The 288358-nt window shown below is 43.0% G+C and overlaps 1 protein-coding gene across 3 annotated transcripts; it reads right to left on the reverse strand.

Annotated features, from left to right (window-relative positions):
- Positions 1 to 8334: 8334 nt before the first annotated feature.
- Positions 8335 to 237762, reverse strand: tgfbr3 (transforming growth factor, beta receptor III). Of its 3 annotated transcripts, none has more exons than XM_078560778.1 (17): positions 237643 to 237762; positions 219932 to 220170; positions 171524 to 171744; positions 107972 to 108109; positions 76620 to 76803; positions 70568 to 70736; positions 68405 to 68552; positions 59468 to 59663; positions 51520 to 51833; positions 48681 to 48833; positions 47441 to 47566; positions 45520 to 45699; positions 32520 to 32828; positions 30410 to 30539; positions 21961 to 22002; positions 19816 to 19923; positions 8335 to 11325 (listed from the first exon to the last, which is right to left on the reverse strand). In XM_078560778.1, exons 2-17 carry the CDS (start codon positions 219990 to 219992, stop codon positions 11207 to 11209), a joined length of 2598 nt encoding a protein of 865 aa, XP_078416904.1. In that variant the 5' UTR covers positions 219993 to 220170; positions 237643 to 237762; the 3' UTR covers positions 8335 to 11206. The 3 variants fall into 3 exon arrangements, with proteins under 3 accessions (XP_078416904.1, XP_078416902.1, XP_078416903.1); XM_078560776.1 differs by having other exon boundaries at positions 68405 to 68555; XM_078560777.1 differs by lacking the exon at positions 237643 to 237762 and adding an exon at positions 231342 to 231610 and having other exon boundaries at positions 68405 to 68555.
- Between the last annotated feature and the right edge of the window lie 50596 nt (positions 237763 to 288358).

The raw sequence follows: 288358 nt of genomic DNA on the forward strand, positions 1-288358 counted from the left end.
CTTCCCAGTTATATGGGCCAAGAGACCCCACAATCAGAAGCAGTGCTGGTAATTTGAAAACAGAGCAGTGCTTGGAGGTCACTAGTTTCCTTGGGCACTGTTCTTCCTCACGTTATTCTTGCTGCACCCTAACATCAATATAAAGGCACCTAAACTAAATAGGAGTGTGGGAAAGTTGATTTAACATTAGCAAGATAATGCTATTAACCCAGGAGATAGAGATTCAAGTTGCATGAGGTATTCAACTCCATTACACTGCAGGGACCAATAACCCCTTCAAGACATTTCTGCTCATTAAAAAAGAACAATCTACTGAAACAAAAACATTTAGAGCAACAGCTGAAGACAGATAATGAAGATACAATCATTTGTAAAAACGTATATTTTTAAAGGAGTAAATGTGTTTTTATTCTGTCTTTTAATATAATAATGACTGGGTTTAACTGGAAAGGACACAAAGCTCCTTTGTTATGGGATGAATAAAAGTCTATTGAACAGACAATAACCAGCTGGTTGTGAAGTGCTTCCTTTTCCAAAAGTAAAATCAATCATATTTAACCATTTTGCATCCAGCAGGATATACTTTCAATTCTCCAGAGACCACAAGCAAGGGCATTGAAGATGGAATTTTCACTTGACATGTAGTGTTTGTCCCACAGTCCATTTGGTACAAACTAAATACTCAAGTGACTTTTGTTCAACAATGCTGCTTATTTGAAAACTTATCAGATCGGAGTAAAATATCTTTATTAATAAGCCCATGTGCGTAGGTTTGATGAAAGCCAATGATGTAATTCCCACAATCTAACATTGCTGCTATTTAATGTTCCAGGTGCGAAGAAAAAGTAACCAGAGTAACTGAATATTATCTTATTTCACCGTTCCAGTAGAATTTCTGCTGTAGATTTGAAGCCATTTGCCTGTCTTGTTAATTCTCAAGAATGTACATTAGCTAATATTAAAATGCTTCTTTTAAGAGCTCAACGTTCAGTTGGGAAATATGTAGGCATGTTGCTCACTCAGCTCATTTCCCATCAAACTGGAGGATACTGGGCAGAGGCTGTGCGGATTTGGGTGAAGGAGATAATGTGGGCTTTGGAAGGGAGGAAGGAGGAAGCTGGAATTAAAGGGTCGTATTAATCCAGGCAATGGGGCTCTTGCCTGCTAGCTAGAGAGCCAGCGAGGGCCCTGCATCACCTCCTTTCAGGAAAGCCCACCGATCAGGCACTTAAGTGGCCAGTGGTGGGCCTTCCTTAGGATTAAGGGCCCTGGAGGTGGAAGGTGGAAATCTCACCACCCACCCAACCCACCCCCTACCCCCGGGAGCTGCTGACCTCTCTATTTCAGGCAGTGGTAGTGGGAGTGGTGACAGGTGCCAGCAATGCACCCAGCTGAGGCCCAGGATCGGTGGGGGGGACCCCAGGCCAGGTAAGTGAATGTGAGATGGGGGTTGTGGGAGAGGGGGTTGGCAGCCAGGGGAGGGGGTTGGCTTCCAGGGCCTCCCCCTGCTTCATTATGGCAGGCCTTTCGATTAGGCACTAAGTGTCTGACAAGAAGGGCCCAGAGGCCACTCGCTGCCCCACCTCCCCCCCTTGCTGGGGTCCACAGTCAAACAACAGTCTCCCTGCAAGGTGACTCCCCTTCCTGTTGCTGGGGGCAGGGCGAGAAGCCATCCACGAGCCTTCCCACTCCAGGCTTAATCGGGGCAGTCGGGAAGGTGGTGGGGTCCCTACGCAGCAGCCTCCCGCCTGATTAAATGCCCCCTGTCTCCAAACTCACCTCGGGGAAGAGCATTAAATTTCACCCAGAGTGTGGGAAGAAATGGACAGAGCAGACTGCAGGAGGGGATCTTAGATTTGGGAATAATTGTGGGAGCACTGTGATCTAGGATCTCTACTTATGATTGTAGATTGAGCCTGGAAGGAGGTTAAGGGATGGCAAGTATTTGGCAGCAATCATGGAGACGGGTGGTGCTAGTGCACAGGAATACTCACTGGGCTGGGTGTAAAGCTCCATAACACTGGGGTGGAGAGAACGAATGCTGTTTTATTATTTGCCATCCAGATGAATAGTATGATTTAATGAATCCCATCTGGGAAGACAACGACTGGGATTTTCCATGCCCGCTGGCGTTTGGGGGCGTGTTTGGCGGCATGAGCTGGAGGAAGAGGTAAGGACTAAAGGTGGTGGAATAAGCAAGGGTGTCTGAGGGACTCAGGAGGGGGAAGGGACGAAGTGGTGGGGGAGTCCGGAGGGGCGGGGGTGGGAGGACTAAGTGGGGGGAAGGCGTTCTGGGGGTGGGGGGGCAAATGGGTCCGGAAGGGGGTAGGAGAAAGGGGGGATGGGGTTCCGGGGGGAAGGGATTCTGGGAGAGGAGGAGTCTGGAGGGGAGGGGGAAAGGGTTCCAGGGAGAAGGCCAAAAATTGGTTTCACGACACTGTGAAACAAGTTTGTGATCGTGCGCTCAGCCTGTCAATGGCGGGCCGCATTCCCTGCCATCGAACGTTGGGAATCTCATTGTAATACATCAGCATATCATTACAAAGCCGGCCCGCCGGACTCATTCCCCCCTCTGTCCTGCGTGACGTGCAGGAGTCGGGACTTACCACCAGGGCCTTGCTCATATCGCGGACATCCGAGGAGCAGATGATGCTGGAGCCCGACAGTAACAGAGGAACATGGCATGTTGGGTGGATTCTCACGGACACGGCTCTGCTGAGAAGCAGCTCACGGAAGTTGGAAAGTCACCGTTGACGCTCACAACAGGTGATGGTCAGGGGGGTGGGAGAGGAAGGTCTAGGATCGATTGGGAGAGGAAGAGGCGTTGGGGGGGTGGGGGGGGGAGGTTGGGAGGAGGAATTGAAGGTGTCAGGATGGGGTGAGGTTGGGAGGGTGGAGGGTTACAAGGGAAGAGGGGGTAACCGGGGAGAAGATGGCAATTGGGGAGGTAGGAGTAAAGGAGGTGGAAGGTGTAAAGGAAGGAGTTCGGAGGGGGGAAGGAGTGCAGAGAGGGGAGGGAGGGAATCCAGGGGGAGGCAGGAGTGCGGAGACGGGATGAAGTCCAGGTGGAGGAGGGAAGAAGGAGAGCAGAGAGGGTAGGGAATAAGGGTGGAGGGAAAAGTAAGGGTGGAGGAAGGGGTCGGGAAGGGGAAAGGAGTAAAGCCGGAGGAAGAAGTGAGGCTGGAGGAAGGGGGAAAGACCAAGGGTGGTGGAATAAGCAAGGGTGTCTAAGGGAGTCAGGAAGGGGGAGGGGCTAAGTGGTGGGGGAGGACTAAGTGAGGGCAAGGCATTCTGGGGGGAGGCCGAATGGGTCCGGAAGGGGGTAGGGGGAAGGTGGGGATGGGGTTCTGGAGGAAAGGGGTTCTGGGAGAGAAGGAGTCTGGAGGGGGAAAAGGGTTCCAGGGAGTGAAGGGGGCCTGAGGGGGGAATGTCCAGATGAACATGCAAGAGAGGGGTCTGATGGGTCCATGACTGCCTCCTGGGGAGCAAACTGAGGGTGGACATGGTATGAGGGAATGGTGAGAATGAACGTGGGCAGAGTGAGGCGGTAAGGTGGGAGGGTGAGGGTTGGACAGTGGCGGTAGAAGGGACAGTGAGGGTGGATGGTGGGGCATGGAGGCACTTCTCCCTCCAGAATCATTCATTGGCCAGCTGCTCCCTCTGTGGTGACAGAGGACGAGGTTGAGGGGCTCACTGGCAAAGGGGACTCAGAGGGAGAGGACAGCCTCTGAGATTCCTGAGTGGATGACCCAGGGGTGTTCAGCTGCCGCTCCTCCTCCCTTCAGGTGCTCAGGGGCCCTGGCCTGACTCCTTGAGGGGGAAGGAGCACCTGGAGGGGCGTCAAGGTGCCATGTTTCCCTCTCGTGTTGCCTCTGTAGTAACTCCCCCATGGCTCCCGCGATGGAGTGCAAGTCTGCACACATCTTCGTCTTCTGGTTGACCAGGGTCTCCATGGAATCTGCCATCCTTTCCATGGAGACCTCGATACACGCACATGTGGGCACCACTTCATCAGAGAGTGGCAGACACACTCCTCCAACTTGCATGCCACTCTGCTGAGGGCTTCCAATAACTCTGCGTGATGTTCCCACCCACACCTTCTGCTGTCTCTCTAGGATGATTGGTAAGGCCAAATCTAGAGGCTCATCATCTGACTCAGACCTCACAGATGCCCGATCCCCAGCAGTCCTCCGAGTGCCAGGGAGCTTGCACAAACCTGCCTCCTGCTGCTGTGGGATTGTGTCTGTGCGGTAACCATCAGACTGTGAACTCAAGCCTACTCAAGATCTAGGTTCCACAGAGGTGTGTGTCTCTGCACTGGTGGAGGGTGTGGGTAAGCGCTGGAAAGGGTCTTCCAGGTTACTTATTTCCAGCTCTTCAATGAAGGAGGTGTCCTTTGGCTGGAGGTGAGGATTTGGGTGGAGCTGAGGGACTGGCTGGCTGAGAGTGTCAGTCACTTGGCAGAGCTCCCTGTGATCCAAAGTAGAGATAATTAGTGCATGGCAGCAGAGTCAAAAACAGGAGACAGAGCCCTCACATTTGTGTTGAGGGATGATGTGGTGCAAGATCCTCACGAGGGCATTCATCGCCGACCTCACCGTCGCCGCAGGCATGGCCCACGCCCTCACCAATCCGTGCGATGGTACACTCCTCAAAGTGAGTGAGAGGCCTAATGGGGGCCACTCCACCTCCCGATCTGGAACATGTCCCTGCTGATGTGAGCCAGATTCTCCTGCATGAAAACATATGGAGTGTGAGCAGGACACATGGCACTGTATGGAATGTTTGTGTGGGGAGTGGAGCCCTGGACAGGATGAGGACGTGAGCTCCAGAAGCTATGAACCTGATGGAGATGTGAGGGTGTGTGTGAGAGTTAGTGGTGTTGTCCCCTGAGACGCGACATCCCTGTCAATTTGTGATGGATTTGTGTGTGTGAGTTGAGTGAATTACCTTGGTGAAATGGATGAGACCATTCATCCTGTAGCAGCACTGGGTGGCTGTCCTCTTTTGCAGGGCATTGGCGCTGACCACCATTGCCACCGCCTCCCAAGCCGGAGTAGTGAGTTTGCTGCCCATCCCACGGCCAGAGCGTGGATAGAGGACATCACGGTGAGCCCCCACTGCTTGAGGGACGAATCATTGAACCTAGGAGCTGCAGTCTTTTTGCCTTTCAGTGCCACATCTTCTTTGTAGCAGTCATGAGCTGGAAGCACTGAGAGGTGTGCGCGTGGCTGGACTCTAAATATGGCGCCCGGTGTGATGAAGCGGCAAGGTGATGGCGTGCCGGGCGATTGAGAGCCCACCCGCCCTGGAAACGGCATGTTTCTTGGGAATGCGTAATTAATGCGGCGGGTTTGGGACGATATGGCGTGAAAAGCCACCATTGCGGTCGGCGGGTAAGATGTCGCTTTGCCCGCCCACTGCTGTACGTAGTGCAAATCTGGGACAATTCCGCCCAATGATTACTAAACTTTGTGCCTGGTCAAATCCTTTCATTTGCCATGAAAGTTGTATTTGAACAATAATCATGGAAATTATTATTGATGCCATTGGATATATTGTAGTTTATGGGAATGATGAGTAATAGGATTACTCACAATGCAATGAATTATTCATGATCTCATTCAACCTTGGTTAATAACACATTAGTCTTTACTAGCCTTGGTTTGATTAATCTGGATACATGATGTTTCACATTAAACTGACCTCTAACTTGTGAAGGTTTTATTTCAAGTTCTGAAATGTCAAAAGCAGCTAATAGAAATTCTAACAGCAGCAGGATTAAAGAATTGGAAACTGTCAACCCCTGTGGTCTAGTTGATGCACGAAGAGACTACAGTGAGCACTGCACTCAAAGGCAAATATTGATCTTTTGCAAGCAATGTTTAAAATTATTTTTGTGTATCAATTGGGTAGTGAATGTTTAGTTTCATTAAATTAGCACATTAACCTGCTAGCAATAATAATACATTGTGTCGCATATTAAAAGTTTTAGCCTATATTATGCAACATTGCTAAACCTTTTAATGACCTTTACCTAATACTATATGTTCATGGTTATACACAATCTTTAATCATTAACGTCAGAGCACTTTTGTTCACCACCCGTAGGATGTAAATTAGAGATTCTGAGCAGAGTGCGGCAAAGCTAATGAAAAACTGTCTTCCATTTCAGCACCAGTTAATCTTAAACCTCACCACATTCCTGCTCATGATTCATAGCCATGCTCCAATCATCACATCTACATCAGATACCGAAAATCCATTAAACCAAGCAAGTTGTTTCTCATTTTGTCATACAGTCATCTTTAGGATCAGTGGGGCATGGCAGGCTAAAGTGCATTTAGTAATCGGATTTGCAGAGAAGTGTTCTGGGTCCCAATAAAAGCAATTAGAGCAAGAAAAGCCACAAAGAATGATAAAAAAAACAATCGTATAATGAACACTTGAATAATAAAAAGAAAATAGGAGAACAGTTTTGGAAAATTGGAATGCTCTTTGCCAAATTCTTCGTAAGAAATGAGATCATTTTCTGGTAAAGGTACATATGCAAATCACTGACTTCTAATGGGCAATATTTCTGAATAGCTGCACAATTGTGGACTGCTTGCTAGGGTACAATCTGTTACACTGGAGGTGGTTTTGTTCTGTGTAAATAACAGCTAACAGTATTTCAATTTTAATTCTATTTGATGTTAGTATTAGTAATATCTCAAGATTAGTCAACAGCGTAAAAATAAAAATAGAGCTTTTGTTCTGGAATAAGCGTCGCAATCTGCAATCCAAAACCTAGTCCAACTGTTAACCCTTGCACTTCTAAAACATCGGAATTGAACATATAAAACAGAAGGAAGCTACACAGGGGTGAAATTGGTCTGTGCCAGCAGTGTGAAACAGGTTCATTGCAAATTGGCAGCCGAATTTCCACTACACCCGACCTTCTTTCCACTGAGGTTGACGGAAAGACAGTTCGAATTCTTTTTGGAGATTTATTTTCTATTCTTACATTTACTCGGTTTGAAATAAAAAAAACTCGTCAACGTTTTCCAAGACAACGGAAAATAAAAACGGCGCAGTGAAAAGTCGGCTGCTGATTGGCTACAAGGCTGCATCACTTTGATGATGTAGACCAATTTCACCCCCATACATTTGCATTGGGATTAAAAGGTGTTAGGATAGCGCTCCTTCAAACCGGTGCTTCATAGACTACATTGATTCCATCAGAGTAGGCAGCGCCTCATTTATATCATTGAAAGACCCATGTGGATTATGCAGGGTCCACAGTGCTGCCTGTCTACATAGCACTGTTTTGAAGCAGCATGACACAAATTAAATTTTGGCCCCAAAGTGTCTTATCACAGATGTCTTACAAAGTGCTGAAAATTTATTAAAAATATTTAGGTGCCAAATATTTAGATCTGCACTTATTTACTCAAATACATTATTTTTGAGGAAGGCTCATATTTTATTTGTTGGCTTAACTTTTTTTATTATACACTATTGCATTCCACATTATACATGGTAGTCCTTCGCTTCTAGACTTTTTAATGATTCCTCATTAACAAAGAAGCTATACATAACATTTCTAAAATGCTCTGCTATTTAATTCCCCGTTCTCCTTTTGTGGGCTCTTTACAATGTGTTGCATTCCACACTGAGGGGGCAGGAAGGAAACTTGCTTCCAGCTCCCTGCCAACACTCTGTGACCATCTGCTGGAAGGTGCTTGAGAGCAACTCACAGGGACTCTCTTTTCCAGTTTTATTTCCTCCCTGTGGAGAAGCCCCTGGGCTCTACTCAACCTTTTCACAATGGTACTGCCAATTTAATAATTTATCATATAAGAAATTATGGGTAGAAACAAGCGCCTTGCCATACTGAAACTCCCTGCTATAACATGAATTTGTATGGCCCCAAAATACAGGATAACGAAGATCAATCAAAGCTGTTCTGATTTTTTTTTCTTATTCTGTTTTCTATTATTCTAGTATTTTGCATTATACTGCATGCAATCTACTATTCAAACTGAAGGTCAAGAAATTCTCCACAGAAAGTATCAATAGTTGGGATGGATTCACAGGTGGGACAGTGGAAGTAATATTCTTGGAATCATCTAAGCAACAATTGGATAACGTAATGGGGAACTGTAGAGTTTTTCTGGGTGGAAGACCTAAGATGGGTCATATAGCCTTTCCCATCTGTGTATATTTAATGATCTTGGAGGACTAATTCTTGGCAAATGTATTGGGTGAAGTTGCAACCATCATGCCAAGAGTGCCAGGTTTTTACTTTTCTTGTATCTAGTATCTTGTTTACTTAATAATAAAAATTGCGTATTCTATTAATTGATATACACCTTTATTTTACACAATTATATCGTATGACAAATGATCATACATTTTTAAAAAATTTACAAATCCCTTTACAACAGCATATGAAAAATAGACATGAACAGAACACAGTCCTATTAAGAATGCACAGACACCACCTGCAATTACTTACAAAAGTCAATTGGTACAACCAGCAGTACAAGCTTTGTTCCTTTAGTACAACAGTGAGGTAGATATATTTTAAAGATACAGGCGAACAAAGTACAGTATTAAGAACAGAAAATTTACAATCTTAAAAATGAATTGTTACTCCAACAGTAATATATTATACAAACATCCAAAGTTGCAGAAGGTATATACCTTCTGAAATTTAGAAGTACAGAGCTGCCAATATTCACACGAAATCATTCAGAGTGAACCTACCATAATGTTTAAGGTAATCCAATTGCTACTGATTGTTTCAGAAAAATTTCTTACACAAGTTAGAATCACAAGAATCCTTGAACCAATGGTAGAGTGAGAAAGCAAAGATAAAAAAAGTTGTTGTAGGGCATTACATTCAGTGATTTTCTTTATGCATCATTATGCTGTTAGGGCAAAATGTATTTTATATATATGCATATAATTCTATTACACAAAAGATTTTACATGCAACTTAAAAGTAGATTAACATGAACTTTGAAAGCATAATGTGGAAGGCATAATGTCACCCCTTTTGTGGCAGTCAGTCTAACTCTTAAATATTTTCAATTTATATCATGAAAAGAGAAAAATATCCCTGCAGGGGATTTTTCCAATCAATTTGGAAAAAGATGAGAAAGCAAAATATTACAGTGACAGCTGCCTGTAAAAATGTTAACTGTAATCACCACCTAACACCAAGCTATCAAAAAAATCTGTAATTTTAAAAAGTAGTCAGTAGGACATGCCAGAGGCAACTTTAGTATGTGATTTGGAGAAAAGAATAAGCAATATATGAATGATGCTACCTTATACTTTACACCCTTTATTCAACTGGCTAGCATGGGTTTAATACAGACTTTTTAGAAAATTAATAAATTGTGAAATTGCCTTGGTGTTTGGAAAGTTAAGAGAATTAAAGTGCTAAATTGCTCATTCATAGACATTTCTCTCAGAAATGTACTGAATAAGGGAATAGAAATTAGATGTTTAATAGGAACCTGTGTCCCTGCTTTAGTGAAGTGCATTGGTCACTTTGTCTCTTGATTTTTCAGTGCCATTACATCCACAAATGATGTACACAATGCACAGTGCACAATGGATTTTACTAAGTTCAATCATACTATTCTGCTGTTAATTTTTAAAATCATCCTTGAAGTCACATCTACTCCTAAAGTCCTTCAGTTGCCAGCCTTGGGAAAGTGCACGTATTTGGTGCAGTCTCGTCTGTTGTCAATGGCGTCAGAAAAATAAAGTTAAAATATGCCCTTAGTATCTTACCAAAATGCAAAAATGGGCCTTCCCAATTACTTTCAGTAGGATTGATTCTGATTAAACAAATCGACTTCTATTACCCGAACAGAATTTCTGAGGGGAATGAGTAAAAAGCTGGTAGCAAAGTAGCAAAAGTACATTATAAAATTCAATGGAAAATTCACAGTTAGCAAAATTAATACACATCTGTATAAATGAATTTAATTTATGTAATTTTGACATTAAAGGGTAAATTCAATAATCCTGCAATCCCAGTGGGAAAACAAGGGAGTGCGGGTCAGAGATTGGGCAACAACAACATAGTTGGCACAGATTATCCCACCTGCGCTCACTTTGAGCTTGGTTCCCCACTGACAGCATTGGATCACTGATTCTGCCCTTAGAACACATACAGAAATTCAGAATACAATAAAAAATATAGCTTATATGTTACTAAAATACTCTGTACTCTGCTCTAGAGAGTGTCTATAAATGTTTATATACAAGGAATACATTATTAATTCATGATGTAAAATACATTCAACTGTACAGTATGCAATAATCAGTACCGTGAAGAACACAGTTTGCTGAGCTGCACAAAATTGGACATTCATGATACGGGACAAGTCAGAGACTCTCTCACTGATGAACACCTGCTTTTAAAAATACATACAAATAAAGCCAGGAAAGGAATTCACAGTGTGCTTAAAATGTCCCATTTGTGTCTTAAAATATTAGTTGCTGCCAGATACTTGAAAAATAATTAATTTATGTCTTTGAAAAACACCTGTCTAACTCATTTGAGAAAAACAGCAGAAAGTTTTGATTTGGTCTACATTTTTAATTTTAGATCAATTTCCTTAAAAGCATGACTACCTTAACAAAGCTGTTAATATTCCTGGAAATTATGTGTCACGGTGGGCAGAATATTATAAAAGGGGGCTCACTGTAAATATACCTATGCGAAAACACCAATGTTTCTCTGGAATCTGTTTAACTCATACAGATTTGCTCTCTGTGTGGTGTGTTTCTGTTATCGAAGATTTTTGTCTTCTGTTAATCAGTACATGGTGTTGCCCTTTCTACACTCAGCAAGTTGCTGGCGTTTACATAAAGCCCAGAAAAAAATAAATAGCTGCATTCTAGAAATAAGGCAGCACTGGAAAAAAAATATCTGGTACAAATTTCACATAAGGAACCCATAAACAGTTAGCAAGTTCCCAACTCAGGGTAATTAGTAGTTTTGTCACATATAGTGTTATGTACTCGAGTTAAGTCAGTTTGCCTAAAGTATAAAGCAACCTAGATGATTTCTTGCCTCGAAAACAGATCTCTGCTTTCAAAGGAAGGTCTTCCTTTTATCCTCAGGATACTAACATCAACAATTAGCCACTTTGAACTTTGCCTCGATACTCCATTTCCCCCACAACTATTTCCCTTAGGGTTAGGCCGTACTGCTGCTTGAACAGGGAGTGCTTTGAGTACTGCCAATGCTGTGAGCAGTGCTGCTGTTTTCTGATGCTGGAGGAGATGTGGGGACTTGCTGCCTTCCAGCTGTTTCACCTGCAGAAGGTAGACAGTTGTCAATTTATTGACCAATTCACCAGATGCAAAGACCCTACATAAATTTAGTCATGCATTTGTGGGACAATTAAGTGAACAGAAGTAAAATATCTTATCTTGAAAAGGATCATCTTGTTATGTACAGCAATAATAATTCATCAATGGTTAGTATGTGAGATATAAAGTTTAAGGCTTTATGTTCATAATCATCTCCTGGATATAATTCCTTCCTCTGCAGGACCAGTCAACAATATACCAACAAGTATAAATGGACATAGCTTTTGAAAGCCATGAAGCTCTTTTTCTCCCCATCCACTAGTGGAGGTGCTTTTGTTTAATCAGAATCCCTTTTCAAGGCCCCTCTGCTCTGAAACTCACTGCCAAGTAAAAATAATTCATCACAGATTCATGCGAAAATCAGAACAGGCCTTGAACCCCTGCTGTTATCCCGGATTGGTAACTTCATTCTACATTTAACCATTTCCCGAGCCATGTAATGGTAAATACTTTATTTAGGGAGGAAAATGGCTTTCAGGACTTAACTGGATTTGCTAACTGTAAGAATCAGTTCACCATTCAGTAAGGGATAAATTCATAGTCTGCACTGAAATATATGAAAATAGCTGAGTACTACTAGAACTGTCTCCAAGAACAGCAAGAGCTAATCTGTCGAAAATCAAGATATACTGTGGAAAAAGCCTGGTTAGCAGAGTGAACATGGTGGGGTGTACAGACCACTGAGGGTCTATAAAAATAATTTGCACACTTTTAAATGAAACAAATCCAGCTCTGAGCAGTAAACTGCTTTTGTTTTGTTAGTATCTGACTGGGGTACATGCTTATATATTACAATTCCCTGTCCAGGAAATCTGATTGCTATTTTTCCATCTGCTTCAGTATGATTTGAGTTTGCTTTGTCAGATTATTTTAATCAGGACACTTGAAAATTTGATAGTCTACAATTCTTCAAGGATTTATTCAATATTTCATTTTCCTCTCCAAGTGAATAAGTGCTAACAATTATTACTGAAAGAAAAATGTTTTTGTAGGGGTAAATTAACACCCAAAACCTGAAGATAGATGCAGATAATAGATGTCTAACAGATATTTAATACTTTACGTTAATACAATGAATCGGAAGCACTTAACAAATGAGGTTCCAAGTAATGCAGAAAGCTGAACTCTAATCCTAAAGATTTAGGGGGAATATGCTCACTTTTTTGAGATGAACACATTTGGATCTTTGGTCATAATTCATAACATGCACAGAGAGATGGAGGGAAACATGAATTAAATGGAACAATGTGCACTCAATGAGTTGTACTAGATGACGCTGAACTGCGTTTCTACCTCCAGGGCTGAATAATAGTAATTCAGACAGCTGTTGTATCTTTTGCTGAATTTCAATGGATGTTTTAAAGGCAATGGGCTATGTTCAGTACAATTGCATTACAGTGGAATATTTTGCTATTTTCTCCCTCCAGTACTTTAAGCTTTATAAGTAAGAGAAAGTGATAACTAGCTTTTGTCATTCTCTCTGAAGGGAAACAAATATTTTTCCTCTGGTGCAGGTTTATACATGCCTGACTGTTCCCTGTAACTTAAGAAATATTTCTGACCTACAGTCACACAGCTGTTATGTAAAATTAGTGTCAAGAGAGATGGTAGAGTTCTTATGAACTTTTGAACAAGTAACTTAATTTTGTTGTATACTTGAGGCAGATTATGGACTTGCTCTTCGACCTGAAACAGTGGGTCAACAATGTGACCTGCCAGCTGCTCCATCATTTCCCTATATACAAATTAATGAACAATTCAGTGTTTCCAGTCATCCTTGATAAATATGGACGTACATCTATCCTGTACAAAGAAACACTGTTGAATTAATTGATTGATCACCAGCTGCACCTACAATTAGCACACAAGAGCCAATTGAGCACTTTTTCAGTGTCATGTATAGGGCTTTGGATATTTTAGAAATAGAGCCATGTAGACAAACAAATACTCAACCTTTCCTCAGAAAACTAATATAAATCCATCAATAACAAAACAACCAGCCTAATTCCAAGCACTGGGAAGTAATAGCAAAGCAACAGAATCTACAGTACAGAAATACAACCATTCTTACTCAACCATTTCATTTTAATTAATCTTGCAGATAGTGTTTTAATATTTAATTGCATCTACCCAACTACCTAGAGCAATGGAATGAAAGCAAAATGCTGCAGATGCTGGAAATCTGAAATAAAAACAGAAAATGTTGGAAAAACTCAGCAGGTCTGGCGGCATCTGTGGAGAGAGACACAGAGCTAACATTTTGAGTCCGTATGACTTTAAAGTTGCTTTTATAGACTCAGATGTTTACAGCACAGAAGGAAGCCATTCGGCCCATCGTGTCCATACCGATCAACAAAGATCTGACAACACTAATCCCATTTTCCTGTGCTTGGCCCATAGCCCTGGAGGATAAGGCAACACAAGTGAATATATAAATACTTCTTAAATGTTACAAGAGTTTCTGACTCAACCACCTTTTAGGGCAGTGAGTTCCAGACTCCCACCACCCTCTGGGTGAAAAAATTTCTCCTCAGCTCCCCTCTTAGCCTTCTACCTCTTACCTTAAATCTATGCCCCCTGGTTATTGACCCCTCTACTAATGGAAAAAGTGCTTTCTTATCCACCCTATCTATACCCCTCATAATCTTATACACCTCTATCAGGTCCCCTCTCAACCTTCATTGCTCCAAGGAAAACAACTCCAGCCTATCCAATCCTTTGTCATAGCTCAGACCTTCCAGCCCAGGCAGCATCCTGGTAAATCTCCTCTGCACCCTCTCCAGTGCAATCACATCCTTCCTATAATGTGGTGACCAGAACTGCACACAGTACTCCAGTTGTGGCCTAACCAGCGTTTTATACAGCTCCAGCATAACCTCCCTGCTCTTGTATTCTGTGCCTCAGCTAATAAAGGCAAGTATCCCATATGTCTTCTTAACCACCTTATCTACTTGCCCTGCTATCCTCAGGGATCTGTGGATATGCACACCAAGGTCCCTCTGATCTTCAGTACTTTCCAGGTTCCTAGCCTTCATAGTGTAATGCCTTGCCTTGTTAGCCCTCCCCAAGTGTATTATCTCACACTTTTCCAGGTTGAATTCTGTTTGCCACAGCTCTGCCCACCTGACCAGTCTATTGATATCCTCCTGCAGTTTACGCCTTTCCTCACTATTTACCACTCTGCCAATTTTCATGATTTCTGCGAACTTCTTGATCATACCCGCTACATTTAAGTCCAAATCATTTATCACAAACAGCAAGGGCCCCAGCACCGAACCCTGCGGAACCCACTGGACACAGACTTCCAGTCACAGAAACATCCCTCTAACATCACCCTCTGGTACCTGCCTCTCAGCCAATTTTGGATCGAACGTGCCACTTTGCCTTGGACCCCATGGGCTCTTACTTTCTTGACCAGTCTTCCATGAGGGACCTCATCAAAAGCCTTGCTAAAGTCCATGTAGACCACATCAAATATGTTACCCTCATCAACACTCCTGGTTACCTCTTCAAAAAATTTAATCAAATTTGTCAAATATGACCTTCCCTTAACAATTCCATGCTGATTATCCCTGATTAATCCGTGTCTCTCCAAGTACAGATATATTCTGTCCCTCAGAATTCTTTCTAGTAACTTCCCCACCACCGAGGTTAGACTGACTGGCCTGTAATTTCTTGGTCTATCCCTTCTTTCCTTTTTTAATAATGGGACAATGTTAGCAGCCCTCCAGTCCTCTGGCACCTCACCTGTGGCCAGAGAGGATTTGAAAATTACTGCCAGGGCCCCTGATATCTCTTCCCTTGCCTCCCTCAACGGCCTGGGATACATCTCATCCGGGTCTGCGGATTTATCCACTTTTAAGGCCGCCAAACCAGCTAGTACCTCCACTCTCTCTATGTTAATCTCCTCTAATATTTCATAATCATCCACCCTGATGTCTATACCTGCATTGCCCTTTTCCATTGTGAAGATCAATGCAAAGCAGTCATTGAGGACTGTGCCCACGCCTTCCGGGTCCACACACAGATTACCTCTATGGTCCCTAATTGGACCTAATCTTTCCCTAGTTATTCTCTTGTTCTTTATATATTTAAAAAAACCCTTTGGGTTTTCCTCTACTCTACCCACCAATTCTTTCTCTCTTAGCTTTCCTAATTTCGTTTATAAGGTCCCCAGTGCAATTTAATACTCCTCTAGGGACGCTGCCATATTGAGCCATCAGTATCTGCCATAAGCTTCTCTTTTTTTCTTAATCCTAACCTTTATGTCCTTTGACATCCAGGGTTCTCTGGATTTGGTCCCCCGCTTTGTCTTTACGGGAACATATTTGCCCCGTACTCTCGTGATTTCCTCCTTGAATCCCTTCCACTGCTCTGACACAGTTGTATCTGCAAGTAGCTGCTTCCAGTCTACATGGGCCAAATTGTATCTCATCTTAGTGAAATTTGCCTTCCCTCAATTTAGAACTTATATTCCCGGCCTAACCTTATCCTTTTCCATAACTATCTTAAATCTGACTGAATTATGGTCACTATCTCCAAAATGCTCCCCACTGATACGCCTTCTATCTGCCGGGCTCATTTCCGAATATTAGATCCAGAACTGCCCCCTCCCTTGTTGGGCTTTCTACGTACTAGCTAAAAAAGTTCTCCTGGATGCAACTTAAGAATTTTGCTCCCTCCCTTGCACACTAAAATCCCCTACTATTACTACCATATTATTCTTACACTTCTCTGAAATTTGACTACATATTTGATCCTCTATCTCTCCCTGACTATTTGGGGGCCTATAGTACACACCTAATAGCGTGTTTGCCCCTTGTGTGTTTTTTACTTCTACCCATATGGCCTTATGGCTTCCAGGATATCATCCCTCCTCACTGCTATAATTGATTCCTTGATCAATATTGCAACACCCCCTCCTCTTCTATCCCCCTCTCTATCTCGTCTGAATACCCTATAACCAGGAATGTTGAGCTGCCCTTCTTTTGGCCAAGTCTTGATCATAGCTACGATATCGTACTTTCACATGCCTATCTGTGACCTCAGCTCGCCTGTCTTTTTCTCAAGCTCCTTGCATTAAAATATATTCCATTTAGCTTTGCTAATTTCTCTTCCTTCTTATCTAGGCTATGTTTCCTCTGCCTTCCAGACTCACTTAGTAGCATTTTAACTTCTAATTCTATCTCAGCTTCTCTCCTCTCTGAACCACTTTTCAGGATCCTGTCCCTCTGCAAATTTAGTTTAAATCCATCCTAACAGCTTTAGCAAACCTCCCTGCGATGATGTTGGTCCTGTTCCTGTTCAGATGTAACCCGTCCAATTCGTACAGGTCCCAACTCCCCCAGAAATGGTCCCAATGCGCCAGGAATCTAAAGCCCTCCCTCCTGCACCATCTCTCCAGCCACGCATTCATCTGCTCTACCCTTCTGTTCCTATACTCACTACTGTGAGGCAGATGGGGTAATCCGGAGATTACTACCATTGAAGTCCTGCTTTTCAGTCTCCTATCTAATTCTCTAAAGTCTGCTTGCAGGACCTCATTTCTCTTTCTTCCTATGTCATTGGTCCCAACATGGACCACAACCTCTGGCTTTTCGCCCTCCCCCTTCAGAATGCCCTGCAGCTGTTCCCTGACATCCTTGACCCTGGCACCCGGGAGGCAACATTCCATCCTGGAGTCACGTTTATGGTTGCAGAAGCGCCTGTCTACTACCCTCACTTAAGAATCCCCTACCACTATTTCTCTTCCACACTTCTTCCTTCCCCCATGAGCAGCTGGACCACCGACAATGCCATGGCCTTGGCTCTGGTTGGCCTCTACAGAGGAACCGTCACTCTCACCGTTTTCCAAGGCTGAAAAATGGTTTGGGAGCGAGGTGAACTCAGGGGATTCTCTCACTACCTGCCTGATCTCCTTCTTCTGTTTGGCAGTCACCCATTCCCTCTCTGCTTGCACTTCCTTAAGCTGCGGGGTGACCACGTCATGAGATGTGCTATCCACAAACCTCTCAGCTTCGTGAATGCACCGTAGTGCCCCCAACTGCTGCTCAAGCTCCAAAACCCGGAGCTCGAGTTGCTCCAGTCGGAGGCACCTCCTGCACACATGGTCATCCAGACTGCCAGGGGCATCTAGGGTTTCCCACATAGTGCAGGATGTGCAAATCACATGACTGAGCTCCCCAGACATATCTTAACTAAATAGAATATGGACCCTTGCTTTTATTTTACCCTTATTCCTATTTGAGTAAAGGCTAGATGCTAGATTCTCTAGATAGACTGGATCTTCTAGGTGCTTCTGACTGCCTGTCCCAGGGTCCTTCTCTCGCACTCTCCTCTAGTTGCTGCTGACTGCCTGTCCCAGGGTGGTCCTCTCACATTCTCCTCCTCTAACACTTCTTGCTGAGCAATAATTTAAGTAAGTCAATGTTGCATTCAGATACTATGAAAGATCTTTCTTACAACTGGAAACATTTTTATGAAACAGATCTTGTCATTTCCTGTGGAACTTACACTGCCCAAAAGGGAGTACATTACACCAGGGGACTCTGTCAATGGAACTTGTAGTAAAGCAGAAAAGGTATATTGGATTTACATTGTTCTGCTCTCACAGACCAAATGTTAATATTTCCACCATTTAGATCTCTGCTTCTGTGATCTATTACCACAGCTCAACCAGGTGGGAATATTAATACCATGGGACTTCTCCATAACCACCATCAATTCTAATCCATCGCCAGATATCAGGAGCTGAATTTCTGTTGCTGTGTCTGTTTACATCAAGTTTTTATTCTTCTCTCACTCCTGACATTTTTGAGAGTTCTTTTGAATGAAAATTTACTTCTCCATTTTTTAAAGGTTGGCTTCACTTAAGAAAAACTTATGAATGGAAGTTATTTTGTCTGTGGAATCAGATTTGTAGCATCACGTATGAGTGAAAAATGAGCATCAATTTCTCTAGCGTTTCTAAGGTCTTCCTTTTCCCTCAACCAACAATTCTTCCTCCCACCATGGTTTACAAGGTTGGCAATTGTGCACGTTCTATTTCACACACTTCTGCTCTCACCTCTTTCCCTCCCTCCCGAAATCACCCTTATCTTCACCTTCCACCTCACCAACCCCTGTATTCAACGGATCATACTCTGCCATTTCCACCACCTCCAGTATGATGCCACCACAAAACATATTTTCCCCTTCCTTTTCAGCATTCAGGAGGGACTGTTTCTTCTGTGATACCCTTTTCAACTCCTCAATCAACCCACCACTCCTTCTATTTTCTTCAGCACCTTTCCATGTAAGAAAGTTTATCATCTGTCAATGATTCTTATATAATAGATTCCATCCTATCTATCCCTCATTAACCATTCGATTTCAAAAGTTCCACTGCATTAAATTACTTGCATTTTCAAGCAACATTCAACAATTTTAAAACTTAAGTGGTTTGATTAATGTACTATGGCATTTTACTGATATTAAATTAAATCTTTAATTATTTATTTCGCATACTCGTGAAGTGCTAACAATATACTTTCTGGCCTGAATTTTTCCTGTGTCAGGTGGGCTTGGTCGTGGAGCTGCCCATGAACAGCTCCACGGCGCTATTTTACGTGGGCGGGCCAATTAAGGCCATCCCAGCGTAAGATGCGAGTGGTTGCGCTCAGCGCTACCTATACTGGGGGTGGGGGTCGGAGGAGGGAGAGTCGGGGCCACAAAAGAGCGCTTCAATCTCCCTGAGGCATGGAGCTGCCTCAGGGAGATTGAAGCGCTTTTGAAATAAATAAATAAATGGATTAAAAATTTAATTAAACATGTCCCCACATGAGATGGGACATGTTTTTACATTTCAGAAAAATGCTTTCTTTAATTCATTAAAGTTTTAGGAAACCTTATCCTGCTCGTGGATGAGGTTTCCTAAAAAACGTAAAGGCCGCTTGGCCTTTTCGCCCGCCCGCCAACTGTAAGGTTGGACGGGCAGCGTAAAGTTGGCCTTAATTACTTCCTTAATGGCCTTAATAAGCCTTTTAAATATCGGCGGGCGCGCAGCTGACTCCGGCGCGTGCCCGCCAAACGAAACATCATGAGCCAGCGCGATGACATTGGGATGGTGTCATCGGGCGTCATTTTACGTACTGGCAGGTCTGGCCTCTACTTCATGATTTGAATTCACTCAAACTATGAATGCATAGTTTTACAAATTCAGAAAAAGGGATTAAAACTGTGATTTGTATGCTCATTAATACTGTAACCTAAGGTACTTTCTTATATAATAGAGTCCATCCTATCTATTCCTCATTAGCCATTTGACTTCAACAGTTCCACTGCATTAAATTACTTGCATTTTCAGAGAACCTTCAACATTCATCCCATCCCCATCCAAGAGAGTGAGCCTGCTGCAGGGCCATAAGTAAGTTAAACATTTGACAAGATACGTACCTGTGTGGGAGTAAATGTACCACAAAGCTCCTGTCAGAAGTGCACCAATCACAAATGCTGCAAATGCAATTCCCACAACTGTTGGGGTATCCAGGCCATGAATGACAACTGAAATATAAAAGGATGATATGACACAGATTTACAGTGTAGAAAATAAGATATTCTTCTAACGCGATTATCATTTAACAAATAGATGTTGGGCAAGGCACTAATGTTAAGCCCCGACTTCTGAGCGTCACACTTGTCCAGACATGTTCTAGGCTGGCGTGTTTTCCCACGGATGTGGGTGGAAAATTTGACGTGGGAGGATAATTCTGGCAAGCAAGCAAGTTGATGAGATGCAAATGCATTGAAATTAGTTTCCCAACCTCCGGAAGTGGGAAAGAGGGCCCGCCGTTGACAGGTGGAGTGGACGATCGTAAACTGGTTTCACGAAGGTGTCAAACCGATTTCTGGCCTTCCTGCCATAATGTCCACTCACGCCTGCCATCACGTACAATGCCAACGGGGGTGGAAAATTCCGGCTGCTGTCACTTGAGGGGGTCAGCTTTGTTTATGAATCATGCTATCATGGTAACTTGTATGGTGTTTAACACAGCACATATATGCCGACTGTGGTACAATCTTCTTGATTTCAGCCTTAATTTAGCTTTCTTGCATTGTGCTGAATATTTCAAAGATCTCCAAATACATGACCATTTACATGGAAGAGGAAAAACTAAACTTTTTTGTATGCTTTGGTCAGCTGGGGGGGATGATGGTGGAAGAGAGGATGGGTGGGTGGGTGGGAGAGAGATCTGGTAGCACGTGGGAAACCTAGAAGTCTGCTCTGGAGTTTTAACTCCACAGTGTGCGTCTTCTGTCATTGACAAGGTTTCCTGTCTGGGAATCAGCCTGATTGACAGAGGGCTGAGGAGATGAGAGGGTGTGGAATGTCCAGTCTGTGATCCTGGGAGGGATGGGCGGGGTGGGGTGGGGGGCTGTGATGCGACGCAAGGTATTGTTGTTGAGTGAGCTTGAGGGGTTAGAGGAAATATTCTGCTCCTCCTGGCTCACAAGAAATGCAGTTATAAGCCACTTACTTTCTCCCTAATGCTGTGCTTTGCTTTACTGCTGGGTTTTCCAAGGCCTGGGAAACCCAGCTGGTCACAGTTAAACTTGTAAAGCAAATTAAATCTGACGCTTCTGGCTTCATTAACATATTTAAAATGCCAACCTGTATCCTAGGAGTGGGTTGGCTGCCCATCCCTTGACCCGCTTCAGTAAGATTTAGAAGTCAGTGGGTTGAGCAGCTGCCCCACAAGCTGAGAATTTTTCCCCATTTAAGCCCCCTCACCCAATTCCACCTGCTCATCCATATTAAAACACCCCCATTATCTCAGCTGGCAATATTAACTAGTTTTGGCAGTAGGGTAAAGGCATGAAAAGTTTGTGGTTTGAATTTGGGTTGGTACTATAATTAGAAAAGTAAAGGGAAGTTTTGTGAGCTCATGTTTTCCTTAGCACATACATTTGAATTTCTAAATACAGAGAGGGGGTGAGAGAGAAAATAAAAAAAATAATGAAACCCAGAGATTTATTCTCTATGTACTGAGTTTCTTAATGAAAAATAATTTTAAAAAGATCACATACATAAGTTTTTAAATGCTGCTTTCTGCACATTGTTTTTTTTAACCGCATCAGTATTTATACGTTAGAAAAGTCTGTAACTTAGAAATTCATGTTTTGTAAGTAATTTTCTGGCTTCTGTAATGGAATACAGATTGATAATATCTTATTACACAGATTCCTGAAAGGTTGCTAGGTTTTTAGCAGTTACCTCTTCTCCATATAATAAGGTGATTGAATTCTTAGCTTCTAGGGATGGCACTTAGCTTAAATAAAACTAGATCAAAAAATGTTTTTTAATTGCAAACTTACTTCTCCTAGTGGAGAAATTGTTTTTGAAAAAGCTTTACCTAAATAAATCCAGTCACCAGAGTGCAATTCACATTAGCAGGACTTATTAAAAAAAAAATCTTAACAAAGGGTTTTTTTGACAACAAACGAGACAACCATAAACAATCAAAGTACATAAAAATATTGATTTTGATATGAATGATATGAATTTGTAAAGCTAAAATAACATTTAATCATCCAACTTACAAGGCCGTGGTCTCTCTACATTAATCTGGCTGTCAGGTGTCACTGAAAAGAACACAAATAAATGTATTTAATAGAACTATTAAATAAAACCTTATATTCTGTGAGCTGAGTATAATAGTAGTAAAATATATAATTCCATAAAGTAGTAAAGAACACTTGGCTCAGTAGCTGTACTTGTGCACTGTATCACATAGCAGTGATGGGTTTGATCTGCATTTTTTTCTACATTTCCATGTAAGTACTTAATCACTTCAGTTAGATAGATGTCTGGAAAGAAGCTGCCTGTTTTTCCTCTTTATTGGAGAATGAGGGGAGCGAGGGACTTTGACACATCTATACAGTAAACAACAACTTTTTGTTCATTTGAAGACATTGTATTTCTATTCATCTTGCTTTGAACTCTTACCTTGCCATTTGTCCACAGTATAATGTATTGATATATTTGAATGATGGGGTTACTTCAAGATGCTTTTTAATTTTAAGGAACCTACTGCTCCTGTATCCTCTAGGAGGGAGCTTAACCAAACTGAGTTATTGAGATCTTAATGTTCTCCCAATCCATTTAATTTTTCAACTCAAGCCCAGGGAGGGGAGAGGGAGGGAGGGAGAAAATGGAGAACTACAGAATAGTTTGACATCAGTAGTATGAAAAATGTTAGAATCCGTTATAAAGGATGTGATAAATGGATACTTAGAAAATAATGATATGATTGGGCAGAGCCAACATAGATTGATGAAAGGGAGATCATGTTTGACAAACCTGTTGGAGTTTTTGAAGATGTTACTTGTAGTATAGCTAAAGGAGAACCAGTGATGTGGTGTATTTGGATTTTGTGAAGATGGGTGTTATTATTTTTATATTTTTGGGAATATGGTGGTATTCTGAAAAGAAGGATGTGTGTGTGTGTGTGTGTGTGTCCATGATTAGTTAAATTGGGGGGAAGGTTAGTAAAGGCAACTTGTCTGTGGGAACTGAGAGGTGGAAGGTAAAGTGCTAGGTGCATGCATTTGTAATGAGAGGCTATGGTGAAGTTGGAATTACAAGTAAATAGGTTGGGTTTTAAGATTTGTATCAGGTGATAGGTAAGGACTTGACTTTTCAGCTGCTAAATTTCAAAGGGAGTTTAAGGGACTTTTACAACTTACAAAGGTTTCATAAGTAAACATGGGAAGGTTATTCAATTTTTTTTGACCCGAAAGTGGAGCCAATAGGAAGACGTGAAAGATTTTTATATTTTGGAAAAGTTGAGTTCAAAGAGGTGCTTCGGACAATGGAGTCTAGGATGAAAGGGAAAAAAAGATATTTAAGGAAAGATGTTTAGTTGAGTTGAGGTGGCTGCATGGGGGAGATGTCCTGAGACCAGCTCTGTGCTAAGAAAAGTTGTGAATTTGAAGCAGCCATCCAGTTTCAAGCCAGAAAAATCTTTGTTTTCAGAAAGCAGTCTGTTTCTGAACCTTCTTTTGGATTTCCACACCAAAGTGGAACAGGGTGAGAAGTCGTGTGGTATACTTTATTAAAGTGACAGCAGTTTTTGCCTTGGGTTAAAAATCTATAAGGGAGCTGTTGCCATGTAGTTTACTTATGTGTTCTGACCAAGTTGGGTTTTTTTGGGGAATGTTTTGTAAGACTGCTTCAGCTGTGTAATTTTAATCTTGTGTATTTAAGTTTTTCTTTCTTCTTGTTAATAAATCTTTTAATTTTAAAATCCCAGAAGTGTTACTGGGATTCTATGCTTCTGGGATCAGTAGTTTTCCCCTCGTTTTCAAAATACAAAACAAAAAAAGTTATGATCAGTAAGACAAATTTCGCTCTGAGATTTGGCTTGCTCAGCGAATAACGTCGACTGTGATCGTAACAATTTTCAGAAGGCTTTCGATAAGGTCCCACACAGGAGGTGAGTAAACAAAATTGGAGCACATGAGGTTGGGTGTAATGTACTGCTGTGGATTGAAAATTAGTTAACAGACAGAAAACAGAGTAGGAATAAACGGATCATTCTCAGAACGGCAGGCTGTTACTAGAGGGATACCGCAAGGATCAGTGCTTGGGCCACAGCTGTTCACAATTTATATAAGTGATCTGTATGTGGGGACCAAATGTAATATTTCCAAATTAGCTGATGACACAGGACTAGGTGGGAATGTGAGTTGTGAGGTGAATACAAGGAGGCTTCAAGAGGATTTGGACAGACTAAGTGAATGGGCAAGAACATGGCAGGTGGAATATAATGTGAATAAGTATTAAATTATCCACTTTGGTAGAAGAAACAGAAAGGTGGAGTTTTCTTAAATGATGAGAGGTTGGGAAGTATTGATGTCCAAAGGGACCTGGGTGCCCGTGTTCATGATTCATGAAAAGCTATCATGCAGGTGCAGCAAGCAATTAGGAAGTCAAATGGTATGTTGGCCTTCTTGTAAGGGGATTTGAGTACAGGAGTAAAGATGGCTTGCTGCAATTGTTTGCAGCCTTGGTGAGACCGCGCCTGGTGTACTGTGTACAGTTTTGGTCTCCTTGTCTAAGGAAGGATGTGCTTGCCATGGAGGGAATGCAACTGAGGTTCACTAGACTAATCCCTGGAAGCCAGGATTGCCTTATGAGGAGAGATCGAGGAAACTGGGCCTCTATTCTCTTGTTTCGAAGAATGAGAGGTGATCTCATTGAAATTTCCAAAATTCTTACAGGGCTTGACAGGGTAGATATGGATAGGATATTTCCGCTGGCTGGTGAGTGTAGAACCAGGGGACACAGTCTCAGAATAAGGGGCAGGCCATTTAAGACTGATATGAGGAGGAATTTATTCACTCAGAGGGTGGTGAATCTTTGGAATTCTCTATCCTGGGGACTGTGGAAACTCAAGCATTGAGCATGTTCAAGACAGAAATCAACAGATTTCTGCTTAGTAAAGGCATTAAGGAATATGCGGATAGTGGGGAAAAATGGTGTAGAGGTAGATGATCACCATGATCTGTTTGAATAGCAGAGTAGGCTCAATGGGCCGAATGGTCTACTGCTCCTATGTTCACAGTATAATCACAGTTCAGTAAAGTACATTTGATGGGCTTCTCTCTTCCTTTCCCCTTCTTACTGTTTAAACAGCACAAACACATAAGTAAATAGTTAGGAAAATATTTTTACATTGAAAGGACTGTTTATTTTACATAGAAAACAAAGGATAAACCAAGTCCGTGTGTTACAAAAACATGTTGCTTATAAAGGGGTGGGGTAATCATTCCAGATGATGCTCATACGTTTTCATTGTAACAGTGTGCAGACAAACAGATAAACTTTATAGGCTATGTAATTCCCTTCATGGGACATTGCAGGATAGGATGCATGCACCAGAGTTTTGGATGAACTGGAGTTTAGAAGGTTGAGGATGGGAGGCTGGTCAGGAAAGCTTTGAAAACAGGGGGCCAATCCAATCTTGTCAGTCTCCTGTCACACAGGTCTGGTTAAAATTACCCTTAGAGGTTAAGGAGTCAGGAGCTCAGCCGAGGCCATGAACGGTATGCTTCAGACAGAGGTGGTGGTTGGCAGGGAGGTCATGGAGTTTGTTGAGGGACAAAGGGCAATCGCTTTGTTCTTCCCAGTGTTTATCTAGCAGAAAGTGTGGCTCATCTAAGGCTGAACGTTGGACAAGTAACCTGTCATCATAAGAGGCAGTGGAGGTATTGTGAGATGTTGTGGAGAGTTAGAGCTGGGCAGTGGGCAGTAAATGTGGAAGCAAAGTACTTTACTGCAGATGACATCATCATGGTAGAAGAAAACAGCAAAAGGTGGGTCCTGGGGGGTGTTCTAGAGATACTGACAGAATGTGATAAGAGAATAGAAATGATAGAAATGTTCTGTCTATGCTCAGTAGGTAAAAGTGGAATCAAGCAAGGAATTTAAATAAAATTTCTTCCTTGGATGTGGGTGTAACTGGCTATGGCAGCATTTTTACCCATCTCTAATTGCTCTTGAGGAGGTGGTGGTGAGCTGCCTTCTTGAACCACTGTAGTCCATGTGGTGTAGGTACACACACAATGCTGTTAGGGAGTTCCAGGGATTTGACCCAGCGGCAGTGAAGGAACAGCGATATATTTCTAAGTCAGGGTGGTGAGAGGCTTGGAGGGGAACTTCCAGGTGGTGTTTCCATGTGTCTGCTACCCTTGTCTTTCCAGATGGTAGTGGTCGTGGGTTTGGAAGGTGCTGTCTAAGAAGGCTTGGTGAGTTCCTGCAGTGCATCTTGTAGATGGTATACACTGCTGCTACTGTGCATTGGTGGTGTAGGGAGTGAATGTTTGTGGGTGGGGTGCCAATCAAGCGGGCTGCTTTGTCCTGGATTGTGTCAAGCTTCTTGAGTGTTGTTGCAGCTGCACTCAGCCAGGCAAGTGAGAAGGATATTCCATCACACTCCTGACTTGTGCCTTGTAGCAGATGGTGGACAAGCTTTGGGGAGTCAGACGGTGAGTTACTCAACACAGGATTCCCAGCCTCTGACCTGCTCTTGCAGCCACAGCATTTATATGGTAGTCCAGTTTAGTTTCTGGTCAATGGTAACCCCAGGATGTCGATAGTGGGGGATTCAGCGATGGTAATGCCATTGAATGTCAAGGGGTGATGTTTAGATTCCCTCTTGTTGGAGCTGGTCATTGCCTGGCATTTGTGTGATGCGAATGTTACTTGCCACTTGTCAGCCCAAGCCTGGATATTGTGCAGGTCTTGCTGCATTTGGACATGGACTGCTTCAGTATGTGAGGTGTCATGAATAGTGCTGAACATTGTGCAATCATCAGCGAGCATCCCCACTTTTGACCTTAAGATGGGAGGAAGGTCATTGATGAAGCAGCTAAAGATGGTTGGGCCTAGGACACTACCCTGAGGAACTCCTGCAGTGATGTTATGGAGCTGAAATGATTGACCTCCAACAACCACAAACATCTTCCTTTGTGCTAGGTATGACTCCAACTAGCAGAGTTTCCCCTCGATTCCTATTGGCACCAGTTTTGCTAGGGCTCCTTGATGCCACACTCGGTCAAATGCTGTCTTGATGTCAAGGGCAGTCACTCTCACCTCACTTCTAGAGTTCAGCTCTTTTATCCATGTTTGAACCAAGGCTGTAATGAGGTCAGGGGCTGAGTGGCCCTGGCAGAACCTAAACTGAGCATTAGTGGGCAGTTATTGCTAAGCAAGTACCATTTAATAACACTGTTGATGATCCCTTCCATCACTTTTCTGATGATTGAGAGTAGATAGATGGGGCAGTAATTGGATGGGTTGGGTTTATCCTGCTTCTTGTGTATAGGACAGTTTTCCACATTGCCAGGTAGATGCCACTTTTGTAGCTGTACTGGAACAACTTGGCTAGGGGCATGGCAAGTTCCGGAGCACAAGTCTTCGGTACTATTTCCGGAATATTGTCAGGGCCCATAGCCTTTGCAGTAATCAGTGCCTTCAGCCATTTCTTGATATCACGTGGAGTGAAGACTGGTATCTGTGATGCTGGGGAACTCCGGAGTAGGCCGATATGGATCATCCACTCGGCACTTCTGGCTGAAGATTGTTGCAAATGCTTCAGCCTTATCTGTTGCACTGATGTGCTGGGCTCCCCCATCATTGAGGATGGGGATATTTGTGGAGCCTCCTCCTTCAGTGAGTTGTTTAATTGTCCATCACCATTCATGAATGGATGTGGCAGGACCGCAGAGCTTAGGCCTGATCCATTGGTTGTAGAATAGCTTATCTCTATCACTTGCTTTGGCACACAAGTGTCCTGTGTTGTAGCTTCATGAGGTTGACAACTCATTTTTAAGTATGCCTAGTGCTGCTCCTGGCATGCCCTCCTGCACTCTTCATTGAACCAGGGTTGAATTCTTGGCTTGGTAATGGTAGTGTGGGGGACATGCCAGGCCATTAGGTTACAGGTTGTGGTTGTGTACAATTCTGCTGCTGCTGATGGCCCACAGCACCTCATGGTTGCCCAGTCTTGAGTTGCTAGATCTGTTCGAAATCTATCCCATTTAGCACAGTGGTAGTGCCACACAACACAGTGGAGGGTATCCTCAATGTGAAGATGGGACTTCGTGTCCACAAGGACCGTGTGGTGGTCACTCCTACCGATACTGTCATGGCTCATTTTAAAAATGTTATTGAGCTTCTAATTGCAGACAATTTATGGCTTTGCTACCAAGGTAAAGACCCAGGTCATACACATTTAAAAAAAAAAATGTTTTCGCGGGTTTTATTGAAAACAATTGCTCTTTGAGATCCAATTTTTTTTTATGGGGCAGATTTAAACGATAACATTCACATGTCCATGTGGTTATAACCATTAATCTTCACTTCATTGGTCTTTTTGAACAATGCATGCATTGCTACCACAAACTAATGACGTCCAAATGTAAATCCAAAATGTTTGAATTTTTGATGAGCGGCAACACCGCAGGTCAATAATTTTCTTGTAAAAATCCTATACAATCCTTCTACTTGTATCTTGGTATTAAGCTAAAATAACAAACCAATTACCGTTTAATTTGTACAAAGGCAAATTTACCACATTGGAATTAGCTCCCTTTCGAGTGGAAAAGAGTGTTGGTCGTTATTATAAGATGCTTTATGTGGTGGTAGCCTTCCGTCTCATGAGATGATGGTTGGCAGCATGGTGGTTAACTGTGTTAATTATTGCCTGGTGTAGCTCAGGAGCCCCACTCTGGTATTGCAGTCTCTGCTGATTTTGCTGTAAGACACTGGGCTGAGAAAGTGCACAATTTGCTGGCATCTGTTTTCTCTGGGCCCATACTCGGCCAGCTGAGCTTTGCATTTCTGAACTGCTGTCTCTCGTCTTGCGCTAATGCTCTTCAGCAAAACTGGACTGTCCTCTCCAGGTCGCAAGCTTAGACAACATTTATGGAGGCCCTGGATTGCCCAAACATCAGGGAACCCCTCTCAACCTCCCTGGCTGAGTCTAAAGGAATGCAAAGCACTACTTTTGACACCAGCTTGGTTGCAGGAGTTGCCAGAAAGATGGCATGTTTAGACATCAGTCTGCCTTTGGGCTCCACTCCAGATTTTTTTTGGATGGGATGCCAATCACGCGCTCATTGTCGATCCGGAGCTAAACTTCAAACTTTATATTCTGTCACCAAGACCACTTATTTTCACTTCCATCTTACATTAACCCCATCTCTAATGAAACCCTTATGCAAGCTTTTACCACCTCCAAACTCAATTAGGCCATTGCTTTCCTTGCTGGCCTTCTATCATTCACCCTCCAACTTGTTCCAAAGTAAAACCCACACACCAATGTCCTTGCTGGCCAACAGTACCACCCTGCTCCAGATACAGCTAACTTAAAACTCACATCTTCATCTTCAAATCATACCATGACCTTTACTCCTGCTTTCTTGTACAGCTTCCTCAAGCCTTACATTGCATTCCACACCTTATGATCTTCTGACTCTGGCCTCTGCATCCCCTCATCATAGTCACATATTTTTCAGTCACCTCAGTCCTATTTTCTGGAACTCCCTCCTGAATTCTCTGACCTTTTAAAACTTTCTGAAGCCCCCTTCCCCCCAGTCACTTCGCTTACCAGCTCTAACCTGCACGTTCCTTGTTATTTTCCTTGGGATGTTTTGCATGCTGAGTGCTACAAATGCAATTTGTTGTTCTTGTCAGAAACTACAGTCCAATGAAGACTACTTATACTTATTCAAATAAAATTCGGATAATTGAAGAATAGCTTCTACTTAAAACAAATACAAATTGTTGAAACATATTACATCTCATTTTACCAGAGGGACCATTATTGTATGCTTAGTTTGGTGAAAGTAATTACCTAAATCATGGTTCTTATGCCTTAATAGTGCAAAGCCACAATGAACAGCAAAAATAACTTTCCTATTAGTCAATTCAATTATCCGTCTAAATGCACAAATAATAGCAGATCTAAAAAAAACATATCTGGCCATAATTCCAGTATATGGCAAGGATAATAAAAGTCTTTTACTGAGCAATTTAATTTCTGTACATTTGAGTCTCGTGTCCTTAACACACTAGACATGAAACAGAAAACATTGATGACAATCTGTATTTATATAACCCCTTTAATATTGTAAAATATTCTTAGGTGCTTTACAGGAGCATAATCTTACAAAAATTGAAAGAACCAAAGGACCTTTTATGATAGATGATTAAAAGCTTGGTCAGAGGAAGGTTTTATGGACTGTCTTAAAGGGGGAGAGAGACATGGAGAGGTGGAAAGATTTAGGGAGGGAATTGCCGAGCTTAAGGTTGAGGCAGTGGAAGCTATAGCTGCTAATGGTGGGGCAAAGGGAGCGGGGGATGCATAAGGGGCCAGAACTGGAAAAATGCAATTACTGTTTACATAATTCAATGTACATTACTGATTATATGAACCAATGGACACTAATGTACACTACTTTCAGATTTTTGTTGCTGGCTTACCTTGTGTGTTAGGTAGATTCATTCTTCCACGAATAACAGCCAATGGCTTGGTAAAGGATTGTCTGTTTCTCATCATAGCCATTATTATTTGCAAATTCACATTTATACAAGCTTCATCAGGAGGAATGCACTGCAGCATGAAATAAATGCACCAAGTGAGATCAAGTATGTACAAACGCAACAGTTGCAATGCAAATGTGTTATCAGCAATATGAGTTAAATGTTTTATCACTGATGTTTATGAATTGATATATGTGATGACAATGAATGGCTTTTTGATGTCAATTCTGGCAAAACGATCTACCTGAAATATTTTAAGGGCATGAACTTACATTTATTCTCTTTCTACAAAAGTAATAAGCTATTAGTCTGTGAAATTCTGTACAGATTGGTTAATTGCACAATTTACATGTGTTTAGTTAATATTTTTGGTCAATATTTATATTGTAAAATAGAAATTTAATAAATCACAACATAATCTAAATCAAACCCAGTAAAGTTTCTTGATAGTACAGGACTTGAGTATTGCTGAAAAAGAGAGACATGCTGTCGAAACTTTTTGTCTTGCTTCCTCAGGTCAGACTCAAGAATGCCAAATTTCAAAGGAAACATCAATTTATACTGCATGAGAAAAGGGGTGCTGATTGGTTGGCAAGTTGGCTCTGACTGGTCGAGACACTGACACAGCAAATACACCAGGGAGCTATTGTTCCCCTCATGCTTGCCAGCCAATCAGCAAACCTACAGTAATTTGTTTAGAAACATAGAAACTATGAGTAGCAGGAGGCCATTCGGCCCTTCAAGCCTGCTCTGCCATTCAACATGATCATGGCTGATCCTCTATCTCAACGCCATATTCCCGCTTTCTCTCCATACCCCTTGATGCCCCTAATATCCAAAAAATTATCAATTTCTTTCTTGAATATACTCAGTGACCCGTCCTCCACAGCCTTCTGTGATCGAGAATTCCACAGGTTGACCACCTTCTGAGTGGAGAAATTTTTCCTCATCTCAGTCCTAAATGGCCTGCCCCGTATCCTGAGACTGTGGCCCCTGGTCGTAGACTCCCCAACCAGGGGAAACGTCTTCCCTGTATCCAGTCTGTCTAGCCCTGTTAGAATTTTATACGTTTCAATCAGATCCCCTCTCATTCTTCTAAACTCTAGTGAATACAGACCCAGTCAAACCAATCTCTCCTCATACGACGGTCCTGCCATCCCCGGTATCAGCCTTGTGAACCTTCGCTGCACTCCCTTTATGGCAAGTATATCCTTTCTTAGGTAGGGAGACCAACACTGCACGTAATACTCCAGGTGTGGTCTCACCAAGGCCCAGTATAACTGGAGTAAGACATCCCTACTTCTGAACTCAAATCCTCTTGTAATGAAGGCCAACGTACCATTTGCCTTCCTAATTGCTTCCTGCATCTGCCTGTTTACTTTCATTCACTGGTATAAAAGGACACACAGATCGTTTTATACATCCACATTTCCCAATATATCACCATTTAAATAATACTCTGCCTTTCTGTTTTTCACACTGACGTATATAACTTCACATTTTTCCATGTTATACTGCATTGCCATGTGTTTGCCTACACACACATTTCTAAATCGCCTTGAAGCCTCCTTGCATCCTCCTCACAATCCTGCCCAGTTTTGTGTCGTCAGCAAACTTAGAAATATTGCATTTGGTTCCCTCATCCAAATCATTTATATATATCGTGAATAGCTGGGGCCCAAGTACCGATCCCTGCAGTACACCACTAGTCACTGCCTGCCACCCATAAAAAGGCTCATTTATTCCCACTCTCTGTTTCCGGTCTGTCAACCAATTCTCAATCCATGCCAGTATATCACCCCTAATCCCATGTGTTTTAATTTTGCCCACTAGCCTCTTAGGATAAAGCGTGTGTTATCTTCAACTGGATAAATGCCCGAAAACCTTCTAACTTAGGCGTTACTGGACACAGATAAGTAAATTTAATTATTCTGACACTCTGAAGAAACATCTAACTTGTGTAAATAGCCTTCATTTTGCATCTTGCTTGAACATATCATCTTTCAATCTCAATAGCTGAAATAATTTTATATTTAGAAATATGGCAAACCTTAGGAAGATTAGGAAATCCTTGGCTTTCAGTATCCTTTTTGCTGCATAATGTAATTTCACAATGCAGGAAGACTAAGGATATGTTGTAGACTGGCTTAAACACAAAGCTGAACCTCTTTTTTTCCATCTCTGCATGAGGCACCAGGAAATCGAGCTTCTGAGAACTGTAGAATTTCACAGAATCCTCCTTCGGACAAATGTTTTCAATAATGCTGTAGTCTGAATAGGCAACAGGGTCCGATGATGGAGAAATGTAGCAGGTCTGGATAACAAAGCTAAGTTCTGGGTCAGATTTGGTAACAGATACCTAAATCCGTGTGATGGAAGAAAAAATAATAATTTCTTATTAGAATACTTTGAAGTCACAACTTCTTCAAATTGGCAAGTCAGCCTGAAAGAGGAAAAAAATTCTAGAGACCTTGTCTTTTCCCATTCTTTGTTGAAAAAGACGCACCCTTATCCTAATTCACTCTCTAGCAGAAACATTAATTTTACTGTCATCATGGAGACCCTTCGGGTGAATATCCCTCACTGCTTGTCTGCTCCCGTAATGTTACTGTTGGGGAGAGTTCATGGAGCACCTCTGTAGTAGTGAATAACAGGGCACAATTTCAGATTGGCCTTAGGGCCATTTGCACACCATCAGCTGGAGATTGTTACGATCCTTGGCCAGACCCTGGGGCATGGGGGGAGATCCTGTTAGGGACCAATAGCGTTTTGTTTGAAGTAAATAAAGGTTGAGATTCAAGGCACCTGCTTTTGGAATAAAGCCACAAGATTCCACGGGTTTTGAACAAACAAAAACAAATTTTACTATACGAGTTCAGAAAGATAAAACAATTTACAATATGTATCTTACACTCTAACATTCAGGGTAAGTCTGAGGTACTTGTGATTTAACAAACTGTGGTTGAACACACCACACTACAGAGTAAATGACAGATGCAACCAAGACAGAGTCCATAGGTTTCTCAGGGAATCTCCCAGGAGATAATCCCACTGAAACTTTGGGCAGAATCGTCCCAGATGTGTACTAAGTGTGGCCACGGGTGGGAAAAAGAACCTTTTACCCACTGGCCGCAATGCCAGCTTTTCACGGCGTAATGTCTCAATCCCGTCTCATTAATCATGCATTCCCTGGAAACTGGCCATTGTGCTGTGAGATGGCCTCCGATTTGCCTGCCAGGCAGTCACCTTGCCTCTTCCTCACGCCGGGCGCCACACTTAAAGCGCAGCCACGGGCACACCTCTCAGGGCTTCCGGCCCAGGACTGTTACACAGAAGACATGGCCTCGAAAGGAAAGAAGACTGCAGCCTCCTAATTCAGTGACGCGTCCCTGGAATGCCTTTTAGAAGCCATGGAGGCTCGTCGTGATGCCCTCTATCCCTGCTCTGGGAGAAGGCCAGGAAGCAAGGTGACAAATCCAGCATGGAAAGCAGCGGTGGTCAGTGCCAATGCCCTGTAAAAAGAGGACAGCCACCCAGTGCCAAAAGAGGATGAATGGTTTCATCCGTTCTGCCAGGATATATCATCGTCTCATCACTCTCAACTCACACACTCACAAACCCATCATGCACCCACAGGGATCTTACACCTCAAGAGACAACACTACTAACTCTCACACACACCCTCATATCTCCATCAGGCTTATATCCTCTCAAGCTTGTGTCCTCATTCCATTCATGGCTCCACTCGCTGGACAAACATTCCATGCAGTGCCATGTGTCCTGCTCACACTCTCTCCATCTGTTTTCATGCAGGAGAAGTGGGCTGACAACAGCAGGGGAGGTCCCAGACCAGGGGTGGAGGGGCTCACATCAGGCCCCTCACTCGCCTTGAGGAGCGTGACATTGCACTAACTGGTGAGGGCATGGGCCATGCTTGTGGCAACGGTGGGATCGGTAGCGAACACCCATGTGAGGATCCTGCACCACATCATACCTCTCTCAACACAAATGTGAGTGCTCTCTCTCCTGTTAGTGTCTCTGCTGCCATGCACTAATTATCTCTACTTTGGTTCCCAGGGAGTTCTGCCAAGTGACCAACATCTTCAGCCAGCCAGTCCCTCAGCTCCATCCAGGTACTCACCTCCAGTTAAGAGAACACCTCCTCCATTGAAGAGCTGGAAATAAGCAGCCTGGAAGATCTGTCACAGCACTTACCAAAAACCTTCAACAGCACAGAGGCACACACTTTGGTGGGACCTAGATCTAGAGCAGGCTTGGGTTCACAATCTGGTGGGTATCGAACGGACACATGTCCGCAGCAGAAAGAGGTAGGTTCAGCCAAGCTCCCCCATCACTTGGAGGACTGCTGGGGAAGAGGCATCTGTGAGGTCCAAGTCAGATGATGAGCCTCTGGATTGGGCCTTCCAACTCATCATTGAGAGTCAGCAGAAGGCGGGGAACATCATGCAGAGCTGTTGAAAGCCCTCAATAGAGTGGCATGCAAGTCTCAGGAGTGCGTTTGCCTGCTCTCTGATGAAGTAGTGCCCGCACGTATGCAAATGGAGATCTCCATGGGAAGGACGGTGGACGCCATGGAGACCCTGGTCCAGCAGAGATGCGCACAGGCCTGCACTCCATCACGGTAGCCATGGGTGACTTGCTGCACTGGCAACGTGAGAGGGAAAAGGGGCACTGCGGCGGAAAAGGGGACGGCTGCTGGACACCCCTGGGTCATCCACTCAGGAATGCCAGAGGCTGTCCTCTCCCTCAGAGTCCCCTTTGCCTGTGACCCCCATCAACCTCGTCCTCTGTCACCACAGAGGGAGCAGCTGGCACACAGGAGAACAGCCAAAGCAAGTTGGAACCCCCAAGGCCTTAGCTCTCCAAAGGACCCATGCCAAAGTCATCAGAGGCAACAGGGCCAACCATTGCACAGGCTGTCTCCACCCCTGCTGCAGATGTCAGGGCAGCACCTAGAAGTGTTAGGACTAAAAAATTTAAGAAATTCTGATCACAATTGGTTGCACGGATGAACACATTTGTCACTTTATAATATGAAAATGTATTCTCTTTCACTGAATAATGTGTAATGGTGTCTTTCAGCTTCATTGACAGGCTTCGTGAGTCCTCCCACTGCATCCTCCCCCTCCCTGACTTGCAGGTTAGCTGCATGCAGCCAGCCTACAAGTGACTCTGGAGGGAGAAGTGTGTGTGTGGCAGGGCCTTTCGGAGCCTCGTGCAAGCACTCTGTCACATATGCGGATCCTTCCTCCATCACACTCATCTCAACGCTCTGAACATTTTCAATGCTGCCTGCTTCGGTTATCCATCTGAGCTAACCCGCATCTCTGCCCACCATCTGATCACACTCCCAAGCAGCACCTCTTCCCGCCTAAAACGAGTCTCCTTTCACTTTCGGTTTTAAAAGCATGGTGCATGTAACATTTGTCTTTAGCTCCCCTGTCCCCAGTCACCCATGTTCTTTTCCCACATCATGGTTGAGCCCTCTGGCATCACCTTCCACCTCCTCGCTGCCACCTACCAGCCAGAACCCTTTTCTTTCGGAGATACCAAGGTGAACGTGCACATCCCCTACCTTCCTGAAAGTCCCACCCCTATCCACATTGACCTCCTCCTCCTCACCCCTAGGATCCGTGTCTGCATCCAAGTCCCCACCAACCACAATCGCCATCGCTTCTACCGATACCGTCGCACCCTCACCCTCCCAGCCTAGCAGCTCACTCTGCCCTCTCTCATTTTCACTATTACCTCCTACCACGGCCATTCTCAGTTTTCTCTCAGCAGGCAATCATCAACTCCACAGACCCCTCCTTTGCACGTTCGCCTGGACATTCCAACCCTTACTCTTTCCTCCAGCCGGACTCCTTCCTTCCTCCTTACTCTTTCCTGCTTCCGGACTGCTTCCTCCCCCCTTACTCTTTCCACCGCTGGACTCTCCCGCCTCAGAACTACTTCCGCCCCCTTACTCTTTCCACCGCTGGACTCTCCCGCCTCAGAACTACTTCCGCTCCCGGACTCCTTTCCCCCTCCTGACCCCTTCTCCCCTGCTTACTCCTTCCTCCACCCTTTCTCTTCCTCCCCCCTGGACTCCTTCCCCCTCCTTACTCCTTCCTCTACCCTTTCTCCTTCCTCCACCCTTACTCCTTCCTCCACCCTCCGAACTCTTTCCACCACCCGAAGTCCTGCCCCCCTCTGAACTCCTTCCCTTACACATTCCTCTCCCCTTACACCTACCTTCCCATGTTGCCGTATTCTCCCCCGTTACACCCTCCTCCCGTACTCCCTCCCCCTCCCAACATCACACCCCTGACACCATCGTTTCCCCTCCCAACCTCATCCCCTTGGCACCATCATTCCCCCCTCCCAACTACACAAGCCCCCCCAACCCCACCACCATCACACCTTCCTCTCCCAGTCAGGCCTAGGCCTTCTTCTCCCAGTCCCCTGGTAGGCCTTCCTCTCCCAGTCCCCTGGTACACCTTCCTCTCCCAGTCAAACCTACACCTTACCCTCCACCCCTCGACACTCATCTGTTGCAGACCATGGCCAAGACGCTGATGTCGCAAAGCAGACCCTCAAGGTGACCTTCCATCTTATGTGAGCTGCTTTGCGGCACAGCCATGTCCAAGAGAATCCATCCAGCGTGCGATGCACATTCCTCCAGGGTCCCATTGCTGTAGGGCTCCAACGTCTTCTGCTCCTTGTATGTCCGTGATGTGAGTGAGGCCCTGCCGGTAAGTCCCGACTTCTGTATGTCACACGTGTCAAGACGTGTTCTGCACTAGCGTGTTTCCCCACCGATGTGGGTGGTAACTTTGACATGGGGGAATGGTGAGCTGGACTTATAATGATATGCAGATGTGCTACATTGAAGTTCCCGATGTGCGGCGGCAGAAAACGAGGCCCACCAATTATGGACAGAGCGGACGATTGCAAACTGGTTTCACAATGCCGCAAAACCGATTTCTGACCTTCCCGCCTTATTGTCCGCTCACGCTTGCCATGATGCCCGATGCCAGCGAGCATGGAAAATTCTGCCTTTCGTCTTTCTCATGAGGGTTTCCAATCTCCACCTTTGAAAATCCTGCCTTGGAATTCTCTTCAAACATCTCTCCCAGTCTCACGGCTTTAACAATGACCCACCTTGCAGGGTTTCAATCATGCCTTCCGAGATTCCTTCTCCCTGGATTCCCGAGTGACTCAACCCTAGCTCACAAGCACACTTTCAGACCTATGGCTGTGCCAAGCATAACACCACTGCTCCAAAGGGGTACCTTTGTACCTTTGCCCCAATGGCCTACAGTATAGAGTCAGCCTTTTCTTTAATTTGGAGCCTATTTCTTTGCTCCCTTCTTTTAACTTATTTATTCCTGTCCCTGTATATGTTGACACTTCTAGGCTAGCAAACTGCCTCAAACTGTCTCCCTGAAGAGTTGTTCACTGACCCTTGAACTGATCTGGGAACCTATCAAAACACTCCCAGAGGGTCCCACCCTTGTTACTAGGCAGGAACCAATGTAACCAGAATTGGAACATCTTATACCTTTGAATGTTACATTGTCCATGGATCAATGGGTTTCATGACAAGAAGCAGATCAAAAGTATAATGCCTTATGCAAAGGCCAATGTGCATGGAATGGAACCAGATCTCAATCATGCCTAACTCAGAAAATGACAATGTTATACTTTCTTAATACTACTTTGAAATTGATGGAATAATGTGGCTGACATCATTCTGTTGTCGGTCAGAAAAGAGTAATAATGTTCAAAGTGTTATGAACAATGTATAATTTTTAAGTTGAATATATATACATTTGTGTGTTAAGAAAGGCAAAATGGTTTCAGTTTCATTTAGGTTATCTGTGAGCCTTGGTGCCTGGGAGTCTGGCTAGACTCCTGACTAAAAGGTCAGGTCTTTTGGGCTTTTATAACCCCCGAAGTTGAAGAGATGGGTTAAATGTTTATTGATTCTGGAAAAAAAACACAAAGTAGAAAAACTTTACTGTTGCCTAGCGACAGTGATCAAGTGACAAAGACAGAGAAAAGGCAGGGGAAAAAGGAGAGTTCAGTGTATGTCAGAGAGAGAGGACAGGAATTTTAAGCTCTCTGATAAGAAAAACGACAAGGCTGTTGGGACAATAGTTAACTGAATAATCAGTTCTAGGACTCATTAAAGTTTGAGTTTAGGGAACTCATTTTGTTTCCTCTGTAGTTGAAGAAACAGTGGGTTTAGAGTGCGGTTTTTGGATGTCTCGGGGAGAGATACAAGTTGGGTGAGAAGCATCAAGTGAATGCTCAGGAGTTCACCAGAAGAAAACCGTTTGCAACCATGCCAGTCCCAGGCAAGAAGCCTTTGTGTCAAGGTAGTGGTAACTTTTCACTGGTTTATGTGTCCATAAAAATATTGCTGGGGTAAAGGAATAGGTGAATTTGAATTGTCTTGTGTTTATATTGAGGTCTTTCCAATCTTTTTGTCTGGTGTAATAAAGTTAATTTTTCTTGATTAATAAATATTATATTCTTTGTATTAAAAGTTCATCTGCAGACTCGTGTGAATTTGTTCAGTAACTTAACTCCACAGTTTCTAAAAAGTTAGAATTTATCAAGCCAGGTTTCACTCTGGGATCTGACTTGTCCAGTATTAACAGCAGCTGGAATCATAACAAAAAGCATCTAGAGATGGCAGCTGGTTTTGTGAAGGTGCAGCTAGCCTTTATTTTGGTGTTTCTGCCTGATACTAATTTGTTTGGTTAGATCATCATGTCCTTAATATGCTGCTGATGAATGAATCTACATGTATGTGAACATGTCAACATGTCATGTCAAACATTTAGAATGGTTTTAGTTGTGATCACATGTCCAGATCAAATGACTCAATAGACAACCAAGAGGTTGCTGTTCATACCATACTTGGGCAGTAATAACTAATATTCTCATTGCCTACTGACAAAAAACTTTGTAAGTCTAGTGGACTCATATTGAGGTACTAATTTTTCCTGTGTCACCAGTCTATTCTTTTGCTTGCCTATTTCCCTGTGGATATAGTGAATGGGGCAGTGTGAGAATAATCGGTTACACAGATCTTAAACTTAATGCAAATACAAAATACCGCAGTTGCTGGAAATCTGAAATAAAAACGAAAAATGCTGGAAATACTCAGCAGGTCAGAGAGCATCTGTGTAGAGAGAGAGAGAGAGTTAACGTTTCAATCAATGACCTTTCATCAGAACCGGGTTTTGGATCAAAGGCCATCAACCTGGGGGAGGTGGTGTCATAGTGATAATGTCACTGGGCTAGTAAAGCAGAGGCCCAGGCTAATGATCTGGGGACAGGTGCTCAAATACCACCATGGCAGCCTGTGGAATTTAAATTCGATTAATAAATCTGGAATTAAAAGCTAGTCTGAATAATGGAGGCCATGAAATGATTGTTGTTAAAACCCACCTGGTTCACTAGCCTTTTAGGGAAGGGAATCTGCTGTGCTTACCTGGTCTGGCCTCATGTGACGCCACACCCACAGCAAGAGTGGTTAACCCTTAAACGCCCTCAGAAATGGCCTAAGAAACCGGTTGGACAACCCAACATTGATCGAAGCACCAGAAATAACAAATGCATACCCAGCCCTGTTGACCCTGGTATCAACCCTGGCTCAATGAAGAGTGCAGGGGGCATGCCAGGAGCAGCACCAGGCACCTAAACAAAAGGTGTTAACCTGGTGAAGCTACAGCATAGGGCTATTTGCATGCCAAACAGCGGAAGCAGCATGCAACAGAGCTAAGCAACCCCACAAATAACAGACCAAACCTACAGTCCTACCACATTCAGTCATGAATGGTGGTGGATAATTAAATGGCTAACTAGAGGAGGAGGCTCCACAAACATCCCCATCCTCAATGATGAGGGAGCCCAGCACATTAGTGTAAAAGAGAATACTGAAGCATTTGCAACCATATTCAGCCAGAAGTGCTGAGTGGATGGTCTCCGGCATCATAGATGCCAGTCTTCAAACAATTCGATTCACTCCACGTGATATCAAGAAACGGCGAAAGGCACTGGATGTGGTAAAGGTTATGGGCCCTGACGACATTCCAGCAATTGTACTGAAGACTTGAGCTCCAGAACTAGGCATGCCCCTAGCCAAGCTGTTCCCGTACAGCTACAACATTGGCACCTACTTGGCAATGTGAAAAATAGCCCAGGTGTGTGTCCTGTACACAAAAAGCAGGACAAATCCAACCAGGTCAATCACTGCCCCATCAGTTTACTCTCAATCATCAACAAAGGATTGGAATGGGTCATCATAAGTGCTATCGAGTGGCATTTGCTCACATATAACCTGCTCATTGACGCTCAGTTTGAGTTCCGCTAGGACCACTCAGCTCCTGACCTCATTAAAGCATTGGTCCAAACATGGACAAAAGAGTTGGACCCAAGAGGTGAGGAGAGAGTGACTACCCTTGACATCAAGGCAGCATTCGACCAATTGCATCAAGGAGCTCTAGCAAAACTGAGGTCAATGGGAATCGGGGGAAAACTCTCCACTGGTTGGGGTCAAACCTAGCACAAAGGAAGATAGTTATGGTTGCTGGAGGTCAATCATCTCAGTCCCAGGACATCATTGCAGGAGTACTTCAGGGTAGTGTCCTAGGCCCAACCATCTTCAGTTGCTTCATCAATGACCTTCCCTCCATCATAAGGTCAGAAGTGGGGATGTTCGCTGATAACTGCACTATGTTCAGCACCATTCACGATTCCTCAGATACTGAAGCATTGCATGTCCATATTCAGCAAGACCTGGGCAACATTCAGGCTTGGGCTGATAAGTGGCAAGTTACGTTCGCGCCACACAAGTGCCAGGCAATGAATCTCTAACAAGAGAGAATCCAACCATCTCCCCATGACATTCAATGGCATTACCATCGCTGAATCCCCCACTATCAACATCCTGGGAATTACCACTGACCAGGAACTGAACTGGACCAGCCATATAAATACTATGGCTATATGAACAAGTCAGAGGCTGGGAATTCTGCAGCGAGTTCTTTGAAAGAGCAATATGTGCTGTGGATAAAGGAGAGCCCTGTAGATGTAATGTACTTGGATTTCCAGAAGGCATTTGATAAGATCCCACAACGAAGGGTTATTGCGGAAAATAAAAGCTCATGGTGTAGGGGGTAACATATTAGCCTGGACAGCGAATTGGCTGGCTGGCAGAAAACAGAGTGTATGCATAAATGGGTCTTTTTCTGACTGGCAGGTTGTGACGAGTAGAGTCCCGCAGGGGTCTGTGCTGGGGCCTCAACTTCTTACAATTTACATCAATGACTTATATGAGGGGAGCGAAGGCATGATAGCTAAGTGTGCAGATGTCACAAAGATAGGTAGGAAAGTATGTTGTGAAGAAGACATAAGGAGTTTGCAGACGAATGTAGATAATATGAGTGAGTGGGCAAAAGTCTGTCAGATAGAGTACAATGTGGGAAAATGTGAATTTGTTCCCTTTGGCTGGAAGAATAAAAAAGCAGAGTAGTACTTAAATGGAGAACGACTGCAGGATTCTGAGGTGCAGGGGGGTCTAACAAGTTAGTACAGCAAATAATTGAGAAGGCTAATGGAATGCTATCCTTTATTACGAGAGGAATTGAACATAAAAGTAAGGGTGTTATGCTTCAGTTATACAGACCATGGGTGCAATCATTCTAGATTTGCACTATGTGCGCAGCAGGCGGGAAAATAGACGTTTTACCTGCAGGCCGGAGTGGCGGGTTTTCATGCCATTTCGTCCCATTCCTGCCTCATTAATTATGCAGCCACAGGAAACATGCTGTCTCACTGCTGGGCGGCTACTGATTTGCCTGCCATGCCATTACTTCGCAGCTACCTCACGCAGGGCACCATATATAAACGGAAATTACATGCACAGTTCTCAATGCTCGCAGCCCAGGAGGGCACTGGTGAAGGCATGACCCCAAAAGCCAAGAAAAGCACAGTCCCCCGATTCAGTGATGCATCCCTGGGATGCCTTCTGGACACTATGGAGGCCCGCTCCGATGTCCTCTACCCCCTCTCTGGCCACAGGAGGCCCATTAGTTTCACCACTCTGGTTTGGGAGGTGGTGGCAGAGGCAGTCAATGCCAATTCTGCACACAAGAGGTCGGCCATCCAGTGCAGAAAACGGATGAATGAGCTCATCCGTGCCAGCGGTGTAAGATTAAAGCTGGGAACTAAATATTCAAGGGTACTTGACTTTTTGAAAGGACAGGCAGGAAGGAAAGGGTGGTGGAGTAGCTTTGTTAGTATGAGATGGAATAAGTCCAATAGCAAGAAATGATCTTGGATTGGAAGATGTAGAATCCATATGGGTGGGGGTAAGAAATAATATGGGGAAGAAGACACTGGTGGGAGTAGTCTATAGGCCCCCTAACAGTAGCTATACTGTAGGACAGAGGATAAATCAGGAGATAATGAGGGCATGTAAAAAAGGCAGTACATCAACCATGGGTGGCTTTAATCTTCATATAGATTGGGAAATCAAATTGGCAGAGATAGCCACGAGCAAGAATTCATAGAGTGTATTCGGGAATGTTTCCTAGAACAATATGTTGTGGATCCATCCAGAGATCAGGCTATTTTGGATCTGGTAACGTGTAATGAGGCAGATTTAATAAATGATCTCAGTGTAAAAGATCCCCTAGGAAATTTGTTGAATCGGTGTGCAATCAAGCCAATTCGCCCACATGATCCAGCGCGGGGGGTGGGGACGATGATTCTGGTGAGCAGGGTCTATAGTTAGATGCAAATGTACTGAAATGACGTTGCCGACATCCAGCGGCAGGAGATGCGGCCCACCATTGATGGGCGGAGTGGACAATCACAAACTAGTTTCATGACAGCGTAACACCGATCGTATGAATAACTCACCTCTCGACGCCAACAGGGGCTGAAAATTCTGGCCCACATCTTGAATATTGTGTGCAGTTTTGGTCTCCTTGTTTGAAGAAGGATGTAAATGCATTGGAGGTGGTGCAGAGGAGATTTACTAGATTGATACCTGGAATGAGCGCGTTGCCTTATGAGGATAGGTTGGACAGGCTGGGCTTATTTCTACTGGAGTTTAGAAAAGCGAGGGGTGACTTGATTGAACTGTATAAGATCCTTAATGGTCTTGACAAGGTGGTTGTGGAGAGAATGTTTCCTCTTGTGGGTGAGTCCAGAGCCAGAGGGCACTGTTTTAAAATTAGGGGTCGCCTAATTTTCTCTCAGATGGTTATGCGACTTTGGAACTCTCTGCCTCAGAAGGCAGTGGAAGCGGGGTCAATGAATATTTTTAAGGCAGATGTTCGGCAAGGAAATCAAAGGTTGTCAGGGGTAGATGGGAGTTTAGAACTAGAAACACAAATGGATCAGCCATGATTTTATTGAATAGCGGAGCAGGCTCAAAGGGCCGAATGGCCTACTTCTGCTCCTATTTCACATGTTTGTATGAGTAACTCACCTCCAGACTCCCCAAAGCCTTACCACCATCTACAAAGCACAAGTCAGGAGTGTGAGGGAATACTCTCCACTTGCTTGGATGAGTGTAGCTCCAACAACACCCAAGAAGCTTGACACCAACCATGACAAAGCAGCCCACTTAACTGACACTCCATTCATCACCTTCAACATTCAATCCCCCCACCACCGACGCACAGTGGCAGCTGTATGCACAATCTTCAAGATGCACTGCAGCAACTCACCAAGGCTCCTTCAACAGCACTTTCCGAAACTGTGACCTCAACCATCTAAAAGGACAAAGGGGGCAGACACAAGGGAACACCACTACCTCCAAGTTCCCCACCCAGCTACATACCATTCTGACTGTTGTTGGGTCAAAATCCTAACTCTTTCCCTAATAGCACTGTGGGTGTACCTTCACCACATGGACTGCAGCGGTTCAAGAAGGCAGCTCACCACCACTTTCTCAAGGGCAATTAGGGATGGGCAATGAATGCTGGCGCCAGTGATGCCCACATCCTGTGGAAGAATAAAAAAAAGCTACCTAACCTGCTGGGTATTTCCAGTGTTTTTGTTCTTATTTAAGATCCTAACCTTTTTTTTAAACTGTTTAAATACAAACAAAGTATTGTACCAGTATTCACCATCATTGAATTGTAGATAAGTTTAATATTTTTATAATCTGAGTGCAATAGTTCAACAATGTGGTATTTACCCTTCTCCAAAATGGACAGGGGAATGCGGTGGGCAGTGCACATGGTCTCCTGTGTAAAATATCATGGTAAGCTGGTAACTGTACTCCTTGTATGCCATGTTTTCGGCTGCAAGTTTTAGTTCACTGGTGATACTGGTTTCCTTATGGAAATTGCCATTTGTTGTAAATGTAGGTTAGACCATTGGAAGAAAGTATTAAAGGTGTTCTCTTGGCTCTCATTCTCAACTCCTAGAAGCAGTGTATGATCATTCTATCTATAAATACACATTGGAACAATAGAAATAGGCACATTACACTAATAATAATTAAATTTACCCTTCAGCAGTTTGTGGGGAAATGGTACCCTTTTAAATTCACCATTATCAATAGATCATTAAGCAACTGAATGATCAGCCATTGCATTAATTTTGTTGAACATGAACTTGGTAAATTTGGGTGTTAATTGTAACACTATTTCACACCAATCAGCAATGCTACGAATGAGCAGAATGTAAATAAACAAACTGAGTATTGTACTAACAGGCTGGTGCAACATTTGTGGGGAAAATCGCTAGTTTCACAACTACCATTGCACACTGGAATGAAATTATGGTCAGCGTCATGCTTAGAAAAATCCCTTTGGTCAAACCCCCAATATAATTTTGGACTTATTGTTCCTACAATTTTCTCTGGCAAACCAAAGAAATTTAAACCACAAATTAACCATCTGTTCACTCAAATCCATGCACCAGTGCCAAAAGAAGAACTGCAATAGTTTAGCTAAAACCACAGCCTACACAATTCTTTAGCTCCATTTACGCAAGCATGCCAAGATGATTACCTCAACAAATAATGGGCGATTCTCTGAAACAGTGTGCATTCCTTGTGAGGGAGTACGGAACAGATCTGTGTTGTACAGCTCCATGTTCAAAGTTGCATTGTTGATTTGTGTCAGAGAAGGGAAAACAGAATGGGACGGCATTTCAGACTCCTTGCTAGGTGTGAAGTATGTACAGTTAAACTGAAACAAAAAGGAAATTATTCCTGAAATATCCACACAAGTTGCCATCAACAATTAAACTGTTTCTACAAATTCTAGTATACCACAAACTCCTTGGGGTAATTTAGCAACATATGAAATATGATTAAAATGTTCAATTAATCGAATAATCAGCTTTGAAAATTCTACAAAATCATAACTGCTACAACTTCTTTAATGTCCCTAGTCTGAGAAAATTAAACACTTCTCATCACTATTCAGGAAAACCTGTTGAAAGTCCGTGTGTGCGTGTCATTGCAAGGATAGGATCAGTCGTAGATATAACAGGCAGCATTTTGCATTTTGGGTCGAGATCCTGACATTAAAGGCATCCTGAAGTACTTGTCCCTGGCTGCAACCGCCTCCTCTGCCTCCCCATCTCCTGCAGGGAGGCTGTCTCCAGGCAGTTAGCTTCTGATAACTGACCTTAATTGGCCTTTAAATTACCTTAAGGTAGGTACCCACCTACTGCAGGCTGCCTGCCATCATTCTCACTCCCATATTGGGGTGCAAATCCTGCTTACACTCACTGTGCACAAATTAAGAAAATCCACTTGGGTGAGGTACCTATGGAACTGCAACCTAGTGGGCAGGATTTTACTCCCATGGGTGGGCACGTGCCCGACCCGACTGGGCGTAAAATAGCACGCAATGATGCCGGGCGAGCGCCCCGATGTCATCGCGCACTTGCGCGATATTTCAGTCAGTGGGTGTGCGCAAGACTCGGCAGCATGCCCGCCGACAGTCTAGAGGCCTGGTAAGGCCATTAATCAATTAATTAAAAGCTCCTTTTCGCTGCCCATCCAACCTTACGGTTTGCGGGCAGGTGAATCGGCCAAGCGGCCTTTGGATTTTTTAGGAAACATCATCCATGGGCAGGATGAGTTTTCCAACATTTATTAAAAAAAAATAAAATGTTTTGACAGCATTTTTACTATGTCCCTGTTGATATGAGTGAGTCCTATGTGATGGCATGTTTTTTACATTTTCAGAATCTTTATTTTTGATTTTATTATCCTTCAGCTCTCTGCCTTCAGGGAGCTTTCAGTGTGCGCTCCCCTTGCGCATACGCAGGCTTTTGCCCTCGCACTCCTCCCGCCCCCGTTAATTGGCCAGCCAGCGTGAAATCGCGGCCGGGGGCCGATCGAGGGCAGTGGTCTGTTTTCCGGCAGCTCCCTGGCCCGCCCGTCGCACCCGCCCAACGACCCGAAAATCCTGCCCTGTATGAAAGGTAAATGGATAGAAAATTGAACGAGGAGCTCATTTCAGAAAAGCCATGATAAGGTTGTGTTTGTAATAAATTACTCTCAAGTGATAGCTTGCAAATAATTATACAACTTATCGTTGCAGATCTCAAGTATGGAAACTGCCTTTTTAACATTAACATGGTATCGATGGGAACAGGGAAGAAACTAACCTATTAGATTTTATTATTTTGATTCTTCATCAACATTATTTATGCTGGTAATGACAGCCAAAAACTAAAACTGTAACATTAGCCCTCACTCTGCTCAATAAATAGGGTCTGCCTAAAGTTAGAACAAATTCTGTGGCCAGCAGGCGTAGGGTTAATAGTATTATCAATTCTTCTTTGTAGGAATGTGAATTTGAGAAGGCTGTTGTCCTTGCAAATATGCACATTTCTATGACCTTTAACCTGTACTGCTTGTACAAAGTGCTTCAGAATGTAAATAAAAAATACTATATACATTAAACTGCATACCAGAACAGTTTTCGGTCTGTTTCCAACTGGATCATCACCATCTCCGGGGAAGCCATTGTCTCCGGATTCTTCATTATCACCATGCCATCCACTTCCTTCAACAGGGTACTCTAACTCAATCACAATCTATCAAGGAAAATTTCAATGGTTTAGAAAAATTGTTTTGTATTGTTGATCTCCCAAAATATTGATCATTCATAATCAATAAGTAAAAGAAAATGTCTTTCTTTTCCTATAATCTGCATCAGTTTAAATTTGTACACACTCTGTTCTTCCAATGCATTGCTACTACTTATTTCACACTCTCCTCAACTTTCCATCAGTGGTCATTCCTTTATTATGCCCCTGCCATCTGTAACTTGTGCCATCAATCTTTTTGCCTTGCTAACTCCTTAAATTCTTACTTTATGACAGCATCTTTTGTTTCTCTCCCCATTTTTCTTCATCCTCTTTTTGCCTCCCATTCTGTGTCCATTGTTTTATGAAAAATACTGAGATGCAACTTTACATGCAGGTGCTGTAAAAATTATTGCTTTCCACTCTCTCCTTTGATTATATTTTACTTTTCTCTCTACTTCTCTCCCTATAGACCTCGAATACTTTCTTTCAACTTCTCTGCAACCATTTGTCTCTGATTCTTTAACCGTATGCCTGGTATCCTCTTTCTAGGCTGAGCAGGAACAACATGAAAGAAAAAAATAGCTTTACTATGTAGTAAAGTAAGCTTTGGTCAAGAGAAAAGTATTGGTTCATCTAAGCTACCGTTTAAATTTGTCATCAGGTTCCTGCTGTGATTATAGAATTGACAGTCCTGAATCCTAATTCTAACAAGAATTAATTGTTCCTTTTTATAAAAAGTATTAGGTAGGGGGGAAATTATCCGGTGCAGAGGGGGGTAAAGAATTCTGAAACTGCTTTTTGGTGGATAAAATCTAACTACTTAAGTTTTACTTAGGTTGTGTTATTGTATTTTAAGGAATTATTTGTTTACAATTCTTCTAACTAATAACTTCTACATAGCATATCATTTAAAAAACAGCAATTGTGTATTGGCGAAAATGCAAAAGTGAAGTAAACTTTTTTAAAAAGTAATAATCTTTCCCCAAGTGCAAATATTGGACATTTTTATCTTTAGTGGGAGCTAATACCCATTGGTGGACAATTGGAAGAACAAGATAAGAAATTAATTCAATCATCTGAAACAAATTTAAAAATGAACGTTATCTATTGTTTTGCTTACTGAGTTCAAATAAATGGTGGAACCATCTGTAGCAGAGTATTTAGTAGTTTCACAGCTTGTGAGTGAAGACTCCAAAATGTAATGTGTAGAGTTTTCCTTTGCTTTGCACTTTGGATCCAGTAAAGAAACTTGTGTTACTGCAGTTGCATCAGTCTAAAGAAAAGGTCACAAAACATATTAAAAATACACAATATCCTTGCTGTGTCCTGAGGATGTAATAACACTCCTCCCCTGAATAAACATGTCCATATTATGAATATAGTCCCTTTGCATTGGTGCTAGAATAATGGTCCTTTGCACCTGACAACTAACACATTTGTGATTTTATAGTATTGGTAATTTAAGTCTAGTGCTGTGGTGTGGTTGATGGGATTGCACAGGAGAAAACTTACACTGTTGGTGTTGCAGGCAGTGAATTCTGGAACACAACATAACTCTTCTGGCCATAGATAAGACCAAGTTGCAAATGGTGTAGCGAATGTGTTCCAGTGCATTTCATTTTTTTAAATAAAAAAAATTAAATAATTTTTCCCAAAACTAACTCATTTCTTTGAGACACAGAAGTTGAAAATCAAAATCATTTTCTTATCAACAAAGATACAGTCCAGATATTAAAAAAAAGCAAAGATTAATAAGGAGGGGAAATTAGAGTACGGGAGAAAGCTAGCTAGAAATATAAAAACAGATAGGAAGAGTTTCTATAGATATTTTAAAAATAAGTTAACAAAGTGAGTGTTGGTCCTATAGAAAGTGGGTCTGGGGAATTAATAATGGAAAATAAGGAAACGGCAGATGAATTCACAGGCATTTTGCGTCGGTCTTCACTATAGAGGATACAAGTAACATCCCAGAAATAGCTGTTAGTCAGGAAATGGAAGGGAAAGAGGAACTCAAGAAAATTACAATCACCAGGGAAGTGGCACTGAGCAAACTGTCGGAGCTACAGGCTGACAAGTCCCTGGGTCCCAGTGAACTTCATCCTAGGTTCTTAAAAGAAGGTGCTAGTGAGATGCCTTTGTTTTAATTTTCCAAAATTCCCTAGATTCAGGGTTGGTTCCATTAGTTTGGAAGATAGCAAATGTAACTCCTTTATTCAAAAAGGGAGGGGCACAGAAAGCAGGAAACTACAAGCCAGTTAGCTTAATATCGATCATAAGGAAAATGTTAGAAACTATTATTAAGAACCTTATAGCAGGGCACTTAGACAAATTCAAGGTAATCAGGCAGAGTCAACATGGTTTTGTGAGAGGGAAATCATGTTTAACCAATTTATTGGAATTCTTTGAAGGAGTTCCATGTGCTGTGGATAAAGGGGAACTGGTGGATATACTGTATTTAGATTTCCAGAAGGCAACTGTTAAGGTGCCACAGCAAAGGTTATTGCAGAAAATAAAAGCTCATGGATAACATATTGGCATGGATAGAAGGTTGGCTAGCTAACAGGAAACAGAGAGTGGGTATAAATGGGTCATTAGCAAGATGTAATGAGTGGTGTGCCACAGGGATCAATGCTAGGGCCTCAACTTTTTACAATTTATAAATGACTTGGATGAAGGGACCAAAGGTATGATTGCTAAATTTGCTGATGATACAAAGATAGATAGGAAAGCAAGTTGTGAAGAGGACATTAGGAGGCTACAAAAGGATATAGGTAGGTTAAGTGAGTGGGCAAAGATCTGGCAAATAGAATATAATGCCAGAAAATGTGAAGTTGTCCATTTTTGCAGAAAGAATAAAAAAGCATATTATCTAAGTGGTGAGATATTGCAGAGCTCTGAGGTGCAGAGGGATCTGGGTGTCCTATTGCATGAATCGCAAAAGGTTAGTATGCAGGTACAGCAAGTAATTAGGAAAGCTAATAGAATGTTATTGTTTATTGCGAGGGCAATTGAAGACAAAAGTAGAGAGGTTATGCTTCAGTTACACCAGGCATTGGTGGGACCACATCTGGAGTACTGTGTACAGTATTGGTCTACTTATTTAAGGAAGGATGTAAATGCATTGGAAGCAGTTCAGAGAAGGTTTACTAGACTAATACCTGGAATAGGCAGGTTGTCTTATGAGGCAATGTTGGACAGGCTAGGCTTGTACCTGATGGAGTTTAGAAGCTTAAGAGGCGACTTGAATGAAACAAAGAGGGGTCTTCACAGGGTGGATGTGGAAAGGACGTTTCCTCTTTTGGGAAAATCTAGAACTAGGGATCACTGTTTAAAAAGAAAGGGTCGCCCATTTAAGACCGAGATGAGGGGAATTTTTTTCTCTCAGAGGGTCATGAGTCTTTGAAACTCTCTTCATCAAAAGGCAGTGGAAACAGGGTCTTTGAATATTTTTAAGACAGAGCTAGATAGATTCTTGATATGCAAGGGGGTGAAAGATTATCGGCAGTAGGTGGGAATGTGGAGTTGAAGTTACAATCAGATCAGCCATGATCTTGTTGAATGGCGGAGCAGGATAGAGGGGCCAAGTAGTCTACTCCTGCTCCTAATTTGTATGTCCGTGTGTGTCTATTAAAAGAAGTGTCATGGGAAGGAGCAGTAATTCTTTCAAGTTTCATACTCAACCATAGCAGCTGCACTAACCATTTTGCTGAAAAGTGTTGTAATGCTATTTAGCTGTGCTACCTTCAAATTAAAATAACTCTTTTGTGTCAACACAAAACTCAGGCACAGCCTTGGTGTTTAGCCAGCAAGGAATAAAGTCTGATCCGCAATTGTATAGGCAGCCAAAGAACGTGCCCATTAGGTTTTGAAATCTAATATAATTAACACTGTAAATGTGAATCGACAAACACTTCACAAATTATCACGGCAGAGGAAACATGTAATGGATTTAAACAAACCTGCAAGCTGTTCTTTTCAATTGCAGCTATCATTCTTTCATTCTCACATTGAACAGATAGGGCCACATTCTCAATGGTCTGAATCTCCTCTGGCTCAGATAATCCATTCCTCATCAGTTTTTCAAATGTACTATCCTGGGATCTCTGTGGCAGCTTGTGAGCTGCGTCCACCCCATCGTAATCTTCTGGGTCAAAGGGAAATGGAAATCGAAAGACTTCTGGAAATCCAGGAAATGCCTGATCAGATGATTGCAATGGCTCTCTCAGAATTGAAAGTTCTGGTGGAAGAAACGATTCTACCTCCTCTTCTTCAGCTATGGTGGAAAGAGAAAGGAGGCAACAAACAATCTTGACCTTTTTTTTTAAATCAAAAGTTTTGAAACAGCTTTTCACTTTCAAGATCTAATTTACTGCCAAATGATAACTAGAATAAACCTGCATCTTCTCATTTCACTCACATCACTCTGTTGAACACCAAAAATATTTGATATTCTATAGAATGATCTGAATGAAATAAGATTAAACTCATGTAATTGTTTTTTAAATGACCGTGTGCCAATTTTCAAATGACTAGCTATGTACTGCTATGTAATAAATAATGATTCTGAAGAGTTGGAACATAACACTATTGTACTATTTAATATCATAGTATGAAACAGTAACAGTAGTATTACTGTACTATTACAATGCATTTCATAACGAAAAAATGCAATCTGGACAATACAGGCATTCTCCAGTGTTTCTTGTACACTGGAATGAACCTACGTGGGTTTGTGTCACATATGTAGATTGAAATTTAAGAATTTAACATTTACAATTATTTTTTAATCATAATTCAGTCTACTTTAACCCATTCATCTTTCAAACCTTTTTTTGAATAATTAGGTTTTTAAAATAGGATCTCAGAAAACCAGTTTCCCTTTTATTCTCCCCCCCTGTCCTCGGTTAGTCTGTTACACTGCCTAAGATAGGAGCATGAAATGGTTTAGCTTGAGAATATTTCCATGAATGGTACCAATGATGCCTTGGGAAACCTATCAATAAGACATGACAAAGAATTTCCAGCTTCCCTCCCCAGATGGCTTGACCAAACTGACAGACTCATCTCCAGGAAAAGGGCCAAGTACACGAGTCAGGATCCAAATAAGTCTTTCAGCTAAATGTCAAAGGTCTACAGTTAGCAAACCAACCACAATTGTACTTTTACATACAGAAATTCCATGGGGCAGGATTTTTTAGTCAGCGTTGCGGGGGGTGGGGGGGAGGACAACGGGCCCAACATGCCGATGCGTAAAATGACGTCAAGGGGCATGTGTCCCGACGTCATCGCGCTGTCTCACGATGTTTCGTTCAGCAGGCGCACCGGAGTTGGCTGCACGCCCGCCGATATGTAAACGGCCTATTAAGGCTATTAAGGCACTGATTAAGATAATTGTTAATGCTGCCCATCCAACAGTAAGGTTGGCAGGCAGGCGAAAAGGCCAAGCAGCCTTCGCCATCCACGAGCGGAATGAGGTTTCCTAAAGTTTATATTAATTAAACAAAGATAGGACATGTTTAAATACATTTTTAAACCTTTTAATCATTATTTACAATAGCGATTCAATCTCCCTGAGGCAGCTCCATGCTACTGAGTGCTACGGCTCACATCTTACACTGGGCGGGCCTTAATTGGCCCACTTGAGTAAAATGGCAGCGCGGAGCCGATTGCGGGCGCCAATCGGCTCTGCAACCGCACCCACCTGCTCCCGCCGAGCCCGCCCACCGCCTGAAAATTTCAGGCCGCTATTTCACAGAATGACACTCGTTGCATCTATTAAAGTATCTACTGGTGTCCTCAGTAATAAGTAAATACAAAATAGAAGTTCTATGCATTCATACTGTCCTTCAGTTATTGTGTTGAAAACACAGATTGTTTCTTGTTTTATTATTGTAAGGACTCTTGTGCTGGTTTACAAATGATAGGCAAGTCGTTCGTGTTTGTAACTTCTAATTTATCTGCAAGTACTTTTTATAGTAGTCTTGAGGCTGCAATATATTTTCAGCTATAACATAGGTGAACTAGATGATACCACTAGGGAGACTGGAGCGTTTCTTGAACAGAGTTAGGGAAAAAGTGCTGTGCTGTTCAGGCTCCAGAATTACAAAATTCCCTATTGTGCAATTCCTATGGAACAAACTTTTGTGCAAGACACTGGATGCTGATGAACTTAATCACTGTTTTTTAAAAGTGAACTGAGCCCCTAATATTGGAATGTTTACAGCACAATTTCCTTGAGTTAACTTGTCTTATTGTTTCTTTATAAGCAATTAGTGATTTAATAATGGCATTTTACAATAGATGAAAATGTTTTATAGGCTTTCCAGGGCATGCTTTTGCCAATGCTTCTTCAACAGAACCGTCTAAATTCACAACAGCTACCACCTAGAAGTTCAAGAGCAGCACACGCATTGGAGCACCATCACCAGCACCATCATGGGGGGGAAGGTGACGTAGGGTAATGTCACGAGACTAGTAATCCAGAGACCCAGGTTAATGCTCTCAGGACATGGGTTCAAATCCCACCATGGCAGCTCAGTAATGTTGATCATGAAACTATCATCGCTTGTCGCAAAAGCCCATCTGGTTCACTAATGTCCTTTAGGGAAGGAAATCTGTCATCCTTACTTGGTCTGGCCTACATGTGACTCTAGATTCACAGCAATGTGCTTGGCTCTTATCAGGCCTCTGGAATGGCCTAGTAAACTACTCAGATTACAATGTCAATCCCTGTGGCAGTCTGCTATATGCTACACGACCTCGCCATCATCCAGGTGCTGTCCTTACTACCACCTATATGGCAACCATTTGATTAGGAGGAGGAGGAGGAGGAAGGGAGTAGGCAACTAATACAGCCCCTTTCTGGCAGGGTTAGTCGTGAATGATTCATCCAATTATGATACCAGTCAAATCAACCCCAAATCCCCATTCACCAAGTCCCACGACTAATCTTCCCCCTATCACTGACCAACACAGTACCCTCTTGACTACAATGCAAAAATAAAAGCCAGCACAAAATAAACATTCCAAGCCAAACTTCTAAATCAAACCATACCACATTGCATACAAGATCAACTAATCACCTGTGTGCATTCACTGAGCGCCTTTCTTCCATGTGCCTTTGCCTGTCCTAGCACGCCTACTGTGTTGCCCCAGTGGCTGCAGCATGGCTGGTGGAAGGCTGCTGACTTTCAGTGGGGGAACTGCAGATTTCCTTGGAGGATGACCTCAAGCAGCCCTGGACCTAGAAGGCCCAGCTTCAGACAGCACCGTCTTAGAATGGGCGTCAGCAGTCTCAGCTGGCAGGCAACAGCAATGGTACTGACAGAGTAGCAGTGGTGGAAGCATTAATTGTCATTACAAGAGAGGACAGCAGTTTATCCTCCATGGAACAACTGCCACGCCCCTGGGGGAGAGGATGCTCAACTGCTGTGACATCCTGCAAGCCCCTTTGAACATTGGTATCCATAACCATGATCACAGCAATCTGAGCTTGTATTGCAGAAAACTGACCTTGCATGACTAAGTCTGAGCTTTCACTGCAGACACTGGGTAGCTTCTGCTTGTGCTGCAATGGAAGCTGAGACATCGGCACTGCATTAGAGTTGGGTTTACAAGTGTGCTAATGGAGTTGGCCATCACTTCCATGTTGGAAAGGATGGGCTCCAGGGTCTGCGCAAAGCCTTTTGCCGTGTTGGTATCGGACTCCTATGTCCTCCTGAATATTGCTCACAGGCTTTCTGGGTTGGCTGTCAATGCACCAAGCATTTTGCTGTGTATACCCTTCCCTTAGCCTTCTTCTGTTGCCTGTCCATCAAAGACCTAGGCCTCAATTAAGTCCTCTGCAACTGAATGTATGTGCAATCCCACCCTTAGCAAGCTGGCACCTGTGCTACTCTGAACCCCTGCCCTGACTGCAGGCCACTCATGCCCAGTGCTTCACCATGCCCTGTGCTATCCTCTAAATTACACGTAGTGCCAGCATCTGAGCTGGTGACAGTGAATGACGGTATTTCTTCTTGATTAGTGTTTTGTTACACTTCCACCACTGCCTGGTTAGGTTGAGGTTCTTGGATGTCTGAAAGAAGAAAGACGCGAGAGGGTAGGTTTCAGGTGAGGCGGCTCACCACTATCTTCTCAAAGGCAATGAAGGATGGGTAACAAATGCTTGCTAACAACGCTCACATCCCATGAATGAATAAGGAGGAGGGTGGGGAAGTATGAGGCAAAAGTTTCTTCCTACACCACCTGCAGCTTGTAAATCAGAAGAGGCTGTGGGATGAAGGGGATGTAGGACGTGACAGGAAGATTAGATATGAGGGTACCATCACCTTTGTGAGCTTCAGTTATACTTCAATGATGGCGAGCACCGTCTCTTCCATCAGGGTTAGGACATGCAGTAGTGCCTGTCTCCCACCAGTTAGCTCCTGTTGCATCAGTTTATGCACAAATTGTCCTGAGGAGGAAAGTGGGTCAGTGAGCGCGGTTTATCTACTTGGATGATTGCCAGCTATTCATTCATGACAGGCACATGTGTGTAACCTGTGACATGTGGTGTCAGGCTAGCAGCAATGTTAAGTGCGTGAGTGTGAGTTGAAGCTATGAATGTCAGGTAGGTGTTGTGATCGATAGAGATTGTATGTGAGTTATGCAGTTGTGCTGCATTGCGCAGTTTGTGAAATTAGTGATGCAAATGGTAAGATATGGCAATTCAAGATGAATCCACTCATTCTGATCATTCATGTGAGGTCACTGAACTTCTTGCAGCACTGCATTCAGGTCATCAGGACTTGGCTGCTGGCACTGACTGCCATGGGTATTTGCTCCCAATGCCTTCACACATTTCATTTAGAATCCCCACCACAAGAAAGCAAAGAGGCTTTTACACGATCAGTTTCTGCTGAATGTAAACTCATTTTCTAGAAGTTAAAGAAGTGTGTGCAATTTACTGCAACAGTCTTCTCCTTCCTCCTCCAAAATAACTTTATGAACCAGGAAACACCATGCTTACACTCTTGTAGTTATGTCACATGCTTACACTCTTGTAGTTATGTCACATGCTTACACTCTTGTAGTTATGTCACAACCCGGGCCTTTTAAGAAGCCGTATGAGGACAGGTTGGGCCGACTAGGCCTGTTTTCACTAGTGTTTAGAAGAATGAGAGGGAATCTCATAGAAATGTATAAAATTCTGACAATGATGGACAGACTGGACGCAGGGATTATGTTTCTTCTGGCTGGGGGCAGGGGTGGGGGGAGGGTGAGGGTCTAGAACAAGGGGTCACAGTCTCAGGATACGGTGTAGACCATTTAGGACTGAGATGGGGAAAAACCTCTTCACTCAGAAGGTGGTGAACCTGTGGAATTCTCTACCACAGAAGGCTGTGGAGGCCAAGTCACTGAATATATTTGAGAAGGAAATAGATAGATTTCTAGACTCTAAAGGTGTCAAGGGGTATGGGGAGAGTGCGGGAGTATGGTATTGAGACAGAGGATCAGCCATGATCATATTGAATGGCAGAGCAGGTTCAAAGAGCCGAATGACCTACTCCTGCTCCTACTTTCTATGTTTCTAAGCCAGTTTTTAGTTACTTCAGAGACAATCTGGGAAATGTGATGATCAATTCAGAAAATTAAATAATACAAACAGCTTCAGTCCTTTTAATTAACAAATTAGTCCCACAGAGATAATTTACTCATATGGCATAAGTGTCAGATGAACTATGCGTTTCAACAAGTTGACCTGCAATTTCATTTTATATGGCTCTTAATAGAAGCAACAGATTTTTGAGTATCTTCAAAGGCCAGTCATTTTCTGGCCAACATTTGTTGCAGCAATTAGTGCCTCTTGCCAACTTAATGTTGATTTCCTGTTGAGACGCAAATATTTTTTTTATGATGCTACGGTTAGAAGCAACTTGTCTTCTTCTTTGTGAAGGTCCTGCACCTGTTAGTTAACCACTTGTTCTGCAGACATTTGGATGGCTGATTTCTCCCATAGCAGCTGCAATGCGTCTCTTGTCTCCATTAAGAATTTCTGAATCACTTCCAGCACTTCAGTTTCAAAAAGACCACAAATTTCATATATCTTCAACTTTCAAAAAAGAATTTACAACTGTTTAACTGGGTAATGCCAAACTATCAAACTCAGCTGAGAAATTATCAAAATAACCTTTCGTACTAAGATGGTGTAATTCCACTGATAGATAGAGTTGCAGGTCCATCATAGCTGTAGTCTCCTTCTCCATTCTTCTCCTTGTTCACCTCAACATGGTCCACAGAATTGACAATCTAACTTCACTCAGAAACACTAGGCTGAATTTTACAGGGTACAGTGGTCCCTGCACTCCTCCCCTGGCTAAGAAGTCGGGAAGAGGGAGTAGCCCACTCATGTTCTCAACGGCTGCCCCACAGCAATTTAACGCTGGGAGCAGCATTAACTGCTTTAAAGCAAGACTTCCGCATTAATTGCCCACTTAAGGTCCTCAATTGGTGGTGGGGTGGGGTATCCACCTGCCACCCTCCCATCCCGATTAAATGTACCCCCGCCACCAAACTCACCATGGTGAGCGCACAAGATTATGACCAATGAAATGGTCTGCAGGAGGCCCTGGAAACATATCCAGGCTCCAGCTGACAAGTGGCAAGAAGAAAAGGCCCAAGCATCTACTAGCCTTCAGTGACATTACCAACCACCAATGAGTCTTCCCCACCAACATCCTAGGTATCACATACCTTGAAAGGAACAGCCATATCGACACTATGGCTGCTGGAGCGATGCAGAAGCTGGGCACTCTGAAACAAATGGCGCCTGACCACTTCAATGTCTCACCACTATCTTCAAAGTTCATCAGGAGTGTGACACAACTCTCACCCGGATAGGTGAAGCCACAACTAAACTCAAGTAGCTCAACAACGCCTAAGACAGAGTACTATTCTTGATTGATGCCTCTGCCATGGAACTAACAACATGAAGGAACTAAGGGCTGAATTTTCCCCCTGTTGGGGGGGTTGTGCGGGGGCGGGCGGGAGAGAGCGCGAACCCGATTGGCGCCCCCGAACGGTTCCGTGCCGTCATTTTATGTGGGCCCACAAATCTCAGGGAGATTTGTTTAACTTTTAAACATCTGAATAAAGTTATTAAAAACTTTTAAAACATGTCCCCTGATGTGACAGTGTCACATGAGCTGGGACATGTCAATAAGTTTTTAAAATAATTTTTATTGAATTTTTAAACACTTCATGAAACCTCATCCTGCCCGTGGATGAGGTTTCATGAAAAATGCGAAGGCCGCCTGGGCATTTTGACTGCCCCCCGCCAACCTTAAGGTTGGACAGGCAGCTCATTTAACTATTTTAATTAGTTTTTAACAGGCCTTAATAAGGCTTTGACAGTTCGGCAGGCGCGCAGCCGACTTAGCTGTGCGCCCGCTGAACTGAAAATCTAAATGATCTGCAGTGATGTCGGGACACCCACCCGATATCACTGCGCATCATTTTATGTGTTGGCGAGTGGGCCCCGCCCCCGCTCGCCGACCGGAAAATTCTTCCCTAAGTAAATGTTGCTGGTTTAACTTGCTTGCCTCATGCCGAAAGTTGGTCACTTGCTGTTTTCTCATATATGTAAAGGTAAACTGAGTGCTACTTACTGCAGGAACAGGACTTGTGGTTGCAGTGAAGTGCACTGAGCCAATTATTTATAACTAATCCTAAAAGATTAATGCAGAAGAATATCTACTTATTAGAATTATTACAGGTTTGTTTTGAATGCTCGCAGATGACACTGTTACTACTACTCATTCCAACTTGCTTCAATTCAACGTTTGCATATCGTGAACGTTTACTTTTCGTTGGTGAGATTCCAGGCTCAGAATACAATTCATGCTACATACACTCATCAACACTTACCAGCTTCCTGAAGCCTTAAATGAACTCTGTTAGCAACTGAGGCTTTTGTATATGAAGTAATTGGACTGTGTCCACGTTCTTGAGCCCAGTGCAGAAGATCAATCTGGGCAGATGTCAGATCAGATGATGTCTTTTTCACCACAATCATGGATGTTTCTGTGTCTCGACTAAAGTTGATGCTGTCCCTATCAGAGACCTTGATGCAATGAAAACAAGTGTTAACATAAAACTAATCAAAGTAAGTGATTACTTCACATTTCTTTGCTTATGTGAATCTAATCCAGAATTCTTTTACAATTAAAATTAAATGTTACAGGAAATCAAGTATTTCAACATGAATTCAACGTTGAGGAGAGAGCTGTTATGCGGGGATATCCACTTTTATCTTCAGCTAGAGCAAATGTTTATATGCTAGAAATCCACTTTCAGATTTCCAGAATGTGCTAATTGAAAAATCATTGTATGAAATCCCATTTTATCTATAGTTTTAGTTTTGCTAAATAATATTTTGCAGTTTAATAGTTTGCTACCATAACAAAAGCATTACAAGCCATCACGACAGGCTTAAATATCTGTATTCCTAGGGTTAAAAGTATAAATGTAATCACAATAAACAAAGCAAAATCTGTAGGCACTTTATTTTAGCCCCAATCCTAGCTCATTCCCTAATAAACAGAGTTTTTGGCATTGTTCCCATTATGCTTCTTCATCCCCAACAGACAACAGATAGTATCTCTGCAGCTGTGCAGAGAGGATGTGAACTGCAACAAATATCACAATGGCAGTGTGAAGTAAAATGAGTAATGAATTTACTGTACCTAAAATGTATAAACTTGGTTATATGCAGTAATCTAAGATTACACATTTGCAACCAAAATATATTTCACTGTAGTCAATCTACATAGTTTAACAATCTACAGAGTTTTGAGATTACAAGCTAAATCACCCGTAAAGTCCTGCCCTCTTTAATAAAAAAAAATGCATACTGGTTTACATTCTGCTTGAAGTCGTTTATAACTGTAGTTACATTATTTGGTCATTTTACACAAAATGGTGGTACCACTCCACATTTAACGTGAACAAACCTATCTTCAGCTGAACTGGAAAACCAATTGACAGAAACACCAACATTTAAAGTGCAGTATACAGTTTGTAACAGTGGGCAGAATTTCACCCCGTCGGGAGTGGGGGGGGAGTTGAAGAGCTGGCGTTTGGAGGCGCGCCTCTGATCGGGGGTGCCGCCATTTTACGTGGGCCAGCCAGTTAAGGCCCACCCAGCGTGACAGGCTAAGTGCTGCCTCAGGGAGATTGGCTCTACAGCAAAAACCGTTAAAAATAGGGGGAAAAAAATTTCCCTGACCTGTCCCCTCATGTGACACTGTCACATGAGTTGGGACATGTCCATCACTTTTAAATACACTTTAATTACATTTTTCAATAAGGTTTCATGCTTTTTCTAATGCCCGCCAGGGCTCCTGGCCTGCCCGCCAACCTTAAGGTTGGAAGGGCAGGTCCATTAATTACTTCAATGTCTCTGTCAATGGCCTCAATTAGCCATTGACAGGTCGATGGGCACACAGCTGATTCTGCTGAGCCCCCGCCTACCTGAAAATTTAAATGGGGTGTGGTGATGTCGGGAGTTCCGCCTGACGTCACCGTGCGTCATTTTACGCATCGGCGAGCGGGCACCGCCACCCGCTCACCAACCGGGAAATCCTGGCCAATATTTCTGGGAGCTATACATTCTAGTGATAATCAGGGGCTGGATTTTACAGGCCCCTGCCAGGCGTGTTTAAGCGGAGGGAGGTGGGGGAGCACATAAAATATGAGGTGGTGGCAAACCCACCATTTTCCATCCCACCCCCAACCCAGTCCCCATAATACAGTAGGTGGCCAGGCACCAAAATTGGCACTCCTCCATCACCGTTACACCTCAAACCCCTCCAAAGGCACCTTCCCATGCAACCGCAGAAGAACTTACAATCAAGAGGAAGGAGGTTTTGGAAAGTCTAACTTTACTTAAAATAGATGAGGTACCAGGACTGGATGAGATGCATCCAAGAGTACTGAGGAAAGTGAGAGTGGAAATTCTAGAGGCACTAGTGATAATCTTCGAGTCTTCCTTAGACACAGGGGAAGTGCCAGAGGACTGGAGAACTGAGAATGCTGCAGCCTTGTTCAAAAAGGGTGCAAGGATAAAGCCGGCGCCCACAGACCAATCAGTTTGGCCTCAGTGGTACAGAAACTTCTGGAAACAATAGTGTGGGATAAAATCAATAATCACTCAGACAATTGCAGGAAAATTAAGGAAAGCCAGCATGGATTCATCAAGGGAAAATCATGTTTAACTAACTTGCTGGAGTATTTTGAGGAGGTAACAGAGAAGGTTGATAAAGGAAACCCTGTTGATGTGGTGCATATGGATTTTCAAAAGGCATTTGATACAGTACCACACAACAGACTTGTGGGCAAAATTCTAGCTCATGGAATAAAAAGGAAAGTAGGCACTTGGATAAGAAATTGGCTGAGTGACAGGAAACAGAGAGTGGTGATAAATGGTTGTTTTTCAGATTGGAGGAAGGTTTGTAGTGGAGTTCCTCAGGGGTTAGTTTTTATTTCAGATTTCCAGCATCCACAGTATTTTGCACTTATATGAGCTCGATGTGGTTCAAGTTTCTGATTTGAGTTGCATAACATCCTTCTAGGAGATAGGGAGGACCATAAGTGATGAGAGTCAAATCTGGGTAAAATTATAACTTCTGGTGGCTGATTGGGGGCAATGAGGTCTGCCCTCTTGGCCATAGAAATGATATGTTCAGAAAGGGGATAATTTATAATATGATCAAATAAAATATCTGTAAAAAATAACACAATCATTGTTGGTATGTAAATCTTGCAAAGATTTGAAATCTGAGGTAAAAATGAACTTTTATTTCTACATTAAAAGTTCGAAGTCAACAGAATAAATGTTTATAGAAAGATGATTTATAATTCTGTTTCTTCAAAACAATTTTACAATTGGCTTTGGATGTTACATTAATATTAAAGCACAGTATTTGAGTAAAAGAGAGGGGCAGCGAGAAAGAGGCATTCATAGACCATGACAGTAGGTGCGGAGGAAGAGGTTAAACTATGAATTCTGCCCTGCAAATGTTAATGATTTATATATCATTTTCCATTTCAAGATGACTGTGTTTATAGTTGCCAAAAGCAAAATGTATTCTAAAATTATCAGTAGTTGATAGCATTTGGTAAAATAAACTTGACCATGGGAATATCGCATTAAGCAAATCCTTTATAGACTGTTCTGTAGTCTATCCATTTTCAGACAAGAATACACACATTATATAAATTTCATGGTCCAAATATTATTTCCATTGAAATGTCTGATCATTTCACAGACGTAATGCAGTGTATCTCAGCTAAATTCCCCATTTGTTCCTCATTCTGTTTCCCCTTATTGTGACCAAATTTTAATCCTTTCCCACTGAAAATTCCCACGAAATTATCAATACTCGACTTAGACTGTTACTACGATTGTATTGTTTTTAGGAGCATTGCTTTTTTGCTCTGCTCTGCTGTACTTTGGAGAACAAAATCATGCTTAATTATTCAATTTGATTCTGTATTTCTTATCAGAAACCTGTAAAATACCACACCATCACATTTCATGCCTATGTAATGTACATCCACCAGCCCTCACTAGTTTTTCATCAGGCATTAACTCTTCTAGTTTTTAACTCACCTCTTTAATTAGCTATAAATTAATACCCCACAGGTTTGTTTTCTGTATTTGCATCTTTGTTTGAATGTTTTCATAAACATTATGTTTAATACCTCTATATATTCATTTTGGTTTCATTTGCTAATGTTCTTAAATTTTTTTTACAAAATAGCATTGCATTAATGTAATAGTTATTTATTTTCCACCTACGTTAGTGTTTTTTGCAAATAGTCAATTTCATATATGGTATACAGAGAATAATTTACACTGATCAAATTGTGACTCAAAATTAGGTTTGTCTGATTTCCTCTTCTGCATGATCTTATTGATTTCACGCTATGGATTGACAGCTGAACCAATACTTATTTCATAACTGCATTGTCATGACGAGCATATACCTCATTCCAATTCTCAAAGGCATTTTACTCATGTTACTGTCAGGGTTCATGCATCTCACAGCAACCAGAGACATGCTTTGATATCAAGTTATTAAACCATTTGTTGCTAAAACTTTCCAGAAACACAGTTATTTGTAAATAATTATTCAAAAAGAGATCATCCATATTTTGCAAATAACCTTCAATACAAAGGAAGGCATAGAATAGAGTACAAATAATTATAAAACCTATATATATATATATATAAAAGTTAGGGGAGTTGTCATCCAGGCTTTTAGTTGTGATAACAAATGTATTTCTTGTACTGGTGAAGAAATTTTTAAAAATGAAAGCAGAGACTTATTCTGTGTCGTAAACTATAGCTCTTGTGTGAGATAGGGTGATATAATCCATCCAGAATTTGCAATCACTTTTTTCTGCGTAGGAGAAAACAGAGACATCAAGATCTTTCTTCCCGCTTTTTAAAAAAAATCTCTTATACAATGGGAGCTAGGCTTTCGCAATACATAAAATAGAAAATCAGCACAAAAGATATCTTTAAAAATCTGTGCATAGAATCTACCATAGTAGAAGGAATAATGCGTTTCAGTACATTATAAATACACCATTTGCAATTTGGCACAAAAATCTAGCCTGACACTCCAGTGCACTGTCGGAGGTGCTTTCTTTCAGATGAGACGTTAAACGTTTGCAATGGCACTATTTTGAAGACGAGCAGGGGAGTTATACCCGGTCTTCTTGGCAATATTTATCTTTGAACAAAGATCACAGAAATAGATTTTGTGCCAATTTCATACTTGCTGCTGTGGGCGCCTGCACTGTGCAAATTGGCTGCTATGTTTCCTACATTACTTCAAGGTACTTCAGTGGCTGATAGGAGATCCCCATGGTCTGTCTTCCTTTCCTTTTTCTCTTTCTGTCTTTCTTTCTTATGTATTACATTGCTAATCTGGATTTGTTAATTCAGAAGTTAAAAACTGGGCATTTTATTGTTTATTCTGTTTGACAAATTTTCTGGTTAAATAAAATAATTAAAATGAAGTTCTATTTTAAAAAAAACAGAATTAAAACATAAAGAATAACCACAAAATTTGACTTCATATCACCCATATTTTCAATGCTTTTGGTGCCATTTTGGGTGCACACTTTTGGTGTGGCCTATGCTGGTGATATTTTGGTGACACCATTAGCGTGGGTCTTAGGAGCATATACCGCAAGTATTCAGAGTAAGCAGATTGTGACATAAATCAGCATGTACACTGGTTTGAGACCACCAATGCCATTCGCTGCTCCAACTAACACCCACTCTTAAGCATGCACAGCTAAATATTTGTTCAGCAGCAGGGAGTGTGATGGAATACTCCCCACTTGCCCGGATGAGTGCCGCTCCCATAACAGTCAAGAAGCTTGACACCATCCAGGACAAAGCAGCCAGCTTGATTGGCACCACATCCACAAACATTCACTCCCTCCACCACCAACGCACAATAGCAACAGTGTGTACCATCTACAAGATTCACCAAGGCTCCTTAGACAGCACCTTTCAAACCCATGACCATTACCAACTAGAAGGACAAGGGCAGCAGATACATGGCAACACCACAACCTAGAAGCTCCACTCCAAGTCCATCCTGACTTGGAAATATATCACTGTTCCTTCACTGTCGCTGGGTTAAAATCCTGTAACTCCCTCCCTAACAGCACTGTGGGTGTACCTACACCACATGGACTGCAGCGGTTCAAGAAGGCAGCTGACCACCACCTTTTCAAGGGAAACTAGGGATGGACAATAAATGCTGGCCCAGCCAGCAAAGCCCACATCCTATGAATGAATAAAAAGAAAGGAAGAACCACCTTCTACCAACTCCATTTAAAGGGCTGATGAACTACTTTCAGATTATATTCTTGCTGATGTCAACTGGCTCTTGCTGAGTTTGTAGCAGTGCTGTGAGTTTTCTACTGCTGTTTAAAGTTGGTGAAGTCTGTAGTGAGTCATGATGCACCTGGTCAACACCTAAGGGTTCTGATCAGACCACTTGTTCCCAGTCATAGGTGCTGCAATTACCATCCCCATTTGCCTACAGCATGACAGGGAGATTAAGCAGATGCAATACAGAAGAGGTCAAGCTCCTCGCATAGTGAGGAGTGCTCTCAGAAGAAAGGCTTACCCACCCAGGGTCTTCAGGCGGCAATTCGCTTATCTCAACCTCGCCGATGAACTGCGTGTACAACATCTCCATTTAATAAAGGAGATACTCACTGAAATGTGCCATGTAATGCAGCAGACTTGAAGCCTCACAGCAGGACAAGGAAAGCGCTGCCAGCAGCTGTGAAGGCAACTATGGCCATGAGTTTCTTTGTGTTGGGATCCTTCCGGGCTCCAGAGGGTGACATTAACAATATCTCCCATTTTGCCATCTACTGCTATGTAAGACTGACATTCTGTATGCCGAGAGAGAAGAATACATTGTACTCTCTCTGACCAGAAAGAAGCAGCTGGAGTGTGCATGTGGCTTCACCAGGACGGCAGGCTTCCTCATGGTGCACTCATGCTAGCCTATCAAGATTTTGCACCCCATACTCAGTCATGTGCCCACTCAACAGCACGCTAAGCATTATAATGAGCAGGCAGCCCGAAGTTTGTATGTAGCCTGCATTGCATCATAATCCCGGTGTTGTTTCTGGAATGTATCCAACTTTCTCCCCAGAAAGTTTTTGCAGCAGCTAATTTGCGCTTACCGAGTTCCAACGAACGGCAACGTGATAATGACCAGATAATTTATTTTTCATTCAATGTGGAAAGAGCTTGTCGCTGACAAGGCCAGCATTTATTGCCCATCCTTAATTATCCTTGAGAAGGCGGTGGTGAGCTGCCTTCTTGAACCACTCTAGTTTGCATGGTGTTGACATACCCACAGTGCTGTTAGGGAGGAAGTTCCAGAATTTTGATGCAATGGGGATGAAAGAAAGGCAATGTATGTCCAAGTCAGGATGGTATGTGTCTTGGAGGATAACTTGGGGTGGTGGTATGTCCATGTGTCTGCTGCCTTTTTCTTCTAAGTGTTTGTGGTCACGAGGTTTGGGAGATACTGTTGAAGCCTTGGCAAGTTGCTGCAGTGCCAATCAAGTGGTTGCTTTGGCTTTGATCATATCGAGCTTCCTGAATGTCGTTGGAGAGGCACTCATCTTGGCAAGTGGACAACATTCCATCATACTCTTGACTTATGCCTTGTAGATGGTGGGAAAGCTTTTGTATGTAGGGGATTGGTCAGTTGCTGCAGAATACCTAACCCCTACCCTGCTCTTGTAGCCAAAGTATTTACGTGGTTCCTTTAGTGAAGTTGATTGAGGGGTAAATATTGGCCAGGATACCGAAGATAACTTCCCTGCTCTTCTTTGAACTGCCATGGGGTCTGTTACATCATCTGAGAGAGCAGATGGCACCTCCAACATGAAGCACTCCCTCATTGCTGCACTGGAGTTTTGACCTAGGTCTTTGTGCTCAAGTCTCTGGAGACATTTACACTATGTCACTAACATGCAGTTCTATGATCCTATACAGAAACAAATGGGTATCTCTTCAAATTTAGCTTTAGGGTGCAAGGAAAAACTATCGCTGATTTCAATATGATGCTCCAAAAGAGCAGCTTTACAAAGCACTTTACATTTTGAAAAAAAAACCCTGATAATTACACTGGCATACATGAAAGAGATAATGTGAGTTTATTCCACAATTATTGCCTATACATGTTGTATAAATTTTTCTTTTATCTTTAGCCAGTTTCACCTTTTAATAAAATGAGTCAATTTGTCTTTGATCATTGTAGAGAGAGTTAAGCCAATAGGATTAATTATACTTCCATATATGAATGTTTTTCCAATACTCAAGTGGTATTTGAACGTGTGGTACTAAAACAGCACAAAGGAAAATATGTTCAACTATAGTAAATGTAGCACACATTCAGATGTTACCTTCCCACCATATTATTCTGGAATATAAAAACTATGTGGACTTCTTACTTTCCAGGAAAATTATTTGTGCATCAATCCATCTACTTCAACTCTTTCCAGTGTATTTAATAGATCATTGATGTGCATGGTAATGCAATATATCACACAACTTGTGTATGTAATAAAATGGGAAAAAATGTTCTTGAAGACAATGACATGGGGCACTGAAATACTCTCAAATCTGAAAGAGCCCCTAGCTCATGGTTTAAAAAAACTAGTCGACGAAAGGGATGGAAACATGCTTCAGCAAGAATGGAAAGCTGTGGGGAACTGAGAAAAGAAACAACATTATTTGCCCTTGAGTGCAAGACTCAATAAGCTGTAGAATTACTTTTTGAAGATTTCATGCAAGTACAGAACTCAAAAGCCAACAGCCTGAGGGAATCAACTGCTCACGACTAACAGAAAAATGCATTTTCAGTATTCCATGTCTCATATTACACTCTTCAGTGCCTTAACCTATTTTGCTAAGCAAAGTTGAAGAAGATAAAGCTTTTGCAAAGAATTAACTTGTTTTTATGATGATCTGTAATCATCAACCAAAATGTATCGAAAGTTACATTCTTCCAATTAACACATATCAGGAAGGAGAAACAAAACTTTGACAGATTGAAGTCCATAAGCTTTTGCAAGTTCACTTCTTTACAGCAATTTAACATTTTTAGAAGTCATCTGTTAGTTAATGCATCACAATTTTAAATGACTTCTTGCAAGCTAATCCAATGCTAAACTCAGTTTTATTGGTTTGATTTCTGGTTAAGAAGGATTCATTTACTGAACAGTATTTTATGCTCAAACACTTACAACCACTTCCAGCTTTCCGTAGACATCATGTGAGTTGATTACCCAATTGACTGCTTTCTCACATTTGAGGATCAGCAAAATATATCTGGAAAGTATGGTGTCCGCATGCACAGGTCGTATGTCAATAACTATGTCCACCTTGAAAATCCTGCTATAGAAGAGAGTAAAAAAAGTTAAGTAAGTATGCCAGAAATTTTACTTATCCTGAGCCTTTTCCAACTGAACGTGTCTCTAGTGTCTGGCCAGTTGATTAAAAAGTTGGATTTAATCCCAGACAATAGAACATGTGCAAAACAGCCTACAACGCAATATGCATTAGAAAATGATTCACAATAACATTCACTCAAAATAATTCTACGCATTTTTTCCAGTAGTAGTTGAAGGGTCAGATTTTGCAGAGGGTGGAATTTGACCATAAACACATTTATCTTATCTACAAGTTTAACTTGCATGTTAAAACAATATATTTTGTTTTTTTGATCTGGCTGAATGCCAGTCACAGTTTGGTTCTCTTTTTAAAAAGGAGGATAACTACTATTTCCTCTTCTATTTACCATACCTGGTCCATGCATCAAGTACAATTGAGAGGGCAGTCAACCTGCTCCAAAGCCCCTGCCACTAACACCAATGAAAGCAAGAATGACTGCAGATGATCTTCTGTTTCCTGCTTCATATATCTTGAAAGTACCCTGGCAACTTTATCAATTGGGTCACAGCTGGTCACCAGATTTGAGTATTAGACTGGGAATTTTAGATCATATGTAAACAAAAACAAGATAATAAAAAGTTGCGTTCCTATATACTGCTTGTATTGCTAGGTTAAAACGTTGGAGGTTGAAATGGGGTTATTAAAGTGGGAATCCACAAGAGAAGTTTTAAAAGTCTGTTGCATATGTGATATAACAAAGTGAGCTTGTTAAAGTGTGTGCCAACTGAGGCTTTGGCAATGGTTGCACAACACTGAAGCGGTGTATTTAGGTATTATCTGACTGTTTTTGTTGAGAGGTGCTTGCCAGGTGATCTGGAAACTTATTCTGCCTCCTAATGGTAGAAATATGACTGTGTAATTTGGTGTGACAGAGTCAGATGGTATGGCCAGAAAATGTGTTCATATTGATTTTGTCTTGGAGACTGAGAAGCAGAGTTAACAGAGGATCAAAAGAGCATTTCCATGGAAAATAAAATGGAAGAGAAATAATTCCTCAATTATGTACATAAATTAGAGAGGGCTTGCAGAGACAGTATTAGTACTGGAAAGTATAGTTACCACAGCTGGTGATTGAACTCTGCAGGTTAAAACAGCTTATTCAAACCATGCCACTAATGACTGCAAATAGAGACTCTTTTTATTTTAAAATCTTATGTACATTTTTAGTGCCATTTACTTTTTCTGTAGCAGTGATCTTTCCTTTAGAAATGTAATATTTATGCTAACAGTTATAAAATGTGAATCTGATTTTTAATGCTTGACAAATTGGGGCAAGGAAGAGGAAATTGTGGAAACTATTGTATCCTAGTTCAAATGACATAATGTGTCATCATAAACTGTTCACTGAAGCTGGAAGGACCAATTCCAAGAATCCCGCAAGTTAACACGTAGATGCCCTATTAAATAATGGTCATCAGGGAGTCCTCTGGAAGTATATTAGTTCTATACCCGTAATGAAAGCTGAACCAAGACAGTGGTTATAGCTTATAAACCTGATTACAATATGTCAAAAACGTTAAACAAGTTTACAAATACAGTATGTATAAGAGATGACAAAATAGGTTGCAATGTTAGTTTTCAATTTTTAAATAGTCTTCTATTTATAAAAATGAATTAGTTCATTTTCTGTTTCTGTGCCATAGAGTATGACGAGTGCTTTATTAAGGAAATAATGGGAGTTTTACTTTGATGCAATTGAATTAAAAGCTTTACTTTTTTCATAAATCCAGAGGATAATTAGTTTCAAGTGCAATCCCCAGTTGGGAATATGATACATAAAATATATTAAAAATGTTTCACTTAATTGCAGTTTTAAAGTTTTGGGACATCTGTGGCTCTTAACATCACTCCAGATTCTAGGCACGGCGACTGATTTTTATAAAGCATATTATGTATTATCACAGAGTAATTCAGCATTTAGAGTATCCAAGAACACAAAGCAATAAAAATATTACCTGTAAGGACTGGAACTTGGAGATTCAAGTTCAATGACATGAACCTCCTTTTCCACTGTTGGGTTGGATAGTAAACAGCCCTGTGCGGATTGAGTCTTAAGATATGCTGCAAGATAATTCTGGGAGAGAAAGTTCTTTTCTATGGTGCATGTTGGTGGCAACAGGGGATCTATAAGAGAGGTCAGAAATATTGTCTATGATTTTCTTAGTACCGCTATAGTTATTAACATTTAGTAAAATTGACATTTTAATAAATTTATGAAAAATTATAAATATTTCACACAGCATTTGCGCCACAATAATCATCTCCAACAAAAGAGAATCTAACCATCTCTACTTAACATTCAATGGCATTACCATTGCTAAAACCCACACTATCAACATCCTGGGGTTAGCATTGACCAGAAACAGAACTAGACCAGCCATATAAATACTGTGGTTACAAAACCAGATCAGAGACTGGGGACTCTGAGGCAAGTAACTCACCTCATGACTCCCCAAAGCCTGTCAACCATCAACAAGGCACAAGTCAGGAGTGTGATGGAATACTCCCCACTTGACTGGATGAGTGCAGCTCCAACATCATTCAACACCTGCAAATTCCCCTCCAAGCCACACAATATCTTGATTTGAAACTATATTGCCGTTCTTTCACTGTCACTGGGTCAAAACCCTGGAACTTCCTTCCTAACAGCACTGTGGGGTAACAGCACCACATGGACTGCAGCAATTCAAGAAGGTGGCAGTGTAAGGGCAATTAGGGATGGACACCAAATGCTGGCCTAGTCCACATCTAGTAAAAGAATTTTTAAAAACTCAAAGCTTGACACCATCCAGGACAATGCAGCCCACTTGGTCAGCACCTATACGAACATACATATTAGGAGTAGGCCACATAGCCCCTTGAGCCTGCTCCACCATTCAGTAAGATCAAGGCTGATCAAATTTTAACCTCAACTTCACATTCCTGCCAACCCCTGATAACCTTTCACCCCTTTGCTTATCAGAATCTATCTACTTCCACCTTAAAGATATTCAAAGGCTCTGCCTCAACCATCTTTTGAGGAAGAGAATTCCAAAGTCTCACAACACTCTGAGATAAAAAATTTTCCTCACCTTACTTAAATGGGCAATCCCTTATTTTTAAACAGTGGCCCCTAGTTCTAGATTCTCCCACAAGGGGAAACATCCTTTCCACACCACCCTGTGAAGTCCCCTGAGGATCTCATATGTTTCAATCAAGTTTTCTAAACTCCAGGGGGTACAAGCCTAGCCTGTCCAACCTTTCCTCATAAGACAGCAGGCCCATTCCAAATATTAATCTAGCAAACCTTCTCTGAACTGCTTCCAATTTACATCTTTCCTTAAATAAGAAGACCAATATTGTACACAGTACTTCAGATGTGGTCTCACCAATGCTCTGTATAACTGAAGCATAGCCTCCCTACTCTTGTATTCAATTCCCCTTCAATAAAGAATAACATTTTATTAGCATTGCTAATTACCTACTGCATCTGCATAATAAACTTTTGAAATTCATGCACTAATACACCAAGATCCCTCTGCATCTTAAACTTCTGCAATCTCTCGCCATTTAGATAATATGCTTCTTTTCTTTTGTCCTGGCAAAATGGACAACCTCACATTTTTCTACATTATACTCTATTTGCCAGGTCTTCGCCCACTCACCTATCTATATCTTTTTGTAGCCTTGTTATGTCCTCTTCACAACTTACTTTCTTTCCTATCTTTGTGTCATCAGCAAATTTAGCAACCATACCATTGGTCCCTTCAACCAAATGATTTATATAAAAAGTTCAAGCCCCAGCAATGATCCTTGTGGCACATCACTTATCACACACCATCCTGCCAACCAGAAAATGATCCAACAGACCTACTCTCGGTTTCCCATTAGCTAACCAATCTTCTATCACTGACAATATGTTACCTCCTACACCATGATCTTTCATTTCTCACAATAGCCTTTGATGAGTCACCTTATCAAATGCGTTCTGAAAATCTAAGTACAGTACATCCACCGGGTCCCCTTTATCCACAGCACCTGTAACTTCTTCAAAGAATTCCAATAAGTTTATTAAACACGATTTCCTTTTCACAAAACCATGTTGACTCTGCCAGATTACCTTGAATTTATATAAGTACCCTGTTATAACATCTTTAATTATAGCTTGTAACATTCTCCCTATGACAGATGTTAAGCTAACTGGCCTGAAGTTTCCTGCTTTCTGCCTTCCTCCATTTTTGAATAAAGGAGTTACATTAGCTATTTTCCAATCTAATGGAACCTTTCCTGAATGTAGTGAATTTTGGAAAATTAAAACCAACGCATCAACTACCTCACTAACCGCTACTTTTAAGACCCTAAGATGAAATCCATCAGGACCCAGTTCCAACAAGTTGCTAAGTACCACAGCCCCGGTGATTGCAATTTTAGCCCATAAGACCATAAGACGTAGCAGCAGAAGTAGGCTATTCAGCCCAGAGTCCACTCCACCATTCAATGAGAACATGGCTGATCTGATAATCCTCAATTCCACTTACCTGTCTTTTCCACATAACCCTTGATTCCCTTACTGATTAAAAATCTGTCTATCTCAGCCTTGAATATACTTAACGACCCAGCCTCTACAGCCCTCTGTGGTAAAGAATTTCACAGATTTACTACTCTCCGAGAGAAGAAATTCCTCCTCATCTCTGTCTTAAAAGGGCGACCGCTTACTCTGAGATTATGCCCCCTGGTTCTAGACTCTACCACAAGGGGAAACAACCTCTCAACATCTACCCTGTCAAGCCCCCTAAGAATCTTATATGTTTCAATAAGGTCGCCTCTCATTCTTCTAAACTCCAATGAGTACAGGCCCAGCCTACTCAGCCTCTCCTCATAAGAAAATCCTTCCATTCACGGGATCAACCTAGTGAACTTTCTCTGGACTGCCTCCAATGCCAGTATATCTTTCCTTAGATAAGGGGACCAAAACTGTTCACAGTATTCTAGGTGTGGTCTAACTAGTGCCTTATATAGTTTTAGCAAGACTTCCCTGTTTTTACACTCCATTCCCTCTGAAATAAAGGCCAGCATTCTATTTGCCTTCCCTATTACCTGCTGAACTTGTATGTTAGCCTTTTGAGATTCATGCACGTGGACCCCCAAATCCCTCTGTGCTGCAGCTTTCTGCAGTCTTTCTCCATTTAAATAATATTCAGCTCCTCTATTCTTTCTGCTGAAGTGCATAAGCTCACATTTTCCCACATTATATTCCATTTGCCAAGTTTTTGCCCACTCACTTAATCTGTCTATATCCCGCTGTAGGATTCTTCTCGAGTTCCTCCCTCCCTTTCAATTTCTGACTTATAGTCATTTCTGGATTGTTACTTGTATACTCTATAGTGAAGACTGATGCAAAATACCTGTTAAATTCATCTGCCATCTCCTTATTTTTCATTATTAACTCCCCAAACTCATTTTCCAAAGGACCAATGCTCACTTTGTTAACTCTTCTTTTTAAATATCTATAGAAACTCTAACTAGCTGGCTTTAAATTTCTAGCTAGCTTTCTCTCATACTCTAATTTTTTCCTCCTTATCAATCTTTTAGTCATTCTTTGCTGGTTTTTATATTCCCACCAATCTACTGACCTGCCACCCATCTTTGTGCAATTTTATACTTTTTCTTTAAGTTTGATGCTATCTTTTTTAGTTAAGCACGTTTGGTGGGTCCTCCCCTTGAAATTTTTCTTTCTTGTTGGAATGTATCTATTCTGTGTATTCTGAAATATCCCCTTAAATGTTTGCCACTGCATCACCATTGACCTATCCCTTAACTTAAATTGCCAATTCACTTTTGCTAGCTCTGCTTTCATGCCCACATAATTGCTCTTATTTAAGTTTAAAATATTAGTCTTAGACCCACTCTTCTCTCCCTCAAACTGAATGTAAAATTCAACCATAATATGATCACTGCTACCTTCACTATGAAGTCATTAATTAATCCCATCTCATTGCACAATACCAGGTCTACTACCTGTTCCCTGGCTGGCTCCACAACATGCTGATCTAAGAAATTATCCTGAAACACTCTATGAATTCATTATCTACACTAACTTTGCCCATCTGATTATTTCAGTGTATATGTAGATTAAAATCCTCCATGATAATTGCCGTACCATTATGATCAGTTCTCACTATTTCTTCTTTGATACCCTGTCCTACCATGTGATTATTGTTAGGGGGTCTGTACACCACTCCCACAAGCAACTTCTTGTCTTTATCATTCCTCATTTCAAACCACTTCTATATCCTGGTTTCCTGAACTTAGGTCATCCTTCTCTACTGTACTAATGTTGTCTTTAATTAATGGAACCACCCCTCCACCTTTTCCTAACTTCCTATCCTTCCTAAAAGTCACAAACTCTTCAATTTTCAGGTCCCAATCTATGCAATCCTGCAGCCAGGTCTCTGTAACGGCTATTAGATCATAATTTTAAATTTCTATTTGCACTATCAGTTCATCCGTTTTGTTTTGAATGTTACATGCATTCAGATACAGAGCCTTAAGTTCTGCCGTTATTATTTTCGTAAACTATAGCCTTATCTGTTGATTTACTCTTAGACATGTATTCTCTTGTCCCTTCCTGTCAATCTTTTTATCATTTCCCATATTAATATCTTCCACTTTTCCTTTGTCTCCACTCTTTGATATACCACATCTGCCCACATTTGACCCCTTGCCCCCACTATTTAGTTTAAAACCTTCTCTACTTCCCTAGTTGTATGGTTTGCAAGAACACTGGTCCCAGCATGGTTCAGGTGTAGACCATCCCAATGGTTCAGCCCTGACTTTACCCAGTACTGGTGCTGGTGCCCCACAAACCGGGACCCACTTCTTCCACACCAATCTTTGAGTCACATATTCATCTCTCTAATTTTATGTACCCTATGCCAATTTGCACATGGCTCAGGTAATAATGGAGATTATAACCTTTGGAGATTCTGCTTTTTAATTTAATGCCTAGCTCTTCATACTCTCTATGTAGAAACTCTTTCCTAGTTCTATCTATGTCATTGGTACCTAGATGGACCATGACAATTGGATCCTCCACCTCCCACTTCAAGTTCCTCTCCAGCCCGGAGCAGTTGCCCCGAACTCTGACACTGGGCAGGCAACACAGGCGCCTGGGCTCTTGCTCTTTGCTGCAGAGAACAGTGTCAATCCGCCTCACTTTACTGCCCCCTACTACCACTACATTTGTTTTGCTCCCCCCACTTGAATGGCTTCTATACTTCAGTGCCATGGTCAGTTTGCTCATCCACTTTGCAGCCCCCATTCTCATCCAAACAAGCTGAGAGAACCTCAAATCTATCGGACAATTGCAGAGGCTGACACGCTTGCCCTCTGGGTCCCCTATTTGCCTCACATGTAGTCACACCCTCCTGCCCTTGACCCCATCCAACAAATATTCACTCCCTGCACCACTGACACAGTGGCAGCAATGTGTACCTTATAAAAGGTGCACTGCAGTAACTTGCCAAGCCTTCTTCAACAGCACCTTGCAGACACATGATCTCTACCACCAAGAAGGACAAGGGCAGCAGGCACATGGGAACACCATCTCCAAGTGCCCCTCCAAGCCACATACCATTCTGACTTGGGACTATATCACCATTCCTTTACTCTTGTTGGATCAAAATCCTGGAACTCCCTTCCTAACAGCAATGGGTGTGCCTACACCACATGGACTGCAACAATTCAAGAAGGCAGCTCACCACCACCTTTTCAATTGGGCAATTAGGGATGGGCAACAAATGCTGGCCTTGTCAGTAATGCCCACATCCCATGAAAGAATAAAAATAAATGTGCATTTGGGAGGTAATAAATATTGTTTGGAAGAAGAAAATCTAAAGGTCTGTTATTCAGTGCCCAAATGACTGTACAACTTAAGTCATATCCCTGGTTATGAGTGAACCACAGTGATTAATAAAGCTTGGACTACTAGGCACAAACATTCCTTATTATAAAGTAAGGTTGACCTACCTTCACCCACTTTGATGTATATGTTATTAGCCTTATTTAGTTCGGTGAAAGAAGTCACAGACCCATATATTTTTTGTGTCCACTGTAGCAAATGTTTGCCATCTTGGGGGAGAGAATACTCTTCCAATGATCTTGATGAAGTAAAGTTTACTGCTGGAAACTGAACAGTAGAATTCTCAGATACCTGAGGGAAGGAAAAACAAAAGACAGTTCTTAATGCTACATCTCTTCATCAAAGTGAAATGCATTTTTTTTTAGATTATTGAATGGCAAGTGATATTGTTGGGCTTCATTTACTCTTAATGCATTTTTTTCTCTTTTTGGCGTAGTTGCAGAAATGCAGGTTTACCTATTTCACAGGAATGTGAAGTTGAGGTTAAAATCAGATCAGCCATGATCTTATTGAATGGTGGAGCAGGCACAAGAGGCTGAGTGGCCTACTCCTGTTCCTATTTAATATGTTCGTATATACATATTTGAAACTAGCAATTGTTAAAACTATAAGAAAGAAAGAAAGACTTGCATTTATGCAGCAGCTTTCAAAACCTCAGGATTTCCAAAAGCGCTTTATAGCCAATGAGGTTGTAATGTAGGAAATGCAGAATTAAAAAGAAGAACTGCAAATGATGGGCAGAGTTTAATACTCGCCCCGTGGTGAGTTTGGAGGCAGGGGGGGCATTTAATTGGGCAGGAGGATGGGGATCCCAGCACCTTCCCACCCCAGCCCAATTATGTCCTTTCAGTTAATGCCAACTTAAGGGCCTGATCCTGCCACCGCTGACATTCAACCAGGGTCCCACCTTCAAATGCAATGAATGCCAGATTGAGGAACCCAGCATCGGTGGGGGAATGGGGGGGATGCTGAAAGACCTCTGATTGGCTGACAGCTCTTTGGGGGGGGGGGGGCAGAATTTCTGCCCTGGAGTCCTAAATCCCAGGCAAGTCCCGCTGCTGGCCAGTTAATACAGGGGGTTCTCACCAGCTCTCCATCAGACGGGCGAGACTCCCGTCCTGGGATTAAATTCCACCTGATGATGTTGAAACAATCATTTACTCCTTTAAGCCCAATTAAGCCGTGAAGTCCACAGATTGGGTGCTAAAAAAGGAGATCAGGTGTAGAATTGTAATATAAGTCATTGGGGATGGCAAAAAACCAATGGGAAATGCACTCTATGGCAGGATTTTACATCCCGTGGATAGGCAAGCGCCCAGCTCGATCAGGCGTAAAGTAGCGCGTGATAACTTTGGGCGAGCGTCCCGACGTCATCGCGCATTTGCGCGCTATTTCGGTCGGCAGGCAGACTCGAGGGTCAGTAGTGCGCCTGCCAATTAAGAGGCCTATTAAGGCCATTAATCAATTCATTTAAAGCTATTTTTCGCTGACTGCCCAACCTTCTGGTTGGTGGGCTGGCGAATCAGCCAGGCAACTTCGGCATTTTTTTAGAAAACCTCATTCATGGGCGGGATGAGGTTTCTGACATTAATTGAAAAAAATAAAAATGTTTGCACAAAATTTTTATTGCGTTTCTGTTCACGCGAGTGAGTGCTATATGGGGACACGTTTTTCCGATTTTCTGAATCTTTAATTTTGATTTTAAAATTCTTCAGCTCCCTGAGGCAGTTCCCTGCCTTCAGGGAGCTTTCAGTGTGCACTCCCCCGCGCATGTGCTCGCACTCCTCCCGCTCCCAGACCCTGCAGTGCTGAGCTTCTCAGCGCACCCTTCACGCTGGCTGGCTGTTAATCGCGGCCAGTCAGGGGCCGGTCACAGGCAGCAGACCGTTTCCCGGCCGCTCCCGGGCTCGCCCAACAACCCAAAAACCCTGCCTTATGGGTAGAGAGGAACCCAAAACAAAAGAGAATCCAACAGGCTAGGGAAGTTTATTACAAAAATTTAGAGGTATGGTACAAAAGGAAATACAACAGCACAATTAGAACATTTGTTGATAAATGGGAACAATGTCTAGGATTAATGGATGAGGTTTGGATTGGGGAAGAAGTTGAAAGTGGTATATACTACTGGTCAGTGCTGAGTCTACTTTTCTTCTCACTACACAAATAAAGGTGAAATTTATCCCCAGTCACTCGATGTCAGTTTACGCTTAAACTGCCTGTCACTCTCATTAACATTCGGTGGAACATAAAAATTGATCTAAACAATTGGAAATCAGTGTAAGTAACTGGGGCCCAAGGGAAGTGCAGGGTAGGGTTCATACCATATATTCCTTCTTTAAGCATGAAAGTTACGCCATCATTCATGTACATTAAACCCAACATGGTAGAAGCTTTTCAATTTTTAATGTGACTGATGACATAAAAATGAAACAAAATACACAGTGAGAACAAATCTACGCTCTCGTCCAAAGGCTAAACTCTTAAGTTTGCTACTTATATTTTTTTTGTCTCAGCTCTTTCCCCGTGCGTATAACATCCAAATAACAGAAGCCTATCTGAAAAATCCACCTGTATGCCACTCCTTATAAAACATCATGGCCTGGATTTTGGGGTAAAAATAACAGTGAGGCTATCAGTGCTCATGTCATTAAAAAATAAATCGGACATCAACTTCCAGCAACTGGCAATGAATGAATTATTCTAATGCAATCTTTTTCAACTTTGTGTCCCTCAGTAAGAACGTTTCAATCTGATCAGTTAAGAAGATACACGGTTGCTTGCCCTCTTCATTGGATTCCAGATGCTCTGTAGTGTGCCATACCAAAATGTACTTCTATTCATCACCGCCAAGTCCCAATGCAAAAGCCTACAGAAAGTCTGTTGGCAAGTGCAAATGTAATGAATGGCTGCCCACAAAATCCAGGTCCATATTTTCATTATTATTAAGCAGCCTTGGCTATTACCTCCAAATTTGAAAAGAGGAATTTATTTAGTTACAATCTTTAAAATGTGAAAATAATTCAGAAGTATAAACAATTATATGTTAGTGAATGAATGTACAACAACTCTCACTCAGTTTAAAATATAACAATGATTAAAAGTTGGCAGCAGACACTGGCCCACAGTAACTGGCTTTATTGTAGCAAGTCCAGTGCATTTTATGTGATAAACAACATGTGCCCAACAATCTGCATTTAGATATGTCTACATCTGGTCTAGACAGACTAGCTGAAATCTCTTTTTTACCTGCAAATTAACATGAGTTGTAAAAAGTAGAAAATAAGCTTACAATTGAATTTATTTCATCTATTTATCACAAGCCACCTCTCTAAGTATTGTGCAATTTGTACTTTTTCCATCTCTAGTTGCCTCAGTGTACAGTCCATTGTTTTCACGGTCCTGTATTTTTTTCCACTAGTTTCCTGAAATGTACATCCCACTACACAAATTTAATGCAGATGGATTGGAGTCCGACATTCCATTGATCAGTGCCAAAAAGTTAGAAAGTGGAGACAACCAGCTGTTTAACCTTTAGGCATTATACTTAGGAAATCTGGCTATGTTAGTGCGATTGCAATAAAACAAAATAATAAGTGCAAGGCTCAGTATAGTCCAAAGTAAAATAAATCGTAATTGTGGTAACTACAACTTGCATTTATGTAGGACTTTTAACTTAATAAAATGTCCCAAATCATTTCATAGGAGTGTTCTCAAACAAAGTTTGACACCAAGCCAGATAAAGGGATATTAGGATAGGTGACCAAAAACCTAGATGTAGGTTTTAAGGAGGGGAGGTAGAGAGATGGAGAAGTTTCGACTGGAAATTATAGGGGTAATGGCCTAAAAAGCCAAATATGATGAGGCGAAGGGAGTCTGGGAGGGATGGTGAGGTGTGGCAGGCCAGAATTGGAGGAGTGCAGAGAGCTCGGAAGGTGGTAGGGCTGGATAAGGTTACAGAGACAGGGAAAGGTAAGCAATGGAGGAACGCCAACTGCAGATTTACAAACTGAGAGGCAGAAACAGGAGTAGGCAATTCAGCCTCTCAAACCTGCTCCACCAATCAATTAGTTCCTGGCTGATCTGTATCCCAACCCCATTTAGCTCCCTTTGATACCTTTAGATCTCAGTATTGAAAGTTTCAGTTGACACAGCATCCACAGCCTTTTGAGGGTGAGAGATTTCCAGGAAAACTAGCTGACTTACTCAAACTAGCAGCATGGGGTTAAGTAGAAAACACCTCGGATAATAAATGTTAATTTCACTGCTCACGATATCATTGTGCATAGTGATCTTACAGTCCTCTGGTCTGCATCCAAGCTCAAGATAGTTGAAACCGTAATTGTAAATGATATCCAGCAAGATGGGTGGAAATTACCTACCCCTTCAGCTTTACTGCACTAGCACTTTCGCTTTGATTCATATCTTGCACTGATCTTCCTTAGTGTAAAAGTAATACCATAATGTCAACACTTTCAACTTATTGGCAACTTTATTAAGGTAATAGCTAATCTACCTTTACTCTCAACTCGAGTTTTACAGATTTCAACAAACAACATATAAGTGTCAAAAGGTACATGATACATTTCATTTATGCAATTAATGTTAGACACAGGAATGGCAATTAAGCTTGTTAATGCATTGAAGCACATGCATGAACCATGAATGGATCCATGTCAATGAAACCATGCTTCTTAAAAAGGAACAACATGTTTCAATACAAAAATAATTTCAGTAATCTGGAATGGTTTGCATTTTATGAATTAGTGCATATATTAGAGCATCAGAGTTAAGTTAAAAGACCTAGTTATAATTTTACCAGCAGGAAATGGTTATTTTCACGCAAGGTTGTGTTTTATAGCATTAGTATTGCATCTTATGTTTATCTTTAATCCAAGTGTTGAAGAAAGTAGGGCTGAACTCGATATACCATGACTAGATTGGCATCCACTCTAAACACAAATTTTGTTTTGATGGTTGGATGATTCCCTGTGGTTTGCTAATGTATAAAACTTACCATGATAGCTACAACTGCACATCAGTACCAGAGATCAAATTACATGAACCCAGCAGAAAAAACACGTTTAAAGGGAATGAGGGTTGAAGATGGGCTACAACAACTGGAGCCTTAATTCTATGACCCTTGCAGAGTGCGAGTTCCTACTGGAACAGTGGAATCATCAAATTTAATCCCATGTGTATTACAATGGAAAAGAAAGCACGTGCATATATTATTACCTAATTATTGCAGCCTTTCCAAATGTTAGACCAAGAAAGAAAACAGGTGATTATCTTCTTCCAAATTCAGAAAAACAAAACAAGAAAGCAATCCTATGCATATGGCATCATAACTGAAACCAGAAATGCATGGGCATATGTAGCAGGAAGGGATTGATAGGATGAGTCTCTTTTTTCTTGAAAAACGTGGCTGAGGAATGACCTTTCTTGAGGTCTTTAAAATTAGGGAATGTTTTGAATTATGAAAGTTTTCTCGATGGTGAAAATTCAGCCCATGGTTTTCCGCCAGCAAGGAGGAAGAAATCTCTTACCAAGAATGTGTGGTTGGAAGTAGTTGAGGGAGTGAGCAGCAAGCACCTTATTTCCAGCTCTTGATTGAATCTAGGAATCCGTTTAAATACATTACCAGGTCCAGAAAACTGAATATATTTGTTGATCCCACTACATCCTGTGATTTAAGCCCCTCCGCCTTTCACTTGGTCTTGCCAAATAAACTCCATTACATCTCTCCTCATGCTCACTGTTATGACCAGATGAGAAGTGGTGAACTGGCTCCTCTCTATTCAACTCATTGGTTGGTCACAACAAAGGTTTAAGTTTCTTTTTTTTTTAACAAGGGTATGCCTTTTACAAATCAGAATGTATCTGACTATTTAAAAGAATATATGGTTAAGCGTCCTTTGATTGTCATTGAGGTGTAGATTTTAAATGTTGTGACTGATTTAGGTGAGCTGGTTTCTTGAATACGGTCAGATGTAGAAGATGTTGCAATTATTATAAGATCACAGTTCGCTGGTGGGTTACGGTAGAGTTGGCTTCTCGAATCGGGTGACACACCTATTCCAAAAGGCAGAGAGTGAAAGCCCTCAACTTGTTTCCTCTGCTGAAGACTTTCTCAACACCACCTGTGTCACTTACAATCTCCCTCTAGTGGCTGGCAGCCTTGCCTTGAAATATTTCAGCACTGTGTATTTACAAGAGGTTTTGGGTGGGTCTCTCTGTGGCAGCCATTGTTTCAATATCTAGTACTTAGCAATTTTAATGTCTCATCCTTAGACAGTTATGAGTCTGGATGGATACTGGATTATAGGAAATGTGGCGTAGCGGTATTGTCACTGAACTAGTAAACCAGAGACCCAGGGTAACCCAGGGATGCGGGTTCAATTCATATCATGGCAGATGGTGGAATCTGAATTCAATAAAAATCTGGGATTAAAAGTCTAATGATGACCACGAAACCACTGCCATCAAAACCCATGTGCTTCACTAATGCCCTTTAGGGAAGGAAATCCACTGTCCTTACCCGGTCTGGCCTACATGCTGACTCTTAAATGCTCTCTAAAATGGCCTAGCAACCACTCAGTTGAATCAAATCGCTACAAAGTCTAAAAGGAATGAAACTGGACAGACCACCTGGCATTGACCTAGGCACCGGAAATGACAACGGCAAACTGCCGCGTCCTCCTTACTCCTATCTGGGGGCTAGTGCCGAAATTACAGGGCCTGTCTCACAGACTAGCCAAGCAACAGCCTGACATAGTCATAATCATGGAAATACACCTTGCAGATCATGTCCCAGACACCACCAAGACATATCCCTAGGTATGTCCTGTCCCACTGACAGGACAGACCAAGCAGAGGTGGCAGCACAGTAGCATAGAGTTGGGAGGAAGTTGCCCTAGGAGTCCTCAACATCGACTCTCGATCCCATGAGGTCTCATGGCATCAGGTCAAACATGGGCAAGGAAACCTCCTGTTGATTACCACATACCGCCCTCCCCCTCAGCTGATGAATCAGTGCTCCTCCATGTTGAACACCACTTGGAGGAAGCACTGAGGGTGGCAAGGGTGCAGAATGTACTCTGGATGGGGGACTTCAGTGTCCATCATCAAGAGTGGCTTGGAAGCACCACCACAGACCGAACTGGCCGAGTCTTAAAGGACATGGCTGCTACAGTGGGTCTATGGCAGGTGGTGGGGGTACCAAAAAGAGGGAAAAACATACTTGATCTCATCCTCACCAACCTGCCTGCTGCAGATGCATCTGTCCATGACAGTATCAGTAGGACTGGCCACTGCACAGTCCTTGTGGAGACGAAGCCTCATCCTCATTTTGAGGATACCCTCCATCGTGTTGAATGGCACTACCATTGTGCTAAATGGGATACATTTAGAACAGGTCTAGCAACCATGAGGCACTGTGGGCTATCAGCAGCAGCAGAATTGTGCTCAACCAATCTGTAACCTCATGGCCTGGTATATCCCCCACTCTACCTTTAACACCAAGCCAGTGGATCAAACATGGTTCAGCGAAGAGTGCAGGAGGGCATGCCAGAAGCAGCACCATGCATACCTAAAAATGAGGTGCCAATCTGGTGGAGCTACAACACAGGGCTGCTTGTGTGCCAAACAGCATAAGCAGCAAGTGATAGACAGAGCTGAGTGATTCCACAACCAACAGATCAGATCTAAGCTCTACAGTCCTGCCACATCAGGTCATGACAATTAAGCAACTCTCTGGAGGAGGAAGCTCCACAAATATTCCCATGCTCAATGATGGGGGAGCCCAGCACCTCAGTGCAAAAGACAAGGCTGAAGCATTTGCAACAATCTTCAGCCAGAAGTGCTAAGTGGATGACCCATCTCGGCCTCCTCTGGAGGTGCCCTGCATCACAGATGCCAGTCTTCAGCCAATTTGATTTACTCCATGTGACATCAAGAAACGACTGAAGGCACTGGACAGTGCAAAGGTGATGGCCCCGACAACATTCCGGCAATAGTACTGAAAGCTTGTGCTCCAGAACTTGCCGCGCCCCTAGCCAAGCTGTTCCAGTACAGCTGCGACACTGGCATATACCAGGCAATGTGGAAAATTCCGCAGGTATGTCCTGTACACAAAAAACCGGACAAATCCAACCCGGCCAATTACCGCCCCATCAATCTACTCTTAATCATCAGCAAAATAATGGAAGCGGTCATCAACAGTGCTATCAAGCGGCACTTGCTTAGCAGTAACTTGCTCACTGACACTCAGTTTGGGTTCTGCCAGATCCACTCAGCTCCTGACCTCATTACAGCCTTGGCTCAAACATTGGCAAAAAAGCTGAACTCCAGAGATGAGGTGAGAGTGTCTACCCTAGACATCAGACAGCATTTGACAAGAGTGTGGCATCAAGGAGCTCCAGCAAAACTTCAGTCGATGGGAATCAGGGAGAAAACTCTCCACTGGTTGGAGTCATACCTAGCACAATGGAAGATGGTTGTGTTTGCTGGAGGTCAATCATCTTAGTTCCAGGACATCACTGCAGGAGTTCCTCACAGTAGCGTCCTAGGCCTAACCATCTTCAGCTGCTTCATCAATGACTTTCCTTCCATCATAAGGTCAGGGGTGGGGATGTTCGCTGATGACTGCACAATGTTCAGCACCATTCGCGACTCCTCAGACGCTGAAGCAGTCCATGTCCAAATGCAGCAAGATCTGGACAATATCCAGGCTTGGGCTGACAAGTGACAAGTAACATTCAGGCCACACAATTGCCAGGCAATGACCATCTCCAACAAGAGAGAATATAACCATCGTCCCATGACATTCAATGGCATTGCCATCGCTGAACCCCCCATTATCTACACCCTCGGTTACCATTGACCAGAAACTGAACTGGACTAGCCACATAAATACTGTGGCTGCAAGAGCTGGAAATTCTACGATGGGTAACTCACCTCCTGACTCCCCAAAGCCTGTCCACCATCTTCAAGGCACAAGTCAGTAGTGTCATGTAATACTCTTCACTTGCCTGGATGAGTGCAACTCCAACAGCACTCAAGAAGCTTGACACTAACCAGGACAAAACAGCCAGCTTGATTGGCACCCCATCCACAAACATTCACTCCCTCCACCACCGATGCACAGTAGTAGCAGGGTCAGCCACCCAGTGCCAGTACAGGATGAATGATCTCATCTATTCCGCCAGGGTAAGTCATTCTTCTCATCACTCTCAACTCACACACTCACAAACCCATCATACATGCACAGGGATCTCGCACATCAAGGGACAACACCACTAACTCTCACACACACCCTCATCCCCATCAGGCTCATATCCTCTGGGGCTCACATCCTCTTCTTGTTCATGGCTCCACTCACCAAACATTCCATGCAGTACCATGTATCCTGCTCACCCTCTCTCTATCTGTTTCCATGCAGGAGAAGCCTGCTCACGTCAGCAGGGACATGTCCCAGAACGGGGGTAGAGTGGCCCACATTTGGTCCCTCATTCACTTTGAGGTACATGCAATCGCACTGACTGGTGAGGGTGTGGGCCATGCCTGCTGCGACGGTGATGTCAGTGGTGAACACCCACATGAGGATCCCGCACCACATCATCCCTCTCTCAACACAAATGTCAGTGCTCTCTCTCCTGCTTTTGACTCTGCTGCCATGCACTAATCATCTCTACTTTGGTTCACAGGGAGCTCTGCCAAGCGACACCCTCAGCCAGCCAGTTCCTCAACTCCATTCAGGTCCTCATCTCCAGCCAAGAGGGCACCTCCTCCATTGAAGAGCAGGAAATAAGCAGCCTGGAAGGCCCGTCACAGCGCTTACCCACACCCTCCACCAGTGCAGAGACACATGCTTCGGGTGGGACTTAGATCTAGAGCAGGCTCAGGTTCGCAATCTGATCACCGCACAGACACGTGTCCGCAGCAGGAGGAGGCAGGTTCAGCCGAGCTCCCAGGCACCTGAAGGACTGCTGGGGACGAGGCATCTGTGAGGTCTGAGTCAGATGATGAGCCTCTGGATTCGGCCTTCCAACTCATCGTGGAGTGTCAGCAGAAGGCGGGGGAACATCATGCAGAGCTGTTGGAAGCCCTCAACAGAGTGGCTTGAGAGTCAGAGAAGTGTGTCTGCCTGCTCTCTGATGAAGTGGTGCCCACGTGTGCGCGTATGGAGATCTCCATGAGGAGGATGGCAAATGCCATGGAGACCCTGGTCCAGCAGAACGCAGAGATGTGTGCAGACCTGCACTCCATCACGGGAGCCATGGGTGAGTTCCTGCAGTGCTAACGTGAGAGGGAAACGGGGCACCTCAACGTCCCTCCAGGTGCTCCTTCCCCTCAAGGAGTCAAGCTGGGGCCCCCGCGCACTCGAAAGGAGGCAGAGTGGCAGCTGGATACCCCTTGGTCATCCACTCAGTAATCTGAGAGGCTGTCGTCTCCCTCTGAGTCCCCTTTGCCAGTGAGCCCTTCAACCTCATCCTCTGTCACCACAGAGGGAGTAGCTGACAAACGAGTGATTCTGGAGGGAGAAGTGTATGTGGGACAGGGCCTTTTGGATGTGGGACAGGGCCTTTCGAAGCCCCGTGCAGGCCCTCTCCTAAGCAAGTGGATCCTTCCCGTATCACACCACCTCAATGCCCTGAGCATTTTGAATGCTGCCTGTTGGGGTTTGCTTTCAGTTGTCCATCTGAGCTGACCTGCATCACCACCCACCCAATGATCACACTCCCATGAAGCACCTGATCTTGCCCACCATGACTCTCATTTCACTTTCAATTTAGACAGGATGGTGGTGATTTAGTTTTCCATTCGCTCCCCCAACCTGTCCCTTCTCCCAGTCACCCATTTCCTTTCCCCCATCACTGTTGACCTCTGTGGTATCACCTTCCACCTCCCTTCCGTGACCTACCAGCCACAATCCTTTTCCTTCGGGAATGTCCAGGTGAATGTGCACATCCCCTTCCTTCCGGGAAATCCCACTCCCATCCACATTAATCTCTCCGACCTCCTCCTTCCCACCCTAAGTCCGTGTCTGCCTCGGAGTACCCACCAATCATCCTCGCCCGTCCCTTCTATCGCTACCGTCGAACCCTCACCCTCCCACTCTACTACCTCACTCTGCCCTTGGTCATTCTCAACATTCCCTCATCCCACGCCCACCCTCAGTTCGCTCCCCAGGAGGCAATCATGACATATCAGAGCCCTCCCCTACACGGTCACCTGGACATCCCCCGCTCCTGACCCCTACCTACCTTGGAGCCCCTTCAGCCTTTGGAATGCCTTCCCGCACTGAACTCCCCCTACCCAACACCCCAGACTCCCCCCCTCCCTCTTTGTCCTTCCCTGACTCCTTCAGGCACCCTTACTCCTTCTGCTACCCTTAGCCCTTCCCCCCTCCCGACTCTTGCCTCCAGCTTTACTCCTTTCACTAGACTTACTGCATCCCCCTTTCGGACTCCTTCCTTCGCCCTTACTTCTTCCTCCCCCTGGTCTCCCTCCTCTCGCACTCCTTCTCCCCTCTGAACTCCTTCCCTTACACCTTCCATCCCCCTTACATATACCTCCCCAGTTGCCGTCTTCTTCTCCATTACCCCCCTCCTCCCCATCCCCGTCCCATCCTCCCCTGTGACACCTTCGTTCCCCCCCATCAACCTTGCCACCCCCCCCACCCCCCATGACACCTTCATTCCCCCCACTCCCAACCTCACCTCACCCCTGCCACCCCCCGACACCTCTTCCTCTCCATCAATTCTAGGCCTTCCAGAACATCTTCCTCTCCCAAACACAGCTGGACATAGAAAACATAGAAAATAGGAGGAGGTGTCCTTCAAGCCCACTCCGCCAATCAATATGATCATGGCTGATCCTCTATCTCAACGCCGTACTCCCGTGCCCTCCCCATACCCCTTCCTCTCCACCCCTTGGCCATCATCCGTTCTGAGCAAACTCTCAACGGTGACTTTCCAACTTCCATGAGTTGTTTTGCAGCAGAACCATGTCCATGAGAATCCACCCAACATGCCATGGACCTTCCTCCAGTGTGCGATTGCAGTCGGTCTCCAGCATCTTCTGCTCCACGGATGTCCGTGATCTGAACAAGGCCCTGGCGCTAAGTCCCGACTTCTGCGCACCACACTTGTCAAGACATGATCTGCACCAGTGTGCAATCACGCTGACGTGGGCGGATGACCCAATGCTTGGGGAGGGGGGAATGATTCCGGCGGGTTGGCTTATAATGATATGCAGATGAATTACAATGAGGTGAAACGGATTTCTGGCCTTCTCGCCATATTGTTTGCACACGCCGTTGAGCACGCCTGACGCCAGCAGGCATGAAAAATTCCGCCCACCATTCTGACTCAGAAGTATATCGTTTTTCCTTCACTGTTGCTGGGTCAAAATACTGGAACTCCCTCCCTAACAGCACTGTGGCTGTACCTACAGCAGTTCAAGAAGGCAGCTCACCACCACCTTCTCAAGGGCAACTAGGGATGGGTAATAAATCTGGCCTAGCCAGCCACACCCACATCCCATGAATGAATTTAAAAAAACCGTGATCTTGACTTACTCAGGTCTCTGTTTTATCACCCCATGTAGAAGAAGTACACAAAATACAAGAAAGAGGGTAGAGGATTGGAGGTGGATCTCCACAAGGAGTCTAGCCAACAGATGGCAAGGAGGTGACCTGGAGATAAGTAGCACATCTGCACTGCTGTCAGTCAGAGATGGAGAGACAGGGAATTTGCAGATAGCTGGTGACAGAATTGCAAATATCTCTGACACAAATTTATTTCATCATTGATCGAACTATGAAAAGATCGATTATGCTGATTGTAAAGATTGTGACTTTGCCGCAACTAAATCATATCCCTTTCTTTCGTTTTCCAGGGGCTTCACACGCATAGCATGAGGACAATCGTTTCTGAGGGTGTACCATCACAGGACGTACAAACATGCACAATGCAAATACTCACACTTTGGTGGGTTCAATTAGATAGTACGATGGTGGTTCGCAACTCTCAAACATGAGCAGACAGTGACAGCAGTGGCAGATGTGGCCATTAAATGGCTGCCTCCATGGGGCTTCAAAAGCATGACTCTAAAATGAGTACATCCAGGCTATGACCATGGCCATGCAGGCCATGTATGCTTCCTTAAGCAGGATGACAGATAATATATCCATGGCCTTATAATGCATCACTGATTGCCATCATACTGGGGTAGCAGAGTGCTAGAGGGATGTGGTGTTGGACCAGGACAGGGAGGATGGTACAAGGGGATGTAGAAATAGGAACTTCAGCCATAACACTCTCCACCTCACACATTTACCTCCCTCACCCAGTACCTGACCTGTTGCCTCATCTCCTGAAGACTGGGTCTGCCTTTGCACACTTGCAGGTGGGACAGTCCCAAGCCAGGTCTTCAGAGGTTCCAAAACCCAGCAGCGTAGGTCAAAAGCATCACAGCAGTCACAGGTCTGATCAGCCTGTCTCTGCCATTACTGAAACCAGACAGAATGCATCACATGGAAACAGCAGTAAGCGCAGGTTAAAGAAACTTTAATTCACCGTGGGTGTGCACATCGTGTTTGACATGATTTTATGTTGTTAAGTTTCCTGTTTGGCACAAAAATATTATTGACCAGCACCACTTCCATGTCTTTCCCATTTTACATATTTCTAGTATGTATACATATATGCATACATATTTCTAATATTTTACAGTAGGTGAATCTTCACAATATTCGGGCATGTTTGGCAGCAATGTAAGTGGTTGGTCTGGTAACAGGTGTCCCACCTTTGTCTTCCTCCTTGTCGTCTATATTCCCCTCATTCCAAGGTGAGTGCTGAGTCTCTTCATTCTCCTCCACCTGCAATCCTCTCTGCTGCACGGTTTGGCCAGATTACAGCCAGGATTGAAAGAAATCAATTATTTTAACTCACCACCTGCCCTCACCCACCTGTTCTTGAGTGTTAAAATTCCCCCCAAGTCTCCAATAACAGCAGCAATTTAGTTAAAATTAAAAAGGGAAAATACAGATATAGCATTCTAAAGGGTATCATTTGATGTTAACGACATTATCTCATTAGGCTACAGAGTGCTGCAAATCATTAAGATTGCAATTCGATACACACTTCAGTAACCAGTGTTCATGTTTGAATTCAGGTTAGGAAGAGATTAAAACGATCTATCTCCTACCACAAGCAGTTATTGCACAAATTTTGTTGAAAGCAATTCATTCTCCACACTCCCAAAGACTTAACTTGGCTCAGATACCATAATATCTACACGTATACACAAAGTGCTTAACAAAGATACCAATCCTGTGATTAAGATGAATCACTCACACCACATAATTTCCTTCAGCAAGGCTGCTATGATAATCTGTACCACATTTGCTGTCAATACTGCTCTGCAATTATTTAGCAAGAGTTGTAACTCAATAGAAGAGAAACAAGTTGCATTTACATACTCGGGACATCACAAAGAACTTTGCAACCAATGAGTTACTTTTGAATGCAGTCACTGTTGTTATACATCGCAATGCCCCACAAATAGCAATGAGGTAAATCATTTATTTTTAGAGGTGTTGGTTGAGGGTAAGTATTGGCCATGGCACTTGGGTATACAAGCAACATGTTAACCCTCTCTTTTCTCTTTATCAGTCTGTTTTTGGTCACTTATTAGGGTTTCAAATAAATAATACAAAATCTACCTAAAAAGCCGGCGCTAAATGTTAAGCTGATTAAAATGATCAAAAACTCTAAGTTATTATACAAACAGTTTAAAAATACTGAATGATTTACTATTAAATCATTATTAGAAACAAGATAAGTTAACAAATGCCACAGGTATTCCATTTATCCCTCTTGTATGATGTTACCAATAACATATGGGAGGCATTAACAGAAATCAGACTAAACATATTGGGTGGAATTCTCCACTCCAGAGGCGAAGTGCAGGGGGCGGGCAGGATTAGCGGTGAGTTTCCCGCGAATAAGCGGGCTGGGTTCTCACACCCGATCTTCTGCTTGAAACCTTATTGGCTTTGTACAGGCGAGCTGCTTACTGTATCACGCGGCAGGGAAGGCACTAATTCATCCGCCCACTGTCACCTCAGAGTTACAAAGTTCCTTGTGCCATATTTAAACGCCACCCGAACATACACATTACTCTGCAGCCCAGCGGTGTGGTCAGAATTTCTGGAGATGGCTCCAAGGAACAAGAAGAGCACACCAAGGTGTAGCCACAGCTCCCTGGTGGCTTTAATTAGAGGTGTCCACCAGTACTGGGGGGCCGGGGGGGGAGTGGGGGGTGTTCTTTTTCTTTTTCACAGGGATGGATCCAGCAGCTCCACCACACCTTTCCAGCTTGGGAGGTGGTTGCGAAGGAGGTCAGCTCCATGGGCAGCCGCCAGAGGAATGCCATCCAGTGCAGGAAGAGGATTAATGAACTCAGCTGCACTGCCAGGGTAAGTCAACCTTCAGTTCGTTCCAAACTCACACTCTCTTAGTGGCATTATGCACTCAAAACATCACACCACTCATGGGTCTCACACAATATTAGCAGGGGAGATATCAGCATTGAAAACCTAATCACCAGCATCTCATCTATCGTGCACAAACAACATCTACAGCCCGAACTGTCGGCGGTGGGAGGGAGTGCTCAGACACACAGTAGGCATGCATGCTTCCTAACCTCTGCTCCCTTCCTTCTCATCAGATCCCATCCATTAGTCTTCATGCAGGCCAAGCTTGCGCACAACAAGAGGGAGGGATCCCAGATTGGAGGAGGCACAGGCAACATACAGCAGCTCTCCAAATTTGAGGTGGATGCTACCGAGTTGGCAGGGAAGGACAGAGATCGCTCCTGTGGTGAAGGCGAGATCGGCCTCCCCCAGCAAGCCAGCCAGCACGGATGAGCCCTCCATGAGTTGATCACATCCTGACATTCAGAGTGAGTGACCTGCATGTTGTATTGAGCCTGTTCATGAACTAAATCTATCTTCTCTTCCTTACCGGTAGCAGCAGGTCCAGACAGACCTGCACAGGCAACATAAGCTTCAGCCCCCTGGCCACCTCAGGGGAGGATGCTGAGGAGCCATTTGAAGAAGACCCATCACAGCATTCACCTGAAATCTCCAGCAGTGTAGAGACGAACACCCCGGCAGGTCATAGTCCGAGATTAGGCTTGGGGTCACATTCTGGGGAACATCTTACTGACATGTCCCCACAGCGGTTGGAGGCAGTGACAGCCCAGGTCTATGGTATTCGAAGGTCTGCTGGAGAAAAGCCGCCCACTGAGTCTGAGTCAGATGATGAGCCTCTGGAAACAGCCATCGCAAACATGTTGGCGATGCAAAGACGGGCGGCAGAACATCAGGCAGAGTTGCAAAAGGCAGTCAACAGACTGGAACAAAGGATGGAGGATTCTGTCGGCGTTCAGTTGTGGCTCCGACATGCGAGTGCCTTGAGGTCTCAATGGAAAGGACGGCAGCCGTCTTGGAGGCCTTGGTCCAGCAGGTTCTGCCAGGTTTGCGCTCGGACCTTCACTCCATCACTATAGGCATTGGTGAACCCATCAGTGGCTAGGTGAGAGGAGGGTGGGGCACCTACACCCTCTGTCAGGTGCCCCTTCTCCTCAAGGAGTCAGACAGGGGCCGTCAGGGAGGAGGACCAGCAGCTGATCATCCCTGGGGCATCCACACAAGTGACTCAGCGAGTGTTCAGCCGATCCCAATCCCCGCTGACTGTGACCCCATCATCTCCAGCTGCACAGGCCGAGGAGGGTGAGCCTACCTCACACCAGGAGACACAAAGTAGGCCGGGGTCTTCCAGGTCTCAGCCCTCCAGAGGATGCCCGCCAAAGTCATCAAAAGCAACAGGGCATAGCAATGAGCAGGGTGCCTCCACCTCCGCTGTGGATGTTGGAGATCCATCAAGATGTAGCGGTAGGGTTAGAAAGATTAAGAAGACTTGATATCACTTTTGGATCATGGGTGTTCACTCACGGTCTATATTATGCACCTTCACCTAAAGCTGATCTGAACAATTTGGCAAATTTATAGTTATTCAATGTCAATGACAATTTAGTTTTACCAGCTAATCATAAATGCTTCTGCTGGCATTTAGAAGCCCTTTTCTATGGGACCTGTTAACTCCATCAATACCCTGGAATAAAAATATATTAATAAAACAATATAAAATCCAGTAATAATGCTAGACATTTAAAATAGAGCAAACTTGCAGGAAAAAGCACAATGTCAGGTTACCAAATCTATCCCAAACTTTCAACTTTGTGCCATTGGTTAAGGAGTACGTGTACATTTTCATGCCCAGCATGCTGATAGGTTTTGAAAACAAAATCAGCGATGCTTTAGGATTTCACAGATTGTCTATGGTTTTGATTAAAAGCTTTTTCTTCTCCATGTAAATCGATATAATTGTTTAACTTGTCATGCATTAGTTTTAATGATCTGGTGGCTACTTTAATTATTTCAAATGTATATTTATTCAAAGTTGCATTATTTCTGAAAGAATTTATGAGACAATAAATATGATATATCATTAACAGGTCAGTCATCTAAAAATAAAATACAAAAATCCAAGTTGTAAGGTCAAATTCCATAATTCAGGGCAACATCAAGTCAAAAAGAAAATATAAGGAAAGCAGAAAATAGCAATTAAGCAAAGTCAGATTAATTGCGAAACATGACTGTATTTAAGCTTTGGTGCCATTCAGTACAGTAATTATTTGTTTTTAAGGAAATAACAAGACCTTCATTTAATTAAACATCTGGAGATGTTTAATTAGTTTACTTTTCTTTGACACTGTAAACTTGAGTCATAAATTCAGTAGAAGTCTGTATATTTTACCATAAATTGGGGAACCAACTGTCACAGAAGATGAAAAATTCACTCATTTAACTCACTAGCGCTGCCAATAGCTGCACTTAAAAATGTAGGCTTTATACATCAATGCGGGAAAACAAAACAATTTTAATCAGAGCATGCTAAGTAATTTTGAGTTACCACTCCACGTTTTTCCACAATGACACGCTATGGAAACTTGATGTGCTAGTTTCTTTATACGTATGAAAATTTTAACATAATTTTAACACAACTATCTGTCACTAATAGCATTGGAGTCTTTAGAGTGGCACCCACTGGTTCAAAGATAAGCAAGAGAAGGTAAAATAAAAGTCTATAGAAAGTTTTTGCTTCAAGCACTCCTCCAAAGAGTAGAAGGGAAAATCAGGTGAAGGATTTTTTTTTATTATAAAACATGGCAATTTGCTTACTGACATAAAGATGTGCAACTTGAATCTCCTTTTCTACTAAGTGGCTTGACTGATGTCACTGCCAGGGTGCCTCCCTGGACATCTTGGAGTGATTGTATCAGAAATAATGGGAATATGAATTAAACCAATCCAAGAGTCATTCCCACTCCCAGAAACCATATTAATAACTGGGAAACATTCAAATGCAGGTCATAACATGGTTTACTGGGTTTAAAACAGCTGCTAGGGTTAGTAGAATGATGTACTCCAATTCTTACTGAAACTACCTCTGGTTGCTTCCTATCAGTGACAATTAAGATTTTTGCTTAAAAGTGCACAAAACAAAATGGTGTTGCTATTTTCCAAGGCTGTGGTCAATATGGCTTCGAGGACCAGGAAGAATGGAAAAGAGAAGGCTTTTTCACCTATTCCCCCTGTAGGTCAAGATGTCAATGGAGTATGAAGTACTCAAAGTACTCTCAAAAGACTTTCCAAAGGAGCTTTCCAATGCTTGTTCTTAGAACATGAAATGAATTTCTGGCTAGCACAAATAATGGGTTTAAAAATGGTTGAACGCCATGATGGGAGGCAGGGGTGGGCTGAGGGGAACTGTTGGGTCTTTGTAGGATATAGGATCTTTCATCTAGGTCTATCTTATGATCTTTGAATATTGTGGCATTTCCAATTTTTTGAGTGATGTTCACAACAGATAAACTTAGCTTTAGGTATTTTATATCAAATATGACCTATGGTTCAATCAAATATGATCTTTTTTATGAGATTCTGCATTTTGTGCACAATAGTTTGCAGCTACAGGGGACTAAATTTTATAGCCCCAAAAAACGGGCACCAGGATTGTAATGCACAATTAACCTGCATCCATTAATTGCATGCAGATAGCACATGAAATTTGTGCTGTCTGAACATTGGAATGATTCCTCTGTGCAACCAGTGCTAGGTACAGCAACAGGGAGCCCAAGATCACAACTTGCCAGCACTAATTAAAGCTATCCTCTCTCGGTCATGGATGCAGTGCCACAAGAAGTTCAATGGCCTCCTGAGTAGTCAAGATTAGTGAATGCATCTTCAAATGTAATATCCGACCAACTGCATCACTAGTCTCAAAATACAGCACAAATGACCATACCCTTATCTAACCTACCAATAATCTCTATCAGTCAGGAGATTTGCATCACCTCACCCCCACAATTAGCATTGCTGCAAGCCTCACATCCACATCTTGCAGCTCAACCATGACAGCCGCAGAGATTGCACTGCACACACTGACACACTTTGCACTCCCTTGGAGGACACAGTGGCGCACAACTAAGGCAGTAGGAGCTAACTGGAAGGAGACAGCCACACTTGCATATCCTAACCCCATGAGGGAGAGGATGCTGGCCATTATTAGGATGCCCATTGCTGAGACTGTGGCCAGTGGCGCGGCTAAAATCATCAAAGATGACGGTATCCTTGTAACTAATTGTCCTTCATCCTACACTCTCTTCAAATTTGCAACCTGTAGACAGTGTAAATATGTACCTCTTACTTTCTCCATCTCCCCACACCACAACCTTAACTCTCTTTTCTTTTCAATACCCAAAAGGTACAACATGGCTAGGCAGTGGAGGAACATCAAGAAAAATGATGAAGAGAACAAAACACTGTCACATGATTTCATACACGCAGCTGCTGGCTCAATAGTGACTTTGCGTGAATCTTAGAGGATAGATTAAAGGTGGGATCTGCATGTGATGAGACACTGGGCATGAGTAGTCTGTAGCCAGGGCAGGAAACAAGGACAGTGCAGGTGCCAGCTTGGAGGAGGGTGTGGTCTAGGTCGCCTTCTCCCTTCCTCTTGCTCATGTTCTTGCTCCTCAGCTGCTTGTTGTATAGCTGGCGGCAAAGGGTGTCCCCTCCAAATGGCGAGGTTGTGCAACTACCACCAAACTTGCCAACCAGCAACTAGTCTGTGTTTAGCTGATGATCTCTTTAAACAGCCCTGCTTGGGGACAGTGGGTGGGGTGGGGAGGGCTGGTGGTGTCCTGCTGTTGAATGAGCGTTCAGCTGTGCCAGGTCAATGCAGGTCATTAGTTGAAGTGTTGAGCTCCAAAATTGCACCCCTGGCATCAAATTAGCATTGGCACACCAACTGACATAATTGTCTGCCTGCTCTGCAAATTTCTTATGGATGTTCACTGCCCACATTGCTAATATGCTCACCAAAATAGCATCTGGCAGGATTCACCACTCAAATGCGTGCTGGCACCACAGATGCCATTTTGGAGCTCAAAGTGCACTTCTAGCACCCAAAAAAGCAGGCTCCAAAGAGCCCAATTTCTCACCCACAGAGTGTCACAAGATTATGTATAATTATATTAGTTTTAAGTAATAGCTGCTACTAAGCTCATACATAATATGTGAAAAGCAGACATTTATTTGTGTGGGTGTTTTGCATAATCAGTTTGCATGTCTGAAACATAATGTGCTTAATATAAATTTTGACTCAGTTAAACAGATCTGTTATTCATTCTAAGACCATACTGAACACATTCCAGCTACTTCCAACTTGTTTGGAGTATCAGTTTATGGGTTCAATAAAGTAGTACTTCTGAGATAAAACTGCAGTCTAAAAAATACTTAAGACTTTATCAGGTAATTTCTATATTATATTTATCTTGTTCTATGGGTCAATTGACATCTGGATCCATTTAAAATACAATCAGAAAGTTCACCTTCTGATTTGCAGATAAATGCTATGCAGCAGAAATAAACAACACTTGTTTTTCAGAAAGTTTTGTCAGCTGGCCAAAAATCTGGTGTGAAGCATCAGGATGCAGTGGTTTAATGGTGTAGACTCAGTTTAATGAAGGCTGATATTTGGCAGCCTAATGCCAATAAAACTAGAGTCTGGCAAATTGAAAAGAACAGGGGAGTATTCTAAAGCTGTGGATAATGAAATTGTCCATGCCATATGCAGAAAGACCTGAACAGCTTGGGCTGATAAGTGGCAAGTGACATTTGGACCACACAAGTCCCAGGCAATGACTATGTCCAACAAGAACCTTTCCTTGACATTCAATGCATTACTACTGCTGAACCCCTCACCATCAATATCCTGGGAGCTGCAATTTACAAGAGACTCAACTGGACTAGCCCCATGAATGCTATGGCAATTAGAGCAGGTCGAAGATTGGGTTGGCTGCACAAGCCTCCTGACTCTTTGACAGCACCTCCCAAACCTGTAACCTCTATCACCTTTTAGGGCAATGGCATCCAACCCACGGATCATCCTAACTTGGACATACATCGCCGTTCCTACATTGTCACAGGGTCACAATCCTGGAACTCGTTACATAACAGCACTGTGGAAATACTTTCACGACTTGGACTGCAGCAATTCAAGAAGAAAGCTCATTACCACCTTCTCAAGGGCAACTAGAAATGGTCAATAAATGCTGTCCTTACTAGCAATGTCAGAGAATGAATTTTGAAAAAGGACAAATGCAAGATTTTTTAAAACGTTAAATAATACAGGACATATACGGCAAAAACAAACCACCACTACTTGCTATGATTTGATTTCTTACTACTTTGGTATTATATCAAGGAGAATCAGTCACAATATCCTTGGGTGCTTAAACAGTGCATGAAATAGCACCACCAAGCAGCTACTGTTGCAGAGCTACAATGGGCAATAATAGATTGAGTGAAAAATCTGACCAGATGCTATAAGTTTTAATGCAATTTTTCCAGGAAAGGGACTGGAAGAGACAACTTAGGGACAGACAACACAGCAATAGAAAAGGCAAAATGATTTGCAAACCAACATATTTTTTATGTGCAAACATCTATAAATCTAAGGTCTCTCATACATGGCAACTGGAGTTTCAATTCAATTAAAAAATAAATCTGGAATTGAATGCTAGTCTTAGTAATGGTGACCATGAAGCTATCATCCGATTGTCATAAGGACATAAGTAATAGGAGCAGCAGACCATTCAGCCCCTCAAGCCTGCTCCACAATTCAATAAGATCATGGCTGATCTGCTTGTGTTTCAAATTCCACATTCCCATCTACTCCTGATAACTTTTGATTCCCTTGCCTAACAAGAATCTATCTACCTCCGCCTTAAAAATATTCAATGACCCTGCCTCCACTAACTTCTGAGGCAAAGTGTTCCAAAGTCGCACAACCATCTGAGAGAAAAAAATTCTCCTCATCTCTGTCCGAAAAAGGCAACCCCTAATTTTGAAACAGTGTCCTCTAGTCCTGGACTCACCCACAAGAGGAAACATCCTTTCCACATTCACCTTGTTAGGACCATTCAGGATCTTAGGGCGGAATTTTCTGCTCCCGTTGGCAGCGGGCGTATTTGGTGGCGAGTGGACAATATGGCAACAAGGCCAAAAATCGGTTTTACGCCATCGTGAAACCAGTTTGCAATTGTCCGCTCCACCCGATAATTGCAGGCCACGATTCCTGCCGCCACATGCCAGGAACCTAATTTCAATGCTTTAACATCTCGTTGTAAGCCCTGCTCGCCGGAGTCATCCCCCCACGCTGGATCATCCAGGCACATCGCCATGATTGCATGCTGACGTGTTTCACAACTGTACACAAGCGACGTGTACCTGGCCAGCTACACTTGGCTTCGGACTTCAAGGTTTATTTGTCTACCTTGCTTCGGGCAGCACCTGTAGTCATCAGCGCCAGGCTTCTCAGGCAGCACTACATCACTTTTAGGGAGGCTCACGGGCAGGACTCTACCTACCAGACCAGCCGTAAGGAGGGGGTGGCATTTCAACGGCTGCAGGGCTAGGGCTTGCTTGAGGAAGAGGGAGAAGTGGCCTCAGGCAAGGGAAGTGTCTGTGGGGTGAGGGCTGTACTGGGGAAAGTGGGTATCCCGATGTGTGTGTATGGGAGCACATACTGATCTGTGTGAGTGGCCTCAAGATGGCAAGTGTTGAGGAGGCAGTCTCCAGAAGAGATGAGGCCAGATGGAATGTGAGGGTGTGTGTGAGAGAGTGTTGATATCCCTTGAGCTGGCAGTGATGAGATGCCTGAGAATGTATGATGACCTTGTGAGTGTGTGAGTTTAGAGTGATGCGATGGTTGCCTTACCCTGGTGGCACGGATATGATCATTCGTCCTCTCTCTGCACTGGATGGCAGGTTCTGTGCAGCACTGGCACTGACCACCACTGCCGCCACCTCCCAAGTTGGAGCGGTGAGATTGCAGGACCTTCTGCGGCCAGAGCGGTGGGTGGAAGACATCACAGCGTGCCTCAAAAAGGCATTCCAGCAACGGGTCACTGAACTCTTCTTGGCTTTCAGGGCCATGTCTTCACTGGAGCAGTCCTGGGCTGCAAGCACTGAGAACTGAGTGCGCGGCTGCAGTTTAGATATGGCACCTGGAGTAAGCAAAGTGTGAGGTAATGGCTTGGCGGGCGATTCAGAGGCTGCCCACCAGTGAGACAGCGTGTTTCCTGTGGTTGCATAATTAATGAAAGTGGAAAATACAGCACAAAAACCACCATTGCAGCTGGCGGGTAAAACGTTGTTTTACACACCTGCTACCGCACTTAGTGTAATTCTGGGACGATTTCGCCCTTATATACTTCAATCAAGTCAACCCTCACTCTTTTAAACTGTAGCGGAAACAAGCCCAGTCTGTCCGACATTCCCTCATAAGACAACCCGTTCATTCCAGGTATCAATCTAGTAAACCTCCTCTGAACAGCCTCCAACGCGTTTACATCCTTCCATAACTTAGCAGAACAAAACTGCACACAGTAATCAAGACATGGTCTCACCAATGCCCTGTATAACTGAAGCATAATATCCTTACTTTTATGTTCAATTCCTCTTGTAATAAAGTATAGCATTCCATTAGCCGTCTTAACTATTTGCTGTACCTGCATACTAACTTTTTGTGACTCATGTATCAGAACACCTAGATCCCTCTGCACCTCAGAATTCTTCAGTCGTTTTCCGTTAAAGTAATACTCTGCTCTTTTATTCTTCCTGCCAAAGTGAACAACTTCACATTTTCCCAAATTAAACTCCATTTGCTAGATCTTTGCCCACTCACTCATCTACGTTCCTCTGCAACCTCCTCATGTCCTCTTCACAATATACTTCCCTACCAATCTTTGTGTCATCTGCAAATTTAGCTACCGTGCCATCGCTCCCCTTATCTAAGTCATTGATGTAAATTGTAAAATGTTGAAGCCCCAGCACAGGCGCCTGTGGGACTCCACTCGTCACATCCTGCCAAACAGAAAAAGACCCATTTATGCATACTTTCTGTTTTCTGCCAGCCAGCCAGCCAATCTTCTATCCAGGCTAATATGCTACCCCTTACACCATGAGCTTTTATTTTCTGCAATAAGCTTTGATGTGGCACCTTATCAAATGCCTTCTGGGAAACCAAGTACAGTACATCTACAGGCTCCCCTTTATCCACAACACAAGTTACTCCTTCAAAATAACTCCAATAAATTAGTTAAACATGATTTCCCCTTCACAAAAACATGCTGAATCTTCCCGATTACCTTGAGTTTCTCTAAGTGCCCAGCCATAACCTCCTTAATGGGCGATTCTAAGAACTTCCACATGACAGACCTCAAGCTAACTGGCCTATTGTTTCCTGTCTCCCTCCCTTCTTGACTAGAAGGGTTATATTTGCTATTTTCCAGTCGGATGGAACTTTTCCAGAATATAGCGAATTTTTCAAAATTAACACCAGCGCATCTACTACCTCATTAGTCACCTCTTTTAAGAGCCATCTGGTTCACGAATGTATTTTAGGGAAAGAAATTGGCAGTCCTTATCTGGTCTGACCTACATGTGACTCCAGGCTCACAGCTACATGGTTGACTCTTAACTGCCCTCTGAAATAGCCTAGGAAGCCACTCAGTTATACCAAACATCTACATAATAATCAAACCAGATAGACCGCAGCAGTTCAAGAAGGCAGCACATCACCACCTTCTCGAGGGCAATTAGGGATGGACAATAAATGCTGCCCTGCCTGCAACGCCTATATTCCATGAAAATTTTTTTTAAAAAAGGGATCAGATAATTGTTTTATTATTTCTACCAATATTCCCCCCATCTCCCTGAAGTTGTTTCCTTCCAAAGATATCAGATAAGCAAGGAGCTAATGGGAAGAAAGATCTTGTAATAGTCTCTATCACAAGGGACAAAGCATTTGAGAAACTAATGGGACTAAAGGCAGACAAGTCGCCAGGACCTGATGGCCTGCATCCAAGGGTTTTAAAGGGAGTGGCTGCAGATATAGTGGAGGCATTGGTCAAAATATTTCAGAACTCACTGGATTATGGGAGGGTCCCAGCGGATTGGAAAACTGCTAATGTGATGACCCTGTTCAAGAAGGGAGGGAGACAAAAAGCAGGAAACTATAGGCCAGTCAGCATAACATCTGTCCTTGGGAAAATGCTAGAGTCCATTATTAAGGAAGTAATAGCAGGACATTTAGAAAAGCTTAATGCCAACTTGGTTTTGTGAAAGGGAAATCATGTTTAACAAGCAGAGTTGATAAAGGGGAACTAGCAGATGTAGTGTATTTGGATTTCCAGAAGGCATTCGATAAGGTGCCACCTAAAAGGTTATCACATAAGGTAAGAGCTTACGGTATTGGGGGTAATGTATTAGCATGGATTGAGGACTGGTTAACACACCAGAAGGCAGAGAGTTGGGATTAATGGGTCTTTTTCAGGTTGGAAAGACGTAACTAGTGGAGTGCCACAAGGATCAATCCAGGGCCTCAATTATTTACTATCTATATTAATGACTTGGAAGAGGGGGCAGAGTGTAATGTATCCAAATTTGCTGACGATACCAAAATAGGACCATAGAACACTACAGCACAGAAAACAGGCCATTCGGCCCTTCTAGTCTGTGCTGAGGCCCTTCTAGTCTGTGCTGAAATATTATTCCGCTAGTCCCATTGACCTGCACCTAGTGTATAACCCTCCAGACCTCTCCCATCCATGTGTCTATCCAATTTATTCTTAAAACTTAAGAGTGAGCCCACAATTACCACATCAGATGGTAGCTCGTTCCACAGTCTCACCACTCTCTGAGTGAAGAAGTTCCCCCTAATGTTCCCCTAAACCTTTCCCCTTTCACCCTAAAGCCATGTCCTCTCGTGTTTATCTCTCCTAATCTAAGTGGAAAGAGCCTACTCACATTTACTCTATCTATACCCCTCATAATTTTGAAAACATAGGTGGGAGGGTGGACATAAGGAATCTGAAAGGGGATATAGACAGGTTGAGTGAGTGGGCAAAAACTTGGCAGATGGAGTTTAGTATAAAGTGAGGGGTCATACATTTTGGTAGGAAAAATCAAAAGGCAGACTATTATTTAAATGGAGAGAGACTCCAAAAAAGTGCAGCACAGAGGGATCTGGGTGTTTGTGTGCATGAAACACAAAAAGTTAGCATGCAGGTGCAGTTAGTAATTAAGAAGGCAAAAGGAATTTTGGTCTGTATTGCTATGGGGTTGGAGTTTAAAAATAGAGAAGTCTTGTTACAACTGTACAAGGTGTTGGCGAGGACGCACCTGGAGTACTGTGTACAGTTTTGGTCCCCGTATTTAAGAAAGGATATACTGGCATTGGAGGCAGTTCAAAAGAGATTCACCAGGCTGATTCCTGGGATGAAGGGGCTAACTTATCAAGAATGTCTAAACAGGTTAGGCCTTTATTCATTAGAGTTTAGAAGAATGAGGGGTGATCTTATTGAAACATACAAAATTCTGAGGGGGCTTGACAGGGTAGATGTTGAGAAGACGTTTCCATTAGTGGGGGATTCTCAAACTAGACATAGTTACAGAATAAGGGGACACTCACATTTAAAACTGAGATGTGAAGGAATTTCTTCTCTCAGAGGGTAGTGAATATCTGGAATTTTCTACCTCAGGGAGCTGAGGAGGCTAGATCACTGAAAGTATTTAAAGAGGAGGTAGATTGATTTTTGAAATATTGGGGAGTTCAGGGCTGAGGAGATGGCACGAAAGAGGAGTTGAGGCCTGGGACAGATCAGCCATGGTCTTATTGAATGGTGCGGTAGGCTTGAGGGGCCGAATGGCCTATTCCTGCTCCTATTCCTTATGTTTTTACATTCTTATGTTCCTTATTCCAGCACACGTCCATGGGTGCTGGTCCCATGACCTCATCCAAGCGACTATCATTCACCTGTAAACTTTGACAGTGAGTTTGGGCAGGCCATTTAACAGAGGAGGACATTACAGGCAAGCCAGATTCAGCCTGAGTATGACACCAGGCAAACTGACGAGAGTAGGCATTTGGATGTTTCCTAAAGCCTCAGCTTTACTGATATTGAATTGCAAGAAGTTTCAACTCATCCAGGATTTTATAATGGGCATGCAGATATATAATGCATCAGCAATTGATAGCATTTGCACAAAACTAGAATTAGGGTGACAGCGTACAGTTGGAAATGGCCTGTACCTGCAGTTAATGTCCTTTGAAGTAATTTTTTTTATTCACTCATGGGATGTGGGCGCCGTTGTCTAGGCCAGTATTTATTGCCCATCCCTAATTGTCCTTGAGAAGGTGGTGGTGAGCTGCCTTCTTGAACTGCTGCAGCCCATGTAGTGTAGGTACACCCACAGTGTTGTTAAGGAGGGAGTTTGAGCCAGCGACAGTGAAGGTATGGCGATATATATTTCAAGTCAGGATGGCGTGTGCCTTGGAGGGGAACTTCCAGGTGGTGAAGTTCCCACGCATCTGCTACCCTTGCCCATGACAGGTGAAAACCCGAGGTGTGCCGTGGATCACATGAGCACGCAAAGTGCATAGTAAAGTACAGGATTGGGAAAGACTATACAGTCTACCTGCCGTGTCACAAAAAGTACTTACACTCATTTGCCAACTCACTCAAATATCTCATCCAATATGATTTCTCTATGCTGCCTGTCTCCCTCAGTAGTCTATTGCACATGTTCTGCATCAAGTAGTTAAATCTAACTGCCTTTTTTCAATTGAGAATCAGATACAGATCAAGGAAGGTGAGAAAGAGAGACTATAAGTCACAAGAGATCTCCTTGGTAAAACAGCAACAACTTGTATTCAAAAACACATTTAATCTAATGAAACAAGGCTTCACAGGAGCAGAATAAACCAAAATATGACTCATTAGGCAATTTTAAGTAAATCCTAGGGCTTGGGTCCCAGGCAGCTGAAGGCACGGCTACCTATGGTGGAGAAAAAGTGGTGTGGGAGAAGAAAGGGAAGTAATTGCAAGTGATTCTCTGGCTATGATTAGATACATAAGGATGGAACCAGGCAGGTGCTGTCCTGTCCCATCCAGCTGGATAACAGTGGTGAGGCTTTGGAGAAGGATGGTGTGGTGAACCATGTCAAAGGCTGCAGACACATTGAGAAGGACAAGGAGGGATAGTTTACCTTTGTCACAATCACATAGGATGTCATTTTAGTATTTGATGAGTGCAGTTTCGGTGCTGTGGTAGAGGTGGAACATGATTGGAAGGATTCAAATATGGAGTTGAGAAAAAAGACCATGGATTTGGGCGGTGATAAATCAAGGTAACATCAACCAGAGGGATCATGGTGGTATGCATTACTTAGATACGGGGTAGGAAGTACTTGAACAGGGATGGTGAGACAGTTAAGCATATTTTACATTGCAATCAAATGTTCAAATTTTTTGAAGAGAAAGGGCAGGTTAGAGTTAAGATAATCATTTACAAGGATAGGAAAGGTCGAGAGTAACAGGAATAACTGCCACCATCAGCCCAAGGACTGAGATAGGCTATGCGTGCAATCCTATAAATATGACGATAAGGATGCCAGCTGCTTCTGCATGCCAAGTAAGCATTTCTCTGGCTGAGAGACTAGTGCTGAAACTGTCTGGAACCTGGCTCCTATTGAGGAGATATACTGAGGAAGGTTCTATTTAGAAATTTTCCATGTTTACCAAAAGGCTCAAAAAGTCTGAAAATGGAGCTTATGACATTGCTCTTCTGGATCTTTTTTGTGTGTTCTCATCAGCTGGTTGTCTGGAAAGTGTAGAGGTGCAATCCTTTAGACTCAGGTGGCCCACTTCTGAGAAAAATAAAGAGGGATTGGAAACCAAAGATCAATATTCTGCACTAGTATAATATGCTTATTATCTGGAAACTTTTTTTTGAGAGTCTTCCATATGCCTAACTGAAAGGGCTAGTCTTCTACATCTTTGATTTCTTGCCAGTCCTTTGGGCATACTGCCTGAACGATTGTGGGTAACATGTCTGCCTTGATTTTTCCTTTCCTAGAAACTTGTCCAGAATATGTTGCAAGTCCTGCCCATTTGTGAAGACAAAACTGCATGAATAGAGGCGTTTCTACCACTGACTTAGCTGAACTACATCCATATCCCAACATAAAAGTATCTTCTTAATACGCTGCAATGAGAGTGTAGAAAACACCTGCCAAGATGGCTTTCAGCCAGTGTCTTTTTTTTATTCATTCACAGGATTCATTTTCTAGCTAGGAAGCATTTACTGCCCATCCCTACTTGCCCTTGAGAAGGTGGCATTGAGTCACCTTCTAACCACAATGCTGTTAGGGAGGGAGTTGCAGGATTTTGATCGAGCAACAGTGAAGGAACAGCGATATAATTCCAAGACAGGATGGTGTGTGGGTTGGAGGGAACTTGCAGGTGACGGTGTTCCCATGCATCAGCTGCCCTTGTCCTTCTAGGTGGTAGAGATCGAGGGTTTGAAAGGTGCTGTCGAAGGAGCCTTGGTGAGTTGCTGCAGTGGATCTTATAGATGATACACACTGCTGCCACTGTGTGTTGGTGGTACAAGAACTCAATTTTGAAGGTGGTAGATGGGGTGCCAATGAAGCGGGCTGCTTTATCCCGGATGGTGTCGAGCTTCTTGAGTGTTGTTGGAGCTGCACTCATCCAAACAAGTGGAGAGTATTCCATCAGATTCCTGACTTGCGCCTTGTCGATGGTGGGCAGACTTGGGGAGTCAGGAGATGAGTTACTCGCCACAGAATTCCCAGCCTTTGACCTGCTCCTGTAGCCACAGTATTTATATGGCTGTTCCAGTCAAGTCAATGGTAACCCCTGGGATGTTGATAGTGGGGTATCAGTGATGGTAATGCCATTGAATGTTAAGGGGAGATGGTTAGATTCTCTCTTGTTGGAGATGGTCATAGAACTTCTTACAATAATAAAATTGCGTATTTGATGCCATATAAAGTATACTTAATGAAGTTGCTAAATTAAGTGAGGATCTGCAAAATTTTGCCTGGACATTCTTTTCTATACAAAGTGAGGCTTTGATTACTAGAAACTCATCTATTTTTGTACTTTTGATACCCGATTTCAACTTCCCAAGCCTCTGAAGAACATCTCGTCAACTTGGCTCAATTGGTAGCATTCTTGTTTCTTGAAGTCATAAGGCTGTAAGTTCCAGTCTCACTTCTGGACTTGAGCACAGAGTCTAGACTTCAACTTAAATGCAATACTGTCTTTGGGCAGACACTAGAGATCTATACAGCACTTTTTACAGAAGAGCAGATCATTTCCATTCTCATGGCCAATATTTTCCCGTCAACCAACACCAGCAAAAACAGATTAATTGGTCATTTATCCCATTACTGTGTGTGGGACATTTCAAAATAGTAGGCAAATTCATCTGAATAACAACAGTGAATACATTGCAAAGTATTTTTATTGCATTGAAGTGTTTATGGCATACGAGATGTGATGAGGTGCTATATAATTAAGGTCTGCATATAATTTTTCATATAATTTGTCTTTAATTAACTTGAGTAATTAACAATTGTGACTCAAACTTATTTCACACAGAAACCCTGCAACTGGAAGATAGAAAAAGGGTTTCATTTACTATTTTGCATTGAATTTAAATCCAGGACCCAAAATGAAAAGATCCCAATGCTCCAAAGGGTATCTTCTCAGGTATAGTGTGTCCCAAAACATCCATACCTCAGAACTCTGTCTCTTCTGAGTTGGTTTACCAATCTGGTTTGAGCATCACAAAATCATGGACTGTTATGTGCAATGATTTTCTGTGCTTGCTTTAAGAGTCCACCTTCATGACAAATGCAGCCACATTTATAGGAATCTTTCAACTTACATGGAACAAACGTTGTACTCCTGGTGCCAGTCTTTCTGCCTTTATGATCCACAGCACAGGTCTGGGAGAATTCAGCACAAAAACCAAAGGCTTTTGATGGACTTCAACAGAGAAAATGGGTCTCAAATTCAGTGTCACCTTTGGGGAAGAAGTGAAAAAAGAAATACCATCACTTTTTTTGCACCAAAAATTGCATGGACTGAATACATTCTTTCATGTAGGCATTTGTTACACAGTTTTATGCTACTTTCATTACTGATGCCATGGTGCACATTTATGGAACCAGAACTACTATATGTCTGCCTTCAGCCTAATTGTTGATTATCTTTGTGAATCATTAATAATTATACACAGCTGGACCCACATTTTTGTTAGATCAATAATGCTTTCAAATGGTATTGTCCACCATAAAAACTAGGAAAAAAAGTAAAAAACATTTAGCTGTAGCATTATATTTTTGAGAAAGTTTTTCTGCTTTCTGTTAAAAGGGTAACAAGATTAAAAGGTTAGGTACAAAGTAGGTACTTAAGTGAAAAGATATTCTTGGTTGAGTTTTTTTAATTAGGAACCAGAATAATGTTGAAAAGGTTTCACAGAATCACAGAATTTTTACAGTGCAGGAGACCATTCAGCCCATTGTGTCTGCGCTGTCTCTTCGAATAAGCAATTCTCCCACCTTCTCCCCATAACCCTGCGCATTGTTCCTTTTCAAATAAAGTCAGTTGATTGCCTTGATTCAATTTGCCTCCACCACACTCTCAGACAGTGCATTCCAGGCCTTAACCACTCACTGTGTGAAAACATTTTTCTTAATGTCACTTTTGATTCTTTAGCAAATTACTTTAAATTGGTGCCCTCTCGTTCTCAATCCTCTTACAAGTGGGAACAGTTTCTATCTAATCTGTCCAGATCCCTCATCATTTTGAATACCTCTATCAAATCTCCTCTCAGCCTTCTTCACTCCAAGGAAAACAGTCCTAACTTCTCCAATCTATCTTCATAACTGAAGTTCCTCATCCCTGGAACCATTCCCGTAAATCTTTTCTGCACTCTCTCCTATGCTTTCATATCCTTCCTGAAGTGCAGTGCCCAGAACTGGACGAACTAGAGTCTTATATGAGTTCAACATAACCTCCTTGCTCTTGTACTCTGTGTCCGTATTAATAAAGCCTAGGATACTGAATGCTATTTTAACCATTATCTCAACCTGTCCTGCCACTTTCAATAACTTATGCATATAGGCTCCCAGGTCCCTCTGCTCCTCCACCCCCTTTAAAGTTGTACCTTTTATTTTATATTGTCTCTCCATGTTCTTCCAACCAAAATGAATCACTTCACATTTCTCCGCATTGAACTTTATCTCCTACCTGTTCGCCAATTCCACCAACTTGTCTATGTCCTTTTTAAGCTCTACACACTGTCCTCCTCACAGTTCACAATACTTCTAAGGTTTGATCATCCACAAACTTTAAAATTGTGCTGTGTACACCAAGGTCTAGGTCATAGTTTGGTAGTACAGAACTTGAGTACTGCTGAAAAAATACATTTTATCGAAGTCTTGCACTCATCAGGACAATTGCAGGAATACAATGTCTGGGGGAGCAACAACTTTATACTGTATGAGATGAGATTGGCTGGCAAATGGACACCAATTGGTGGAGGCATTGCCATGGAGAATGCACTAGTTAATGGTGACTGACAAACATTGTTTGAAATTCAAACCAGGCAGCTTGACTCTGAACGGTCAAGGCACTGCCCTGAGGAATGAACCAGCAAATGGCTATCACTTATTTTGTTCAGCTGGAACAGACGCAATGTGCGTACATGTTTTTTCTGTCTGCAAAGAACAGGGCCCTGTGTATTAATATATGTAGCTTCCAGTACACATAAATGTGCCACACTGCCTACATACCTAGCATCATACTGGTGCTGAAATTCATATACCACATTACTCAATTGTGTGATAAGCAGAATGTCTTATTGGCTTGACAGCAGCATCCTGTTAGTGGCGAATAGTACTTGTGTTGCTACCGCATAGGAGCAGTGTGGAACAGCCAGCTTCACCTGGTGCTCAAATTTTTGAGATACCTTGCACTTCCAGGGTAATCTGAGGTAGAAGGGGCACTATTCAGGGCAGAAAGTGACAGCCTTAGGCCCGTTCATGTGTTTGCGCGATACACAAACATACAAAATAAGGTGCCACATCAAAGGTTATTGTGGAAAATAAAAGCTCATGGTGTAGGCGGTAACGCATTAACGAGGAGCAGAAGTAGGCTGTTTGGCCCCTTGAACCTGCTCCGCCATCCATTAAGATCATGGTTGATCTGTTTATGTTTTGATTTCCATATTTCCATCTATCTACGATAGCCTTTGATTCCCTTGCCTAACAAGAATCCATCTACCTTTGCCTTAAAAAGATTCAATGACCCCGTCACCACTACCTTCGGAGGCAGAGACTTGAGAGAGAAAAAATTTCTCCTCATCTCTGTACTAAAAGGGCAAGTCCTAATTTTAAAGCAGTGCCTCCTAGTTCTGGACTCACCCACAAGGGGAAATATCCCTTCCACATCCAAATTGTCAATACCATTCAGGGTCTTATATACTCCAATCACTCTTTTAAACTCCAGTGGAAACAAGCCCAGTCTGTCTAGCCTTTCCTCATAAGACAGCCCACTCATTCCAGGTATCAATCTAGCACCCTAGGATGAAGTCCACCAGGACCCGGAGAATTGGCAGCCCGCAGCTCCATCAGTTTGCTCAGTACCACTTCCCTAGTGATTTTAATTTCACCAAGTTCCCCTCTCCCTTCTACCTCATGATTTACAGCTACTGCTGGAATGTTTTTGAATCTTCTATAGTGAAGATAGAAGTAAAATATTTATCATTTCATCGACCATTTCCTTATTATCTACTATTAACTGCCCATTGTCACTCTCCAGAGGGCCAGCACTCACTTTACTTACTCTTTTCCTTTTTAAATACCTGTAGAAACTCTTGCTATCCATTTTTACGTTTCTAGCTAGCTTCCTCTCATACTCTAATTCCTTACTTCTGATTAACCTTTTAGTCATTCTCTGCCATTTTTTAATATTCTTACCAATCATCTGACCTGCCACTCATCTTTGCGCAGTTATATGCTTTTCCCCCAAGTTTGATGCTTTCCTTAACTTCTTTAGTTAATCACAGATGGTGGGACCTCCCTTTAGAGTTTTTCTTTATAGCAGGAAATTACTTATTCTGAGTATTCTGAAATATCCCCTTAAATGTCTGCCACTGCTTCCCTATTGATCTATTTCCTAGCCTAGTAGCCCTGTTCAATTCAGCTAGCTCAGCTATCATGCCCACATAGTTGCCCGTATTTAAGTTTAAAATACTAGTCTTAGGCCCACTCTTCTCCCTTTCAAACTGGATGGAAAATTCAATCATATTGTGGTCACTGCTACCTAGCGTACCTTCATTCTGAGGTCATTCATTAATCCTGTTACATTACACAATACCAAATCTAATATATCCAGCTCTCTGGTTGGTTCCAGATCATGCTGCTCTAAGAAACTATCTCAAAAGCATTCTAGACACTCCTCATCCAGACTACTACTGCGAATCTGATTTTTCCAGTTTATACTTATATGTAGATTAAAATCACCCATGACTATTGCCATTCCTTTATCACAAGCACCCAATATTTCTTCTTGTATACTTTGTCCTAAATTGTGGTTACTGTTAAGGGGCCTGTAGGCCACTCACACTAGTGACTTCTTTCCCTTAGTATTCCTGATCGCCACCCAAACCAATTCTGCATCCTTATCTCCTCAACCAACGTTATCTCTAACTATTACACCAATGCTATCCTTGATTCACAGTGCCACCTCTCCACCTCTACCTAGCTTCATATTCTTCTTGAATATCATATACCCCTCAATATTCAGGACCCAATCCTTGTCATCCTGCAGCCATGTCTTCAATGTATGCTATCAATTCATTTACTTTGTTATGAATGCTACGTGCAATCAGATACAGAGCCTTTAGTTTTGTCTTTTTGTTATCTTTGTAACATCTAGTTTTGACTATTGGTGTATTCTTAGGTTTTATCTCTCTGCCCTTTCCTGATATTCTATGACCCTCATTTCCTATATTACTATTATGGTCTCCTGCCTTGAATCTACCCCTTGATTTGCCACATCTACCCAAGCTTGATCCCTCACCCCCACCCCGTTTAGTTTAAAACCCTCTCTACTTCCCCAGTTATGCAATTTGCAAGAACACTTGTCCCAGCACGGTTCAGGTGTAGACCGTCCCAATGGTACAGCCCCCACTTTCTCCAGTACTGGTGCCAGTGCCCCACAAACTGGAACCCACTTCTCCCACACCAGTCTTTGAGCCACGCATTCATCTTTATAATTTTATTTGCCCTATGCTAATTTGCACATGGCTCAGGTAATAATCCAGAGATTATTACTTTTGAGGTTCTGCTTCTTAATTTGGTACCTAGCTTCTCATACTGACTATGCAGAACCTCCTTCCTTGTCCTGCCTATGTCGCTGGTACCTACATGGACCACAACAACTGGATCCTCCCCCTCCAACTGCACGTTCCTCTCCAGCCCTGAACAGATGACTTGAACCCTGGCACTAGGCAGGCAACACAGCCTTCTGGACTCTCGCTCTTTGCTGCAGAGAACAGTGTCAATCCCCCTCACTATACTGTCCCCTACTACCACCACATTGCCTGTCCTCCAGTCCTCTGGCACCTCTCCTGTGGCCAGAGAGGTATAACCAGGGGGCATAGATTTAAAGTAAGGGGCAGGAGGTTTAGAGGGGATGTGAGGAAGAATGTTTTCACCCAGAGGATGGTGGGAATCTGGAATTCACTGCCTGAAAGCATGGTAGAGGCAGAAACCCTCATAACATTTAAGAAGTATTTGGGTGTGCACTTGCAATGCCATGGCATACAAGGCTATGGGCCTAATGCTGGAAAATGGGATTAGAATAGAATTAGGTACTTGTTTGACCGGCACAGACTCGATGGGCTGAAGGGACTTTTTCTGTATTATAGATCTCTATGACTCTATAATAAGGCGGGTTCTGGACAATATGGCGTGAAAACCTGACATCGCGGCTGGCGGGTAAAACGTCATTTTACCCACCCGCTACCCCGCATTTAGTGCAAATCTGGGAAAATTCCACCCATTGTGTTATTCTGTGGAAAAGGCTAAGTGTGTATGTATGATTTAATTAAGTTGGGCAGAGATTAATAGAAGACAGGTTGTCTGGGGGATTTAAAACATGAAAAGGACAGAGGTATTATGTTTGAGATACAAGTGATAGGTTAAATCTAACATTTGCATTTTTAGATAAACTGAGAGTTTGTTTGAATATCAAAGGGAAGTCAGAGTTGACATCTTGCAGGAGTTCCATAGGTAAACAGAAGTGGGGATATTATATTTTATTGACCCAAAAGCAAAGACACAATGGAAACATGAAAGATCTTATATTTGGAAGGATTTAAGTTTTAAAGAGGTATGAGAACAATGAAACCTGAGCAGGGAAAAAAGGTACTTTAGAGTTACTGTGGAGAACTTAAGGTGGTGAGGTGGAGCTGCAGCTGTGAGATGTAACTGCTGAGTTGTGGCTCTGGGCTAGGAGAAGATGTAGTTTGAATCAGCCATTCAGTCAAGCCAGCAAAGTCTTGGGCTGCAAAAAGCAGTTTTATTCTCAAGTTTGGTTTTACACAGCAGAATGGAATAGAGTTACAGGTCACATGGTATACCTTTATTAATGCTACAGCAGTTTGCCTTGGGTAATATTACTGGATTTTATAGTTAAACATCTATAAGGGAGTGTTGCCTGGAAGGTGTTTACTTGTAGGTCTGACCAAGTAGAGAGTCTTTTTGGGGGAATGTGTTGTAAGACTAACCTTAATTGTGCAACTATAATCTTATGTTTTCTTCTATTCTTCTTAATAAACCTTTTGCCGTTAATTTTTTAAATCCCAAAAATGTTACTGGATTTCTCACTGCTGTGATCAGTGCATCTTTTTCTCATTTTCAGAATTTAAAAAAAGGTTATGAGCCGTCAGCCAAGTTTCCCTCTGGGATTTGGTATGCGCAGGAATTAACAACGGCTGTGGTCATAATGCTTACTTGAAGGTTAGTCCTATGTCAGATCTTGATTCTTAATCTATAGTTAAAAACTGAAAAAGACCTACCAGAATTTATCACGTGAACCTAATTCACTATTCACTCAGTCTCACTCCGACGTAGTCGCCAGGCTCCTCATGCATCCCTTACAGCGCAAAATGATCTGATCAGTGTTATAACGTGGCAGATGATATGTGCCAGGTAGATCAAATCCACGAGGGAAACTTGATTGCGCTATCACAACGGCTTTTGAATTTGTATTTATTTTGAGGTGCATGCACTGAATTCAGAAGTAATAAGACCCCAAAGACTTATAGGGATTTTCTTTTAAAAAACGAAATTAAAATATTTATTAACAAAAGAGAAAATTTCAAGCACATACATAGAACTACAAATTACTACTATAATAACTCCTAAAATAACCTGACTCCCAGTTATACTCCCTTTAAGGCAATGGTTCAAAAATAGACTTTAGATTTTAAACAGATCCAGCAAATTAACACAATACCCTGGACAGTGGAATTCTAAATGATTTTTCTCCAGCTCCAGTTTCTGTAGACAGCAGGCTTATGCACAAATACTGGAGTTCATTATGGCTACTTCATACACTTCTGTTAGACCATGCATGCCTTCCCCTGACACATAGCCTCATTCTCCTTTCTGTATGTTTCTCTCTTTTTAATATGTAAATTCCATTGTTTCATGTGTCTTTAGAACTTTACCTTTCTCATAATATAAATCTTTTCATGTTATCAATATTCTCATTAACCTCTTTGAAATTCAAAACTCTCTTTATCTATCCAAAAATGCAAATTCCTTCACACCTTACATGCTAAGACCCCAATCATTGATTACCTACTTAGCCTTTCAAAAACACTTCTACGCCTTACTTCTTTTGATTCCCTCAACTTTTAGTCTGCTTGGCTACAAAGTGTAATTAAATCACACACACAGACAAACCCAACTACTTACCCCTATAAACCTACTTTACAATAAACCAGAAAAATATTATGAAAATTATTATACTCTCATGACATCAGGGTATTATCTTGCATTATCCCGCAGGATGTCTTTGATGTGCCCAATTTTATAGTGTGTGGAACTGTAAGAATCCCAATGCGTGTATTGACCAGTGAAGGTAGGCTTACAGTAGACCGTGGTAGAGAACCCCATCGTATGTATGGGCTGCCCAAGACACATAAAAGAAATGTCTGTTTACGCTCTATCCTGCGGGATAATGGCTATCCTGATCAGACCATTTTGCTCTGTATATTGCGCAAACTCATGAACGGGCCTAAGGCTGTCACTTTCTACCCTGAAGAGTGCCCAGTCTACCTCAGTTCACCCTGGAAGGGAAAGGTAGCTCAAGATTGGTGAGGCTACCTGTTTCACGCTGCTCCTATGCAGTAACAGCATGAGTGGTATTTGCCACTAACAGTATGCTGCAGTCAAGCCAAAAAGACGTTCTGCCTATCACATAAATGAGTAATGTGGTATATGAATTTCAGTGCCAGTGTGATGCTAGGTATGTAGGCCGTCCGTCCCAAAGACTGGCGGATCACATTAAACAGCATGTCCCATCCGCTGTTCGCAATGGGCAGGGTACAGACCATCCCCAACCAGCCCGTGCTTGCAAGACTCAAAACACAGTGTCCAACATTAGATTTGATTCCGCAATTGGACAACATTTGCTAAATAATCTTCAGTGTGCTAAAAATAATGCTGACAACCAATTTAAGATTGTCAGCCGGGCACACAGTGTGGCACACTTGCATGTGCTAGAAGCTACATATAATAATACAGAGCCCTGTTCTTTGCAGACAGAAAGAACATGTATACACATTGCGCCTGTTTCAGCTAAACAAAATAAATGAAAGCTATTTGTTGGTTCATTCCTCAGGGCAATGCCTTGACCGATCAGAGTCAAGCTGTCTGGTTTGAATTTCAAACAATGCCTGGCAGTTAACTGTCAGTCACCATTAACTGATGCATTCTCCATGGCAATACCTCTACCAATCAGAGTCCACTTGCCAGCCAATCAGCACTCTCTTCTCATACAGACTAAAGTTGTTGCTTCCCTGACATTGGTATTCTTGCTATTGTCCTGATGAGTGCAAGATGAAAAGCTTCAACAAAATGTCTTTTTTCTGCAATATTCAAGATCAATGTCATTATCTTTTTTTCCTTTATTCTTTCCTAGGATGTCAGCATCGCTCTCAAGGCCAGCATTTGTTGCCCATCCTTAATTGCCCTTGAACTAAGTAGCTTGCCACACCATTTCAGAGGGCAGTTAAGGGTCAACTACATTGCTGAGTCTTGAGTCACATGTAGGCTAGACCAAGTAAGAATGGCAGATTTCCTTCCCTAAAGATATTCGCGAACCAGATGATTTTTTTAAACTGACAATGGACAACGGTTTCATGGTCACCATTACTGTGACTAGCTTTTCAATTCTAGATTATTAACTGAATTTATATTCCACCAGCTGCCGTGGTGGGATTTGAACCCTTGTCCCCACAACATTGGCCTGGGCCTCCACTATAACTCCACTATAAAGCTTCCTTCAGCTTGAAAAACATCCATTAACCACTACTCGCTGTTTACTGTCACTCGGCCAATTTTGTATCCACGTTGCCACTTTCTCTTTCATTCCATGAGCTCTAACTTTGCTCACAAGTCTATTGTGTGGTATTGTCTCAAATGTCTTCTGAAGTCCCTGTTCACCACATCAACAGCACCAGCCTCATCAACCGTCACTGTCATCGCTTCAAAACACTCAACCAAATTTGGTAAACAATATTTTCCCTTAAGCAATCCATGCTGGCTTTCCTTAATTCACATGTAGTTGTCCATGTGACTATTAATTTTGTCCCTCAGTATTGTTTTTAGAAGTTTCTCCACCACCAAAGTTAAACTGACAGGCCTCTAGTTACTGGGCTTATCTTTACAACCTTTTTAGAACAAGAGTGTAATGTTTGAAACTCCCCAGACCTCTGGCACCACCAGAGTCTAAAGGAGACTGAAAAATTATGGCCAGTGCCTCTGCAATTTCCACTCTCACTTCTCTCAGTATCCTTGGATACTTCTCATCTCATCTTGGTTCTTATCAAAGTACAAATAGCCTATCCAATACTTCCTTGTTATCAATTTTAAACTCTTCTTGTGTCTGAATTGCCTCCTCTTTCACCATGGCCTGGGTAGCATCTTCCTTCTTGGTAAAGACAACTGTAAACTATTCATTTAATACTTCAGCTGTGCGCTCTGCCTCCATGCGTAAATCCCCTTTCTGTCCTAATCAGCCCTGCTCCTCCTTTTATCACCCTTTCACTATTTATATGCCTGTAGAAGACTTTGAGATTTCCTTTTATGTTAGCTGCCAGTCTCTTTTCATATATCCTCTTCGCTTCTCTTATTTGCTTTTTCACCTACCCTCTGAACCTTCTATAATAAAAGCAAAATACTGTAGATGCTGGAAATCTGAAACAAAAACAACAATTGCTGGAAATACTCAGTAGGTCTGACAGCATCTGTGGAGAAGAGTCATACGGACTCGAAACGTTAACTCTGTCTTTCTCTCCACAGATGCTGTCAGACCTGCTGAGTTTTTCCAGCAATTTCTGTTTTTGTTTCTGAACCTTTTATATTCAGTTTGGTTTTCAATTGTATTTTCTATCTGACATTTGTCATGAACACACTTTTTCTTCCTTATCTTAACTTCTACCTCTTCTGTCATCCAGGGAGCTCTAGATTTGTTTGCCCTACCTTTCCCTTTCAGGGGAATATACCTCAACTGTGCCTGAACTCTCTCTTCTCTGAAGGTAGTCCTTCAGCAATTTTCCTGCCAACTTTTGACTCCAATTTATTTAGCCCAGATCCGTTCTTACCCCATGAAAGTTGGCTTTCCCCAACTTAATTATTTTTACTCTGGAATGTTCTTTGTCTTTTTCCATAGCCAACCTAAACCTGATGATACAATGATCGCTGTCCCCTAAATGTTCTCCTACTGACACCTGATCCACTTGGTCCATCTCATTCTCAAGAACCAGGTCTAGCAGTGTCTCCTTTCTCATTTGACTGGAAACATACTGCTGTAGAACACCTTCTAGGAATTAGTGCCCCTCTCTGCCCTTTACACTACTACTATCCGAGGCTTTTTTGGGTAATTAAAGTTCCCCATTATAAATTTTCTATAATTTTTGCATCTCTCTGTAATTTTCTTGAAAACTTGTTCCTCTACATGTTCCCCGCTAGTTTATGTAATTAATATAACTATGTACAAATATGTAAATTCAGTTTAACAGCATGCTGGTATCTTCCTTACGCAATATATAATCGTCAATATAGATAATTTAATTTTAAAAGCTTGCAATGTTTTACATTTTGAAGAGCACAACTTGCATTTATATATACCCTTTAGTGCAGAAAAACATCCTAAAATGCTCCATAAGGGTATAATCAGACAAAAGTGATGCCTAGGAGGAGGAGATATTAGGAGGAGTGACCAGAAGTTTGGATTTTAAGGAGACCCTTAAAAAGGATGATATGAATGTGTAGGCAGAGGGGTTTAAGGAGGGAACTTCAGAGTGTAGGACCTTGATGGCTGAAGGCACAGGCATGATTTGTAGGTTGAAGGGAGTGAAGACGCATAAAAGACTAGAGTCTGAAGAATGGAGAAGTTCAGAGTGAGGGAGCTGCAGAGTTATAATGTTGGAGGAGGCTACAGGGATAGGAAGGCATCAAGGGAGCAGAGCTTGGTGTGGAATAGGATATCGGCAGTTGGATTTGGATGATCTGAACATTGGAGAATAGGAGGCAGGCCAGAAGAGCATTGAAATAGTCAAGAATGAGGTGATAAAGGTATAGTTGAGAGTTTCAGCAGATGAGCTGAGGCAGTGGTTGAGGTAGAAGTGAGCAGTCTTGGTGAAGTAGAGTATATGCGGTCCAAAACCTTAGAAAAATCCAGCAGCAGACTTTTAAGAGGATGGAAATAGAATTGCAAGTTTTGTTTTTTCATAAATTAATACAGCCCATTTATACATGATTTCTTCAAACCAAGATGTTATTAAAATTATACTACCTTTGCCCAGTTTTTTTTTTAAAGTATCTTAGACAGTTCTACAGTGGCTCTTTTCACACAATTGTAGATAGGGGAACCAGGCAAATCTTATTGCAAAAACATCCTGCTTTAAATTTTAATCACATTTGATAAACCACATATAAATGATCAAGAATGTTGCTGATTCATTTTGATTGATTATATTTCAAATGAAGTTTATTATGAATGACTTTATCCTTCTCATAGTGAGGTTGCTCAAGTTTTCATGTTATTCATTAACTAAAATGGATGTCACTGTTCCCAGGTCTCTTGCCATGGCCACACGATTCCTTCACCAAGCTTACTGCTCTATGGAGATGTTTTCTACCTTGATGACCAACTTATCCGGTAGGGAACCCATTATGTGGCATAAAATCAATGTGAACTGTATTCTATTACTCTATGATGCAGTAGCATGCATTCTTAACATATAAAACCAGCTATATACTTAAACGTAGTTGTATGACAAGGTAATTGAATAATTACTATTTAGAAGTTTTAACATGCAATTATCGTACTAATATACAATAACTGTTGCAGGCAAATGCCCGAGTTTTTGAATTAACAATTGCACTCAGAAAAGCTATGCTGTCAAGCTAAAATGTTGAAAACTATACACTACAGTGGTCATCTGGCACAAGCTGCATTGCTTTGCTGCTTTTAGTTTTCAAAGCTGTCCCAAAGGGAACTGTCTGAAAAGCCTCCATTCATCCAGACAAGGTCTGTCTTCTCAGCTAACCATTTTTACTGCCAGTTAAATAGTATTTTCGATAATCAGTGAAGAGTGTATTGTGCACTGCAAATTAAGGACCACAATAAAACAAATTCTGCAGTGCTTTCACCCGTAAGAGACACTCCCTTAATATGAACTTTTTTCTTACTTGATCATAAAGTTACAACCATTTAGATGAAACAGTTTAGGTTTCAAAATACTAATTATGACCTTAACTTACGTGGTCACAAGGATTAGAGAGGTTGTAGGCATTACAGAGCATAGGTGTGCATATGGGGAAATCAAGAGATCAAGAAATAAAAAGGCCCTGTAAACATTTTGAGAATATTTAAAAATGTTTACTTGCTCCGTATTTGACAGAAGGGAAAGCAGTATTAAGATCCTTGTTTTAATATAGTGCATCACATAACTCTACAAAGGCATCAAAGTTAGTGCCAATCGCTTAAAGATCTGTGGTTATTTTCTGTAATTGCCTATATTCAACATATAGATTCTGTTTGTCCATTCTACTCAGATAATGGCAACAAAATCAGAAAAAACTTTTCTTCAGAGGCCCCATAATAGATATACTTGATGTCAATAGGCCAAAGACAGCTGCACAAGTTTCTGTTTCCCAGGAGATGATGGTTTCATGGAAGGCTGAGAATTGCCACAGCAACCGGACTATAAAAACAATTCTCTGATTCAGGCCTCCAGATTCTGTTAAAGCAATTCATAATGTATCACAAGAACAGAACAGAAATGTTGAAAATGATCAAAGTTAACAAGGCCATTAAAATGTCATTTTGTTTCCACCTTAAAGGTGACAAGTCACAACCTGGAATTGAGTTACAACAGATGAAAGCAAGTGCAACCAATCTGTAAACTGACTGAACTGTTTCCACTGACAGAGTCTAGTGATAAACCCCTTGGTAGATTATTCATAACAACTATTCCAAATTTACATTAATCGACTGGCTTGGAAACATTCTTAGTTATATCAGGTTTCGCTGCAACATAAGCTGTCTATGCTTCAACAGCTGTTGTACGCTGAACTACAAAAACTTATTTTCAGACAAATATCCCTTAGAAGTTATACAGAAATAAAATGTTTTAGCTATGCAGTAATGATACAAAATATCTTGCATATGAGAACAGCAAGGTAGATTGATTGATGTAGCAAAAATGGTAAAATATATTTTCCTAGCAGTGTAATACTACTGTTTAAAGGTATCTAACAAATGCTGGTTCGTGCTACCAACATGAAAACATCAAAGTTGAGTGTAGAGTGAGGATCCATAAGGATCCAAACCTATTACAACAGCCTATTTATACACAGGTATACAGAATAACCTAATTTTCTTTACAATCTGAAGTTTGGCTGTAGCCCTGACACAAACTATATTTTATTGTTCTTCACTTTCAAATATATATGATGGCATATTTGAAAGTTGATATTTTCAAACTCACATTGCCTGCTGTTTAACCTATTTTGACAGATTTTTTTGCTGCTTCAGGATCTGGTTTCTTTTCATCTTCCTTCCAGCATTGTGCGTGCTCTCCTTTCCTAATGTCTTATTTCCTCACACTCCCCTGAGATAACTCTTCTCCAGTCTTTTTCCTCCCCCAAGTAAGTCTCCTTCCTATTGCTGTTGGTTCTCTCTGAGCAGATGGACAGAGTGAGGGAAGGCAAAGTATAACAAAGGCACTGGATTGAATTAGTAGCTGATTGGAAACTGGATTTCCTTCTGCTGATTGTATCCCAAATTGCTTTCTCAAAAATTAATTTCAATACAATTGGTAAAGATGAAGGAATAGAGAAGTGTGGCCATAAAATGAGGATGGAGCAGCAGTCGACAACAAAGGGTTTATAAGGGGTTTACTTGGCTTAGGGGGAAACTTGGCCGCAATATCTATTCACCAACGGTGATGGGTGGGAGGAAGTTCTGCATGTGCTTCAAAGGTTACAGTCAGGTAGTAATTATTCCGAGTGTATTGCCAGCTGCTTCAATTCAATTTTAAATAGTCGTTTGGTAGTACAAAACTTGAATATCACTGAAAAAAGACACATGTTGAAGCTTTTTGTCTTGTACTCATCAGGACATTCGCAAGACTACCGAATGTAAAGGGAACAACAATTTATACTTCATGAGAAGAGAGTGGCAAGTGGACTCTGATTGGTAGAGGCACTGCCATGGAGCATGCACCAGTTAACTGATGACTGGCAGTTAACTGCCAAGCTTTGTTTAAATTCAAACCAGGCAGGTTGACTCTAATTGGTCAAGACATTGCCCTGGGGAATAAGACAGAGAATGGCTGTCGCCTATTTTGTCCAGTTGAAACAAGCGCAATGTGTGCACATGTTCTTCCTGCAAAGAACAAGGCTCTGTGCATTAATATGTGTAGCTTCCAGCACCCGTAAGTGTGCCACATGCGAGCCCGATTGATAAGCTTAAATTGGTTGTTGGCGTAATTCTTAGCACACTCAGGATTGTTTAGCAACTGTCCAATTGCAGAATCGCATCTAATGTTGGACACTGTGCTTTGAATTTTGCAAACACGTGCTGGTTGGATACAGTCAGTACCTTGCCTGTTGCAAACAGCCAAAGGGACATGTTAAGTAAAAACAGAAAATGCTGGAAAAACTCAGGTCTGGCAGCACCTGTGGAAAGAGTTAACGTTTCGAGTCCACATGACTCTTCTTCAGAGCTAAAGCTCTTTCCAGCATTTTCTGTTTTTTATTTCAGATTTCCAGCATCTGCAGTATTTTGCTTTTATCAAAGGGACATGTTGTTTGATACAATTTGCCAGTCTTTGGGACATACTTCCTATGTACCTAGCATCACACCAGCACTGAAATTCAAATATCATATTACTCATTAGCTTCGAGATACCTCACCCTTCCAGGGTAATCTGGGATAGTCAGGGCACTCTTCAGGGCTGAAAGTGGTGGCCTTAGGCCATTCACGAGTTTGCACAATATATAGCAAGCAATATCTGATCAGGTAGCCATTATCTTGCATGGTGGCTTTGATGCGCCCTATTTCAGCATCAAGCTTGCACGGTGAGCAAATGGCTTGGGTCCATGATGCCTGGATTGTATCAAACAGCATGTTCCTTCGGCTGTTTGCAACAAGCAAGGTACTGACCATACCCAACCAGCCTGTGCTTGCAAAGCTCAAAACAGTGTCCAAAATTAGATGTGATTCTCGATTGGACAACATTTGCTAAATGATCCTGAGTGTGCTAAGAATTACGCTGACAATGCAACTAAGCTTGCCAACCAATGAGCACTCTCTTCTCATGAAGTATAAATTGTTGTTCCCTTTACATTTGGTATTCTTGTGAATGCCCTGATGAGCACAAGACGAAAAGCTTTGACCTGTCTTTTTACAGTGATAATCAACTTAAATTTTAGTTTACTGTTATCTGCTGCGCTTTCCTGGTCTGATATAGCAGTACATTTGTTCACTAAATGAGTAGAACAGTTAATGAATATGTCAGCAGGTTTTTCTTGTTCCTTCTTTTGCTATCTTTTCACATTACTCAATGGCCACTTCAGCAATTAATCCATATCATTTGTTGGAAAATAATTCTTTTGGGTTTTTGTGGTTCCACTCATTCTTTCAGCCTTACTAGGTGTCACTGTTTATCCGTGCTTAATTTCGAGGTTGTGAACTGGCAAATTTTTAATGGCTGATCTTGCTTTCATGATCGCTATCTCAATACTACTCAATGGCAAGCATTTCCTGATCATTTCAATCTTTTAAAGCTTTTCTCACTTGCACAAACTTTTGGTGTAAAAGTTTTCTTAAGGGAATAGCTTGGGATTTCTGATTGAGTGGGGAATGCAAGATTGAGTGCTCCCTCACTGTAAGCAATTAGTCAGGTAATGTAACAATTATAGTACCACCTGTAGGCACAGTTCCTTGCAATCCTGAGACCACTCACTATTTGGAGTATATTTCTGATAATGAATTTCCTAATTTTCTTTGCAATTTCATCGCTTAACTATGTTCAAATTGGCGCATAAAGAATAAGATTACCTCTGGCCTGGTAATATATGTTGTTTACCAATACCTCCCCTTAAAAAGAAAATGCAGTTTACTCAAAGCACTGACCTTTGTTTTTAAATAGATTGTCATGACAAACATGACCTATATCTGACTCTTGAAAACTTCCTACGAGCATCGAGATCTTCAAGTAACGTCTTCCTCCTGGGCTAGTTGCATGATGTCAATTATAGTCCATCCAACATAGGTTTGTCGACTCTGGTTAGACATATTACGGGAGGTTTCATCACATGGCCTCCTGCCTCCAAGCCCCAAGCTCATAGCACTGGTCTTCCCACACCAGTTCTTTCCTATCTCCAATATTTGCATGAGTAATTTTTTTTAAAATGACTAAAGCAAGTTAAAAGAGGCCAAATCAGAACTGCTTTCACGTCTTAAATAACCTGCCTTAGTCCGTGAACTATTTAATCACTTAACTCTATAACCTTCAACAGTTTTGCTAGTCAGGTGATTGCTCATTTTAAAAAAAGTAATTTATTGAATTACCAGTAACTAACATTAATGGACTTATGTTACACAATTCTGCTACTCTATAAGGTTTCGAAAGATACATATGAACCACAATCATAGTTTGAGTGTTTGAGTGCTTGATTAGAGCTCCAAATCAGTTCTACGAGCACTGCCACTTAAGAGAAATAAACTCACGGCAAACCTTCTGAAATTTGATATGGTCACTTATTATTTTAATGGGGAAGGTTGCGGGGGGGGCGCAAGGAAGGAAGGGAGGGAAGGGAAGGGAATGGCGGTGGTGTAGTGGTATTGTCACTGGACTAGAAATGCTAGTAATCCAGAGACCCAGTGTCATGCTCTGGGGACCCGGGTTTGAATCCAACCACAGCACACAGTGGAATTTGAATTCAATAAAAATCTGGAATTAAAAGTCTAATGATGGCCATGAAACTGTCGATAGGTGTAAAAACCCATCTGATTCACTAATGCCCTTTAGTGAAGGATATCTACCGCCCTTACCTGGTGTGGCCTACATGTGACTCCAGATCCACAGCAATGTAGTTGACTCTTAAATGTCCTCTGAAATGGCCGAGTAAGCCACTCAGTTGTATCAAACTGCTGCAAAGTCTGAAAGGAATGGAACCGGATGGACCACTAGGCATTAACCTAAGCACCAGAAGCGATAACGGCAAACTCAGCCCTGTCGACCCTTATTAACATCTGGGGACTGGTGCCAAAATTGGGAAAGCTGTCCCACAGACTAGTCAAGCAACAGCCTGACATAGTCAAACCCATGGAATCATACCTTACAGACAATGTCCCAGACACTACCATCACCATTCCTGGGTATGTCCTGTCCCACTGGTAGGACAGACCAAGCAGAGGTGGCAGCAAAGTGGTATACAGTGGGGAGGGAGTTGCCCTGGGAATCCTCAACATCGACACTGGATCCCATGATGTCTCATGGCATCGAGTCAAACATGGGCAAAGAAACCTCCTGCTGATTACCATGTACCTCCCCCCTCAGCTGATGAATCAGTGCTCCTCTATGTTGAACACCACTTGAAGCACTGAGGGTGGCAGGGGCACAGAATGTACTTTGGGTGGGGGACTTCAATGTCCATCACCAAGAATGGCTTGGTAGCACCACCACAGACCGAGCTGGCTGAACCCTAAAAGACATAGCTGCTACACTAGGTCTGCGGCAGGTGGTGAGGGAACTGACAAGAGGGAAAAACATACCTGACCTCATCCCCACCAATCTGGCTGCCGCAGATGCATCTGTCCATGATAGTATCAGTAGGAGTGACCAACACACAGTCCTTTTGGAGGCGAAGTCCCACCTTCACATTGAGGATACCCTCTATTGTGTTGTGTGGCACTACGACCATGTTAAATGGGATAGATTTCAAACAGATCTAGCAACTCAAGACTGGACACCCATAAGGTGCTGTGGGCCTGCAGCAGCAGAATTGTACTCAAGCACAATTTGTAATCTCATGGCCTGGAATAGCCCCCACTCTAACATTACCACCAAGCCAGGGGGTCAACTCTGGTTCACTGAAGAGTGCAGGAGGGCATGCCAGGAGCAGCACCAGGTATACCTAAAAATGAGGTGTCAACCTGGTGAAGCTAGAACACAGGACTAGTTGTGTGCCAAACAGCATAAGCAGCAAGCGATGGACGGAGCTAAGCAATTCCACAACCAATGGATCAGATGCAAGCTCTGCAGTCCTGCCACATCCAGTCATGAATGATGGTGGGCAATTAAACAACTAACTGGAGGAGGACGCTCCACAAATATCCCCATCCTCAATGATGGGGTGCCCAGCACATCAATGCAAAAAAAAGTCCATGAACAAATTTTTAAAAATATGTTTTAATGATTTTGTTGTCAAAAAATACAAATTTAATAATATCAACAACACTTTAGAGCAAGGGGTTATGACAGGGTGGACTTTTCATCAATTTGCTGTAAAAACGTGTATTTTTTTTATTCATTCGCAGGGTGTGGGTTTGCTGGCTGGGCCAGCATTTATTGCCTATCCCTGTTGCCCGTTATATCTGTAAAAGGTAATGCACATGAACAACACCTAGGGCTAGATTTTACAGTCTGCTCATGCCCCGGAAGGAAAGTTAGTTCCAAATGGACCGACTTTTAAAAAGCCTGCCCTGCAGCGAAAACTTGCTGGGGGTGGGCTAAACAAGCTCAGGGTCAGACTTCTGCCCTACAGTGGACAGGAAGTCCCACCCTCGAGAGCTGAGCAGTCCCTGCAGCGCTGGAGCTCAATAAAGAAGAAGAGCGATGGCCACCGGAGAGAGGTAAATCGTGGGGTTTTAGGGCAGGGAAGGATCGCAGAGCCTAGGGAGGGGGAAAAGTGGGGTGTGGGGCCAGGTTTTAGAGGGCAGGTGGGGAGGAGCAAAGTGAGGTGGTGCCTCCAATGCTCACAGGGCGCTCCCCGATTGATGAGAACCCCCCTTCCTTCCTTCTCGCCTTTTCAAAGGTGCCCTTTCAAAAATCGCCTTTACACTCTGGCCCGCCTACCACTGCCTAGCATTTTATGGCAGTGGGGGTGATTGAGGCCCTTAAATGCCAATTAAGGACAGGTGACTCCCCCATCCCCCCCCCCATATTATGGGGAACAGGTCAGGGGTAGGCATGAGGTAGATGGGCTGGGTGGATGGACATATTTTGCGCACCCCACCCCGCCCACAAACATGCCTGGAGTGGGGGGGGGGGCATAAAATCCAGCCCTTAATTAACATTACTCAAATTTGTACCTTAGCTTTACTTATATCAAATATTTACCTATATGGAAACCTTTCTAAAAAAAAGTCTCCTTTTAACTTAATGAGCAACTGCTCATACTCTGCACATCTCAGTAGTAGCAATCATTCCTAGGGTCGTGCAATATTGGATACAGCAGCAAGCTGGTCCCAAGTCACAACACAATGGTACTCAAAGAGTTATTCTTTGACTTCTGACTTGGTGCCCCTGGCAAACAGCCTCACCTAGCAGGAGTGAATATTGGAAATTCTGGCGCAAGAAAATAATTTACCACTAAAAATTAAAATGGTACCAGGTGCATCCAAATTTCCATTACACAGTCCCAGGGAACATGGCTCACCAGCAGAAGCACAGAAATCACAAAGCTACATTTTTAAACTTCTTTTCACAGGATGTGGGTGTCACTGGCTACGGCTGCATTTATTTATTGTTCCTCCCTAATTGCCCTTGAGGAGGCGGTGGTGAGCTGCCTTCTTGAAGCGCTGCAGTCCATGTGGTGTTGGTGCACCCACATTGCTGTTAAGAAGGGGGTTCCAGGATTTTGGCCCAGCGGCAGTGAAGGAACGGCGACATAGTTTTAAGTCAGGGTGGGTTCGGCTTGGAAGTGAACTTGCAGGTGGTGTTGGTACTGCATTGATATTTTGAAAATTTGTAAGTATTTTCTAAAGATAGGTATCTGAGGAAAAAATGGAGAAGTACTTGGAATAAAAATAAATCACCTTTGATTTTCCTTTTCCATTTAATACACAGTGAAATTATTTGCTTCTGTATGGATGCAAAATGCTATGAAAGTTGTCAGCGAGGTTATTTTTAGCTGTTAGAGTATGAAGTTACCACTCATATTTTTCCCTTGTAACTCTTGATAGGACGGGAGGTCTCGCGGTGCTGTGGTAACATCCCTATCTCTGGGCCAGAAGCCCCATTTCAGGACTTGATGACCACGGAAGGTGCATTCATAACGTGGCCAAAAAGGTTGATTATCAGCCTGTAAATCCTTCCAGTATGCCTGATGGTGGGCGCTAAGAAGGGGAGAGTTTCCTGGTCAGCCATACTGCAAAAGGCAATGGCAAACCACTGCAGTAATTTGCCAAGCATAATCATGGACCAATCCAATGGAAGTCCATGGTCACCCTGTTAGGGCTTGGTACCTGGAGGAGGAGGGACTGTTGCTATGCGCAAGCTATTATTGTCTTTTTGGCACAGCCTGAATTTACTAGAAACTGGCAAAAATTGCCTTCCCATATGAGGAAATGTTAATCAAGAAACTTAAGGAAACAATCTCAACATATGCTTAAACAGTAAAAGTTAAGGAATGGCAAGAAAATATTTGATTTGTAAATACATCTCCTGATATGCATCAAATTTTAAATGTGTCCCAGGGTGACCAGCCCAAAATATCAAGAATATTGAATTCCCTCTGAACATCTCACTCTCAAGAACAGTGATTACTGTTGGTTTTATATCAGACAATTGTTTAACACACACAAGAGGTTCCGCTCTCTGCTACCTTCATGGAGGTAGTAACCCAATTAAAAAAGTAGACAGAGAAACATCTTAAGAACACATTGGCCCAGATCTTCCATTCTCCGAAGGGTTGTACCCCGGAGGTTGCTCTTGGGTATCCCTCAGAAGTCCACATGGAAGGACTGCATAGGAATTGCCCAGGAAGTTTCAACTTCTGTTGGGCAATTAGCCTGCGTCTGGAACCCTCCAAAATTCTGATTTAAAGTCGGAGACCTTGGATGGTTCTGACTCTCTTAGCAGGATAGTTACCCAGAAAAAGTTAAAAGGATTAAAACCAGCTCTACCTCCTGGGTACCTATACTATTGACCCCCTCCTCAACCAACCCCCACTGGACCCCCAACTACTCCCCCAACCCCTCACAACGATCCCCCCTGACCACTCAACTAGCCCCACACCACATAACTAATCCCCGTAAACCCCTGACTACATCCTGAAACATTTGACCACCTGTCAAACCCCCGAACCCAGACTGCTACCTCGACCTTTCTGACCACCCAAATGCACCTCCACCCCCTCTAACCTGTAAACCCCGACTAATTCCTGTAAACACCCCAACCACACAACTAATCCCCATCCCTGATTACCATCCCGATCCCCCTGACTACCTCCCTCCCCCACCGCCTGACCACCCAACTCCCCCACACCACACCCAATCACCCCCACCTTAACCCCTCACTCACTTACCTTACACTTTTACCTCCTCTTCCAGATTGCCAAAATGACTGGAACATTTGAACAAAGCAAAATAAGGCCGCTAGCGCTGTGAAAAGGAAGCATGGCTTCATTCCCCCTGTTGCATCTACACTGCACTGCACTGCAGGCCTCCAGGAGCAGCTTTGCTCCACATTTCTCAGCAGGCCTGGGTTCGAAGTCTGGGCGAGGAATGTGGAGCTCATGCCCCGGGAAGGGTGCTAAATAGAGATGGTATTTGACATTTTGAAAAGATAGGAAGCTTGGAAAAGATGGTGGGGTAGCTCTGCTAATTAAGGATGACATTAGTACAATAGTGAGAGATGACCTTCTCTGGAAAGAGTAAGATGTAGAATCAGTTTGGGTAGAGATAAGAAATAGGAAAGGCAAGAGGTCACTTGCGGAAGTAGTTTATGGGAGGCCCTAGAAGACAGGTGAGTGGGGCAGGCTCAGTGGAACCAATCAGACAGGCCCTGGCAAGGGATAGTAGGTAAGAAAATAGGAGCAGATTAGCAATCCGATGGTGATTGTCATTCCACAGAAGATTCGGTCCATTACACATTTGTCAGTTAATATCACCCGTAATTTCAAGGCTAAAGTTCTTTCCTAATCCTTTTAGTGGTCACTTTTCTACCAACGTTGAACAATTTTCTGGGAGATATGCTAATACTAGTTCATCCTAAAAGGTATGGTTATATTAATCTTAGCTCAATTAAAATTTATCCTATGTCAGAGCTTGAACAGCAAATTCAAACTATGCTAAATAGAAAGAAATAAATGCTTTGATAGTCAAATACAAGTTCTTTAAGAAGTTACAAAATTAGAACTTTTATACAATTATTAAGACATAAAAGCCTTGCATGACAGAAAAAGCATAAGAATTGTGGAAGTATTTTCCATTGAAGTTTTCTAAAGAACTAAAGTTATTATAACAGAAAGTTATCTGGAAATATGCTTTTTCACTTAACATAAAAAGCCTTATATATAGTTTAATGATTGACTCTGACTATGAATAGCCCAATCAGGTGCCATTCTTCCAGATCATCTTGATATTATTATCATACAATGTTAACTGTTAAATGTATGTGATACTGGACTGGTAATCCACAGACCCAGGGTAATGCTCTGGGGACCTGGGTTTGAATCCCACCACGGCAGATGGTGGAATTTGAATTCAATAAAAATCTGGAATTACAAGTCTAATGATGACCATCAGACCATTGTCAATTGTCGTAAAAACCCATCTAGTTCACTAATGTCCTTTAGGGAAAGAAATTTGTTGTCCTTACCTGGTCTGGCCTACATGTGACTCCAGACCCACAGAAATGTAGTTGACTCTTAAATGTCCTCTGAACAAGGACAATTAGGGATGGGCAATAAATGCTGACCTAGCCAGCGATGCCCACATCCCATGAATTAATTTTTTAAAAATTTAACAATCTTTCTAAATTGTTCAACCATATTGAAAATAAATTTTCCATAGTACAATGGTGATTCTGATTGACAAACACTTTGTGCTGAATTATTAAATAGAAACTAAATAGAGGGGAAAGGGATTGTGTGAAAGGAGACATAGCAAATCAAAGGGTAACAACGAGGTACTAAAGCACGGTAGCAATTTGGGTAAAAATAACCAGAGTGTGGCAGGAAAGGACACAGCATAAAATCTTAAGAGTGCACCAGCAGATAAGGCCTGAGACTGCAAAAATGGTAAAAAGACAGAGTTAAAGGCCCTGAATCTGAATGTGTGCAGCATTTGTAACAAAATGGTTGGGTTGTTAGCACAGATAGAAATTAATATGTATGATCTGATAGCCATTACAGAGACATGGTTGCAGGGTGACCAAGGCTGGACCTTGGATATTGAAGGGTCTTTGACATTTCAAAAAGATAGGGAGCTTGGAAAGGATGGTGGAGTAGCTCTGTTAATTAAGGATTTCATTAGTACAATAGTGAGAGAAGACCTTCGCTGGAAAGAGTAAGATGTAGAATCAGTTTGGGTAGAGATAAGAAATAGAAAAGGTAAAAGGTCACTTGCAGTAATAGTTTATAGGGAGGCCCTAGAAGACTGGTGAGTGGGGCAGGCTCAGCGGGACCAATCAGACAGGCCATGGCAAGGAAGGGGCTGGGATAGTAGGTGTGGAGGGCAGGGGGGTGCTTTCAATGGGGGCTACCTTGACCTTCTCCTACCCTGAAGTGGCGAGTTAGGAAGATGACAGGCTCTCCATCCCTCACCTTCCCACCCAATTACATGGCCAACACAAAGCCCCCAGCCACTCTTGGAAGGGGTTCAAATTCCATGCTAGGTGTCTTTTCACCAGCACTTTTATCTACTACTATAGAAATATAAGGCGAAATTTAATGCCCCCACCTCCCCTTCTCTGGAGCTGAGTTTGGAGGCGGGAAGATAGTATTTAGGCAGGAGAAAGGGTGCGGTGTAGGCACCCGCTGCCTTTGCCCGTTTAAGTCCGCTCATGGATGGCCTTCTCACCCAGATGGCATTTATAGACCTTAGGTGGGCAATTAATGCCCACTTAAGGGCCTCAACTCCCCCCCAGGGGAGTTGCCACGTGGGGAACCCGAAAAGCAAACCTTAGCAGGCTCCCGGGAGGGGGTGATCCCTTGTTCAAAGGCACTCAGTGCCTGATTGAGGGACCTGACATCAGGAAGGGGGTGGGGGGTAGGGAGGTGTTGAAAACCATCTACGTGCCTCCGATCTTTCTGCCTGCTCTCCCACAATTCCCACCCTGCGACCCCCATCCAGCCCTCATTTACCTTTGCGCCTCGTTGATCCTGGGCCTCTGGTGGGTGCATTGCTGGCAGCTGCCACTGCTCCAGGTGGCACTGTAGCAGTGGTGAGCTGCTGGCCTCTGATTGGCTGGCAGCTGATGGGGGTTGGGGGGGTGGAATTCCACCCCCTCACCCCACCTCTCCTCAGGGTTACTTAATCCAGCGGAAGGCCTGCACTGACCAATTAAGCACCTAATGGTCACTTAATAACGGCTGGCCTTCCTGAACGAAGGCGTCACGGGGCTTTTGCCAATTCTCCAACCGGCAGGCAAGACCCCAATCGCAAACATTAAATTCCACTTGTAGTCATCTCTTCTCTACTACTTTGGATATTCTAGGGCCAAACTCAACGAAAGTTGCAAGAGAGAATGACATTCCTTTTTGTTTGTCAACATTTAAATTTAATTTCCTTAAGGGCCTAGAAGCAGAAGGCAAAACCATTAGCATTTTAAAAAAAAATAACCAATAGATTTTCAACACCAGCTTTCCATGCTTTCCTGTTCAGCACAGCTGTTTAGGAAGAGATTGGAAGTGTGATTCCGCAATATGGTGTTACCAGTTGGGATCACATTTAGAAAATTGCAGGCATATAGCTTCAAATCTTCCACCCACTTCCACAGAAAGTCAGGAAGTGCACATCTGTGATTACCCAAGATACCCTGAAAGCAGCAGATCACATAACCACCCTTATGTTATGTTTGGCAATTGTTACAAACAATAAAGTTGGTAGATTTTCCTATTTTTTTTCTATTTTCCACATCAAATGCACACTATTCAAAATTAGCTATGCTAGATCAAAATAGCCACCCATTTATCTATGAGCACCAAAGTCAGATCTCAAGAGGCCAAGAGCCCTTACACATTATTGCTAACTATCTAAAGAGATATTTTTTAAAAATCAGTTAACCAATTCTCTCCTTCTTCCCTCCTCAGGGACAGGACACATTTGCAACATATGGCTCTACAATGCTTTTTTTTTTCATGTGCACAGGTTCAAATGAGCAAATATACAAGGCGTTATTTTCCTGAAATGGATGCACATACTTCCAAAGCGCATGATACTTAATGAAAGATACAAGGGAGAATAATGTCCCTTTTGTTTGTCAACTTTCAAATTTCAATTATGGACAAAACTGTGATTGTCAATAAAACTGGAATTCTGTCAGGTGATTTTCATACTCAAAGATTTGTTTAAAAATTATTCATTGATTCCAATATAGAATCCAAAGTAAAATAAGTAGAATTCAGAAATACTGAATGAAATTATACATTTCATAGTAAGCGAGTACAATAAATACATGGTGTTATGCTTGTGATAATTTCCACATTAAATCTCAAATTTGTATCATATATAGCGTAGCAAGAAATTCTGATGGTTTACATACGAACAAGGAGGAGTAGGCCATTTGACCCCTCGAGCCCGCTCCGCCATTTATTAAGACCATGGCGGATCTGATAGTAACCTCAAATGTGCATCCTGCCTACCCCTGATAACATACCACCCCTTGCTTACCAAGAATCTATCCGCCTCTGCCTCAAAAATATTCAAAGACTCTACTTCCACCGTCTTTTCAGGAAGAGGGTTCCAAAGACTCACAACCCTCTGATAGAAAAAAATTTCGCCTCATCTCCATTTCAAATGGGCGACCCCTTATTTTTGAACAGTGACCCCTAGTTCTTGATTCTCCCACAAGAGGAATCATCCTCTCCACAACCACCCTGTCAAGACCCCCTCATGTTTCAATCAATAGATTATCTTATTTACCTTAAATGACATGCCAAATATAACACGCCTACCCCAAAGCATTACCCTGAAGACTGTAACATATTTTGCCCAGATGTTACAACTTTCTGTTCAATTACACAAATGATTTTAGACAGTTGGAACAAAGGGAAATCAACTTGAAACATTGGGCGGTATTTAATGGAGGTCACGGGGGTCAGTAGTGGGTGGTAGTGGGTCAAGGGCCCCAGGGTGCAAGTTCCACTGAGTTCCGCTGAGAGCTGCTGGCCAATCAAAGGCTGGCAGCTTTGCTTTGTGCGGCAGCACGCTTGGAGTCCACGATCACCGAGGGATGCAGGACACATGGAGTGCTGGCGGAAAGGGTTTGCGGGGCAGGGTTTGTGGGATCAGGGGAAGGGTGGATGGCAGACAGGGCAGCTGGGTGCCTTTCAGAGAGCTCCCCCTTCCTGATGCCATGAAATTAATAATACTCAAAACAAAAGTGGAAACTTTAATCACATGTAGCTTCCTTCAGGATCATGTGATGAGACGAGCCTGTGTATGTATAGGAGGCTGGGCTGGGTCGAGTTGTCACTGGCTCCAATAACCTCCCCCACCCTGCTACACATTCTCCACTCAGTGCCATCTGTCAGCCCACTCCTCACCACGCAGGCACTGAGTGACTTTGAATGAGGGAACACCCTGGAAGCACAACACTGGGTGAATACCAGTGACAGTGGGATGAGGTTCTTAAATGGTAATTGAAGGCCCGTAAACGGCCTTCCCACCCAGCTCGTATTTGGGACAGAGGCAGGAAGGTGGCAGGGTACTCATATGCCACCCTCCCGCCCAATTAAATGCCCTCCACTACCAAACTCACTGCGGGGTGGGATGGGGCATTGAATTCCACCCATTGAATCCGCTTTTCTCTCTCCACAGATGTTGTCTGACATACCTGAGCATTTCCAGCATTTTCTATTTTTATTTCAGATTTTCAGAATCTTCAGTATTTCATTTTTGCATTATTAATGGTTTTGGACTATTGGGTACGCACTATTCAGCTGAGACTATGTCGCCAAACCTATGCATGATGGCAGCTCGGTCACTGCAAATTAAGTAGGGTACCATACATTTATGTAGCTTCAAACAACAATACTAAACTGGGACAAGAAAATATTCTCAGAGTAATTTTCTAACTATTAAAACTATAACTGATTTTTTCTACAACATCCCATTATTAACAAAGGTTAATGCAATAAATATTTCAAAATGAATTAGAACTGATTAATTCAAACGAAAAAATCTATTACAAAACAATTACTTTGGACAGCCACAATTTAGCTTATTCATACTCCCAAAAAACTATTCAGCCTCAACAAATCTGCCAATCTCCGTATATTTTCAGAGGGAGAGGTATTAAAAGGTTATCAGGAAAATGTAGCTTTTTTTTAGGTTTATTGTAAACTTAAGTCATCACCTTTATCATGCTGACACATGCACATGTCTATTCGGAGTACATCAATCCACCCAAAGAAAGCCGAACTGACCAGTGAATGACAAGGTCTACAGTTTAAACTAATATTGGGATTTATCAGCAGCTTTTTCCTGCCTTACATTAACAAAGGAAGAAACAAACATCAATGATTTTCATGTGGGAAACAAAAGTGTGGAAAGGAATCTGTCAGCACAATTAATTCAACGATATACAAGTTCAAAGAAAAGAATTATATTTGGAATAGATACATCAAAGAAATTTTACTTGCATTAAATGCTGTTGCCACATGGTAAAAAAAAAAGCCTTTCATGAGTACAAGACATCCCAAGTGCTTTGCAGCCAACAAAGTACTTTTGAAGTGTAGTCACTAATGTAGAGGACATGGCAGTCAAATTGCACACACCAAACTTCCACAGGCAGCAATGAGATAATGACCAGATAATCTGTTTTTGTGATGTTGATTGAGGGATTGGCCAGGACACTGGTGATACTCCCTTGCTCTTCTTCGAAATAGTACCATGGGATCTTTTAGATTGACCTGAGAGAGGGCCTTGGTTTAACATCTCATCTGAAAGACTGCACCTCTTATAGTCCACTGCCCCCTTTGAACTGCATTGAGTGTCAACTTAGATTGTTGTGAACAAGTCCTGGAATGGGACTTGAACCCATAATCTTCTGACTCAGAGATCAGAGTGTTACCAACTGAGCCACAACTGACACATATCTGGAGTGATGTTACCAACTACTATTTACAGTGTATCTACAAAATGTATCTCTTGCCAATAGATAGCACTGACAATGAAGGGCAGATCAATCAATCAAGCAAAATAAAGATAGACAACTTAATGCTTAAGTTATTTGCTCCAACTGGATGAATTGAGCCAGCTTTCTACTAAACACCCAAATAAAACAGGACACGAGGTAGTTTTCAAATTTGTACTTGCACTGAATGCTGGAAGGGTTGTGCAACCTCTCAATGAACTGCTGCATTCCTTGCAATAATGGTGTGTCCATAGTGGTGACAGGTAAGGAGCTAACAGGATATTGATTCAGTAATGATGAAGGAACAGTGGTATATGTTGAAGCCAGGATGTTGCATGACTAGGAGGGGAACTTGCCGCTGATAGCATTTTCACGATGTCACTTTTCTTGTCCCACTGATGGTGGAGGTCACAGGCAAAGGAGATGCTGTCAAAGTAAACATGCCAGTGGTATGAGGGATGGATATTGAGTTCAGTAGCAAGGGCACTGATCAAGTAGACAGCTCTGTCCTGATTGCAACAATACGTTACAGCTATTCATGGAGTGTTGAGTATTACATCACACTCCTGATTTGAGTCTCGTAGACAGTGGAGAGGTTTTTGACAGGTTAAGAGCAATGCTCTTCTAAGTTTGTGAGTGTGTGGCCATGCAGCAATCCAGAGCATACAAACGGGTCACACACAGCCAACATTTATGATGTGCGCAAACGCAGCTGCACGGCAATCTTAAATGGACCTCACAGTACAACAAACAGATTCTGCACAACAGAAAATCATCTGTTTTACAAAGGAGCAAGATGCTACCAAGGCCAAGATGAGAGAGGAGATAACTGGTACACTAGAAGAATTTACAATTAAGAAGGAGAGGGTGTCAGATAGGCTATCTTTATTCAAAATAGATAAGGTGCCAGGGCTGGATGAGATACATCCAAGGGTACTGAGAGAAGTGAGAGTGGAAATTGCAGGGGCACTAGTGATTATCTTCCAGTATTTCTTAGACACAGGGGTGGTGCTAGAAGACTGGAGAATTGCAAATGTTACATCCTCATTCAAAAAGGGGTGCAAGGACCAAGCTGCCAACAACAGACCAGTCAGTTAGACTTCAGTGATAGGGAAACCTCTGGAAACTATAGGCTCAGGACAAAATCAATAGTCATTTAGACAAATGCAGGATAATTAAAGAAAGCCAGAATGGTTTCAATAAGGGAAAATCATGTTCAACTAACTTGCTGGAGTTTTTTGAGGAGGTTGATAAGGGCAACGTTGTTGATGTGATATATATGAATTTTTAAAAGGCATTTGACACAGTGCCACACAACAGACTTGAGAGCAAAATTCTAGCTCATGGAATAAAAGGGAAAACAGGCACTTGGATAAGAAATTGGCTGAGTGACAGGAAACAAAGAGTAGTGATAAATGGTTATTTTTCAGACTGGAGGAAAGTTTGTATTGGAGTTCCCCAGGTGTTGGGTTAATGACCTAGATTGTGGTGTTCAGGGCATTATTTCAAAATTTGCTGATGATATGAAGATTGGAAACATTGTCAACTATGATGACGAGAGTTGTGAACTTCAAAAGGACTTTGACATGTTGGTGGATGGGGCAGACAAGTGGCAGATGAAGTTCAATGCAGACAAGTGTGAGGTGATTCATTTTGGCAGGAGGAATATGGAGAGACAGTATAAAATAAAGGGAGAAACCTAAAGGAGATGCAGGAACAGAGGGACCTTGGTGTATATGTACATAAGTCATTGAAGATGGCAGGTCATGTTGAGAGAGCATATAAAATCTTAGGCTTTATTAAAAGGGGCATTGACTACAACAGTAAGGAGGTCACGTTGAATTTGTATAAGACACTAAGTTAGGCCTCATCTGGAGTACTACATCCAGTTCTGGGCACCATGCTTGAGGAAGGATGTGAAGGCATTAGAGAGGGTACAGGGGAGATTCACAAGAATGATTCCAGGGATAAAGAACTACAGTTCTTTAGTTAACTACAGTTAACTACAGCTATGAGTATAGGTTGGTGAGGTTGGGACTGTTTTCCTTGGAGTAAAGGTTGAGAGGAGACTTGATAGAGGTACTCAAGATCCTGAGGAGAATGGACAGGGTAAATAGTGAGAAACTGTTCCCACTCAATACAGCATCAAGAGCTAGAGGGCACAGATTCAAAATAATTGGCAAAAGGAGTAATAGTAATGTGAAGGAAACATTTTTCACCCAGAGGGTAGTTGGGAGTCTGGAATGAACTTCCTGAGAGGATGGTGGAGGCAGGTTCGATCAATGTATTCAAAAGGGAATTGGATTGCTATCTGAAAAGAAAGAATGTGAAAGATTATGGGGATAAGGTAGAGGAATGGGACTAGATAGAATGCTCTTTCAGAGAGTCAGTGCAGACTTGATTGGCTGAATGGCCTCCTTCTGCACTGTAAAGATTCTGTGACATTGGTGAAGAGATAGTCACTTCTCACTAAGTACCGAATTTCTAACATGCTCCTGAAGATATAGCTTTGATATCACTGGTCCACTTAAGCTTCTGGTCAATGGTGACCCTTTAAGATGTTGATGACTGTGGATTTGGTAAAGATGTACCATTGAATTTCCTAGGGAAATGGGTGGATCTTTTCTTTTTGCTCATTACCTGGCAATTACATGGTGTACAACTTAGTTGACACTTGTCAGCCCAAGTCTGGATCCTATCCCGGCCCTGCTGCAGGCAAGCATGTTTTATTATTGGAGAAGTTGTAATGGAGCTGAACAGTTGAAAATCAGAGAAAAAGCACCAATCTTGACCTCATGAGAGATGCAAGTTGATTGCTGAAGCAGCTGAACATGGTTGAGCCAAGTGATGTCCTGGGATGAGATGAGTGACCTGGTGATAGTCTGTCCATTGTTAGAGCTTCTTAGCACCATACTCAGTTGAATGCTGCCTCAATGTTAAAGATGACTATTCTCACCTCTTGGGGCATTCAGCTCTCTTGCCCACATCTGAGAAGACTTTGATGAGGCCAAAAGTTAAATGATTTTGGTGGAACCCAATGGAGTGTAAAAAGCAGGTTATTGGTGTGTAGCTCTTGCAAGATAGCATTAGATGATTAGAACCACAGCACAGCACAGAAGGAGGCCATTCGGCCCATCTTGTCCATGCCAGCCTGATGACACCCAGGTGCCCTTTCTAATCCCACCTTCCTGCACCCAGTCCATAGCCCTGCAGCTTACAGCACTTAAGGTGCAGATCCAGGTACTTTTTAAAAGAGTTTAGAGTTTCTGCCTCTACCACCAACTTGGGCAGTGAATTCCAGACACCCACTACCCTCTGCGTAAAAAAGTTCTTCCTCATGTCCCCCCTACACCTTCTGCCACTTATCTTGAATCTATGTCCCCTGGTTCTAGAATTCTCTGCCAAGGGAAACAATTTTATCCTGTCCACTCTATCTATTCCCCTCATAATTTTGTACACCTCAATCAAGTCACCTCTCAGCCTTCTTTGTTCCAGGGAAAATAACCCCAACCTATCCAATCTCTCCTCGTAACTATACTTTTCTAACCCTGGCAACATTCTTGTAAACCTCCTCTGCACTCTCTCCAGAGCTATTACGTCCTTCCTGTAATGTGGTGACCAGAACTGCACGCAATTCTCCAGTTGTAGCCTCACCAGTGTTTTATACAATTCCAACATTATATCCTTACTTTTATATTCTATACCTCTGCCAGTGAAGGAGAGCATTCCATATGCCTTCTTTACAAACTTGTCTACTTGAACAGGGACCTGTGTACTTGTATGCCAAGATCTCTCACTTCATCTACCCCTCTTAGTACTTCTTCCGTCACTTATTTTAATTCATTCATAGGATGTGGGCATAGCTGGCTAGGCCAGCATTTATTGCCCATCCCTAATTGTCCTTGAGAAGGTGGTAGTGAGCTGCCTTCTTGAGCTGCTGCAGTCCACGTGGTGTAGGTACACCCACAGTGCTGTTAGAGAGGGAGTTCCAGGGTTTTGACCCAGTTACAGTGAAGGAACGACGATATATTTCCAAGTCAGCATGGTGAGTGGCTGGAAGGGGAACTTCGAGGTGGTGGTGTGCCCATATATCTGCTGTCCTTGCCCTTCTAGATGGTAGCAGTCGTGGGTTTGGAAGGTGCTGTCCAAGAAGGCTTAGTGAGTTCCTACAGTGCACCTTGTAAATGGTACACCCTGCTGCCACTGTGTATCAGTGGTGGAGGGAGTGAATGTTTGCGGATGGGAAGCCAATCAAGCGGGCTGCTTTGTCCTGGATGGTGTTGAGCTTCTTGGTTGTTGTTGGAGCTGCACTCATCCAGGCAAGTGGAGTGTATTCCCATCACACTCCTGACTTGTGCCTTGTAGATGGTGGACAGGCTTTGAGGAGTCAGGTGGTGAGTTACTCGCCACAGGATTCCTCGCCTTTGGCCTGCTCTTGTAGCCACAGTACTTACATGACCAGTCCAGTTCAGTTTCTGGTCAATGGTAACCCCCAGGATATTGATAGTGGGGGATTCAGTGATGGTAATGGCATTGAATGTCATGGGGCAATTCTCTCTTGTTAGAAATGGTCATTGCCTGGCACTTGTGTGGCTCAAAGGTTACTTGCCACTTGTCAGCTCAATTGTCTAGGTCTTGCTGCATTTGGACATGGACTGCTTCAGTATCTGATGATTGGGGATGGCTATATGACAGGAATTGACTGGGTTAAATTTTCCTACATTTTTTTGACGGGACATGCGTGTTACGATGACACTGGAATAACTTACCAAGGGAGCTAGCTAGTTGTGCTGCATTGGCATTATACTTACAAGCAGGATGTTAAAGGAGCTAGAATTTGTTGTACTCTTTTGTGCTCAGACACCTCTTTATGCCACCTGAAGTGAACCAAATTGGCTGGACATTGTCATCTGTAATGATGGGGACCACATGAGAAGAATGCATAGGATTACCCAATTGGCACTTTGGCTGAAGATGCTTGCAAATACTTTAGCCTTGTCTCTTGCACTCGTGTATAATGTGGGAGTATGGAGAATAATGTGGGCAAATGTGAAATTGTCCAGTTTGGCAGGAAGAACAAAAAACCATATTATCTAAGTGGTGAGGGATTGCAGAGCTCTGAGATTCAGGGTGATCTGGGTGCTCTAATGCATAAATCTTAAAAGGTTAGTATGCAGATATAGCAACTAATTAGGAAAACTAATACACTATTATCATTTACTGTGAGGGGAACTGAATACAAAAGTAGGGAGATTATGTTTCCGTTGTACAGGGTGCTTTTGAGACTACATCTGGAGCACTGTGTACAGAATTGGTCTCCTTATTTAAGGAAAGATGTAAATTTGTTAGGAGCAGTTCAGAGAAGGTTTACTAGGCTAATACCAGGAATGGGCGGGTTGCCTTATGAGGAAAGGTTGGACAGGTTAGACTTGTATCCACTGGAGTTTAGAAGAGTAAGAGGTGACTTGATTGAAACCTTTAAGATCCTGAAGAGTCTTGAAAGGCTGGAGCGGGACAAGGTGTTTCCTCTTGCGGAAGAATCTAGAACTAGGGGTCACTATTCAAAAATAAGGGGTCAATCATTTAAGATGGAAAGGCAGAGAATTTGTTTCTGTTAGAGGGTTGTGAGTCTTTGGCGCTCTTTCTCAAAACGCAGTGGAAGCAGAGTCTTTGAATATTTTTAGTGCAGAGCTAAGTAGATTCTTAATTAATAAGGGGGTGAAAAGTTATCAGGGGTAGTCAGGAATGTGGAGTTGAGGTTACAATCAGATTAGGCATGATCTTATTTAATGGCGGAACAGGCTCGAAAGGCCAGGTGGCCTATTTCTGCTCCTAATTCGTATGTTCATATATACTGGGATCAGTTATGAATGAAGATCAGGATGTTCAAGGGGTGTTCTGCTCCCATTAGCTGCCTGATGGTCCAACAGCATTTTCAACTCCACAACAGGGCTACAAAGCTTTCCCCTGATTCACTGGTTTTAGAACAATTAGCTATCTCTATAACCTGCTGATGGTCATGTTTAACATGCCTATAGCATTGTGTTGTGATTTCATTAAGTTTGTGTCATATTTCAAGGTCTAACTGCTGCTACTCCTAACATAGCTGACAACTCACTGAATCAGGGTATCTCTACTTTTTTAATAAAGGTGAATTGTGGAATGTACCAGGCCATGAGATTGAAGTTTGTTTTGGTATACATAAATTTTACTACTTACGATAGCCCACATTTTTAAAAATTCATTCATGGGATGTGGGCATCACTGGCTAGGCCAGCATTTATTCCCCATCCCTAATTACCCTCAAGAAGGTGGTGGGTGAGCTGCCTTCTTGAACCACTGCAGTCCATGTGGTGTAGGTACACCCACAGTGCTGTTAGGAAAGGGGTTACAGGATTTTGATTGAGCGACAGTGAAGGAATGGTGATATAGTTCCAAGTCAAGATGGTGTGTGGCTTGGAGGGAAACTTGCAGGTGGTGGTGTTCCCATGTACCAGCTGCCCTTTCCTTCTTGGTGGTAGAGGTTGCGGGTTTGGAAGTTCTGTGAAGCAGCCTTGGTGAGTTTCTGTGGTGCACCTTATACACTGCTGCCACTGTGTGTTTGTGGTGGAGGGAATGAATGTTTATTTTGGTGGATGGGGTGCCAATCAAACAGGCTGTTTGGCCTGGATTGTGTTCAGCTTCGAGTGTTGTTGGAGTTGCACTCATCCAACCAAGTGGAGAGTATTCCATCACACTCCTGACTTGTGTACTGTAGATGGTGGACAGGCTTTTTGGAGTCAGGAGATGACTTACTCACTGCAAAGTTCCCAGCCTCTGGCCTGCTATTATGGCCACAGTATTTATATGGCTGGTCCAGTTCAGCTTTCGGCCAATGGTTAACCCTCAGGATGTTGCTAGTGGGAGATTCAGCGATGGTAATGCCATTGAATGTCAAGGGACAATGGTTACATTCTCTCTTGTTGGGATCTGGTCATTGCCTGGCACTTGTGTGACACTAATGTAACTTGCCACTTATCAGCGAAAGCCTGAATGTTTTCCAGGTCTTGTTGTATATGGACATGGACTGCTTCAGTATCTGAGGAATCACTAATGGTGCTGAACATTGTGCAATCATCAGCACATCCCCACTTCTGACCTTATGATGGAAGGAAGGTCATTCATGAAGCAGCTGAAGATGGTTGGGCCTAGGACACTATCCTGGGGAACTCCTGCAGTGATATTCTGCGACTGAGATGATTGACCTCCAACAACCACAGCCTTTGTGTTAGGTATGAATCCAACCAGTGGAGAGTTTTCCCCCTGATTCCCATTGACCCTAGTTTTGATAGGGCTCCTTGATGCCATACTCAGTCAACTGCTGCCTTGATGTCAAGGGCAGTCACTTTCGCCTCACCTCTTGAATTCAGCTCTTTTGTCCAATTTTGGAACAAGGTTGCAATGAGGGCAGGAGTTGAGTGGCCCTGGCACAACCCAATCTGAGCATCAGTGAGCAAGTTATTTCTGAGTAAGAGCACAGTCAATTACCCGTTCCATCACTTTGCTGATGATTGAGAGTAGGCTGATGGGCGGTAATTGACTGGGTTGCATTTGTCCTGCTTTTTGTGTACAAGACATACCTGGCAATTTTCCACATTGTCGGTTAGATGCAAGTGTTGTAGCTATACTGGAACAGTTTGGCTAAGGGCGCAGCTAATTCTGAAGCACAAGTCTTCAGCACTATTGACAGAATGTTGTCAGGGCTGTTAGCCTTTGCAGTATCCAGAGCCGTCAGCCGTTTCTTGATATCATGTGGAGTGAATCAAATTATCTAAAGAGTGGTTGGTATCTGAGATGCTGGGGACCTCAGGAGGAGGCTGAGATGGATCATCCACTTGGCATTTCTAGCTGAAGATTGTTGCAAATGCTTCAGCCTTCATTTTGTGCTGACGTGTTGGGCTCCCCCATCATTGAGCATGGAGATATTTGTGGGGCTCCCTCCTCCAGTTAGTTGTTTAATTGTCCACCACCATTCACGACTGAATGTGGCAGGACTCCACAGCTTGGATCAGATCCATTGGACGTGGGATCACTTAGCTCTATTTATTTCATGCTGCTTATGCTGTTTGGCATGTAAGCAGTCCTGTGTTGTAGCTTCACCAGGTTGACATCTCATTTTTAGGTCTGGCTGCTGTTAATCCTGGCATGCCCTCCTGCACTTTTCATTGAACCAGAGTTAATCCACTGGCTTGGTGGCAATGGTAGAATGGGGGATATGCCGGGCCATGAGGTTACAGATTGTGGTGAGTACAATGTGAAGATTGGACTTCGTCTCAACAAGGACTGTGCAGTGGTCACTCCTCCCGATGCAGTCATGGACAGATGCATCTGCAGCAGGCAGATTGGTGAGGATGAGGTCAAGTATGTTTTTCTCTTGTTAGTTGCCTCACCACCTGCCACAGACCCAGTCTACCAGCTATATCTTTTAGGACTTGGCTAGCTTGGTCAGTAGTGGTTCTACTGGGCCACTCTTGGTGTTGGACATTGAAGTCCCCCACCCAGAGTATATTCTACACCTTTGCCACACTCAGTGGTGTTCTCCAAGTGGTGTTCAACATGCAGGAGTACTGATTCATCAGCTGAGGGGGTGGAGGAGAGGTGGGTGGTAATCAACAGGTGGTTTCATTACCCATGTTTGACCTGAGGCCATGAGACTTCATGGGGTCCAGAGTCGGTGTTGAGGATTCTCAGGGCAACTCCCTCCTGACTGTATACCACATTAAATTTAATGTTTGTGATTTGTTCTTGGATATCTTTCTCTGCTTAAAACACTTTCTAAAAATGTATGGATCATATTCAGATAACTGAAGCTATAAGGAGTTCATAAATCAGTGCAGTCCATCATGCATTATCTCTATTTCTCATTTGCTCTTTTACTTGCACAGCACAGCCACTCTGGGTTTCATTCAATGTAATTTTTATCTTACTAAAGTACTTGAAATATTTCCTCTAACTTATCTTCAAATAATTTTTAATTATTTAGCTATCTGACATACTGCTGAAGTTTGGGATAATTGTGTACACTGCAGGGGGTTGGGCTGCAGAACCTGCCATCAGCTAACAAAGTTACTGTTCTGGGCAAAATTATCAAGTCCAAGGCTGGCTTTTGGAAGAGGTTAAGATTCCAAGTAAAACTTCAATGGAAGTACTAAAAGAAACAAGAGAATTGAGTTGGTAAATTTGGTCATGTTATTGTGCAATATGTACTTTTTGAATTATATATCTTGATTACTACCTTATTTTGGACTTCAGAAATTTCAATCACAATGGAAAAAGTAACAGTGATTTTTTTTTCCCAAATAGCATTTTAAATTATTCCACTGATTTATCAACAAGTCTTATGGTGAAGGTTAATTGTTTTCCTGTTAAAAAAACACAGAACTTTTCATTGTAACATTTTGATGTTAAAGTCCTCTGTGATAAAATCATGACACCCCCGAGGTGTGGTTAACATGCACAGGAAACTAGCAGAACTTTTAATTTATGATCGGACTGTCCATCATATAACTTTGTCACCTGCAGCTTGAACTAAAAAAACTTCAATTAGTGTTTTCAGTCTAATTTGTAAGAATTTGAACAGTGTTTAGCTTGTTTTATCACCCTAAGGAGTCACAATTTTTGTGGTAAATTAATTTGGATGCACCATTAAATGGAAATAGTTCCAAACGCTTTCTCAGTTTTTCAAAATACCAGAATACAGTACACAGTAAATAATCCTTTCAGTTCATAGTACAACTTTAAGCCAACTTAGCCAGAGCTTGATTCAGTCGCTTCTAATTTCTCAGTGTTTGTTCTGGAGTAGTATCTTAAAGAACTTGTTTTCAAAGTCATTTCAGAAGTTGCCAGTCTCTGGATTTAGCTTAGTTTGGCAGCTATTTAGCTATATACACCAGGTTTTTCAGAGGAAATAGTCATACATTGGTCAGACTTCAGCTTCCTGAAGTCCTATTTACCACGTGGGGAGTTGTGGGTACAAACCTATTGCACGGTGCAATATGGTAAGTCGTGTGCCAAGGTCACTTCGAAATCATTTCTTCAAAGGAACATTTACTTCTTCATGGATACCTTTAGCTCTAGTGGAGTTTAGAATATAGTGTATGTCTTGTATTAGGATTAGTCAAAATTGCCAAATTTATTCTGTAAACTTGATGCAGAATGTGCAGCTTCAAACATTTCAAATCGGTTCACGAGTTCTGCTAAACTGACTTTCATACTCTGTAAATGTTGCCAGACGCAATCATTAGCCATAACCAATGCAAGGCAATATCCAGTCTTATCTCATCTTAGTGGCAAGGCCATCCTCTATTGTGAAGTGTAGCACTAAACTAGGTACTAGTAATCCTGAGGCCCAGGCTAAAGCTCTGGGGACATGGGATCAAATCCCACCATGGCAGCTGGTGGAATTTAAATTCCATTAATAATTCAAAAATCTGGAATTAAAAGCTAGTCTTAGTTACAGTGACCGTGAACCTATTGCTGATTGTCGTAAAAACCAACTGGTTCACTAATGTCCTTTCAGGAAGGAAAACTACTGTCCTTATCTTGTGTGGCTTATATGTGACTCCAGATCTACAGCAATATGGTTGACTCTTAAACGCCCTCTGAAATGGTCTAGCAAGCCACTCAATTGTATCAAACCGCAAGGAGGTCTAAAAAAATGAAACTGGATGGACCACCCAGTATTGACCTAGGCAACGGACACCCAGCCCTGTCGACCCTGCAAAGTCTTCTTTACTAACATCTGGGGGCTTGTGCCAAATTTGGGAGAGCTGTCCGACAGAACAGTCAAGCAACAGCCTGACACAATCATACTCATGAAATCATACCTTACAGACAATGTCACAAACACCTGCATCACCATCCTTTTGTATGTCCTGTCCCAATGGCAGGACAGACACAACAGACGTGGCGGCACAGTGATGTACAGTCGGGAGGCAGTAGCCCTGGGAGTTCTCAACATCGACTCCAGACCCCATGAAGCCTCAGGGCATCAGGTCAAACATGGGCAAGAAACCTCCTGCTGATTTTCAAGTAACCCCCACCCTGCCACCCCCTCAGCTGATGAATCAGTGCTCCTCCATGTTGAACACCATTTGGAGGAAGTACTGAGGGTGGCAAGAGCACAGAATCTACTATGGGTGGGGGATTTCAATTTCTATCACTAAGAGAAGCTCTGTAGCAACACTACTGACCAAACTGGCCGAGTCCTAAAGGACATAGCTGCTAGACTGGGTCTTCAGCAGGTGAAGGAGCCAACAAGAGGGAAAAACCCACTTGACCTCACCCTCTACTTACCTGTTGCAGATGCAACTGGTCCATGACAGTATTGGCAGGAGTGACCACCACACAGTCCTTGTGGAGACGAAGTGCCATCTTCACACTGAGATTACCCTCCATTATACTGTATGGCACTACCACCGTGTTAAATGGGATAGATTTTGAACGGATCTAGCAACTCAAATGATGGGGGAGCCTAGCATATAAGCGCAATAGATAAGGCTAAAGCATTTGCAAGAATCTTCAGCCAGAGGTGCTGTGGGTGATCCATTTCGGCCTCTGCCGGAGGGCTTCAGCCATCACAGATGCCAACCTTCTACCAATTCAATTCACTCCACATGATATCAAAAAATGGCTGAAGGCACTGGATACTGAAAAGACTATGGGCCTTGACAATATTCTGGTAACAGTACTGAAGACTTGTGCTCCAGGACTTGCCGCGTCCCAAGTTGTTCCAGTACAGCTACCACACTGGCAACTACCCGGCAAAGTGGAAAATTACCCAGGTATGTCCCATCCACAAAAAGCAGGACAAATCCAACCCAGCCATTTACTGCTCCATCAGTCTACTCTCAATCACCAATAAAGTGATGGAAGGGGTCACGGACAGTGTTATGAAGCGGCACGTGCTTAGCAATAACCTGCTCTCTGACACTGAGTTCAGGATCATTCAGCACCTGACCTCATTACAGCCTTGGTTCAAACATGGGCAAAAGAGCTGAACTCCAGAGGTGAGGTGAGAGTGACTGTCTTTGACATCAATGCAGCATTTGACCGAGAGTTGCATCAAGGAGCCCTAGCAAAACTGGAACCAATGGGAATCAGGGGGAAAACTCTCTGCTGGTTGGAGTCATACCTAACACAAAGGAAGATGGTTATGGTTGTTGGAGGTCAATCACCTCGGTTCCAGGACATCACTGCATGAGCTCCTCAGGGTAGTGTCCTCGGCCCAACCATCTTCAGCTGCTTCATGAATGACCTTCCTACCATCATAAGGTCAGGAGTGGGGATGTTTGCTGATGATTGCACAATGTTCAGCACCATTCACAATTCCTCAGATACTGAAGCAGTCCATGTCCAAATGCAGCAAGACCTGGACAATATCCAGGCTTGGACTGACAAGTGGCAAAGAACATTCGTGCCACACAAGTGCCAGGCAATGACCATCTCCAACAAGAGAGAATCTAACCATTGCCCTTTGACATTCAATGGCATTACCATCGTTGAACCACCACTATCCCCACTATGAACATCCTGGGGGTTACCGTAGATCAGAAACTGAACTGGACTAGCCATATAAACGCTGTGGCTACAAGAGCAGGTCAGAGGCTAGGAATCCAATGGCGAGTAACTCACCTCTTGACTCCCAAAGCCTTTCCACTATCTACAAACCACAAGTCAAGAGTGTGAGAGAACACTCTCCACTTGCCTGGATGAGTGCAGCTCCAACAACACTCAAGAAACTCAACACCACCCAGGACAAAGCAGCCCACTTGATTGGCACCACATCCACAAACACTCACTCCCTCCACCACCACCGAAACACAGTGGCAGCAGTGTGTACCATCTACAAGATGCGCTGCAGGAACTCACCAGGGCTCCTTAGACAGCACCGTCCAAACCCACGACCACTACCATCTAGAAGGGCAAGGGCAGTAGACACATGGGAACACCACCACCTGCAAATTCCCTTCCAAGCAACACACATCATCCTGACTTGGAAATATATTACCGTTCCTTCATCATTGCTGGGTCAAAACCCTGGATCTCCCTCCCTAACAGCACTGTGGGTGTACCTACACCACATGGACTGCAGTGGTTCAAGAAGGCAGATCACCACCACCTTCTTAAGGGCAAATAGGGATGGGCAATAAATGCTGGCCTCTTAAGGGCTGCTTCTCACTCGGCCTCAATTTTGAGGCTTCTGGAAGGAGTCCAGGGAATGGGGAGAAGTCTGGCAGGTTACCCTGCTCAGGCCTCAATGGGAAGTAGGGGGGCTGTGCCTCCCTCCAGGGCCCCCTTTTCACATTGGACAACCCTCCACCGAAGGACTGCTCCCTGTGGTGCTCACTCCTGTCCAATCTCTCCAAGTGGAAGACCTCCACCCATCACTCCCCACCCTGCCCCTGGGTCTCACCTCCCCTTCCGGACAGTGGGACTTAGAATCTGGGGACTGCTTGTAGCCCCAGTCATGGCCAGTGTTACCACTGGTGCTGCTGGGACTACTGAGCTGCCAGCCAATCAGATTGGCCAACAGCTCTCTGAGGCAGGACTTCTGTCCAAGGGAAGGAAAATCCGTTTCCAGCCATGGCTATGGGGCTGCTTGTGATCTGCAGGGATGCATTCCCCGCTAACTCTTTAGATGGCAAGGTGGGAAACCCCACTATCTGAAAAATCTGCCCACAGATCAGCAAACATATCAAAAATAAGAGGATGGGAGAAAATAGCATTCACAAAAACCAGAGGGAGAAAGGAACAGGGATGAATACAGACTTGCAGAAACACGTAAAAAATGTTAATATGGAGACATACGGACCTCGAGAAATGAACAAAAGTTTTCCATAAATTTATAAATATATTTGTAATTTATATAAATTTATAAATATATTATATATATTTATATAAATTTATAAATATATTAGTCATAAATTTGATTGGAATGCCATCAAATTTACAGAACGTTTTCCAAATGCATTGCATTGTGAGCCGGTTCACCAACTTAAATAAATCTTTGGAGCACTGAAAGATTTTTTAAATTTTCAAGAGAAAACCTCTGACCAAGAACTACACTTTTCCCCAAAGAGTGCTGGTGGAAGGGCAGGAGACAATGGTCACCATTTACTATCAGCACTTCAATCTATTTGGGAAACATCAGTCATATCATCCATTTGTCACTTACTTTTTCAAACATTTTACGCAGTTTTATTGCTAGTTTCATCTAATGTTAACTTTGCCTAACATTAGTTTCCATTACAGAATGGATGTGTTTTTATATTAGACAAATCAAATTGCAAAGATATGGGGCAGTACCAGTCTTTTTAAATCACAGATAGGCGCAGACAAACCAGAATCTGGAGCTGATGATGAGCCAAGTTAAGTTTCCCTCTTTCGTTCAGTCAATAAAAGCTTTATTAGTAAGAGCTTAGATGAGAGGACATAGGCATTTAGGTCAGTTGCTCATGAACCTCAGTAGATTTCCCTACGACCCTTAACCATTACAAAGCTTATGACAGTTAACAAGGTACCTTCAAAGAAGCAAAAGACATGACAACCATCAAAACGTGCCACTTAACTGAAGAAAATATGCTTACCAAATCTTGTTGTTTGTAGAGCAAGAACTGTAAGGACAACTTAAAAGTGACTATACTGTGACAAAACGATAAGTGATACAATGAGGAATTCCAGCATGATTTACATTGCTGATTGCATGATTTTTAAAAAGTTTATTTTTTTTAACCCAATAATATTCTGTAATATTAAACATTTGAAATGTAGGTAAATTATAAAAGCCAACATTACATAAGAAATAGGAGCAGGAGTATACCATTCAGCTGGCCAACCATCACATCTGATCTGATCTGGCCTTAACTCCAGTTTCCTGCCTATCCCCCATAAACCATGACTCCCTTGTAGATCAAAAATCTGTCTAACTCAGCTTTGAATACACCCAATGATTAGCCTCCACTGCTCTGTGAGGTAGAGAGTGAAATCGTCCGAGATATTCAGTAAGTGCGGTAGCAGGCGGGTAAAACGTTTTACCCGCCAGCCGCAATGCCAGCTTTTCACGCAGTATCGTCCCAAACCCGCCACATTAGTTAAGCATTCCTGGGAAATATGCCGTTTCCATGGCAGGTGGGCTCTCACTCGCCCGCCATGCCATAATCTCACGCTTCATCACGCCAGGTTCTATATTTATAGTCCAGTCGCACGCACACCTCTCAGTGCTTCTAGCCCACAGCTGCTGCAGGGAAGATGTCCACGAAAGGCAAAATGACTGCAGCCCCCAGGTTTAATGATGCGTCACTGTAATATTTTTTGGACGCCGTGGAGGCCCGCTGCGGTGTCCTCTACCCTCACTCTGGCCACAGGACAGGCAGTGACATCACCAATCCCACATGGCTGGCGGTGGCAGCAGTGGTCAGCGGCAATGGCCTGCAAAAGAGGACAGCCACCTGGTGCCGCTACAGGATGAATGGTCTCATCCGTTCGCCAGGACAATTCGCTCTTCTCATCACTCTCAACTCACACACTCACAAACCCATCACACATCCACAGGGATCTCACACCTCAATGGACAACACCACTAACTCTCACACACACCCTCACATCTCCATCAGACTTATACCCTCTCGAGCTCGTGTCCTCATCCTGTCCTTGGCTCCGCTCATCACACAAACATTCCATGCAGTGCCATGTGTCCTGCTCACATACTCCATCTGTTTTCATGCAGGAGAAGCCTGCTCACATCAGCAGGGAGAGGGTGGAATGGCCCACATTAGGCCCCTCACTCACTTTCAGGAGCGTGCCATCACACTGACTGGTGAGGATGTGGTGGACCCTGCCAGCAGCGATGGTGAGGTCAGCAGCGATCACCGACCTGAGGATCCTGCACCACATCATCCCTCCCTCAACACAACTGAGTGATCTCTCTCCTGCTTTGACTCTGCTGCCATGCACTATTATCTCTACTTTGGTTCACAGGGAGCTCTGCCAAGGAACCAACACCCTCAGCCAGCAAGTCCCTCAGCTCCATCCAGGCCCTCATCCGCAGCCAAGAGGACACCTCCTCCAGTGAAGAGGTGGAAATAAGCAGCCAAGAAGACCCATCACAGCACTTACCCACACCCTCCACCAGCGCAAAGAGACAGACCTCGATGGGGCATAGATCTAGAGCAGGTTAGGTTCACAATCTGGTGGTCACCACAGGGACACTTATCTGCAGCAGGAGGAGGCAGGTTCAGCTGAGCTCCCCGGCACTCGGAGGACTCCGAGACAAATGATGAACCTTTGGATTTGGCCTTCCAACTCATCCTGGAGAGTCAGCAGAAGGCGAGGGAACATCTCACAGAGCTGTTGGAAGCCCTCAACAGAGTGGCATGCAAGTCGGAGGAGTTCGTCTACCGCTCTCTGATGAAATGGTACCCACAAGTGCATGTATGGAGGTCTCCAATGGGAGGATGGCAGATGCCATGGAGACCCTTGTCCAGCAGAACACAGAGATATGTGCAGGCCTGTACTCCATCGTGGGAGCCATGGGTGAGTTCCTGCAGTGGTAATGCGAGAGGGAAACGGGGCACCTCGGTGTCCCTCTAGGTTCTCCTTCCCCTCAGGGAGTCAGACCAGGGCCCTCGGGCACCCGAAGGGAGGAGGAGTGGCGGCTGGACACCCTTGGGTCATCCACTCAGGAATCTCAAAGGCTATCCTGTCGCTCCGGGTCCCCTTTGCCTGTGAACCCCTCAACCTCATCCTCTGTCACCGCAGAAGGAGCAGCTGGCCAACGAGTGATTCTAGAGGGAGAAGTGTGTGTGTGGCAGGGCCTTTCAGAGCCTTGTGCAAGCACACTCACACGCACGTGGACCTTCCCGTATCACCTCCCCTCCATGACCTACCAGCCACAATCCTTTTCCTTCGGGGATGTCCAAGTGAATGTGCACATTCCCTTCCTTCTGGAAAATCCCACCCCCATCCACATTAACCTCCCCAACCTTCTCCTTCCCACCCCCAGGGTCCGTGTCTGCCATTGAGTCCCCACCAACCACCCTCACCGTCCCTTCTATCCCTACCATCGAACCCTCACCCTCCCTCCCTACTGCCTCACTCTGCCCTCGGTCATTCCCACCATTCTTCATACCATGCCCACCCTTGGTTCGCTCCCCAGGAGGCAGACCCCTCCTCTGCACTTTCACATGCACATCCCCTCCTTCGGACCCCCCTCCTCTGCCCCTTTGCACCCCTTTACCCCCCTAGAACCCCTTCCCCTCTTTACATCTTTCGCCCCTTCCCCCATTTGCACCCCTTAGTCCTCCCACCCTGCGGATTCCCAACATTGTGAAACCAATTTTTGGCCTTCTGGCCATACCGTCCGCTCATTCCACCGAACACGCCCGACACCAGCAGGCACGGATGATTCCGCCCAGAGAGTTGCAAAGATTAATGTTCTTCTGAGAGAAGAAATTCCTTCTCATCTCCATCTTAAATGTTTATTTGGATAATATTAAGAGGTATTAGGAGAATTATAGCTTTACTTGTTGATACTATGAATGGCTGTGATTGATTGACACTTCTGAGGTTGTAAGATGAGCAGTTTTTTTCAAAGGAGATTTTAAAAGCCTAATTGATTATTGTGTCAGTTTCATAAACACTTCAAATACTTGTCAGACTTGCCAATGGCTCACTGGTTCTGTACATAGTGGATACAAAGAGAGTGGGTATGGAGGATGCATGGGGGGGATATGAAGGCGTATGGAGAATGGGTGGAAATTGAGGGGTGTGAGAGGCAAGGGAGTCTAACCATGGACAGGACAGGGATGACGTCCCAATGAACCGAGGTGGACCTTCTAATCAGCCGGCCTCACCATCTACATGTCTCATTTGCTGCTTCAGACCTGCTTTGGGAGACGACGGGCCCAACTCCAGCCCAACCCTGACTCCCGGAGATCAAAATCTTGAGCGAGTTCCCCGACTTTCAGAAGTCGGGATATGGCCCTGCTCGTGGTTTCTAACTCTAAGCGGAATATCCAGCCCAGTTAAGGACCTCATCCCACTGACGCTGGTATTAACACAGCAGCAGGTGGCATCTCCCCATGTAGGGGGGCATGAAAGAAAACCCATGTGGGGTTTACATCAATCTCCCAGGGAGGATCCCTTGTTCAAAGGTACTCAATGCCTGGTCAAGAGACCTGGCATAGGGAATATGGTGGGCCCAATAAGTGCCAACTCCTACCTTTGCTGCCAAACACCATCCCGCAACCCTCCTGCCACAATCACTCATCTGTGGCCCAGGATCCAGCGACGATATTAAGCCTCAGGTGGATGTTGTGCCAGCAGCAGACACTGCCTCCCTGGTGGCACTGCCGTTCAATAGAGTTGGAAGCTTCTGACTGGCCAGCTCTTCTTCCACTCCCCCCCTCCCCACCTCAGGGTCCTTGATCCTGGGGAAGGCATGCCATTGTCCAGTTAAGTGCCTCGGTGGCACTTAATTCAGCCGGCCTTCCCTAAGGGAGGCGACATGGGACTCCTGTCAGTTCTCCAGCCAGTTGACAAGATCCCCCAGCACCTCCATTAAATCCAGACCAATTTGGGGAAGAGGAAACCGTGTTGGTATTCCTTAAAAGGTTTAACATCAGTATAATGATGGAAGTATGCAGAAGGTATGTGACAAGCTGAAACTTGTTTTCCAGCATCACTACATTCCAGGGTTATGTTACAGATGAAATCCAGTTATATGATATGGGAGGGAAAAAAAATACAGATCTGCACATAATTGGAGTGGTATATGGTGGTTCAATGTCACAGATCAACCTGAAATTTAAGGGGAAAATTTACAAAAAATGTGGCTTTTCACTGTCTTAATTCTGTTAACTGCTGCCTCATGAAGATAAACATGAAAATGTATTTTTATCACAGGAATCTTTGCTTTGCACCTTCATGCATTTTACAAAAACCAGTTTCTATAAATCAGCAACTCCCTTTGAACCAGCTGGTCCAAAGGTATACAAAAAATAGATTTCTGGGATGTCAATTGAGCATGGTGTGTCCTGTTGTAGGTCAGGGGTCAAATGAATTATTCGTGGCCCAGTTGCACAGATCTGTGTTAAAAGCACCAGTCTGTCCTGGAATCTAATAATCACTTGGGATCACTAATGCAGAAAACTCATCCAGAGGTTCTATGGGCAGAATTTAGTCCAGGTGATGGGGGTCTCGCAAGAGCTGCCAGAAATACGCCCACCAGAGGCCCAGGGTCAGCAAGGGACCAAGGCCACAGGTGAGTGAGGGCGGGCTGGGGGTTGTGGGAAGGGGTGGAGGGGCAGGAAGTAGGTCGGGAGCAAGGGCAGGGGGTTGTTCTCCGTGTCCCCATGCCCTTCCTGATACCAGGTCCTCGATCAGACACCGTGACTGACAACAAGGGCCCTCTCATCTCCAACCAGGAGGTCGCAAGCAAACCCACTTTGTTTTGTTGGCTCCCCATGTGGTGAATGCCCTGGCCATCACTGGTTGAATACCAGCGGTAATGGGATGAGGCCCTTAAGTGGGCATTTATCATTCAATGAACAACCTCAACTGGCAGATGGGCAGGAAGGACGTCATTTGCCTGCCTGTCCGGGATCTAATCAGGGCAGAGATGGAAAGATGACGGGCTACGCATCTGGCACTCTCCCACCCGATTAAATGCACCCGTCTCAGGGGCACATTAAATTCCACCCTGTACATGGGAACCATTTTAATGGTTCAGGGGTTGGGGTTGCCATGTTTTAATCTGAGCAGTCTGGGCTTCTTTGTGTGAGCTATTCAAAAATTTCTAAAATATTTAACAGCAGATATAAAAAGTCTGACTTTTAATCTAGAAGTAAATTTTACCAATACTTATCTTACATCTTATAATGTGCAGAGATAGTTATTAAGCATATTAATGAGCATATCATTAATACGAGCAGCAATACAAAAATCAGAACTCAAGACATGGTTCTAACCATCTGTATGTACCCTGTCTGACCTGGTCATGCCAAAAAATGGAAATCCAAACAATAAGGGGAAACACTGAAAGAATAAATTGCAGGAATAGTTTGCAATAGTATATTAATCCATTCAATTTGGCCCACCACAACATGTCTATTTTTGTGAAGAATTCTATGACATCAGCCCTAAATTTGCCTTTCACTAATTCTAACAATGCAGAAAACACTGAGCAGAATAGTAGCAGACTTCAGGAGGGCATCAACGAGTGAATAGGATTTGGAATGCACTGTCCAATAGGGTGATGTGATGGAATCCATGCTTCCAAAGCTTGCATTTTTTGAGACAGACCCTAACTGAAAAGGGAAACTGAGAAAGGAAACGGACCCCCAGTTTCTAAGAAAACTATGATTGAACCTAAGATCGGAAGCCAAAACCTCTGGGGAGGCTAAAACTGGTTGAAACCATATAAAAGGACACAGGGCCATCAGAGCTCAGAAAGTGGTACCAGTGGTGCAGGCTGAAGAAGACAGAAGCTGGAGGATACAACATAACAGCTTACTAATTTGTTTTATTTAAAGGGTGTACAACAGTAAGAAAACCTAGAATCTCCAACTTGAAATACTGACACTGCCTTTTCTTCTCCTTTGAAGGCAGACTTTAACTATTAAAGCAAAATAAAAACAGAATTACCTGGAAAAACTCAGCAAGTCTGGCAGCATCGGCGGAGAAGAAATCAGTCAACGTTTCGAGCCCTCATGGCCCTTCAGCAGAACTGAAGCATAGTTTCAACAAGGGAGAAATATAAATTGGTTTAAGGTGGGTGGGGGGGAAGAGACACATTGAGGGTGTGGTGTGAGCAGATAGTCAAAAGATGTCAGAGACAAAAGGGTCAAAGAGGTGTTGAAGGTGGTGGTCTTTGTCTGAGAAAAGTGCTAATTAAGAATGCAAGACAGGATATTCAAAGTACAGCTCTAGTGGGGGTGGGGTGGAAAGACTAAAGGTTTTAGTTTTAGATTTAAAAATAATGGAAATAGGTGGGGAAAGAAGAATCTATATAAATTATTGAAAAAAAAGGCGGGTGGGGGGGGAAAAGAAACGGGGTGGGGATGGGGGGAGGGGGGTTTAAGATCTAAAGTTGTTGAATTCAATATTCAGCCCAGAAGGCTGTAAAGTGCCTAGTCGGAAGATGAGGTGCTGTTCCTCCAGTTTGCGTTGGGCTTCACTGGAACAATGCAGCAAGCCAAGGACAGACATGTGAGCAGCAGAACAGGGTGGAGTGTTAAAATGGCAAGCGACAGGGAGGTTTGGGTCTTTCTTGCGGACAGACCGCAGGTGTTCCGCAAAACGGTCGCCCAGTTTGCGTTTGGTCTCTCTAATGTAGAGGAGACCGCATTGGGAGCAACGAATGCAGTAGACTAAGTTAGGGGAAATGCAAGTGAAATGCTGCTTCACTTGAAAGGAGTGTTTGGGCCCTTGGACGGTGAGGAGAGAGGAAGTGAAGGGGCAGGTGTTGCATCTTCTGCGTGGGCATGGGGAGGTGCCATAAGTGGGGGTTGAGGAGTAGGGGGTGATGGAGGAGTGGACCAGGGTGTCCCGGAGGGAACGATCCATACGGAATGCCGTCAAGGGGGGTGAAGGGAAGATGTGTTTGGTGGTGGCATCATGCTGGAGTTGGCGGAAATGGCGGAGGATGATCCTTTGAATGCGGAGGCTGGTGGGGTGATAAGTGAGGTCAAGGGGGACCCTATCATGTTTCTGGGAAGGAGGAGAAGGCGTGAGGGAGGATGCGCGGGATATGGGCCGGACACGGTTGAGGGCCCTGTCAACGACCGTGGATGGAAAACCTCGGTTAAGGAAGAAGGAGGACATGTCAGAGGAGCTGTTTTTGAAGGTAGCGTCATCAGAACAGATGCGACGGAGGCGAAGGAACTGAGAGAATGGGATGGAGTCTTTACACCCAGGATTACAGGTTGTTTCGAACCCACCCAGGATTACAGGTATCTCCGGGACATAAAACGTTTCTCGGACTGCTGTTCCCGTCGCATTCTGAGATCCACACTCAGTGCCATGCGCCGCCATATGAACACACTCGACCTCTCCCTCCAGCAGCACCGCCGCACCCTTTTTCAAAGCTGCGCGTGCCCCCAGTTTCATTTTATTCTTCGCCTCATCCGTCGCCTCAACAAGAAACTTTTTCTCTTTCTCTCAAGTGCTAAGGAACGCAAGCTCCAACAACTCATCGACTCCAACACCCATCGGGGACCCTCCACCCCTGCTTGTCCCTCCGTCCTCACCCCATCTTCCAATCCCAGCCCCAGCCGCGTATTCACTATACCCCCTGACCTTCCCCTCTCCGATGCTGAACGTTCAGTGCTCAACAAAGGACTTAGTTTCATACCCTTACGCCCTCATCTCAATGAATTTCGGGCTCGGCATGATGTTGAACTCTTCTTCCGCCGTCTTCGTCTCCGTGCTCACTTCTTTGGGCAGGAGTCCTCTCCCCGTTCAACGGATCTTTTTACCCACCTCCAATATTCTCCCTCCACTTGGACCCCTTCCTCTGGATTCTTACCTTCTCTTGATCTTTTCATTGAGAACTGTCGGCGTGACATTAGCCGTCTCAATTTCTCTGCTCCTCTCACCCATTCTAATCTGTCTCTCTCTGAACTCACTGCACTCCGTTCTCTCAGGTCCAACCCCAACATTGTCATCAAACCCGCTGACAAGGGTGGTACTGTTGTTGTCTGGCGCATTGACCTCTACCTCGCGGAGGCTGAGCGTCAACTTGCAGACATTTCCTCCTACCTCTCCCTGGACCATGACCCCACCACAGAACATCAAGCCATTGTTTCCAGGACTGTCACTGACCTCATCTCCTCTGGAGATCTTCCTCCCACAGCTTCCAACTTGATAGTCGCCCAACCTCGGACGGCCCGCTTCTACCTCCTACCCAAAATCCACAAACAGAACTGTCCTGGCAGACCGATCGTGTCAGCCTGTTCCTGCCCCACGGAACTCATTTCTCGTTATCTTGACTCCCTTCTCTCTCCCCTTGTCCAGTCCCTTCCCACCTACATCCGTGATTCCTCTGATACCTTACGTCACATCAACAATTTCCAGTTCCCTGGCCCCAACCGCTTCCTCTTCACCATGGATGTCCAATCCCTCTACACCTCCATCCCCCACCAGGATGGTCTGAGGGCCCTTAGCTTCTTCCTTGAACAGAGGCCCCAACAATCCCCATCCACCACTACTCTCCTCCGTTTGGCTGAACTTGTTCTCACACTGAACAATTTCTCCTTTAACTCCTCTCACTTCCTCCAAATAAAAGGTGTGGCTATGGGTACCCGCATGGGCCCCAGCTATGCCTGTCTCTTTATGGGGTATGTGGAACATTCCTTGTTCCAGTCCTACTCCGGCCCCCTCCCACAACTCTTTCTCCGGTACATCGATGATTACTTCGGTGCTGCTTCATGCTCTCGTCGGGACCTGGAAAAATTTATTAATTTTGCTTCCAATCTCCACCCCTCCATCATCTTCACATGGTCCATCTCTGACACTTCTCTTCCCTTCCTTGACCTCTCTGTCTCAATTTCTGATGATAGACTGTCCACCAATATCCATTACAAGCCTACCGACTCCCACAGCTACCTCGACTACAGCTCCTCACACCCCGCTTCCTGTAAAGACTCCATCCCATTCTCTCAGTTCCTTCGCCTCCGTCGCATCTGTTCTGATGACGCTACCTTCAAAAACAGCTCCTCTGACATGTCCTCCTTCTTCCTTAACCGAGGTTTTCCATCCACGGTCGTTGACAGGGCCCTCAACCGTGTCCGGCCCATATCCCGCGCATCCTCCCTCACGCCTTCTCCTCCTTCCCAGAAACATGATAGGGTCCCCCTTGTCCTCACTTATCACCCCACCAGCCTCCGCATTCAAAGGATCATCCTCCGCCATTTCCGCCAACTCCAGCATGATGCCACCACCAAACACATCTTCCCTTCACCCCCCTTGACGGCATTCCGTAGGGATCGTTCCCTCCGGGACACCCTGGTCCACTCCTCCATCACCCCCTACTCCTCAACTCCCACTTATGGCACCTCCCCATGCCCACGCAGAAGATGCAACACCTGCCCCTTCACTTCCTCTCTCCTCACCGTCCAAGGGCCCAAACACTCCTTTCAAGTGAAGCAGCATTTCACTTGCATTTCCCCTAACTTAGTCTACTGCATTCGTTGCTCCCAATGCGGTCTCCTCTACATTGGAGAGACCAAACGCAAACTGGGCGACCGTTTTGCGGAACACCTGCGGTCTGTCCGCAAGAAAGACCCAAACCTCCCTGTCGCTTGCCATTTTAACACTCCACCCTGTTCTGCTGCTCACATGTCTGTCCTTGGCTTGCTGCATTGTTCCAGTGAAGCCCAACGCAAACTGGAGGAACAGCACCTCATCTTCCGACTAGGCACTTTACAGCCTTCTGGGCTGAATATTGAATTCAACAACTTTAGATCTTAAACCCCCCTCCCCCCATCCCCACCCCGTTTCTTTTCCCCCCCCACCCGCCTTTTTTTTCAATAATTTATATAGATTCTTCTTTCCCCACCTAGTTCCATTATTTTTAAATCTAAAACTAAAACCTTTAGTCTTTCCACCCCACCCCCACTAGAGCTGTACTTTGAATATCCTGTCTTGCATTCTTAATTAGCACTTTTCTCAGACAAAGACCACCACCTTCAACACCTCTTTGACCCTTTTGTCTCTGACATCTTTTGACTATCTGCTCACACCACACCCTCAATGTGTCTCTTCCCCCCCACCCACCTTAAACCAATTTATATTTCTCCCTTGTTGAAACTATGCTTCAGTTCTGCTGAAGGGCCATGAGGGCTCGAAACGTTGACTGATTTCTTCTCCGCCGATGCTGCCAGACTTGCTGAGTTTTTCCAGGTAATTCTGTTTTTATTTTGTTTTGGATTTCCAGCATCCGCAGTAGCTTTTAGCTTTTTGTTTTTATCTTTAACTATTAAAGAATACCTCTGCAGTCCCCCAGGGACATGGTATTTCAGGCTGACATTTACATTTCCCAGTTTTCTGACAATGCTATATCCAACAGGGAAAAGTCCAATGACATCAGCCTGACCTTCAACGGCATCATCATTTTTGAGAGCTCCATCAACGTGGCGATCACTATTGACCAGAAGCTTAACTCCACTAGTCATATCAACACTATGGCTAGAAGAACAGCAAGCGCTGGGTACTCTGACTAATGGCACACCTCGTTAAACATCAAAGTCACTCCATAAAAACATAAGAAATAGGAGCAGGAGTAGACCACATGGCCAATTGAGCCTGCTCCACCATTCAATACAATCATGGCTGAGCTTGGGCTTCAACTCCATTTTCCCACCTGCTCCCTACCCCTTAATACCCTGAGAAACAAAAAATATCTGTCTATCTCAGCTTTAGATATAGTCAATGATGGAGCATCCACAACCCAGTGAGGTAGAAAATTCCAAAGATTCACAATGCTTTGAGTAAAGAAATTTCTCCTAATCGAAGTCCTAAACGATCAGAATCACAGAATCACAGTGCAGAAGAGGCCCTTCGGCCCATCGAGTCTGCCCCTTACCCTGAGACTGTGCCCCTGTGTTTTAGATTCTCTGTTCAACGAGAACAATCTCTCAGAGTCCACCCTACCAAGCCCCTTCAGCATTCTGTAAGTTGCAATGAGATCACCTCTTATTCTTCTAAGATCCAGGGAATATAAGCCCAATTTACTCAGCCTTTCATCATAAGACAACCCCCTCAGCCCAGGGATCAATTTAGTGAACCTTCGCTGTAATGCCACCAATGCCAAGTATATCCTTTCTTAAATGTGGAGACCAAAACTGCACAGATCACTCTGGATGCAGTCTCACCAAAACCCTGTACAATTGTAGCAAGACCTCTTTATTCTTGTATTCAATCCCCCTGTAATAAAGGCCAACATGCCGCCTGCCTTTCTAATTGCTTGCTGCATTTGCATGCTAACTTTCTGTGTTCCTTGTACAAGCACACCTAAATCTCTTTGACTATCAACACTTACAAGTTTCTCACCTTTAAAAAAAAATTCTGCCTTTTTATTCTTATGACCAAAGTAAATAACTTCACACTTCCCTGTCTTATACTCCATCTGCCATCTTGTTGCCCACTCACCTAACCTGTCTATATTTCTTTGCAGCCTCTCCGTGTCCACCCTACAGCTTACCTTTCCACCTAGCTTGGTACCATCATCAAAGTTAGATACATTACTCTCTGTCTCTTCATCTAAGTCATTAATATAGATTGTAAATAGCTGAGGCCCCAGCATTGATCCTTGCGGCACTCCACTATTCGCCGCTGGAAACGTGAGAAAGCCCTGTTTATGCCTACTCTATGTTTTCTATCCATTAACCAATCCTCTATCCATGCTAATATATTACTCCCAATTCCATGAGCCCTGATTTTGCCTATTAATCTTTTATCTGGCACCTTATTGATAACCTTTTGGAAATACTACATCTACTGGTTCCCCTTTATCTACCCTACTAGTTACATCCTTCCCTGTAGTAAAACCATGTTGACTTGTTCTAATCATTCTATGCTTTTCTAAGTGCATTGTTAAGACTTCCTTAAAAATAGATTCCAGCATTTTCCCAACAACTGATGTTAGGCTAACTGTAGTTCCATGGTCTACACAGCTAAAGTTAGGATTATGACAGAAAACATACCAATTGTCTAGATGGGTGAACCTGCAACAATTCTCAAGGAGATCAAAAACTGCGCAGGACTGGGCAGTCCTCTTGATTAGTTCTGTGCCACTAGGCTCAATATCCAGTCCTCTCGATCGCTGCTGTGTGATTTATTACCTACAGGATGAATGGCAGCCATATGCCAAACTGATCTGAACTTCTATAAAACTCTGGTTTGGCCACAACTAGAATATTGTGTGTTTTCACCACACTTCAGGAAGAAAACGAGGGTCTTGAGAGGGTGCAGAGGAGATTTACCAGAATGTTTCCTAGGATAGGCGATTTTAACTACAAGGTAAGATTGGGGAAGCTAGTGTTTTTCTCCTTGGAGCAAAGGAGATTGAGGGGAGATTTCATAGAGGTGTACATGATTATGACAGGTATGATAGACAAGGAAACACTGTTCCCATTAGCTAGTGGTGCAAGAACTAGGGAACACAGATTTAAGGTTTTGGGCAAGAGATGCGAATATGGGGTTTGATGTGAGGAAGAACTTTTTTATGCAGCAAGTGGTAAGCAACTGAAACTCACTGCCCATCAGGGTGGTGGAAGCAGGGATGATCAATGATTTCAAAAGGAAATAAGATGGGCACTTGAAGGATTTAAACTTGCAGGGCCATGGGGATAGAACAGGGATATGGAACTGAGTGGATTGCTCCATGGAGAGCCGGCATGGACTCAATGGGGCCAAATGGCCTTCTTCTGAGCCATAAGTGACTTTATGACATCTCCATCTCCCATAAGCTCTACCACTAAAAAGGACAAAAGTAGCAACATTCCAAAGGGACTCAATATCAGGAAGGGGGTTGCCCACTAAGAGCCACACCCCTGCCCTTGCTGTTGACACACCGCACCCCTCTCCCTGTGGTCTCCTCCATGTGAAACGCTGCCCTCCCACATTACTTGCTTGTGTCCTGGTTCGATCCATGGTCCTGGGACTCCAGCACCTGTCCTTCCGCCAGCAGCCACGTTCTCCCCTGTTGATAGCTGATTTCTGCACCCCCACCCCATCCCACCCCGGTCTTGATTCCAGGGTAAGGCCCACCACCGACCTTGACACTGCCTGATTGGCTTCTGGTTCGGCAGGCCTTCCCATGGGTCTCTCGCTGGCTCTCCAATTCTCCCCAATGCCTCAACAAGATTCCTCCCATCAGTACTATTGCCACACAATACAAGCCAATATATATGTGCAATCAGAAATACGGCAGCAGTGTTAGTTCTGCAATGCTTAGGAGTCATCCTGCTATCAATCAGCTCAGTGAACTTTTTTTAAATGGGGTTATTGTTTCTATGTTTAAGTATCTAACAGACTTCTTTACAATTTGTTGAACTAATTTATACAATTGTTTGCATCTTGATATCATCACACTCTCAGCCTCAGTGACTTAATTATCCCAAAGTCTATTAATTTTTTCATCTGTTAGGGAGACTTTAATTAAACAAGGCAAAAGCAAAACTTTAAGCGTTATTTTTAAATTTCTTTGTAGTAATGAAATCCATCGTATTTACAAACTGAAGGTTTCAACATCTGACAAACACAGAAAAAACGCCTGATGATTTCCTTGCTTCAATCCCTTTGCAACAACCATTTTAGATCAGAGAAAATCCATAGTGTGTGCAACAATTGGGAGTACTTCTGATCTCTTTACAGGAGGGGAAAACAAGATTTGGCATTGGATTCTGTAAGTTTATATATAGCCCTGAATTCCAAATTTATTTGGATTTCAGACCAGGTTCTGAGGTGAAACTTCGCAAAATCAACCCCCAGATTTAATGTTTAGTTTGTAAAGTGCAGTCTGTATTCAGTGGAATTAAACATCCTCTTTGGATATTAAACAATGCATTCCACATTTGGTTTGACTTCTAATCCATTTCAATTGCAATAAAATTGGATCTAAGGTCTTAGTTTATGCAGATGTACAATAAATATGCAAATATTGCAAAGCATTTGACCGCATTGGCATTCCTCTAACTTGGATAAATATTGGGGGAGGCGATGGCGTAGTAGTATTGTCGCTGGTAATCCAGAGACCCAGGGGACCCTGGTTCAAATCCTGAATTTTCAATAAAAATCTGGAATTAAAAGTCTAATGATGACCATGAAACCATTGCCAGTTGTTGTAAAAACCCATCTGGCTCACTAATGTCCTTTAGAGAATGAAACCTGCTGTCCTTGCCTGTTCTGGCCTACATGTAACTCCAGACCCACAGCAATGTGGTTGACTCTTAAAGCCCTCTGAACAAGGGCAATTAGGGATGGGCCCACATCCCGTAAAATTAAAGTATGAAACAAAGATATGATTCAAAATCCTGAATTATATTTGGAATATAAGCATTATTGGTAAGGGATGCTATCTTTGGGGTTAATTCAACTGGCAAATCAGCATTGCTGGTGTGCATCGTTCAATTGCTAGCTACAAAAGCTCAAGTTTTGTATTGATCTTGTGTTCCTATTATCAACATAAGCTTTCTGAATTTTGGAATTATGACTTCATTTAAACATATCAATCCCAAATTAGTTTCAGCCCTTTTGTATGTCTGCAATAATCACAAAGGTTTCCAGTTTATCATGCACAAATGTATGCATTAGGAAAGGGAGGGTACGAAAGTTAACTAAAAAATTTGCAGATGAATTTCAACCCTTATATCTCCTAATATTGCTCATGTACAAAGGCACCTCATTTAAGCACAGATCCGACCCTGGATTAGGCCTGGTGAGCACCATTTCCTATTGAAACATGTGGAACAAACAAAGCTCCCACCAGCCAATCAATCCCCTCCCCACAACTGCCCTACATTTCCTTAATCATTTATGCGGACTTATCACAAGTTAGGTTCCTCTTACCTCCTGAAAGTGGTGCTTCAGAAAAAGTTGGATAATATTTTCAAAGCTGTACACATTTTCGCAGCATGGGTAAGCATACACTTTTAAAAAAACATATGTATTGTATAATGAGAAAAAAAATTTGGACTTTAGACATTTAGTACTAAATTAGCCGGCAGGAATGGCAGAAAATATATGAGACGCAAAACCCAAGTTACAGTGTTTATCAATGTGGTAGGAACTGCATTTTTAATTCACTGGAGCCCAAAATAGATGATGTTTTTGTACGATGAATAGACCAAACGTGTGTGGTGGATAGAAGTTAAGTCAGCTACTTTTTCATCCTGAGCAAAGGAATCTACACCAACTGTTATGTAATGTTGCAAGTACATTCTGTAATCAAGAAACATCCTCACAAGCAACATTTCTAAATCCTACATCAGTAACTTGAAAAGTGAACTGAACTTGTAAGCCAAATTAAAAGCTATGCCATGGTTCATTACATATTATTAGTATGTTTAACTCAGGAGGATTGCAGTCAGTTACTAACCAACTCACATTGTGTAAATAGAAAATAGCATTTTTATAGCACTTATATCTGACTTCAAATCCAGATATTCCATGTATTTTCTATATAAAATGAACACAAGCAGTTTAAAGATGTCCAAAACAAAGTACATTTCTCAGTATAAAATATAGTTGGTCATGAGAAAATCTGGAATTAAGTCTAATGTTTTAAGTCAATACAGTTGGAATTTAGAGTATTGTTGACGTTAAAGATAAGAGTTGTAAAACTTTGTTTACCACTCAAACCTTAAAGCAAAATCTGATCTCCGTACTTTGTTTACAAACCTCAGCTCTGTCCAGTTGCCAAAATCCAGCTCCACAGTTTCCTGTTCATTCTAAGGGCAGGAACACCAACCATTGCAAACTATGTTATTACAATGATGGAACAAAGGAAGCAGACAAGTGACGCCGAGTATCGCAAAATGTTACATTGAAGAAGAGAACCATGTTACAAAGTGGCACTGCCGAATCTAGAATACAATGGACATTTTAGCTTATAAGCTTTATTTGGCTACAAATAGTTGGAAGGACTAAATATATGTCCTGCTAAATTTAGAAGAGAAAACAATTTCAATTATATTCAAGACCGCTTAAAATGACACAGCAAGTATATTTGGACTATGCAGCAATCAGTCAGTCATTAATAAATCCAATACAGAATTCAGGAGAAACCTCTTTACCCAGAGAGTGGCAAAAATGTGGAACTTGCTACCAAATGCAGAAATTGAGGTGAATAGCATTTAAGGGGAAGTTAGAGAAATACATTAGGGAGAAAAGAATATAAGGGTGCGCTGATGGGATTAGATGAATTAAGGTGGGAGGAGGCTCATGTGGAGCATAAACACAAGCACAGACCATGTTTGGCCAAATATCCTGTTTTTGTGCTGTAAATCCTGTGTATGTGCTATGGATTTGGCTGAAAAAATGTCAAATAGTGTCAAAATAATTTTATTTTCCAATTATTAACATCATACCAACTAAAATCCTCATTCAGGGATAATTTCTGAAGAAGACACAAACATTGGATAGTAACCTACATTTAGGGTGCATTTGTGAAAGTGCTTTAATATCATTGCCAACTTAATGTAGCCTATGAAACTACAAAATACAGAAGAAAAAAGACACAAGATAATGATTGTGTCATTTTCATTATAATATAAAAACTGAATATTTGGGCCTTATTCCCACAAACCAAACGCTTTTAAGTATTTAGTTATTCTATTCCCACTATGCTTCACTCTTCACAGACTTACTAATGAAAGGAAAAGGATAGCGAAATCACAACTTGTTGAATTTATCTCAAATCTATATTTCTTTAAATGACTGGTAGAACTTAAAAATAGTATTTGTTTATATGAAATGGAGAACAATTTGTGAACAAATGGATGCACAAGCATGTCCCTTTTTGTTAAATTGTGACTTACATTCTCTTACTTTTTGCAGCCAGATTCTATGCAGAACAGAAAAACCATGATAGCGTACTCAAAACTCCATGAAATTGGCCTGGGGTGATAGTTCACATCAGCCCACTGTTACACGCTCTGCACAATAATCAGTTCTATTGAAATCAATTGAACTATCGAGAGGGAGGTAGAACAGGCAAGCCACTAAGTTCACCCATTTTGCTCTACTGCCCAAATTGAATTTCTACCCCTGTTTCTCTTCAGCACTTACTTCATGCCCGTCTTACTCACATAAGCTAAATAAAACTAAATCAAAAGAAAACAACCCAGTGATAAAGCTATCTCTTGATTTCAATATTTTTGATTGAATTTCCACAGTAAATATTTAAAAAGAGAACAATTTACCACCTCAGCTTGCATGAGGTTCAGGGAGTAAAGTTGGATGGTCAGCAGTTCAATGGGCATGGACAGAAGGTGGGTTCCATGGGCAAGAGCTCAGAGAGAACATGAGGAGATATAGAAGAAAAAGTAGAAAAGGAAGTTGCAACAGTGCTGGGAGAGGTTTGCGGGAGAGTGGGGGACTGAGGGGACTCTTTGTCAAAGTGTGGCTTGGTGGTGAATGAGCGATCAGCAGAAGTGGCTGAACAGGGGGGGTCTCAATCTTAGTTACAATGGGATCTTAGGCACAAGTCAGGAGTGTTATAGAATACTCTCCACTTGCCGAGATGAGTGCAGCTCCAACAACACCCAAGAAGCTCAACACCATCCAGGATGAAGCAGCCCACTTGATTGGCATCCCATCCAACACCTTTAACATTCACTCCCTCCACCACAGACACAGTCGCAGCAGAGTGTGCCATCTGCCAGATGCACAGCAGCAACTCAGCAAGACTCCTTCAACAGCACCTTCTAAACACATGACCTATACCAACTAGAAGGACGTGGGCAGCAGGTGCATGTAAACACCACCGCCTGCACGTTCACCTCCAAGCCACACACCATCCTGGCTTGGAACTGTATCGCTGTTCCTTTATTTTCCTTGGGTCAATAACATGGAACTCTCTTCCTAATAGCACTGTGGGTGTACCTACACCACATGGACTGCAGCGGTTCAAGAAGGCAGCTCACCAGCACTTTCGCAAGGGGAATTAGGGTAGGAAATAAATTCTGGCCTAGCCAGCAACGCCCAAATCCCTCTCACATTTTGTTGGAAGTCAGGCCGAAAGGACTGGAAATGATGTTTTATGAAGTGGTTGGTAATGGAAAAAAGAACCATAGGTTCTTCTCTGGGATGATCCAGGGGCAGTGAGCAGTTTTGGCATAAGTAAACAAGTTTGTTAGGACTTAATGCCGCCAGATCTGGTGATAGAATGCTAAACCAGCTTTGTGGCAGTGTTTGAGCAGATCACCAGCTGCAGAAATTTCAAATGGAGGGATGAGGCTAAACAGTTGGGACTTTGAAAATGCAGTTTTAAGTGATTTGGTATAGAGTTTTTACCATAGGCAGATGCAGAAGAAAATGAGGTTGGAAGGGATGGGGTTGTAATCAAAATCGTGGTTGCAAGTATGGGAGTAAACAGTACAGTAAACATGGACTGCAGCGGACAAGAAGTCAGCTCGTTAGCACCTTCTCAAGGGCAATTAGGGTGGACAATAAATTCTGGCCTAGCCATCAATACCCACATTCCGTGCAAGAGTATAAACAAAATCTGTGAGCGCCTCGCACATTTTGTTGGGAGTAAGGCTGAAGGGATGTGAACAGAAGAGATGGCTGAAAAATAAGGGTAGGTGAAATCAATTGGAGGGAGAGATTAAGGGTATCCGGTCTAAGAGAAAGAGCAAGGTGGAATAAGATAGAGATGAAAATCACAGAGGATGAGGAATTGCTCAGTTCAGAGGCTGAGTGAGGAAAGGAGAGAGTCATGGTGAGAAACTCGGGGTGGGGTTTGGAAGTGGTTGGAACAAGAAATTAAGTGAGCCTGGTTAGAACTGTTGCTCTATATGTAAAATAAAGTTGTACCCGCCTCATATTATTGTGTTTTCTTGATCTTCCTTTGAAAACAGAGATGCATGAAATCACTGTGCAGTTCAGGTGATATGGAAACACTTTTTTTACAGCCCAATGTTACGCTATTGTATCGTTGGATATCAAGCAGTTCAGGCACATCGTTAAACACAAGATTCTCAGGCTACTTACAGGAGTAACTTGCACCATTTAACATTACAGATTAAATAAGACAAAATCCTAACCCTCTAACTTCTTTTTCTGCATGTTTGAGTTTAGTCTAAATCCTTTTAGAATTGTGTAAATAGTGTCATGCTGAACAGTAGGTTGGGTCCAATGATTATTTGATATCAATTATGGAAATATAACTGTATAAAATGTTTAGCTTTCTTGACTTGGTTGACATTGTAAACATGGTGATTATAAAAAAACTAGTGCTCATAAAAAGGTAATTTAATAGTCATTACAGTTTTTACAAGTGTGGAGTAACATTCCTTCAGGTTTTAATTTCCAAGCTGTCAAGCTTTAATTTTTTAAAAGCTTTTCTTTTCTGTCTCTCTTTCAATTAATCCAATTTTTCTTTCCATGCTCTGAAGCAAGATCACAGACCTCAAATGTTAATTCTGTTTCTCTCTCCACATATGCCGTCTGAGCTGCAGAATGCTTCCAGCATTCAGTTTTTCTTTCTTTCCCTTTCTTTGGCTATATTTCTGTGCCTGATTGGACATTAAATTAATTCAATCACACTTCCTTCTCTGTTCTAGAACTGTTAATTTCACAATCTTTCAATCTGATTGGTTGAGGAGATACATAGTTGCTTGTCTGTTCACTCAGATCCAAGGTGCTGGCTTCCCTCACTGCATTGTTATAACCTGGCATTTTAAGGCAATTTTCCACTCACAAATTTTAAATATCTAAACATGCATGGGCAAATCTAACCAACAGCAGATGCCATTAAGTGACCTATCACAGCACATTATCACCCATTATTAAAATGTCCAAAGACAGCTTTCATTTAAGTAGCTCCTTGACCATACAGGGTAATTAAACATCCCAAGGCATTTCATAGGAGTGTTATCAAACAAAATTTGACACAAAAACATAGAAGGAAATATTAGGACAAATGACCAAAAGCTTAGTTGAAAAGGTATATTTTAAGGAGCGCCTTATAGGGAGGAAAGAGAGCAAGAGGCACAAAAGCTTAGGAAGGGAATTCAGAGCTTAAAATCTGAAGGAATAGCTGCCATTGGTACAGCAACTGAAGTTGGGGATGTGCAAGACGCCAGAAATAGAGGAATACAGACACCTTAGAAGGTCGTATGGCTGGAGGAGGACACATAGTTTGAGAGGCGCAAAGTTACAGAGCGATTTGAAAACAAGGTGAGCATTTTAAAAATCAGGACATTGCTGGACTGGAAGCTAAAGTAGCGAGGGGTGATGGGTGAATGGGATTTAGTGCAAGTTATGGTGTAGGGAGCAGAGTTTTGGATGAGCCAGGTTTATGTAGAGTAGAAAATGGGATAGTCAAGTTCAGTGGGAGAATGAGGATTTCAGCAGCAGTTAAGCTGAGAAAGCTTATCCGACATCTAACATAAGCACACTAAAAATTATGTTACTGGTAACCACATCCTTTATAATACATTTGTTATATAAACAGAAACTGGGGCAGAACTTTCACTCTAATCTATTTGGAGTGCTACTTCAGACATTTTTCACTTTTCCTTCAGTAATTCTGTCAATAATTTAATTTACCTCATCATGATGGTTGATGTCTACTCCGGTATTTTTTGCTTTGTCGTGGTGGTTGTGGTCTGTCCCAGTACTTTTCAAATTGATAATGTGCACCTCTTGAGGGAGACCTGTCGTTCCTCCACTTGCACAGCCTGATGACACAGTAAAGCTCTCCAGCAAAGTTTTGACTGGATGGGATTCACCTACTGGACCCAGCACACAGTCACTTCCCACTAGAGGACCTGCAGACAATGTCAATAAAACAAGTTCACTAACAAAAATAACTGCATTTTTTTTCTAATTGTGAACAGTAAATTATCCTGGCAACATGCACATGGATGGGATATACAGCTTGATGCAAACTGTACCACTCCTTTCCCCACTAGTTTAAACTGCTGGTATAACTCAACACATCTTGCTTGCAATGCTTGTACAGAAGGAATCAGTGTCATCGTGGCATGACTAGTCCAACAAGAAGATTATCAAAATGCACGATCACATTTAAAACACCTACTGTGACTTTGAAGATCCACAATATAAATCCTTTCAGGTTCTTTTAGCCATAAATTCAGAAATAATGAGATAGCTTTTAACTACTGCTAACTCAAAATATGCTAACATGCAGCATTAGCATCTTGAGCTGAACATTTTTATGCAGAAATCTAACAATAATTTAATTTTTTTTTATTCGTTCATGAGACGTGGACATCGCTGACTAGTCCAGCATTTATTGCCCATCCCTAATCCTAAAAACTAAGGACTTGCACTTTATACAACAGCATTTCAAGCAAAAAATACCCACAAAAATAATGGAAACTGAGGGTGAAATTTAATGCCGTCCCGAGGTGGGTTTGGTGACAGGGGCATTTAATTAGTCGTAAAAGTGGTGGGTGGGGGCACCCCGCCTTCCCAGCTCTGCCCAGATTAATCCAGGGTGGGGAGGCTCATGGGTGGCCAATTGAGGTCCCAGTGTGGGCAATCAGCTCTCAGTGACTGAACTGGCATTGGGAAGGAAAGGCTGAGAGCCAACCCCTACCCTTGCTGCCAAACCCCCTCGGCCCCATAAAACCCACCCTGTGATTCGCATCCCGCCATCATTCACCTGTGGCCTGGTCCCTTGGTTATCTTGGGCCTCTGGTGGGTACACTGCTGACAGCAATCACTGCTGCCCAGTCCCCCAGTGGTACTGACAAGCCTTTGATTGGCCAGCAGCTAGAGGGAAGGGGGCAGTGGGATTTCCACCCCAGGGTCCTTTATCCTGAGGAAGGTCGGACACTGGCCACTTAAGTACCAGAGAGACACTTAATTCAGCAGGTTTCCAAAAAGGAGGCAACATGGGGTGGAGGAGACACAGGTCCCTAAATTAAATACTGCCCTAAGTAGTAGATTGTTGTGGATTACACCTACGCCTCTGGTCCTAGGTCTGAAGTCAAAGTTACCCAGGCAATTTAAGTATCTTTTTACTGATGGCTGGAAAACTAGACGATATTTGGGCAGTTTCAGTTTTAGTTGGCAAGAATCCAAAAGCAGTGCAAATTTCATACTCTGCTTTTTATCACAAGAATTGATGTCAGTAATGTCACGCTCATTACAGTCTAAAGTGTTCATCTATATGTTACAATGAGTACATTTTGCTGGAGTAACGAGTGTGTAGGAAGAGGAGTTTGATGTTGCATGCATCATTTGTGACCTGAATGTATTTGATGCAGTCACAACATGAAAGAGGGAGCGAAAAATTGCATTCTTCATCATGAATCTAGCTACCTAGTTTATATGAAAGAAATATGCAATTTACTTCCGGAAGTTGATAGAATTGTGGAAGGGGCATTTATTTTAATCAACACCTTGCTCATTAACAGCCTGTTCAACTACACCCTTAACAGAGTTTTAGGACTAAAGAACAGGGAATCTGATTTCACATCAGGAGTTTATGTTGGTTGTTTGACTTTTCTCACACCAAAAAAATACTAGAATTAAACAGCTAAATATGCATCTGTATTTACATTTGATTTGGTAGTGAGACAACACGATGGCCCTCACAGCTTACTAAAAAGGGAGAGAAGAGGAAAAGCATTCCCAACTACTTACTACACAAGTTAACTAAGGACGTGACAGGCTGAATGGCCACCTCTGTGCAGTAACCATTTTATGATTCTATGATAACAGGAGAAAAGGAGCAAGATAAGATCCTGGTCTTTAATATGCTGAGAGACAGAGGTGATATACTTGTAAGCAAGCTATTTGATATTGAATTAATATGTTTCAAAATGAATACTATTAGAAGACCTATAGTTTGTACATGAAGCGGGGAATCTGCTCATGACACCCTTATGGTGTTGTTGAAAGGGAATTTGAAAATGAGTGAAATTAATGCGCTGACTTGCCTTTCCTGGATTATTGTTTTGCTATGACCTTGTGCACAAGTAATAAGTAAAGAAATTTACATGATTAAATATAATTGTACTTTGATTTGTCATTGTCCTTGACATGGTGACCGATTCATTGTGTTTCCACAAAGAACTGGAAATCACTGCTGATCTAGCAGCAAATGGTTCTGCTAGCCATTAGGGTGACTAGCATTTAGGTCAAGGAGGATTCTGAATTTTCTTCTTACAATCCAAATCCATCTAGAATACTCATTTTTCTAAAAAAATGAAACAAATATTAAATTCCTCTTGCAGTATTGTGAGTCAGCTGATTCTAATATTCCCGCATTACCTGGCAATCCAGCCAACAGGAAGAGCTATAAAATGGAACAAAAGATACAAAGAGATCAATAAGTGCAAAAAGGGAATATGAAAAAGATTTGCAAGAGATATAATATCAAAGCTAACAGCAAAAACTTGTGGGCCCATTAGAGACAGATGCAGACAAGACTATAATTTTTTTTAAAAGTTATTCTTTCACAGTATGTGGGTGGCGCTGGCTAGGCCAGCATTTATTGCCCATCCCTAAATGCCCTTGAGACGGTGGTGGTGAGCTGCCGCCTTGAACCGCTGTAGTCCATGTGGTGTAGGTATACCCACAGTGCTGTTAGGGAGGGAGTTCCAGGATTTTGACCTAGCAACAGTGAAAGAACGGCGATATATTTCCAAGTCGGGATGGAAAGGAACTTGCAGATGATGCTGTTCCCATTCGTCTGCAGATCTTGTCCTTCTAGGTGGTAGAGGTCATGGGTTTGGAAGGTGCTGTCAAAGCAGCCTTGGTGAATTGCTCCTATGCATCTTGCAGATGTTACACACTGCTGCCACTGTGCGTCAGTGATGGCAAGAATGAATATTTAAGGTGGTCAATCAAGAGTGCTGCTTTGTCCTGGTGTTGAGCTTCTTGAGTGTTGTTGAAGCTGCACTCATGCAGGCAAGTGGAGAGTATCCCATCACACATCTGACTTGTGCCTTGAAGATGGTGGACAGGCTTTGGGGAGTCAGGAGGTGAGTTACTCGCCACAGAATTGCCAGCTTCCTATCTGCTCTTGTAGCCATAGGATTTATATGGCTGATCCAGTTCAGTTTCTAGTCAATGGTAACCCTCAGGATTTTGATAGTGGGGGATTCAGCAATTGTAACGCCACTGAATGTCATGGGGAGATGCACTTGTGTGGCGCAAATGGTATTTGACTCTTATCAGCCCAAGACTGAATGTTGTTCAGGTCTTGCTGCACATGGGCACGAAGAGCTTCAGTGTCTGAGGAGTCGCAAATGGACTAAACATTGTGCAATCATCAGAACATCCCCACTTCTGACCTTATGATGGAAAGGAGATCATTAATGAAGCAGCTGAAGATGGTTGGGCCTAGGGCACTACCTGAAGAACTCCTGCAGTAATGTCCCAGTACAGAGACGATTGACCTCCAACAACCATTTTCCTTTGTGCTAGGTGTGATTCCAACTAGTGAAGAGTTTTCCCCAATTCCCATTGATTCTAGCTTTGCTAGGGCTCCTTGATGCCAAACTCAGTCAAATGCTTTCTTGATATCAAGGACAGTCACTCTCACCTCAACCTCTTGAATTCAGTTCTTTTAAGGCTATAATGGGGTCAGGAGCTGAGTGACCCTTGCAGAACCCAAACTAAGCATCAGTGAGCAGGTTATTACTGAGTAAGTGCCACTTGATAGCACTGTCAACGACCCCTTCCATCACTTTGCTGATAATTAAGAGTAAACTGATGGGGCAGTTATTGGCTGGGTTCAATTTGTCCTGTTTTTTGTGGACAACAATTTTCCACAGTGCTGGATGCCAGTGTTGTAGCATTACTGGAACACCTTGGCTAGAGGCACGCCTAGTTCTGGAGCACAATTGCTGGAATGTTGTCAGGGCCCATAGCCTTTGCAGTATCCTGTGCCTTCAGCCATTTCTTGAGATCATGTGGAGTGAATTGAATTGGCTGAAGACTGGCATCTGTGATGCTGGAACATCAGAAGGAAGCCAAGATGATCATCTGTTCAGCACTTCTGGCTGAACATGGTTGTAAATGCTTCAGCCTTGTCTTTTGCAATGATGTGCTGAGCTCCACTATCATTGAGAATGGTGATATTTGTGGAGCTTCCTCCTCCAGTTAGCTGTTTAATTGTTCACCAACTTTCACAACTGGATGTGGCAGAACTGCAGAGCACTGATCTGATCTTATAATGCAGAGTAAGAAAAGAGCAGGCTGGTTAAATGAGCACTTTGCATTTATTTTCATAGTGGAGGAAGAGGACAAAGTGCCAATGGTGTAACAGAACCTAAACATAAGTGGAATTATGTAATACAAGTTAAAAAAATCATGGAAATGAAGAATATAATGGAACTTAACATAGACAAATCTCCATGACCTGGCAGTTTCCACCCTAGGGTGTTAAAAGAAATAGGTGAAGAAATTGCCCGTGCATTAACCATAATTTTCAAAAGTCAGATTCAGGAATTATTCCAGTGGATTGGCAAATTGTACATGTCACTATTATTTACGAAGGGAGAGCGCAAGAAACTAGACAACTACAGATCTGTCAACTTGGCATCAAGTGAAGTTACCAAAATCTATCTTCAGAGAAAGAGTTAGTGAGCATCTGTACAAGCATTAGCTGGTCTAAGAGAGTCAGCATGGACGTGTGAATGATAGATCATGCCGGATAATTCAATTGAACTTTGAGAAAGTAACTAGGATGCTCTTTAGAGAAGGTTCTATAGGCATTTTCTATATGGACTTGCAAAGAGTCATTTAGTAAGGTTTTGAACAAGAGGTAAATATCAAAAGTCAGAGCACACAGAATAAGAGGTAACCTTGTGACATGGGTCAGTATTGGTTGGGAGGTAGGAGACAGTGAGTAAGGCTAAAAGATTGAGTCTCTGGTTATTGAAATGTAAATGTAAGGTTACAAAAATAAATGAAAAGGGTTAATGGAATCTTAACTTATATCTCGAGATGGATTGGAATTCAAAATAAGGGATTAACCCTTCATTGGTAGAGAATTAAAGGGAAGCAATTTTGCACACCCGACCTGAACGAACGTGAAATGGCGTGAGATGGCATCGGGCGAGCATCCCAACGTCATTGTGCACTCGCACAATACTTCACTCGGCAGCTGTGCGCGGCAGTTGGACTCATGCCCGCTGACAATTAAGCAGGCGATTAAGACCATTAACGATGCAGTTAATAGCAATTTTACATGGCCTGTCCACATTTACGGTTGGCGTACGGGCCATTCTCCCAGGCGGCATTCACATTTTTGCTCAAACCTCAATCCAAGGCGGGATGAAATCTCCGTGGGGAAATTCTGGGGACTTTTTTTTTTGAATGAGGTATGCTTTCAGGTGCTTGATGTTGCTGCATGGACATATTTTGCAGCATTTTTGTCATTTTCTTTATTCTGTGGATGTCTGTAGCTCCCTGGGGCAGCTGTTTGCCTTCAGGGAGCTCACTAGAAGCGCTCACCCACATCCTCAGTTAGGTCGGCACCCGCCCTCTTTCCGCCCCCACCCCGGCAGCGCTAAGCATTTCTTGGCGTGTGTTTCACACTGGCTGGTCGTTAGTTGACCAGCCAGTGTGAAATCGCTGTCAGAGGCCGATCACGGCCGGAAGCTCATTTCCCATCTGCTTCCGGGCCTGTAGATTGCACGCGCCCAACGGATGAGAAATTCAGGTCAAAGGTGTCAGGAATATAATAATTTTTATAATGTTATTGGAATTTATTGTAGAGTAATAGTGGTGTGTGTGTGTGTGTGTGTGTGTGTGTGTGTGTGAGAGAGAGAGAGAGAGAGAGACTTAATTGAATTAAAGGCAGCTGGTCTGAAGGCTTTGATGTAATAGAAGATAAACTAGGTTTGAAATGTTAAGTAGGTAAACACAGATGTAAAGGGAACATATGCATTTTTAAATAAACTTCAAAAGAGGGGGGTGAAATGTTTCACCTAGCCAGGAGAAGTTAAGAAACAGTGTGTTTATTTTTCCCAAAGATTACTGGTAAAATTGGTACTTTGATGGATTTTATTATTAGAGAGTTAAGTCCAAAGACATGGTGAAACAATGGGAATTTGCATTCAAAGGAGAAAATATGTATAAAGGAGAGAAGGCTATGTGCAAGGGAAGGCATTCTAAGATCTAAAACAAGTGTGAAGAGCCTCCAGCATCTAAGCCTCAAGCTGCTGTCTACAAGGAACTGAAGCTGAGAAAAACTCACTTTGAATTCGACTGTTCAGGGTTTTATGTGCTACTTTGCCTGGGTCTTTTAAGATCGATGTGTCTCACTATTGCCTTAACAGAGGTGTAACTGGGGTTTAGATTAATTAGGGGATTTAGAAGTTATCATAAGAGTAATTTGGAGATCTATGTATGTGCTTAAAATCATTTCTTCTATTAATAAAAGTTTAATTTAATTTAGTAAAAAAATCTATAAGGCTTGGTGGCCACCTTCTCACTGAATTCAAAGCCCATATCTCAAAATAAGTACAAATCAAAGAAGTAGTTGTGGCAGCTGCCTCAAGTTTCCCTCTGGGATGTGGGCAGCTTGCCATATACCATCCGCCTGCCATAAGAAAAGAGTAAGTGGCAATCTGCAAACTGCTTCCCAAAGTTTTTGGATGCTGGGTCAGTTGAAATTTTCACATCCAAATTCACAGATTTTTCTCAAGTAAGGGTATCCAGGGAGATGGAATAAAGGCAAATGCAGTTCAGGTATAGGTCAGCCACGAACTGAATAGCAGAACTGGCTTAAAGGGGTGGATGGCCTCCTCCCATTTCTATGTTAATTATATTTTAAATCAGTAGTTTTATCAATTCCACTGCATATTTTGGATCCAATAACGGTTAGTTTACCAAATTTTTAGTGTAAAACATAAGAGCAATTGCATTTACAGTTCACCACCTTTTCATGTACTCACTCCTCCCAGATTTCCTTCTCCAGCACGATTGTTTGCAAACATCAATTCTGTTTCTTAAGCAGAAGGTGTTCTACTGTTGGACAGGCCCAGTCCTGCCAATTATTCTCCCCTTGAGATAAAGCGCTCTAACAACTTAGCTATGCACTGCCCAAACTTGTCCAGTAAAGACAAGTTTGAATGTTGATGGAATTAGGTTCATAGGGAGTCTACTAATTTATCACTTCAGGTACCAAGACACAGCTCTTAAATTTAAAGAAAATCACCAGTAGCTGTAGAATATGACTTTTAGTGGGGTAGCACTTTGATTTTTGATTAAATGAAAATCTGTCTGTGAAAGGTCAATGAAAGACTGGAAATTTAATCAAAAAGTTTTTAATAAGGTTATAAACTAATGCTATCACAAGAACATGAAGTACAGATACAAGTTAATATGCTTTTCAAGGTTGCATATTTTAAATCTTTCCTCATGCAACACAGGAGAAAATACAATGTTCCAATGCAAACAGCTGTAAAGGGCACAATAACCTTGAATTACAATCAGACAAGCATGAAGCAGTAAGAACTCTTAATACCAAAAGCAGCAGGTTAGCCTGACTTATTGCACTCAACTAGTGAAAAATTCTCTCAACAGGCAGAGTTCAAAATTTGCTATGGTAACTGTGCATGTTTGCTTCTCTGCAAGTTAATTTGCTTTACAATATCAGTCTCTTGGGGAAAATTAATAGCTTAGCACGGTACAATAGAACTAGATGTAATGTTAAAATCTGAGTATTTTAAAAGGCAAGACAAGAACTGATTACCATCAAAAAACATGCCCTGCAGGATAACATCCAGTACATGGCTTCATTTTCTAAATGGTATGAATTAAAAACTAAAAATAACAACACAATAGTTCACTTTAAGGCAGAGTTGGTGACGTTACCATAAACCAAACTATGGACAGGAATATGACAAAATAAAAATAAAAATAACCTGAATTCAATCCTTATGGTATTGCCTTAGGTCACTGTGCCACCGCTCTCTGTAACTCTCTTCCCAAGCATTCTCTTAGCACATCTCGTTCCATTTTCAAAAGCTTCCATAAAACCTATTCTTTCACTGCATCTTCAGTCACCTTCCAAAACTCTCCTTCCAAACCCCTGCTCAAAAGCCATTTCAATCCCTTGATAAAGCAACTCTGTGACAGTTTGCTTTATTGAAAAGGAGAGCAAATTATTTTTGCTACAAAGTGCATTCCACATATAAGAAAATCTAAGCAACATAGAATTACATAGCATCTAAAGCACAAAAATGCCATTTGGCCCACTTGGGTCAATGCTAGTGTTTATACCCAAAACAAACCTTCTCAACTCTAGGTGCCTCTTCTCACCCTGTCCCCAAATCCCTCAATCCTTGCTCTGTCATGTATCCATTAAGCCTGCCCTTATATGTGTCAATGCTGAACTTCAGCCGCTCCACGTGACAGGGAGTTCCAAATTCTCATAATTCCGTGTAAAGAAAATCCTCTTAAATGTTTTATTTTACCTGTTAGTGGCTATCTTATAGTTACGACCCCAGTTCTGGACTTACTAACAAGTGGAAACTGTCTCTCCACATCCTCCATATCAAGCCTCTTTATAATTTTGAAGACATTTATTCCATCCCCTCTTAGTCTTTTCTTAGACAAAAAGAGACCAACCTGCTCAGACTTTCCTGAGAGCTGTGCATTCTCAAATCTGGTGACATTCTTGTAAATACTTTCTGTATTTTTGCAGGTGCTTCATTATCCTTTTTGTAGTATGGAGAACAGATCTGTGTACATTATGGCCAGTATGGTCTAACCAAAATTCTACATAAATTTAAAATGATCTTCCTTTTGGATTCTACTCCTCTAGAATTGAACCCCAATATTTTGCACTCTTTATGGTCTTACCAAACTTGGATTGCTACTTTTAGCCATTTGTGTATTTGCATTCCAAGATCTTTTTGCTCTTCTATCCTATTTAATTTTTTACCTTCCACGGAACATAAATGGTTGCTTTATTCTTATGACCAACATGAACTACCTCTTTACTATATAGACTAGTGTTTCTGCTATCTTGTCTGCAGTTTCTTTCAGTATCCAGAGGTGCAATCTATCTTCTAAGGCATTGTCCTCCTTACATAATAATAATAACGGAAAATGCTGGAAAAACTCAGCAGGTCTGGAAGCAGCTGTGGAGAGAGAAACTGAGTTAGCGTTTCAAGTCCATATGACTCCTCTTCAGAGCTCCTCCTTACATTTGGCCAGTTTGTTAACTTTTTTCTTTCTATCTTGACTGTTACACTATCCCTCCTGACATCTTCTACTGTTGACATTTCCTCTTCGGTGCGCACATCAAAGAAAACTGAGGCAAAATATCTATTCAGTAACAAAAACAGAAAATGCTGGAAAAACTCAGCAGGTCTAGCAGCATCTGTGGAGAGAGAAACAGAGTTAACGTTTCAAGTCCGTAAGGCCCTTCGTCAAAGCTGAAGAGAAGTGTAAATGTGATGAGATTTATACTGTTTAAGGGGATGGGACATGTGGATCTGGATAGAAGGCCAGCGATAGGTGGGGGCAAAGGAGGGATTGACAAAGAAGCCTTGAACTGAAGAACAAAGGGAGTGTTGATGGTACAGGTTAGTGCTAAAAAGGTGCTAATAGTGGCATAAAGAAAGCAGAATGTGATTATAGCAGGGGTAGCATTGTGTGAAACAACAACGTGGAACAAGTAACAGATGGCACTGTGGGGGGTGGGGTGGGGGGAGGGGGCGGTGTTGGGAATAAAAGGATAGAAAATGTGATAAAAGAGGGGATAAAACCACAGATAAATGAATAAAAATAAAAATAAGTGGATAAAAAATTAAAACGAATGTAGAAAAAAGGGATTAAAAACAGGGTGAGGATGGAGGAAAGAGTTCATGGCCTGAAGTTGTTGAACTCAATGTTAAGTTCAGGACGCTGTAAGGTGCCTAATTGGAAGATCAGATGTTGTTCCTCCAGTTTGCGTTGGGCTTCACTGGAAAATTGCAGAGGGCCAAGGACGGACATGTGGGCATGAGAGCAGGATGGGGTGTTGAAATGGCAAGCGACAGGGAGGTCTGGGTCATGCTTGCGGACAGACTGAAGATGTTCCGCAAAGTGGTCACCCAGTCTGCGTTTGCTCTCCCCGCTGTAGAGAAGACCACGTTGGGAGCAGCCATTTCAACACACCACCCTGCTCTCATGCTCACATGTCCGTCCTTGGCCTGCTGCAATGTTCCAGTGAAGTCCAACACAAACTGGAGGAACAGCACCTCATCTTCCGAATAGGCACCTTACAGCCTTCTGGTCTTAACATTGAGTTCAACAACTTCAGAGCATGAACTCTCTCCTCCATTCTCACCCCCTTTTTTCAATATTCATTTTAATTTTTTATCAACTTATTTTTATTTAGTTATCCACTTATTTTTATTTATTTATCCATGATTTTATCCCGTTTTTTATCCCATTTTCTATCCTGTTCTCCCCACCACCACATCCCCCACAGGGCCATCTACTACTTGTTCCATGTTGTTCTTTCACACAATGCTACCCTTGCTAGAATCACATTCTGCCTTCTTACCTTTATGCCACTACTAGCACCTTTCTTAGCACTAACTACTACCATCAACACTCCCTTTGTTCTTCAGTTCAAGGCATCTTTTGTCAATTCCGCCTATATCCCCACCTGTCACTGGCCATCTATCCAGCTCCACCTGCCCCACCCGCCTAAGCAGTATAAATTTAATCACATTTCCACTTCTCTTCAGCTCTGAAAGAGGGTCATATGGACTCGAAACGTTAACTGTTCTCTCTCCACAGATGCTGCTGGGTCTGCTGAGTTTTTCCAGCATTTTCTGCCTTTGTTTCAAATTTCCAGCATCTGCAATATTTTGCTTTTATCTTTTCAGTAACTCTACCATTCTCTATCATCTCCTGTGAATTTATTTTGTTCATCCTTTTGTGGTCTGTTCCCTATGTAATTCTCCTTTGATTACTTGGGGCGGGAGGAGTGCGAGCGCTGAAGTTCACGCATTCGCACGAGTGCGCGCAGTAAAAGCTCCCTGAGGCACAGAGCTGCCTCAGGGAGCTGAAGATTTTCAGCACTCAAAATCAAGAAATGAAAAATAATGGAAACGTCTCCTCATGTCACTCTGTTGGACAGGCAGCGAAAAATTGTACTCAATTAATTGATTAAGGGTCTTAATAGGCCGTTTAATTGTCGGCGGGCGCACTGCCAACTCCCGCAGCGCCTGCTGGCCGAAATATCACGAGTGTCCGATGAAGTCGGGTTGCTCGCTCGACGTCATCGCGTGTCATTTTACGCTCGAACATGTCGGGCGCATGCCCACATGCTAAGCGAAAAATTCTGGCCAATATGTAGGAGAAGGAGAGGAGGTGATGGCATAGTGGTATTGTCGCTGGACTAGTAATCCAGAGACCCAGGGTAATGGTCTGGGGACCCGGGTTCAAATGGCAGATGGTGGAATTTGAATTCAATAAAAATCTGGAATTAAAAGTCTAATGCTGACCATGAAACCTTTGTCGATTGTTGTAAAAACCCATCTGGTTCACTAAGGTGACTCCAGACCCACAGCAATATGGTTGACTCTTAAATGCCCTCTGAATTAGGGAAGGGTAATAAATGCTGGCCTGGCCAGCGACACCCACATCCCATAAACGAATATAAAAAAAGAACACGTCTAGAAAGATTGAGCTGAACCACAGAGTCTGGTAGCTGCATCCTTCAAAATTCAGCCAACTTGGTCCAAAGCAATTTTACTATTAGCAGCCAGTGACTGTGATCTTAAGGATACTCCCCTACTGAATAACAATAAAGCACATTGACATCCCAGATGTTTTAATGCACAGTAGGAATGCTAGAGTTTCCATCCTTTAGATTATTTTAAAAAGAATGACCCTATGAAGAATAGAATTCGAGACACAAATGGAAAGGGATACCTGGCAATGAAAATAATTTTCCACTTGTAAAATAAGGGTTCTCAATAAACTTTCCAAGAAACCTTTTCAAATTCTGAAAAACTCAATCTCACTCTGAAATTTTGAAGAAATTTAAATTTCGATGATCTCACTTCAAAAAAACTATCGATAAGTCAAATTCTTCCCAAATGAAGAATTACTTGGAGCTATGAAAAAAGACAAACAATTCTGTTACAGGTCAAAACAATGATTATTTATCCAAGTACTGTCATAGCTGACGCTGGTCTATCTTCACTTGCAGCAACAGTCACTTTCCACTTACCTAACCCAGGGTTAATGAAGTCAAATGTAGAGTTCCTACCATTGAGGCAGTACATGTCACATAACTTGGCTTTAGCCATGGTCCTTTCCAGCATGTTGCTCACTGAATTCAGCCACTGGGCCATCAGGAGAGAAGCAGAATTAATTTTATTCATAAGATTATTTATTTTAATTTTTGAAGGGTCAGGTGACAACCATGGATGATCAGTGTCAAACCTGCTTTGGAACAAAGATGGCAAGCTACTTTCCACTCTTGTTGTTAACAAAGGTTTTAACTAGATTTTGATCCAGAGGGTAACCTCCTGCTGTCCCACTGCCAGCTGCTAATCTGATCACAACCTTGGAAAAGGTCCAATAATTAGTAAGGCATGTGCTCCTGCTCCAAAATCCACATTCATTAATCATATTAGTTTTTTTCAAAATGATTCCAAGTATGCCTTCCAAAAATCAAGTACATTCACTCCTTCAGAGGCAAGCTAACTGGGATATAACCCTGATGCTAAATTATCTGTCACAATGCCAGCTTGCATATATACACAATCATTTACAGTCAATCATTTGGTAGGAAAACGCTCCATACTTCATCCTGCATGGTCACAGTGATTGCATGCTATTTACGAACCAAGTACAATGATGACTTTTGAGGTCACTTCATTTTAGTTTATAATTGCCATGTTAAGTAACTCAACAGCATATATTCTTAGGTCTCAATTAAAAGCATATGAGATAACCAATTGACTTTTTAAAATACATTTTGGTAGTTATCGTGCTACAGTAAAAACATTACTAATTGTGTACTTCAATTGCACCACATCAACTGAGCAATTGACCACTTCTCCACATCAATTAATTGTATCCACTTTTCCCAGAATTGCTCTAGCTTCTACACGTGAATTGAAAGAAGACTGGCAGCGTAGTTTTCATAATAAGCTAAAAACAGGCTAGTGGTTTGATAGTGACAGTATATGGAAAATGTTACTAAGATTTATGTTAGAGATTTAATCCCACCTTATCCTAGGCAATGAAATCCAAAATAATCAAGGTAGTAAAAGAGTAATGTGAAAAGCATAAGGAAAGCCAATCTTGACACCTAGATATGGTTGCAGGAGCTTCAAGTGCTTGTGTTAAGGATAAGTTCTGATGAAACTTATGCTGTGATAAATATCGCGAGTATAATGCATAACAAAATGAGGAACATTAATATATCGGCCTGGATTTTGTGGTCAGTGATGAAAAACTGCGCTCATCATTCATTTCTTTTACAGCTGCTCACAGACTCTTTGAGGGCTTTCGAGTGACAACTTATGGTCATTAAGTGTTTGATACAGCACATCGTATTAGACAGAGGATCTGGGACCTGTGTGAAGGGGCAAGCTACAATGTATCCCACCAACCAATCAGACTGAAGAATCTTTATTGAGGCATGCAGCATCTCAATATTTAATTCAATGTAAAATGATGTATAAAAAGGAAATCAAAGTTGAGATTAAGAGAGATAAAAAGTACAAATGTTTTAGCAATGATTAAAATCTGAAGGAATGAGAATCTACATTTGTAGAAGTTAATTTTCAATGCCAGAGAAACTGTTTGGCAGTAATAAAGACTTAACCACACTGTTAAAATTCACTTATATTTGAGTGAACATGCCCAATTTTTTTTTGGCCATTTTTAGTAGGCGGGTAAGCATCACAACTTCATATTGTGCATTTCAATGCTGAGTCTTCGGAGAGGTACCGGTGTAACAAAGCGTGTCAGGGAGCAAGAAACTGGGACAGCAACTTCCGATTTCTGTGTTTTATTGTGCACATGCAGATGCCAGAAGTTGCTGTCTGATTTAATCCATAATAACAGTGTGCGCTGGTTGCCTCAATGTTATTCCTGCAAACTACGGGTCAAAATGTATGGAAGGAAAGAAAAAAAATTAGGAATGATGAGATGGAGTATGAATATAATGGCAGTCAACAGAAATAGCAAAGATTCTTATCAGCATATTAGAAGAGGTAGAAGCACTTAGAAATTTATTTGAGAGTGAGAGAATAGTTGAGATGTTTAACAATCATATTGCATGTTTTTAGAGAGCAAATACTGTAGGAGTACCTAAAGATGATGTGGAATAACTAAAGAATTTTAGCCATGAGCAAAGTTTAGGTAGGCTGGGGATTTATCCTTTAGAACAGAGGAGGATGAGAGGTGATTTAATTGTGGTGTACAAAATTAGATAGAATGGATAGGAAGGAATTATTTGCCTTAGCAGAGGAGGTCAATAAGTAGATAGAGGATTAAAGAGAACTTGAAGAAATGTTTACACCCAGAGGGTGGTGGATTTCTGGAACTCACTGCTTGAAAGGGTGGAAGGGTGGTAGAAGCAGAAACCCTAATCATACTTATGAAATGCTTGGACTTACACTTAAAAAGTTTTGTACCCTACAGGGCTATGGACCAAGAGCTGTAATGTGGGATTAGGCTAGAAAGTTCTTTCTCAACTGGCATAGACAAGATGGATCGAATGATTTCCTTCTGTGTTATAAATTTCTATGATTCAACATGAGTGTCTGGGTCATTTTCACTTTGTGCAGTAAAGACTGAAATTGTTTTCAAGCCTTTGGAAAGAAATAATGATATTAAATTATGCTGCCATCTCTCTAGAATGCAACTGATATCTTAAGCAGTGGAAATGAACTAAATCAGCAAATGGAGGTGTACTAAAGCAAATGGAGGTGTACTAAAACTGATGAATAAAACACAGAGTACAGTGACATGAGAAGATACAAAAGAAAATACTGCAGATACTCAGTGAAGGACCATCCTCCGTCATTTCCGCCAACTCCAGCATGATGCCACCACCAAACACATCTTCCCTTCACCCCACTCTGGTGGAATTCTGCAGGGATCGTTCCCTCCGAGACACCCTGGTCCACTCTTCCATCACCCCCTACACCTCAACCCCCTCTCACGGCACCTTCCCATGCAACCACAGAAGGTGCAACACCTGCCCCTTTACTTCCCCTCTCCTCACAGTCCAAGGGCCCAAACAATCCTTTCAAGTGAAGCAGCTTTTCACTTGCACTTCCCTCAATTTAGTCTATTGCATTCGCTGCTCCCAATGCGGTTTCCTCTACATTGGAGAGACCAAATGCAGACTGGGTGACCGCTTTGCAGAACACCTTCGGTCTGTCCGCAAGCATGACCCAGACCTCCCTGTCGCTTGCCATTTCAACACTCCACCCTGCTCTCATGCCCACATGTCCGTCCTTGGCCTGCTGCATTGTTCCAGTGAAGCTCAACGCAAACTGGGGGAACAGCACCTCATCTTCCGACTAGGCACTTTACAGCCTTCCGGACTGAATATTGAGTTCAACAATTTTAGATCATGAACTCTCTCTTCCATCCCCAAACCCTTTCCGATCCCTCTTTTTTCCAATAATTTATATAGATTTTTCTTTTCCCACCTATTTCCATTATTTTAAAATGTATTTCACTCCATTGTTTTATCTCTATCTTTTAGCCTATTTCGATCCCTTCCCCCCACTCCACCCCCACTAGGGCTATCTGTACCTTGCTCGTCCTGCTTTCTACCCTTAATGTCACCTATTATCACATTCCTTAGATAATATCACCACCTTCAACACCTCTTTGTCCTTTTGTCTATGACATCTTTTGGTTATCTCCACCTATCACTGGCCCTCTATCCAACTGTACCTGTCCCACCCCCCCCTTAAACAAGCTTATATTTCACCTCTTCTATTTTTCCTTAGTTCTGTTGAAGAGTCATACGGACTCGAAACATTAACTGTGTTCCTCTCCGCAGATGCTGTCAGACCTGCTGAGTTTTTCCAGGTATTTTTGTTTTTGTTTTGGATTCCCAGCATCTGCAGTTGTTGCTTTTAAAATACTGCAGATGTTGGATATCTGAAATAAAACAGAAGTTGCTGGAAATACACAGCAGGTCATGCAGCATCTGTGGAGAGAAACAGTTAGCATTTCAGGTTGATAAAGACCCTTCAGAATTGAGGAAAGATAGAAAGGTAATAGGTTTTGAGCAAGTGAAAGGGGGTGAGGAAAGAGGAAGAACAAAAGGAAAGGTTGGTAATAGGGCAGGAGAGATTAAATGACAAAAGGTTTCATGGTAATGGGTAAAATGAGATTTTTGGGGGGGGGAAGCATTTTTTTGTCAAAAGATTGGGGCAGATGAGAGGTCTTATGCAATATATTACCCACAAAATAAAATCCTTTAATTCTATGCAAAAATACAGTTTGTTGGAAAAGGTGGATGTGTGACATGAATCTCTGAAGGTTGCTCGGAAAAAAAAGCGTAGTAACTTTGAAATAAGGGAATGGCAAAGAAAGAATGCAGGAGACTTCCAAAAGGGCATAGAGTGGTTTGTTGAGTGGCAGATAAGCAGCAGATGCAGTTCAATGTAAAGATGCATATTCATGGGATAGGGCGATAGCCACGGGAACAGAGATGGTCAGGAGAGACATTTAAAACATTAACGATTATGACAGAGCCTGAGAGTATAAATCATTAAAATACTTTCCACTGGTTGAGAATTGGGTAACAAAACACACAGTTCCATGATTACCACAAGGACAACAAAGGGAGAAATTAGAAGAAAGGTTTGCATGTAAAGAGCTGTTATAACATGAAATGCTTTACCACAACTAGCTATTGAGGAAGAACTACATTATTAAAAAGTAATTGGATAAGTATTTGAAAAGTAGAATACAAAGATTACAGAAATAGGCTTAGTGTAGATGGTGTCATTTGAAGAACTAACACTCGTACACACATGTGGGGATGGATTTTCGCTATGGAGGCGGAAAGCTCAAGTCAGGAAATTTCCTGACTCGGCAGACCTGTCTTTGCTCCGGGGTAGGGCCTGATCGAGACTAGCCTGCTCCACAGGCAATTCAGAGGCAGCCAGAGGCGGGCGAGTGCTGAGGCGGGCTGGTTAGTGTACCATCTCAGTTCTCTGAGATTTCGGCACAGTTTTATAAAAGATTCTTAGACCCTCTAGCCCTCACCCACTTATTCCCATGCCACCTCACACTGTCCCATGCCTCCTCCATGTCACCTCATATCCTCACACCACCTCATACTATGCCACCTCCAAAGCCACTCACCCTGTATCCACTACGGGCAGAGCTCAGGGGCCATATCACCTTGTACCCTCATGCCACGTCAATCAAATATGAATCCAGCCTCTCCCATTGAGTTGTGCTTTTTGAGCTTTTGAAACTCAGTCAAGCATTCATAATATGGTTTGCTGTAATAAGAGCCCTTGGGAAATGTCAACAATGCTGTCTATTGAAACTGAAGGAACAGATGGTAATTTTTTTTTTCTAAGCTACATCAGATTTCATATAAATCAATGCATTCCAGCATTGTGTCTGCTTTTTTTCTGTACATGACAGCCATGGCCTTTTTTTCATGATTAAAAGACCTGGGGATTTAAATAATTTGAGATCATGACACTTAAACAGACCGTTTCCACTCGTCAAGAATATTCATGTGTGCTTCATCAATTTATGACTCTCATCTTGCAGGCTAAGGCCCTTCAAACAGCGTAAAGGGGTTTGCTCAAACACAGCATTAATTTGAAATAGCTCTGCTGAGTTTGGGTTTCCTGCCTATGTGATCCACGCCCATCCCCCTTCTCCACTGGGGCAAAAATGGGACCTGCCAGAAATGAAGGTGAGATTTCTGCATCCGCATCCCACCTGCCATTTTTAAAGGCCTCTAGGGGTGACCCGATTCCACGAAAATACAGCCCATAGATTCCTCCTGTGCTATAATTTCTAATTCTCTGCAAAAAATTCTTACAAAAAAGTGACCAACAGACATACAGGTATTTTGTAATTTACATCTGTTTAGCCTGCCTTTGTACTGGTTAATTGGAAGAGAGAGAAAGAAAATTGAAGTTATCATTAACTTACATTGTCGGCATCCTTCCATCTGCATAAGATGATGGTCATGCAGCAAATCAAATCCGTTAGGGATGGGAAGTTTCAGAGGATGCACTGTTGCATTAGCTTACAAGGGTAAAACATTTTACAGGACAGATGTTCATCATCAAAACACCATGACAAACAAGCTGCATGTCGTGCTGGTCTATGGAACATTGCTTATACTGAACATCTGAATCAACCAGGATATTCATCTGGTTATTTTCTGTAAACAGCCCACCAACGAAGAATACTGCTTTTCCAGTTTGTCATATTTCTGTGCATTCATGTAGGAAGTTTGTTTAAGTTTTTGTTAATTCATTTACAGGATGTGGGCGTCTCTGCCTAGGCCAGCATTTATTGCCCATCCCTAATTGCCCTTGAGAAGGTGGTGGTGAGCTGCCGCCTTGAACCGCTGCATTCCACATGGTGTAGGTACACCCACAGTGCTGTTAGGGAGGGAGTTCCAGGATTTTGACACAACAACAATGAAGGAATGGTTATATATTTCCAACTCATGATGGTGAATGGCTTGGAGGGGAACTTCCAGGAGGTGGTGTTCCCATGTATCTGCTGACCTTGTCCTGGATGGTAGTGGCCGTGGGTTTTCAATGGTGCTGCCTAAGGAGCCTTGGGTGAGTTTCTGCAGTGCATCTTGTAGGTGTTACACACTACTTCCATGGTGGGTCGGTGGTGGAGGAAGTGAATGTTTGGGACTGGGGTGCCAATCAAGCAGGCTGTTTTGTCCTGGATGGTGACAAGCTTGAGTGTTGCTGGAGCTGCACTCATCCAGGAAAGTGGAGAGTATTCCACCACACTCCTGACTTGTGCCTTGTAGATGGTGGACAGGCTTTGAGGAGTCAGGAGGCAAGTTACTCGTCGTATGATTCATACCCTCTGACCTGCTCTTGTAGCCATAGTATTTATATGGCTAGTCTAGTTCAGTTTCTGGTTAATGGTGAACCCCAGGGTGTTGATAGTGGAGGATTCAGTGATGGTAATGCCATTGAATGTCATGGGGTAATGGTTAGATTCTCTTTGTTGGAGATGATCATTACCTGGCACTTGTGTGGCACAAATATTACTTGCCACTCATCAGCCCAAGACTGGATATTGTCCAGGTCATGCTGCATTTGGACATGGGCTGCTTCAATATCTGAGGAGTCATGAATGGTGCTGAACATTGTTCACTGATGATTGCACATCGCCACTTCTGACCTTACGATGAAAGGAAGGTCATTGATGAAGCAGCTGAAGATGGCTGGGTCTGGGGCACTACCCTGAGGAACTCCTGCAGTGATGTCATGGAACTGAGCTGTTTGACCTCCAACAACCACAACCATCTTCCTTTGTGCTAGGTATGATTCCAACCAGTGGAGAGTTTTCCCCAGATTCCATTTGACTCCAGTTATGCTAGGATTCCTTGATGCCACATGTGGTCAAAAGCTGCCTTGATGTCAAGGGCAGTCACTCTCACCTCACCTTTGGAGTTCAGCTCTTTTGTCCATGTTTGAACCAAGGGTGTAATGAGGTCAGAAGCTGAGTGACCCTGGCGGAACACAAACTGAGAGTCAGTGAGCGGGTTATTGCTAAGCAAGTGCTGCCTGATAGCATTGGTGATGACCTTTTCCATCATTTTACTGATGATCAAGAGTAAATTGATGGGCAGTAATAGGTTGGGTTGGATTTGTCCTGCTTTTTGTGTACAGGACATACTGGGCAATTTTCCACATTGCCGGGTAGATGCCAGTGTTGTAGCTGTACTGAAACAACTTGGCTAGAGATGTGGCAAGTTCTGGAGCACAAGTCTTCAGTACTATTGCCGGAATATTTTCAGGGACCATAGCCTATGCAGTATCCAGTACCTTCAACCGTTTCTTGATATCATATGGAATGAATCGAATTGGCTGAAGACTGGAATCCGTGATGCTGGGGACCTCCGGAGGAGACCGAGAAGGATCATCCACATGGCACTTCTAGCTAAGGATTGTTACGAATGTTTCAGCCTTATCTTTTGGACTGATGTGCTGGGCTCCCCCATCATTGAGGATGGGGATATTTGTGGAGCCTCCTCCTCCAGTGAGTTGTTTAATTGTCCACCACCATTCACGACTGGATGTGGCAGGACTGCAGAACTTAGATCTGATCCGTTGGTTGTGGAATCGCTTAGCTCTGGCTATCACTTGCTGCTTATGCTGCTTAGCATGCAAGTAGTCCTGTGTCATAGCTTCACCAGGTTAACACCTCATTTTTAGGTATGTTTGGTGCTGCTCCTAACATGCCCTACTGCACTCTTCAGTGAACCAGAGTTGATACCCTGGCTTGGTGGTAATGGTAGATTGAGGGATATTTCAGGCCATGAGGTTACAGATTGTGGTTGCATACAATTCTGCTGCTACTGATGCTTCACGGCACATGGATGCCCAGTCTTGAGTTGCTGGATCTGTTTGAAATTTATCCCATTTAGTAAGGTCATAGTGCCACACAACACGATGGAGGGTATCCTCAATGTGAAGACGGGACTTCATCTCCACAACAACTGTGTGGTGGTCACTCCTATGGATACTGTCATGGAGAGATGCATCTGCAGCAGGCAGGTTGGTGAAGACGAGGTCAAGTATGCTTTTCCCTCGCCACCTGCCACATACCCAATCTATCAGCTATGTCCTTTAGGACTCAGCCAGCTCGATCTGAGTTGGGGCTTCCGAGCCACTCTTGGTGATGTTCATTCTGCACCCTTGTCACCCTCAGTACTTCCTCCAAATGGTGTTCAACACAGAAGAGTACCGATTCATTAACTGAGGGGGAGGGCGGTATGTGGTAATCAGCAGGAGGATTCCTTGCCCATGTTTGATCCGATGCCATGAGACTTCATGGGGTCCGGAGTCAATGTTAAGGACTCCCAGGGCAACTCCCTCTCAACTGTATACCACTGTGCTGCCACCTCTGCTGGGTCTGTCCTGCTGGTGGGACAGGACATACACAGGGGTGGTGATGGTGGTGCCTGAGACATGATCTGTAAGGTATGATTCCGTGAGTATGACTATGTCAGGCTGTTGCTTGACTAGTCTGTGAGTCAGCTCTCCCAATTTTGGCACAAGCTCCCAGATGTCTTTAAGGGAAGATAATTAGAATTTTCAGTACGTTGCAAGGAAAGGAGATTTCACCTTAACTCGTCTTGTGGCTGATTTAAGTCAATTACATAAACATTGAATTTTAAATGACAAAAGGCTCAAGGTTTTTTAAAACAATCTTTTTGTCATCTCTTTTTGTGAAGGTGGCGACGCATACTGGAGGATGACAGCACTGATGGTAACAATAAGTCGAACAAGGATATTCGGGCAATGTATGCAAATTAATGTCAGCACATCTTTTGGCTGTGGGCAGATCACATCCAGCTGACTGTCCTAAATTAAACTTTCCAGCAAGGGTCACTTGAATGCAGGTGTGAGCCAAGCTTTGTTTGACTCCTATTCATCCTAGTCTAGGGATAGAAGGGTCCATTTCAGTTCTCTTGCTAGGTGTGCCAATTCAACAGCCTGGCAAGGAGGAAGGTTGTAAAAATTCTAAATTCAAATTTTTAAAGAAGAACCAAAATAACAAAACCACTGCTACACTGTAGAAAAAGAAAAAGTCACAGTAAATCATTTCACAAGGATAGAAGGCAGCATTACTCAATATAAAACTATGTTGGAAGCTGAAATCCGAGAATTAAGACATATAAGAAATATCATACACTGAACTGGGTTATCCCTACGGAGTAGCAAATCAGGGATTTGTGTGAATCAGATTTCAAAGGACAATAGTGGAAGAGGAGTTGGGTATTATGCAGAAAACAATGAAAATGGTTAAGGAAAAAACAGATTCTCTTAAAGCAGTCAAAACACCAGGTGGAGACAATATGGGTGGAATTCAATACCCTCCCCCTTGGCGAGTTTGCTGGCGGGGTTGAATTTAATTGGGCGGGATGGTGGCAATTGGAGACCTTGTTGCCTTCCTGCCTCTACTGCAATTAAGTCCATGACGGGAAGGCTCATGGACAGCCTTCCTGCCCCACCACCAACTGAGGCTCTTAAACAGGCAATTAATGCCCACTCAAGAGTCACAGGCTGCATTGCTGGCATTCACCCAGTGGGAGGTGGGGGAAGAAGCCATGCAGGGAGCCCAAAAACCAAATTCTGCTAGGGTTCTTTGCGGGCTTCCGGGCAGTGGGACAGGCAGGGGGGAGAGACGCATGTGAAGACACTCAGTGCCTGATCAAGGGACGCAGCACCAGGAATGGGAGGAGGGCCTGCTGAGAGCCACATCCCTGCCCTTGCTTCCAAACCTCTCCCTCGCGACCCCCACTCTACGACGCCCGCTTCCACTATCACTCACCTGTGCCTGGGTTCCTCGACGATCCTAGGCCTCAGGTGGCTATAGTACCAGCAGCAGCCACTGCCTCCCATGTGGAGCTGATAGGCAATTAAGAACTGCCAGCCAACTGGCAGGAGGGACTTCCACCTCGGGGTCCTCCATCCCAGGGAAGGCCCACTGCTGCCCAGCCAATTGCCTGATTGGCACTTAATTCAGCGGGCCTTCTCAAAAAGAAGAAATAAAGGCTCTTGTCAACTTATTGGGCAAGACCCCAGTTGCCTCCATTAAATACAGCCACATATGTCCACTCAACTTAAAGGAAATAGGAATTATATATTAGCAAAGTATTTACTGTCATTGTTAGAATTCAAGGGAGGTGGCGGAGAATTAACATAGTTCCAGTTTTATTTAACAAGCAGATCAAGAGAAATATCACAAAGTACAGACAGGCCCAGCATTTTGTAAAGTAAGTAAAGGACACCCTACTGGATAGAAATCAAAGTTCAAAAAATTCATTTTACTATATTGTGGAATGCAAGAAAAAAAAAAGACAACCAAATCATCTGAAGTCCTTTATCTGGTTAAATCCTTGAAGAAAATGTATTTCCAGCATCAAACCAAAGATGAATATTGCTTTTGCAATAATCATCCAAGATTTGAACAAACTAGCACGTAAAAATATTTTAACGAAATCATATACCACTTGAAAAACATCTTTAGAGAAACGGGGCAAAGAACACCTGGAGAAATCGTTTGAGAAAGGACACAGGTATATAATCAGGAAGGCATGTTAGCTAACTTACAAGACTAGTTTTTGAAGATAATACTGTGGTGATCAACGAAAAAAATGCAATGTATGCTGTATAATGTATTTCAAATCACAAACAAGTCCAGACAAATTATTTTCCAATCTGAACCTTACGTAAATATTAAACAAAATTCCATTAATCTAGTTTACGCTTGTTTCATATGATCTGTAACTTATATAATGTAATGGTTTTTAAACTTTTCTACAGGATCTCTGCTTTAATGACCTAACAGACAGATGTAGTTGCATGTTAATGTCTAGACACCCTAGTTTGGAATATTTAATAAAAAGGCCCACCTTATTTCTAAAATAGTGAAAATTGAAAATACTACCAAACCTAACCAAAGCAAAAATTGCTTTCTTACAAAGTGTTTTTTTGAAATATGCTTGCTTACTAGTTTGTTCAAATCATGGATGATATTGCAAAATCAATATTAATCTTCAGATTGATACCAAAAATATAGTTTCTTCAAGGACTTAGCCAGGAAAGGGCTTTCAAATGACTTTAGTAATCTTTTTCTTACAATGTAATAGAATGAACTTTTGAACTCTTGGTAACTAACTTGTAGGGTCCCCCTTACTTTAATGATTCTATAAACTGCTGGAGTGGAATAATATATGTTGGGCAATGGCATCTAATGTTTGTCTTGTATGGTTATAGAGCCCGGGGGAGTTCAGTTTCCATGCAGACTTGCGAAATAGATAAGCCTGTATTCTCTATTGTTCCCAGTATTCTAGCAGAAACTTCAATGGCTGGGATTTTCCTCACCCGATTGGGACGGGCGTGTTCAGTTGCGAGATTGCAAAATATCGCGAGAAGGCCCTCGGTGCGTTTCCTGGTGACGTATAAACAGGAAGCGATTGTCCTCTCTCCCAATGGCAGGCTGTGTTTCCCACTGCCAAATGTTGTGAACGTCATTAGCATGCATTTGCATCTCATTATTGTGGCCACACACCAGTCACCCCACCCCCAATGTCAAATTTAAATGCCATACTGGTGTGAATGGAGAACAGCGTGATTTACAACTGCTTTTAAAAGACTGGCAGCTGGCAATCTGAACTTTGTGGGGAACTTGGAGGCAAGTTCAGACAACCCAGCACAGCGCTCGTGAGTTGGGGGGGGTGGTTTCACAGGCAAGTCTCCATGGCAGCTTCTTTATGGCTGGCTTTTAATGTGGTGCTGGGACAAGGCTCCAGTGGGGAGAAACAGCACAGATATTAGGAGAAGGGCCTCAGGGCAAGGGCTCCAGTGTGTGCAAAGAGTGTGGAAGGTTGCACACAAACACATGCAGGGGGGATGGGAGGAAAGAATGCAGCCACACAAATGGAGAAACAGTTCAAATTGTGGACTCTGCCACAGCTGAGACCAGTTAGCATCAGCTCAGTTGACATGCTTGGAGTCAGAACAGTGAAGCAATTATGCCCACTCAAACAACACTAATTTCTGAGAGTGCCAATGATTGCTCCTCTAGTTTGAACATCTCGGGGGCAGACTTCAAAATCAACTGGATCCCCTTGGGAGAAATGGGCATGGAACACGCAATGAGGGTAGCGCTCTGAACCCCTAGCACTATTGTTATGTAGGCACTGAACATTCACCCTCATGGTCCAACGAAATCGCGCAGCCTCGGAGTGCAGGTTAGGATAGTGCTGACGCCTGAGAAGAGAGTTCAGGATGCAGCTGAGCAGCCGAAGCTGTCATCACCCAGTCATGTGGTGTGGGGTGGGGGTGTAGTGAACCTTCATACGCACTAAACACTGGGCATCCATTTGGTGGCCAGGACCCCCAGGCAATGACTTGACCGAGAGTGGCCCTTAGGAAACAAATGCTGACCCTCACATCTCTCTCTTTGGTACTGCAGTGAGGAGACCATCAGGAAGATGGAGCCTGGTGGTTTCACTGTGTGCATCATTGTTTATAGGCAGGAAGAGAAGGAGAAGAATGCGACAGAAGTGCCTGGCTCTGCAAAGGGAGGAGCAGAACCCTCAAGACCATGGCAGCAGGGAGTCCTCCGCACGCAGACGATGATCCCTAAATAGCTGTCATTCCAAGGTGCCTCACTAGATCCAGGGTCCATAAACGGCGCAAGCGCTACCTACAGATGAGAGCCAGTGTCGCCAACACCTGCACATGTCAAGGGAGTTGGTCACTCACATATGCCACTTCCGGCAGGATTTAGCACCACAGGGACTTGGAGGGCATCCACTTCCAATGGCAAGGAAAATATCCACCGCGCTCAATTTCTATGACAGTGGCTCTTTCCAGGGCTCCAGCGGGGACACGTGCAGGATCACGCAAGCCTCCACCTACAAATGCATCCAGGAGGTCATGGACACCATTTGTGCTAAGGCACACAATTTTGTCAACTTTGGCAGAGATGAGAGTTCAGGCAAGCCAGGAAGCAAGAGCGCTGGGATTTGCTGAGATTTCTGGTCCCCCACAGGTGCAGGGTGCCTTTGACTGCACTCACGTGGCTCTAAAATCTCTCTGGCACCAAGCAGTACAGTATGTCAACCACAAAGACTTCCATTCCCTCAATGTTCAGCTGGTCTACGACCATAACAAATGGATCATGCAGGTATGTGCAAGATACCCCAGAAGCATCCAAGGCTTGTACAGCCTCAGCAGGTCTCAGATCCCTGATATCTTCGAGGGTCCACACAGGCTGCAGGGTTGGCTCCTGGGGTACACGGACTACCCACAAAGGACATGGCTGATGATGCCCATGCAGTGGCCTCAAGACTTCTGCTGACAGAAGGTATAATGAGCTTCATGTCGCAATCCGGATTTTGGTGGAGCACACCATTGGAATCCTGAAAATGAGGTCCCGGTGCCTCGATAGATCTGGAGGAACATTCCAGTTCACTCCCCAGAGGGTGTCATGCATCATTGTGGCTTGCTGCATGCTACACAAAGTGGGGAGGACCTGGACGATGAGAAGATGGCTGAGCTGCGTGTCTCCTACGATGAGGAGGAAGCAGAAGGGGATGAGGGTGATGAGGTCCTGGAGGGTGAGGATCCAGGTGAAGAGGCCATTGCACTGGTTAGTCAAGGCAGGCATTGCCACAAGATTTCACTAGGAAGATGATGACATGCAGCGAGGACACTCCTGAGATCATCATATTGCAGCTGGGAAGGTCTGACACCTGTCTGGCAATGGCAGTGTACTTATGCTCTGTGAAGAGGCTCATATCATGGAGAGGGAGCTGAGATACAGTGGGCACATGGACTTTAGAGTACTTAATCCTTTGGCAGGCATCGTCACTTGTTCCCTTCAGCACCACACCTTCACCGGTCAGGTATGCTGACTGGATGGTGGAGGGAATGTCATGAAAGTGTAATCATTCTCATAATATTATTGTGATTTATTGTAAAAGTAGGTTAATAGTGGGTTTGGATAGTTTCTGTGTGTGTGTGTGTGTGTGTGTGTTTTTGAATTGGTGACAGCTGGTCTGGAGGATTTGATTCATCAAAAGAAGCTAGGTTTGAAATGCTAAATACGTACACATGCCTGAAGTCTTAGAATGTAAGGTGAGGAGAATTTGCATTTTTAAATAAATCAGGGCAGTTTGAATTTCAAAGAGATGGTAGGACATTTACACCTAGCCAGAGAAGCTAGGCCAAGCAGTGTGTTTATTTTTCCCAAAGGTTACTGACAATATTAGCACCATGAAAAGATTTATATTATGAGAAAGGTAAAGTTCCATAGACATATGGGAACAATGGATTTACATTAAAAGGGAGAAACATGTATAAAGGAACATGAGGCTGTGCATCAGGGAAGGCATTGTAAGATCTACCAGAAGTGTGGGAAGCCTCCAGTATTTGTGTATTAAGCTTGTTGTCTACAGAAACCAAAGCTGGGAAAAACCACTTTGAATTCCACTGTCCAGGGTATTGTGTTGACTTGCCTGGATCTGTTTAAAATCTGTTTATTTTTACTGTTGCCCTAATGGGGGTGTAACTGCAAGCCAGATTAATTAGGGGTTTTAGGAGTTATTATAGTAGTAATTTGTAGATCTATGTATGTGCTTGAGATCTTTTCTTTTGTTAATAAATGTTCAATTTAGTTTTTTTTTTAAATCTCTGAAGTCTGGATGCACTTATTGCTTCTGAATTCAGGCACGCATCTCGAAATAAATACAAATTGCAAAACCGTTGTGATAGCGGAATCAAATTTCCTTCACGGATTTGATCCACCTGGCACACATCATCTGCCGCATCATGACAGGGGGGCAGGCCCGCCTCAAAGGTGCTGAGAGCACACAAAGAATATCACGGAACACTGCAATGCTTGGGTACAAGATCCTTGCAGCAAATGCTATCCACATCAAGGTGCAGGCATCACTGTTCTGGAGCGTGACTTTGAAATGGGACAATCACTGTGGTCAGAAGGTTACACACTGCACCGAGGAGAGGTCCTGGACTGTGACACTTGCCTTCAGTTTGTGCAGGAACAAGGTTTTACATCTGATTTCCACAAACAAGGCTCATCATAACAAGAAGCCATTGGCAAGGAGACATGATTGGGAGTGTATTTCCAATTGTCAACATTCTGTACAAGTGATTAGCACCAGCGCTCACGTTGTGCAACTATATCTTCTTAACCTTTCTAACCCTGCTGCTACATCTTGGTGCTGCCCCAACATCCAGAGGTGGCCTGCTGACTGCTACGCCCTGTTGTCTGTGATGACCTTGGCTGGTGTCCTCTGGAGGGCTGAGGCTTAGAGGGCCCTGGCCTGCTTTCAGGGTCCGGCTGTGTGGCAGTTACAACCGCCTCGTCCTGCGGAGTTGCAGCTGATGGGGTCACAGGAAGAGGGGATTTGGATCTGCTGGTCACTCCCGGAGTCATCTGGGTGGGTGGCCCTGGGGCGTCGAGCTGCTAGTCCTCCTCCCAGTCCTCCTCCCTATGGGTGCCCGAGGGCCCCTGGCTGACTCCTTGAGGAGCAGGGGCAACTGGAGTAAGAGCAAGATGCCCCGCACCCCTTCTCGCATTGACACTGATGGATGCCAGCAAGTGCCTCAGAGATGGAGTACAGCTCATGCAGCAGTGCAGGACCAATGTCCTGGGCCAAGGTCTTCATGGCGGCTGCCATCCTACCACTGTTAACCTCAATGCGATGGCATGCCGGTGCTATCTGCTCCTCAGGCTGAAGACAGACAGGCTCCTCCATCATGCAATCTGAGGAGTGCAGCAGACGTCCCTTCCCAATGTTCCCAAGTTTGTCTTTGCAGCTGCAGCAACTGAGGTAGAACCGAGTCACAGGCTGGTCACCTAACTCGGACTCAGCAGATTCCTGGCCTCCAGCTGCCCTCCAGACCGTCGGCATCTTGGGATGTCCCTGTTGTGGATCAGACTGTACGCTGTGCTCACCAAATTGTGACCCTGAGGCTACTCTAGAACTACGTTCCACCGAGGTGTGTCTCTGCACTGGTGAAGGGTGTGGGTGAGTGCTGTGGTGGGTCTTCAATTAGAGTGTCATCAGATTCACCTCCCAGAATCATCGGGGCTCAAGTTGAGGGCCTGGCTCGTGGAAGCCCTTGGATGCTGCCCAGATGTGTCTGCAAAAGAAAGTAGAGATAATTAGTGCATGGCAGGGGACTACGAAACAGGAGACATCACCCAGAGTATGGTTGTCTGATGGACGTTGCAGCGCAGGATTCTCACTTGGTTGAGTGCCGCTAACCTCACCATCAGCACAGAAACAGTCCACATCCTTGGAGGCCAGGTGGATGGCTCTACCCTCAAAGTCGGTCAGGACCTTCAGTTCGGGCATTCCAGCCCTGGTGGGACTTCTCCCTTTTGTTATGAGCCAACTTGTCATGCATGAAGACAGGTCGTGTAAGCAGAACGCCTTCCAGGCCAGACGAGAAGGATGCCTGGCATGTGTGGATGGTGAATGGTACGATGGATGAGATGAGGACATGATCCGCACAGGAGATGAAGGTGCAGGTGAGAGTGATGTCCCTTGAGCTGGCAGTGAGTGAGATCCCTGTAGATATGTGATGGGTTTGTGAGAGTTGAGAGTGATGGGAAGGGTGACTTACCCTGCAGGAACAGAGGAGATCATTCATCCTCTTCCTGCACTGGGTGGCTGTCCTCTATTGTAGGGCGTTGGTACTCACCACCACTGCCACCGCCTCCTATGCTGGATTTGTCACCTTGGATGAGGTTCTTTGCCCAGAGTGTGGGTAGAGAACATCGTGGTGGGTTTCCACTGCATCCAGCAGGCACTAGAGAGAGCCATCACTGAACTTATGGGCAGCATGTTTCTTCCCTTTGGAAGCCATGATTTTCCACCAACTTTCGATCCCTGAGAGAGTGCTAGTTCTGTGAAGGGGTGCCCTTTAAATATGGCACCCAGATTACAGAAGGCCTGAGCTCATGGTTGGGTGGTCGAATCAGAGGCCGCCCCACCAGCGATTCGACGTGAAACCTGTGCCTCTCAATTTTTTCCACCATGTTGCGCAGGATACAGGGTGAAAAGCCCCCACTGCCGTCAGCGGGTCAAACGTCGATTTCCCCGCCCGCTTTCAGGCTTTGCTGATTTCACAGGAAATCCCGGCCAATGAGTCAGAGAAAGGTAACATGTCCATTTTACGACTCTTTCTCAAACATCTTTACAAATGTTGTCCAGCAAGTAATCGTCATGCATGGTGCTGACTCTTGAGAAGAATTATAGGCCCTGATAAGATACAGTAGCCATACACTTTTATCTGCCTCCTAAAATCTACAAAACAAAAAAAGTATTGGCCCTGCACACCTTGTAGAGAATGGTTGGAAAGAAGGCGTGGGAGGATGTTTCTTATTTGTGCAAGCTCAGCCGCCTGAGATGAGCTGCAATGGTTCTAAGTGTTTCTGGGACAGAGAAGAATAAATTTTTGGACCTAACACACCTGTGGCGACTTGTGGAAGTAGGCATCCTTGAAATTCATTCTGGCAAGCCAGTGTCTTGGCACGGTCACTGAATGAAGTGAAGTCTTATTACACTTTTGTAATTCTATGTTTTTTTTTGGAATCTATTCAACGCTGGGAAGTCCAAAATGGAACAGAACCTTCCCAATTTTGTTGCGGAGAATGGGCAAATGAGGGAACGTAAAATGCCATAACGATGCTAATTATGTTCCTCTTCGGAACCCACTCAATCACCACAGATGACTGCGATTCCCAGTTACCACCATATCAACCAGTCAATGGTCCCCACAGATGATCTAACAAGGCAATTTCAAAAAGCAGGAAGTTGAATTTCCCAGCTCGTTCCCCTTCCTGCCAAGTTGGCCAAATTTAGATATTGAAAAGCGAACTACTGAAAACGGAGGGGAGGGGGTTGAGAACAAATCTGCAAATAGCAGCAAGAGCATTACTGGTCTGTAAAGAGATATGTAACAAGTAAAGTGAAAGCTGCATAAGGGGATTGGCACCCAATACCTAGCAACAAAAGTGAATTGAGGTGGAATTCCTCTGCTTGATACCATTTGATTCTGAGAGCTTGTGTGTTGGTGAGATTGAGAATCAAGGAATCGACTATGGGTAAACAGCCTCTAACAGCTATTCCCCATGTGTACAATCAGTATATCAACAGGAGGAAATGGTGGCACAGAGGTAAGTACCAGGTGGCAATGGTGACTAACTCTGGAATAACTTTTTTCTGGGGCAAAACTGACTCTGGATGTGAGAAGACCAGAGGCATGGCTCAGTGCTGCCATAAGTGTAGCCTTAGCCTTCTTCTTAACTAGGATGTCACTTTCGTACAAAAGCAAAATACTGCAGATGCTAGAAATCTGAAATAAAAGCAAAAATGCTGGAAATATTCAGCAGGTCAGGCAGCATTTGTGGAGAGAAACAGAGTTAATGTTTCAGGTCGATGACCTGTCAGCAGGACCAAAGACCACCCAGCAAACTCTATCAGGCACCTTGTACCCTATTGAGAGACCTGTCAACAGGGGAGGGTGCTGATATCCACCCCCCACCCGACCTTGCATCCAAACCTCTGCCTGCCCTCTCTGATGACCCACATCTACGATCCCCATCCTGCCCTCAATTCACCTTTAGGGTCTCTCGGCAATCATTTGTGAAACATCTAACTTTAATAACAAATATGAATAGAAAACTTTCACACAGTTTCATCGATCATTTCAGTCATATAATACAGTTCATGTCAACTTTAAAAAAGGAAGTATTAAATGGCCATTCAATACGCCAATTATTTTTTCCTTTTCAGGCATCTCCATATACCAGCAAGATCAATCAGATTAACACAGACTGTACATACACAGTCTAATCACAAACAAAATCATTTGGCACAATATTCACCAAGGTGCCAAAAATTTGCAAATGTTTGACAAATCCTCTGCATTACTAACCATATAATTAATCTGGCTACAAGAGCATGTTCTGCAACTAGTAACTCATCTCCTAACTATCCAAAACCTGTCCACCATCTACAAGGCACAAGTCAAGAACGTGATGGAACATGTTCCACTTGTCTATTTGAGAACAGCTCCAGCAACACTCAAGAAACTTGATACCATCCAGGACAAAGCAGTCTGCTTGACCGTCATTTCATTCGCCACCTTAAACATTCATTCCCTCCACCATTAGTGCATAGTGGCAGCAGCGTGTACTAATTACAAGAAGGACTCCAGCAACTCACCAAAGTTCCTCCGACAGCAACTTACAAACCTATGACCTCTACCACTTAGAAAAACAAGGTCAACAGACACATGGGAACACCATCAGCTGCAATTTTCCCTCAAGTCACTCACCACCCTGACTTGGAACTATATCATCATTCCCTCATTGTTGCTGGGTCAAATTCTGGAACTCCCTCCCGAACAACACATTGGGTGCACTTACACCATATGAACTGCAGCGGGTTCAAGACAGCAGCTCACATTCAACGAACAAATCTCAACGTAGTTACAAAAGGTCTTTGCAAACAGTCACTCAACATCAATAATTTATGCTCTGAATGTACATATTGTCAAAACTTTTCTGTGGTTATGAGATTTTCGATTAACTGGAATCTTACAGAACTTGCATGCTTCCTAAACAATAATGGTCTCTCCTTGTGACAAATCAACAATTTGTTTGCATGTCATAACATGTACAGTACATAACAACCCAGCACTTTCAGAAAAGCACAAGATAAAGCCCATTCATATTTGTAACACAGGAAAAGAGCCAATATGGATTCATGCCCAATTGATACAACCATGTGAACAATAATTTTTGGCAAGAACAGGTGGATCTCATTGACTAAACATTACATTTTTTAAAACAAAAAACTCTTGTTAACAAAACACTGGTAACAGCTCAGTAAAAATTGTAGGTCCAATTAAGCACCTGTAGGACATAAGATTTTTTTCTTCAATACTATCACCTACCTGAGATACCATTAGCTATGATTCTGATGAGTAAAGATCATCCCAGGTTCACCTTTTACCCACTAAGAGACAGATGTTCTTTGTATTCACAGACAAAACCATAAAATGGAGCTGCATTTTATGCAATCACCTTCAAATGCTAAGCCATCTCTTCAGATTGAGAAGAAACCTTATATCGGTGCCTCTCTGCATTATGGTTTGAGAAATTAGGCATCATATCTAGAGCAATTGCAGCACTCAAATGGAAAGAATGTGTTGTGAAATTTTAAAGAGCTGATTCAGTCAGCATCTCCAATACCATGTACATTTTTGATCACCAATTGAGTTAAGACGCAGCAGATAATGTAGGCCAGCCTCAAATCCATGAGGGAAATTTGATCACACGGTCACAACGGTTTTGCAATTTGTATTTATTTTGAAATGCGTGCCCTGAATTCAGTAGTAATAAGTCCACCCAGACTTCACAGATTTCTTTAGAAAACTAAATTAAACATCTATTAACAAAAGAAAAGACTTCAAGCACAGATATAGGTCTACGAATTATTACTATAATAACTCCTAAAACCCCTAATTAATTTGGCTTCCAGTTACACCCCCATTAAGGCAACGGTAAGAAAATAGATTTAAACAGATCCAGGCAAGTCAAAACAATACCGTGGACAGCAGAATTCAAAGTGGCTTTTCCCAGCTTCGGTTTCTGTAGGCAGCAACTAAATGCACAAATAGTGGAGGCTTTTCACACTTCTGGTAGATCTTACAATGCCTTTCTGTCTGGCGCATAGCCTCTTCTCCTTTATACATGTTTCTCCCTTTTAATGCAAATTCCACTGTTCCCATATGTCTTTAGAACTTGACCTTTCTCATAGTATTAGCACCATGAAAAGATTTATATTATCAGTAACTTTTGGGGAAAACATACACACTGCTTGGCCTAGCTTCTCTGGCTAGGTGTAACATCCCACCATCTCTTTGAAATTCAAACTACCCTGATTTATCTACAAATGCAAATTCTCCTCACCTCACATTCTAAAACTTCAGCCATGTTTACGCATTTAGCATTTAAAACCTAGCTTCTTTTGATGAATCAAAGCCTCCAGAGCAGCTGTCTCCAACTCAGTTAAATCCCACACACACACACATACACAGACAAACTATCCAAACCCCACCATTAACCTACTTTTACAATAAACCACAATAATATTGAGAATTATTATACTCTCGTGACACTTTTCAAACCAAGACAGGGGTCAATTGAAAAAAAATAAAGATGATGAGGTAAAAGAGTCAGTGATTAGAAAACTCAATGATTGGATTTCAGAAGGCTTTAAGGGAAAGAAATATCTGAGGAAATAAAGTGGGTCCAGGGTTTTGATGTCTTATGAAAGAATGAGTTAGAACCAAGGACATAGGCATACAAAACAGCACAAGGGGAGAGAGAGCAGTGAGGTGTTATAAAAAAAAGTGCGAAGGAAGAGAGAGCAGCAAGACCTGTAAAACAGTGCGGGGGGAGAGAGCAGAAAGATCCATATAAGAGCATGAAGAGAGAAACAGCAAGACACCATAAAACAGCACAAGGGAAACAGTGATTCACTATAAAATAGTGTGAGGACAGACAGAGCAGCACCAATAAATAAATAAACCAAGGGGAAAGAGAGCAGTGACACACCATGAAACAATGTGAGAAGAGAGAACACCATAAAACAGCATGAGGGGAGACCATCGAGACACCATAAAACAGCATGAGAGGAGCGAGAGCAGCCAGACACAATAAAACAGTGTGAGAGGACCAGAGAGCAGCCAGACTCCATAAAACAGCGCAAGGGGAGAGAGACCAGTGAGACCCACAAAACAGCACAAGGGACAGAGAGCAGTGAGACACCATAAGACAGAACGAGGCGGGGGAGAGAGCAGCGAAACCCATAAAACAGTGCGTGGAGAGAGAGCAGCAAGATACTGTAAAACAGCATGAGGAGAGAGAGAGCAGCGAGACACCATAAAACAGGACAAGGGAAGAGAGAGTAGTGAGACCCATAAAGGAGCATGAAGGGAGAGAGAGAGCAAGACACCATAAGATAGCACACAGGAAAGAGAACAGCAAGACACCATAAACAGCGTGAGGAGAGAGAGAGAGAGAGAGAGAGAGAGAGGACAGCGAGACACTATAAAACAGCACAAGGGGTGGATGGGGGCCGTGGAGACACTTTTAAACAGCTCGATGGGAAAGAGAGCAGCGAAGCACCATAAAACAGCACAATGGGAGAGAGAGCAGCAAAACATCATAATACAGCGTAAGGGAAGAGAGAGCCGAGAGACACCATAAAACAGAGCAAGGGGAGAATGCACAACAAGACACAATGGGGAGAATTTTCTCCCTGTCAGGCGGGCCGGTCGGGAGCGGGCAGGTGTGGAGCCAATCGCCACCCGCGATTGGCTCCACACCGCCATTTTACATGGGTAGGCCAATTAAGACCTGCTCAGCGTGATGCACAGCCGGTAACGCTCAGCGCTACCTGTGCAGGCAGGGGGAAGAGGGAGAGTCGGAGCCTGCAATATTTCGTGCATGCCCGCGAAAGAGCACAGCAATCTCCCTGAGGCAGCTCCGTGCCTCAGGGAGATTAAGTATATATTCAGATTTTTCAATAAAGAAACATAAAAATTATTTACACGTGCCCTCATGTCACATGAGCTGAGATATGTTTATGAAATGTGAAAAAATTATTTGTTAACTTAATAAAATCCCGCCCGTGGATGAGGTTTCCTCAAAAATGCAAAGGCTGCTTGGGCTCTTCGCCTGCCCACCAACCTTAAGGTTGGACTGGCAGCCCTGTTAGTTATCTGAATTGTTTTTTTATTGGCCTTAACAGGCCTTTGACAGTTCAGCAGGTGCACAGCCGCATCCAGCGTGCATCCACTGAATGGAAGATCTGAATGACGCGCAGTGATGTCAGGACACATGCCTGACATCACCATGCGTCATTTTACGTGTCGGCATGCCAGACCCAACTCTGCACACTGACATGAAAATTCTGGCCCATTAAACTGCGCAAGGGGAGACAGAAAGCAATGAGACACCATAAAACAGCACAAGGGGAGAAAGGGAACATCAAGACACCATTAAACAATGCAAGGGGAGAGAAAGCAACAAGGCACTATAAAACAGTGCAAGGGGAGACAGCAGCGAGTCACAATAAAACAGCATGAGGGGAGACAGAGCATTTCTGATTTATCTTCCAAAATCAGGGTAATTTATTAACAATTATAAGGTTTCATTAGGTAGGAATAAGGTTTACTGGCAATTGTATAGCTTATTAATAGTAGGTTTCATCAATGATAATTAATTTATTTTTAAAAATTAACTTAACACACAATACGGATAGCAGGGCAGGTGCTGTATTCCAGCTGCAGTATGTAGGCTCAAAGGCAGCCACGTCTGCAGTAAGTGTCTGCGGCTCGAGGAGCTTCAGCTCAGATCAATGAGCTGAAGACCGAGCTACAATCAAATAACTAGGGCCATGGAGAGGGCTTTAAACTAAATAGTTTGGGGGAAGAGATCATGCAAGGGATGGGGTAAATCAAGGGGACACAACAAGATAATAGAGCAGGGTAGCGATTTAGGTAATGAATGAAGGGACAGAGCATACAAACTTAACAGTGCACTAGTAGATAAGCCAAAGATTACAAAAATGATAAAAGACAGAGTTAAAGCCTCTGTATCTGAATGTGCTCCGCATTTGTAGCAAAATGGACGAATTGTTAAGACAGATAGAAATAAATATTTATGACCTGACAGACATTACAGAGGCATGGGCCAGAATCTTACGTTCCCCCACCGGTGAATTTTTAGGTAGCGAGGGGGGCAGTGTGAAATTGAAGGAACGGGATTCTCTCCAGATTCCTGCCCACCCCGACTACACAGTGATTTTAGGCTGGGGCAGATAATGCCTCATTTGGGAAGCCTGCTCTTGCCCTAATTGAGGCCCTAAGTGGCCAATTATTGGACCTGAATATTGAAGGATATGACACTTCGAAAAAACAGGAAGCTAGGAAAAGGTGGTGGGGTGGTTCTGTTTACTTAAGGATGTCATTAGTACATTATTGAGAGATGACCTTAGCTCAACAGGGCATGATGTAGAATCAGTTTAGGTAGAGATAAAAAATAGGAAAGGTAAGAGGTTACTTGTGAGAGTAGTTTATAAACCCCCCAACAGTAATTACACTGTAGGACAGAGCACACAGAAAGGAATAAACGGAACGTGTAAGAAAGGTAACATAATAATCATGGGTGTAGATTGGGCGAATCAGATTGGCAAAGGTAGCCTGGAAAATGAGTTCATAGAATGTTTTCAGGAAAATTTCTTAGATCAGTATGCTCTAGAGCCAACCAGAGAGCAGGTTATTGTAGACCTGATAATGTGTAATGAAACAGGATTAATCAATAACCTAATGGCAAAAGAGTCACTAGGTGACAGTGAGCATAACAGGACAGAATTTCAGTTTGAAGGGAAGAAGTGTGGCAAAGACTAGTGTATTAAACCTGAATGAAGTTAATTATAAGGGTATGAAGACAGAACTAGTTAAAGTGAACTGGGAGACTAGTTTAAAAGGTAGGACAGTAGAGATGCAGCAGCAGACTTTTAAGGAGATATTTAATAACTCTTAGCAAAGATTTATCCCAGTGAGGAATAAAGGCTGAGTAGAATGCATCTTCCTTGGCTAACTAAGGAAGTTAAGGATAGCACAAAATTGTAAGAAACACTGTACAAAACTGCAAAGATTAGTGGTATGTCAGAACATTGGTTAGATTTTAAGAACCAGCAAAGAATGTCAAAACAAACCGAGGGAGAAAGTAGTTTATGAAAGAAAGCTAGCTAGTAAAATAAAACAGATAGTAAAAGTTTCTACAAGCGTTTAAATAGGAGACATAACTAAAGCTGGTGTTACAGACCCCAGAAGAAGAGGAAAGCTCACCGTTTAAAATCAAAGTTCGGGCCCTCGGAGACTATGAAATACAGTTCCCAGTAGGCCTCAATGGTTTCTACACATGCACCAGCCCTGGAATGGCCGCACACGCGCAAATCATTATTTTTTTTACAATCTTCGGGTTCTGCGCGCGTGCCAGCCGGAGAATGGCTGCACACGTGCTGTTGGTCAGGTTTCTTGGCATTAGTCCAGTAAACTGCCCTGTGCTGTGAAGATTGTTCTTTCTCTTTTTTTTTGATTGACAGCTAGCCCTGCGCCCGGAAAGACCCCAAAAGTGAAACAGAGTGAAAAGATCAGATGACTCAGAAGAAAAACGCTATTACACAGAGAGGTACAGAAGCTGGACATGAGAGTGGGAGTTGCAGAGAGCAGATTTCCCAAAAGAAAAGAGGGAAGTCCCAGAAACGAGGGAGAGGGACAGAAGAAAGTCCAAGGAAGTCAGTTAAGTCAAGGAACAAGAACAGGAATCATAAACAGGTCCTGGTCAGTGAAGTTGAAGTAAGGAGCAGAGAAAAAGGCTCTGAATTAAAGACAGAAAGCTGTGGGGAGCAAAATCGAGGCAAAGCGGGCTTGCAAGAGGCCAGAAGATCCGAGGCGACAGCAAAAGCTTGGTGACTCCTTACTGCAGACCTATGAAGCAGTGGTATTCAGATGGCATGGCTGAGTCGCTGAGAGAGTGCATAGAAGGCAAAGCTTAAATGCACGTGGCGGTCCAGGGGAGAGGAACATTGGAAGGGAAGATCAAAACACTGGAGGTGGATCCTTGTTGAAGATATCGGAGACAAAGCATCGTTTGGGAGAAGATTCCAAGGTGAGTCCTTCGGAATTGGAGATTGGAAACCCTGTGTGAAAGACAGAGTTTCCGTGAGACCAGTTGGCTCACAGTGTGACGACTGTCTGGGGCGAACTGATGAGCGATCCATAGCATCTGCTGTGGGTGGCATCTGTCACTTGATCTTGGGAGTATGCCGTGTCCAACCACAGGTCACCTACTGGTTCACATGGACTGTATACTTACCATGAACATTGGAGTATATGTTGGATTTGTCCAACTTGTGTTTTGGAAGATTTTGAAACCTGTATATATCTGTAAAATTATAGTTGTGGGTAAAGGAGTAGTGTAATAAAGTTATTTTTTCTTGTTTAATAAATGTTTTATTCTTTTGTTAAAAGTTCATCAGCAGGCCCCTGTAAATGTGCTCAGTAACCGCTCTCCATGTTTCTAAACAAAAAATAAAAGTTAGGATCTATCAAGCCAGGTTCCACCCAGGGATCTGATTTGCCCAGTAGTAACATCAGTTGGGATCGTAACACTAGTATTGGTTCTCTACAGAGTGAATCTGGAATTTATAATTAAAAACAAGGAAGCGGCAGAGGTGTTGAACAATTATTGTGTGTCTGTCTGCACAGTAGAAAACTTCCCAAAGATACTTGAAAATCAAGAGGTGAAAGGCAGGGAGGAACTTAAAACAATTACCATCACCAGGGAAAAGGTGCTGGAGAAACTATTAGACCTAAAGCCTGACAAGTCCAAAAGACCAGATGGCCTGCTACCTAGGGTCTTAAAAGAAGTGCTGCAGAGACAGTATAGGCATTGGTTATAATCTTCCAAAATTCTTTAGATTCTGGAAAGGTCCCAGTGGATTGGAAAATAGCAAATGTAACACATTTATTCAAGAAAGGAGGGAGACAGAATGTATAAAACCATAGGCCAGTTGACCTAACATCTCTCATGGAAAAAAATCACTAGAATCCATTATTAATTATTATTATATAGCAGGATACTTAGAAAATCATAATGGGGTCAGGCAGAGTCAACATGGTTTTATGAAAGGGAAATCGTGCCTAATCCATTAGAGTTCTTTGAGGAAGTAACAAGCAAGATGGATAAGGGGGGACCTGTAGATGTGGTGCATTTGGACCTTCAAAAGGCATCTGTTAAGGTGCCACGTCAAAAGTTATTACATAAGAGCACATGGTGTAGAGGGTAAAATATTAGCATGGATATGGAATTGATTAGCTAAGAGGAAGCAGAGGGTGGCAATAAATGGGTTTTTTTCAGGTTGGCATGCTGTAATTAGTGGAGTGCCACAGGGATCAGTGCTGGGGCCTCAGCTACTTACAATCCATTTCAATGAGCTGAATAAAGTGACCGAACGTATGGTAGCTAAATTTGCGACGACACCAAGATAGATAGGAAAGTAAGTTGTCAAGGGAAGGTAAAGAGTTTACAAAGGAAATAGATAGGTTAAGTGAGTGGGCAAAGGTTTTGCAGATGGGGTATAGTGTGGGAAAATGTGAACTTGTCCACATTGGCAGGAAGGATAGAAAAACAGTATGTTATTTAAAAGGAAAGAGATTGCAGAACTTTATGATAGAGAGATATCCAAGTGTCCTGGTACAGGAATCACATCGGGCAGAATTTTCAGGTTGGCGGGCGGCCGTGATTGTCGGGCCCGGGAGCAGCCGGGGAACGGCCAGCCAACGTGGAAAGCGCATTGAAAGGCTTAGCGCTGCCAGGGCGGGGGCAGGAGGAGGGCGAGCGCTGAAGTCAGCATGGGCATGGGGGAGCATGGAAAGAAAGCTCCCTGAAGGCAGAGAGATGCCTCAGGGAGCTGACGAATTTAAAATCAATGAAAACAGAATGTAAAATCGGCAAAAAATGTCCACGTGTCAGAATGAGACACCTCAACATATGGATGATGAAAATCTTTTCAAAATATTTTAATCTTTTTTTTTTACTTAATCACGGAAATCTCATCTCACCCTTGGATGAGGTTTCCTCAAAAATGCAACGGCTGCCTGGCCAATTCGCCTGCCCGCCAACTGTAACGTTGGACAGGCAGCGAAAAATCGCCATTAACTGCTACGTTAATGGCCTTAGTAGGCCTCTTAATTATCAGTGGATGCGCTGCTGACTCTCATGCGCGTCCACCGACTGAAATATCGCGCGAGTGCGCAATGATGTCGGGACGCTCACCCAATGTCATCGCGCGCTATTTTACGCTCGAGCATGTCGGGCGTGCACCCTCACACTGAGCGTAAAATTCTGCCCGTAAACTTAGTGTGCAGGTACAGCAAGGAAGGCAACTAAATGTTGGTGTTTATTGCAAGGAGAATGAAATATACAAGTACAGAGTTTTACTGCACCAGTACAGGGTCCTGGTGAGACCACATCTGGAGTACTGTGCACAGTTTTGGTCTCATTTTTTGAAAAAGTGTATAATTGCTTTAGAAACAGTTCAAAGAATGTTCACTTGACTCATTTGTGGGATGATGGGCTTATCTTAAGAAAGGTTGGACAGGTTGGGCCTATACCCATTGGAGTTTAGAAAAATGTGAGGTGGTCTTATTGAAACATGCAAGATCCTGAGGGGACTTGATGGGGTGGATACCAGGAAGATGTTTCCTTTTGTGGGGAAGACTAGAACTAGGGGACACAGTTTAAGAATAAGATGTCTCCCTTAAGACGAAATGAGGAGAAATTTCTTCTCTCAGAGGGTCGTATGTATGTGGAATTCTCTTCCCCAGAAAACACTGGAGGCTGGGTCATTGAATTTATTCAAGGCTGGGTTAGGTAGATTTTTGATAGACAAGGGAGTCAAGGGTTATGGGGGTCAGACATGAAAGTGGAGTTGATCGTAATCATATCAGCCATGATCTAATTGAATGGCGGAGTAGGTTCTAAGGGCTGATTGGCCTACTCCTGCTCTTAAGTCCTATGTTCCTCTGCAATAAGTCTTTGGTTTAACAAAGCAAGTATGTAGAGAGGATGAAAAACATTTTGAGTATATGCTTGGACCTGAGGCAGAACAAAGGAACAATCAAAGGAGAATCAATAATAAATATTACAGTGCAGAACTTCACCAATTGGTCTGCTGCATTTATGCCAGCATTAGCTCTTCAACTAGAGCAATCTATTTGAATTCCATTTCAAGCTCTATCATCTTTTGGATTTTTATTTTCTAATACGAATCCAATTACTTTCTAAATAACCTGACAGATTTTACATCAGTGGCCATCTGTATGAATCGTTCTGCATTCCAATAACCATCTGCGTGAAAATGTTTCTTGCAACTTTTCACTTTGTCCTTCTGAAGAAAATCTGCCCCCTCATTAGCAATTCACCAACCAGTGAGAACAATCTGCTTATCTTCTTAAAAATTTTGTAAGCCACCAGGAGATGCCCCTAAATTTTTTCTGTTTCTTCTGAAAAATGCTTTTCATTACAGCTGTAAGCTCTCATAGTAGTAGACCAATAGTATGGTTCACATTAGAAGTCTAAATTATGAGGAAATGTAAAGGAGAATGTAGTTTTGTTCTTGACTTAAATTCTTGAAGAATTAAAAAATGACAAAGCTGATCAAAAATAACAAAAAAACAAAAATACTGCAGATGCTAGAAATCATCTGTATTGAGCCAAATGCCATTTTCAGTTCCTAATAATCATCATGAATTACACTAATATGAAAGGTAGGATTAAAATTCAAATATAGCTCTGTGAATCAAAAAATAAACAGAGCATATAAGAAGCTCTCATCACTTCTGTAACTGAAATTTTTAGGGAATTGGGTAGCACAGTGCATGAACTTAGCACACATGTTCTACTTCCAAAAGATGGAATAAAGGGGGTTAACATGGCAACTGAGTATGAACCTTACTCCACATGTGGCCTATACTACAATTTTTGCACTGATGCCCTTACCTTCACAAGCACAACTCAAGTTCACTATATTTAAAAAGTATTTCAATGTCATACTCTCATCAGTGACCTTAGATTCCCCCCATTATTCTTCTCCATAATTGTGTTCATGGACACTTCACTTTCAACAATCAACCAAGATATAAATTCTTCTGGTAGAAACTTTCTTTGTTTATATGAGATTTGTTTTACCATTTAGTTTTGGACTAACAAGCCACTCAGTTGTATCAAACTCAGGGAAAATAGGGATGGGTAATAAAGGCCGGCCTTGCCGGTGACACCCACATCCCATGAATGAAAAAAAATGTTTCAATGCAATTTTCTCTCAGGCAATATTTAAAAATCTAGAAAAGCATTGCTATTCAGTTCACCTCTCCATCTTATAACGATTCTCCAGTTCATCACACAAAAACAAAAATGCTCGAAATGAATTTGTATCGAATGAATCACATCCATCTTAAATGAATGATTCATACAAGTACTGGCTCCAAGAATGGCACTCTTCCAATACGTGGCTGAGATTACCAACAGCTACACTGCAGACTCTGACAGCTTCCAGTAATTATTATTAATGAAAAAATAAATCCAGCTTTCAGCATTCAACTTAATTAATTCAATAGTGCTTGTGGTCTTAGAGGTCTTTTAGCAGACAGTTACTCTAATTAATTAAGTTAATAATTTTTGCAAGAAATGTTAAACTGACAATAAAATCAAAGAATTCACCTGAGCTGATCATTTTTCAATTGTACTTAGATAGATACAAGAGACCCAATGCAAATGAAAAGCAATTTCATACTGTTCCAACTCTCGTTTGCTCTCTTTTTGAATTCCATTGCAAACAATATAGATTTCCTGAATTTACTTTTTTGGCATAATTTTATATTTATTTTCAAACTCCTGGTATGAAGTCAAAAACATAAATCAAACATTTTTTATACCATTAAAAAGCAAGATTAAAATTTGGAAGATGGTCACACTTCATTACTACAAATTACCAGGGAAGGATGAGCTCTTATGGGGTTACGTTTAATGAAGTCCAAGTTCTTCTAAAGTCTCGTGACAGCAGATTTTATCACAAAATGATACACTTCTTTAATTATATGTAACACTGGATGCTATTCTACTTAAAAGCAAAGTTGTCCAATTTTTGGTCCGCCTTAAGAAGAAACTGGAACCCAAGTGATTGAAAAACGTTGTATAGACACTGATGTCATCCTACTGGAAAACTTAATGTGTTATTGATGAAAGAGATATGAAGAACTTCGTCAACAGTGTAATGACTGCAGCAGAGAATTTTGTTTTACTTATAACAGATGTTGCAAGTTAACTATTTTCTAACAACCCCAGCTTGAATCAATGTTTTGAACTCTGTGGGAATAATTCCAATCAGACGTTAAATTTGATTGAGAAATACCAAAGCTAAATTGCCAAATAGAACTCATTTTCCTCTGTTGTAACTTACGATATATTTTTTTTAATTACCATGCATGTTTTATCTAAAACTAAATAAAAGCACTTTAATTATGAAACATCTGGGTGTAAGAATCAATGGTTTACTTTATAATGCAAAGCACATTTACGTTGGGGAGCAAAACCTAAACTCAGGATCCTACTGCCCAAATTTTGATACATTCAGCCATTCCTTACAAGTTCATTTTTGAAGAATTTGCTGTCTTTAAGCCATGTCCTATGTCCCAAATCCAGCTTTTTCATAACTTAAAGTACTTCATTGACGTCCCTATTACCCAACCTAGTGACCCTTGAGCTGACACTTTACATTCAATTGCATTACTCAATGCTGAAAACCACAGATGCATCTGAAACAAATTCAGTATTCACTGCTTAACATTTTACAGTACTTACAAAAATGGTAAATATAACTTTTCATTAGCATACAAATCAAAGCAGTATTCTTACAATTATGACATGGACCCTTCCTAGGCCCCATGCTAGCTGGCATTGTCAATGGTTCATTCTGCTCATGCAAATTTCTTTTCTCCTTCAAAGCTACCATATTCAGAGTATTCCAACAATGGCTTTTGTTCCCCACCCCCGCATCATCAAGCCTGAAATTCCCATAGAATCTGTTATTGGAATCCTCCTGTTCCTCAACTGTTATTTGCTTTTTAGCTACATTATCAGCACAGTCCATGTCAACAGCTATTCCAATAACACTCAGTTCCACTTCTCCATGATCTTCTTGTGACTCCTCCATTGCTGAACAACTTGTTTGACAACCAGCTCAACTTTGGAAAGACCACAGCCATCACCATCGTCTTCTGTACCTGCTACAAACCCTGCTCCCTTGCCACTGATTTCATCCCATGCCCCGGCCATTCTTAATCTGAGCCAGATTGTTCTCCTCCTTGCCATCGTTTCTAACTTTCAACTGAGTTTGAGATCCAATATGATCTCCATCACAAAGAAACCTGTGTTTTCATTGCTTATTCACAATCTCTACAGCTATGTCTGCTTTCCTGCCTCTTCTGATGAAACCTTCGTGTCAACTACTGACAAGTCCAATTCTCTCCTTAGTGGTTTCCCATTCTTCACTTAGCATAAAGTCTAACTTGCTCAAAACAGGACAGTATTTATCTATTAAGATAAAAGCAAAACACTGCAGTTGCTGGAATTCAACAGTCATCCTCTAAACTTGGATGTGACATTCCAAACTCATTTGTTCTCTGTTTTGCCTTTTTATTGACACCTAATTTCTCCAAGTTTAAAATCCTGGTTTTGGTATTCTCACCACAACTTCATTTTTCTATAACTTAAAACAAAACTGGTTTATTACCAGTTTGGTTCATTTGACAGATTGGTCTAGATTTAAAAACTTCAGTCTTTTTTTTTGAATGCATGCTTTTAACATCTATGCAGTACTATGACCGCAATCAAGAACCAGCCATTAAAAACCACAAGCTAGGAGCTGCACAGTAGCATAACATGTTTAATATGCTTTATGCCATGGAGTAGGACACTAGAATTCAAGTCCAAACCTCCACTAACATCTGTAATTGTGTTTGATTATCTTGGCATCTGCGCCAGCACAGTACCAAGGTGCCTTGTGCCTGGAACGGGAAGAAGTGGGTGAGAGGAATTACTAAAATAAATAAAAGTCAGCACTTCAGCAGGCTCTATTAACTTGTAACTTAAGACTCAATGCATCAATTCATCCACAAAAATATCCATATCAACTTATAATGGAGCTAGGTTCTATGGACACTGCCCATAATAAAAATGCTATAAACAATTTAATTACATACTGTATGGTTATTACAATGAAAATAATCTCAAGCAACAACCTACAAACATGCTCAAGTGATTGGAAATTATGAGGCAGAAGTGTGGTGGGATCGCCCACACAGTAACCTTTCAGTAAAAAAACTGACTGGTTTTGGAAAGAAAAAATGAAAACCACACAATGTTTGTTGCATATATTTTTCTGATTCTGTATTTTAAAGCTGAGAAGCAAAATAAAACTTCCAAACTCTCAAAAAGTGCCTGAAAGATGCAAGGTTCTTTTGAACACGTACTACTTAATTGTGGTTTAATTGTCACATTATTTCAGTGCTTGGAACAGAAACAAAATACATTGCTTCACTTAAATATCTACCTTTTTTTAAAAAAAAGACCTTAAGACCCTGGGCTGGATTTTGGCTACTGGAGGTGGGTAGCTCGATTTGGAAAATTTCCCAACCCACTTAAACCAACTCGGTGAAAAGTACCCCAGAACGCATGATTTTCACTCCGGGGGAGCAGGTGCAGGATAGAGTCAGAAGCAGAACATAATCGACCAGGGGGATTGGTGAGTGCCAAGATGGGCTGGCTAGATGGCCCACCTAGGTTTTCTGGGGCTTTGTCCTCGTTGCTTTAGAAGTTGTTAGGCCCTCTAGCCCCCAGCACCCCATCATGTGCTCCATGCCACCTCCATAGCCATGCACTCAGTGTCCATAATGCGCAGACCTCAGGGGCCATGCGGAGATGAAAATAATTAAACTTCCAACAATCTAATACAGCTGTCATTCCTAGGCACTTGATAGTGAATAAAACCTCCCATTCATAAAATCCATTCAAAGCTTTTAAATCTCAAATAATTTATCTCTTATAAACGCAAACTTCTATTCAGTGGCTACATCAAAGACAGCTAATCCTTTGATAGCCTATTTAAGCAGTTAATCAAACTCTGAACTCAGAACCCCTTGCTGAGATAATTATGTTTTTGAAACACAGCCAAGCATTCATAATGACATAATAATAACCATTGTGGAAATGTCAACAAAGAGCTCTATTGAAACTGTAAGACTAGATGCTACATTTCTTCCTAACCTACACCTGTAAATCAAAGCAGTTCAGCATGGCGTTTTTTTTTTAAACTCTCACTGACAACTGCAGCCTATTATGCTAAGATTTAAGGAGCGGAGTGTTTAAAAAAACTTCATATCCTGGCAGTTATACAGATTAAGGGCAATTATTCACCCTTGAAGAGCCTTTACACCTATTCCATGAATTTGTGACTCCCATGCTGTGGGTTAAGGCCCTTGGACCAGCAAAAATGGAGTCTGTGTTCAAATGGCCTTGCTGAATTCAGGTTTCCCACCTTGCACCTTTCCCCTTACTGTCAAAAAATTGGATCTATCAGAAGTGGGCATAAAAATTCCGCACCCGGGTCCCACCTGCCATTCTAAAAGGTACAAGGACTCTTTTCGATTCTGTGACAATCCAACCGTCTGTCTTCAAAAAAAGCAACATTCTAAACACATTTGTCCTCTGTTTTTCCTTTTCATCCCTTTCATGATTAAGCATTTGTTTTAGTCCTTTGCATTTCTTACAACTTTTTCTATCTCCTGAGTCCTCTCTTTTACCTTGGTATTTTCTTTTCACTCATCTTTCTATTTCGTCACTTTCATTCCTTCAGTACCTTCAGTTAGTATTTTCATTAGTTTGTGCAGCTCTCTTCTTTCAACTGTCAGCGAAATTCTAAAATTTCATTCATTTTCACGGCTAGTTACATTCTGTAGCCTTGCATTTTCAAACGAATTTATTTATTTTCCTTTCCTGTTCTTTCAACCCTTAAATAAAATATCATAGAACAAGTTCATTTTCATGTTATTTTCTCAATGTTTTGTTTTCCTTTTTCTTTCCTACATTAGCCTTGCTTCCATAATTTAACCAGTAATGATAAATTAACAATTTGAATTTTGAAGTACCTCTAGAATCTATCATGCAGGAATACCTGATGGCAAGTTTATCACAATTGATCCACTTGACAAATTGGTCAGTTTGAAGAAAAACATAATAAATAGCTGAAGGAGTGGAAGATACAAAGCCATGGTGAGAGAGTGGGGGAATAGGATAGTTTTGGATTGTTCTGGAAGAGAGCAGACATAGGCAAAATGGGTCAAATGGCCTCCTTGTGTGATATTATGTGACACCCAAGATTGGGTTTTTAAAGCCTGCAGACTGTGCTGGGAGGAAGAAAAAACTAAGGGGAGGTAGATGTTCATACCTTTGAGATTCTGCAAGAACAATGGATTGTGTGGTGAATCTTAATATGCAATAGTGAAAATGAGGTTTTAAAACTGTTTTCAAAACATGTGACAAAGCACTCACCTGCAGATACTCCACATAGCAATATGATGAGCAATGTTGTTTGAATTCCATTTGAAGTCATGTTTAGAAAACAATGCAGTATCGTGTTCTGTATTATACAATCCACTGAAGATTACTTATATCTTCCAATACAGCCACAGTCGTCTACTGTGTGTAGATTGTAAGATTTTAACCACAGTAGTTATACTTCTCAGCAAGACTGAATGATTAAGACTTGTGATCTTCCTTCCGTCACAAACCTAAAAAGGAAAAATGTAGAGGATAAAAGATAAATGATTGGCTACATTTTAATCATAAAATGTGACTGTATTTAGACTCAAAGAGATAATGTTTCCGTTAAGTTGCACTGGTGTACGACAGTGCTGTAATCCAACAGGATAAATAAAGCATGTGCAGTCATACAAAAAAAAGTATAAGATTGTGTACTAAAAAAATGGACAGCAACCAAATTTTAAAAGGAACATTGATTCAAGATCCTATGGATATATATCCTTCAACATTCCAATGTAATAAATAGTTAAAATACTTAAAAATATTATATCCTCTGACTAAAATGCTTCGCTGCTCACAGAAGAGATGTCATGTCTGAGAAAATCAGCGGCCAACTACATCAGAAAATACAGGTTCCAATTTCACCCCAAAATCAGGTATTTTATTAATAAATTTAGATTAAGCCATAATAATACAAATATTCAGTCATTTTCTAAATTTTTCTCTTCTAACAATTTCAAGCATTACAGTTTTAGTCACTTCTAGAACTCTGGAACCATAGATTGTATACTCCTGCACCTTTCAAATGTGACAACATTAATAACAAAAAAAATGCATTCAACTAGAAAGTGATATATTTTTGTATTAACTCCAACCCAAAGACCTGAATGAAATGTAAGGAAGGAAACTGAAAGAATTCCAAAGAATTTTTTTTCATCTCCGTCTAAAACGGGAAATGCCTAATCTTTAGACTGTGCCCCCAGTTCAAGGTTCCCCCAAAGGAGGAATTATCCAATTTTCATCCCCAGGTTATGCCCCCTGTAATGAACACATATATAGAAAAAATCCCAAGGCGCTGCTGCACAGAGCAGAATTTGAGAGAAGATCTGACACATCCTCTCCTCCTCTCCCCTCCCTTTATCCCCTCTCTTCATCTGTCTCCCTCCTGTACCTACCTATCTACCTCTTTGACCAAGCTTTTAGTCACCTGTCATAACATATTTGGCTCAATGTCAATTTTTGTTCCAAGTAAGGTTCTGATTATTTGCCTTAAACTTCTTTACTATGTGAAACTCGCGAAATAAAAAGCAAATTGTGGTTGTACCTCTCCCCTCCTTTACCTCATCCCATTCTCTTCTACTCTCAGCTTCCTATTTGACTCTGAACCTCCTCTCTTTTTTCATGGATTTCAATAATTTTCACCCTTCCATCCTTGCTTTATGCAAATATTGTGCTTATTTTTGATTTAGATAAGATGAACTAATCTCAATTCAATGTAAATATTATCATTTGGTAGTACAGACCTTTAGCATTGCTGTAAAGAGAGACATTTTTTGTCGAAGCTTTTCGACTTGCACTCATCAGGTCAATTTGCAAGAAAATACCAAAGGGAAACAACAAATTTAAACTGTATGAGAAGAGAGTGCTGATTGGTTGGCAGTGGACTCTGACTGGTAAAGGCACTGACATGGAGAATGCACCAGTTAATGGTGGCTGACAGTTAACTGCCAAGTGTTGTGTGTATATGTTCTTTCTATCTGCAAAGAACAGGGCCCTGCGTATTAATATACATAGCTTCCAGTACACACAAATGTGCTACACTGCGAGCCCAACTGACAATCTTAAATTGGTTGTCAGCATAATTCTTAGCACACTGAGGATTGTTTAGCAAAAGTTGTCCAATCGTGAAATCACATCTAATGTTGGACACTGTGTTTTGAGTTTTACAAGTGCTGGCTGGTTGGGTACGGTCCGGACCTTGCCTGTTGCAAACAGCGGAAGGGACATGCTGTTTGATACGATCCACCAGTTTTTGGGACATTTTGCCTACATACTTAGCATCACATTGGCACTGAAATTCATATCCACATCACATTTGTGTGATGGCAGAATGTCTTTTTGGCTTGACGGCAACATCCTGTTAGTGGCGAACACCACTCAAGTTGCTACTGCATAGTAGCAGCTGCAATAGCTAGCTACACTTGTTGCTCAAATTTTAATGGCACCATGTATGCCCCTCTAGGTCCAGCTCTCACAAATATTTTTGTTGGGTTCCATGAGAAAAGTGTCTTCAATGGAATGACACCTAATCTCCTACCACTTGCATATTTCTGATATGTGGTGCATTCCTCAGGGCAATGTGTTGACCAGAGTCAAGCTATCTGGTTTAAATTTCAACAATGTTTGGCTGTTAACTGTCAGTCACCATTAACTGGTGCATTCGCCATGGCAACGCTTCTACCAGAGTCCACTTTCCAACCAATCATCATTCTCTTCCCATACAGAATAAATTTGTTGCTTCCCCTACATTGGTATTCTTGTGAATTGTCCTAATGAGTGCAAGACGAAAAGCTTCGGCAAAGTTGTCTCTTTTTTCAGCAATACTCAGTATCCAATGAATTACTTTTTGAAGTATAGTCGCTGTTGTGAGTAAACATTGCAGTCAAATTGAGCAAAGCTGAGTTCCAGAGTTAATTTGTTTCTGGTACTGCTTGTTGATAATGGAATGTTTCCCTGCACACCAAGAGAATTTCCTGTTCTTTTTCAAATAGTAGCATAGGATCATTTATATCTGCTTGATCAACCAGAACAGGCAGGCACAGCCACAAGTTTAACATTTCATCTTAAGTGCAGCATCTCTCAGAAGGCAGCATTCCTTAAGAACTGCATGAAGATGTCAGCTTAGTTTATATACGCAAGTCCTGGAATGGGGCTCCAATCCATACCTTGCAAACCAAGAAATGTGAGTGCTACCAACTTAGTGGAGATTACTCTTTTTTACACCAAATCAGGGCTTGTACAATCTGAATAATATATAATGAACATGCATTTGGCACAAATGCTGGAATGTTCAATTAAAATCAAGAAAAAAAATGAACATTTGGTCAGAAAGCTACACAGACCAGAACGGCCCAAATTCAACATTTTGGTTGATCAGTTCATCTTAGCTGAGACACCAGTTGGGATCCTCTAATTGGTCTCAAGTTCTCACTCCTAAATCACTAACCAGTGATTCTCACTGTAATTTGCACATATATGGAACAGGGTTTGCCTCAGCTGCCCACCATGGCCAAATAATCTTCCAAAACTCACTATCTAGATGAACTACCAATGGGATGACTTGCCAATGGAACTTTATCCTTGCAAAAATCAACACCTTCTTGACGGGAAAGAGGAAAAATATAGAAATGGTTTAACAACATGCACATTTGAAAATGAGCACCACACCGAATTAGAGTGTTGGTCAGAATCATCTCAATGCAACAAACAAAAAGCAGTAAAAATATAAGCACATTTAAACAGGTTACAGCAGTTCCCTTCATCAAGTTTCAAACAGACAAGAACTTAAAAATCTAAAATTACTTGTAACTCAGCCCATCAAATGAGCATTAACAAAGAAATTAAGTGCACCAAAAACAATCCGGAACTGTAACCTCAACAATTCAGTACTTCTTGATGCAAAACTAAATCTTGGTTCTACTGTTACTAAAAAGTGTTCATCATTATTTTGGCAAAGGCCCAATTGTTCATTCGATATCTAATTCTAAGAAGCAAATAAGAAAAGACTTCTCTAAATTAAAATGCCACTTCTAATGTTTGACGTTGTTTTACTAGTGAAGAAGATTAATTTTCAGCTGAAGCACTGTGGCAGTGAAATGAAGAAAACCAGTTGCCCAAGGGAGACAGAAGTAACTAGTTGGCCCAGAGAGAAAGGAATATTTTGAGGTATTTCCTACTTAAATCTTTGCATGAGTATAATAATGACTATGCAAGTTTGAAGCTGGTTACTACTTTTTCTTTCCAAAAGATTTCTCTGGCTCTTGTATTACAAAATTATTTTAACTGTTTCATGCTTACAAAACAATGAAAAAGATTAAAAGAATGCAAATTGTAAATCTGAAATGCACATTTTGTATACAAAAGTGCAATTTGTTAATCATATAACGCTAGATACTACACCCACGTAATGTCCAGCTCTTCATTATTGAAACCTTATTATGCACCCCTCATCACATAAAAAAGCGGTTTCTGTTTATTTTTATAATTATTGGTAAACTGTGATATTTCGTAGCCAAAAATAAGGTTACTGTTAAAGATAAATTGATGGAGAGATAACTACAGATCATGCATTGAATTAATTAAGATTTACCACTATTGCCTATTGGGTAGGTTAAGTTTTTACTACACTATTTTTGGATTTTGATGCTAAACTTACTACATCTAATTTACTAAGCGTTTTCAGAATCATTCCATCATCTAAAAACTATTTTTTACTACTATTATGGACAATTTTGAAATTCCTATTGTGCATCTGAAAAACAGAGACTTTAAAGTTTGGTTTAATCATTATAAAACACTGGAGAAGGAAAACAAAAATCAACATGCACATCAAAACAAACAAAAATTATATAAGACATTATGTGCAATCGTACTTTACTTTCTCCAAATCCGCGCTAACCCACATCTGCCACAGAGCTAATCTAAAACATATGTCTGACCATTAAAAACAAAAAACACGGGTCTGAATCCCTGATGTGCTGTTACATCATGAATAAGTGTGAGTAGCAATTTCTTAAAAGGGAAAGTCCACTGGCCAACATTTCGAAAGCCAGAAACATTTTACTGGGACCACTTTTTTTCTGAATACTATTGATTTTAATAATGAAAATATATATGAATCATAAAACTTTAAAATAAAACACTTAATAACTTTAAAATAAAACACTTAATTACACTTAATAAACTCTTCAGTGTTTCTAGTTATAGCATTGCAACATGCACATTTGCACAAAGAACTTTTCAAATTTATACAATGTAAACAGAACAGTGGATACCAAGGAGGAGTTATTTTTGCATATAAAATAACTTTGCATTCAAGGTGCTAATTTTTTTAATTCATTCCTAGGATGTGGGTGTCACTGGCTAGGTCAGCCTTTATTGCCCACTCCTAATTTCCCTCGAGAAGGTGGTGGTGAGCTGCCTTCTTGAACTGCTGCCGTCAAAGTGGTGTAGGTATACCCACAGTGCTGTTAGGGAGGGAGTTCCAAGATTTTGACCCAGCAACAGTGAAGGGACAGCGATATATTTCCAAGTCAGGATGGTGAGTGGTTTGGAGGGGAACTTCCAGGTGTTCCATGTGTCTGCTGCCCTTACACTTCTAAGTGGTAGCAGGAGTGGGATTTGAAGGTGCTGTCTAAGGAGGCTTTATGAGTTCCTGCAGTGCATCTTGTAGATGGTACACACTGCCGCTACTATGCATCAGTGGTGGCGGAGGGAGTGAATGTTTGTGGATGGGGTGCCAATCAAGCAGGCTGCTTTGTCCTGTATGCTGTCAAGTTTCATGTATGCTGCTGGAGCTGCAGTCATCCAGGCAAATGGAGAGTATTCAATCACACTCCTGACTTGTATCTTGTAGATGGTGGACAGGCTCTGGGGATTCAGGAGGTGACTTCCTCGCCACAGGATCATAGTCTCTGACCTGCTCTTCAAGCCACAGTATTTATATAGAACCATAGAAAAGTTACAGCACAGAAGGAGGCCATTCGGCCCATCGTGTCCATGCCAGCCTGAGGACATCCAGGTGCCCTTCCTAATCCCACCTTCCTGCACCCAGTCCATAGCCCTGCAGCTTACAGCACTTTAGGTGCAGATCCAGGTACTTTTTAAAAGAGTTTAAAGTTTCTGCCTCTACCACCAACTTGGGCAGTGAATTCCAAACACCCACTACCCTCTGCATAAAAAAGTTCTTCCTCATGTCCCCCCTACATCTTCTGCCACTTATCTTGAATCTATGTCCCCTGGTTCTAGAATTCTCTACCAAGGGAAACAATTTTATCCTGTCCACTCTATCTATTCCCCTCATAATTTTGTACACCTCAATCAAGTCACCTCTCAGCCCTCTTTGTTCTAAGGAAAATAACCCCAGCCTATCCAATCTCTCCTCATAGCTACACTTTTCTAACCCTGGCAACATTCTTGTAAACCTCCTCTGCACTCTCTGCAGAGCTATTACGTCCTTCCTGTAATGTGGTGACCAGAACTGCACACAATACTCCAGTTGTGGCCTCACCAGTGTTTTATACAATTCCAACATTATATCCTTACTTTTATATTCTATACCTCTGCCAGTGAAGGACAGCATTCCATATGCCTTCTTTACAAACTTGTCTACTTGAACTGCTGCCTTCAGGGACCTGTGTACTTGTACGCCAAGATCTCTCACTTCATCTACCCCTCTTAGTATATTCCCATTTATTTTGTAATCCCTGTATCTGTTTGACCTCCCTAAATGTATGACCTCACACTTCTCTATGTTAAAATCCATCTGCCACTTTACCGCCCACTCCACCAACCCATTTATATGGTTTTGGAGATTATGGCTATCCTCTACACTATCCACTACTCGGCCAATCTTTGTGTCATCTGCAAATTTCCCAATCGTGCCCCCCACGATCACGTCCAAATCGTTAATATATAACACAAACAGTAAGGGTCCCAACACCGAGCCCTGTGGAACACCACTTGAGGCAACTTTCCATTCGCAAGGGCATCCATCGACCATTACCCTTTGTTTCCTATTACAAAGCCAACTTTTTATCCAGTTTGCCACATTACCTTGAATCCCATGGGCTTTTACTTTCCTGACCAATCTGCCATGTGGGACCTTGTCAAATGCCTTGCTAAAATCCATGTACACAACATCCACTGCACTACCTTCATCAACCCTTCTTGTCACTTTCTCAAAGAATTCAATCAAATTTCTGAGACAAGACCTTCCTTTAACAAATCCATGTTGACCATCCCTGACTAGTCTATGCCTTTCCACACGACAGTTAATCCTATCTCTCAGGATTGATTCTACTAATTTGCTCACCACCGATGTAAGACTACTGGCCTATAATTGTTTGGTATTTCCTTTGATCCCTTTTTAAACAATGGAACTACGTTTGCATTTCTCCAGTCCTCCAGTACCTCCCTTGTATCTAGTGAAGATTGGAAAATCATCCTCAGAGCATCTGCTATCAATATGGCTGGTCCACTTCAGTTTCTGGTCAATGGTAACCCCCAGGATGTTGATAGTGGGGGATTCAGTGATGGTAATGCCATTGAATGTCAAGAGGTGATGGTTAGATTCTCTCTTGTTGGAGATGGTCATTGCCTGGCAATGTAAGTGTTACTTTCCACTTGTCAGCCCAAGCCTGGATATTGTCCAGGTGTTGCTGCATTTGGACATGGAATGCTTCAGTATCTGAGGAGTCGCAGATGGTGTTGAACATTGTGCAATCATCAGCAAATATTTCCACTTCTGACCTTATGATGGAAGGAAGGTAATTGATGAAGCATCTGAAGGTGGTTGGGTCTAGGACATTACCCTGAGGAACTACTGCAGCGATGTCCTGAAACTGAGATGATTGACCTCCAACAATCACAACCATCTCCCTTTGTGCTAAGCATGGCTCCAACCAATGGGAGAATTTTCCCCTGATTTCCACTGACTCCAGTTTTGCTAGGGCTCCTTGATACCACACTTAATCAAATGTTGCCATGATGTCCTGGCATGCCCTCCTGCACTCTTCATTGAATCAGAGTTGATCCCCTGGCATAGTGGTAATGGTAGAGTGGGGGATATGCGGTTGAGTACAATTCTGCTGATCCTGATGGCCCACAGCGCCTCATGGATGCCCAGTCTTGAGTTGCTAGATCCGTTCGAAATCTATCCCATTTAGAGTGGTAGTAGTACCACACAGTACGATGAAAGGTATCCTAAATGTGAAGACGGGACTTTGTCTCCACAAAGATTGTGGTCCCTCCTACTGATACTGTAATGGACAGGTGCATCTGTGGCAGGCAGACTGGTGAGGATGAGATCAAGTATGTTTTTCCCTCTTGTTGGTTCCCTCACCACCTGCCACAGATCTAGTCTAGCAACTATGTCTTTTAGGATTAGGCTAGCTCAGTCTGTAGGGATGCTACTGAGCCAGTCTTGGTGGTAGACACTGAAGTTCCCCACCCAGAGTACATTCTGCACCCTTGCCACCCTCAGTGTTTCCTCCAAGTGGACTGATAACATGCAAAGTTACAGCTGCAAATGTTTATAACCAATTTCACCAGTATCACTCAAAATTTTCAAGCACAAGTAATGTTTCATCAATTTCACTACCAGCAGATGGCATCCACAGCAATCTAATTGCTGACCAGTTTAAGGATAGTATTTAAAGAGGCATGTCTTCATGAAAAGAATATTTCGTTGATATTAGAAGGTGCACCAGAACAGTCCTGTAATATTTTGCAACAATGACATGCTACAGTAATGTATTTTAAATTTATACCAGTGCTCTAACTGTAAAACAAAGATTTCATTGAACCCTTTTGCTAAGATGGTGCCCTTTTAAGAACCTCATCTCAGGGAGCCAAGCAAGAGGTATCCAATGTACCTTCTAGTCCGCTGCTGGCTGAGTACTGGCAAATACATAAGATATATAATAATACTCCAATCTTTATTCACACACTTATAGGCATAAAATCCAAATTCAGCTTGTTCCTCTTTTAAATTACATCCACTCACTTCAGTTTTATACAGCATCACAAATTGACGTCATTTTAGGTGCACAGACACAGAAATGGTGAATAACTAACTCTCAATCACATTATAACACTTCCCAACTAACATCAAGAAATGACTTCCCAGGGAGAGAAGCTTTGCATATTTCCATGTGCAGGTTTCTTTACACTGACTTTATATTGCTGTGCAGTTGACAACATGACTGTTCTACCACTGCACATCACAAATAACAGATGCCACCCTAGGGCCAGTAGCTGCAGTATATCTGCAGGCCACAACTCTCCTTAGTTTATGGTGGAATTTGATTTATATTACTGCATGCGGTAGTTCCAACAATTACGCTTTTGGTCCTTGAATTCTATTACATTCAGTGCAACAAAGCACCAAACCAACAAATATTCACAAAGGCATTTTAACACTTGTCTAAAGCACTTTGACAATAGTGTGTCAGAATTGTTTGAATCATCATTGTTTCCTATGGGTGTATATTTCTGTCCTTGATAGCAAGGTTTCTCCGTCAGGCTCTGGTCCCATACATCATTCCTCTCTCAGGTTTTGGTCACACAAAGCATGATGAATCTCGCTCTCCCCCTCAAGATCTGATTTCACCACCTTTCTTTCTGAACGATGCTCTGTTGCAGGCCTGAGTCCTATGCAGTAGTGTGTCTGCAACTGAACTCCAACATTGATTATGAAGTAGTTTCCACTTAAAAATGTCCCCATTAAGAAACAGCACAAAATGAGCAGTATAACTGGCGGGAAGTAATATCAAATCAGCACTTTGCATCCAGTATGAGAGCACATGGATTAGAGTATCGTGCACTGCTTTATCTTTGTACTTCTTGCAGACTAATTGTAACCTGTGCAACACTAACTCTCCCAACATTTACAGAGTCCAGACGATCTGTTCCATCTTAATTTAACACTTCAGCCCTTTTCGTAGATTAAAAGTTTCACTAGTAGTTACATGTCATTGTAGGCGTAGGCAACGTCACCTTTGAGAGTGTCTTGGCTCAGTGGTTGCACTCTCAACTGAGTCAGAAGGTTGTGCTCAATCCCAGAGACTCCAGAGACTTGAGCACATAATCCAGGCTGACACTTCAGTGCAGTACTGGAGGGAATGCTGCAGCGTTGGAAATGCTGTCTTTAGGATGACATATTAAACCAAGGTCTTGCTTGTTACTGCAGATGTATTCTCCCAGTGTCCTGATCAATATTTATCCCTCAACCAACAGATTGTCTGGTCATTATCTCAGCTGATTGTGGGAATTTGTTGCGCGTAAATTGGCTGTTGTATTTCCTGCATTATAACAGTCACTACACTTCAAAAAGTATTTCACTGCCTGTGAAGCTTGAAATGCCTGAAGTCCTGAAAAGCATTATATAACTTCAAATATAATTTCAAACAGCGGAGCACAGTATAACTCTTTACTGCTTGCTTGCATTTCAATAAAAAAAATTCATACCGATGCCAAACAAATAGGTACAATATATCTGTCTCTACAGTTGGTTGATGTTCCTCCTTAATCTATTGCTTCATTTCATCATTGCCATATCTCTCTAGGTCAGATAAGATAATATAACTGACATCTATAACAATTAGGGCTCTTTGACTATTTCAGGACTTCCAGCAGAACTTTTTAAAACGATAAACTCACCAACTGCAATTTTTAAAAAAGTGAAAACTGTAATTCTTACTAACGATGCACTATCCACGTCAGTAACACAAATTAATACTTAACAACAATCACAGATACCCTAGCTGATGCACTTAATTCTAATTCATACCTATACAGCATATAAAACCCAATATTACGACTATAAGCCTTATATATATATATATATATTATAAAAGAAATGACTGCCATCGATTTAGTTGTTCCATGAAAATTCAAAACAATCAACTACTCATCAGCCGCTACTCCACGTGTCCGGGTCCCTTAACTGATACTATGTGATTCCGAATTCTCGCAGTATGATATTTTGAAATCGATTAATATGTTTCTTAAAGATAACACTGTATTTTCTGTTTATCCATTCCATTGTAATAGGGTAAAAGTCCTAACTTAAAAAGCATATAAAAGAAAATAATTCGAGAAATTGTCCTCTTGTGCAACTGATAGAAGATAAAAAGTTCTTTCAGAAATAAAACTGTATTAATGAACCACCTGCAGCAACGATTTCCAAGGCTGAAATTACAACCTGATAGGTTAACCATGCAAAAAGTGTTGGAAGATCACAGACACACAACGGCCAACATAAAAATATCATGTTTGGGTACTGTTTTCCTCTGCGATGTTCAGCTCCAATGCCTCAGAACCGATGCCGAAAACTTGCAAATGATGAAAAATGCAGTTGGGATTTAATTCAATTCCCTCACAATCGGAAGGGGTGCCACGTGAAGGATGCAACTGATCAAAAACCCCAAAAGAAAAACCCTCACGATGGTACCTCCGTAAAAAACAAAATAAGCAGCAACATGACAACAGGATCACACACACACAGAGTGAGAACTATGCCCTGCAGATTTAGTTAGTGCTCCGAAAACAGAACGCTCTGCAACTTTTCTCCAACTTCCAGAGAAGTTCAGATCAAGTCTCTCCATCCACAACAAATAGCTGGACCATGTACACCTACCTCGAGCTGTCAAAGGGTGACCCGGACGCAGCGGAAAACACATTCACAAGGCCCCAAGTCTGAAGCCCCCTCCCCCCGATTTAACCCTTATACTGTGGTTATCGGGAGAGCCTTTCATACGAAAATAAAAGTGTCAGGGTAGAGCTGTCCCGTCCCTACACACAGCGTGAGGTTGTCAGCTTGACCCCTGGCGGCTGCTGGAACGGGATCTCTCTCTCTCTCAACTCGCCCACACTTTCCAACCCTCATGCTCCGACTCTCGAGCAGGAGGCACTAATGCCCCATTGCGCCTGCTCCGCTCTCGTACACCTCAGCCCCGCCCCCAACTCCGCACACCCCGCCCACAGCAGCCAGACCGCTGATTGGAGGATCCGGCTGCCCGTGGGGGTGGGGGGGGGGCCGGACAGAGAGCGCGCGCTGAGCCAGGCGATGTTAGAATTAAGAATGGGGTGTCGCAGAATAGCTCAGGATAATTGTAGCGGAACTGTAGGCTTTGAAATTAATATTTTGCAATGACTTTCGGGGAGCGGAACGCAGTTTAGGGTTAAACAGTTAAGGAGGTAAGAAAGGGAGAGAGGGAGGGAGCGGGGAAATGGCCACAGGAATAGGGCTGCAGAAATGCTTTGTAAACAAAACCTGCAAGCCTGCAGCTTGCTCTCTGTTGGGAGAGCTTGTTCCGTCCTGTAGCAAAGGCACGAAACGTGAGCTCCTTGAAGCGTGTGCCTAATGATTGATGTTCTTGTCAGTTCGGGGGGGGTGTGGGTGGAATCTCATACAGGTTTGGTATTTTCACAAATGAACAATCAGTAATTATCAGTCGGCAAGAAACTTGCACTTGTGCCCTGCTCAAGTTTCAGAGAAGGAGCACTTGGAAATAATTAAGTACGTTAGCATTTTTAAGTTGAGAAATATACCTACCACAAAGACAAGACTGAAGCAACCATCTTTGATCTCAGCTGCCTGCTAAGGTCCCCAGCATTACAGATACGAGTCTTCAGCCAATTCGATTCACTCCGTGTGATATCAAGATATGGCTGAAGGCACAGGATACTGCAAAGGCTATAGGCCCTGACAACATTATGGTGATAGTACTGAAGACTTGTGCTCCAGAACTAGCCGTGCCTCTATAGCCAAGCTATTCTAGTACAGCTACAACTCTGGCATCTACCTGGTAATGTGGAAAATTGCCGAGGTATGCCAGTCCACAAAAAGCATGACAAATCAATTACCGCCCCATCAGTCTACTCTTGATCATCAGCAAAGAAGATGTCGTTGACAGTGCTATCAAGCAGCACTTACACAGCAATAACCAGCTCACTGATGCTCAGTTTGCATCCCGCCAGGGCCTCTCAGCTCCTCATCTCATTACAGCCTTGATCCAAAGATGGACAAAAGAGCTGAACTCAAGAGGTGAGGTGAAAATGACTGCCCTTGATATCAAGGCAGCATTCGACTGAGTATGGCATCAAGGACCCCTAGCAAAACTGAAGTCAGAGGAAATCTCCACTAGTTGGAGTCATACCTAGCACAAAGGAAGATGGTTGCTGTTGTTGGAGCTCAATCATCTCAGCCCCAGGACATCGCTGCAGGAGTTCTTCAGGGTAGTGTCCTAGGCCCAATCATCTTCAGCTTCTTCATCAATGACCTTCCTTCTATCATAAGGTTGGAATTGGGGATGTTCGCTGATGATTGCACAATGTTCAGTACCATTCATGACTCCTCAGATACTGTAGCAGTCCATGTCCATATGCAACAAGACCTGAACAACATTCAGTCTTGAGCTGATAAGTGTGAAGTAACGTTCGTGCCACACAAGTGCCAGGCAATGACCATCTCCAATTAGAGAGAATCTAACCCTCCCCTTGACATTCAATGGCATTATCATCGTTGAATTCCCAACTATCAACATTTTGGGGGGTTACTATTGACCAGAAACTGAACTGGACCAGCCATATAAATACTGTGCCCCCAAGAGCAGATCAGAGGCTGGGAATTCTGTGGCAAGTAACTCAGCTCCTGACTCTCCAAAGCCTGTCCACCATCTACAAAGCACTGTTTACAGCACATGGACTGCAGCAGTTCAAGAAGGCAGCTCACCACCACCACCTCAAGGGCAATTAAGGATGGACAACAAATGTTGGCCTAGCCAGCAATGCTTAGATTCTTTTAAAAAGGTTAAAAAAAGAGGGTGGGTAAAAATGCTAATTGAGATTTTGGAGACTAAGGAAATTGCTTAAGCAAAACGTAATGTAATAAACTTCTCAATTTGGTGCAAGACTGATATACAAATATCACCTATTTTGAAAACATTTGAAAATAAACACTCCATGAGGGAATATTTTGTCATTATCTTTTCAAGCATTTTCATACACATGGTTAAGATTGTTATGAACAGGAAATCTTACTGCATTAAATTCTTATAATATTCACTTAATTATTTTGGTCCACTCATTTCAAGCTCTTGTTCCTCTGCCACTTCCAGTTTGGTGTCATTTTCAAATTTGACCAATTTGCATTGAGGTTTTGAACCTAGGTCATTGTTTTAAATTAGAAATAGTGGTCCCAACACTCAAGCCTTACAACCGCACTCATTACTGCCCTCTCACTACTCTGATATAACTTCTCTGACAAGTACCTTTTGTTTTCTACCCTTTGGCCAATTTCCTATCCATTTCTAAGATCTTGAATACCAGAGCTTTGAACTTAACTGATTGGTTTCTGTGTAGAACTCCATCAAATGGTTTTTGCAAATCCTTGTAGATCACATCATAAAGATGGTATCTACTTTAATTACCACTTCTTTGAAACCAAGGAGGTTGATCATCCAGGAACTTCGGCTTTTGAATCCGCAATGATAGCCAGATCCTGGGTTAGGATAATCCTTGTTTACACTTGATAATTGATATTAAAATAAAACCAGTGGGTCTGTAGTTTCCTGCCTGTCTTTTGTACCCTTTATAAATATGGACAATTACATTAGCCGATTCCCAATCTTCTAAGCCTGCTTTCTTAAGGGCTTATAAATCTGCTCCAAATATTCCTGATAATTTATATGTTTTAAGCAATGTTAGCAAATCCAGGACTTACATCTCATTTATAAAAGATTGTCTGCAGAGGGCATGTTACTCATTTCTTCTGTTGTGAAAACTGGGAGAAAGTAGTCAGCATTGGCTGAGTCAAAAGGTTGTGCATTCAAATCGCACACAAGTGACTTGAGCACAAAATCTAAGCTGGCACTGCAATGCAATACTGAAGGAATACTATAGTCATCTTTGAGATGAAACTTTAAGTGGAGGGTCCGTCTGCTCTCTCGAGTAGAACTGAAAGAATCTATGATACTATTTCAAAGAATATCAGGGGAGCTCGCCCAGGCGTTCTGACCAATATCTTTTCCTCAACCAAATTACCAAACAGATTAATTAGAAAGTATCGTATTGTAGTTTGCTGTGCACAAATAGGCCACCACATTTCCTACATTAAAACAGTGACCACACTTTTAAAGTACTGCATTGACTATAAGAAGGTTTGGGAGGCACTGAGTAAATCAAGTTTGTCTTTCTTTAAATAATATCCATTATCTTATGTTCATCCTGTTTCAAGTTCATATATGTCTTTCATGGCTCTTGCCTCTTCTATTGAAGTACTGAAAGTACTGCAGTACTATTAAATTTTTTCTTTACAAAACTGCTGATAGAGTACAGGTACATTAACCTGACATTTCTTCTGGAGTCTGGGGCATACAATCAGCCAAAGTGTTGCTGCTGTTAAAATATACGGCTCCATGAGGACTAGAGTAGAAGATTAAAACTTATATCTTCAAGCAGATGTATTTTAAAGATCAAATCAGCAGAGAAATATGTAACAAAGAAAGTACTCCTCATAGACTGCACCCCCATTGCACCCCTTGTAATGAAAGGGAAATTACAGATTCAGTTCTCTTAGCTGATCTGTAGAGTTCAAGGGTTGATGACCCAGTAGTATTCCTTGAGCCTTTACAATAGTTCTATGTATTTTCTTAGGACTGGGCAAAATAATGACCAGTGATTTATAGAGTGTCAGTACAATCTTGTTAGACTTGAGCTACACACTTTATATTCTAACATTTGAAAATTGCTGGTATGCTATAGGGCAGGGGTTTTCAACATCTGGTTAAGGAGGACCCTAAATATTTTTCTCCAGTTTTAGTCTATTGAACCATAATCAGTATTTTATGATGTATTAATACACCAGGACAAATGTTAAGAGTTTAAATGCAGATGTATATTGCTGAAAAATTTTTAAAATTATATTGCAGTATAATTTGTTGTTCCCTTGAGATTCGGTATTCTTGCAAATCTGTCCTGATGAGTGCAAGACAAAAAGCTTGGACAGCATGTCTCTTTTTACAGCAATACTCAAGTTCTGTACTACCAGGGGACTAGTAGATGTATATGTCTAACTTTTTAGTTGGAACATAAGATGTCCCTCCGGCAATTGAATGAGTGTTAAAGAAGAAGTGTGTTAAAAGAATACATTCTACTCAAAAAGTAAGATAAAGCATATATATTGACACAACACATGCTTTTTTGATGGAATTCACCATGTCCCCAAAACATAGTGACCAAAACAAATCACTCTCCAAATCTTAAATGGAAGCGGAGCGAAGGAAGAAAGCAAACTTAGAGTTGGTGGCACAGCTGGAGCAGAGCATACAATGTAACTGCTCGGAAGATTAAAAGCAAATATCTCAAGTCACGTGGCGAATATTAAAGTCAACAGCAGAAGGATACTTGGCTGATTTGTGTAACAAAGTATTACTTCCTGAATAATGGATGAATGTGATAGTGGCTGGCCTACTGATAAAGCTCAGATAACATCAAACATCACACTACATTTTGGAATATGAGCTCAGGTTTGTTATCAACTTTTCGGGTTAATTAATAGTTGATATTTAAGAAGGGCACTAACCACAACCTATTCAACATAAAAACAGAAAATGATGGAAAAACTCAGCAGGTCTGGCAGCATCTGTGGAAAGAGAAACAGAGTTAACATTTCGAGTCCAATATGACTCTTCGGAATTGATAAGAGGTAAGATTTTGATGGGTTTTATGCTGTTGTAAAGTGGGGGTCAGGTGGAGCAAAAGAGAAGGCCAGGGATGGGTTAGAGAGCAGGGGAGATAAAATGGTAAAGATGTCATGAATTACAGGCAAAGGGAGTAGTAATAATAGTATTAAAGACAAACACCAAGGCTCTTTAGTCAGCACTGTCCAAACCAACAACTGCTACCACCTAGAAGGACAAGGGCTGCAGATACATGAGAATGCTGCCATCTGGAACTTCCCTCCAAACAGTTCAAGAAGGCAGCTCACCACCGCCTTCTCAAGGGCAATTAGGGATGGTCAATAAATGCTGGCCTAGTCAGTGAAACCGACATCCCATGCATGCTTAAAAAAATTCCTACCACACCAATTCTGAAGAGGAGTCATATTGGACTCCAAACGTTATCTCTGTTTCTTTCTCCACATACGCTGCCAGACTTGGAGTTTTTCCAGTATCTGCAGTATTTTGCTTTTATTTTCTTATGAAACCTATTCGGTCTTGCTTTTAAGTGAGTCGCACCAAATATTTTCGAATACAATGAAGAGTTAACACGTAGATGAAACATACGTTAACCGTGAGAGAAGTATTTGTTAAAAGCAGAAGGGCTCTGGAAGTCTCGGAATTTTTGAAAGTTCTTCACACAGGAAGTTATTAAAAAAATTTTCTCCCTTAAGCACATTCACTTTCACAAAAAAAGTGGTTTAGTTCTATTTTGCGTCCGCAAGATGTGTTTCAGAAATTAAACAAGGAAGCAACGCGCGCCTAGACAAACGGAATATATAGGGCACTGAACTAAACACCCATCGAAGATAGTTGCAAAAAGAATCAGTCACATAACGCATTATTTTAACAAAATGTACTGTCTGAAGTAATGGGAAACATCAACTAAAAATAATCTCAAGCTGGACACTATCATTGCACGATTTTCCTAACTTGCTAGCCGAGTGGTTGGGTAAAAAAGGAAAATCCTATGCTTCTGACGATTATAAACGTGGTTTATGTTACAAGATCTTCTTTCACTAATATTAAACCATATTTAAACATTATTAATGTAACTTGAATAGTTTCAGATATGTTAAATCTGTAAAATATAGAACATCAAACAGATAAAAAGCAAAACGTATAAACACAAACATAAATCATGATTTTAAAAAAACTTTCGAATTAATGCCCCAACAATTAAGTTTGTCGCCATTAGTTTCTTTAAGTATGAATTACCTATAGAGTTGTGAAATCCAGATTCCGCTGTAGCTATTGAGCTTATATTTATGTTTTAAATTTTAAGCAGCTCTTTATAGAGAGCTGCGAGAAGAAAACACATCCCACAGTTGATGTCACTTCGTGGTTTGGACAAATCAGTGCAATCAAACAACATTGCACCGGACTGCTGAGATACGGGAGTGTGGGTAGGGTGAACTGTTTTTAAGAGAGCTTGTTGTACTAGTGTTAAGCTGCCATCTTCTGGAAAACAAACGCAATACAACGCCAGTCCTTTGCTGGATGGTTACTATCCACTGACGCACATCGAAAAAGGCGCTAACTATTTTAAGAACCCTTACCTAATTTTGTTTACGCTTGACAGGAAGAAAATTAATTGATTAATAATTTATCCAAACTCCCTTCCCATTCGACGAAAGCGAATAGTTTGAAGATACTTTTGTTTTAAAAGAAAACCTCCATCAGTTTATCGATGTCAATATTACTAATTGATTAAACTTCTTGTTTGTGGCATTACGTAACGAACGTATTTAAGGACGAGAAGACAATTACTGTTGTGCACCCATCAGGTAAAACATAAATATAAATATTACAATTGTACCTTTAATTAACAATTTGTTCGAAATCCATCATTTAATTTGTTATTTATTAATACTGCGAGATAATGCCACAAGAAAGATCAGGTTATGGATATTAATACTGATACTATGATAAATGCTTTTCTTTATAACGATACCGTGACTTTAAGCCAGTCATGTTTTTTGGAGGCCTGATTTTTTTTTAAGATAAGGGAAAAGTGGAAACATGAATAAATATTTTTGCATGTATTTAGTAGAATGGGTGCATTTGTTTCATACTGAATCTGTTTTTCATCATTCTGTTGCTGCAAAAATCCTCGAGGAGGAAAATATAGTAATAAATTGCATATAATATGAAACACTATACTTACCATTAAAATAAAACCTTGCATTTATATATTGTATCACATTCAATGTTAGAGGCATAAAAAGAAAAACAGATATTGAGCCACAGAAGGAGATATTGGCATGTGTCAGGAAAAGTTTGATCAAGGATGAGGGTTTTAAGGATGGTCTTAAGGAAGAAATAGAGGTGGAGAGGTATAATGGATGCAATTCCAGAGTGTGGAGTCTAGTTGGCTGAATGGTGTGGCTGCCAATAGTGGAGCAAACTGGGGGAGTCCTGAGCCTATGGAACAGAATATTCTAATGGATAATAAGGTTAGTTGGGTTGCAGAAGTAGGGAGGGGCAAGGCCATAAAGGCCTTTAAACACAAGAATGAGAATTTTAAATTGGAAATGTAGGAGCCAAAGTAGGTCAGCAAGTACCAGTGTGATGGGGAAATGGGAAAGAATATGAATAACAGTGTTTTCAATAAGCTAATGTTTACGGAAGATGGAGAATGGAAGGCTACCAAAAAAAACATTGGAATAGTCAAATTTGAAGGTGACAAAGGCATGGATGAGTTCAACAGCATATGGGCTGAGAAAGAGTCAAATACAGATTTGACAGTTTTAGTGATGGAGTAGATACAATGTCAGAAACTCAGTTTAGAATTAAATCTGAGACATAGGAACATAGAAACAGATCATTCAGCCTCTAAAGCCTGTTCTGGCATTCAATTAGATCATGACAGATCTGTATCTCATTTCCATTTATTTGCATGTGTTCTATATCTCTTGATACTCATATCTATCTAAATGTACCAATTTCAGTCTTGAAAGTTTCAATTCAGCGATAATCCACAGTCTTTCGAGTGAAAGTTCCAGATTTAACCTACCCTGTGTGTGAAAAAGTGCTTCCTGATTTTACTCCTAAATGGACCAGCTCTAATTTTAAAATTCTAACCTTTTGTTCTGTATTTCCTCACCAGAGGAAATACCTATCGAATCTATTTATTATTTTAAATATCTCAATTACATCACCTCTCAACTGTTTAAACACAAGGAAAAACAAAGCAAAGTTATATAATGTCTTCATAATTTAACCCTTTAAGCCCTGATATAATTCTGATGAATCTGAATGCCTTTTAAGATCAATATATCTTTCCTGAGGATTGGTACCCAAAATGAGATGTGGTACTCCAGATGGACAGAGATATTGGCCAGGTGGAGGTTGGCAAGAATATGGAATTTGTGGCAGAGGGCCAAAGGCAATGGCTTCAGTCTTCCCAATGTTTAACTGGATAGGTAAGAGCGAAAGAAAGAGAGGGCAGTCCCAATGAGCTGGACAATGTAAGATGGTGTGGTCAGCATGTCAAAAATTGCAGACAGATCGAAGAAGATGAGAGAAAATGCACCATGGTCAGAGGATTTAATTTGTGACTGATCAAAGCCATTTCGATATTGTAACAGCACATTCAAAGATTTTGCCAAGGAATAGAAGGATGGAGGGGTTTGGGTTTTTAAGTCGTGCGTTGTGTGGTGGGGGGTTCAGTGGTGACTGCAGTTTTGAAAGTATGGGAACAGTTACTGAGGAGAGATAACCATGCGCAATGTCAACTGGCATGCATGTCAGGAAGGGAAGCTAGGTGATAGCAGTTTGATAGGACTGGGGAAAAGGAAGCTCATGGAAATTTTTTAAAAATATATTCGTTCATAGGATGGGGGTGACGCTGGCTAGGCCAGCATTTATTGCCAATCCCTAATTGCCCTTGAGAAGGTGGTGGTGCGCTGCCTTCTTGAACCGCTACAATCCTTGTATTGTAGGAATATCCAGTGTTGTTATCCAGGAATTTGACCCAGTAACAGTGAAGGAATGAAGATATAGATCTAAGTCAGGATGGTGTGTGACTTGGAGGGGAACCTACAGGTGTTGGTGTTTCCATGCATCTGCATCTTGTCTTTCTGGGTGGCAGGGGTTGCAGGTTTGGAGGTTGTGTTAAAAGAGGATGAGCTTTGAGAGAGTATGAGAGGGGATAGGAGAGAAACAAAAAAAAATATGGAACAGGGATAGGGGATGTGGGAATCTAGGGGAAGGGAGATGCAGTTAAAGGGATGGTCTCAATCTTAGTGACAAAGAAAAATACGAGCTCCTCCCACTTGCTGTTAGACATAAGGATGAATGGAGTAGGAGAGAGGGGTTAAGGTGGATGATAAGTGGAAAAAAGATGCTGGGATTATTTTTGCTGTTCAGGATGATTCTGGAGTGGTGAATGATTTTGGAAGAGGACAGTGAGGCCGAATAGCACTTCAAGTCATCCAGCCAAATGTGGTGATGGAAATGTTAAACCAGCTGTGTGCCAGGTGCACTCAAGTTTGTGCCCTTGAATATTAGAGTGGAAGAAGAGGGCCATTCAAGGGGGAACAAGCAATATTTGAGAGAGTAAATGTCTTACAGAGGACAAAGGCATCAAAGGTATGAGTGAGGGAAGTGGTAAGAGCACATCAATGACTGCAGGAGTATTGTGGTGAATGAAAAGCTAAAGAATAGGCACTTGGCAGCTTGGAAGTGCAAAGGTAACTGATGGAAGAAAGTGTTTGCCAGGAAATAAGCTGAAGGAAGTGGGGTTGGGCAAGAGGGACAGGAAATGTTTTGTGAGAATAGCCCCAATCTGTCCACTGAGTGGACAAGTCAGAGAGGGAGGAGGTAACAGATTCCTTGCTGGTCTCTTCAGAGAATGTTGAGCTAGACATAGGGGTTGGCTATGGTTTTATCTATGGAGAGTAGGAAGATAAGAATTAGTTATGGGTTGGGATAAGGAATTGGAGTACCCAATTAACCTAAAATACCCAAGAGGGGAGAAAGGAAAGATGGCATGACAGTGACAGGAGAGGAGGACAGAAAGGCTCAAGAGGGGTTACAGGAATAAATCACAGAGATCATAGAAAATTTAGGACACAGGAGGCCAGTCAGCCCGTCATGTCCATGCTAATTGACTAAGAACTACCCACCTAATCCCACCTTCCTTACTAGATTTGGAGATCTAGGGGAATAGTACTAGACTTGAATCCAGAGCAGTAGCCAAAATACATGAATAGACACCAAGGTAATGTAAGTTGGATAGGCATGGCAGATATTAGAAGATATATGTCCTGAACATAAATAGGGCATAGGGAGGAGACAATTTAACATTGTATAAAGTTGAAGTATGAGGTCCTGTGATAAGTTGAAATTGACTTGTAGACAGGATGGCATCAGCTTGTAGCATCAACAAACAAGTATCCACATTTGAGTGAGAGTGAGTGAATCCAGGAGATGTTCAAGCAAGACAGTATCAATGGTTGTATTGTTGGAGGTTGTCAAGTGAAAACAGAGGGCTGAAGAAAGAAGAAATACTTGTATTTATGTTGTGTCTTTCAGGCCTTGGGGCACCCCAAATCACTTTACTTTTTAAGTGTAGTGACCGTGGTAGTATAGGATCTGTGGCAGCCAATTTGCACACAGCAAGCTCTCCCAAAAAGTAATAAAATTAACTGGCAGGGGGATGGGATCCTGAAAAATAGTTCAGAGGGGAGAGAAGCTGAGATGGAATTAGAAGTTAAAATGCTAGTAAGTGAGTGTGGAAGGCAGAGGAAACGTAGGCTAGATAAGAAAGAAGTGGGTTTTAGCAAGGCTAAATGGAATATATTTAAATGCAAGGGGCCTGAGGAATAAGACAGATGAGCTGAGGGCACAGGTAGGCATGTGGGAGTATGATATCATAGCTATGACCGAGACTTGGCTAAAAGGGCAGGATTGGCAGCTCAACATTCCTGGTTTTTCAGATGAGATAGAAAGGGGGATAGAAGAGGAGGGGGGAGTTGCAATATTGATCAAGGAATCAAAAATTCTTAAGTTTCATCCAGGAGAACGTTTTTAGCCAGTGTGTAGAAAGCCCAACAAGGGAGGGGGCAATTCTGGACCTAATATTCAGAAATGAGCCCAGTCAGGTGGAAGGCATATCAGTGGCGGAGCATTTTGGAGATAGTGACCATAACTCGATTAGATTTAGGATAGTTATGGAAAAGGATAAGGTTGGGCTGGGGATAAAAGTTTTAAACTGGGGAAGGGCTAATTTTACTAAGATGAGATACAATTTGGCCCAAGTGGACTGGGAGCAGTTACTTGCAGATAAAACTCAGAGGAGTGGGAGGCATTCAAGGGGGAAATAGCGAGAGTACAGGGCCAATATGTTCCCGTAAAGACAAAGGGGGGTGACCAAGTCTGGAGACCCCTGTATGTCAAGGGACATAAAGGTTAGGATTAAGAAAAAAAAGAGAAGCTTATGGCAGATACCGAGGACTCAATATGGCAGAGTCCCTAGAGGAATATAAAAAATGCAAAGGGGAACTTAAAAAGGAACTCAGGAAAGGTAAGGGAGTGCATGAGAAAGTATTGGTGGGTAGAATAAAGGAAAACCCAAAGGAGTTTTTTAAATATAAAAACCACAAGAGAATAACTAGGGAAAGAGTAGGGCCAATTAGGGACCATAGAGGCTGTGTGTGGAACTGGAAGACGTGGGTATAGTCCTCAATGAATACTTTGCGTCGGTCTTCGCAATGGAAAAGGACGACACAGCTATAAACATCAGGATGGAGGACTGTGAAATATTAGAGGAAATTAACATAGAGAGAGAGGAGGTACTAGCGGGTTTAGCAGCCTTAGAAGTAGATAAATCCGCAGGCCCGGAAGAGATGTATCCCAGGCTGTTGAGGGAGGCAAGCGAAGAGATATCAGGGGGACCTTGGTGTGCATATCCATAGATCCCTGAAGGTAGCAGGGCAGGTAGATAAGGTGGTTAAGAAGGCATGTGGTATACTTGCCTTTATTAGCCGAGGCATAGAATACAAGAGCAGGGAGGTTATGCTGGAACTGTATAAAACGCTGGTTAGGCCACAATTGGAGTACAGCATGCAGTTCTAGCCACCACATTATAGGAAGGATGTGATTGCACTGGAGAGGGTGCAGAGGAGATTTACCAAGATGCTGCCTGGGCTGGAGGGTCTGAGATATGATTAAACATTGGATAGGCTGGGGCTGTTTTCCTTGGAGCAATGAAGGTTGAGAGGGGACCTGATAGAGGTGTATAAAATTATGAGGGGCATAGATAGGGTGGATAGGAAAGCACTTCTTCCATTAGTAAATGGGTCAATAACCAGGGGGCATAGATTTAAGGTAAGAGGTAGATGAGGAGAAATTTTTTAGCCCAGAGGGTGGTGGGAGCCTGGAACTCACTGCCTGAAAGGGTGGTTGAGTCAGAAACTCTCATAACATTTAAAAAGTATTTAGATATTCACTTGCATTGCCATAGCTTCCAAGGCTATGGGCCAAGCCCTGGAAAATGGGATTAGTATAGTCAGATCTTTGTTGACCAGCGCAGACACGATGGGCTGAATGGCCTCCTTCTGTGCTGTAAATATTGATGGGTCTACGAGTCTAAAATAAGTGATTGGATAATCTGTTTCAGTGATGTTGGTTGAGGGTTAAACATCAGCCAGGACATGGAGAATTTCCTAGCTCTTCCTTGAAATTGTCATGGGATCTTTTATATACAACTGAGAAGGCATTATGGGTACAGTAGTAATGTGGTTATATTACTGAATCAACATAATGTTTAGGCTACTGGACTGGTAATAGTGGTATTTTCACTGACTGGTATTCCAGGGACCCAGGGTGATGCTCTGGGGACCCGGGTTTGAATCCCGCCATGGCAGATGGTGAAATTTGAACTCAATAAAAAAATCTGGAATTTAAAAACCCACCTGGCTCACTAATGTCCTTTGGGAAAGGAAATCTGCTGTCCTTACCTGGTCTGGCCTACATGTGACTCCAGACCCACAGCAATGTGGTTGACTCTTAAATGCTCTCTGAACAAGGGCAGTTAGGGATGGGCAATAAATGCTGGCCTAGCCAGCGAGGCCCACATCCCATGAACAAATAAAAAAAAACAGACACATAAAAACTTGTCTTTATATAGTGCTTTTCACAACCACCAGACATCTCAAAGTAATTTACAGCCAATGAAGTACTTTGTGAAATGTATTCACAGATATATTGTAGAAAATATGGCATACAATTTCCTCACAGCATGTGCCCATAAACAGCCATGTGATAATGACCAGATAATCTGCATCTCTGATGTTGAGTTAGAGATAAATATTGGTCAGGACACCCGGGATAACACGACTGTTCTTCTTCAAAATGGTGCAATGGGATTCTTTACATCCACCTGAGAGGACAGCCAGGTCCTCGGTTTTAATGTCTCAACCGAAAGACAGCACTCCCAACAGTGAAGCACTCTCTCATAGTGCACTTGATTGTCAGCCTTGATTTTGTTCTCAAGTCCTGGAAATGGGACTTGAATCCACAATCTGACTCAGAGTTTGGCAATAGCCTCTTTTGTGAAGCAAAGGCAACTGAGACATTGATCCACAGTGAAATTCATCTAGAGTAGGGCTTCTCAACCTTTTTGCTTCTGAGGTCTCCCTCCCATGTTATAACAATTCTGCAAACACCCAAAACAGAACATAAGCATTCTTTCTTCTGTATAAAAATTAGAGTTACATTTGCTATTTTTCAAACTGATGGATCTTTCCAGAACTAGAGAATTTCAGAAAATTACAACAAATGCATCTACTATCTCCGCAGCCACTTCTTTTAGGAAACTAGGATAAAGTCCATCAGGTCCTGGTGTCCTGTCAACCTTTAGTTCTAATAGTTTTCTCAGCACCCTTTCCATGGCAATAGTAATTGTTTAAAGTTTCTCCCTCCCTTTCACCTCTTTATTTACAAGTATTTTTGGGATGTTATTTGTGGCTTCTACAGTGAAGACGGACACAAAATATCTGTTCAATGCCTCTACCATTTCCTTATTTCCCATTGTTAATTCCCCAGACTTTCTCTCTGGAGGACCCACGCTCACTTTAGTTACTCTCTTCCTTTTTACATGATGGTAGGAACTCTATTTGTTTTTATATTTCTAGCTAGCTTTCTCTCATACTTCAATTTCTCCCTCCTTATTACTTTTTTAGTCATTCTTTGCTGGTTTTTAAAAATTGTTACGAGATCCAAACTTATCTTATTGGCGAGTGGGTGCCGGGAACTCCAAGTTCCAACAGCTCTTCCGTGCATTTGCATGCCGGAAGGAGGCGGCGCATGTCCAATCTGGCATTTGTAGTTCTTTAGCTGAGGATGAGCCCAGTGCGCCTGAGTGAAGAAAACAATGGTGCAAAAACCCCAATCATATGACCCAGAAGCAGGGTACCATAACTGGAGAAGAGTCACAAGCAGGGACAGGGGGAAGAGGACAGGGAGAGGTCCAAAAGGGAGTCTCAGACAGGGAACTGGGAGAGCTCCCAATTAAGAAGAAAGAGAGGAGCAGAGGAAGAGGCTCCAAGCAGAAAAAAGGGCTTCGGTTGGCTGACTTTAAGTAATTAGGGCTCAGGAGAAGCCCTGGAGATCGAAGAAGGCAGCAGAAGGTTGGTGATTCTATGCTGCAGGCTGTTGAGGCAAAGGTACCCCTTTGCAGTAGTAATATTCTGCTCAGCGCGATCAAAGAGCTAAAGTTATGCTTGTGATTTGATACTTGAAGTGCAGACTCAGGAATCCAGAGGAATAGAGTCTTGGGAGACAAGATTGAAACCCGGCAAGGTGGGCAATTGTTGAGGCTGTCCAAGTTGGAGTGACTTTTGGAGAGAATTCCAAGGTGAGACCTTCAAAGATGAAGGCTGGAATCTCTTGTGAGATAGACAGAGTTTCAATGAGATTGGTTGACTGACAGTGTTAATTGACCTCTGGGTGAGTTGTTGAGAAATCTGTAGAATCTGTTTTGGTCGAATCTGCAGTTTATTGGGCAGCGTGCAGTGTTTGCTTGTTAATTCACGTGCCTCATATTAACCCTGAATGTTAGGGTATAAGATAAAAATAAATTGTTTTATCTTTCTACCTTGTAAAATTTATTTCCATTTGGTCAAAATCCATGGAATCTTGTGCCTTTATTCACTTAGCAAGTGTCTTGGATCTCAAATTTTGTCTACATTAAACAAAAAGTTACTGGTCCCTAACCGGATTGTATCAAAAACTTGGGTTGTAGTCCAGGATCATAACAAAATTCTGTCCAATCTTCTGACCTATCACTAATCTTCGCAGAACTGTAGGCTTTTCTTTTCAATTTGAAACTATCTTTAACTCCTTAGCCACAGATGGTGCATTTATCTCCTATAGTCTTTCTTTGTCAGTGGAACGTAATTTGCCGAGTGAAATGAAATATCTTCCTAAACGTTTAACAGTGCATCTCTACTGACCTACACACATAGCAGCATACAAATTAGGAACAGGAGTAGGCAATTTGGCCCCTCAAGCCACCCTTCAATAAGTGATTATGGCCTTAAGTCCATATTCCCACCTACCCCCCCGGTAACCTTCAATTCCCTTATTAGTCAAGAATCTATCTTAGAATCTGCCTTAAAAACGTTCAATGACCCTGCCTCCACCACTCATGGGGAAGAGAGTTCCAAAGACTCACGACCCTCAGAGAAAAAATACCTACCCCTTTACCTAATTTCTTTGCTTTCATCGATGTTATTGCTGAAAATCCAACTTTGCATAAGTAGATTGTACTAAATGGGATCAACACCCTCAATGCTGCAAATGAAGCAGTGTTATGTTCATTGGAGGGTTCACACCAAAGTATCTCCAGCGACATTTCATTAAACTTGGTTCTGAGGGAGCTGTGTGATGAAATGTCAATGAGCTCTTCTAATAGTTTTGATGAGACAGAAAGTGACAGTTTACCTTCAATATTCTTACTAAAGGGATTTGTAGCCCAAAATGTGTAGCAGATTGTTTCACTGAGAATTCTGGGAAATGCGTTATTAGCTGTGGTTTGATTACGTCAACATCAAATTTTAATTCTTGAATGAAAGACTATAAGAGCTCAAATATATTTGTGTTTCCCTCAGAGACATGAACTTTTCAGACTTGTAGTTCTTTTTTGAATGCATCAATTCTTTCATGTTGGGCAAAAAAAATCTTGCAGTGTTTTATTCAGTTTATGCATTCCCACTTAGCCTTCGACAAATCATCATTCAGCACTTTGGTCAGTTCAGGTGTCTTATCAGCTGGTAAACACATCTTCCTTGAAATGAAATATATGGGGTAAGTATTACACCTCAAAATAGCCATTGCCCCTTGGTATGAATAAGTACAGAATTATGCTCTGTATCCACTTCCTCACAAAGTGCTGCAAAACACATGGAGTTTGTTGCAGAGAGTCACCCCCACCTTTGCTGCCTACTCCCCTTCTCCACCGCCAGGTGACCCCCACTCTGCAACCCCCCACAACACCCCTCCTGCCATCGTGATCCTGGACCTCGAGTGGATGGCACTGCTGTTCAATAGAGCTGTTGGCCGCTCTCTCTCTGTGGGCAGGGCCTCAGGATCCTTGATCTCAGGGGAAGGCCTGCTGCTGGCTTGTCAAAAACCTGAGTGGAACAAGATGCAGCACACGTTCTCAAGCAGAGTTGATGCGGGGCTCTCACCAGCTCTCCAGCCAGCAGCCAAGATTCCTGTCACCTCCACAAGATTCCAGTCAATGTCCAGTCAAATACTGCAAGGTGTAGCACTTTTATTTTTTGCACATCACCAGAATGCTTTCATTTTTTGAACACTAGAATACTTTCTGGTCATTGCTGCAGCCCTATCAGTGCAAATTGTTCAGCTGATTTCTGCTGAAGTCATGCTATCAATCAACAATTTGAAAATATTGCCCAACTTTATTATTATCTTAAGTTCCTTGTAAAATAAAAAGTTTTCTTTTATTTCTTATCCACACATTTGGTAAATGAGACATTTTAGAAATGTCTGTAGATTCATCAAGTTGTATAGTAGTCATTGTCATGCAGTCATTTAATACATTGTAAAATTGTCTTCTGACATTAAATCAATCCGTCATTTAACAATGTGATTTAGACATTGGTACTTTTTCCAGTTCCTTGGGCTTCTGCTCTCCAGACATTTCCTGTACAACTTTCCATAGCACATGGTATTATCAACTCCTCAGCAATCACATATGACTTTTTTGCTTTAGCAATTTTCTGCACCACTAAATAGATTGAGAATACAAGCTTATCAATGTTCATTGTGGATTTCATTTCTGCTTTAGTACCTAACATTTCCTTAGCTTTTTGCTCAAAAAATGAATGTTCCTTGGTAATTAAATGTCTCTGTAATTTGGAGGGTTTCAACGGTTCATTAGACAGTACTAGTCCACAAATTACATACTTCAGTTTTGGTATATCTGCACTCCCAGTAAAAATAAAACTGAAATTCAAATAGCTATCTTTGTATTTCCTTAATTTTGTAGAGTTAATGGCAACTTTATGTTATTTTTACTCATAACACCACCTCCTTGGTGTTCTTCAGCTCTTAGGGTTGAACTTAATTTAGGAAGGTCTCATTTCTCTGTGATTTTGTTGTTTTGAAGCTGATGGTTGCATTAAAATTTTATCTATGTCTACATCTGGTATTTATTGTGTGCGTTTACAATGATTTTTCCTGTTCTTTATAATTTATCTTGTTCCCACAACAAGTATTTATACAGCATCTTCAATAATCAGAAAACATCCAGGGCAGTTCACAGGAGCATTCAGAAGCAAAATCGGACACTGAGTCACATAAGGAGATATTAGGGCAGGTGATCAAAGATAGGCTTTAATGAGTGTCTTTAATAAGGAGGAAAAGGAGGTGAACAGATACAGAGGTTTAAAGTGGAAGTCCAGAGTGTAGGGCATAGGCAGCTGAAGGCACAGCCACCAATAGTGGAGCAATTAAAATGGGGCAGACTCAAGGGACCACAATTAGATGAGCATAGATATGTTGGAGGGTGTGGGGCTGAGGGACATTACAGAGGTAGGGAAGGGCAAGGAATGGAGGGACTTGAAAACAAGATGCGAATTTTAAAATCAAGATATTGACCAGGAGTCAATGTAGGTCAGTGGGCATGAAGGTGATGGATAAACAGGACATGGCATTAGTAAGGACACGTTCAGAGTTTAGATGACTTCAAGTTAATGGAGGAGAATGTCGGAGGCTGGCAAGGCGTGCATTGCAATAGTCAAGTTTAGAGGTAACAAAGGCATGGATGAGGGTTTCAGCAATAGATCAACTGTGCCAGGGCAGAACCAGGTGGTCTTAGTGGCAGTGCGGATATGTGATCAGAAACTCATCATGGGGTTGTGAACTTTCTGGTTCAGCTTCAGATGGTTGCCAGGGAGAGGGATGGAGTCAGAAGCTAAGGAATGGAAATTGTACCAGGACCAAAGACAATGTCTTTAATTCTTCCAGTAGTTAGTTGGAGGAAACTTCTGGTCATTCGGTAGTGGACATCGGGACAGCAGTCTGATAACTTAGCAACAGTGCAGGAGTCAAGAGAAGTGATAGTGAGGTAGAGCTGTGTGTCGTCAGCATACGTGTGAAAACTAATGCTGTGATTTTGGATGTCCTCGCCGAGGGAGAACATGTAGATGATAAATCAGAGTCTGCCAAGGGTAGATCTTTGGGGGCACCATAGAGAACAATGTGGGAATGGGAAGAGAAGTCATTAAAAGTAATAGTGTGGCTATAAGATAGATAAGAATTTAACCTGGCGATTACAGTCCAACCCAGACGACAGTGGAGAGGCATTAGAAGAAAATGATGTGGTAACTGTGCCAAATGCTGCAGTCAGGTGGCGAAGGACAAGGAAGGATAATTTACCTTTATTACAGTTACATAGGATGTCATCTGTGACTTTGATAAGAGCAGTTTGTGTACAGTGACATTGTGAAAATCTGATTGAAGAGATTCAAATAGGCATTAAGTGCAACTCAACTGGTGACTGGGCAAGAAAACCATCCATGGGCCTTCCTGCCACAGGCTTAACTGGGGTGAAGGTAGGAAGGTGGGGGGGTCCCATCCTTCACCCATTAAATGTCCCTGCTACCAAACTCACCACAGGGGAGGACACAAGATTCCGCCTCAAGGCTGACACTACCACAGCGCAGCAATGCTGGACTAACTCAGATTTCTTTGCCGCAAACTCAGATTTTAATTCTTGGAAGAGAAGTTATAACTCTCATTTTATTTAATAGTTGAACATTGAAGCAAATAGGGATGGATCAAAAAATAATTTACCAATTGTTACGACTGGGTTGTTATGAGGAGGAGTGAACAGGCTTCCCTTTATTCAGCCTCCTCAGCTGGTTGCAACAAAGGCTTTTTTTAATTCTCCCCATAAATGCCTTTTCCATTTAAATGTATTTAGAAACATAGAAACTAGGAGCAGGAGTAGGCCATTCGGCTCTTCGAGTCTGCTCCACCATTCATTATGATCATGGCTGATCATCCAATTCAATAGCCTGCTCCTGCTTTCTCCCCATACCCTTTGATCCCTTTCGCCCCAAGAGCTATATCTAACTCCTTCTTGAAAACATACAATGTTTTGCTCTCAACTACTTTCTGTGGTAACGAAGTCCACAGGCTCACCACTCTCTGAGTGAAGAAATTTCTCCTCATCTCAGTCCTAAATGGTCTACCCCATATCATCAGACTGTGACCCCTGATTCTGGACTCCCCCACCATTAGGAACATCCTTCCTGCATCTACCCTGCCTAGTCCTGTTAGAATTTTATAGGTTTCTATGAGATCCCCCCTCATTCTTCTGAACTCCAGCGAATATAATCCTAATCGACTCAATCTCTCCTCATATGTCAGTCCCACCATCTCAGGAATCAGACTGGTAAACCTTCGCTGCACTCCCTCTATAGCAAGTACATTCTTCCACAGATAAGGAGACCAAAACTGCACACAATATTCCAGGTGTGGTCTCACCAAGGCCCTGTACAATTACAGCAAGACATCCCTGTTCCTGTACTTGAATCCTCTGGCTAGGAAGGCCAACATACCATTTGCCTTCTTTACCGCCTGCTGCATCTGCATGCTTACCTTCAGCGACTGGTGTACAAGCACACCCAGGTCTCGTTGCACATTCCCCTCTCTCAATTTATAGCCATTCAGGTAATAGTCTGCCTTCCTGTTTTTACTACCAAAGTGGATAACATCACATTTATCCACATTATGCTGCAGCTGCCATGCATTTGCCCACTCAGCTTGTCCAAATCACACTGAAGCATCTCTGCATCCTCCTCACAGCTCACCCTCCCACCCAGCTTTGTGTCGTCTGAAAATTTGGAGATATTACATTTAATTCCCTCATCTAAATCATTAATATATATTGTGAATAGCTGGGGTCCCAGCACCGATCCCTGCGGTACCCCACTAGTCACTTCCTGCCATTCGGAAAATGACCCGTTTATTCCTTCTTTGTTTCTTGTCTGCCAACCAGTTTTCTATCCATCTCAATACACTACCCCAATCCCATGCGCTTTAATTTTACACGCCAATCTCTTATGTGGGACTTTGTCGAAAGCTTTCTGAAAGTCCAGATAAACCACATCCACTGGCTCCCCCTCTTCAAATCTACTCGTTACATCCTTGAAAAATTCCAGTAGATTTGTCAAGCATGATTTCCCTTTTGTAAATCCATGCTGACTCTGTCTGATTCTGCCACTGTTTTCCATGTGCTGAGCTATTAAATCTTTTATAATGGACTCTAGAATTTTCCCCACTACCGACGTCAGACTGACTGGTCTATAATTCCCTGTTTTCTCTCTGCCTCCCTCTTTAGATAGTGGGGTTACATTATCTACCCTCCAATCTTTAGGAATTGTTCCAGAGTCTATAGAATCTTGGAAGATGACCATCAATGCATCCACTATTTCTAGGGTCGCTTACTTAAATACTCTGGGATGTAGATTATCAGGCCCCGGGGATTTATCGGCCTTCAATCCCATCAATTTCCCCAACACCATTTCCCTACTAATATTAATTTCTTTCAGTTCCTCCCTCTCACTAAACCCTGTGTTCCCCAACGTTTCTGGTATGTTATTTGTGTCCTCCTTTGTGAAGACAGAATCAAAGTATGTATTTAGTTGGTCAGCCATTTCTTTGTTCCCCATTATAAATTTCCCTGTTTCTGACTGTAAGGGACCTACATTTGTCTTCACCAATCTTTTTCTCTTCACATACCTGTAGAAACTTTTACGGTCAGTTTTTATGTTCCCTGCAAGCATACTCTCGTACTCTATTTTCCCCTTCTCAATCAATCCCTTGGTCCTCCTTTGCTGAATTCTAAACTGCTCCCAATCCTCAGGTCTGTTGTTTTTTCTGGCCAATTTGTATGCCCCTTCGTTGCATCTAATACTATCTCTAATTTCCCTTGCAAGCCATGGTTTGGCCACCTTTCCTTTACTTGGTTACCTTTACTTTTTAATAAGGAGCCAATCAAACCAGGTTTTCTAGAGTTAAAAAAAGAGTGAATTTATTAGTTAATTAGGGGTTTTGAATGTCTGTTGAGTATCTGGCTGGTTATCAGTTTCCATTGTCTTGACAGAATTACAGCTGGTTGTACAACCCAATACTTTGCATTTTTAATCCCTACTTTTCAAGAGGCCCATTTTGAAGTGGACCTCAACACCCCCAGGTGTGGAATTCCATGAGCAACATGCCAACAGTGCAATCCATATTTAACTTTCCAGAAAAGTAGTCAATTTACAATACCAGCCATCAGGTGGTAGCCATTGTTGGTCAGTGTTTTTTCTTGTATTTTTTTTTAAAAAACAGGTCCTCTTTAAACAGCTCAATATGTTTTTGGTTAGCTGGTGAATTTATAAATAGATCTCACTCAGTCACAATTTCCCATCGTCATGACACAATAGATACTGCTTTATAGTATGTTCATTTTTTTCAATATTCAGCCCGGAAAATTCACTGCTTGCTTGTCCCTACAACCACCCCACCCTCAACTTCTCTCCCCCCACCTTAAACCAGCTTATATTTCACCCCTCTCCTAACTATACTTCAGTTCTGTTGAAGGGTCATGTGGACTCGAAACGTCGACTCTTTTCTTCTCCACCGATGCTGCCAGACCTGCTGAGTTTTTCCAGGTAATTCTGTTTTTGTACTGCTTTATAGTGTCAGTTGTGGTTCACTTGTAGCACTCTCACCTGAGTCATAAAGTTCTGGGTTCAAGTCCCACAGGGCTTGAACACAAATCAAAGCTGACATTCCAGTTCAATTCTGAGAGGTGCTGTATTATTGGAGGTGCCATCTTTCAGACAAGGCATTAAACCGAGGCCCCATCAGCCTTTTTGTGTGAATGCAAAAGATCAATGGCATTATTTTGAAGAGGAGCAGAGGAGTCATCCCTAGTGTCCTGGCCAATATTTATTCCTCGGTCAACATTAGAAAAACAGATTAGCTGGTCATTATTACATTGCTGTTTGTTGGAGTTTGCTGAGCGCAAATTGGCTGCTGCGTTTCCTACATTACAACCGTGACTACACTTTGAAAAAAAGTACCTAATTGGCTATAAAGTGCTTTGAGACATTCAGTGGTCGTGAAAAGTGCTATATAAATACAAGTCTTTCTTACTTGCTGTAAAAGTCAGTGGCACACAAAAGGACTTATCTACTATAAGGACCTAGGGCTTGATGCTGGTGGATAGTGAGTAAGGAGTCTTAATTTATTTTTAAATTGTTTTGAAAAAATCTAATTCTGTTTGTAGCTAGCATTAACTGAAATCTACAGTTTAAACTCTAAAGTTCCCAGCCTTAAGCAGGGTTTTAACTAGATCTCTCTCCACTGGGTGGGCTTAGTTAATTAAAGCAGCAGCTGAAACTGGGTCAGCTGGCCTTTGCCTTCAGAACATATAAAGCCAGCCAATTTAGTGTTACTTAGCACTTGAGTGCTGGAAGTTGGATCATTAAATGAGTTAAGGGAGGAGGGGAAAGAGGTGCTCTTTTGCCTTTGGCATTTGATAACATGAGATAGCGGCAGCCTTAAAGAGCAAGGGGAACTCGGCCTGACACCACAGCGAGACCAGGAGCCAGCGGGAGGGGACTGGCAGCCTTGGTAAGTAGGACCTGGTGAGTATTTCTATTGCCCAGTCTTTAAAGTAAAAATTGGTCTCTAGTTTAGATTAAGTAGTATTTAAAATATAAGTAATAAGGTTCCCTGTATATATTTAATATTCCTTTAACTAGAGGAAGTAAAAGTAAAGGGTGTATTTTAAGGGAAGTCATGGCAGGGCAGCTCAGCTACATGGAATGCTCCTCCCGTGCGATGTGGGAAGTCAAGGACACTTCGGGCAATCACGTGTGCAGGAAGTGTCTCCAGCTGCAGCTATTTGAAATCCACATTTCAGAGCTGGAGCTGTGGCTGGAGTCATTGTGGAGCATCCACAAGGTTGAGATCTTAATGGATAGCATGTACACTGAGGTAGTCCACCGCAGGTAAGAGTACACAGGCAGAATGGGAATGGGTGACCGCGAGACAGAGTAAAAGCAGTAGACAGGTAGTGCAAGAATGCCCTGGGCTCATCTCCCTCTCTAACAGATTTTCTGTTTTGGATACTATTGGAGGAGATAGTTTCTCAGGGGAATGCAGCAAAAGCCAAGTCCGTGGCACCATGAGTGGCTCAACTATACTGGGAAGTGAGAAAAAGAGTGGGAGAGCAATAGTGATAGGGATTCCATAGGGAACAGATAGATGTTTCTGCGGCCGCAGACGTGGTACCGGATGATATGTTGCCTCCCTGGTGCCAGGGTCCAGGATGTCACTAAACGGCTGCAGGACATTCTGAAGGGGGAGGTGAACAGCCAGAGGATGTGGTCCGTATCAGTACCCCAACACAGGTAAGAAGGATGAGGTCCTGAAAGCAGGATATAGGGAACTAGGAAATAAATTAAAAAGCAGGACCTCAAAGGTAGTAATCTCAGGATTACTCCCAGTGTAGACCAGGAATAGGAGAATAGGCCAGATTAATGCGTAGCTGGAGAGATGGTGTAGGAAGGAGGCATTGGGACCGATTCTGGGGAAAATGGGATCTGTACAAGCTGGACAGGTTGCACCCCAGCAGGACCAAGACCAAATATCCTCGCAAGGGTGTTCGCTAGTACTGGGGGAGGGTTTAAACTAGACTGGCACGGGGATGGGAAGCTGAGTGGGGAGACACAAAAGATGGAAACAAAGATAGAAATGAAAGACAGAAAGATAGAAAGCAAAAGTGGAAGGCAGAGGAAATGGGAGCTAGCAGCAAATAGGGCCATAGTACAAAAAAAAGTGTAACAATGTTAAAAAGACAAGTCTAAAGGCACTGTATCTGAATGCACAAAGCATTCGCAATAAGGTAGGCGAATTAACAGTGCAAATAGATGTTAATGGGTACAACATGATTATGATGACAGAGACGTGGCAGCGGAACAGAATATCCAAGGGTATTTGATATTTAGGAAGGATGGGCAAAAAGGAAAAGGAGGTGGGGTGGCATTGTTAGTTAAGGATGAAATCAGTGCAATAGTGAGAAAGGATATTGGCTTTAAAAAATCTAGATCTAGATGTAGAGTCAGTCTGGGTGGAGCCAAGAAGCAACATAGGGCAGAAAACATTAGTGGCAGTTGTCTATCGGCCTCTACATATTAGTGGTAAGGGAGGGGATGGCATTAAACAGGAAATTAGAGATGCATGTAACAAGGGTGCTACAGTAATCATGGGCGACTTTAATCTACATTTGGACAAACCAAATTAGCAATGGCAGATAAATTCCTGGAGTGTGTACAAAATGGTTTTTACGACCAGTACGTCGAGGAACCAACTAGGGAACAGGCTATCCTAGATTTGGTATTGTGCAATGAGAAGAGGATAATTAATAATCTTGTTGTGTGGGGTCCTTTAGGGAACTGTGACCATAACATGATAGAATTCTTCATTAGGATGGAAAGTGAAATAGTTCAATCTGAAACTAGGATCCTAAATCTAAACAAAGGAAACTACAAAGATATGAGGAGTGAGTTGGCTATATAGATTGGGGAACTTCATTAAAAGGTATGACGGTGGATAAGCAATGGCCAACGTTTAAGGAATGAATGCATGCATTGCAACAGTTATACATTCCTTTCCGGCGCAAAAACACAACAGCAAAAGTGGCCCAAACATGGCCAATTTAAGAAATTAAGGATAGTATTAGATCCAAAGGGGAGTCAGATAAAAGTTGCCAGAAAAAGTAGCAATCCTGAGAATTGCCAGCAGTTTAGAATTCGGCAAAGGAGAACCAAGAGATCAATTAAGAGGGGAAAAATAGAATGAGAGTAAACTTGCAAGGAACATAAAAGTGGACTGTAAAAGCTTCTACAAGTACGTAAAAAGGAAAGATTAGTGGAGACAAATGTAGGTCCCTTACAGTCCAAAACAGAAGAATTTATAATAGAGAACAAGGAAATGGCAGAGCAATTAAACAACTACTTTAGTTCTGTCTTCACGGAGAAAGATAAATAATTTCCCAGAAATGCTAGGGAATCAAGGGTCTAGCAAGAAGAAGGAATTAAAGAAATTAATATTACTAAAACAATTGTGCTGGAGAAATTAATGAGACTGAAAGCTGATATATCCCCATGGCCTGATAATCTACATCCCAGGGTACTAAAGGAGGTGGCCACAGAAATAATGGATGCATTGGTTGTCATCTTCCAAAATTCTATAGATTCTGGGACAGTCCCAGCAGGTTGGAGAGTGGTAAACATAACCCCACTATTTAAAAAAGGGTGAAGGGAGCAAATAGGGAATTGCAGGCTGGTTAGCCTAACATCAGTAGTAGGCAAAATGCTAGAGTTTATTATAAAGGATGTGATAACAGGGCACTTAGATAATATCGAGGGGATTAGACAAAGTCAACATGGATTCATGAAAGGAAAATTGTGTTTGACAAACCTACTGGAGTTATTTGAGGACGTACCTAGCAGAATAGATAAGGGAGAACCAGTGGATGTGGTGTATTTGGATTTTCAGAAAGCTTTTAATAAAGTCCCACATAAGAAGTGAGTGTGTAAAATTAAAGCACATGGAATTGGGGGTAATATATTGGCATGGCTTGAAATCGGTTAACAAACAATAGAGAGCAGGATTAAATGGGTCTTTTTCGGAGTGGCAGGCGGTGACTTGTGGTATCCCTCTGGTGCTTGGGCCCCAGCTATTCACAATACGTATCAATGACATGGACGAGGGAACCAAATATTTTCAAGTTTGCTGACGACATAAAACTAGGTGGGAAGGCAAGCGGTGAGGAGGATTTTTTTTTTCCTTTATTCTTTCATGGGATGTGGGTGTCACTGGCAAGGCCAGCATTTGTTGCCCATCCCTAATTGCCCTTGAACTAAGCAGCTTGCTTGGCCATTTCAGAGTACAGTTAAGAGTCAACTACATTGCTGTGGATCTGGAGTCACATGTGGGCCACCTAAGGATGACAGATTTCCTTCCAAAAGATGGCAGTTTGTAAAACAAATCAAATATTGGGATGTATTAAAAGGTCAATGTTGAGCCAATATAGTGAGATAAACCTGCCACTTTATAAATCACTTGTGCAACCACACCTGGAATAACATTTACACTTCTGGGCTATCGCAGTGTGAAACAGATATTACAGCTATTGAAAGGAGAAGGCAACCAGAATGACTGAGGGGTTGGAAGAATTATTATATAGGTATTATATAAATTGGGTGTGTTCTCTTTGAAAGGGAAGGTTGAAAAGTGATAAGATTTATTGTTTTAGAATTCTAAAGGAACTAGATAATATCAATCATGACAGGCTGTTTCATCTTCTGCAGGACAGTTGAACCAGAGGACACATCTTGCACTTGAAGGGGATTAAGTACAAAACTAATCTGGAAACACCTTATTTTGTAGAGTGAGTGGTAAATCTATGGAACAGGCTTCCTGGAGAGACAGCGAAAGCAGACCGCATTGACTCATTCAAATGCGAATTAGATAATTTCTTTCAGAAACTATTTTGAAATACAGTATATAAGTAATTTGAGATATGGTTATATGCATGCTTGGGAGGAACAGGTGTCTTTGGATCTATAGTTTCCAAAGCTTTCCACCAATGTGGGTTTTCCTGGCATCATTTCTAGCTCTGCTCTAGACAAATTGATACAGATTAAATGAAATGGTCAGTCAACAACAATAGCTTACATTTATATAACACCTTAACATAGTAAAACATCCAGAGGCACTTCACAGGAGTATTATCAAACAAAATTTGACAAGAGCCACATAAGGAGATACTAGAACTAGATACTCATCTGAGGTAGGTTTTAAGGAGCGTCTTTAAGGAGGAAAGAGAGATGGAGAGGTTTATTGAGACAATTCAAGAGTTCAGGTTCTCAGCAGCTCAGCTGGCAATGCTGGAATAATTAAAATCAGGTATGAGCAAGAGGCCAGATTCAGAGGTGCGGAGATATCTCAGAGGGTTTTAGGGCTGAAGGAGGTTACAGAGATTGGAAGGGATGAGGACATTATTGTAGTTGTATCACGTAACTATCAAAATGATAGGTGATGAACTAGATGGACCTTGGTCTATTCTTTGCCCAGTCTGGGTCTAGTTCCAGCAATTTAGTTAACTAAATGGGATATTGATGCACTACAACTGTATCTCTTCTCACATTCTTTTGCCCCTTTTTTGTCTTTCCATCGTCCCACTGAGTTACAGCAACATCTAAATTTTCCATAAAACATTTTGCAACTCATTCAAACCATTAACTGAGAGCCTGTGATTGATATCTATTCGTTCTCAACTGTCATTTCCTCCAACTGCTGACTGATTAATTTAGAGTTTTTTTTGGAAAAATATACTTTATTCATAAAATATCTGAAAGAACATTACAAAACATTTCAAAATGGTCACAAAAAGTGCAATCATGTTCCAGTTTTCCACATTGATTATGGGGTGCTTCAATACAATCAACGAATGTTACAGACATTTCAAAATGGACATGACAGACAGTGCAATGGTATTCAAGTTACCTACATAGATCATGTTGCACTCTGAGGTGCTTCAATACAATTGTGATACATGTTTTCACTGCATACATTCAATGTGAGTCATACAGCCCTAGAGGTCTATACAATTCCTAGCCCTTTGGTGCACTATGGCTGAAAGGTCTTAGACAGCAACTTTTCCCCATTGCGCCTTTGCAGCGGCTGCCCCAAGCCTTAGTGCATCCCTCAGCACGTAGTCCTGGACCTTGCAATGTGCCAGTCTGCAGCACTCAGTCGGGGAGTCTGCACTGGCAGACCAACAAGTTTCGGGCAGACCAAAGAGCATCTTTCGCCGAGCTGATGATTGTCCATCTGCAGTGGAGGTTTGTCTCAGTGCGTGTCCCTGGGAACAACCCGTAGAGCACAGAGTCCAGTGTCACGGAGCTGCTCGGGATGAACCTTGACAAAAAGAACTGCATCTCTCTCCAGACCTTCTTTGCAAAGGCACATTCCACAAGGAGGTGAACAACGGTCTCTTCCCCACCACAGCCACCTCGAGGGCAGCGTGCAGAGGTGGTGAGACTCCTGGTGTGTAGGAAGGATCTGACTGGGAGGGCCTTTCTCACCACCAACCAAGGTGTGTCTCGGTACTTGTTGGAAAGTTCTGGCGATGAGGCATTCTGCCAAATGACTTTGACAATCTGCTCGGGGAACCATCCAAAGGACCCACCATCCACTTTCCCCGCAGGGCCTCTGAAGTCTGTACATCATGTCCCTGGGAACACGATGCATTTTCAACATCCAGATAAAGTGAAAAATGTCTCGGGTGATCGCCACAGCGCAGGAGTGAGGAATGGGCTGACTACTGACTGATGGACTTGTGGTCAAAAGTGTTTCTCTGCATAAATTTTTCCACGAGAGACAGGCGATACAGCACAGTTCAACTACTTGGAGCATTCCACGGCAGTGTGGCCAGACCCATCTTTCACAACACCGGGAACAGGTAGAACCTCAGCACGTAGTGACACTTGGTGTTTGCATACCGAGGGTCTCGGCACAGCTTGATGCAGCCACCCACAAAGGTGGCCAACAGGATAAGGATGATGTTGGGCACATTTTTTCCCCCATTATCTAGAGGTTTGTACATCATGTCCTTGGGAACACGATGCATTTTCAACATCCAGATAAAGTGAAAGATGTCTCGGGTGATCGCCACAGCGCAGGAGTGAGGAATGGGTCAGACCTGCGACCTGTACAGCAACATTGAGAGTGCCTCACACCTGATGACCAGGTTCTTACCTGCAATGGAGAGGGAGCGTTGCTTCCACATGCCCAGTTTTCTTTTCACCATAGCCACTTGTTCCTTCCAGTTTCTCATGCATGCCCTGGCTCCTGTGAACCATATCCAGAGCTCCTTCAAGCAGTCTAACCTGACAGTGAAGGGGACAAAGGAACAGTCAGCCCAATTCCCAAAGAACATGGCCCCGATATTGCCACGATTTACCTTGGCTCCTGAAGCCAGTTCAAACTGCTTGCGGATGTTGATCAGTCTGCACACCGACCGCGGATCCGAGCAGAAGACGTGACATCGTCCATGTACAGGGAGGCTTTGACCCGAGTGCCTCCACTGCCTGGGATCGTCACTCCTCTCACGCCCAGATCCTTCCTGATGGACTCAGCAAAGGGTTCTATGCAACACACAAACAGGACAGGGGAGAGAGGGGAGCCCTGCCTGACTCCAGATTTAATTGGAATGCTTTCTGATTCCCACCCATTGACTGAAACTGCTACTGATTTTTTTTTAAAAATATACTTTATTCATAAAATATCTGGAAGAACATTCCAAAACATTTCAAAATCACCATCACAAAAGTACAATCAGATTCAACTTTTACACATGGATCACAAGGTGCATCAATACAATTAACGAATATTACAATAATTTCAATATGGTCAATGCAGACAATCAGACAATGGTATCGGAGTTATCAACATACATCATGTTGCACTGAGGTGCTTCAATACAATTATAATACAATTAGTATTCACTGCATACATTCATTTTGAGCTGTACAGCCCGAGGGGCTCTCAACAGTTCCCAGCCCCTCGGTGCACTGTGGCAGAAAGGTCTTAGACAGTGACCTTTCCCCATTGCGCCTTTGCGGCGGCTGCCCCAAGCTTTAGTGCATCCTTCAGCATGTAGTCCTGGACCTTGGAATGTGCCAGTCTGCAACACTCAGTCAGGGACAACTCTTTGCGCTGGAAGATCAACAAGTTTCGGGCAGACCAAAGAGCATCTTTCACCGACTTGATGATCCTCCAGCTGCAGCTGATGTTTGTCTCGGTGCGTATCCCTGGGACCAGCCCATAGAGCACAGAGTCCTGTGTCAAGGAACTGCTCGGGATGAACCTCAACAGAAACCACTGCATCTCTCTCCAGACCTTCTTTGCAAAGGCACAATCCACAAGGAGGCGAACAACGGTCTCGTCCCCACCACAGCCACCTCGAGGGCAACGTGCAGAGGGGGCCTTTCTCACCACCAGCCAAGCTACATCTTGGTGCTTGTTGGAAAGTTCTGGCAATGAGGCATTCTGCCAAATGACTTTGATAGTCTGCTCAGGGAACCATCCCACAGGATCCACACTCTCCTTTTCCCACAGGGCCTCTAAAACGTTACGTGCCAACCACTGCCTGATGGACTTGTGGTCAAAGGTGTTTCTCTGCATAAATTTTTCCACGAGGGACAGGTGATACTGCACGGTCCAACTACTTGGAGCGTTCCGCGGCAGCATGACCCATCCTTCGCAACACCGGGGACAAGCAGAACCTCAGCACTTAGTGACACTTGGTGTTTGCGTATCAAGGGTCTACGCACAGCTTGATGCAGCCGCACACAAAGGTGGCTATTAGTATGAGGGCGATGTTGGACACGTTTTCCCCCCCCCCTTATCTAGAGGCTTGTATATCACGTCCCTGAGGACATGATCCATTTTCAACCTCCAGATAAAGGGAAAGATGGCTCGGGTGATCGCCATCGCACAGGAGTCTGGAATGGGCCAGACCTGCGCCACGTACAACAACAGCGAGAGTGCCTCACACCTGATGACCAGGTTCTTACCCGCAATGGAGAGGGAGCGTCACTCCCACATGCCCAGTTTTCTTTGCACCATAGACACTTGCTCCTTCCAGTTTCTAACACATGCCCCAGTCCCTCTGAACCATATCCGCAGCACCTTCAGGCTGTCAGCCCTGACGATGAAGGGGGACAAAGGATCGGTCAGCCCAGTTCCCAAAGAACATGGCCTCGCTCTTCCCACGATTTACCTTGGCTCCCAAGGCCAGTTCGAACTGGTCGCATGTGTGGATCAGTCTGCGCACTGACAGCAGATCCGAGCAGAAAACGGCAACATCATCCATGTACAGGGAGGCTTTGAGCTGAGTGCCTCCACTGCCTGAGATTGTCATTCCTCTTATACCCAGATCCTTCCTGATGGACTCAGCAAAGGGTTCTATGCAATACACAAACAGGACAGGGGAGAGAGGGCAGCCCTGCCTGACTCCAGATTTAATAGGAAAGCGATGTGATTCCCACCCATTGATTGAGACTGCGCTACTGATGTTACTGTAGAGCAGTTGGATCCAATTGCGAATTCCCTCCCCAAACCCCATTTTGGAGAGCACATCCACCAGGTGTGCAATATTCTGTCAAAGGCCTTCTCCTGATCCAGGCTGATGAGGCAGGTGTCCAGACCCCTGTCTTGCACATAGGCAATCATATCCCAGAGCAGTGCGAGGCTGTCAGAGATCTTCCTGCCCGGCACAGTGCAGGTCTGGTCAGGGTGGATCACCAATTCCAGAGTGGACTTGACCCGATTGGCGATGGCCTTGGACAGAATCTTATAGTCCACATTCAACAGTGAAATGGGTCGCCAATTTCTAATTTCCTCCCTTTCCCCCTTGTGCTTGTAGATGAGGGTGATGATGCCTTTCCTCATGGATTCTGACATGCTGCCGGCCAGAAGCATACTCTCGCACATTTCTAGCAGGTCTGGGCCGATCCAGTCCCACAGAGCCGAATAGAACTCCGCCGGCAAGCCGTTGCTTCCGGGAGTTTTACTCTTCTCGAAGGACTCAAGGGCCTTAGTCAGTTCATCAGGAGTTAGCGGTTTGTCCAGGCTCTCCCGTGTACTGTCGTCTAAGACATCCGTGATAGAGGACAGGAAGGACTGGGAGGCCAGGCTGTCTGTGGGCTTCACGTCATACAATCCGGCGTAAAAGGATTTGCTGATCCTTAAAATGTCGGAGCCGTCTTGTTCCTTCAGGCTGCTGATCACAGAGCTCTCTCTGTGTACCTTTTGGAAGAAGAAACGTGAGCACGTCTCATCCTGCTCCACGGAGTGGACTCTGGACCGGAAGATGATCTTGGAGGCCTCCGAGGCAAAGAGCGAGGCTTGCTGGCTCTTCACCTCTTGGAGTTCCTCCTTGACATCAACCTCCATCGACTGCAGCCGCAGCAGGTCCTGCTTGTTTTTCTGAATTCGGGACATTTCCCTCTGTTCCTTTCTAGCTTTCTGGGTGCCTTTGAGGATGAAAAACCTCTTGATGTTTCCCTTGATCGCTTCCCACCAGTGTGTCAGGGACTCAAAGAGGGGTTTCACGGTTCTCCAACCTTTGTAATCCCTCTTGAGCTCCTCAATGTTCTCCGGGGTCAGCAGTTGCACGTTTAGCTTCCATGCCCTCCTGCCCACCCTCTGGTCTTCCTTTAAGTGACAGTCCGCCAGTAGGAGGCAGTGGTCAGAGAAGAACACCGGCTTGATGTCGGTGGATCTGACTGTGAATGCACGGGACACAAACAGGAAGTCTATCCTGGAATGGATGGACCCGTCTCGCCGCGACCAGGTGTATCTACGCTGCGCTCCGTCTGCAGGGTTGCTGAAGATGTCGTGCAGCTTGGCATCCTTAACTGTTTCCATCAGGGATCTGGATGAAGCGTCCAATCTGCTGCCGGCCCTGCTGGATCGTCCAGCTGCATCGATGATGCAGTTGAAGTCACCGCCCAGAATAACCGGCCTGGAGGTCGCCAGCAGCAGTGGGAGCTGGTGAAAAACCTCCAGCCGCTCGGCCCCTTGTGACGGGGCGTACACATTAATTAACCGGAGCGGAGCATTCTTGTACATTACGTCTGCTACGAGGAGGCGTCCGCCCACCACCTCCTTAACCTCGGAGACGGTGAAGTTGCCTCCCCGCAGCAGAATACCCAAGCCGGAGGAACGAGAGTCGTTTCCGCCCGACCAGATCAATGGCCCATGGGACCACCATCGTGACCATTGCCTGTAGGAGCTGAGGTGTGGAATCGCACACTCCTGCAGAAACAACAGGTCAGCTTTAACCTTGGCAAGGTAGTCCAAGGTCGCAACACATCGCGTAGTAGATTTAATGCTACGCACATTTATGGATACAATCTTTACACCCATTTTAAAGCGTTTATTTTCTTACCAAACCTATTGTCTCTGAGGGCCCCAGACCTTCAGTTTGCTCCTTCATACCCGTAGTGAGCTCAAATTGCTTCACTTTGGACGGGCTGAGGAAACGGTCCTGAAACTCCCCATTGGAGATGTTCCGCTCAGGTGGCATCTGGGGGTTCGTGTAGAAAACGGGATATGAACTGTCCTCTGTTGGAGAAGCTTCTCCAATCCTCTCCCCCTCTGGGACGTTGCTGCTCCCGGCTTCCCGGAGCTGGGGTGCGCTGAGCGCCTCACCGCTCCCAGATTCCTGGGGCTGGGGTGCGCTGAGCGCTTCATCGCTCCCGGCTTCCCGGAGCTGGGGTGTGCTGAGCGCCTCACCGCTCCCAGATTCCATGCGGCAAGTCTGGCCGCCACATGACCAGACTTGCCGCATGAGCGACAAAGTTTGGGTTGCCCAGCGTAGACGAGGTAGCCACGGCTTCCCCTGATAGCGAATCTGGAAGGAGGGTGGAAGGTGGCTCCTTTACCGTCGGTCTTGAGCGTGACCTTAACCTGGCGTTTGCATGTCCAGATCCCCAAATCGTCTCTAACCGTGGTGCAGCTTCCCACCTTATCAAAGTGCCTGGTGAGGAAGGTGACCACGTCGGCGACAGGGACGAAGGGGTTGTACAAATGCACCATCACCACACGGTCCCGTTGCAAAGGCAGAGCAAAGAGCGGCTCCGCTGTCAGGATTTTCATCTCTGGCAGGTCACTCGTCTCCTTGAAAACCTTCAGGAGCTTGACGCAGTCTGCCACTCGCTGGAATGTCACGTCGAAATATCCAGCGCTGGGGAAATCCTGCAGGCAGTAGATATCCACAGCCTCGAAACTGCACACCTTCAGCAGGATCCTCCTGGTGAAAAGAGCCCTGTCCATAGCTGCTCCTCCTTCTTCACTACCCTTCACTGTGACTCGGACAGTGTTAGGTACCCCATGATATGGGGTTTGATTGGTTATAGCCATTTTACCCTTCCCTGGCAGAATTTGTGATCGAGGTTTCTCCCCTGCGAGAAGCTACTGATTTTTTTTTTTTATTGTAAAAATATACTTTATTCATAAAAAATCTTCAATCACATTCAAAACCATTTCAAAAACAACATTACAAGGGTACAATCCAGGTTAAACTTTTACAAAATGTATCACCAGGTGCATCAGTACAAACAATATTACAATCATTTACAGCCTTTCATTTTGATCTGTACAGCCCGAGGGGCTCTAAACAGTTCCCAGTCTCTCGGTGCGCTGTGGTAGAAAGGTCTTAGACAGCGACCCTTCCCCATTGCGCCTTGGCGGCAGCTGCCCCAAGCTTTAGTGCGTCCCTCAGCACGTAGTCCTGGACTTTGGATTGTGCCAGTCCGCAACAATCGGTCGGGGACAACTCTTTGTGCTGGAAGACCAACAAGTTTCGGGCAGACCAAAGCGCCTCTTTCACCGAGTTGATGATCCTCCAGCTGCAGTCGATGTTTGTCTCGGTGTGTGTCCCTGGGAACAGCCCGTAGAGCACAGAGTCCTGTGTCACAGAACTGCTCGGGATGAACCTCGACAGCAACCACTGCATCTCTCTCCAGACTTTCTTTGCAAAGGCACAATCCACAAGGAGGTGAACAACGGTCTCTTCCCCACCACAGCCACCTCGAGGGCAACGTGCAGAGGGGGTGAGACTCCTGGCGTGTAGGAAGGATCTGACGGGGAGGGCCTTTCTCACCACCAGCCAAGCTACGTCTTGGTGCTTGTTGGAAAGTTCTGGCGATGAGGCATTCTGCCAAATGACTTTGACAGTCTGCTCGGGGAACCATCCCACAGGGTCCACCCTCTCCTTTTCCCTCAGGGCCTCTAGGACGTTACGTGCTGACCACTGCCTGATGGACTTGTGGTCAAAGGTGTTTTTCTGCATAAATTTTTCCACCAGGGACAGGTGGTACGGCACGGTCCAACTACTTGGAGCGTTCCGCGGCAGCGTGGCCAGACCCATCCTTCGCAACACCGGGGACAGGTAGAACCTCAGCACGTAGTGACACTTGGTGTTTGCGTACTGAGGGTCTACGCACCGCTTGATGCAGCCACACACAAAGGTGGCCATCAGTATGAGGGCGATGTTGGGCACGTTTTTTCCCCCTTTATCTAGAGGCTTGTACATCGCGTCCCTGCAGACACGATCCATTTTCGACCTCCAGATAAAGCGGAAGATGGCTCGAGTGATCGCCATCGCGCAGGAGTGTGGAATGGGCCAGACCTGCGCCACGTACAGCAACAGCGAGAGTACCTCACACCTGATGACCAGGTTCTTACCCGCAATGGAGAGGGAGCGTCGCTCCCACATGCCCAGTTTCCTTTTCACCATAGCCACTCGCTCCTTCCAGTTTCTAACGCATGCCCCGGTCCCTCCGAACCATATCCCCAGCACCTTCAGGCCGTCAGCCCTGACAGTGAAGGGGACAAAGGATCGGTCAGCCCAGTTCCCAAAGAACATGGCCTCGCTCTTCCCACGATTTACCTTGGCTCCCGAGGCCAGTTCGAACTGGTCGCAGACGTGCATCAGTCTGCGCACCGACAGCGGATCCGAGCAGAAGACGGCGACGTCGTCCATGTACAGGGAGGCTTTTACCTGAGTGCCTCCACTGCCTGGGATCGTCACTCCTCTTATGCCCGGATCCTTCCTGATGGACTCGGCAAAGGGTTCTATGCAGCACACGAAAAGGACAGGCGAGAGAGGACAGCCCTGCCTGACTCCAGATTTAATCGGAAAGCTATCTGTTTCCCACCCATTGATTGAGACTGCGCTACTGATGTTAGTGTAGAGCAGTTGGATCCAATTTCGAATTCCCTCCCCAAAGCCCATTTTGGAGAGCACATCCCCCATGTAGGTGTGCGATATTCTGTCAAAGGCCTTCTCCTGATCCAAGCTGATGAGGCAGGTATCCACACCCCTGTCCTGTACATAGGCAATCGTATCCCTGAGCAGCGCCAGGCTGTCAGAGATCTTCCTGCCTGGCACAGAGCAGGTCTGGTCAGGGTGAATCACCAATTCCAGAGCGGATTTGACCCGGTTGGCGATGACCTTGGACAGAATCTTATAGTCCACATTCAACAGTGAAATGGGTCGCCAATTTCTAATTTCCTCCCTTTCCCCCTTGTGCTTGTAGATGAGGGTGATGATGCCTTTCCTCATGGATTCTGACATGCTGCCGGCCAGGAGCATACTCTCGTACACTTCTAGCAGGTCCGGGCCGATCAAGTCCCACAGAGCCGAATACAACTCCGCCGGCAGGCCGTCGCTTCCGGGGGTTTTACTCTTCTCGAAGGACTCGAGGGCCTTAGTCAGTTCGTCAGGAGTTAGCGGTTTGTCTAGGCTCTCCCGCGTACTGTGGTCTAAGACCTCCGTGATAGAGGACAGGAAGGACTGGGAGGCCGTGCTGTCCGTGGGCTTCACGTCATACAGACCGGCATAAAAGGATTTGCTGATCCTCAGAATGTCGGACCGTGATGACTTTACTGAGCCGTCTTCTTCCTTCAGGCTGCTGATCACAGAGCGCTCTCTGTGTACCTTTTGGAAGAAGAAACGTGAGCACGTCTCATCCTGCTCCACGGAGCGGACTCTGGAACGGAAGATGATCTTGGAGGCCTCCGAGGCAAAGTGCGAGGCTTGCTGGCCCTTCACCTCTTGGAGCTCCTCCTTGACATCGACCCCCATCGACTGCAGCCGGAGCAGATTCTGCATCTTTTCCTGGAGTCGGGACATTTCCCTCTGTTCCTTTCTAGCTTTCTGGGTGCCTTTGCGGATGAAAAACCTCTTGATGCTTCCCTTGATCACTTCCCACCAGTGTGTCAGGGACTCAAAGAGGGGTTTCACGGTTCTCCAACCTTTGTAATCCCTCTTGAGCTCCTCAATGTTCTCTGGGGTCAGCAGTTGCACATTTAGCTTCCATGCCCCCCTGCCCACCCTCAGGTCTTCCTCCAGGTGGCAGTCCGCCAGTAGGAGGCAGTGGTCAGAGAAGAACACCGGCTTGACGTCGGTGGATCTGACTGTGAATGCACGGGACACAAACAGGAAGTCTATCCTGGAACGAATGGACCCGTCTGGCCGCGACCAGGTGTATCTACGCTGCGCTCCGTCTGCAGGGTTGCTGAAGACGTCGTGCAGCTTGGCATCCTTAACTGTTTCCATCAGGGATCTGGACGTAGCGTCCAATCTGCTTCCGGCCCTGCCGGATCGTCCAGCCGCATCGATGATGCAGTTGAAGTCCCCGCCCAGAATGACCGGCCTGGAGGTCGCCAGCAGCAGTGGGAGCTGCTGAAAAACCTCCAGCCGCTCAGCCCCTTGTGCCGGGCCGTACACGTTAATTAACCGGAGTGGAGCGTTCTTGTACATTACGTCTGCTACCAGGAGTCGCCCGCCCACCACCTCCTTGACCTCGGAGACGGTGAAGTTGCCTCCCCGCAGCAGAATACCCAGGCCGGAGGAACGAGAGTCGTTTCCGCCCGACCAGATCGATGGCCCGTGGGACCACCATCGTGACCATTGCCTGTAGGAGCTGAGGTGCGGTATCGCACACTCCTGCAGAAACAACAGGTCAGCTTTGACCTTGGCTAGGTAGTCCAAGGTCGCAACACATCGCGTAGTAGATTTAATGCTACGCACATTTATGGATACAATCTTTAAACCCATATTAAAGCATTTATTCTCCTACCAAACCCACTGTCTCTGAGAGTCCCAGACCTTTAGTCTGCTCCTTCATACCCGTAGTGAGCTCAAATTCCTTCACTTTGGATGGGCTGAGGTAGATCTCCTTGGCCGTGTTCTGCTCCAGTGGCATCTAGAGGTTCACGTAGTGAGCGGGTTTTGAGATGACCTTTGCTGGAGAAGCTTCTCCAAAACTCACCCCCTCTGGGGGGTTGCTGTTCCCGGCTTCCTGGAGCTGGGGTGCGATGATTGCCTCACTGCTCCCAGATTCCAGGGGCTGTGGTGCACTGGCCTCCTCAGGTTGCAGGCAAAGTTGGGGTGCGCTGGTCTCCTTGTTGTCTCCAATTTTCTGGAGCTCGGGTGTCTCGTCCTCCAACGCCCTGGAGCTTTGCCGCCTCTTCTGTCGGTGCCGCTCTGGCACTTCATCATCCGAAGAGCTGCTGCCCTTGTCATCCGTGTCGGATGGGAGACGCCTCTTGCCGCTTCTCTGGGAAACGCCTTTGCTTCTTCTTCGCTCCCTCTTACTTTTCTTGTTCTTCACCGTCCGCCACTCCCCCTGCTGCTTTTCCACTGCTGCCTCCTCCTCCATTGATTCGCTGTCCTGAGGACTGGAAGGTTCAGGGGGTAGTGCTGTTGATTGGCTCTCTGTTGCCTCAATCTCTTTCTCCACCTTGTCTCTCTCTGTGTCCTCCTTTGTCCCGTTGAGCTCCCTGGGGGCCTTGGTGGTTGGAGTGACACGGAACCTTTCTTCTGCTTCCCCCTGGTCGGCTTTGGCTGCCTGTGCGTAAGTACGGCAGCGTTTGGGGCAGGTCCTGTAGAGGTGACTTGCCTCGCCACACAGGTTGCAGCACTTGGCCTGTTTGCAGTCTTTTGTCTGGTGCCCTTCCTGTTTGCAGATCTTGCAGAGGGAGGCGCTGCAGTTGGCCGCCACATGGCCAGCCTTGCCGCATGAGCGACAATGCTTGGGTTGCCCAGCGTAAACCAGGTAGCCACGGTTTCCCCCGATTGCGAAACTGGAAGGAGGGTGGAAAATGGCTCCCTTACCATCGGTCTTTAGCGTGACCTTAAACAGGCGTTTGCCTGTCCAGATCCCCAAGTCGTCTCGAATCTCGGTGCCGCTCCCCACCTTATCGAAGTACCTGGTGAGGAAGGTGACCACGTCGGCGACAGGGACGAAGGGGTTGTACACATGCACCATCACCTCACGTTCCCGTTGCAACGGCAGAGAGAAGTGCGGCTCCGCCGTCAGGATCTTCATCTCCGGCAGGTCTCTCTTCTCCTCGAACACCCTCAGGAGCCGGACGCAGTCTGCCACTCGCTTGAACGTCACGTCGAAATAACCACTAAGCTACTGATGCAGCACAGAAACAGGCTATTTAGCCCATGTTAGTGTTCACGCTCCACACACACACTTCCTCCCAGCCTACTTCATCTAAACACATCAACATGTTGTTCTAAATCTTTCTCCCTCATGTTTCCTCTTATATATGTCTTATTCACCTCAACTCCTAATTTACTATGCATTTTGTTTTTATTTCTTTCTCTTTCATCCTCCCCTGTCCAATGGGTGTACTCTTACATTCAGATTAGATTCTTTTCACTCTTCTAATTGGTCATCAACCCTAATGAATCTAACAAAAGTGTCCTCCTTTTTGTTAAAGGGGCACAAACAATAAACACCCCAATCATGGAAAAATATACCAAAAGGAAACATAAATCTCTTTCAAACAAAAATCTAGGTGAATTCAGCCTCCATTTTTGACTTTTATCTCTGGGATGTAAACACTGCCCCCTCCTGCACTTGCCTTTTTGAAACCCATTAAGTGAGTCTGCATAAGGCTGGCATTATAAAGGTCATTACCACTGCCTCCGCCATCGCTCTATCTCACCTCCTCAACAGTTTACAATAAGATATCATATGCAAGTTTCCATAAGGGCCCATGAATATAACAACTTACATTCATATAGTGTCTTCAATGTAATGTCCTAAGGCATTCCATAGGAGCATTATCAAACAAATTATCCCCTTTTGTTGCTCAGCGGCATATCAGCCTCTCCTCAGTGACTGAAGCTTCCCCCACCGCCCCTTCGTCGGCGAGTGAAGCTTCCCCCCACCTCCCTCCTCGGCAACTGAAGCCTTCCTCCTGCTCCCTCCTTGGCAACTGAAGCTTCCCCCCACTCTCCTCAGCGACTGATGCGTCCCCCCCCACCTCCCTCCTCAGCGACTGAAGCTTTCCCTCTCCCCCCCCTCCTCAGAGACTGAAGCTTTCCCTCTCCCCCCCACTTAGCGACTGAAGCTTCCCGCCCCCCCCGCCCCTTCGTCGGGGACTGAAGCTCCCCCCCCCCCACTCCTCGGCAACAAAACTTGTCCCACCCCTCGGCGACTGAAGCTTGTCCCACCCCTCGGCAACCGAAGCTTGCCATCCCACCCCCTCCTCAGCAACTGAGGCGCGCCCCCACCCCTCCCCTCCCCCGTCAACTGAAGCTCGTGCCCCTCTCCTCGGCAACTGAAGCTCACCCCCACCCCCCGCCCCCTCTGCAACTGAAGCTTGCCCCACCCACCCCCCAACCTCCTTGGCAACTGAACCTTGCCCCTTTTCCCCTCCCCAGCATCTGAAGCTTGTCCCCCCTCCCCAGCATCTGAAGTTTTAGTTGCCGAGGCGTTGGGTTGGGATGGTCGGGGGGAGGAGAAGCTTTAGGTGCGGACGGTTTTTCCAAGAAAGAAACAAACACCTACCTTTTCACAGGCTTTTTTGCAACAGCAATTGGACTTGAGAGAGCAGTCCATTAGGTCACACTCACCATTAGAAACAAACGAGCATTTAAAGGGGCCTCGTAGCTGTTTGCACTCAGTCCGATTTCCACAGCCACCATTTCGGCCTCAAAGCTCAATGGGGTCACAACCCAGAGTTTGGGAAGTCCTGTTTTGAGTAATGTCTTAAAAGGAGAAAACTGAAGTAGGGAGGGAAGTCTAGACCTTAGGGCCAAAGCTACTAAAGGCACAGCCCCCAATGGTGGAGAGATTAAAATCAGGGATGCTCAAGGCGGCAATATTAGAGGGTCGTGGAGTAGGAGGAAATTACAGAGGTAGGGAAGAGCAAGGCCATAGAGGGATTTGAAAACAAGGATGGGAATTTTTAAACCAAAACGTTGGCCCAGAACATCCATGGAGTGGCAGTCACCATCCAATTGCCATTCCACTCCTTTTACTAAGGTCAGAGCTGTGCATTTCTCGCCCTACCTTCTGACCTGGGGCTGCTGAGAAATGTGCAGCGCAGCACTTCCAGAGTCCCTTCTGTGCAGGGCATCAGCATAGAGGGAAGGAAGCTATGCCACCTTTTTACAGCACTAGCTACTGTAAACCTGGTAAGTTTAAAGGTCCCAGCCACTTTCAGAAGCCAGGGAGAAGGTAAGTATGTAAGGTAATTTTGGGGTTGGGGGCAAATTGAATGGGTGAGTCAGGTGGTCATATGTGGGTCAGGTGGGGGAGTGGAAGGGTAGTTCGGGCGAGAGGTGAGACAGGAGTCAGGAGGGTAGAAGGTCGGGGGGTTGGTGGGAGGGTAAAAGGTGGGGTGGTCAGAGGTGGGGTTAGGCAAGGGATCAGTACCATAGGTACCCAAGAGTTAGAAGTGGTTTTAATCTTTCTAACTTTTCCTGGGTAACTATTCTGCTAAGAGAGTCAGAACCATCCTCAGTCTCAGGTTTTAAATCAGAGTATCGGATGTTCCCAGTGCAGGGTAATTGTCCATCAGAAGTTTGAACTTTGCAGGCAATTCCGGTATAGTTACTATGTGGGACTTCTGGGGTAGGGGCGTCCTCCAGTGTATCTTACGGGGTACCTCTGACATACCACCTTCTGAGGAACAGAAGTTCTGGGCCATTACTTGGCTAGGAGCCAACATAGGTTAGCAAGCACAGGGGTTAATAGGGAAATGGAACTTGCTGCAAGTTGAGTCAAGAGCAGCAAGGTTTTGGATGACCTCAAGTTTATGGAGGGTGGAAAGTAGGAGACCAGCCCGGGAGCAGGTCTAGTCTAGAATAGTCTGGAATAGTCTAGTCTAGCGGTAGGAAGGACGAGATAAGGATTTCAGCAGCAGAGATGAACTTCACATAAGCAGATACTTTCCTCCATTCAAAACTGAACGGTTCAAATGCTCGCACGAAAAGTTCTAGAAAACGCAACTTCTTTCGGCGCAGCTTCTTCCCGGGAGAGACGGGGGCGGGGCTTTGGAAACGCCCCCAATATAATCAGGCAGCGCGGCGTGAGGTGACGTAACTGACGTTCCACTGCCAGGGCGCGAGGGGTCGGTTTGAAATGCGAGCGTCTAACGGTCTGTGCGCGCGCGTCGCTATCGCAGCTTTAACCAGAAGGTCAGTCAAAGAAGTAGGTAAACGCTCAGCACAGAGCTGGGCCGAGAAGAGGAGGGGTCTTTCTGGAGGGAACGGCGGGTTGCGGGCGGAAAAAGAAAGTGCGAGGATTAAAGCACACGCGAAATCAATGCAAATATTTTTCGTGGTTCTTAAATAAGGATTTTTGTTGCTGGCAGACTCCTGAGTTATGATGAACGGCGGGAGTTTAAAGTGGGCAGAGGGATGTTGTTTTTTTCTCTTTTCACTTGGTGTATGGAGAAAAATGTAATTTCACAGGGGAGACCGGTGAAAACTGCTGAACAATTCTAGGTTTCTCCCCCAACCGCTCCCATTTTGCCTACCAAAAAATGTTTTGGTTTACCTGTAGCTTACTCGCCGACATCTTGCTGTTTTTTTTTCTGGAGAAGCTTTTTTTTTTAATTTTAATAATAGGTAACAGATTTTAATGCAACAAGCAATTGATCTAGTCATTGCTTTCAGGTTGAAACGTTTGTACAGCCCACAACTAGATGCATAAACACAGATGAAAAAGCCCGTCATTCGTTAACGTAAAGTTTGCCCGTTTAAGCAGTCAGTCGCCAAACAATTCCGAAGAATTTATTTTTTTTTAAAGGTGCGTTCGGCCGAAAATAATTTTGAGGCACCAGTCTAAATCAGCACAAAAACAGAATTACCTGGAAAAACTCAGCAGGTCTGGCAGCATCGGCGAAGAAAAGAGTTGACGTTTCGAGTCCTCATGACCCTTCAGCAGAACTGAGTAAAGTTAGGAGAGGAGTGAAATATAAGCTGGTTTAAGGGGGGGGGGCGGGGGTTGTGGTTGTAGGAAACTCTTTCGAGTTACCAACAGTCACAGATTGCAACTTCTTTCGAGTACAATCACAGTTCTTGGTTTCCAGGAGTGGGACATGAACCCACAACCCTCTGATTCAAAGGCGAGGGTGCTATGAACTGAGCCACAGCAGGAACAAGCAAGCAGTGATAGGAGCAGATAATCAAAAGATGTCACAGACAAAGGAACAAAGAGGTGTTGAAGGTGGTGATATTATCTAAACGAATGTGCTAATTAAGAATGGATGGCAGGACACTCAAGGTACAGCTCTAGTGGGGGTGGGGTGGAAAGACTGACAGGGCATTACAGTTATAGATTTAAAAATAATGGAAATAGGTGGGAAAAGAAAAATCTATATAAATTATTGGAAAAAACTAAACGGATGGGGGAAGAAATGGAAAGGGGTTGGGGATGGGGGGAGGGAGTTCAAGATCTAAAGTTGGTGAATTCAATATTCAGGCCGGAAGGCTGTAAAGTGCCTAGTTGGAAGATGAGGTGCTGTTCCTCCAGTTTGCGTTGGGCTTCACTGGAACAATGCAACAAGCCAAGGACAGACATGTGGGCAAGAGAGCAAGGTGGAGTGTTAAAATGGCAAGCGACAGGGAGGTTTGGGTCTTTCTTGCGGACAGACCGCAGATGTTCTGCAAAGCGGTCGCCCAGTTTGCGTTTGGTCTCTCCAATGTAGAGGAGACCGCATTGGGAGCAACGAATGCAGTAGACTAAGTTAGGGGAAACGCAAGTGAAATGCTGCTTCACTTGAAAGGAGTGTTTGGGCCCTTGGATGGTGAGGAGAGAGGAAGTGAAGGGGCAGGTATTGCATCTTCTGCGTGGGCATGGGGAGGTGCCATAGGTGGGGGTTGAGGAGTAGGGGGTGATGGAGGAGTGGACCAGGGTGTCCCGGAGGGAACGATCCCTACGGAATGCCGCAGGGGGGGTGAAGGGAAGATGTGTTTGGTGGTGGCATCATGCTGGAGTTGGCGGAAATGGCGGAGGATGATCCTTTGAATGCGGAGGCTGGTGGGGTGATAAGTGAGGACAAGGGGGACCCTATCATGTTTCTGGGAGGGAGGAGAAGGCGTGAGGGCGGATGCACGGGAGATGGGCCGGACACGGTTGGGGCCCTGTCAACGACCGTGGGTGGAAAACCTTGGTTAAGGAAGAAGGAGGACATGTCAGAGGAACTGTTTTTGAAGGTAGCATCATCAGAACAGATGCGACGGAGGCGAAGGAACTGAGAGAATGGGATGGAGTCCTTACAGGAAGTGGGGTGTGAGGAGCTGTAGTCGAGGTAGCTGTGGGAGTCGGTAGGCTTGTAATGGATATTGGTGGACAGTCTATCACCATAAATATCTCTGTGAAATATATCTTTTATCTCTGAGTCTAAATCGGCAGGTTGGTTGGTTCAGTGAAAGGGCTGAGTTTTCCAAAATATTGGACATAGTTTATTTGGATGCACCTGGTGAGGGCAACGTTGGCAATAGTCGTTTCTAATCCTAATCATGAACCTGAATTGTGCGATGTTAACTATTTGTGGACATAACTTGCTACGAATTAAGCTTTCTATACATTTGCTGCAGTTCTTGGTCTCCACTTTTGTCTGCGATGCCCTCTTTCCTACAAAGCCACTCATTGCTATCCCATGTTATCCCTTAGCACAACTCTTACTTTTGTGGGCACTGGGTACACCTGATTAATAAATATGTATGTCCTATCATGCAATTGTCTCCATTGGCTCAACCTGGAGGGCAAAAACAATTCCCAATCCCCATTTCTTCCTTAAACGGTTTTCTCAAACCCCAGCCAGTTGGTTTTTTAAAATTCATTCACGGGATGTGGGATTTGCTGACTGGGCCAGCATTTGTTGCCCATCCCTAATTGCCCTTGAGTTGCCTTCTTGAACCACTGAAGTCCACATGGTGTAGGAACACCCACAGTGCTGATGGGAAGGGAGTTCCAGGATTTTGACCTGGTAACATTGAAGGAAAGTGACACGTTTACATGTCAGGATGGTGAGTGACTTGGAGGGGTACTTCCAGGTGGTGATGGTGTTCCCATCCATCTGTTGTCCTTGTCCTTCTAGATGCTGGTGGTTGTGGGTTTTGAAGATGCTGTCTAAAGAGCCTTGGAGAATTCCTGCAGTGCATCTTGTAGATGGTACACACTGCTGCTACTGTGCGGTGGTGGTGGAGGGAGTGAATGATTGTGGATGTGGTACCAATCAAACAGGCTGTTCTGCCCTGGATGGTGTCAAGCTTCTTATGTTGTAGATGCTGCACTCATTCTGGCAAGTGGGGTGTATTCCATCAGACTCCCGACTTGCACCTTGTAGATGGTGTACAGGCTTTTGGGGAGCAGGCTGTGAGTTACTTGCCACAGGATTCCTAACTTCTCACCTGCTTTTGTATTTGTATGGCTAGTCCAGTTCAGTTTCTGGCCAATGGTAACCCCTCAGGATGTTGATAGTGGGGGATTCAGCGATGGTAATGCCATTGAATGTCAGGGGCGATTGGTTAGATTCTCTTGTTGGAGATGGTCATTGCCTGGCACTTATGTGGCTGGAATGTTACTTGCCACTTGCCAGCCCAAGCCTGGATATTGTCCAGGTCTTGCTGCATTTGGACATAGACTGCTTCAGTATCTGAGGAGTCGTGAATGGTGCCGAACACTGCAATCATCAGTGAACACCCCCTTCTGACTTTATGATGGAAGGAAGGTCATTGATGAAGCAGCTGAAAGTGGTTGGGTTGAGGACACTACCCTGAGGAACTCCTGCAGTGATGTCCAGCAGCTGAGATGACTGACCTCCAACAACCACAACCACCTTCCTTTGTGCTCGGTATGACTCCAACCAGTGGAGAGTTTTCCACCTAATTCACATTGACTCCAGTTTTGCTAGGGCTCCTTGATGTCACGCTTGGTCAAATGCGGCTTTGTTGTCAAGGGCAGTTACTCTCTCCTCACTTTGGGAGTTCAGCTTTTTTGTCCATGTTTGAACCAAGGTCAGGAGCTGAGTGGCCCAGGCGGAACCCAATCTGGGTGTCAGTGAGCAGTGCTGCTTGATAGTACTGTTGATGAACCCTCCATTAGTTTAATGATGATGGAGAGTAGACTGATGGGGTGGTAATTGGGTAGGTTGGATTTATCCTGCTTCTTGTGCACAGGACATGCCTGGGCAATTTTCCACATAGCTGGGTAGGTGCCGGTGTTGTAGCTGTACTGGTATAACTTGGCTAGGGGTGCGGCGAGTTCTAGAGCACAAGCCTCAGTACTATTGCTGGAATGTTGTCAGGGCCCTATGCCTTTGCAGTATCCAGTGCCTTCAGCTATTTCTTGATATCGTGGAGTGAATCAAATTGGCTGAAGACTGGCATCTGATACTGGGGACCTCTGGAGGAGGCCAAGATGGATCATCCATTCGGCACTTCTGGCTGGAGATTTTAGCAAATGCTGCAGCCTCAGCTTTTGCACTAATGTGCTGGTTTCCCCCATCATTGATGATGGGGATATTGGTGGAGCCTCCTCTTCCAGTGAGTTCTTGAATTGTCCACCACCATTCATGACTGGATGTGGCAGAACTGCAGAGCTTTGATCTTATCCGTTGGTTGTGGGATTGCTTAACTCTCTCCATCACTTGCTGCTTATGCTGTTGGGCACACAAATAGTCCTGTGTTATAGCTTCACCAGGTTGACAGCTCATTTTTAGGTATGCCTGGTGCTGCTCCTGGCATGCCCTTCTGCACTCTTCACTGAACTCGGATTGATCCCTTGGCTTGATGGTAATGGTAGAATGGGGGTTATGCAGGGCCATGAGGTTACAGATTGTGCTCAAGTACAGTTCTGCTGCCGATGACCCATAGTGGAATGCCCAGTCTTGAGTTGATCTGTTCAAAATCTATCCCATTTAGCATTGTGGTAGTGCCACACAACACGATGGAGGGTATTCTCAACGTGAAGGCGAGCCTTCATCTCCACTTCCTGTCTGTAATTAAAAACTGAAATTGTTGTAAATCCTCAGAAGATCAGGCAGCATCTATGGCGAGAAAAAGTTAACTCTTGAGGTCTAGAACTGAGAAAAGGTGATGAAAGGTCACAACCCTGAAATGTTAATACTATTTTTCTCTTGATAGATGCTGCCTGACCAGATTTCCAGCATCTATAGTATTTTGCTCTTGTTTTTAGTAATTTCAGTCATAAGGGGGCATAAGTTCGGGGAGAGGGGCAGGATGTTTAGGGGGATGTGAGGAAAAATTTTTTTACCCAGAGGGTGGTGACGGTCTGGAATGCACTGCCTGGGAGGGTGGTGGAGGCGGGTTGCCTCACATCCTTTAAAAAGTACCTGGATGAGCACTTGGCACGTCATAACATTCAAGGATATGGGCCAAGTGCTGGTAAGTGGGATTAGGTAGGTAGGTCAGGTGTTTCTCACATGTCGGTGCAGACTCAATGGGCTGAAGGGCCTCTTCTGCACTGTGATTCTGTGTACGCTATTTTGTGGGCATCTTTGAAGTTGGTTACTGCACTCATCTTAAACCCCCACCACTTATGATTTTGCTTCTTCATTTCCCTTCCCCTACTATTTGTCTCACTTTTTAAAATGAAATATGTATCCTCAATCCTTTCCCCAACTCCCTACCCCAAGCAAAATTCTTAGCCACTCAGCTATTTTTCTGACACTATGCTTTCTGGCATTGTTTAAAGCTTCCTTCTGTGCCACTTGTCTCTCAATTCAAAATTGGGATCATCAACCTACTCCCGAGGCACATTGATCTATCTATTTCATTAGACTGTTACTAATCACTAAAGTCATCTCAACCGAGGACCTTGAATGTTATTTTCCAAGCTAAGTTCTCTCATCTCCTTCTGCAATTCCTTTTTGAAGAGTCCCCTCAGACTGGTTTTCACCTGGCCCACAGCTCTGTTTTAAGTGGAGACCATTCCAACTACCTGTCTGTCTTCCACAATTGTGTGCATGCCCTGGTGAGGGACTGTGTATCGTGGTATGTTTGAGGCCTTCTGTGAAATTAAACTAGTCCTATTTTTCATTTTTGTTTGATTGTAAACGTTTCATATAGGTGCTCTCTTCAGATTAAGGGAGTACTTGTGCTTATTTATGTTCCAGTGACACTTGGTTACTCGGTGTTTTTTTTTAAGTCCAATTAAAACTGTCTTAATCCTTGCCTGAAGACAATGCCCACTCCTTTTCTCTGAAACTTTAATGTTAAAGATGTTATGTAAATAAATTCATTTGCTATCTTAACTTTGTGCAATTCACTCAGTTGCATAAATTGTTACAAATGTTAGTAAATAAACCTGATATTTTTCGATAAACACTTGCATTCTATTTTTTCTCAACTGTAAGTGACCATGAATAATTGACTTCTGGCCAGTTGGCAGTTGCTCATAACTTAAACAAGCTTGATAACCTATTTAAAATTTAAAGTAACTTTTTGAATTATTTTTAGATTTCCACCTTTTCAATGTAAAGGAAATGTTGATTATTGTGTTGGCTGATAGTGACCTTCAATTTATGAAAAAAAATTACATGACTTAATGTGGCATTGTTAGTACAGTTTTCCTGCAGTGAGCCATGATTGCTCTTTTGCATGTGCAGAATCAACTGCATTTGTTATCTCACTCCTCCAGCCTGATGCTGTTTGTACACAGCGGTATGTAGTACAGCTTGTAATTTAGAAAAAGTAATCAAACATATTAATTCACTAATTACTAAAGTTCCAATCCATGGTATATTTTTATTCATTCGTGGGAGGTGGGTACCACTATCGCCCTTTTGAAGAAGGTCCATTTTTTAAACATTAGCATTATTAATTATGGTTAGTTACTGTGGCACTTCTAATGAACACCTGCTAACTTAAAATTGGTACTTGGATTCCTGATTACAGACTAGCAATATTTATATAAAGAGTGCAGTTGATGGTTCTTAAATTATAGGGAAAACCAGTGCAGATCTCTCAAAGCAATAACTGATTTGTCTTTGGGTATAAAAGTGGTTGGATAGAGAGAAAGAAATCTGTAAGTATCATGAGGGATAGATTGTCTCCTGTGAGGCAATTTTAAACATGTAATTGTACTCTCACACTCTTAGAAATGTTCCTGTAGAGTCCGATCATATAAATTAAGATTCCAGTTTGTTCAAACAGGAGTTGGCATCAAATTCCTTAAATTTGTAGTTCAAAAGCACTTGTTTCTCTTAATTAATCTATTGATTAAATTGTAGTTGTTTTGCTTATGAATAAATGAAGTGCCTGAACAAGGATTAATTGATGTGACCTGGAAGCTGACAGAGCAGTTGTAACTACAGAGTGAATCAAATAACCACAGATCACAATGTTAACTGAGTGGATCGTCAGTAGAGCAGGAAATTGAGAATTTGGTAAATCATGGGTATCCATTGCAGAGGGAGAAGGAGGTGCTTTTACACAAATCACCACAAATTTTAATGATAAGCTTGAGCATTAAGCATTTAAAATTTTGTTAGTGTTATAGCACTTGGTGCAAGGTTGTTTAAAGAAAAACTTAAAACAGGCTAAAATAATTACCAATATAAACTGTGGTGTAAACTAGGAACTTGTTATGCAGCAGAAGTACTTTAGGGATGCCCTCAAAAGCAGCCCTGAAGAGATCAAACATACCCACCTACTCATGGGAGACTCTGGCTTGTGACTGACCAAAATTGAGGAGGTTTAATCGGGAACACATGGAGGCAAGGTTAAAGAATCGGAGAAAGCATATACCCTTGAAACACCTCATCACCCAACTCTCCAAGCATCACCTGCCAACATTGGACTTATCAGTCATCCCGGAACCCCTCAAACTGGAATGGAAGCAAGTCGGGCAATTGCCGAAGAAGAGGAAGAAATTAATTTAAATTGGTTTATATTTAAACAAATTAAGTGAATTAATTATGCAAAACTCAACTTAGTTGAATATACCAAACAAAGTTTTAATTGAAGATAGTGCTGGATCTGCAGCATTAGGGAGTTTGAAGAGCAGCCTGATCCCTAAGTGTCTGCAATTCAAACCTTGGCTGAGAGTTGAGCTTGAGTCCGAGGCGCAATAGTGCTACATCAGGGAGGGAGTCACTTGGACAGTGATTCAGGAGGCAGTCACGCCCCTTAAGGCTAGATAGTGGTTTTGATTTGGTTAGTGATCAGAAAGAGGAAGATGTGACTGTGACCCAGACAGTAAGGGAGTCTCGGATGCAGCAGTGGAGAAGGCGGAGCCTTTGCCAATGTCCAACAGATGAGGTATTTCCAACTAGAATGGACGAGAACAAAGACTGCAGGGAGGATTGGTAAATTGACCATGATATTGTGGTACAGGAGGCCATTTCAAGTTGGGGGATCAGGCAGGAATGTGGTAGTTGTATGGGATCGTATAGTCAAGACGATTAGATGCTCTTCTCTGCAGGCAAGACCACTAGTCTCAGAAGCTGTGTTGCCTGCCCAGTGCTGGAGTTAGACATCTCGTGGCTGGAGTAGGAAGGGGAAGATCCTGTTGTCGTTAATGATATAGGTAGAACTAGGAACGAAGTTCTGATGGAGTTTGAAGTGTGAAGTTACAAATTATAAAAATAAAAGAACCTGTAAGGTGTTAATATCTGAATTACTATCTGAGCCACATGCATAGGGACAAACACATTATAGGTTTAAATGCACGGCTAAAAGAGTGATGTGAGTCAGGTTTAAATTCATGGGGCACTCACTACATCCCTGGGGAAAAAGAGCTTTTCTGTTGGGATGGACCTTACTTAAACCAGGCTGGGAATAGTGCCCTGAAGAATCAAATAACTAGGTTGGTAGATAATGCTTTAAACTAATGAGGGATGGAGGGTTCAGATAAGGTTGGTTTGAAGAGATAAGTCAAGTCTGTAGAGCAGAGTTGCAATTTGGATAAAATCAAGCAGATTGCATCTGGGAGGAACAGAATTCAACAATAGTAATAGAAAATTAGCAGCTAAAGCCACATCAGGGAAAAATGACCAAAAATTAAAGGTGAAAATACATGAATGCAAAAGGCTTTGGTAACACAATAGATGGAGAAATCTATCCATCTTGGGATTTGATCTAGCAGCTATTTATTAAAGTATGGTTGCAGGATGACCAAGGTCAGAAACTAATATTCCATTTTCATTTAGAAAAGATAGGCAAATTTGTAGCCCTGGTGATAAAGGCAGTAGTGGGAAAGGATCTTAACCCAGAAAATCATGATTTAAAATCAGTATGGGTGAAACTAAGGAGTAACAAGAGGTAGGAAACACTGGGGGTAGCTTTATAGGCCTCCTAACAGTAATTATGTTGGACAGAGTTTAGAGGAGCCTGAAACAAGGGACACAATAATCCTTGGGGGGACTATAATTTTCTTATACGAACATATGCCTTAGAAGCAGGAATAGGTCACTCGGTCCTTCAAGCCTGCACTGCCATTCAATAAGATCATGGCTGATCTGACTGTGACCCCCCCCCTGCTTATCCTGGTAATCCTTCACCCCCTTATTTATCAAGAATCCATCTACTTCTGCCTTGAAAACATTCAAAGACTGCTTCCACTGTCTTTTTGAAGAAGGGAGTTCCAAAGACTCATCATAGATCAAGCAAGCCAAATTGGCAAAAGTAGCTTGGAGGATGAATTCATGGAATGCATTCCAGGTAGTTTTCTAGAACAATGTGTTGAGCTAGGGGCTATTTTAAATCTAGTATTGTGTAATGAGGTAGAGTTAATTAGTAAACTTTTATAATAAAGGATCGCCTGGGGAAGACTGACCATAATAGAAAAATTTCATCAAGTTCGTGTGATGTAGGGAAGTCCAAAACTAGGGTCTTTAACTTTAAACAAAGCCAATTATGGGGGCATAAGTGACTTTGTAAATTGGCAAGTTAGATAAGCAATGATAAAAATTTAAGGTTCATAATTCTCAATGAATATACATTCTCTTGAAGAATTAAAAATTCCACTGGAAAAGTGATCCAACTGTGCTAATTAGAAGTTAAGGATCAGATTACGTTAAAAGTGATTCTCAACATTGCCAAAAAGAGTAGCAAGCCTAAGGGTTGGGAATGTTGGGAATGTTTTAAAAATCAGCAAAGGATGACCAAAAAATTGATGAGGGCAAAAATGGAATGAGTGTAAACTAGCAAGCAATATAAAATCAGATTGTAATAGCTTTTAAAGTATGTATTTTTTTTTTAAATAGTGAAAGTAAACATTGGTCTCTTAAAGACGGAGACAAGAGAAATTATAATGGGGCAGGGAGGGCACGGAAGTAAGGAAATGGCAGAGATGTTAAACAAATATTTTGTCTATTTTTGCAGAAGTCGCAAAAGAACATACCTTAAATGGTGGATAACCAAGAATCTAATGAGAATGAGGAACATTTCTATAAATAAAGAAAATGTTCTGGAGAAATTTAATGCTACTAAATGCAGACAAATGCCAGGACCTGAGGGTTTACATCGTGGAGTTTTGAGGTAGATGCATTGGTTTTGATCTTCTAGAATTTCTTAGATTCTAGAATGGTCTTCCAGAAGGTAGCAAATTAACCTTGCTGTTCAAAAAAGGAGAGAGAAAACAAGGAAATATTAGCTTGTAGTGGAGAAAATGCTGGAATCTGTTATTAAGGGCATTGTGTCAAGACTCTTAGAAAAATGCTGGTTAGGCAGAGTCAACATGGTTTTACAAAAGGGGAATAGTGTTTGACAAACCTGTTAATTTTTTGAGAATGTAATGAGTGGGGTTGATTTGGGGGAACCACTGAATGTAGTATATTTTGGATTTTCAGAAGACTTTCAGTAAGGTGCCACACAGGTTGTTACATTGCCCTTGATCCGAGGACAAATCTATGTTACAGTTAAGGTTTATAAGATGTTTTGGGAATTTAGCAAAATTTAGGGTAAAATGAAAGGGGGGTGGGGGGGGGTCATGTGACTTGTTCTGAAATCTGTATGATAACAAGTCTGGGTGGGTTGCTTGTTAGAGATTAAAGGGGGGGCCAGATTCTTTTACTGGGAAGAATGTGCAAGATGTTTATGCTTGGAGACAATGACAGCAGCCTGCATGCTAACAGTGGATAGATTGAGTCTCATGTCCCAGGAAAGTTTTGAAAATGTAAAGTTGTAAATAGTTGTTGTAAACAGTTGTTCATTGCCCTCCGAGATAAGAGTTGGGGTCTTGAAGAAAGCTAATCAACATCTCTAAGATACAAGGCCCATGTAATCACATTGCCATGGGGTGGGCTTCGAGATGGGAAAGATACGGAAAAAGCCATTGTGATGTCTGGTTACAGGCTTTCCTAAAATATCACTGCATATCACCAATGGTTTAGTCTGCTAGAGCCTGTGGGGGATGGGTGGAAGAGAGACGGCAGCTAGAGGTTGAAAGTCTCTATGGTTCACCACATAATGCAGGTGGAAGTTTGCATTCCCATTGAAAAGACCAAATTTATGTGGAGTTAAAATGAAGCTGGAAGATTTGCCTAGCTTGTGCTAGGGGGAGGATTTCTAGCAATACTTTGTGAAGAACAGTTCTGGGGTTAGAAGTTACCAGGCTGAGAGAGGAAAAGAACAGAAGTAAATCCTTGCGAGCTAAGAATCATTTTGGACTGATTCTGGGAAGTTTAAAGGACGGTGTAACACGTACCTGATAGTGAATCTTTTTGGCGGTGCTAAAGTAAGGGGATTATTCCATTCTGTAGTTAAGTATAAATTACCTACAAAAATAGTGTTTAATCAATAATGATTTTAGTCTGTTTGTTACAGTAAATGTCTTAAAATGTGAAATCTTGTCATGTCATCCTTTCAGCTACCAATAGGAAGTTTCAAATTTCTCTTATTGGCCTCTACAGGGATTGTAACATAGCATGGATTGAACATTAGTTGATATTTTCTCCACCGTTTCGCTCCTTGCCGGGTTCCCTCTGGGATGCTCTCAGCTCCCGCCTCTTGTTCACCTTCCTGCTCGGTGGCCAGATCAGCACCTGGCGCCGGCTCCTTGGCTGCTTTCTGGGGCCACCTGCCCAGCCTCCAGACGCGGCTTTCCTCCAGCTGGCACCATCCTCCTTTCGCCTGCCCGGCTTCTTCACCCTGGCTAGGCTCCTCTTCATCTTCTACTTGTGGTCAGTGGCCACTCTCCACTGCCAGTCCTGGGGTTTGGGCGTCAGGTTGGGGGCCAGGTGGCTCTGACCCTCCAGATCCTGCCGGTTGATCTTGAACAAGCCAGAGGCCCTGGTGCCCGCCATCTGCAGCAGTGAGCGCTTGGTGACCAGGCTACGGACCGCCTGGTTCACTCACAATTGATCCATGACACGTTGTAGTCAGCGACCAACAGCACCTTCTTGACACCGGCCAGCGAGAGGCCGTGGTGCTCCCCGGAAGATGACACCGCCTCCAGGGTGTGGCCAGCCATGGTGGGCAGCCCTGCCGCACCTTGGGTGGGCACCTCCGCCTCCTCGCCTTCCTGCCTTGGAGCAGATCACCCAAAGCCATCTCGATGATGACTCCTGCAGTGGGGACCCCCACCACCACCAATGTTGCTCCTTGATCCTCACTGTGGGGACCGAATGGACAGAAGTTGGGGAGTAGGAATAAACTGATCATTTTCAGAATGGCAAGGTGTAACTAGAGTGCTGTAAGAATGGGGGCTCAGTCATTGAATATGTTCAAGACTAAGATCTACAGATTTCTACACATAAAAGACATCAAGGCATTTGGAGATAGTGTCGGGAAAATAGCGTTGAGGTAGAAGATCAGCCATTATTTAATAGAATGATGGAGCAGGCTCAAGGAGCAGAATGGCCTACTCATGCTCCTATTTCATATGTTCCACTTGGGCCTCAGCTATTTGCAATCTTTATTGCTGATTTAGGCATAGCATCAAAGTTTGCTGATGATAACAAAGCTACATAAGAAAGTGAACTCTGAGGAGGATGTAAAGGCTGCAAAGGGACATAGATCAGTTAGATGATTGAGCAAGAAGATGGCAGACAGTATATTGTGAGGAAGTATGAAATTAAGAGAAACACTGGGAAACGCTGGATTCAGAGGATTTGGGTGTCCCTGTACACGAACCATAAAGTTAGCTTGCAGCTACAGCAAGCAATTAGGAAGACAAATGATATGTTTGCCTTTATTACACTAATATTTTTAATGCCATAAGGTTTTGGTCTCCTTATCTAAGGATGGGTATGCTCGGCTTAAAGGGTGAGCTTAAAGAAGATTCACTTGCTTGATTCCTGTGGTGAGAGGGCTGTCTGAGGAGAAATTGAGTAGAATGCACCTATATTCTCTGGACACCATAAGAATGATTGGTGATCTCATTGAAATGCATACAAATGAAGAGAGCTTGATTCAGTAAGTATGGAGAGGCTGTTTCTGCTGGCTGCAGAGTCTAGAAATAGAGATCATAGACTCAGGATAAGGGGTTGGCCATACAGAACTTGGATGAAGAGAAATTTCTTCACTTAGAGGGTTATGAATCTTTATGGGCCCTGGAGGCTTCGTCATTGAGGATATTCAAGACACAGATTTTTGCACAATTAAGAGAATCAAGGGATATGACAAAGTGGAGTTGAGGTTGAAGATCAGTCATGATCTAATTGAATGGCAGAGCATGCTTTTCATATGTTGTAATTGGAGAAATACATTTGTAATCCTGTTGCATCCATCCTAGGAAATGTAAATTAGAAACTCATTGAGTGAAGAACACATTAACCCAGCCAAATAATTTCATGTAAGTAAATGATAAGAATGGTCTCAAAACAGGAATAAAAGAAATTAAGATTATTCAGAATGGCACAACATTCTTTGGAGCAATATAAATTATTGGTTTGGCCCAAGTTGGTAGCTTTAACTGGTTTAGGTCCTGTGCTCATTAGGAGTTGCTGAGAGCTTTACGCATGGAAGAATAAAAGCTTGCTGTGAACTGGGAGTAGAATATTTTATTAGACTTCATAATTATACCTCGAGTTGCACAATATAGCCTGTGTATAAGTAGTTTATATTTGACAATCTAAATGTTCTTATTTGTGAATGAATTGAGAGCTTACTAGCCTTTAGCTTAGCTTGTCCTGATGCATTAGAACTTTTTTAAACTGCAAGAGCTAACTTTTTTCAAACATTTTATGAAAGCTTATTGGCTCAAGTTATGCAGTGCACCAAATGGAACTTTTGAATTCCACTACTGCAACGCTAGGACAGAGCTCCTCCATCTGCTAAATTAGTAAATCGAATTTACATTTCAATTGACAAGCTCTTAATTATTGTGACTCATTTCACACATCTAATTTGTAAGAGTTGAGTAGAACTATTAGTCATTCAATTTTTTATCCTCCGCTTAAGCAGTTTTTTCCCACCATTTGACTATCTATAAAAGGATTTTTTTTTTCAGGGATACTATGATTTATGGAATGTTTCATAATTTGGTTCATGTAACATTTGATTATAAATTCTTACAAAATCCTAAAAACCGTG

This window comes from Cetorhinus maximus, chromosome 17, assembly GCF_964194155.1.
Source record: "Cetorhinus maximus chromosome 17, sCetMax3.hap1.1, whole genome shotgun sequence".
Lineage (NCBI taxonomy): Eukaryota > Metazoa > Chordata > Chondrichthyes > Lamniformes > Cetorhinidae > Cetorhinus > Cetorhinus maximus.

What these genes read in the sequence shown, in the direction of transcription:
- tgfbr3 (XM_078560776.1), bottom strand. Translation starts at nt 219,992, where the DNA reads ATGACTTCAAATGGAATTCAAACAACATTGCTCATCATATTGCTATGT. An exon ending in ATACATCAAAGTGGGTGAAG is followed by an intron (nt 70,737 to 76,619) that starts GTAGGTCAACCT and finishes CCTCTCTTATAG; the next exon opens with ATCCCCTGTTGCCACCAACA. An exon ending in GATTTCCTAATCTTCCTAAG is followed by an intron (nt 30,540 to 32,519) that starts GTTTGCCATATT and finishes TTCATGCTGCAG; the next exon opens with TGCATTCCTCCTGATGAAGC.